The 288,358-nt window shown below is 38.4% G+C and overlaps 3 long non-coding RNA genes across 5 annotated transcripts in view; all 3 read right to left on the bottom strand.

Annotated features, from left to right (window-relative positions):
• Positions 1-105,744, bottom strand: part of LOC125697153 (uncharacterized) — a 124,740-nt gene extending 18,996 nt beyond the window's left edge. Inside the window, exons 1-7 of the long non-coding RNA XR_007378696.1 lie at positions 105,654-105,744; positions 105,128-105,240; positions 100,601-100,718; positions 87,960-88,090; positions 65,545-65,615; positions 64,767-64,853; positions 64,249-64,388 (exon numbers count right to left, since the gene is read on the bottom strand). This is a non-coding gene — a long non-coding RNA (uncharacterized LOC125697153). The remainder of the gene's footprint in view (positions 1-64,248; positions 64,389-64,766; positions 64,854-65,544; positions 65,616-87,959; positions 88,091-100,600; positions 100,719-105,127; positions 105,241-105,653) is intronic.
• Positions 105,745-107,536: 1,792 nt separating this feature from the next.
• Positions 107,537-256,782, bottom strand: LOC125697154 (uncharacterized). 2 transcript variants are annotated; one of them, XR_007378697.1, is made up of 9 exons: positions 256,730-256,782; positions 194,412-194,482; positions 178,703-178,768; positions 176,035-176,105; positions 128,268-128,431; positions 126,298-126,472; positions 111,382-111,425; positions 108,755-108,879; positions 107,537-107,672 (listed from the first exon to the last, which is right to left on the bottom strand). It is a non-coding gene; the product is annotated as an uncharacterized LOC125697154 (long non-coding RNA). The 2 variants fall into 2 exon arrangements; XR_007378698.1 differs by lacking the exon at positions 194,412-194,482.
• Positions 256,783-257,547: 765 nt separating this feature from the next.
• LOC125697152 (uncharacterized) lies at positions 257,548-285,236 on the bottom strand. Of its 2 annotated transcripts, none has more exons than XR_007378694.1 (5): positions 285,043-285,236; positions 273,758-273,864; positions 273,462-273,585; positions 272,999-273,066; positions 257,548-257,612 (listed from the first exon to the last, which is right to left on the bottom strand). It is a non-coding gene; the product is annotated as an uncharacterized LOC125697152 (long non-coding RNA). The 2 variants fall into 2 exon arrangements; XR_007378695.1 differs by lacking the exon at positions 257,548-257,612 and adding an exon at positions 262,036-262,201.
• Between the last annotated feature and the right edge of the window lie 3,122 nt (positions 285,237-288,358).

Raw genomic sequence — 288,358 nt, 5'->3', positions numbered from 1 at the left:
AATGTTTGGAGAAATAGCATCACTACGCTCACACTGCACATCCCTGTGCAAACCTTTTCATCCAACAAAAACCTTTTCATCCAACAAATGAATGCAAATACTCATGAAAGAGGCCATAATAATTTTGATAAAGAAATCGAGAATCGGCAGCAAATGACAGTGACGCACAGCACAGGAAGCGCTAATATATTTTATTAAAAATATTATTAGCATGCTACTTAAAAAAAAAAGTGGGTTAAAAGGTGTCTCTCAGTAGATTTCATATTCTCCTACCACTCGCAGATTCCCCTGAGCTCACAACTTGCCATATCTCACTCATTTCCACTCACCATAGTTTTCCTGCCTGTTCATTCTTCCCGCAAGCAGGTCCTCAGGGCTCCCCTTTCACCATGGCCATTTCTGTCTCTAGCAGGTTTTCACTAGAGCAGTATCTGTGGCCTGTTCAAGTGACAATCCATGCATCTATGCAAAAATAAGCGCCCCATAACAGCAACACCACATCTGGAAGATGCAGGATACATTTCTGTCAGTAAATCCCACCTCCTCACTTCCCCAGGCTGCCTTTAGGGTCTTCTTAACCCTGCCCTCTTCAGCAGGCCCTCAGGTAAATGAGACACTTGCAGGGATGATGTTACAGAAGCAATAAATTAAGTTTTCCATTACTCCAACCATAAAGATGGATGAAACTCTTAAAATTCAATGCATGGATTTGGAATGAATAACTAAGTTTCTGATCAACTTTGAGTGGTCCGGCTCTCTTCAAAGTTTCAGTAAACTTCTGCCAGCTTAAAATTCTCTACGTGTAAATAAAACATATACTTTTCCCATAGGTTTCAGCTGGGAGTGGGGAGTCCATACCATAAAGCTGCATTTGAACTGATTTTGCTCACACAGGGCTTGTCTGCTCTTCTGAAGAGCCAAAAAATTGGTTCACTAGTTTTTAAACAATCTGATGGTTCCTTTCCAAATATACAGAACAGCATTTTCTGCAGGATGCCTTTGCTCAATCCTATAGAGCAAAAAGAATTCAAATGTACGAAGTAAAAATGGAGGTTAAAAAGAATACAAACAGAGCTCAAATTAAATGAGTCTCTTATTTTTTTATTTTTAATAAAGGCAAGGTGCAATACCAGAGCCATGGCAGGTACTACTGGGAGATAAGAGAATAAAGCCACTGCAACCAGATTATAGAATATGCAAAGAGGTATTCAAGGTAAAATAATTAGGTCCATGAATCTGGAAGGATCGATAGTACTGGATATGCAAATGTTGTAAGGAACAGAAAATGAAAACAATGGCACCTTATTTTTGTTCTTAAATACAAAATTCTCATTTCTAGATCATTTCTTCCTACTGGGGGGAAAATACAACGCCAGCTCATATTTCTGACTCACCAATAATAATAATAATATTAATAATAATAATAATAAACCTGATAACCCCCCTTTTTTTTTTTTATTTCAAACTTAAACCTTGCTATAAAGTAGAGGCGAATACTGTCTTTTAAGTGACCCTTCATCAAAAACAAATACATTGCTGAGGCTGATGCAACATGTAACAGTTCTTACCATCTATTTGGTACTCACAAAAAAACAAACAAACAAACAAAAAAACCCATCAAATCGACTGCTGTGACCCTCGGCTCACAGCCACATTTTCCCCCTTCTGTCCAGCACAAACTGTGCAGTACTCATCACCATTGTAAACTATTATGGCAGATCTGCTAAACGCAAAAGTTAGGTCGATTGGAAATCCTACTGGTACACAGAATACCTTTACAATATATTGCACCTTCCTATTTCGATTAAACTTATTATTTCATATTTCATGCAAGGTAAATATTCCCTTAGTGGGAAAATACTGTCTATTTGTATAAGACTTAATGACATAAAGTAAATTGCGCTGTTGGTTCGAGTTAGACATGCAATACGCTTCAGTAATGTGCTATTTCCTTCTGTATATGATGCAATTCTAAGGAAAACATGATTAAAAAAAAAATTGCTTGAGATTTCCGTTTATTGCATTAAAGGTTATTACTCACATCAGCTTGGTACTGTTTTTCCCCTCATCAATTTCCATTATCATTTTGATTCAGAGTAATTCTCTCCTTATAGGTTTACCCAACAAATTTTCAGTGAATGTAGTACTCTGATTAAAAAGAGAGCAAAATAAAATAGAGGCCTGCTGATTCCAAACATTTTGAAAGATAGTTCAGTTAACAAGATCCTTGTTTCACATTTTCATTGAAAGACATTTTCCTCTCAAATCTCTACATGCAGTCTTCTCCAATCATTACCATAAATTAACTTCGCCCAGGAATTGTTCCTGTTTATTAGAAACTGTACAGAGAGATGCAACCAATGCTTTCCTTTCCAATGCTCATTTTCCAACATAGCAAAGAATGTTTGCCTCTCTAACAAAAGAATATTAGTTATACGAATGCCAAGCAAATCGCAGTACAGAAGAAACAGAAATTAGAGCTGTTTGTGATTAGTGGGTAATTCACACTTCCAAAACACTTGTTGAAGAACCAGACAGGCTGGTCCCATGTGTTGTATCACTTGTTCACCTAAAACTGGTTCCTGTGCAGTCAAGAAACTGAATGAACTGAGGGCCCTCTGATGAGAAACTATTTTCTACACAGACATAAAATAGTCTATGATGCTTTTAAAACAAGTCCATTAAGAATAGCTCTTTACACCTACTTTCATCTTTCCTTAAATACTAATTACTGTTCAAGACAAGATTTTAGGATAACAATATGTTAAGCAGAGATGTCACATTTTTCTGAGTCTTGCCTAGCAGATTTTCATTGAGTTTAGTCTGATTAGAATTAATTTCTTACTCGAGTTGTTTATTCATGCAGTTTTTACTCCTTTCTGCTCAGCTGCCTAGAGTAAGGCACTCCAACAGTACTGAATGTCTGAATGTACAGAAGAGATAAAGGTGTATTGTCACCATATCGCTGTACCTTGCTCATTACTTGATGGACTAATGACATAAAGTCGAGTACATAATGCAGATACTCTAAGCACACGCAGGCAAAGTTCATTACTGAAAATGTAATAAAAGATAATAAAACAATTATGACAAACAGTTGTCAGGAGTGCTGTAGAAGGGATTGGTCCATCTTCAGCTGAGGTGTACAGTCTCCTTCCAACATGAGAAGCAGCACCTCTGCTGCAGCAGAACAAGGGGCCATCTCAACCTGTACCCTATGCCTGCTATTAGCCAGAAAATGATGCATAGAAAAGATGCAGAAGAAGACTAATAGTTACAGTGGCTTCCCCAGTTATGTACTAAGCATCAGTCATTCCCAGCTAAGGCGCAAGGTAAAGCTATCATTTACTTGTCCACTACAAAAAGAAAAAAATGAAAATTTACAAAAGGCTTTCCACAACTGAGAACAAAAGGTTTCAAAATAAATGAGTAAATAAATAAGAACCGAGACACCACCCTGGGAAATGTAATCATTTCATTAAGTCTTACCTTAAAGTTCTGTCTGCCTGTATGTGTGCAGACTTATAATAGTATACTCAGAGTCTAGAAAATAAGCCTACAACTAATACTAAGCTGGCCGTTTTGGGGCAGAGAGAGGCCACTTGGCAATTCCTTACAGCTGTAGTTCTCCACAACAGTTATTTTCTGACTCATGCAGTAAAATTTGGACCAGCTCACAAGAACTTGCCATGTATGTCACTGGAGGACCTCCCGTGGAGTTTTCCTAACGCCTGTCCAGGGCTGCTTGCTACCCTTCTGAAGTGCACATCATAATTCTCATACCAGTTCCACCTTGATAAACACAGTTTTGTAGATTGCATTACAGCACTTGAGCTGCATAGCGCAGCAGAATTTTGCAGTGTCAAGAGAGTTAGAAAGCTCTGTTATTGGTGAGCATCTTTGAAACCTCCTAAACTTACAATATGGCTGGGGATTTCTTGCTTGTTCCCAGTCAGTTTTCTGTACCTGGCTGCTCTACGGTGAGTTCCACTTTGCATTGCAAAGCACTTTATCAGTTCAGAGGTACAGTTTGAAGGACTAATGCTTCTTCTTAGGGGGCAGTTGCATGCGGCCGGGAAAAACGAACTGATTCACTGAAGGTAGCACTTCCCTAATTCCATCTGCAAGAATTCAGTCACCTCCAGGCAATGCATTCCTTTACCACATGTAGACCCACTTCTGTGTTTCAGTAGAATTGCAGTTTAACCTGAATTCCTTCTTTCCAACTTTATCCTTTGCCTATTGGAAACACACACGAGTAAATTCAGCCTCCTTGTCTAATGCAGAATTCTGAAAGGATTAAATACAAATCTGAGCAAATATAATATTTTTACACGTTTTCTCAGGAAGGCTGATGGATTATTAAGTGCTCTATGATTTTCTGACTACGGAAGGAAGCTAATTTGGGACATGTCTCAGCTTACATTAGCAGGATTTTTACACATTTGCCTCATCGACTGGATTATGAGAAAGACCAAAGTCTTTTAGAGAGAATTTTTTAGGTACTGCAACAGCAAACCTAACAACATCTAAAAATAATTTCTAAAAGCTAAGAAGATTATTTCATATATGAACAACTAGCAACATGCAGTCTTTTCAAACTGCTAGGTGAGGTTTCTGTTACCCATCTGAACTCTCCTCAGACCAAATAAAAAAAATAGCAAATCTATGTTTATTTTAAGATATAAGGTAAAGCACCTACGTTAGAAAAAAAATGAACGCAATACATTAAAGCCACAAAAAGCATTAGTGGATGTAGCACATCCATACATACCCACTGATAAAATACTGACTAGTATAAATAGCCATACTCTTGAGCTTTCTGTATTCAGGTACCTCTCATGCTTGGTGCAATTTGAGATGTAACCCAACCAGAGAGCTAATTACTACAGACACTTCTATGCTGGGGCAGTTTTGGGGCTCCAGACTTGACCTCTGATAACACAGCTGCTGAGTACATGGGATTCCCTTGCTCAGTGCTCATGAAACATCACACGACCCTACAACTTTACCACAAGCGACATTTTTGTCTTCCATTCAGTTTGCTCACTAGCTGCATGAGATCAGACCTGAGTGCTCCTGTGTGGCATATATTCTTTAGATGACTTGAATATTCTGTTTGGTAAGAAGTTCTTCAGCTTAGCTTTCCTGCAAGTTTGTTTAGGATTATGTTTTTCCCCTTTTAGCAGGTGCCAGGAAAAAAAAAAAGAAAAAAAAAGGCAGGTAACTGCTCATTTCTTTCTGGTGCTTTGCTATATGGTTATTCTCTTTTTAGTCTATCTAAAATCCATGACTGTTAGATAATTTTCCCCAGATATGAAGGAAAATTTTAGTGAGCCATAAAGTCTGGAATTGAAATTTGTTTATTTTGATTACCATTAATTCCTAGTGTGACCATCACTGCTCAGTGCAATTTAACACGTACTGCACACTTTAATACAGCTTAGGCAGTGGGCTCCAGCTCCAGTGAACAAATGACCATACTGAATGGCCCGTTCAAGTCACTGACTTTTCCTATTTTTTCTTGGTCACACAGAGTACCATACGTAAAGGACTGAAGCATTAAATTAGGTGATGCTCAGAACTTGCAAATTCCTTCTCACATTGCCAAGCTACAGAAGCTGAAGTGTAAACATTTGTTGGTTTAAGAATTGTATTCGTTTTTTCAAAACAGAAACATTATGGTGTGCACATTTGCTCAACTTAAGGGAAGAAATTCTTAAGGCCAAGAGTGAAAAGCTGCTCTCATCTTGGGGTTCCAAGTTGAATTGGAATCGGAGCAGTTTGTTGATTCATTAATGATGTAATTCATTAGAATTAGTGAGCTCTAACCGCAGGATCCAATTTAACAATAGAACAACTAAAGCAAGCTATTCAACATGTACAAAAAGGTAATACCTGTAATTTTCTAAGCACTCATCTGTAAGTAAGCCCAAGAAGTCCAAGACACACAGAGCTACATGCACATACTCAACTGACATGAAGTGATTTCAGGCAGAATGTTTCCTATTCCCAATGCCTTCATCCCTAAGCAAAATATACCTGATACTGTATTAATCATTATTTCCCGTATCTTCATTTGAAACGGTGATGCGCAGCTGTCACTTTTGTAGCATGACATTTTTTACTCAGATCTAAAGATATGAGAATCAACACAAACTTGATAAGTATTTGATAATGAAAAATTTCAGTGTACATCCAGGAAAATAATTAAGGTGAATTAATCTTGAAATTTAATACATTGCTTTTGAAGAAAAAGCGTAAATGCGTACACCAAAAAAAATTACAGTCAGTCTCAGCCAACTTTTTTTTCTTCCTTTCTAAGCTTTGGCAACCAACATTAAGAAGGACTGAATTTTAAGTTTTTTGCCACAAGTACAAACAGCATTTCTTATCTGATGACATCAGTGCCAGGAAGACGCGTTCAACCTATCTACAAAGTTCCAGCACTGCCCAGATTGAGTGAAAATCAACTATTTGTCTGACTTGCTGTATTGGACTGTGCTTGCTGCCAGGATCCTTTAGAATGAGGCCAGCATTGCTCACTTTGCCACAAACAATTCTTCAGTTCTCAGGAAAGTGCAGCTTTGTTTCTTAGTACATTAAACATCTTCCCTACTGCATTTCTTAAGCTTCTATCCTCCAACAACAATAGAACCCAACATCATAGTGTTTATCCGTACTGCACCTTTTCAGGGTCCAAAGAACATCTATTCTTTTATTTCTGTTAAAAAGAATGAGTCATCATGTAAAGCATCAGCAGGAAGCTATTAAAGAAACAGCAAAGCATTATTGATCTTACTGTCTGGAAATCCATCATACTCACAAATCCCGTCAGAAGCCAGCTTAGATAATAACATCTCAACTGACCACTGCTGGAAGTACCTCACATAAATACAGACATGGCCACACATTTGAGGACCACCATGGATTATTCACTGCTTAGTACTGTGCTGCTTATGTTCACTTCAAACTTTCCCGTGCCAACTTAAACACCAAAGTTCTGGGCCTACTAAGCCTGAATTTACAGCAATCTGTAAAGACTGATCTGTCACAGAAAACTTACTTCCACAAAGATTCTCAATTTATAATATCAATTTAGCCTATACTGCATGCTAATATAATAACCTGATGCAGTGTCTGGGTCTGGGAATATCCATCAGTTCTGACATGTCAGAATAAATTAGTAAGCTTTTCAGCACTGAAGGACTTCTAATTCTCTCTGCCTTTAATAAGCAGTAAGGATGGCCATGCCACCCCCATGTCCTAGCGCAGGAAGCCTTAAATACGGGGTTAGATGGAAGACTTCACCTGAACCAACAGTTGCAGTGCATTCTGCTGATTCAGTGTTTGCAGGCGATGCACCTATTTTCCTTCAGACAACTTGGTTTTTACACGTTTGGATTAAGGGGTGAAGAGAAAACAGGCTCATCTTTAGATGCTTACAGAGATGGAAGAAAGGTTCTGAACGGTGCGAGAAAGGACAAAGTGCTTCATTAGCTGGAAAGCACACATTTCAGGCATACCACATCTCTGCAGTGTTCTGCCATCCATTCATAAAGAATACTTATCCACTTCCCTTTCAAAAAGCCTCAGGACATACTTCAGCTGGCCTGAAGATACACAGAACTCATCTAATTACTATTATTAGTGTTCAATCCTCATATATAAATACAAGAGCAACCAGGTGGGAAGTTACTCAAGTGAGCAGAGAAATTCAATTCTTTTTCTGCATGACTTTTGAAAATAATATAATGGAAGATTACATTCATTATATTGTTGCATTTTCGTTAATAAGGACTAAAAATAGTAACTACATCAAAATACAGATGGAGATAGATTGATGGTTGGACTAGATGATCTTAGAGGTCTTTTCAGAGGATTATAGAATGGCCTGGGTTGGAAGGGACCTCAAGGATCATGTATCTCCAATCCCCTGCCAGGCAGGGCCACCAACCTCCCCATGAGGTTTTCCAACCTTAATGATTCTGTGATTCTATACTAACAGAAGGCGTGCAGATACTGTTAGTGTTCATTTAAGGGTGATTTTTACCAAGAAACTGCCACAAAAAAGAAGCTACCACAGCAGCAAAGCCTCCAGAAGGGAAGACCTTAAAACTTCTCAAAATATTATACTAAATTAAAACATCTGTAGCCATGTGCCTGTAATTTTACATTTGGACAGATTACTTGAGTGAAATGCAATCAACTTACTTTTAAAGACTTCAGTACAGTTCACAGATGCTAAAGCAATCATAATTAACATCTTAGTTGTCATTCCTTACACACCAAGTTTTTATTCAGATCTGATCTTCAGACTCAAGGTCAGGCTTTCGAATGCTGAAATCTCTTGTCACCATATATCTAGCATGACTAAACTAAAATGCTTAAACATCTGGTTAGACTAAAATATAGTCGCTCAACGGGTCTTAAAAAATTAAAAAATAGAACTGATTGCAGATTTGTTAACCTGAGGCAACAATTTGACTGCTTATCCCTATTTCATCAGCATATCTTTTTATGTTGAAGAAAGCAGACGCTAGATTACTGCTTTAATCAGCATCATAAAGCATCCTGCTTCTCTCTGCTTCCTAACAGCTGGTTTTAGAGGAAAAAGGTTTATTTGGTGGCTAAATTGGAATATCTCCAAGGACATTCTGTGCTGCCACATCTGTAAAGTTGGACTTTCAAAGCAGGCTGCGAGTTATAACAAATTGCTAGCTTATAGTTTCCCAAACCATGAGGTTTTCTATGTAATAAAATAAAAAATCATCAAGATAAATTTGTTATCTCCAATACAGAAGTCTACTTACTCATAATTTAACTTAATGTGAATTATATCTTGTTTTGCCACCGTGACAGAAAAAAAAAAGTTACTTCCTTTAGATAAATCAACTTAAGTATAATTCCATAAAACAAAACCATATTTCACTATGAATAATGCTACTAAATTGAGAAATTTGTGTGGAAATTCACTTTTTTAAATAAGATAAAAATCCCAAATCTCCATTACTGCAGAAGAGACCGTGCAAGCAGAGCAAACTGAGACAGTATGGCATGACAGAGATGTAAAAAGCCCCCTTTTTTGCCCTAATTGTAGTAAGGGGCCCAAGAAAATTTAATTTTAGATAGAAAATAAGATTTTTAGAAGCCCTTTATGTCAGCTTATTACTACTTGTACTGAAACCTGCTTTAATGCAATTCTGAGCGCCTATAAAATTCCTAAGGTGCAAAGTAAAAATAAAATTAAAAAAAATAAAGGAAAAAAATCACACTAAAAGTGGAGTTAAGAAAAAATTCTGATATTTATAGCAGTGTAACTAGAATTACCTCAAGTTATTATTATAAGAAGAAGATATTTCATTTGAAGATGGTATTAAAGTTTGTTACCACCAGCTTGGATCTGGGAGCTTTCTAGTGAGGATTACTGCTAGAAAACAGAGTATCTCTTCTCATGTCACATTACTTTATGTCATGCAAATTTCACTGTTATATATGTCCACAATACTGCTGTGCAGAACTATTCTAAATGTCATATTTATAGGTGGAATGAAGCTCCCAGATCATAAATGCTCTGAAAAGAGGCCCAGATTTGCTCATGTTGCCTCAGTTTGAAGATTGATTCAGCTCCTCTTTGGCGATACGTTTAGTCCTTCTACTTCCAGAGTTAATTTTTCTCTAAGGGAAATTGAACTACCATTACACTACACATTATCTTCACTTTAGCTTTTGAACAAATACTACTGAAAAACAAAAATCCCTTGTTCTCCCAGTGATTCCAGCTTGAGTCATGCAATCAGTTACAAAGAGTAATAAAAGGTAAAGAACAACGCACCAAACTTAAACATTAAACACACCCAGGTTGCAACATCATCATTTGATATATTGGTAAGACTCAATCTTGCACTAAGAAAACCACTTCCAAGTAGAATCACAGATGTACACTAGACTTGAGCGTGTGTTCCATGTAATACTGCAAAGATTTCTTATTCTGCTACAGAAGAACCCAGTAGTAATTGAATTGAATTAAAACAGACTGCCTGAAATCCCCAACCTGCACTTGGGAACTCTCCAGCCCCACCAGGATTACGCTCTTTTGCAGGTAACTCTATTCCACCTCCAGCAATACTGATTTTGAAGAAAGGAAAGAAAAAGGGGGGAAGGGAGGCGAAAGCATATTGTTCAGAAAACCCATACTTACTTATTACAACATTTTGCACAGATATAAGAATTCATTTCAAGAGGTTAAGGTCAGGCTTAGATGGTTTCCCAAGTAGCAACCTAGGCCTTAGTTCTGTACATAGCCATTGTACAGTCAACAAAGTGTGGTTGGAAAGAGTAGCGCAGTGACGTAGCCAAGGATCAAACAGAGAAGGAATGCTCACCCGAAGATTTAGGCTCGCGATGAAAATCTCCACAACGGAGGGATCTCCAAATAGAGATCCTTCTCCGGTGTTAGTCAGTCCTTAAATGGGGTCTAGGTGAATTGCCTTAACTGTGCTCCCATAGAAGGCAGGTGGGGGTGAAAATTCTATCTAGAAGACACAATATAATTCCTTTTATTTCTCATTTTATATCTCCTCCTTCGAGTGCACTGACAAATTTACATTTTGACTTTGGTATTATCTGTTTTGTAAAAGTACATGCCCACATACACCTACAGTATATAACCTTAGCAGTGTATGCCTAACATTTGTGGTATATTATCTGTGTTTGTACTCTAGAAAACAAGTGGGAAGCTTTGTATTCTTTCTGAGGTGATATCTATGTACCGAGAAGACTTACAGAGAGGTTACTCTGGGAGTTGTTTGATTTTATTGCTGGGGCCTAGGAATAGATTCTCTTCTCATATTTACGTGAATTGACAGTTTCTATTCACCAAAGGAAAAGCAAGCAACAGAAAAGCTTCTTAGTTTGATGGATGGTGAGTTCTGAAAACATTTTTAGACTAGAAGACTAGAATAAGCAAGAGGTTTTCTTTGTTTGCTCTTTTTTTTTTTCTAAGTACTAGAGCATTCTGGAAACAAGCTACCCCAGAGTTAACAACATTCAGTTATTACTTTACTACCTAAGAAATCATTGAAATTTCAAGAGCTAGAGACCAATGGCTTCTGTTCTGCCTGACATAAATATTCTTCCAGTACATGATAATTTGGAAACAGTTTTGTTACATTTTGATTAATCGTTATATAGTTTTTGCAATTTCCATCTGCAAATCAGAACATTCTAATAAGTGGAAAGCAGAAGATCCACAATTTGTGTGGGGAAAGAAAGGAGGAGAAAAAAAAAAAAGAAAGGTATTTTACGATGCTTTGTTTCATTTTGTTTTCTGCAGCACATAAAAAAAAAAGCAAAAGGAAATAATACCTGAATAAGGAACCAGGCACCAGGACTATCCTCAAGGGAAGAGCTTTTTACCAAACCCAGGTACAGCATTTCCAAGCATCAAGAATTAACATGCAAACGGGGGAACACTAAAGACACCAAGCTCCTGCTTTTCCTCCTGAACCTTGGCTCAGCAAATGCCTACAACAGAAGATTCCCATGCACTATGCAGTTAATCACCAGTCCAATTCATTATGTCCACATCCAAACCCAACCTTGACAATTGTGATAGAATGCTTAGCAGATACGTGGGTCTAATTGTTAATCTGTAAATGACAAATCTGATAAAGCACCAAATCTGACCTCTTACTCTTTTTTGTTTGCTTTTTCATAACCTCCACCTAGCAGCAGAGAGTCTAAAGCTCTGCATAGTCAATTGTCCCTTGCAATTAACTGTGCTTTGTACTATCAAAAGAAAACAAATCCACCTTTGGAGAGGGAGAACAGACCAAAATGATGTTGGCAAATAAAGCTAAAATAAACTAACAAAATGAAACAAAGTGCAGTGTATTCAATTACATAAAATTAGTAAATATTCTCCCACACATATGGGGAAAAATGAACATATGATTGAACTAATAGGATTATGCAAAAGAAGCTACTAATAATAGGCCTGTAATTAATCTCTTTCAGTCTAGGAGCTTGCCTATAATCATTCTTCATGTGCATAATCTAATTTGGGCAAAAACTAATTTTATTCAAAGGACACATCTTACAACAACCCTCCAATTTGAGAGGACTACTGCTCCTAATCGAGTTATGGTTTGGCAGATGGTACAGAGTCCACACATCTTCTGTGCTTAGTCCTGTTCCATGCTGTGTTTTCTGACAAGAGGGAGAAAGTTTACTGGGACCATTGAAACACAGTTAGCTGGGTATGCTGAATGGTAACGGATTGAATACAACCGAAGAGTATTTCTCAGAAGACCTTATGACTTCCAAAAGTTATCGTTATGATAATTATTTTGCTGTCTTAGTACTCTTTCCCTCTATCCCCTAGCATTTTATTTTCCAGAGATGATAAGGTGATTTTGGAGGGGGGAAAACATAACAAACCCATAAAAACACACTACGCAGTATTTTAGTTTGTGTGTTTATCTAAAGCAACATGTTCTTGTATAAAAGTTTTCTGCATTTAAGAAATAGAATCATAGAATCACATGGTTGGAAACAACCTGTAAGATCATCTAGTCCAACCGTCTTCTCATTACCGTTGCTACCACAAACTAAACCATATCTCACAGCACCTCATCCAGGTGCCTCTTGAACACTGCCACGGACAGCGACTCCACCACCTCCCTGGGCAGCCATTCCAGTGCCTGACCACCCTCTGAGAGAAAAAGCTTTTCCTCATGTCCAACCTAAACCTCCTCTGGTATAACTTCTGGCCATTTCCCCGGGTCCTGTTCGTTGCCTGGGAGAAGAGCCCAAATCCCTCTTCACCCCAACCTCCCTTCAGGAAGCTGTGGAGTGCAGTGAGGTCTCCCCTGAGCCTCCTCTTCTCCAGACTGAACAATCCCATCTCACTCAGCCACTCCTCATAAGACTTGTGCTCCAGACCCCTCACCAGTTTCGTTGCCCTTCCCTGGACTTCAGGGCTTCAATGTCTTTCCAGTAGTGAGGGGCCAAAACTGAACACAATACTCGAGGTAATATTTGTAACAACTGTTGACTATGGATTTAATAAAATATTCAACATTTTAGTTTCATGGAACAAGAGTTCAAACAAGGAAAAAACCCACACAAAGAAGGAAAGAATTTCTGCAGAAATTCTATTTGAACCACTAAATTTTTTGGAAAAAAACAAAAACAACTAAAAAAAAAACCAACCCATGAAGTACAGTAAAAATACTTTCCACTTAATAAAATTTTTTAACCTCCATAACCAAGTCATATCTCCTCTGAGGACTAACAAAACATTCCCTCTCCCTCTTTAACCAAATTTATTGTGCCCTGTTACTTCATTATGGAACACCACTGCTGGAAATCCAGGAATTCTCTGGAATATATTCATTTTTTGCCTTCATAAAGTGGAATGTATTGCAACTAATAAATGAGGCCAATATTGCTTCACAGCTCTTATAAAGAGACCTACTATCTTTTGGTTATGAACCATGCATAACATAAGTTAATGCCTCCAGCTGGTGATCTTGAAGGCTTCAAGCATTGTCACTTCAGCCCCGTAAGTCTCACCTTTGCTCTCCATTCTTGAGCCTAAAAAGAGGCAGCCTTTATTTAACTGATTCCATACAGAAATTTAAGTTTGCTCTGAACAAATGGGATGCATTAGTACAGCCTTCCGTAAGGTGACAGATATTGTAAGTTCCATGTTGATTTATTATTAATGTACAGAAAAAGTAGGCTGATGTCAGAAACCTCAACTGCACGTTAATTAAAAAACAAACATAACCAACAGTTCCATACCATGGGCTGTTGAGGTCTTACTAAGAGTGAAAGCAAGAGGAAAAGGACTAAAGCTGGGATTCAGAGGAACTAAAGAGATTGTGGAACCACAGAATCATAGAACAGCCTGGGTTGAAAAGGACCACAACGATCATCTAGCTTCAACTCCCCTGCTATGTGCAGGGTCACCAGTCACCAGACCAGGCTGCCCAGAGCCACATCCAGCCTGGCCTTGAATGCCTGCAGGGATGGGGCATCCACAGCCTCCTTGGGCAGCCTGTTCCAGTGCCTCACCACCCTCTAGGTGAAAAACCTCGTCCTTGTATCCAACCTAAACCTCCCCTGTCTCAGTTTAAAACCATTCCCCCTTGTCCTATCACTAAAGAGATCAATCTCAACAGAACTTGGAGCAAAGTCTGTGGAGCTGCTGTGTCATTTGGATTGTGACATGAAGAAATGTATTCCTTTCTTTACAGTTTAAAAGCTGACTGAAAAGGAGAAGCTGCAGTAATGCAGGGCATAGCCATAGATCAACACAATACACAACTTGTCCCAAGAAATGGCAGGAAACAGAACTAATCACTGGACAAATCCTTTGGAATTAGAAGAGATGCAAGATGCTTCCACAGCTACCAGAATTTTATGTTAAATTAAAACTAATGAGTATAACTACCAATCAGAACAAAACTGAAGAGTACTTGGAAAAATAGAGGAAAAGAAGCCACTTTGGAAGGTAAAGGGTAGTATAACAATTGTTTTGCATGCAGAAGAATTAAAAGAAATTATCCTTCCTACAGGCACAGCCTGCACAAATCCATAAACAAAGAGTAGGCACCAGCAATGCAGTACATAAGGGTATCTATTACATCTTAACAGTAAAATGAGAATGCCGTTATAATAAAAACATTTAAAAAGCAGTCTAGAAAAAATGATCTTAAATCCCAAGTCTCTGTTGATGATATTGTAAAGGCACCAAATTCTGCTTAGCCCAGAATCTTTTCAGAAGTGTTCTGGGGAAGAAGCATCATAAAGCAAGCCCCTGTGCCTGGCAGCATGCCACTGACTGGGTTCATAACACTGTATGTCTTGTCTCTCCATGAACTGCATCAGAAGCCAGCGAGATACAAAATCTGCTTGTACTCTGCTCATCTCAAACATGCTATGTCAGGCTCAATTAGTCAACGTAGATTTTTTTTGTACTACTCGTATGCACGTACATCACCTGACCCCAAGACAACATACCAATATTCTTCTAAAGCACACTCCTGTTTCATCTCAATTCTCCCTGTTATTCACTTCTCTTCACAAACATGCTGCTGCCCTTCCATACTGTTATCTGCTTGCAGTCTGGCAATGCAAAGTTGGACAGAAGTTCTGAGATTTCATAAAGACACTTATAAAATGTCACAAGCTTCAGTGACTCTGGGGATTAGATGTATTTAGAAATACTGTGTAATCTTCAGCTTGCTGCAAGCAACCATGTCTTGGGATTAAAATATATAAAAACCTGTCATGACTCTGATATACTTAATATCTGCTTAGTGACATCTCATTTAGAGAAAGGATTCATTAGCTTCAAAATGCTACTGGTTTTGTTTTTTTTTTTTTTCTTCTAGCAGCAATATGAGATGTGAAGTTGAGCTGATGCTTTCTTTTTGAACACACATTTTCAGAGTTACTGTCTGAATGGATTCAGATCACAGCAGCCTGAAATTTGTCACAACATGGTATCAGGGGAGAAAAAAATATCGAAATTCATTAAATGAACCACATGAACTCACAGAACATGACTGCAACTTGATGTCCAGTGGTTTCAGCTCCCTAAAGAAGGGAAGCCTTATATCAAAATGACTAGATTTTGTCTGCTAAGCATCCTTAAAAACAGAGCCAATCTTAGGGTGCTACGGTGAAAACTGAATCAAGCTAGGTATTTTTATGCAAAAAGGAATATTAAATCCTGAGCAGGTGCAGTGGTTAATTTCCATAATGATCTTGGTTCTGCAGCAAATATAGCATTACAAGTTTCATTATAAGGTAAAATAGATTTTAACAAATTTTGTTTTGACACCAACTGTCATTCAAATGAAAGTAAAAGCACCCTCATTTATTTTAATGACAGCTGGCTTGAAAATACTTGCAAATAAGACAATATTATATAAAGAAGAAAAAAAAAAATCAATCACACTTCATAAATAAAATGCTAAAAATAATGATGCTCTGGTCTTCTCCGTGCTTGAACATCAAAGAAGAGAGTGAGTAAGCAAAGCCAGAAAAATAATAGACAACGTGTGTGTTAAATTTCCACCCGACACCTCGGTCATTCCAACAAAAGAGCACTAATGCTGAAAGCAGGTGAGGGAGCGCAACAATGCCAAAACCAAACTGAACCTCCAGCTACCCAAAGAAAGACAGCCTCTTAGGCATTCTGGTGAAGCAGCTGCCTCCAAACAACTGGAGGTTCTGAAACAATAGCTCTCCCAATCCTTAATTCAGCAGCCTCAGGTTTATAGCCAAACCCACCAATCAATACAACAAAAAAGAAGGATGCTGTTAGCCTGGTCGGGAGCTAGACGGAACCATTTCATTAATCAAAAAAGAATAAACACATACGAGGTCTTGTATGCTCTTATTTTTATTTTCTGATATCCTCACTTTCAATGTTGTCTAAATCCCAAACAAAAACTCCAAGAGAAGGCAATCTGTCATATTTTCTATCTATATTTTCTATATTTCCCAGTATTTTTTCAATTTCCTGTAGGTAACAGCATCACTGTATTGAACTGTACAACTGAAATGCAATTCATTTTGATACCTGCAATCACAACCTGTAATTATCATGTAACTGGAGAACTATAATCAAGGAGAGTAGCTCAGTTTCACATTCTATATATCTCACAGGGAGAGCTCTATGATAGTGCCCCTAAATAGAAAAAAGTCTACAAGCCAAAAGGTTACCTCTCTGAGTACACTTTTTAAATTCATTGTTATTTGAGAGGGTCAACAAAAAAAACCACACACACACCAAAAAAAAACACAAAAAAACACACAAAAAAACCCTGTTTTTCTGTTGAGAGGAGTAAGTAGGTTCTGCAGTTTCACAGCTTTTAAATGAAATTGCAGTGTAAGTACGCAAGAAGCATTACAGATATTACAAAGACGTCTTTTATAGATCTGTGTTAGACATTCAGTTCTCTGTGCTATCATGGTTCCACAACAGCAATGTGGAATTTCAATTATTTAAAAATTAATGACCCTCATATCACCCTAATTCTGAGGGCTTGCATTCTCAGGTAGAGCCCTTACAGTGCCAATAAAATGCTAAGTTCTGCTTTTCAGCAAACAGATGAAAAAAGGAATTATTAAAATATCCTAAAACAAGTAACCACAAAACTATTTAATATTTGTTCATGTTTGCTTACAGCAGAGAATTTTAGCACCTGCACTATTGCCAATGGTTACAGAAGAGATCATCAATGACAAAATTCCTAATTCCTATCACAACAGCATCTAAACTTCATTTCAAAGAACACATTTTGGCATTTTTGTTATGGTGGGTTTTGGTTTGTTTGCTACATTGTGGTTGGTTTTGATTTGCTTTTCTGCCCAATACATTGCGTCACCCAAGTCTCAGGACTTTGCACTTCCCATTTTTCTGATTTATTAGAAATAAATGCTTCATTAATTGGCAGTGTACTTCTGATTTTCACTTTTTCCTTTAGAAGTGCAGATGATCTGCTAGGATTCCTCAAATTATGAAAACAACAAAAAAAATAAATTGGCACAAATGGAATCCATAAGATTTCCATCTATCTTACATAAGCAACTGGTAATTTTTCTTTTGCTGCACACTGTAAATCCATACTGATGTTTCACATATCAACACAAGCACTGAGATCCGACCAGAACAACTTTTGAAGCTTTTGTAATACTTGCTTTGAATATCCCAGTAACACCGTGGCAGCAAAGCTGAACTAGTGAAATTAATAATTATAACATCATTACGCATTTTCCTGTACCCACGCATCTGCAGGCATTAAAACACGTGCACTGATGCAGTCTACCTATTATGAATTGTACTGTTATGGAGCAGAAAAGATACTGCCTACCAAGATTTCACATCTCCAGGGCTGTTCTTACAAAGGAGACAAAATATGGTTGTGCTTTGCATACCTTTGGGGACGGTGATTCTGACCTTTACACTGCCATTCAGTGGCACCCTTGATGGAATAAGACAATATCACTGCTTTACACACTGACTTCTGTCTCTTTAGTATTTGTCTCTTTATTTGAGTGTGTGATGGCAGTCTTGGTCCTTTCCTTCCCTCCTAACAGCTTCTGTCTACATATTATTTCAGAGTCTCTTTTCTTTTATTCACCAATCTTAGGATCTCAAAAACTTTTATGCAACTGAGCTGTGACCTTGTTAATCTAGATGCCGTCAAACCCTGCTTCATTTGTCCTTCTATCATTTATTTCTTCCGGTGCTTCCACATCCTTATATTCCTACCCATATTTCATTCACGGAAATCTTCTATTACTGATCTCTACAACGTGTTTCACAAGGGTCCAGCGTTCAAACTTTCGGCTACCCTACTTCCTTCTAGATTAAATAGTTCCTAGAAAGGCCTGAAAATGAGATGCAGAGTCAGATGAGTGGAAAACTGATCTCTCAATCCACCCACTCTGGATCTGGGCCCACAAAACCTTTTATATTCTTTTAATTACAGAAGTTGCCAAGGTTTGTTTTTTTCTTTTTTTTTTTAATTTCAGATTTTTAAATTCACCAAAGTGAAAAAGGACTTCTGCAGATGTGTCCAAGTTCCCTCCTACACAAACAAGAATTCAATTTATTCCAGCATGTGGGTGACCTGTGCCGTGACGAACTTTTCCATTATCTTCTTATTCTGTGATTGTGTAATTATCTTGAGAGATATTCATGTAAAAATGACATTTTATCTGGTGAATAATTTACAGGTTGGCAAAGTTTAAATACATACAAATGACACAGTTATTATTAATGTCAGTTAGACCCAAGAGAACAAGTAGGAAGCTGAGGAGATGACAAGCTATTCTTTCACCACCTCATGCAAGCAAGACTCATGGGGACTCTCAATACAATACTCTCCATCTCACCTGCAATTCCCAAAATTATCTCAAATATGAGCTGGGCATAGATTTATTTTAGTTCAGTAAGACAGTGAAGGAATTGCATAGGCAGCGTACACAGTGCAGTGCTCTGACGGCAATACCTGCCACGCCAAAAGATATCTTAGCCCTATATGATACACAAGAAGCATGATTTTAGTTAAAAATGGAATACCAAAACAAGACTGCCAGTGTTCAGGTAAATTAGCAATGCTAACTTAACACCAGAACAGGAGAAAATCTCAGCTGTTCGCTGCAGGAGGTTTGGGAGAACACTTGCATTTAGGATGCACTGTATAAAGGCCATGTGTGCTCTTCAGTGTCATGATCCAATGAGAGTATACCAATCCTATATAAAGGGGTCTTTTTTTCTTCTTCTCTCATACCTATCCTTTCCTCACTAGCTGATCTAAAAGATAGATTCCTATTTTTTCAGCTATCAGAGAGCAAATATTGATTTGGCGAAGGGCAAAAGAAAGATGTGAAGGTCAAGACTAGAAGATGATAGATGGTGAATGAGTAGATGACAGGCACTCTCCAAAGAATAAGGGTGATCTGTCTAAAAAGAAAAGGAAGATTGAAAGAAGAAGATCAAAGCTCACATTCTGATACTGACACTGATCAAAAGGAAAAAGCGCAAGTGTTAGATAGTACTTCACGAGCTGAACTGACTGAAAATAATTTGTACAAGCTTCAGATACTCAAAATGTACTTAAAAATTACATAAAAATTGCAAAATAAGCCTTAGCTAAGTTTTGGCTTACTAAAAAAAACCTTCAGTGTACTATGTCAGAACGTCATGGATTTGATTTATCCTTTATCTCTCTAGTGGGCAATCTAATACATCAGTACTCATCTTCAAAACACTTAACACGAGTATACACTATTAATCTCAAAAAACAAATCATTTTATCTAGATTTCAGGCAACAAGATTTCTTAGTAAAAAAGCAAGAAAAAGGATTAACAGAAAAGAAATCTCTGCAGAAATCCCATTTCATACTTGTCTTGTGAACCTGATGGATGGATGCAGGAAGCAACTAATTATTATGACAGCTAGTGACTGAAGATAAACTGCTCTTTTTAAGAATTCCCTCTGTAACCATTTCTCCCAAAACATAATGAAAAGATTCCCACTACATCCAAAGGAGGGATTAAACAGCCATAAGTTTTCAATAACGTGCTGTCTGGAATGCTAATTATGAAGCTCCTTTTATGAATAATTTTGCATTGGATCTTATGTCCTTGAGCTAAAGCCCATAACTTTTATCAGTATTAATGAAAATTATACATTCTGATCCAGAGATCAGAAAGGTTTTCAAAAAAATCTCAATATAACCAGTCTTGCTTAACTATGTAATTTTCATCTTGATTTTTAGCAGGTGCTGCATGACAAGGATATACATATTTTCATTCCTTTCCAAAATTCATGAAAATAAGCATGGCAACATAAATGGAGTAATTTTTAATTAACATCTGAGTTAATTGGTTAATTAATTCAAAACCTAGTTTTTAACAGATATCCTTAAAAGACAGCAAGCATGGAAACTTGTGAGCAAAGGTGAAGCAGAAAACCCAGATCTTGAAAGTAGCGAACACCAGTGATGGGAACCAAGAATCTAAAGAAAACTCTTCAGCAGCAGGGTCTTATGTTGTGAGTAAAAAATAGAATCTAGTATTCTGATATATAAACTCTCTCTGCTTAAGGAAAGAGACTAGTAATGCCTGCATCATCGTAGAATATCCCAAGCTGGAAGGGATCAACGGCATGAAGTTCAACTCCTGGTTCCACACAAGGCCATCCAAAATCCAGCCTATGTTTAAGAGCTTTGTCCAAACACCTCCTGAGCTCCTGCAGCTTGGGGCCATGCCCTCTGCCCTTTGATGAAGAATCTTTTCCCAGCACTCAGCTGCCCTTTCCCTGACATCTTCATGCCGTTCATAGTGATACAATGGTTTGGGTTCAAAAAGGCCTCAAGGACCTTCAAGTTCCAACCTTCCTGCTGAAGGCAGGGTTGCCAACTGCTAGATCAAGCACCACATCAAGTTGCCCAGGGCTCCATGCAGCCTGGCCTTGAACACTTCCAGGGACACGGCATTCACAACCACCTGTGCCAGCACCTCACCACTCTCTCAGTGAAAAATTTCCCCGTGACATTAAATCTAAATCTTCTCTCCTTTAGTTTAGAACCATTGCCCCTTGTCCTATCACTATCTGCCTGTGTCAAAAGTCAGTTTCCCTCCTATTTAATAATTTCCCTTTAAATATTGGAAAGCCGTAATGAGGTCTTCCCTCAGCCTCCTCTTCTCCAGACTGAACAAGCCCAGCTTCTTTAGCCTGTCCGAATAGGAAAATTGCTCCAACCCTAACACCATTACAAAAAAACCGTAACTATGATCTTATGTCAAAGATAATTGCAAGTAGTATACTAGGTGTAACAGTACTGATTATCAGGAATTATCAGTGATAAGGACAAAAAATAAAACAGACTACCCACTAGACTCTAGACACTCCATCAGGCCTATATCTCAAATACTTGGTGCGGCCAGGTAGAATAACAGCACATATATTTGCAAGAAAGGCTTGTACCTTGAGTATGGTAGGCAAGAAAACAGAACGGCAACATTAACACTAGTCACGTGTGCCATTAATATAATTCCTCACCAGAAATTTTATTGTTTCAACACTGCTAATAATAGGTGTGTTGATTATTAGCAAATTAAGGTGGCATCTATTTATCAGAAATGTGTTTATGCATGCGTTATAAATATTATAACTACATTTTTCACTTACATTTCATATCTCCCACTTAAAAAGGAAAAGCCAGACTTCAACTAACAAAACTGTAGTGACTGCTTCAAGTTTTAAATTGAGTCCATCAGCTACACTGCATTACACCATGCAAAGAGGTCAGGAAAGAAACTCCAAAATATATAACAATACTGCTGACAAATAGGCTTTTAAAGATACAAATATAGGAAAATAATCTGCACGCTGAGTCAGTCAGCTTGTATGTCTATGTTTGAAATCAAAAAGAAAAAAAGAAAATTAGAGAAAAGAAGAGTGTTAGGAAAAAATAAAAAGATTAACTACAAACATGAGTCATGTATCTGTCAAAATCTAAGGAGAAAAATTTATGGCTTATATCCTACTCACTCCTATACTGTACAGACTAACAAAGATAGCCGGGCTAAAAAAAATAATAATCCATAATCCACTAAAGCCAAATGGAAAAATAAAAATTAAAAAAAATTAAAAATAAATATAAATATAAATATAAATAAAAATAAAAACGTTGTCAAGTGAAGCAAGACTCCATCCAAAGGCTGAATCATAGAAGCACAGAATCATTAAGGCTGGAAAAGACTTCTAAGATCATCCAGTCCAACTGTTTACCTACAACCAATATTATCCAATAAACCACGTCCCTAAAATCTACATCTCTAAAGATTGTCATGTCAGAACCTGTTTTAGAGGTTCCTGGATCAGGAGAAATTTGATCCTATGCTAAACAATTTCAGTATAAGCTAGCAAAGTGAGTAAACAAGCACTCCAATGATGGTTAGTAAGAAAGCTACTTCAGCAAATGAGCACATTTCTACCTTACCGGGTGTCTTCTCTCATTTCAAAATTAATGTCTTTTGCTTTTATGGTGGTGGAATATCATGTCATTCTCTCAAATCTCCTACTATAGATTCTCAAAGCCATTCCCAAATTTCAGTGGACAATCATAAGATTATTTAAAATACACACCAATTTTAGGAAGCTTTACTTAACCACTATAATTCCAAAGGCAGCTGAATTACTGACCTACAAGGAGTACGCACAAGATCACTGTTCTAAACATCTCCTGACTTATGTAGCACAAACTGTCCCTATTCTCCCATTTCATACCCCTTAACAAAGACTTCCAGTATCCAACTCTGCTAATACTACTCTCTGCCAGTTGCTGAGACTTTCAGAAATTCCCTGAGTTTGAGAAATATTGACTCTGAATGCCATTATATGCATTACGTTTAGAAATCGGTTCCCTCCGTTTGTGCTCCTCCTAAAAAAGATTAAGAAAGCTTTGAGGAAAAAAGGTTGTTTCACCTTTTTTATTCATGTTGAAGAACTTTTCTGTTGACCTCATTCTGACTTTTAATGCAGTAAGGAAAAAAAGAAAAAAAAGTGACAGATTTCCCTGTTTGGGGAAAGAAAAACAACATATTTTTCTCCCAAATTGCTTTTTAGGATTTCATTTCTACAGAAACATACAGAAAAATACAATCTTCATAAATTCCAGAAAGCTTTAGTTTGAAATTATTACTTAATTTGACCAAACTGAAGTACTCCATACATTTACAGATCTCTACTACTGGGAGCTTCCAGGTCTGAATAAGTTACTAGAAGATGTCATGCTGTGCTATAGCAAGTTCTTCATATTCCCCTCCACTGAAAGTTCTACTGAAAGTTCTTACTTTTGGGGAGCACAAAACCGTGCTTTTCCAAGTGAAATTAGTTCTGAATGACATCCGTGAGCATAAAGAGCAACTCACCATTCAGACTGGAATTCTATCAGCATAGTTTTTACTCTTAACTACCTAAGTATCAATTTTTTTCCACCTGAAAATTACCATGGATACCTAATTTTATCCTATATTCTCATACAAATGTATTTCAAGGAATACAGTTTTAAACAATTTTCTTCTGCATGTGGGAGATCAAGGGCTACATTTTGCAAAAAGCATTACAGCAAAACTCATATCAGCTTATCAGGAGGAATGTGAAAAATATCTTATTATTAGAAGGGATTCTATAGGAACGCTGGTAAGAAGACAGTCCAAGAAGAGTGTATCCCCCCTTAAGGAACTTAAGAATAAGAGACTTAAGAATAAGGAACTTAAGAGTTGTTCCTCTTAAGGAACCAACAGAAGTTTCTCATCCTTTCCGCAAGTTATGTGTTTTCCATATGCATGTTTATATCTCAGCTTGCATACCTTAACTTAGTACCTACTTAACATGAGAAATCGTTTGTGGAAAGGGTACACAGCCAGGATGCTGGAGAACAGCTTTGGAATCTCCCTCTCAGCTGGTCTGGGACTTCCCCAGTGTGCAAGCCCACGGACCCTAACCTGCAGCTGACGCATCAACAAGACAGGTCATACAACCTTACACCAATTAGTTATGGACTGTAAGTGTAACAGCCTGCTCAGAATACATTTAATCAACCTGTTTGAGTGCACCTGACCTGTATCAAGGAAGTGTGAAGTAGTCGCTGCCTTCCCTCAGAACATCAGGGGTTTCATATGCAGACACACGTGTTCTTGGGAAATGGGATAAACAAGAAGAAATGTACGTACGAAAAAGAACCAAGGTCAGGAAGGTACAGACAAGCAAAGCATTGTGTCTGAAAATGGATGACTACCTTTCTATTGATTTCTTTCCACATCCTTAGGAATCAAATTACTTTAAGACTCACTTTGGAGCTCCCAGGTTCTTGTTCATGAGATTTAGCTTCGATTTAGTAATCCTAACCTGTGACACATCTGTTCTAATTTATTACATTCAAGTCCAAAAAAAGGATTCATGCCTCCTTCATGTCTTCCCATTGATTTGATATTCTCTGGCTACAAAAAGGGTCATTAGGCTTAATGTAGGTCATCAGGATGCATGCTGATTTTCTAGTGAATGTAATGCAAAGTGATATTAAGTGTTTAAAAAAACCAACAAAAACACACAGCTAAAACATAGGGCACTGTAGAGACAGTCAAAGATTGAGATTAATACTCTCCTGAGGGAGGAAGTAATTGCAGAACACACAGAACACAAGTTACATTCTGCTTTCCAAAAATGGACTTCTCTCTGCAGTAAAAATAATTTAAAAAAAGGTTACAGTTGAGAACAGTGGTTACAGGTGAATGCACAAGGACTCTACTTTTAGGAAGTTGAGAAGGAGGAAGACCCAGTCCAAAGGTGATGCTGAAACTTTTCATCAGTGTGCTCTCTGTGACCACTGTGGACTTCGTAGAGCGTAAAATAAGTCTATTCTTATAAACTTGGATCTCTAATGTTGCAATTAGCAGTCACTAATCTGTTACTGCCTAGAGGTGTTTTAGTGTTACAAAAATAATACTGTAATGCCTCTGTTTAGATCAGGAGTTTTCTAAAATGTTATTAAAATCTGTTATTTTAGCCAGAGGCTGTGCAGCAAGCTTTGATAAGTAATGAGTTTTATTCCATATTCCTAGCCAAAGCCCAGTTAACACTCCCTCATTTTTCTACTAAAACCCTTTGTGAACTTTCACATATAAAAATATTTCTGCTTTGAGCTGTTTCAAAAGCCATGCATTCAATACATCAGGTCAGGGAGAGCCTCCCACATCATGGCTGACTGGAGTTTGTTATGGAGATGCATCATCCTACGTGCAAACTTCACAGTCATTTTGTGTATCTTCCTATGCACTTCTATACTTTTAGATAAAATATGAAGTTTGCATGTAGTAGTTAAACTAGCTGCTATTTTAGTGGTGATCATTTTGCCTTTTGACAGCAGAAAAAGTAACTTCGTTTCAGTATGTTAGAAATGGATTTCTGGAAACAGAATGCAAAACTGTGCTTACATATAGAGGGCTTACAGCTGTGTGGGCTTGCAGCCCAGAAGGCCAACAGTATCCTGAACTGCATCACCAGAAGAAGGGGCAGCAGGGAGAGGGAGGGGATTGTCCCCCTCTACTCTGCCCTCATGAGCTCCCACATGAAGTTCTGCATCAAAGTTTTGGGCCACCAGCACAACAGGGATGTGGAGCTGCTGGAGCGGGTCCAGAGGAGGACCATGAAGGATCACCAGAGGGCTGGTGCTCCTCTCCTATGGAGAAAGGTTGAGGGCATTGAGCTTGTTCAGCTCAGAGAAGAGAAGGTTTCTGGGAGGTTGTTGTGACCTTCGAGTACTTGAAGGGAGCTTACAAGCTGGAGGGGGACTGACTGTTTACATGGTCTGACAGTGATAGGACAGGGGCAAATGGCTTTAAACTAAAGGAGGGAAATGGTACTCAGTAATTCTGATTTTCCAGTACTGACTGTCACAGACCAGCAAATGATGTCAAGAGAGTCCTTAATGTTTTCCGTTTCTCACTTCGTTATCTGTAAATAGGGGAATAATTATTTTTTTCTTCATGATGTGGTGACAAGACAGATTACTGCTTACAGCATACATCGCCACTATGTATACAGAAATGTAAAATATCAGAGATGGTAACAGATGGAAATCACTGAAATTTCATAATTTCTTTGTGCTAGAATGTTCATTGAGGGCCCAAAGTCATCCAACTGCAACATTACATTTTATATATGTAAATGTATAGGTATCACATACTTGTATGTGCATATGTATGCATATATTTGTGTGAGGGTGTGCATGAATAGATTCTCTGTAATAAAGCACAAATTAGAGCAATCTCAGTTCTGCACTGTGGCCCAGAGTAGAAAATCCAGGTCAAATTCCGTTACCAGATCATCATTAAGGTTGTGGAAGGACTGGGAAATGCACTCTGAAAAAACTTCAAGTTACCTTATAAGAGGCATATCTACCTGATCATACTGATAATTGAACTGAGAGCATCAGATTATTTTGTTATGTCACTCAAAATTCACAGCCACAGGGCAGTGTGCTCTGCTTACCTTAACAAGTTCCATTTATGCAATACTGAAAACATGTAATCAGCTCAGAGGTTTTAAGCCATTTCAAGAATTACAGATTTGAGTTTTCCTCTCTCCTTGTCACATACACCTTATACAAACAAAATCATCCTACCTGCTGTTAATAAGGGAAGGCAAATCCCATGAGGATCATGAGCACTCAGCACGTCTTAATACTGATTCCAAAATTAAAAGCCAAAGGGACTTATTTTCCCTCTCTCTGAGGTCTTCCAGCAAAATATTGATTCTTGCTGATCTCTTTCCATTAATATATTTCTTTCTTACAGCCTGAATGATTGCATTGAAGTGCTTAGTAACTCTCTAATCATGTACATCTCCTGGGGCTGCAAAGAGCTTTGGTTTTAAAAGTAATTTGTTTCAAATGAGGCCTTATGAATCCTAATGTGAGGGTCAGGGGCTTGGGGAAAAAAGTAAAAGTAAATTTTCAGGGATAATGTGTGTGAGAATACAGAAGTTTTAAAGCCATTTAGGGGTTTGACAGATTAAATATTCAACTACAGAACTTCTAAAAATCACTTACCCTTAATAACCTCCTATGAAAACCTAATACTATTAGAAAGAGTGTTTTTGAACCTTTCTGTTCACAAAAATATGGACTACTAGAACAACAAGAAATGAAGTTAGTAGTCTGCAACTTTTGGTAACCCTAAAGTGAGATGGCATCAATTCAAAGGAGGAAAAAAAATTGAGCCATAATGCTTAAAAAGACTTATTTCCAAAATATTGTCAAGGCAGTGTAGTCTCATCCAGCAAGTCCATAGGGGCTGCACGATGCCCAAGCGTTTCTCCTTGTTGAGTTACTCCACCAGGCAAAAAAACTCAGTGCTACCATTGTATGGGAACTGCTGTGTCAAGGCCTGAACCTCTGATTGATCACCTGAGGTGAGCCATGAGTCAGCCACAGGAGCACAGGTGAAGGCAATTCAGCTTGCTGCCGGAAGGGGTGCAGCCAGGCTCCACCCCTCCTAGACCTATTTAAGAGCTGGCTACCGGGGGAAGGATCTCTCCTGGAGATCCCTTCCTCTGGTGTTTTGCGGTGAGCCGAGCAGAAGGGTAAGCCTTCCATTTATTCTCTCTTGTTATCGTAGTCCACTTCGCCTAACTCTCTTGTTTATTTTGTGATTGTAACATCTTGATATCCATTGATTATGCATACCATCTTATGAAATAATTACCAACTATCTGCAAGACATGTTTCTACTACACTGCATTTTTGATCAAATCCAGTTCCTTTACCATTAAAGCTCAACCAAAATAATGAAACATGACCGTATACACATACCACAGAATACATCAGCACAGAACAGATCCACTTACAGGAATGAGATCAGGATTGTACATTTTAGCCACGTAGGATGACAAAAGATGTACTCCCCCCAAGTACCCTACTTAGCTAAAGGAAATCTTGAAGCTTCTTTTATTTTTAATTTCAGTGCGATGTATGTTGAACACCTTCAGTGCAAAGCCCATCGTAACACTTAAGCTGGAACTGAAGTATTAACTAAGCCTCAAAAAGATAGTGGGATGAGTAAAAGGTTTCACTTCCAATGACACGAGCTTTAGGTCGGTTTGCATGAGTTCTTTAAAAACTACCAGTATTTACAAGCTGTCTGGAAAGCCCTGGTATGCCCAATTCACAATCACAAGCAGTCACAAAATCCCACGCAGCAAGGTCAGAGAACCTGTAGCAGGAGTAACAAACACTGAAGGAATGGAGCTGAAGAAGGAGAAAAAACTTCTCTAGAGGTGGATCAGACACTTTGCCTCTCCTGAACTGCACTGTAATCCATCTAGGTAAAGCCAGATATGGAGACTATCATTACAAATGCAGAATTTTGATGTCATTTTAAGATCTCTCCTGTTCCGGACAATCATTAAGAGAATCATTCAGTTATCAGATCTCTCAGACTATAAGACCTTCAAGTTTTGCTACAATAGCTAAACCAAACAAATCTGCGAAACAAGGATTTGGGCATTACATTTGGAATCTGCTCAGTGACAGGCTCCCCAGCACAGTGGTCGCAGCACTGAATTGCCAGAGCTCAAGAAGCATCTGGACACCACACTCAGACATACGGTCTGATTTTTAGGTGGTCCTGTATGCAGCCAGGAGATAGACTCCATGATTGTTACGATCCCAACTTGGGATACTCTGTAAGTATCAGTCAAGTTCAGGCCTTCTGTCAGCAGAACAAAGTAGATCGGATGCTTCATCCCTCACCCTAACAAATCACACCAGGTGAAACCTTGCAGAAGTTTCAAAGGAAGGAAAACATTTCCTTTTTCATTATATGCAAGTCAAATGATTTTCAATACAAAATAAAAGATTCAACCTGAGACTCATGGACTGTCGTCTGTTCTGCTTCATCTATCACACCTGCTTAGCAGTGTAGCACCATTTATTGGTGCAGGCAGAGGAAGGAGCAGCTAGAGATCTCTCCACAACAGTTGCTAAAGATAAAAGAAGTATATACTGGTATATTGATGGAGTGAGCCTGTCAGAGAAACCACATTTCCCCTCCTAAGAGGATTTGGTTCCCTGAATAAATAGGGCATGCTATCAAACTATTTTTGCTTATCCAGAGGATATGCTGCAACTTCCAAAGTGCAAAATGTGATGGATTGGAAAAACTGCCAGCTGTTCACCCTGTAATATGGTTTGTTACATCTCAGAATAGGCCCTATCTCTACAACATGAGAAGCCTGGAGTCAACTGCAGCTCAGCATAAATTTCTTAGCAGGGACCCTTAGCTTTTACAGATCGGTTTAGCTTCAGTTTGAATCCAAAAACTGACCAAATTGAACCGGACCTCAAATTTAAACAAGTAGAAACGTGAGTCACTGACAACCAAATTGCTTCCTTTTAGAAAGCTCTGATTTTCTACATCTGGTTGTTTTCCATTTAGTTCTCTCTACTCAGATATGCAGTATATAAAATAGACAGCAAACTCAGTAACACTCATCATCTGTTGTCAATAACTTAATTTTGAGACCCTGCCAATCCCCAAATTATCCAATACAGCAAAACTAGATCCCTAATTTTCACTTCATATATCATCTTTGTCTTCAGGGAACTTGCTACAGTCTGAAGATGTGGGAATTTCTTTTTCTTGCAGAAAGAACATAAAGCCACAGCAAATCATTAATAAAAGCAAGTAAACAAAAATACACTGTACCACTGTTAGTTGCTAAAATTACTATTAAATGAAATTAGAGGGTAGCTTTTATTTTTCACTTTTATTTTTTTATTGCTAAAATCAATTCGATTCCATGCATACACTGGGTATCACGTTACTTGGCATATTTTTGACCAAGTACTATGCTAAGAAGCAGATGTTTTAGATGTTATTGCCATCCAGAGGAAGATGCCTTAAGCACATGGCTGCGTGCACGCATACGCATGCCTAGAGATCCCTGTTGCAGCCTTATGTATGTACCAAGTAGTATAAAATAGGGCTGTTATGCTTAGGTTGCTGAAAATAAACCTCCTAGTTCAACAGGAAAGTGATTAACAGAAGCATGGCTGAACGTGGAAGCGGCAAGGTAGGTGCAGAAGTCAATGTACTCTTCGTATTTGTGACATTACTGCACCTTCCCTCCTGCTCTCACTGAGGCACAGATATTTCTCCCCATTTCAACAACAGTACAACCTACCAGCACGACCTAATCATCATAATTCCCATCTGCCACCACAAACACGAGATCACCAGACACGTTCCACTTCGTCTGACCTTCTCTTGTAGAAATACATTAAACATGTATAAAGATTGCACATTTTCTTTCATTGATTTCAGAAGCTATTCAACCTGAAAGCAACAGAACATGGATTTCAGGACCTGTCAGACACTGAAATTACTGCTATTCTGGGTACCAAAGCACACAGGGCTCAGAGAACATAAAAAACAAAGCTACAGTTACATGCTCAGAATACAGAGGATCCAAAACACAATTCAAATATTTGCCAAGTTTCCCAAGTCTGACTTTCATTAATTCGCACATTTGCTATGCAGGCTACTTAGGGACAGTATATTTTCTGCTCCCTCTCTCATTTGAATACTAAATATTAATATATTCTGTAGCTACTGCTGCATAAAACTTTATATGTGTATGTGCACGGACATGAGTATAAATATTTATACACACACCTACCTAATTATTAGGGCTTTTCTCCTGCGCATTTACACAGGCTTAGAGGCAGAAATGTCCTTACTGACTTCCAACTGGACTACACCCACAGTTACAATCCTATATCCTGGCATTAATGCTATCCTGCACAGAACAGGATCAGACTTTCAGACTTTGCAGGTCATCATGTTGTGAAAAGAGATATCAGTAGCAAAAAGGCACAAAAACAATGTGCAAATCCAGTCTACAAAATAAATGAATAATCATTGATAGTAATGATCTTTCTATAGAGTTCAACAAGCCATGTGACACACAAATGGAAGAGCACTGATCTCCAGCCACTTACCCACAGTATCACAGAAGATTGCCTGCTGGTGTGTGCTGCAGCTCGTTACCCAAGGGCTGTGGATTATTGATAGTAATTAAAAATAAAAAGAATTTATCATGAGATTTTAATAGTTGGCTTAGGAATTTACTGTTACTATTTCATCTCACCAGCCCACGGTGGCCCCAATCAGGATTTCTGTCACATTGCTGATAATTAATGTAATTAAACTCTATTGTGTTTCTGAAAGAATTTAGGCTATTTTAGTTTTCTGAAATAATTTTTTTAAGCCCTCCAAATGAGGTAATAGCCATATAAGCAGACACAGATCTTGCATTCCTTATATTTGAGACTGGAAGGATCTTTGTGTAGAAGACCTGCATGATGTAGAAGGCAGCACACTAAGTATGGCAGCTTTTTAAAAAATTATTATTATTTTAAGCGGGGGGGGGGGGGGGGGGGGTTGCCAGTTATTATGGGCTTCTAGTTGATTCCTATTTCCTTCATTTTGTAATAAGGAGTTGCTAGACTGGTTTGGAAAACCATTGCTATTTGTATATCCTCACTCCATATTACATTGCACATCGTAGGTGTAAATCAAGACTTCCCTTTCTTATAAATTGATAGCTGGCACACAGAAGTGCACAAGCAGCTGCTTCAGTCCAGATGAAGCCACTGAGTGCTTTCAGTAATCACACAGCACAGGGAATACCTCTGGTCACTAGATACTCTCAAGCCAATCTCTGCAATCAATACTAGTTTTCTCACACATCATTACTGGATGGTCTGGACAGAATTCAGTAATACTCAGAACTTAAATTTTGGCTCCTTCTTTCATCTGATTTTTATAATTGGTATTAGCATTAGCATTACTGGTATTTTTAGGAAGACACAAAAGCCTATTCTTTCATTTAAATAAATTTACCATTAAGCTTATTTGTAAAGACAGGCCTCAGATGAAATTAGAAATCCCAAATCATTCATGATGAGGTCCACTAATTTTATAGTATTACTTCTTATGTGAAATTTCCATATGCCAGACTGAAGGGTTGGTTTTTTTTTGCTTTTTTTCTGGTAGGGAAAAAAATGCTTCAAAACACTCCCTAGAGAACAAAAAGTAGCTGTCACATTGAAGATAACACATTTAACATAACATATTTAATCTCTCGGTTACATTACAGCAACTTAAATAAGCTTTATTGTACTCTGTTACTGTATAGCAGCCCTCAAAAAAAAAAAAAGAAATCACTAAGTAAGGAGCATGATGGTCTGTATGTCTCTACCCACTTAATAATTAGATTAGTGCTTTCAGAATAGTCAAAGGCAGCAGTAAATTCCTTCCATAAAGGCTGGCAAACACAGCAAGCACATCAGTCATTCGTCAAAGCACAGATGACAGCTACTTTCCAATTTTCAGTGATTCTGTTCAATTTAGATTCAAATTAAATATGATTTCTATCTTCCTATTGTAAACCTTGCACCACTCAAGACCCATATACTGGTATTTCATCCTTATTTATCATAATGCCTCACTGAAACACATTCCATTACTGACATGAAATTCTTTAAGAATGCTGACTATGCACAGAGTTTGTTCCAGGTTTTAAACAATTCTTTTAAAACTTGCACCTGGAGACCAGAAATAAATTATGCAGTTACATCTAAATGTATCATAACAGTTAAAAAACAGTGCTTAGCCTCATCCTTCTCTTCTGCCTGAAGAGGCTGACGCAAACTCAGTCTCCATTTGCTCCATGCTCAAAATGAACAGCAAAATGCCACACGTAGCACAGTAATGAGTAGCACTGAAGCACAGAACCCATGTAGCCTGTGCACGGATCATGCAGCTAACTCAGTAACAACTATGAGCCCCGCTTCTGTTTTGTAACAAAGGGTGCAAACTCACATTGTTGCTTAGACCTTTATTTCTATTATTTGGTAGTGTGAACTGCTGACGTTTTCCTTTCTCATATGAGCAGGGAGAAAACATCTTGTATACTATCTATAACTGCAGCAATGAATGAAGCCATTCAGAACTTCATAATCAGTGCAACAAAAGTACAGCCAGGGATGATTATCTGGGATAAAATATTTCAGTATAAGAAGAGATGATCCGACAAAACAGAGCTAGGTGTTGTCACAATCACAGCTCAGGTGGTGAAACATCCAAGATAAAGCATCAACACAATCAACTAAAAGCCACAGAAAAGTTAACAAGTAGTTAAAAGGAATCATACAGATGAAATCCATAGGAAAAAAACCTCACAAATATTATAAAATTACCTAATTAAAAATAAATGACGAGACCAGCAAGTTATCTATAAGCAGTTAAATACATTCACAAAGTCACTGTGCTAATAAATCTCCACTCAGGCAGAGCACACAGCTCATTTTGGAAAAGACTGCTGAGAAAGATGAGCTTTCAAATATTCCCCTGAGGATGAGCCAAACAGAAGTTTTGGAGTGTGCTGGAAAAAAAAGCTAATTTAGATATTCGAGACTTTGAAATGCTTCATGGCTTCTTTTCCATCTATAGGTCTGCAATTAAAGACAGATGTTAAACATATGCTTCAGTCTATTTCAATTTAGGAAGTCAGTCAAGCATACGCTCCAGGCTTACATTCTGCACAGGAATCATTGTTGAAGTGGGGAGTTTAGCAATAAGTAATACTTAACTTTTAAATAATGGCTTGGATTAGTGATGTGAAGGTGTTTAATGGAGGAAATCACTATCATTAGCTTCATTTTTACTTCTGGGAGACAGATGTGAAGCGATTTGTCTCCAGACGTACAAAAGGCCAATAAAAATCCTACAAGTAAAATGCACATCATCCAGCTCTAAATTCGAACTTCAAGTCTCTGCAGTTGTCCAAAAATGCAACTACCCCAAATGTTCTATTTGGTATAAAAATGGAACTATGTCAATACAGTAAATCATTAAACGGTGCTCCAAAAACAGTCAACTATCAGATCCTCGTATGTTCTACAATAGAACATACATAGAACACAGCCAAATTGAATCTCTTCCAATGATGTAAACAGATATACAAATTGATTAAGCAATTCAAGTCCTGACCTGTGAAAAAGTTGGCAGTCCACACTGACTCAAGATGTTTCCCTCCACTGCATTCATGATTTCTGAAATAGTCTCCTGTTCTGGCAGCAGCGTGTGCAGGAGACACTCATGTGACCACAACCCTGATGTTCCTTCATTGCTTAATCATCCAACCAAGCCTTACCACTCCTTCTTCAAATTCTCCAGTATAAGATTCATTGCAGTGTTTAAAAAGATGTGCCATGGGACCCTCAGTAGCCAGTATAACAGCTCCAGTGATACCAGCTTTTAATCACTAGCAACAGTCACTGAAATAAGATAATTTCAGATACCGACAGAGAAAAGCTGTTTGCACAGACATGGGTGATCACAAAGTATATGGTTTACATTCAGGATTCATGGGCGTTTTAACACAAGAATCGGTGTTTTTGCAACTGTTATTTTAGTATATTCTTGAAAACAGCATGTTAACAAGACCACAGTAATGCTTATGTTTGGAAAAATCAGACCCTCAGAGTTTCATTACTTATTTCGTAATTATTTTAACTATTCCCTCAGCAAGACTGTTGTTGCTTACTTCTTTAGATTTCACAGTTTCCGTACAGAATTGCCTTTTAACAGCCTCTCTCTGGGCTCCCACAACCTTAATTCACTTGAAAACTGTATACAAATCTCTGTGCCATCTGGTAACTTTTTGCAATATAATTATCCTGATAAATGTATGCAGGATATTAGACATTTTCCATTACAGAGGTGACTAATGTTGCTTCCATATTTACAAATCTGTCTGCAGAATTCTGTTGCAGGTCCACTTGAGACAGCTAGCACACTTGTTCATTTAAATTTATATCTCATGGAAACCTGACGCCAAGGTTTTGTGCCAAACGTTACTTAAATTATGCACTACTATTTAATAAAATCAATTTTCTGCCTTGTAAATTAGACACACAAAGTAATAAAAATATCATAGAATGTGTTTGCGCATTTGGACCAAGTTATTTTTGTGCAACGGGAGGAAAAATAATACTGCAATTCATTTTTTTCCTCCTCCTCTGGGAATTTTACGAAGGTTGGTAGTTGTGTGTCTAGATGTTCAGGTAGGAGAGCTGATTTTGAAGTTTATGTCTAAGTACAGTATGTGATCTGCAGTTACGTAAGGCTACTTCAATGTATTATGAAAGCACATGTAGCCCAAAGCTTCCTACTCACACATTCACTCACCACACAAATGACACATGCTGTGTTACAGTACCCTTCTTTTCTTTGTCGCAAAGGGCAGTGACATCCCTGACTTGAGCTACAATTCTCCTATGTACTGGGCATTATGGAGGCAGCAGGGAAAGGGCTTTTCAGAAAAAGCACAGCATCTCTGCTTGAGGAGAGCCCTGCCTAACAAGGTCTACTTTCTCAACTCCATGGCATTTAACACGGTGGCACGTCACATCCTTTTTGTTTGTTTGGGTGCTGCAGTAAGGGTTCCCCTGGGGAGATGCTTTCCGATGGCTTTATTTATTTATTCATGTATTTATTTTCAAGATACTACTGCAAATTGTGACAACTGCGAGGAGAGGATGCCAACAAACTAAATCAGCAAACTTCTTTAAAGCTCAACATTTTCCTTTTCACTGAACATCACTGAATAGAAAACTGAGATCCACAATCAGATGCACCAGTGCAGAAAGTACATCAGCTACAGCTGAACATCTTTGGGGTCTGTTTGTTTTTTACACTGAATTCCACTGAAAGAGGAATAGTTGGGCAAATTAGATAGTCACAGTAAATTACAAGTATATATACGGTCCAACTATGCCATGTGAAATTTGCTGTAAAGGCTTAAAAAGTCTTAAAGAACACAGAAATGCAGTAGGCCGATGGTAAAGCAACCACTATTTCATAATTATTTCTACAGACCGGCAAATAGGGACATCCAATTAGGAAAAAAAAAACCAGAATGTGCTTTTGAAAGACTTTGGCAAACATCTTGAATAATCCAGCTAACTTGATTGCTTTTTTGAACTATAATTCTTTTCCATTTTTCTCTTAACTACACACTGTTAAGAATTACAAAGGAAGATATGCTCTGCACAGCAATTTGTGTCATACCAAACAAATAACATCTGAATGATCAGCAATCAAGGACAAGAAGTTTTTAGAGACAACTACAGAGAAATTTCAAGAGGAAAGCTACCCAGATTCAGAAAGCAAGAACATTACCCCAAGACCTGAAGCAATGACTACTAGCACTGATCAGGGCACTGCATACGGCAGTGCTCCATGCATCCTGCTTGGGTTGCACTGCTCTCCTCACTAAGAACACTGAGTCTCAACACATATCTGCTGACCATAGCAAACAAAAAAGCACACCATGGATGGCTTCTAGTCCAACAACAGTGACAGTCACATGAATATCATCTTACAACACATGAAGAAAAGCCAAGACAATCCAAATACTTAGCAACCAAACAAGTCTGGAAAACAAGTGGAAATCATTCAAAAAAAAAAAAAAAAAAAAAAGATTGCCACCAGGCAGTTAAGGCTGTGCTCTAATGTAAATAAGCATTTACTTAAAAGGTTGAATACAATGCGTCAAAAGGCCCAACTTCTGTCTCCAAGATCAACCTTCCTATAAGTATCCGATCTTTATTTCTGAACATACAGAAAACTTGCATTGTAACAATTCAAATTCAAAAATGCCTCAAAACACAAAGGTTGTAAGGGCCTGCTTTTGAAACCTAAAAACTACAGAAATACTGGTGAAAATAAGGATGCGGCTCATCTGCATATAGCATGCTTTCTAAAAGAACACAAGTCAAGTGTTTTCCTTGCTCTCCTCATGATGTTCAGAAAATAACTGACGTGAATTTTTAAACACCTCAGTTAATGCTGAACATACTGTTTTAATCATTTTCTTTTTTAAAAAAACATCTGGAGATTTGATGTTAGCATAAATCCTCCTACACATGCCATCATAAGTACAGAAATGCTTTTTACTGGAATCCTTATTTCCTTCCATTTCAGTGCTGCGTTGTGCTATAACAACAACTTCCAACGGCATCCAAATCAGTAGCTGGAAGGAGAGAGCCCAGGGAGACGTAACGGATAAGAGAGAGCAATTTAGCATCACAGAGAGGCAGTTATAGTAAAGACTGGGGGAAGAAATGCAATAGGTGTGCAGCAGGTAAGTTTTAGGGCACCTTATGCATGAAAAAATCACTCACTAGGGCACAGTGAGGCATGCAAATGTTTGAGGTGTATAAAACACCCAGCGTTCTGGTGCAATCAGGAAACAGGGAATGAGAGCATTTCTAGATGATTTGTACATTAGGAATGGTACATCTTCCTCGTTAGATTAATTGAGAAGTAGGAAAGGTAGCAATTGTGCAGATGTCACCGAATGCTGCAGCAATATGCACAGCTGTCAGCATCAGGTACGGTGCCATTGTGCTTAATGCTTACATGGCCTGCATGTGACAGCCTCAATAATGAAATGCTAGTCAGGAAGAGAGCAGAAATATAGCCGCTTGCTCCAAAGAAATTAGATGGCTCCAAATCGCCTGGAAACAGCTGCCAGAAAACTGTTTGAGTTACACAACTTGAGATTTTCAGAGCAGTAGGAATAGATAATTTGCCAGAGCTCAGCAAAAACAGGCCAGCAGTGCCAGAGGGACCAGAGCTGGGTTTACTTAGTGCTGCAAGGGGAGACAGAGTAGACGTCTCTTCACAACTGAAATATATTCATTCATATTCATTTGCAGTTTCGATGAGACACAATTAGCCCTGGGAAATACGGCTGATTCACAGAAAAGGACAAATTATTGCAATTGTGTGATGGAAAACTTCAGTCTCACTCTTTTCTGCAAGACCAAATAGCGTAAGCCTGATTTCTAATTACAGGTCTACCAGGAACGATACAAAACGTGGACTGGAAGTTACACAGCTTACTCAGTAGGTTACTGTGAGCTATGTGAGCAGCGTCAGATGCACTTATGTAAGAGAAAAATAATTAAAAAACCAAACAAAAAACCAACACACTGAGTTAGGTCAGATGTCACAGTCACTCACTAAATATTTCATTAATAAGTTTTCTAAGTCTTTTCATGCAAGAGATTCTCCTGTGTTTACAACTACCCGTAACCTGCTGTGCAAATCTCTTAACAGCTGAACTGCCGCAGTGAGCAAAGCCACAGGAGGGAATAATGATGTTCAGCTCATCATGTTCACATCTCAGTGAGCAGCATTTAAGTTGACCACGACTCTCAGCAGCAGTAAAATAATTTAAAAATATATATTCAAATAAATACTCAGACTAATTAAACATAGAAACTTCGGAGTCTCGATCAAAGTATCTGCAGCATGATTCATATCGTGGCATCGTCCACAGAAACCAGACCCCAGCCATTCAAGAGTATCAAAAAACCCCTATTTATCTGTCAGTATACAGAAGTCCCTTTACTTTCACGTTGTGAATGTCCTGTTGGAGTTTTCTTATTCCTCGCATATACTTGAAACTTGCTGACCTTTGCGAGAAATACGAATTTTTAAAAATTGAAAACCCAGGATTTAAAGAAAAGGGCTATTTTCCTAGTAATCAGATTGTATTCTGCCACTGAGATCACTACCACAATTAACTTACAGTTTTCCTAAACTTAACACTTATAATCAAAGATACCAGTGAAGGTGATCCTCTAAAACCTCACAGTTACGTTGCTCTATTTTTCATAGCTTCGAGTATTTCTGCAAACTTCAAAGGCAGATCTAACTTCATAGTTTTTTCTACTCAAGACTGATTTCTCATCACAAATCTCCTGAGGAATGCAGTTTATTTATCAAGTCACAAATCATTCCTCTTGTTTTGATGACAGTTATTTAAATGTGTTGATGATTTCTTTGTGTAAAAGAAAAAAAGACGCTGTCTAAAACACACAGATGTTCAGCGCTGATTCCCAAACATTCATTTACCGATTATTTCATTATCAATATAAAAGCAAATATTGAGAAAAGTTAGCAGAGTCTGTTGTCAAGCTAATTACTTTTCCCATGCCATGGTTTAATTTATGTAGGAACGTGCTGACAACACCGTTCTCTTTCAGTGACTTGCTACTGATGCTGCTTTCCAGAACTAATTGCGCATTATTAAAAATTAGAATGAAACGGTGACACCCCCAGGTACTACCATATCACACAAACTCGCATCAGTTAACTTGCAGTGATGCAAAATAGACATCTCCATAGGCAGTGAATACAATTCCTTCTAAGAAAATAGTTAAAAACACTCTATTTAGCTTACTGACTTGCTGAATTCGCTAAAATGCTTTAAATTTTATTGGCAATATAGTGCTGGTTCTTCAGTATATTAATAGAGCTCATAAATGAATACAAAATTCTGAACTGAACTGCATCCAGTTCTGGGCTCCCCAGTACAAAAAAGACAGGGATCTCTTGGAAAGAGTCCAGTGGAGTTGGACACAAAGATGGTTTCACAAAGATGGTGAAGGGCCTGGAGCATCTCCCCTATGAAGAAAGGCTGAGTGAACTGGGTCTGTTCAGCCTTGAGAAAAGAAGACTGAGAGGGGACCTGATCCAGGTCTATAAATATCTAAGGTGTGGGGGGCAGAATGGCGAGGCCGGACTCTTTTCAGTGGTGAGTGGAGACAGGACAAGGGGAAATGGCTGGAAACTGCAGCATAGGAAGTTCCGCACAAACATGCGCAAGAACTTCTTTACAGTGAGGTGACGGAGCACTGGAACAGGCTGCCCAGGGAGGTGGTGGAGTCTCCTTCTCTGGAGATGTTCAAGACCTGCCTGGATGCCTACCTGTGCAACCTGGTGTAGGGAACCTGCTTTGGCAGGGGGTTGGACTCGATGATCTCTGGAGGTCCCTTCCAACCCCTACGATTCTGTGATTCTGTGATTCTGTGAAAATATTAAAGAAGCCTGGAATTCATTTCTGATAAAAGCAACATATATGCACTGAATTCTAACACATAGGTTAGCAACCCTCTCACGGACAGCAGCAGGGACACCCACAAACAAAGCAGGCCCTGGTCTGCATTTTCATAAACGCTGATTTTTTGTAATTATAAGGAACGTAGAATACTGTCCTCAAATCTGTCACGTAAGTGTCCAAGGTAGATAATTTTTTGAGTAGTATTTCAAGTGAATCATTTCATCCCCTCCTCAGACCAACTTAACCCTATAATCATGGCTGAGTATTTGTTCTCAAGTCTTGCTTTCAAAAGAGAATTTATACACAGGCAAACATTTTCTATCAATTACATCCATATACTTTAAAAATCCCCACATAGCTATAGGAAAAGATCCTATCAGATACACGATTTGACGTGATACATCAAAGCACAGAGTTCACAGTATAAAAAGAAACCATGGCAAAGATTACCCTTCATTTTAGGCTCACTGAACCTGGGTAGCAATGTCTTTGAAAATGTTAGTGAGCCACTTTATGTACTTCATATCCTTAAAATTTCCTTCATTATTTCTTTTACTCTTGACAGAGTGGTACAAGGACTTATATTGCTGTGCAGCAATATTTTTCCCCCTGCTCCATAATCACCTTCAAGTATGTAAACAACTGAATTAAACAGCAGCACATTGTCTTCCCTATAAAAAGCTTACAGGGATAAGAAGCCTCGCTTCTCAGACATTTCAGCTAAGAACTAAGTTGGGGGTCCTTTACTCCCTCAGAAACTCTACAAAACAAACATGGCAGTTATCCCTGTCAGCTGCTGTTCTACCAACTTTTACTAGCCAATCCTTCTGATATGGGAATCATGCAGAGGCAATAATTATGATGTTAATAAGCTTATGGCTTCATATGTACACCTCTGTCCACCCTTCAATGGCAGGAAACAATAGCAGCTACTTTGCCATGTAGTGCTTAAGGTAATGCACCCTACCTCATAAAGCAGGGGAAGCACACAGTTCTCCAGCAGCTATTCGGGCTGAGGAAAAGGAAGGGAATCACATGCTGTTCTTTGAAATGAGCATCACCAAAAAAATATAGTGAGGAAAAGTAATAGGGCATGGAGGTAAACAAATGAAAGCCTTCGCTGCTTTGGCTTTACCTTTTGATGTGCTCTTTCTACCCAAGAGAAGCCAACAAGCAGACTTCATCTGGGATGTCAGTGACAGCAATTCAGGGACAAGATGCATTTCTTTTTAATCAAGAAATAGGGAAGGAGCTGTTAAGACAAATTCAAGAATTGAAGTGGAGAAGGCCATACAGAAGGCTGATCCAACAGGTTAAGATCCACTTCAGATTTACTGATGCTAAGACAAGAAAGTAAGGTAAAGAAACACCTAAGACTGTTTCAACTTGTTAGTGGTCTAACTTATTTCAGTAAACATCCATGAAAGCAATAAAAGATGAAAACAAGGATTTTATCTAACGTTCTCAACAGTACCAAAGTGAAACTCCAATCCAACTTATGGCCTAAAGAGATTTTTTCTCAGTAGTGTGACAGTGATAGGGCTGCTCATTACCAACCTACTATCTTATCCAATCTCTCTATTCCTAGCAAACCAAACCGCAGGAGAAGAAATATACTTTAGGAAAGATGACTACGGTAAAAGAGACAAATATTTGGAGAATGAAAATGGATGTCTTGACTATTTGAGTCAAGGATCTCCAGGTGAGAAAAATGAGAGCATATTTTGCAGGCTCAGGGTGATATTTCTCTGTGCCTCTTCAGCTTCTAATTTGGTGCAGATCAGTACGATTCATAGGTCCTGTGTTTTACCAATGCCTTTGTATCATATCAGAGTGCAAACCCAAAACGAAAAATCTGTTGACAGCAAGAAAAAGAATAAGAACGGTTTATTTCTCATTGCGACATAATTATAATCTAAATAAAAGTAGAAGCAGAATGATGCTTTTATTCACTTTCTGGTTATTCATCAAATAAAAACTAACAGTACTGTAGCCTGTAAATTTGTTCTTTCCTTTGCTATAATGAAATATGTCAAACCACAAAACAAAAACCCCTCAGCCTCCACAAATGATACTGAAGCAGTGCTTTGTGTGTCTGCTTTCTCTCCCAAAACCTTTTTTGCCTTTACTTTCACAAAACACCTCAGTGCTCAACGGTCTCATTTTGCAGAATGTTGCCCAGTTTATATCTTCTGACCTGTTCTTTCTTGAGATCAAAGTGGCTTTGGTATTGATTTCTCCAACAGGACATGGAGTGCATACTACTGAAGAATGCTGAAGCTGTGGCATTCTGATCTTCAACACTGACCATCAAGTGCCTGCAGCTATACAAAGACTTGCACACTGACACTTAAATTGCAGTAATTTTCAGTGACTTCAGTGCCTACTTTGCTATTCGCATACTGCAAGTGTATGAAAAACAGCCGAAAGGCCAGAGCAGAGAACAGAAATGAAGGCTCCCACATCCGCCCTCCCCCCTCCCCTACAAAGCACAGGAGAACAATGTAAGCCCTCCTGCTTATTGTCACAAAAAAAGATGGTGGCATCAAAAATAGAAGCTAACCAGGTAAAATGGTGGGGACTCGACGAGAAAAGAACATGTGTGCTGTGAAGGAAATAGCTCTTTCAGTAGACTCCGCAAGAAAGAATTAAACACAATAAACTGTATGTAATTCATATATCTGACATTCTTGATAACCTTTCTTTATCATGATGGCAGAGGTGCCCACAGTGGTTTCACAGAACTGCAGCAGCTCTTCTATAAAACTGCATGTCTGCAGGTAAGTTATTAGCTGGCATCAACAGGCAGAAAAAAAAAAAACCCAGATATTTTCCTGCCTTCAATAAAATGAAATCTAGCTTAATTATAACACCTTAGCACAAGCTGCACAACATTAGCATCAGAACAAGCTCTCGGCATTTTCAGACGTTATTCTGAATGGCATTTTCATGTAAAAGATTTGGGGAAGGTGACTAATTTTTTATAAAGTGTTACTCAATTATGTCTCCAGTGTTTGCAATTATGGAGTTTTGGGAAGCTGAAGCAATAACATGTTCTCATTAATTTATACAGCAATAACAATTCTGGCATGAGGTTAGCATCACGGGCCAATAGAACAGATGAGCAGGCAAAACTGTCTCTCACTGAAAAGACAATAAGGCCTCAGTAGGCTTTCCTGCAAAGTCCATAACTAATAAGTATTTACACAGAATGACTGATGGAAAGACCTTTGCCAACCTTTTGGGATGTGTGCGTGGGAGGCAAGCATCCAAGAACAGGACACGAAAAGAAACCCATATGGTTGCACATACCTCTTGCTTTCACTAGAGTTAATGAGATACTAGTGAAGTGATGAAAAAAGATACCAACACTTTATTGTGATGTAAGTCAGCATTTACTGCCTTTCAAACCTCTATCGTAGCCAGTATTGGTCTTGAAAAACTTTTTGCAAATATTAATTACAGCTAAGTATGCAAAAACCAAGTTTACAACAGAGTAGCCTAATGAGCTCTTCGTTCAAGAACACCCTGGCATAAGAAACTTTTTTTTAATATTTAATCATGTTAAACCTGTAAAAGATGAACAATGAAACATTTTGACATCAAAGCCCACTGACAGGTTTCTTTTGTCAAATAGTGTTTTTCTTTTTAGTTATCAAATGTTTCACTCTTCATCTAGGAACACAGTCACCCTGGGAATTACTGTCATCATACTTACTCCTACTGGCATAGCTACACTTAAGCTGGTAAGACAAACCCAACACTAAATGAAAAACAGTGCTAATTTCTGATAAGTGAGGAAAACAAGAGTTTTAGAAATAATGGTGCACTTTCATATTTCCTGTTGGTTAGCCACATACCAAAGTGCCTTGATATGAAGCTTAAGATCACTAACTGAAAAGTACAAGCAATATGATTTCTGCATGCTTTCCTTGGTTTCTAAATCAGATGGCTCGCTCACACCTGATGCCATTTTCAGCCAATTTCTAAAGACACTGCTCATTCCCCATTCTCCAAAGCCCGATTGTTCCCAACAGAGAAAAAGCAGTATTTATCAAAATGTGTCAACCTTTTACTTTGCATTTCAAGGTTACAAAAGACTAAGTAGAACCACCCACATACAAGCACGTCTAAAGCCGTATGCACACAGCCCTGCGTCCTGGACAAACACATATGTTGTTCTGTTTCAGAGATCTAGTTAGACTTTGTTAATCCTGTAAAAAATCTATTAGTGTTCCAAGGTAAGGTTATGATGTTTATTTATGTAGCAGCTAATTTCAGGATTAGATATTTGATAGTACTGAAATGAATGTTCGTTTCCTATATTGAATTTTTTTTCTACGCTTCAATTTTCTGCCAACTCTTCTAATGTTATTTCTCTACACATTACCTTCTTAAATAAAATAAAAACAAGTAGTTACAGAGAAATCAAGTATAGTGAAGGAAAAAAAAATAGGTTTATCAGGACTTCAAAATGAAAAGGCACAGTTTTTACTTTTTCACTTTGTCTGCATCCCCTGCTGTGGGACCAGAATTTCCACCACCACCAGGCAAAATTCTCCTCTGCAGCCACTTCTACAACCCTCTGCTACCCAGTGATGCCCAACTGCCACTTCACCACAGAACAGGTTCCCCAGACCACTGGGTACTGCTCTTTGGGCCAGGGTCCCCTCCTCACGCCAGAGCAGATCACAGTCAGAAGGAGATTGGAGGGAGCAGCCTGCTCTCACTTCCATTTCCCTTCTGAAGTCAAGGATTTCAGCCATCTAGATTTATGCACAGAGTTATCACAGCAGACCATTTAAATGCAGAGTAGTTATTACCATTAATTACTTTTACAATTCAATTAACAATTAACTTTCATTGAATGAGCACAGACACCGAAACACGTTTCAAAATTGATTTAGCGTGAACCACTCCTGTTGATATTCACTGAAGTTTAATGTGGCAAAACAACAGCAGCAAGCTCAGCTGCAAGCAACAGGGCTTTGCAGCATGGACTAAAGCACTTAACTCTGCTCCTGGCTTTCCCACCACCTTTCAGCAGGCACCAGCAACACCAAGAAGGACCAGTGGTGCTGGTGCCGTGGCCTCATAGCAAGTGGGTACACAAATTGTCATAATCTCACACTCAACAGAAGGTGGTAAAAGGGTATTTGGCTGTTTGTATTTATTTATTCCAAACACTGAAGAAACAGTAGCAATGGAGGTGCTGAATGAAAACAGCGTTACAAGGGTGGAGGAGAAGAAAAAAGGGAAACACAAGCACAGGGTCAACTCAGCATAGACACTTTTGTACAAAGCTGCTGACATCCTAATGCATTTCTTTCCTCCTCCTGGAATAAACACTTGAGAATGGCAATAGATGACTAAGAAGGAAAATAAGCCCTCTTTGTTGTATTGTCCAAAGTGCTGTAAAACAAAAGGAGGCAACGGAATCTTGTCTTATTTCTCTGTAGGCAGGTAGATGAAGGCAATGGGCTTTGGAAAGATTCTCGGGATTATATTTTCATTTCAGCAAGTCACTTTTTGTCTGTGGGATGGATGACTGGACACAAGGTATGTTAAAGTGAAAGGTTAAGAATACCAGGTGATGATTTGCTACAAGACATCAACACAAACCATCTCCTTAGATTCCTAATCTTCATTCCTAATCTTCCCAGGTTGGCTCCTCACCAGTGACTGCAGAGGCAGCGAGATGATTCATCTTTGCCTCCAGCTCAAGTGCCAGTTGCTTTTCACAGGGTTAAGTGTACTTGCTAATTACATGTCCTTAACGTGTACAGATAGGTACGTGCACTGCCCTTGTTTTTCTGTGCTGTCAGTCCTTATAATTGCTTTAAGAAGATGAAGGCTATGCATTGTAACCATGTGCTGGGTGATCGACTGTGGGAACCTACCCTGGTGATGCTTAGCCATCTGCCACACCAAACATTTTTTTTCCACTGACAAGTGTATTCTCTTCCCCTCCTCAAGCATTTCTCCCCATTTTGCCAATGCTCAATATACGGGTTACAAACCAGCCCCTCAATCACATGCTAGGGAGGAATTCACATTGAAAAGAATTTATTTTCTTTTACTAGCATAACTTGAGATTTTTCTCCCATTTACTGATGCTACTCTCCTTTACATTGAATAAAGTTACAATTAGTGAATAAGTAAGAAGGGTGAATAATTGAAAGAGACTAAATACACTGTTATAACTATCAAGCTTTTCAGATACGTGGGCTGTGACAACACTGCAATAATGCAATAGGATGTTCCCAACAGGCACACGGCATTTCTGGCCTGCTGTTATGCAAAATAGAATATGAATTCTATTAGGGAAATCACCACTGCTGGCCCCCTGGTCCTCCTGGCACAGTCTTGTATATAAGACAGTCAGGACACCAGGGACACTGTCACACACCAAAGTGCTTTCTATGTTTTTTACAATGACATTTTGATACCTGACACGTTTTGAAGACCTCAACTTTCTTCTCCCATGTTCCCATTGCTGGAAACACTAGCTATCAAGAAGCAGCAAGCAATTCTTTTAAACTAATCTCATTTGGTGTTATTTCTTACTTCATCTGAATTTGCAATTTCAATGGAGGAAAGAAAACTGTAACCTCATACATGAAATCTGAATGACATTTTCCCTTCCCTGCAGGCTAGATGTCACTAATACCATTAGGAGAAATCACTTGGAACAATCTGCACATGGGACTTACATCCTGCCTAGAGCCATAGCATGTAAAAACTGAAGTGAAAAATGAGAAAACATTGCAGAACCAGAGTGAGTTTAGTTTCTTTAAATGAAAAGGTGATGTCAAAACAAGAATAAATAACAACAAGAGGGGCATCAATACGTTCAGGCTGAAATACTAGTCAGCTGAGCACCGAAGTTCTAGAACAACCTCTGACTTGGAAAGGTCAAGTCCGTCATCTAATACTATGTTGATGATGATGGATGACTCAAGATCTCTTTTAATTGTGTTCTTACCTCCTTAGGCCTTGATCTCTTAGTGTTACTGAGGTGCTGTCACTCAGCGTGACTGCAGTGTTGAAGACCTAAAAACGCACATGAATCTTTCTGTTCAGAACTATGCAAATGGATATACCCTATCATTTTGTGTTGAAGATAGGATCTGCTCTGATTATTCGACACAGTTAGTTTAAGTGTACACAAAATATACCGATGATAGATGTAAGTTTCCAGTTTTACCTCATGCATACTCAGAAAAGAGAAACAGCGTTGACCTTCTCAGTCATGCTTTTACAGCGGGATCTGCCTGCTAATATTTCAATAATTTGTTCTTAACTAGCTTCCTGTTTCTGAGCATACATGGCTGACACACTGGCTTAATTTGTGACAATTCAATTCTCAGGTGACAAAGCACAAATCACAGCAGCTGGGTACACAAACAGTCAGAATCTCATACTCAATAGAAGGTGGTAAAAGGGTATTTAGGACACTTGCTGTTATTTGCATCTCTAACAGCAGTTGGGAATGTAGCCAAAACCCTATGATGCTGGTGACAAGCTAACAAATCCCTCCTATCAAAGTGACTGATAAACTCTTTCCCGTATTAGTAATTGTTTTCCACAATCTGTAAGAATTATTTCTATCCTTTCTACCCAGCCTCCTATAGCTCTTCACCAACCACGTCCCAGCTCCTCATAGTTAAACAAGCCATTTCTTTACAAGAGCTGAGAGAAGATGAATAGAGCTTGCTCTCACCCCAACACCCAGCACCTCCTCCATCATTTCTTCTTAACAACATGACTGGGTTCAAAAAATAGGATGTTAAAAAATTAAGCCAAATAGAAAGAGAAGAGCAGAAGAGAGGACTAGAGGAGAAAATCTGTACATTGGATACAGAAAATAAATGTCTCCTAAAATAAATGTCTACTAAACGAAGACATAATTTTCAGTTATAATTTTCAGGTTTACCCAACCTCCCTCCCAGAACTTATTCTGCACAGTGTCATAGGTTCTAACTTGTTTTACAAACATTTACTTTAGAGGCCAATGTGAGCACCAAACATACCAGCCTTAGGGCTGCTCAAGTCCTCACCGCAGTTCATGTACCATGAAAGTATCACTCTTGGAGAAAAATGCATATTTTGTTGCAGTAAGATCTGGTATAACTTTCTATACAAATATTAAGTGTCATCTAAATTAAGAAACAGAACCATTTTGATATGGTTCATAATTGGCAAATCAGGTCATCTCATTATCTCTCACCTAGGATCACGCTGGGATGACAGCATTTACTGCATGCCTCTGAGCTGCTCTCCTTTCATTTTACTTCAGATTTGCAGAGCAGGGGGGTGAATCATGACAACATTCAGAAAGAAATTATTTATAAAAAAGCACAGTGAAAAAGCCAGATGATTCTGGCACTATAAAGCAGTTATTGCTTGTATTTACTTTGGGGCTGCATCACGGTCCTTTTATTTTAATAGGAAACTTAAAAAAAAAAAAAAAAAAAAAAAAAAAGGCCTCTGTTTTGGTTCCAGATGTTTTTTGACAGATATTACATGGTGTCAAACCTGCAGCTTTGGCCATGATCCGGACATGCAACCTTTGTTTTAAAAGTTTCAGTTACCTTTGAAGAACAAAGGGGTTTTTTGGGTAGTTTTTATTCAGGCTTTTCAATATCAACTCAGAAGATCAGTGTCTAGTTGAAAGTCCTCATTAAAATGCTTAATTCAAATACAGTATATACTAAAAAAAAAGAAAATAATACTTGATGGTTCAGTTACTTGTTATTTAATGCTTCAAACAACTACTGACTTTCTCTCAGTGTCTTGCACAGAGAGACTACAGTGGTGTTGAGGTATTATAAATCACTTCTGTGCATTCCTTTCCTTGACAAAACATGACATTTGCTAAAATCTTACTTGGAATTGTGTTAATAAAAAAAAGAAAAACTATGTTTGGAAATTATAATAAATGTGGTAAGTAAAACTGAATGAACTAATTGAAATGTTAAAAATACGATTAGAATGCACATGAAAACAAACACAGTGCAAGACGGTAATTAAAGCATATTTATGGAGAACTAATAAATCAGTTCCTGTTGGCGAAGAAATCTTCACATCCTGCCACATACAGAAGAAGCCAATCTGACCATCCCTGTTATCAGAACAATATTTACCAAACACAAACTATCTCAGTGACTAAAATTCCACAAGATGATTTGGACACTATCTAATATAAGAACTGACTTAGTACTACAGGATCAAAGTATGGTGACCGTCAGAGCCTATGGGCAGGGAGGAAGGGAAGCACCACCATCAGAAAAGGTAGGTTTTCATTCCGCCTCAGTGAAGCTGTATTTATTATATGTTATATACATTCTATATAAATTGTGCTCTTTTAAATGAATGACATTTCAGATAATAGTAAAGATGGATTTTTCCTTACTTTTGCCTTCCGGTTTCAGATAAAATACTTTTATTTCTGATACTTATCTTCCATACGAAGCTTCAGGTTATATTTACGGCTAAGTCATAAAGCAGAAAGACAACAGTGAAATTTCAGGATGCATTTTTCTCACAGCTTAGATCTAAAGCAAGCTACAGGGAGGTTGGTTGGCACCCCTGTAGAGTTTGTTGGCAGTTGTAGTGCTAACACTGACTCTGGAGTCAGTCTCCTCATTTAACATTCTGAAAACATGACACCTTGTACTAAATTTACTCTTGTTATGAATAATATGTTGTCTGTTAACATAAAAGAACAAACAGCTACTTTTATGAGGAAAAATGTATATTTTATATTTTCCAAATCTACTCAGCACCTAGAACCATCCCTTTATGACTGGATGTGTAAGACAGCAATAGGAGAAGTAAACAAACATCAGAACAAAATCCTGGCAGGAGGGCAGCTTTTGGGAACTGCTCTGAGATGCATTTTTTTTATTTTTATTTTTAAAGGCTGGTCAGTCAGCCTTTAATCAGGGGTTCACTATGCTCAGTCAATCTTCGCTTCATTCCCCACCACACTGAAGAAACACAACAGAACAACACAAGGTACGACGATAAGATGAAAACGCCCATGACAGGGCTTTACTTTTATGCCTGTGCACCCAAAGCTCCTCCTCAGTTTTGTCATATATATGAAAGATGAAACACAGAACTTACAACACTTCTTTCATGAATGGATTACATTATCGCAAAATACAGCTGAGTCATAAAATACAGGTATAATTAAATCTCAGCATTTTAGTCTACCCCTATCCACCATACTGGAAAGAGACACATTTTGGGACAGCTAACACAAATGACTACCTGAGATTTAAGAATACTTACTATGGGTTACTTAAATTCAAGAACTTTCCCTGTGGATTCAATTATCTTTTAATTAATATGTTTGCAAAAACATAGAATAAAGCATTTTTTCTCCTCACTACTTAAACACAGTAGACAAATCACATGACTCTCACTCAGCAAATCCTGCAGAAAATTCAGGCATCTGATACTGATAACAGTAACACAACCTGACCCATTTGTAACAGACAATCCATCAGACTTCCTAAATGCCCGCTCTTGGTCACAGGTGACACAGCGAATCTTGTTCTGATAGCAGAGATGCATGAGTTTCAGACAGCCACAGATGCATCCACTTCACCAACATTTACATCACAGTACACTCTTAAATTTGATGTAGTCACATCATACAGTCACTTACAGATATGCACGGTCAAATAAACTAGAAAAAAATATGACATGTGCCATGACATACCAGAGCTGTATGACATACCAGAGCCATAACATACCAGTATGGAGGATAAAACATTCTCCATACTGTAAAACCTACTTTGAGAGCAGTTGTTCTTGGCTTACAACAAAGTTGATCATAACTAGTAAAACTTTTTCTGTACATGCAGGTGATAGCTTTCCTGTGTCAGAATTCAGACTTGGCACTTATTCTTGCATGTGGTCACTGGGAGCTGTTTCTGACTCCGCATTTGAATTCGGTATATGAATGTAATGCAACTGAGTAAGTTTTTCTGCTGGTTTCTTTGTTTGGTTTTGTTTTGTTGTTGTTTTTTTAATAATAACATGTATCCATACAAAAAATATATTTCACCCATATGTTCCATATGTGCAGTATCTAGTTTAAAACTTCCCTGAAAATTAAGGAGATGCTCCCTTACTCCCACATGGAACATGAAAGAATTTGGATCAGGATTTGCATCAGGTTTTTACCCCCACAAAATTTACCAACAAGACATCATCTACCTTCTAAGATGATACCATACCTTTTCTAATCTGATACTAACCTAAGGTTTAAAAGCCTCATTTTGTGCAGAACATCCAAAAAGGACAAAATCAGCTTTGTTTTATAAATACAGAAACATAACCACTTTAAGCATGCCTGCCATGGAGCCCACATCTTTGTGCAGCATGATTTTCACTAATTCACATGTGATGGCCTTTAATCCCCAAGCTAGTCACTGCTGACTACTTCGAAGATTATGCAAACAACTAACTCTGCTTAGTCAGGCAGGGAAAGGGAAAACTGCTTATCTACAGTTGTTACATGCATGCATGCACTCTCTTTCTGAGATCATTCAAAAGAATGAAAACTTCACAACAATAACAAACATCCCTGCTTTTAAAGGATTAAACATGGGGATATAGGACCAAGTTTTCTGATGATGTCAGATCTCATTCATGTCTCACAAAATGTGTATTTTCAGAGCATTTTTTAAAAAGCTTAAAATAACTGCCATGGTTTCATGCTGGCAAATTGACATTTATTAGAAATCTCAGAACAAAGTCATCTTCAAAAGATAGTACTGGCAAAACAAAAGAAATCCTTGTAGCTGATAACCTTCAATCTATGATACAGTTACAAAAAGAAAAAAGAAAAATGCCGCAAACAAAACTTAGATTTAAGGATCATAATAATGCTTCCAATTACATGGATTAAGAGGGCAAAAAACGTAAGCAGGTAGTATGCTTATTAATTAAGAATACATTAAGAGTAGATGTTTCACAATGAGAATAGATTATTTCTTCTGGCTTATACTTAATAACATGATGCACATTATTTACTGGAGTCCTAAGAACCAAGCAATATTTTTTGAACATCAGCCTTACGCCTGAGTAAAGCACCTGTCCTGCAGCAGTCATGTTGAACAACCCCGAACACCCCAGGCAATTCTCTCTCAAAAGAGGTATTAAACCAGAAATAGACCAAATAATGCAAATAACTAAACATGATGCTAATATAAACATAACAAAAAAATAACAAATCAAAGGCAAAAAAAACCACAACACAATACAACAACCACCTACCAAATGAGTCAATATTCACGTGGGTGAACAAAAAGCTCTAAGTATATAAGGACACTGAGCTGCCTGACTACTGAAGGTCAGTCATATTTCTGCCTGAGAGCCCATAAATGCCCCAACAAGTAATGAGGAAATTCCTCTTCCTCTCAGGTGGGTGTGATCAGAAAGATATATAGTACAAAGAAAAAAAAAAAACCAAACCCACAGTGTCATGCATACATTTTATGGTATTGCTAGCTTTCTATCTTTCCTGGGAGCTACTGCTTTTATTTATTGATAGCTATTGTTTCAGGTTACAAGAGGCTGGAATAAATTTGCAAACAGTTTACTCCAACATCAATTTCTTCAGCGCCTAAGCATACTTACATTTCCCATTTCCTTGAGAAGCTACCTTTTTATCTACCTTGTGAGCATGCTATTTGAAACATGCTCTGCAGTAGCCCCCTAACCACTGTACAATAAAATGCTCAAAAGTAGTAATTACTGTCATGATGTCTTGGTCCATCCAACATGAATCGCTGTCTTACTAAACAAGTTACAAAAATGAGTGGTTTGGAAGCACACTGCCTTCCTACACATGAGTGTTCTGCAGGTTACTGACTCATGCAACCTCTTCCAGTGACTGCACCGGCTTGGTGGTCTCTTGACCCTTAGTCTGAAAACCTTAGCTCACCGAGTTTATCAGACGTAGGTCTCACACAGCCTTCCTTTTATTTACCATACTAATAGTGGCAATAACTTCAAGGTCCTGACCTTAATTTTCAGAGGTCAACAAAAACCAAGCCTGCAATGCAAATCCTCAGTCTCCTCTCTCCTCACAACTCACCTTGGTTATTAAACGTAGGAGGAGAAAGGCTGCAGAAGGAAGTTCTTCAGACAACACTACAGCAATTTGATCTATATAGTACATGTCATTGGCAAAACCTAGAGTAAGCTTCGAGGCTTTTGCTGTTCAAGTATGCAAGGAAAAGCAGGTAAACTGAAGAGCAATCACCTTGCACTTAATGCTGCAAGTCTCTAACAGAATCTGATCACTGATTAGAAAGACCCGAAAACCACTTGAAAAACAAAACAACAACCAAGAGGCACTGGACACCACAATTTGCTTATGAAAGAGCAAGTTCACAAACTCTTAAAAAAAAAAAAAAATCATGCCATGAATGTTAAGCTTCAGTATTATGCATAGCAAGTTGAATGGCAAGGTGGGAGAAAATGATATGCAACTATTTTAGGAATGATCTTTGCATTCAACAGATCGTTTTAACAGTAACACATAGCACACCAAAATGTGCCAGCAGTTCTGAAGACTAAAATTATCAAGTGAGAAAAGAGAGCATCATGGGACAAGCTTTAGAGGCCTGAAAGAAACATCCATTGACAATGTGATACGTAACTGTTTTTGCCAACTTTTGGACACAGCTTCCTGTAATTTTATCTATCATTATGTAACCAAGTAGTAATCAGCTTCAAAAACCATAGGGGATTTGTCTTCCTCTCTTTTCTTGTAGAAATCTACAACTGTGTAAAACAAAACAACAACAAAAAACCAAAAAAAAAAACAACAAAAACCAAACAGTAGTTCTATAGTCAGCACAGCTTCACGAGGGGATAATCACAGCTATTCCAAGTTTGTTAACAGGTTTCTTCATTGATGAGAAGCAAAGAAGCTGATTTCACATGGTTGTTTGCAAAAAGCAGAGCAGATTATGTGTTTCTTCAGCTTGCTTTTTGCTTACCCTCTTCATCTAGATTTGATTTGGCTTCAGCAAAACAAGGCTATACAACAATTTTAAAAATCTGTTCAAAGTTTAATTTGATGAGTTTCATTTTGGGCTGACACTTCACTATAACAATGACATAAAATACTTGGGAAACAAGACAAGAAGGGGCTAAAGAGAAAAGGTTTTCTGATTGGGCTCAACAAAACAGAAACAAACAACAAAGTTTCCTGCTTTGAGACAACAAAACAGAAAAGGAGACCAAAGGAAGATTTCAAACAGAGTGAAGAAAAAAGTAAAATGGATGAAATCCACATAACCACCAGTTAGTAATTACTTTTGAAGCAAGCCATAAGAAATATGAACCCCAGGAAGAATAACATTGGGACTGTGTTTTGCAGGCTTCAACCTGCTTGTGCTGGCCATGCAGAGCTCCTTCAGGGTGACTACCAGATAAAACTACCAAAAGGAGGAAGCGTGAGGCTCATCCTTATGCTCTGAAGTCAGTTCCACTCCTTCCAGGTGAGACCACGTCAAATTGCGATCTAGAATGCTGTTCACATGGGTGACCTTAAAAAATTGTATCTACACAATAAACAAAACAATTCCAGTAGAATTATTTGTAGGAAGACCCTGCCAGGTCAGGCATGGGCATCTAAATCTAAATCTGACATACTATTTCTGAATTGCATTTATTTGATTCAGTAGGAAATCTGGTAATACCAGTACAGAAACAGTAATCCACGTAAGCCAAAGAAGAATCATTTAAGTGTAGTAAATGGCAACTAACGTAGCTCAAGCACTGTGTGGTTGGAAACCACATTTCAATTCTGAGAGAGAAGTGGGGATATATTTATTGATACAATATAGTGACTTAATAAAGACAACTGACTTAAAAAGATATGCAATGGCAAGGTACCCTTGATTATTTACAACAAAGGGGTAGAGGTAAACACACTCATCTCTGAGAGGCCCCACTGAGTCACAAGGGTTCAGAGTGGACCCCTTTTCTTTCTCAACTCCTTCTCAGAGGAACCTGCATGCAGCTGAATCCAGTCCTTGTCTCAGACTTGTTTAATGGTTTATGTTTAAGTGATTACATGCGCACAAAGATATAACCTTAGCAAAGCTAAGAAACCTTCAAGGTATTGATCACTGAATGAGGATCTGAATGAATGAGAATCTGAATGCAAGGTGTCAAGCTACAGGGAATCTCTGTGCAGGCGTAGCCTTGAAAGGCATCCCTACGCGAGGAGAGACCCTAGTGTGCAGCTTACTGCCATGCTGGAGGGCCTCAGAGGCTGCTCACACTTAACAGCCTAAGCTGGCCAACACATAGTCATAGTATGGTCAATTGTGTACTAGCACACGCTCAAATGGTTCTCAGTTGCTGAACCTTGTCTGATGGTCATTTTTTTCAGCCCTCCAATGTGAGACAGATTTATGGTTGCTATTTCTCTTCGCGAGACAGTCTTATCAGTCCTGAGCAGGGCCTTGGACTTCTCATTGCCTGCCTGAACGAGGCCTTGTGCATAATGGCCAAGCCAAAGGAGAAACGAGAAGGGGAACAAGCAGGACACCGTTACATAGTTTACAGCCTATTTCATAGTTCTTGGAAAATAAGCTCATTTTTCCACTTAACAGTTTTAAATGGGGAATCATGGTTTTGATGCTTGAACAAGCCTAACTTGTTTCCTTAATCCAAAATTTCTAAGAAGACTAGGAAAACATACAGTGAAAATGTTGAGAAAATGTATTCTAGACTTGATTAGTTTTGTAGTTTAGTTCTTGAAAAATAACTTATGCTTAGATATTTCAAGGCTAACAAACAGCATGATCTCAAGAGGCAATATCAACTGATAGATGCAGCAGAACTACTAGAAACGATTGCATCATATTGCCAACAATAATACAAATCTTAAAAAAGCAATTCTCGTAGAGACTGTTTTCATAAACCCTGTTATAACCCAATTACATCTTAAGCTATCAGCAGATTTAGCTGTTATCATTTTAGAAAGCAAGATAAAAATTTTAATTATTGCTCCTGTGTGTGGAGCACCAAGAGCTCTGCTAACACTTGTGTGATTCTGTTGACTGTTTGGAACAGGCTGCGCTGACATGAACTGGAACTGAATTGATTACTGAACATGCTACTGCCATTGCTATCCTTCCCAAGAACATCACATAACTTCCTCTTTTAATTGCATTTCATTTCTGGAGAGAGACTGATTACACTTCTAGGAAGAAGAAAAAGATTTTAAAGAGCACCATGAGCTGCCCTGTTATCGGAATTGATATTGCATCCCAGATAATACAGTAAATGTGCTCATTTAGACATGAAATTATTCTTCCTACTAGCAGAGCAGATAAGTAGTGAGTCAAAGCTGAGTATATTTGTTCCTTTGTTATTTACAGTTGCCCTTCTAGAAACACATGAGCAGACTGTCATCTTTAATTGAAGCAATCTATGAGGTATGCACGACACTGTGTACTCTCACCATCACTTAAAAACATCTGTGCCTTTTAAAGAAAATAACTTAAAAACAAAACAAAACAAAACAAAACAAAACAACCAACAACCCAACAAGTCACAACAAGGCAATCACCTTCTCTTGATCAAATCCAGCCAACGGACTGAAATACTTAGGAAGGGGATGACAAAGAACACACAGAGTAAGAGGCTGCATAAAAATTGTTTCCATAGAAATCTTATCCTGTAAAACAGTGATAGAAATCACCATGGTAACTAACTTGGAGAGTTATGATGGAGATTTGAAATTCTCCCTGGTTCAAGCACTGCTGCACTAGCAACTGCATCTCTCTCGAGGAAAAGTTCAAGATGTATGCTTACATATACACACACGCACAACATTACATAGAATTTCTTAGCAAATTTCTGTCTGAAAGTTTAATACAGGTTTAAATAATTGTAGAGCTTTTGTTTCAGTTAACAAAATGAACTGCAAACCAAAACAAATACAAATAAAAATACACACACATTAAGATATGCCAGATACTGTTTCAGAGCACTCTATAAAAATAAAAATCAAGAATTTGGTAGAAGATATAGAAATTTCAGTGATTCTATTTTCATCCCAAACAGCAGCCATAAATATCTTGGTGCATCCATCCCTAAAAGGAATCGGCATTACCACAGGAAAACAAAAACAAATTTTCCCTATTCCTATGAACCAAACAATGTATTCTCTGTGACACACAAATTATGTCTGTTACCTTTATATCCTAACTCTACACGTGTTTTTGGTCTGTTTATTCATATTCATACTATTTTAGAAAAAAAAAGCAATCAGGCAGTGACCTCCAGCTGACCAAATTCGAGAGGAAAAAAAGGCAGCTGATAAGAATGATTAAATAACTCTCTTATCTGAATAATACTTAATTTCTCACAGGAGGCTGTGAAGCCTTAAGGTATAAACAAATAGTTCTTCATTTTCCCTTCATTTTTACAGAATCATTTTGCTGCTGCCATCAGTTTCAAGAACTGACATTCACTCAGAAATCCTATTCCGCGGAAATTTGCAATGGAAGCTAATTTAGACAACTGAAATGGTGGAAGTTATCATGATGAAAAGCTCTCTTGGCCTTCCTTAAGTCCATCCTCCCCGCTGTGTTTAGGTCAGAGACAGGTGAATAACTCCCTATCAAATAATAGCCTGTTCAAAACATAGATTTATTTCTAATGCAAGGGCTATTTTTGGAGAACAAGCAACATACTACTATGAAGCTTTAACATGTTCAAATCTTCCTGCTTCGTAATTCTGTACACAGTGTGCTTAAGACTATACATAAGAATTCCAGCATTTAAATGTAATCATAAAACTGAAGATGCTGTGGTGAAACTCGGCATAATGCTTTGCTGATCCAATTCCCTTCCTTAACTGAAGGGTAGCCACCCTTCAGAGTCTGAATTTGGGAGCTCTGACTAATAAGCTAATGGGAGTCTTCACAGTTTTCTAACAGCTGGCTTGTATAGGAACAAGATATCTTGGCACAGAGAATTATTTACACCCATGTAATTTCAGCACAACAGATGATTTGCCACGTAACAATAGAAAGCTGCAAAATAAGTGATTTGAGAAAGAAATTATTATCCCAGCTTTTGGCTGAACTTCTCTTCCATCATGAACTCAACAATCAAGATTGCTGATATGAAGAGGGAGTATTTCAGCAGTTCAAGAAAACCTCCATACTTGGCATGCAATCAGCAGCAACAAAAACAATACAAAAAACAAACCAACTCATCACACAACACTCATTCTCTAAAGCATATGAATTCTTTTTTAAGTAGCTGTATTCCTCTCGACTGTATTTACAGGACATATTAAATGGGCTGGACATTTTGCTTCATGTCACAGAGATTTTTACATGTTACCTATTGCTAAATGTGACTAGTTGCTAAAATGCTATTTTTACGCCATGTAGTTTAATTTCTCTTGCCCTGTGAATTATAATCAAGAAGAGAGAAAATGCAATTGGAATTTATTTTTTTTTTCTACTGAAAAGAGTTGTTTTGCCTTTCAGTGACATACAGTTTTTCTGTGCTTTACAAAGCCATTTGAAACACTCAGGAAATACTTATACAAGTTCATAGTAAGACAAAACCACCTCCAGAAGAGTGCTTCTGCTTCCTTCTACGGCTCTAGCTCAGGTCAAGGTCAGAAGGTTTGATAGCAAGACTTCTGCCATAAAGATACACAAAGAAAGAAGAGGATTTCGAACCACGGCAGAACAAGTTAAAACCATATTACATAGATAGATAAAAAATGAATCACAATTTTAAATCAAGGTCACTGATAAAGGCAGGTGGTTCCTTTCACCTTGTTGCTTTTGTGGAACACCTCATACCTTTGCTGTAGTACATTTACTCACGATTAATGCCTAGGACAGAAGTAGCCAACTGCAGGTTCATCAACTGCAAAAAATTCTTTAAAAATTGCAGATCATCTTCAGGAAGTCTGGATTGCTCTGTGCCTGCCTTCAGCTCAGTCTTTGAGAGTTTAAGTTTGGACTGAATCCAACGCAAAAGGGAAGCCTTCACCACCAGTCAGCTTTTCTCTCATTACTACCTCCCTGATTCTTTTCCCCCTTGATAGAACTGTGGATTCATTTATCTGTGCAGACCTAAGCAGCCACCATCAAATGCTTCTTCCTGATGCAGTTCTGATACTGTTGATGGGAACCTCCCTCACCTAGTATAACAAACAGTCATCCAGGCTTTAAATTATAAAGAAGGGAAACAGACTTGGGCCATACTGGACAGAAAAAAACACGCTCATCCTTCCACTTTTCCTGAATGTTGATAGGTATTTTTCACTAATATGTAAGGGAAAAGCAAAGAATCATAGAATGGCTTGATTTGGAAGAGACCTCAAAGATCATCTAGTTGTAGCCTCCTCGTCTAGCAGACATTTGGGTGGTTGAAACCCCTCATCAAGATGAGAGCCTGTGAGTGCAGCGCTTCTTGTAGTTGAAGCAAGAATGCCTCATCAGTGAGTCTCTGTAGCTCTGTAACACTTGAGCTGCCACTGCGGCAGCCAAAATACTGACACATTTGAGCCCTGAGCTTATAAGAAACCTTCTCGGAAAGAGAGATGGAAAAGAAACTCTCTCAGCCTCCATAAAATGCTTGCTTCCAGTTAAGCGTCTGAGGAAGGGAATCCACTGCCCACAGTGCATAACCATAATCATCTGTTTAGCCAACTGCCATCTCTTCAGTAAGGTGAGTCAAATAAACAACAACAAACATCACTACTAGGGAAACAAACAAACACACCTGCTCTACCAACATAACAACCAATAAGTAATGGTGTCAGCAAAGAAAAAATAGATCAAAATCTATAGAACAAGGCAAAAACATTGTCAGAATATCAGAAACAATACATTCAAGAGTATTTTCTTGCTGTAATACACTTGTGATTAAATACTCTTTGGATGTACCTTTTGAATTCAATAATAACTGCTTAAGGAGCGTTTCAGAGAGTTACCATGTATTTGGAATTATTCAGATGATTTGTCACCTCACCTTTATACGGCTAAGCTCATCACAGGAACCAATACGCATTTAACATCCTTTCACTAAAGGCTTAATGATATCTCTCTGTCATATCCTTTAGAGGAGGCCACCTCAAATGTGAAGTCAGCCTTTCACATCCCCTGCATGAGACTATTAAATCCAAGTGCTTGAAACAAGATCTTATTAAGATTACACAGTAAGACCGGGAATACTACCGAGCACCTTAGAGTCAGCTTCACACTAATGCTAAATTCAAAGATTCACTAGTTGAGCATCTTAATTAGCTAGCCATAGGCCAGTAGACTGTTCAGCCTCCTCAGCTCAAATTTCCTGAAAGGGTTGACAGTTACAGTATTTTGTTTTCCTTATGTGCTTAGTTTTGGCTATTTCACTCTCTTCAGTCACCCTCACAGTATTTCTCAGTATTACATCAGCCTAGTTCACGTTTGACCTGAAATATGCCATGTATATGAAAAACACCCTTAAAGTTCTTTAGTTTTTGAAATTTTAAAAGAAGAATAAATAAAATTATCTGTTGTAGAAAAGGCAACAATTAAGTGGTTGTATTATGCAGCTACATTAATATCTTCAGCCTGAAGTCTCCAATCATCCTTCATCATTAACACAAGATTCACTACCTAACCCTCTCAGGAATTTATTAGACAAGGACTTGCCTTCAATATTGCTTCTCATGGTTTATTTTTTTTTTAGTATCTTGATTGCAACTCTGACAGAGAGAGACAGCTCCACAAACACCAAACCTAATTTTCCTGGTGCTTATCTGAACAGAAGCAAAATGCATTGTCCATAAAAATGAGACTTCTGAGCCCGAATGGGAATCAAAAGCAAAATAAAACCCGAATTGCAACATGCACAAAAGCCTTGTTTTACCTACATAATCAGTGTTATTTGCAGTGAACTAGTTCAAATGAAAATCCTACTGACTCAGTGAATGAAGAGACACAGGAACAGTTTTTCATTTGTAATGCGTGGAGTTCAATTTACATGAAGAGTCTACTCACAGGTATACATTTTCAAACACAACTCATTACACCTGTAACTTCTAACTGTGCTCTGTTCTTCACCCCAATACATACCCTTAGCAAAAACCTTTACAACTAAACATGTTGCTTGCTATTTAGTACCTTGACAACTCACCACTTCTGGTGATTTAGTCCTCAAAAGAGGGGAAAAAAAAAAAAAGAAAAAAAAAAGAAAAACTCATGAAAAGAAATAGATAAAACAACTATTCTCCTCTTATTAACCAAAATGCCAAGTCTTTTTTTGTCTTCAGACACTATTCCCAGAACCTTTACATCGTCTGAAGGATCTGCAAGGACAGTGCTCTGATTTCCATATCTTATACTGGTGACAAATATTCTCAGTGATATCTGCTTTGGTTTATATCCTCTGGACAAGTACTGAATACCCACAGGAACCTTAAGACTGAATCTTAAGGTCTCACTTGCTGGAGACATACTTTGAGGGCTCCATTTCCATAATCACTAATTCATTAATTCATTCTGCCCAACTAAGTGAATATTTACATTTCTTATGGAAACCCAAGGGGTTAGACCAAGTTCATTAGGACATATTAAAAAAATTCATTTCTTCTGAGTCTAAAATAGCTCAACTCTAAAGGATGAATGGAGTGTCTTTAGAAATTGGGAATGTCTCAGTTTCTTTCAAGTGAGAATTCAATTCATTTAAATCCTGTCAGAAGCATAAGCACCTGTTGGTGAAAAGGGTGGAAGGCAGCACAGCCTTTTCCTGTGTATCTTGTTTTATCTTCTATTGTCTTGCATTTGTTTAAGAAAAAAAAATCAAACTGCTACTACAAGAGGAAGAAATTCACTTCTTAAAAACCATTTTCTAATTCTATATTTTACAAAAAAAAAAAAAAAATCAAAACAAGTGGCAAAAAATCCAGAAAAATCAATTTCTAATTGTAATTTTGTTTTGATCAACCAGTCCTCTCTTCCAACTTATTTCCAGCGAAGGAATGAAATATGTCAAAACAGACCAGCACTTATAAGAAAAATGTGCTTCTACAAATGCTGTATGCTCACCTTAGAATGAGTATCCAAATTATACACAACGCTTCTAAAACCAAGTAGAGGCCAATCAAATGTGCCTGAAAGATATTGAATTTCTCTTTGATCAAGCTACATTGACTACCTAATTACACAGAAAAATTATTGCTGTCTAATGGAGGAAAAAAAGGAAAAAAAATAATCTAGGTTCCCAATTAGACGTTTCTCTTGGGATTCAAGAAAGCAGTTATGTCAGTTTTCTCTGAGAGTTCTACACCATGCCGTGATTCCTTATTTGAGCAGCTGAAAATGGTTCCAACAAAACCCAGCAGCACAGTTTTTCACCTATTGTAATTTTGAACCAGCCTGTGAAAGTCTGATAAACTTCCCAGAAGCACTTTGTATGGGGATTGAATTTCACAAGGCAAGAATTCTTTATGAACTTTCTCAAGAACTGCTAGGCACATGTTGGATTTAAGAGCTTCTGACCAGCTCTTCAATTAGCAGGCATGCATCCTGACCAGAAAGCTGAAACAGTATCTGCTGCATGGCCCTAAGGCTACATATGTTCTTACCTAGTACCAAGGAAGAAAAAAATATATATATATCAAAAGATATAATACTTTCAAAAGATGCCTTAATGGACGATTAGTTCCTCTTTACAACTTTTGGTTACAAATTCTGTAAGGGGGAATAAATATTCTTTTCCATGTATTCTTTATCGCTTGAACAGGTAAAATAACACAAGAAAAAATCCATAGGATGTAGTAGTAATGTGGAATAACTTCAGCTTAACATTAATTAAGTTTAATGGCTTGATACCCCTTCCCCAATAACAGCTGTAAGATAATAACACAATACGTTGTGTTGGCTGGTGTGTTCTATACAGTTACCAGTAAGAAAAGAAAAGAAAGCACAGTTGCATAAATGACAGAAAGAATTTCATACTGATTATAACAAGGCATGAATCTTCTCTCTGAGGGCAAGCCATTTGTGTCCTGTACTGGACAATTAATGTCATTAAAGAAAGTAGAATTAATAGCTCTCATTAAAAGCATCTGGAGAATTTCAGAGCTACAATAACTGTGATCAACCCACAATGCTGAAGTGAAGTCAAGGTTATATCCTTTACTCCTGCCTTCAACTTTTGCTGTAATAGCTTTTATTTACTAAATTACAAAGTCACTGTGTCACACATAGAATCACAGAATGGCTTAGCTTGGAGGGGACCTCAAGGATCAAGTTCCAACCCCTGGCCACAGGCAGGGTTACCAACCACTAGATCATGGACTAGATCAGGTTGTGCAGGGCACCATCCAACCTGCCCTTGAACACCTTCGGATGGGGCACCTGCAGACACTCTGGGCAACCTGCGCCAGCACCTCACCACCTTCTCAGTGGAAAATTGCTCCTTGAAATCTCATCTGCATCTTCCCTTTAGTTTAAAACCATTCCCCCTTGTCCTATCTCTATCTACCAATGTAACAAGCTGATTTCCCTCCTGTTTATAAACTCCCTGGAAAGCTATAATCAGGTCTCCATGCAGCCTTCTCCAGACTGAACAAGTTCAGCTCCTCTAGCCTGTCTTCATAGAAGGAGGTGCTGCAGCCCTAAGACAGTTAAAGAAAAACCTTAAAACTATCATCCTTATCAAAGATAATCACAAGCAGCATATTTACTGTGTTAGAATACTGATTACCTGGAATTATCTTACAATCACAGAAAAGAACGTCCTGAGTTGGAACAGACCCTCAAAGATCAAGTCCGACTCCTGCCTCCACAAAGGACCACCCAAAATTCAAACCTTATAAGTGAAACCACTGTCCAAACATTTCTTGAGCCCTGCCAGGTCAGTGCTGTGCCCATCACCTTGGGCAGCCTGTTCCATGCTCATTGCCCTCTGGGGCAGAATGCTTTCCTCACACCCAGACTGACCCTCCTCAGCGCAGCTCCATGCTGTTCCCTCAGCACACATGATCTCAAAGAGCTCTAATTAATGAGATTTGTAAGTTTTTAAAAATGGCAACAACAGTCAGCACATAAAAACTTCAGAGAACACTTAACCATTCCAATCAAAATAGCTGTCCTACCTTTTGCAGTCACAGTCGGAGCCTCTTGACCAGCAGAATTTATGCAGGGCTCAAAGTTTTAAGGGGAAGACTCGCACACAGCGCTTTTGGAGAGATCCTGCATCAAGAAGTGGAGGAGCACCAGTTCAGATCTTCCATATCTGAAAACAGATTAACAGAACCTGCATCATCTTTGCCACAAGTTTTTGTAAACCTCTTGCCAGGAGCGAAGGTTAATTTTCATACACCTCAGCAATGCAAACTTGTCTTGAATACATGAGACTACTGCTAAGTTGTAAAAAAAGACTCTTGAGAAACTTGAGAGAGCTAAGCAAGGCAGAAAGGTAAAACTACAGGGAGAGGTGAGACTGCTCTGACCGTGACAGCTAGCACCTCCTGAATTCAGGAGGCAAAACAACAGTATGAGAAGGTGTAAAACCGCATGGGGGGAAAAAAACATCAAGCTGGAAGACAGCAACTCACTAACTCTGAGATTAAGCACATTTCAAGTACAGCAGTGAGAAAAAAACATAACTTACCTTCATATATACGTGAAGATACATAAATGAGGCAGCTGAAAAAGACGGCTGCAACAGTCTCATACCCTGAATATTTCCTTTCTATACCTGGGAGAAAAGATTAAGCTATATCAAACATTCTGGAAATAAAGTTTCTGGTGTTGAATTGCCAAGAGAGTACTAGCTTTGATTTAATATAACAAAATCCAGCGACCTTATTTAAAAGAGTAGGACTTGAGCTTAACAAACATTAGAGCAAGAAGTGAAATATTCTTCTATTTTCTTTAATTATTTAAAATTGTCATTTTGCAATGCACTGTTTTAGAAAATTCAAAGTTATTCTTCATTCTATTGAAAACAACAGTCACCCTAGTAGAAGAATTTGAATGTTGATATGTCATTAAAAAACTAAGAGACGGGAGCATTTCCTATAAAACTATTCACCACCAAAATTCCAAAAGGCATCTTAAATCTACCATTTGTATGCCTATTAATTCTTTCATGGTAACATAAAACAATTTAAGCACTTCACAAATGGGAAAGCACCTAAGAGATTGGAAATACAGCCTTGTGAAATTTCCAGAAGTAGCTGCAAAATAGGTGATGCATCTACTAGAGAATCTTGTGGGAGAAGAAGATTGAGCATTGGACACTGAATACAAGTTGTGCCTTAAGCTTGTTTCTCAAGGTGATTAAAAACCAGTCAATTTATTTACACTGATCAAGCACCCTTCAATGACACTTCACCAAAACTGCAAAAACAAACAAACAAACAAACAAACAAAACACACATAATTACCTCTTCTAGATGCCCTTGCTTGAATAGGGGGATCCAGTGACCTCCAGAAGTCCCTGCCAACATCAGTCGTTCTGAAATGCCAAAATGGAATTCAACATCCTCGCATGAACAAAGGAAATCTTTGTAGTTCATTAAGTTCAACCATAACCCTTAATTTCTTTACCCAGAAAATGGAAGCTATATTAATGTGTTTCTCACCGGCTAGCAGGAAAGGGGAGAAAGGAAGAAGCGCAAGAAACTTCCTCATTAATTCACAAATACAAGCAAGGAACAGCTGAAGCATGTATCCACAACAAAGTTCACCTCTTCATATGAAACTACCCTCCCCTGCCTCACTATTTCTCAAGTTAGAGTTATCACACTCCCTAAGCTCCAAGGCTCTCATTAAGGTGCACAACACGATGCTGACTTGCCATCAGGCAACCACCTGTCCTGTGCAAAGCTGCACAGAGCCCATGTGAGAAATGGTTTACGCTCACCTAACAAACATACGTGTGCATTATCTTCCATCTGTTATCACCACAAACAAGCAGCAATAAATGCTGAAGGAAAATTAAGTGGATGCTTCTAACAGCTTTCCTTACTGTTTATCTAACAAAAATGCAAACTTGAGCTCCCTGGATTTAATGCCAGATCCTGGGGAAGAATCACTCCTCCTTCTTGTCATGCTTCTCCTCCTTGCTGCCCGCTTGCTCCAGACCAACAACCACAAAGAATTTCCACATCTCCACTAGCCAACACTCAAGGCAATAGGCCTGTTTTGGGAAAAGCGAGGACCACATCACAGGGAATGGAGAGGAAAAAACGTTTTCTTTAAAAAAAAAAAAAGTTTTAGCTTTAGGGTTTGATGAGAGCACGAGCTCAGTTTTAGCATTTAATTTACATTGTGACTACCAGAATTAAGGAACAAGCTAGAGTTATCCTAAATTAACTTGGTCACTCAGGAATTATCTCTGCAGTATGGGCCTTGTAATTGGCCACAAGTTGCTTAGTTTATCATGAGAAGCAAAGTGGCCGAAGTGCCGTTTAAACTCGAGTGCTGCACTACCATAAACCCCGTGACAGGTTTATTAATGATGCTCACTCTACTGTTTGGAGATCAAGTAATCAGCAGCACATTAGGTTAGTCTTAGGTTAAACCTAAGACTGTTGGTCCTCCAGCTAATAGAGAATGCTTGTCGATTATGCTTGTGAATAGGTCAAATGTTTAGCTCTATTTCAGTTAAAATATGATAATTAAAATCTGTAGAGCAACGCATCCTTTTTTCTTCACAGAACAATCTAATCTATAACAGGCTTCAGGAAACAAAACCACAACATTATAAATTATTGATATTCAACCAGTTGCTCTCCAATTTGAATGTAGCTTACTTCCCTGTCTTGTCAATAAATCCAGCAGAAGGTTACACATACTGAAGTTCGAGTTGTGTCGAAAACAAAGCTGCAGCCTGCTTCCCAGGATGTGTTTACATGCATTATTATTGTTTAATCTTCTTTCTAATTTCCCAAGCAATGCATTTTCCCTCCTCTGTCATTTATTTTGAATGCATCATGTTCACAAATGCTGATTACTTTTCTGCTAGGGATTTTCGCCATCTGTGCTAACACAGTTGTGAAAGAGTTGTATACAATAGGAAGAAGAGATAATAGTCGTTAACATGAAACAACAGTAAGAGACCTAAATTTGTAAGCTCCAACTTTGCCTATAGTTTATGATTAATGTAAACGAGCGCTTACTGAAAGCTGATTATGTGCTTCATTTTGTGTCAAGCCTGAGGGGCTGAGGCTTAGAAGACTAAAATCCCTCAAATTCCACCCAATTTAATGTCTCTCTCAAATTAACTTAGTTGGTTCAATCACTGAGTCAGCACAACTTATGCAATAAAAGTCATTAGAACAGACTTTCTTTTGCCTTGCTAAGGAAAGTATCAATTGATGATCAGAGCTGATGAAACAGCACAAGACAGCACAGCATCCCCTGAAAATTACATTCTCTTTGAGCTCAAAATTAATGATTTTTAAAGCATTACTTGAACTCTAAGCTTAGCTTTGAGTTTAGACAAAGGCCATATTTCAGTTCTCTAGCTGGGTGTACAGGACAACCACAAAATTGTGAGACCTGGGATCATTAATGCTATGGGAGTTGGGGTGCACAACCTGGAGCTGCTGGGGATTGAGAAAGAGAGGACTTCCCCAAGCCCACGCAGCCCTTCACCAGCCTCTAAGCTCCCCTCACCACATCACTTTCACTTATGTGATTTTTTTACCTGACCTTCACACACTCTTAGACACGAATCGACTGATATGACTAACTTTTGTACTTATGTTTTGTAACTTACTCTCAGTGCCTCCCAGTGCCAAATGAATAGAACTAAGAGAACTCATTAAAACATAAACCACGCAGTTAGAAGCAACAAAGGAAGAACACAATAAAAATAAAACAAAACCCTACAAAACAGAAATATCCACTACCAACTCATCCCTCTCTTACCCCACAAAAAACACAGCCTGCAGCTGCTTTAAAGAAAGTCCTCATTCAAAGAAAGAAAAGATACCTCTACATTAATGGCAACCCGTTTGGGTATTATTTGACATTTCCAAAGAAGAGTACTGAAGATGCCTATAGTGTTTTCAAGAATATTATTTGGAATCATCAGGAAAGTGGACACCATCGCTTCCCTTCATCTCCTAAGATAAATACTTTGATTACTCCAACTTTAAAACAGACAGAGGATAAATGAAACACTAGGCTCAACGTGAGTACTGGCAGTATTTCTGTAACTCCTCATTGTGCATCTCAGAAAGAAGCCAGACCACACCTTGTAGCAACTGAATTCCTTTTTGTTGTTGCTGTTTTAAGAAATAGCTGCCAATTGTTTCTTATGCCACTGTTCATTACTTCTTATGGCCTTCTTGGCATTCATGTCTTCTGTTCTGCTCCTCCTACCTCTCAAGCACACTCAGACTGCTGCATCCACCTCATTTCTATGCAGCTGTTCCCAGCTTCCAAAGACAGAGCATCAGCTGCCACAAGTCAGCAACACAATTGACTTTTTTTTTCTTTCTAAAAAAATCAAATTACCAACAGCTTGCAAAGTAGCCTATGAAGGCAAATATTATAGTGCCCTTTACACAAACAATCAATATTATTGAATCTAAGTTGTTCTATTTTGGAACAAAATAAAGTTCCAGGGTGCATAATAGTCGAGGGCAAGAAAAGGAAGAATAAACCAGCTACTTTACCCTTCCTTTATTTTTTCTCAATAGCTGCCCCAAGGTTTTCATTGAATTATCAGCAAGCGGACATTCATGGCAAATAAATTACCAGATTAAAGTGGTTTAAACAGTCAATGCCACAACTGGAGAAAAACTGTTTAACAACATTCAGCTTTGCGTTCTCATTGCTACGAGGGGTGTGAGCTCACAGGTTTTCTAAGATACACCTAAGGAGGACCTGATACAGGAGAGAATTTGTATGAAGAGGCACACTGAAGCAACTATCCGTAAATAGTGGTCATCTCTCCATGCCTCATTCCCAGTCTTTCAGTTCCCTTTGCTGAGCTGGTTTCTGACCTTATGCGCTCACTGCAGTATGCTAGAACAAGATAAGAAGTAGACAGTTCCTAGCTTGTGCAGTGAAAGGCTGGGCACAAGAAGAATGCACTGAAAAAGTGCAGTCAGCTGCTTTGTCTGACACCTGAAACTGTACCCCTGTGATAACAAATAAGTTCGGTTGCTGTTGCTGTCTGGAACTTTTTTGAAAGAAGTAATCCAGTATGCTACTTCATTTAGTTTCTATTCATTTATCTACAATATCCTACTAATAACGACCTTGTGACTGGCAACCACACAATAGCTCTGTATTTCTGTAATTTATTCCAATACTTTTTTTTAATTTATTCCAATATTTGATGGAAGATAAGAGTACTTTTGAAATGTCTATCCTAGAGAAAAAATTAATAACCCTAAAAAATGTTCCTTTCTGATCCTTTGAAAAGTGACAGGCTATAATCCCGACATAAAGGATCTAAATTAGAGCTAAAATAAAGCCTTAAAATTATTTAATCATTAGGGTATTTAATATAATTATTTTCCAATGGCAAAAATAATCAGAACATTCAGAATTATCTGTATAAAATAAGTAATAAAGTAGCACACTGCAGTCTCAGTAGTGCAGCAACTAAATTTAGAAATGACATTAAAATGCAGATTCCCCTTTCAAATCCTATCCCTCTATGCCTTAAACTAAATCAGTTCATTAGTCTAGTCTGTTTCTATCTAAATAGGTAGGTTGTTCTGAAAGTAATGCCTCACATTTATATACATAGGAACTACAACTGACACAAAGAACACAGTAACACTGTTTGACAGAGCAAATTCTCACCTACAAAACACTATTTTTCAACATAGCTACCACCATTAGCTGTGCTTTTCACCAGCAATGAACAAGAGCCTGCGTGCTGCGCTTTGTAAGACCGCACCAGCAGAGGTGACCCAGTGCAGCCACTGCTGACATGCACCACCCACCACCTCTCTGTGTTTGCAGAAAATAGGAGGCAGCACTTTTGGAGAAGCCTTCATAAAATGGACATGATAGGTTCACTATAAGAGAAGTTCCATCTGCACTATTTCTTGCCCTATTTCTTGCTTTCAGATGCAACATTTTATAATTCACTCCACTACGTTCCGCTCACAATTACGCAATCCTTTTTAACGCCTCATCAGCACTCTGAGCAAATCATAACCACCCATTTTATACTTAAATTTCCAGATTTTCCTATTTTTAGAAAAATCAACAGCTATAACCTTATGTTACAGTACTAAATATGTCCATGTTACTGCAGTTTTAGATAATGCTTTACAGATCCTGGTAAATGTTAGCTTTGCAGAATATGCAAACACTCCTCTACTGCCTGTCAATAGAAAACTATGGCACTGAAATCAATTTATGTTCTACTTTGTAGATCTTATTTTATCTGAAACATATTTTCGAATCAATTCATCTTTTATTTTTTTAGAAGAAATCAATTCTATCTGTTGTATCGTATGGAGAGGAGGAGTTCTGGTGCCTTTTAGAAACATCTACCATGGCAGACTGCTTGCTCCCTTCCAAGGCAGCTTTGCCATGATACATTTGTTTTGTGTAGGAATACCAAAGCAAATACTCTTGTTGGAAAGATTCAGTTGATATTCAGGTCCTACAATTTTGGGGCTACTCTGACAGAAGTTGCACAATCTTGCTTAAAAAAAAAATTATTTGCAATTCCTCATTGTTACATTTTTGTACCAGCTCTCAAAGAAGGTGAGAAATTGTGAACTATTAAAATATAGTCCCACTATTTGCGATACTTCATGACAAAAAAATACAAACAAAAGGGAAAAAGTTATTCAAGTTTCAGCAGCACGAAGCCCACTTCAGTCCTTCAGGAAACAGTAAATGAACCACTGAGATTTCTGTGGGCTTTTTTTTTTGCTTATTTAAGAAAAGTTAAAATTGTGAGATAATTACATTCATTATAGAACTACCCTTAAAGAATACAGAAGGTTATTTTGAAGATTTAATTGAAACAAGTAATCACACATTCAAGGTCATGCTGGATGGGGCTCTGAGAACCTGATCTGGCTGTAGGTTTCCCTGGTCATTGCAGGGAATTAGACTAGATGGTCCTCACAGGTTCCTTCCAACTCAAACAATTCTATGGTCCTCTGATTCTGTTTCGTTAGTTATGGTCACATAAATAACACATAGGATACCAGTTAATTAAAATTAAATAAAAGATGAAAAATACATTAATCAATCCTTAGAGCAAGATGAAGTCACATCCGATTTTCTAATAGCGCATTCTTCGTTACAAAGCACTATTACAATAAATAAATACATACCTAGGGGAAGAGGTTTAATTTAATATACATACTGTCCACTGCAATGTTTCTGATTTTGTTATGCTGATCATATTTTGCTATCACTCTTAGCAGTGTATTATATTACAATATACTCTCTTGCAATTACATGCTAGATTAATGTGGTTGTATTGAAAACAGATGCAGCTGAGAAGCTGCAGACACGTCACTATTCCAATAAAAATATGAGGATTGTAGTGCTCTATTTTTGTTTAGAGTAACTACATTGATTGTACAGTAGTATACTAACAGAGCACAGTATTTTTATCAATTATCTCAGATATTTTTGTAATTTGAATTAAATGTAAAGTTCATCAGTATTGTTAAATATCCCCGTAGGTCTCTAACATATCCTAGTCCAGTTTTGTAATTCCTGCCCCTGATACTCAATCAGACGTGCTGCCATCATAAATCTATTTCTGTGTATTTTCAAAGCACTGCTAATGAAGGCTTCTTTAAGGATATTTTTCCTGAGACTCTACAAATGAGAAGAATTGAATTAAAAACATCAACAATAACACAAAAGCAGAAGTTTAGGGATTTTTCAACAAACAACTGCATGATCCTGTTTCAAGAAAACGTTTAGCAGCTGTTCATTTCCATGATGTACAAGATTAAGCTTTGTTTGGACCACCAATCATCTTCACATCAACCATCTAGAAGGTACTTAGTATTTAATTTCAAATTTATAGCTAATTTCTCTTTCTGGGGGCAGTTACAAGTGTTCACTCAGCTTCTACCACCCAGTTTGTGCGTAGCTGTAATAATATGCCATCAACTCATGAAATGAAGTTGAGTTAACAGAGTATGTTGTCCTGTGAATTTGAGACATTGAGACTATGATGGCAGCCAGTTGGAAAAAACAGTTAAAGGTCATGCTAACAGTCAGATTTGCCCAGCTGAGTGCTGTTCAAAAACTCCTGACTTCCAAATGTGCAGTTTGTTTGAAGCACAGATCTTCAGATCCAGCACAAATCCTGAACTTCCAACAAAACCCATTCCTGAAGCACAGGGAGCCCTCACGTTATTTGCCAGAATTCACACGCACCCCGCTAAGATTTATCTGACCTAGAGCCCCAGTGCACTTTCCTTGGAATAGGTCACAAATTTGAACTTATTTTGTTCTTAGGAATTAAATGTCTCCTCGTCACTGAAAGACTTATTTTAAACTCGCAAAGACAGAAGCACTTCAACTTGTATGGTTTGCTTGGTTTCCTCCTAATCCAAAGATTTCTATGAAATCAGGGAAAAATGAAAATCTAACAGGGAAGTCAGAAATATGAGACCTGAGATATCCCACCCTAAATTCTGGTACACATTCTGTCTGTCAAACAATGGTAAGAAGAAAAATACTGGTAATAGCATATTAATAGCTGTCAGTAGTCTTATGATGGGGATCTATTAGTAACAGCTATAAATGCTCCTATATTGGCCTCTTTCTTCCCAGTATGAACTAATCGTATTGCAAGACAGATGCAATCCTTTCCCTCTGCCATCATGAATTAGAAAGCTCTTGATTAAAAAAAAAAAAAAAATCTTTAGAGTACAAATTAAGAGAGTCATCAGAAGATTCAGAATTGATTTCCAGTAATTCCTGCAAGCCTGGAGGGGCTCCAAAAGCAGTGGCTATATTTAAACCCAGTGAGATGACTCAGCCAACCTCTGCCCATCAGAGATCTAAATAAAGGAATGGCATTCTTCCATGCAGAACTATTAATAAGGTTTTTACAGAGATTAAATAGATAAGACAGTCAGGTTTTTTGGCAGATAGAATTTTTTTACTTTAGGCAGTGAAGGTTTTGATGTACACACGAGATCCTTTGTATTTAAGCCCTCTCTGATAAACAGGATCACATACAAGATTTGTTTCCTAGGAATTTCAACTGTAGGAGGATCCCAACTTAATTGCTGACTGTGCCCTGATTGCCTGACATTACACAAAACAACACAGCTGGGATGCCTAGCTCACATCCGTTACTTTTCCAACACCGCTTTAAGGATTACATTCTAATACACAGGAGTGACAGTGCAATGGCACAGTGCATGGTTTACTTTAGACGTCATCTGAAAGCTAGAATTTACCAATGTAGCGAGGAGCACTGCTGTTCCATTCAGTGGGACTAGTTCTACATTTCCAACATTTTTACAGGCATTTGATGTTTAAATTTCTGTCTGAGAATGGAAAAAAAAATAATTTCTGGTCAACAAAACCAGCTGATAGTTTACAACTTGCTAGCAGTCCTAGAGACAGACATGGATTCCAAGGCGTTGCATGGAAAAGGACAGAGCAATACTGAAGGAAATGCAGATAAAGATTACTGTAACGACTTTTCTGGTGGATCAGTCTGGTCTAACCCATCACTAACACCTTCAGCTGCCACTGCAGTTACAGGAACTGAAGATACCCAGTAGGTCATTCATATCTCTTGGGATGTGTCTTCAATTAACTCCAATGACATGACCTCAGCAACAGCTAAGAAACTTGAACTTTGTCAATTAAGGGGACAATTTAAACTTCATTTCCACAGTTCCTCATTTTAAATTTAATTTTTACTATAAATTCCGCACAAAATGATTGCAACATAAATGAAAAGCTGAGGTGGTCTTCTGATAGACCTCAAAATCGTGGGGAAAAAAAAAAAAAAAGGTACTGAGAGGGCTATCCTTACCAAAATAAGTCAAGTAAAAAAATCATTTGTCACATTTTCAAGTGCTATTTTCCTCTTTCTGTTTTAGAGAGAAACCTTGGCAAGCGCTTCCAAACCTGTCCCAAAAGGAGCGTTAATCGAAACTTTTCAAATATCATCAAGGATCTATTGAAATGATTTCAACATCTTTTTAAGGAAGATTCACTCATCATTAATCAAACGTCAAAAAGCTCCTAGCACTAACCCTTTGCCTATGAGTGGGAAGGCTAACATACTGACTTCAACCCAAACTGACAAATACCGATGAGAGTAAAGAGATCAGACTGCATTTGTTAGCCAACAGCATTGGCAGGCTACTATTACCAAAACTCACTGTACATAATAGCATAAAACCTCAGGCATTTCTTAACAAGGAGAAATATTTATCATCGCTAAAATGATAATGCTGAGCAAAATACAGCTGCTTTGAAAATATTACTCTATTACAAGGTTATGTATAGGCAAAGAATTTGTTTGCAGTAAAATCACATCACTACTCAAAATGTGAACTCGCCCATTTCAATTTCTGCTAACAGCTAAAAGAAGAACCACGTCTTTCTCAGCTATTAGAGCACTCTGGCAGCAAGACAGAATTGCAGCTATTTTCTTTAATAAGTGGGTGGTGGCACTGTTTGGCTCATATCAGACTGAGTTTACACAGGTAAGTGTTTAATTTGCCCCTAATAAGAGGAACAAAATAAGCTATGTTGCCACTATCATTAGCACGTTTTGGACAGAAGTTTTGCCACATCACAGCTACACATAATCTCAGAAGGCCTTAGTGCCAGGGCAGAGAAAGGCCACTGGCATTGCAAGCAGTGCCAGAAACATCAGGGAAAGGGCTAAGGATGCAGATCTTCACTTCTCCAAATGCTGGATCTGGCTTAAGACTCGTTCAAGAACTTCATCAAGCTGTGTCAACAGCACAAGCCACCATGAGCTGTATGGTCCAGGAGTAAGCTCTATGCCCATGCTAACCAAGGAGTTTGTCTGTGTCCCTGCAGGTCACCACCACTTCAAAGCCTCACACAACAGGTATCCCATGACCCCGTTGTGTTTTGGGATCATTATTTAGTCCCAATTTTACTCCAGTATTCATGCTCAGGTACCAAGCTTGCTGTTAACGGTAAGACCTCCAGAGTCAAAAGGGTAGGAGAAAAGAGCTATGGACAAGAAATTAGACTTCCCATTAAAAAAAACATAATAGCATGACTGGAGTATTATCTTTTAATAACTTCTCATAAACTGCATGATTAGGACCTAGAAAATACAGCTTTCATTTTTTTTTTTAGCGGAAGGAAAATAGGCCAAATATGTTGGCATCCTTTTGCTAAAGCTTTCTTACAGATACCCTTCAGGCAAGAAGCTTAGGTCAAGTTAAACATATGAATATGCATACTGAATGAAATGCAAATATGTTTACAGTTATGTCACTCTGCAACAGAAAGACAGACCTGCATTCCTTTGAAGTGAGGTCAGAGGAAAACATAGAGGGATGAAAAAACAGCTAAATACAAATGTTGAGAACTCAGGATAATCGAAAACTTAGGCATAATCTTTAAGAAATGAAGATAAATATGCTATACCTGGGGAAATGGTAACTTCATAGATTATGTCAAAGATGAAGACATGCATAATTGATTTAGCTAGCTTAAGACAAATGAGACACAAGGGGAGCCAAGAAAGTAATAGCTTTAAGGAACATCCATTAGGCTTAACTAAGTAAAATACAGTTTAGAACATGAACAGTAGCTACCATAATTTAGATGTTTCCAGTTCCCATATTTTCATTAGTGGATACATTTCAGACCTTGCTGACAAAGGAACAGTTCTAGCTTGAAGAAAAAAAATCCACATACACACACACGCAATATATATATACACACACAAGATCAGATCAGTTTGCCATTAACCAGCTTAGGGACCTGTTCACACTAATATTAGTGATACATGTAAACATGATCCTGTGCTTAAAGCATGGAACTTGAGAAAAAAATTCACAGTCCAGTAAAATTCAGCCTGTCTGCAGACTCACAATTTGCAGGGCACAGTTAAGCTTTTTTTTCTATTTTTCTTAAGAATTCTACTGCAACTCAAGACAATGCATAGAAGCAAAACCAATTTGTTATTTATGCTCCTTAGGAAAACGGTTTGAGCACCATGGCAGCTTTTTGGGCGTAGCTGCTCTGCACGGACTGTAGACAGAATTTTTTTTTTTCTTTCAGAAACATGAAAGAGGATTCAACCATGAGACAACCTCTGCACTTGCTGCCCTTATGGGTTCTTACTCTTGAAATCCTTTCTATCTCCTCTGATCTTCCCTTGTGTATATGTTTCCATATACAAAACCACTCTTCTATTACAGCCACACATACACAAATTTAACTATACTTTGCCATTCAGTGAGATTACTCTGATCCTTCTTGGCGAAACTAGATGTAAGAATTCTGTAGTTCTGACCGATTCAGTATGTAAAAAAAAGTAATCACTGGGTTAAATAGCTCTAATCTTTTCACTGTCACTGCAAATACACATTCAAGCATACATGCTATTGCTAACATCCCAAAATCAAGTTCCCTAGAGGTAGTATTAGAAGTGCTATTCAGAATCACCATTGCTGAATCTAAAAAAAAGTCAGCAACATCTGATTTTCTTCTTCAGAGCTGGAAACAGCAACTGTTACAGCTCAGCAGCTCTTTCTTTTCAAGGTCCGTCTGCCTTGAGACATGTCCCTGGCTATTACATAGCCTTTGCTTTTGCCCGCAGTCTTCCAAGGAAGGAAAGATATAAGGAAGGACTACACGTTTGTTCGTGTAGTCAAGCTATCTCAACTGTTCCTTCTTCCTTCCCCTATTAGCTGCAGTCAATAGTGGCGTAGTTAAAAAAAAAAAAAAAAATTACAATTTTTTAAAAGTTTATATTAAAAAAAAGTATTCTTTTCTGCACTGCAACTGCCTCAATTAATAACTGAGCCATCCAAGGAGCCATCAGTTGGATTAATCATCCCTATCTGAAGGCAGTTCAGAGTTTTCCTAGTGGCAACACACACAGCGGTACTACAGTACAAACACAGATTGGTTAATAGACACAAGGACTCTGCAGATCAACAAAGAATTTCTTGTGCAAAAAAAGCTAATCATGTTATCTTCGGATATTGCAATATGCAAATAAGTGAGCTGCTCAGAATTAACATTTGTAATTTGTTCTGACATTATACTGCCCCTGAATTTTAAATTATACTGCGCATTTTAGTAGGTGGCTTTCTTTTTCGGTAGATTTAATTTAGATACATTCTGAGTCAAATAAATGTGGACAGTTGCTCTGCATTTTGAAGAAGAGAAATAAGACTCAAAGTAACTTGTAGAAGAAAATAAGGGGGCTGCTCTGAAAGTAATGCCTCCTGCTTTGTTGTGTTGGCCCACAACAGCAGAGGTTGAACCTTCCCATCAATATTTCATTACATTTTATTGCTGTGCAACAGATGGCAGCACAGGGAATGGCTATGCAGATATAAATATATATATATATATATATATATATTATTGTGATTATTATTTTCATTTTTTACAAGCATAGCATGCAGGCTGTCGTTGATTGCTGATGAAAATGCATAGCTAATGGAGGTGTCTATGTTAATAAACAGTGTTTGGTAGCTGAGAATTTTCTCTATCCCATGATGTTCTTGCACTCGTTGTATCTGCTGTAGCTTCCACAGTAATAAATAGGAGGATTTACTTTTTGGAGCAACCTATGAGTAAGTAGGCATAGGCAACAGCAACGTTTCCAGTCTGTTCCGCTGCTTGCTAGTCATGTTAAGTCAAGAAAATAACCCAATAAATAGGATCACAGTGTAAGTTAGGTACTTGTTAACCTTCTCCTACATTTTTTTTTTTAATTGAAGGTTGTCAAATACAATTCGTTACTAGAAAACATGATCTGATTACTGTGACTACTAGCCCCACATCATCAATGATACAAATCTATAGTGCTAAAGCCAACAGTTATCAGCCAAAGATCTGTTCCTGCATCCTCGTGAAGAGATGCATGATTATTTAAAAGCAAGACTTTAGACTTGCTTTTAGACACAATTAGCCATAACAGTTGGAAAGCTCCCACTTGACATGAGAAAGATATATAAGTATATATTTTTTATTTCCTCTGCAGCAGCAGTGCTATTGAAGTGGCATACTATGAGCACACACCATGCTCAAAGATGCTGGTAAACACAAATTCTACAGCAGCACAAATTCTTTCTACTCCAAAGACAATTTTTTTTCTATATATACACACACAGTTATTACAGAAGATTTGCCTGTTCTGTTCAAAACATTCTTTATGGAGATATATTTCCCAATAAAGTGTTTTTATACAGAAAGCTACTCAGATGCTTTAAGAAGTAAAGTGATAAGAAATTTTTTTTGGGGGGAGGATTGCTTATATATTGCATCCCAATTAATTCTTCATTTTGCTTAGCATGAAACAATTTGTTCCATGCAGTGTAAGTTACAAGTAAGCTATTCACCCAGTTCTGCTCATCTCTATGGAACACGATGCTTGTCCATGCTTGCTGTATGAAAAGCTTTGTTTCTGCAGATCCAGCAAAGCTGATGCATGTCTACATAAAAACGCTGAGACAGAGTACGTATACACCTTTACTGAAGCTTTAAGGGATTTGGTGGTTTCTGTTCATTAAAATTAATACACAGGGAGAAAAAACTGTATTAGTTAGATGAGTAACTTTCACCTAAGCACACTTAAACTTCAGGGAAATACATCTCACTGGGAATGGAACGCAGTGATGCTGACATGCACCTACTAAGCCTCACTTACCCGAGCAATACTCCTCAGCACATCTTCCCATCTGATCACACAGCCAACCAAGCTAAGCAATTACTTAGCTTCTTCCTCTGATAGGAAACATGTCTCTATGTGTGTCCAGATAACATTTAATATAGGGCAACTTCCTCTTAGTCAAACTGATCAATAAATTTAGTCAGTTTATCTGTGCAAGTTCTAAGTGTAATTTCCAGGACCATATGAGAAGCAGTATCACCCACTGAAATCAAGCAACATTTTCACTCCTCTAACTTTAGAAGAATTTTACCCACAGAACTCAATGCCAAACGTATTTAGAGTGCTTTGTTGACTTATTTTCAACATAACTTATTTTCAACAAGCAAACTGAATTCATATCTGTAAAAAGAGAATTGTTCAAGTATTTCTTCCTTTACTAGTTGTCGTTTTTGACTCCAGAAAATGTAGGAAAGTTGAAGTTTATTATGTTTGTGGGTGTTTTTTTTTTAAAACTACACTTCAATAAAGTATTAATAATTAAGTACTTCCCAGATATTTTTTGCTTCCTTTTACAGCCTAAGCAGTCATGTTTCATGTAATTACCCAGATATTTTTAAAAATAGAAAGCACTGTGAGAAATGAAGTTAAGTGAATACTTAGATGTTCTGGAAGAAACACAAATATTCCCAGGCACTGTGAAAGCTCAATTGAAAAGGTGATACCTAGCACTTCCAATCTGTACAAGAAAGTATTTGTGAACTAGTCAAGCCAAGAAATGACCACAGAACATTTGGCAATTTATCTACAGCTCTGTGCATTTTAATTCTAGAAGTTTTATTACTGAATTCTTTGGAAACCAAGAGTTTGGATAACTTAACTGTTTCCTCCAAACACCACGCTGAAAAATGAGGGGCGATACTGCTTCTCTCTTAATTACCTGGCGTTACAGTGAAATAAAGGGGGGAAATCCACACAGACATACAACATAAACCTAATGTAATGTTTGGGAAAGTTTTTTTACATTACATTGTCAAATGTGACATAAATAAATAAATGATTTCTCCAGATATTTGGGTTACATTTTGAAGAGCTTTTCAAATTTCACTTGGACCTTGCTGGTAACTTTGCAAGTATGGGATAAAAGTCAAATGATCATAAATGCGTAGAGACACGCACAGAAATATGGCAAACCACTGTAGAAGACAACTACCTTGGTACACACAGTGCCAGCTGACCAGATAGCTTCAGTTAATACACCCTTCAAAACAAGTGCAGACAGATAAGATGACAGCTCTGAAGAATTATTTCAAGAATGAAACAGCCCTTAATTGTGAAAGATATGTTTCCATCAATACGCATCAATGCCTACCATAAAATATACACCTCTTCCTTTTTTTTCTTTTTTTTGAGGGAGCAGCTGCAATTAAGTAATGCTGATCTTCCCAGTTTTCCAGTGAGGTTAGAAGAGCTGAAGTAGCAGGTTGGGAAATGCACTTTTTATTAAACAAGCAGTCAAGCAGCGTGTATTACTGTTGCCTACTGTACATCAAGTTGCAAAATTACCCTGAGATCTCAGAGTGCCTGGCTGATGGCCCAGCAAGTATAGATTTTTCAAATTAGACAGAAGTGACAGCCTCTCATCAGCTTCTGTGCTAGTAAAGACATGCAGAAATATCTTCAGTAGTCATTTCTCTGGTTTTAATTAGGATTTGGTCTTCTCTGTCCAGAACCTAAGGAGGATGTTTAACCAGTAATCTCTGAAACCAGCAGCAGTTCATGAAAAACACTCAGAAATTCAGAGCATTAGTTCCAATATTGACAATTAAGATCTACCAGAAGGCACTACTGGTTCTTTTGAGTCAACTACTTTTGAGTCAAGCTTCAGAAAACTGAACCATCACCTTCTCCTATCAGCGCATGCTACAGTTAATCTCCTTAAGTTGATTAGGAAAGTGTGTAAGATTCTCAATATTTTATCAGAGATATTAGAGGCCTCTCTTATTCCTGCACTGCACAGGAGCACATGCATGTTGCCTTCATCTTTCCTTGTCCTCAGTTGAATTTAATAAATTTCATAACTTCTGCTTTTGCCCAAGAGCCCCTCAGCCTATTTCTGCTTAAACTATGGAATGCACAACTCTCACAAAAGCATCTAAACAGGGGAAGGTCCTTATGAATCAGGGAGCTAATCGTGCAGCTTCACTCACGCTGTCACCTGAATGGTTAATCTCACACACAACTGTGCAAAGGGAATATAGGCAACACAGTTCCATACAGTTAAAAAGCTTTCATTCAGGACCTGTCTCAAATCATTATTTTGCTCTCCTGTTAACGTCTCCCTTTCTTTGTACTGCAATTTTCTTTTGCTTTCAGTAAGTCGTTAAAATTAATTAAAAAAAAAATTAAAAAAAATGGCTGCTTGTTCAAGAAACAATCACAAGCTTTCTTTAAAAAAGATTGCAAAGCCCCCAAACGGTCAAGGTGACATCACTTTCCCCCTCAATTTTCAGCCACTTTGTTTAGTTTACAGTGCATAACTTGGGTCCAAAAAGCTGTAGGCTATTATTAAAAGAAACATTTTAGCAGATTGTCGTATCAGAAATTTCCCAACACCTAATGATGATAAGGATTACAAGAAACAATTTTAATGCTGGCTGATCATTATCCTAGCAACACTAAAGCAGAGAAACGATCCCCTGCTTTCTATTTTTTTAAAGAAGTTATTCACACAAAAAAATAAGTATTCTCTTCTACCTTTATGACTTAACTTTAGGCAAAGGGAAAATACAGCCAAGGGAACGATCAAAAGTTCTTCTCTCTCAGAAGTGCAGCTATACCAAGAGTACTTAACAGAGTGTTGCAGACAGTGTAAGCCAGCTAAAAGTTCCCCGGGTGGAGTAAATCAACACAAGTACTGAGATCAGAGGAACTGTATTCTCATGCCTACCCTCCAGCTCAGGCCCTCAGACTCCTTAAGCGTTTTGATGTTTGATTTGAAGTGTTAGGATGCTGTAAAGTGCAAATTGCGGATGTAATCAATTGCAGTAGCCTCTAATCTTCAATGGAAGCAAATATAGCTCAACATGGGGTCTTTCAAGAAAACTATCCTCAGAAATCAGCAGCCACAAGCAGTTCTTGACATAAACCTTGCTAATACAATTGTATCCTTTCTCACTTAGTGTCTTCTTGTTGATTAATGAAAATAGCATTCTAGTTTCTGTGCGAGTCCAAGTAGTGGCTGGAAGTAAGGACAGTACAACTGCTCTCTATTTAACTGATTACATCTAGCTTTTCCTTCTTCCTTTTTGCTCCCCTATTTCACCAGCTTTTCTCCTGGTTACTGGTCTCGTTGAAGGATCACTTTCTGAAGAAGCTTTAGATCCAACTGAATTGCTGGTCAAGCTTCCATTTCCCATATAACAGTTTGTTCACTGGCTATTTATGACACCATGCGACGGTAAGAAATTAAAACAAACAAACAAATCCCCAGAACCAACCCATTTAAGTGTAAACAACTTATTTTTTTCCTTAACAGAAAATAATGGGCATTCTCAATCTTTCTCTTGTTGTGCAAGTACAAGGTAATCCTTTTATCAGACTGTCTAGTGAAGGCATGACTCTGTGGCATCTCCTCTGATATTTAAAACTTCTACCTTTCATAATTCCTGAGGCAGTTCAGCTTTTTCCCATTAGAAATGAATAATAAAATTCAAAGCTTTCACCATAATGGTGTTAGGAGGAGATGTTTTGCTTTTTATAGCTATAGCAGTGATTGAAAAGCCACTTGTAAAATTAGGGAAGAGGTCATCAATACAAGTCCAGTGAGAAAAAGCTTCTTAAAAAGAGCTTTTGGATTTAATTAAAAGATTATTTCTTGCTGGAGTGATTATTTATTTGTCTTGATCTGAGTTGAAACTCTAAGAAAATTTCTATTTTCTTCTCTTTTCATTTTTTTCCTTTATCTGTAATACCTATTCCAAAGTCATGGCAAGTTCTGCTTCCTGTCTGCTCAGCCCTGGTGAGGCCACATCCAGAGCTCTGGGTCCAGTTCTGGGTTCCCCAATTCAAGACAGACTGGGATCTTCTAGAGGTCTCGTGGAGAGCCACAAACGCGATTAAGGGCCTTCTGTTTCTCCCTTATGAGGAAAGGCTGAGAGACCTGGGGCTTTTCAGCCTCGAGAAGAGAAGGCTGAGAGATCTTATCGATGCTGACAAATATCTAAAAGGTGGGCGATAAGTGGATGAGCCCAGCAACAGAACAAAGGGCAAAAGCTATAAGCTAGAAAATAGGAAGTAAAATATGAGCACTAGAAAGAACTTTACTTTGAGGGCGATGGAGCACTGGAACAGACAGCCCAGAGAGGCTGAGGAGTCTCCTTCTCTAGAGATATTGAAAACCCACCTGCATGCTTTCCTGTGCAACCTATTGTAGGAAACCTGCTTTAACAAAGGGGTTGGACTAGATGATCTCCAGATGTCCATTCCAAACCCTGTGATTCTGTAATTCCAGATATATTCTGTTCTCTAGACTGAAGAAACCCAGCTCCTTCAACTTCTCTTCATAGGAGAGGTGCTCCAGCACCTCAGATCACCTCATCTCACATGTGCCTTAACATCTCTTTCAGGAGGATCCGCTCCATGATCCTCTTAAGAACAGAGGTAAGGCACACCAGCCTCACTGCTGTCTGCAGCGGATACATTATTGTTGTCTAGGCAAAATTTACACTTAGTCTGCTCCAAAAGTAACGCCTCCTATTTATTTTTATGGGAACTACAACAGTTACAAGGAGTGCAAGAACACCATCGGATAGAGCAAGTTCTCAGCTACAAAACACTGATGTTTACGAACACAGACACCACATTAGCTATGTACTTTCACCAGCAATCAACAAGAGCGCTTTTAAAACACTGCATAGCCATCCAGAACGTAGCTTATCTTGTGTGTCACTGTGACCATTATTGAAACCCACCGCCAACTGCCTCACTGTGCTGACATCCACTGTTTGGTCTCCATAAACACTCAGCAAGTGTCAGCGAATGTCAGTAAGTTCCATTTTTTCCAGTGTGAAGGAATTCAGAGGCTTCATTCACACTTCCATGTCAGACACCATTCTGTCAGACTGCCCCTCTCTTGTCATCTGCTACATGGCACCAAGATGTAATGGAATACTGGTGGGACGGTTCAACTTCTACTGCCATACCATCACCATCCATTTCTGACATTGTGGGTCAATATAATAAACTGAGGCATTACTTTTGGAGTAGCCTTCACATAGATACATAAATACATACATTTGTTACTTTCACTTTCCACAAGAGGGTCTGCGTGTTAAAAAGTTTAGACCGTATGCTACACCATCTTCTTTATCATTGCTTTAAACGCAAGTTCCACTAAACACACTTACTATACTTTAGCCAATAAATTCTCTACACTTCCAGACATAATGCTATATTGAAAGAAGTTTAAAACTGTGCCAAAGAGCTAATAGCAAGGAAATGTATAACTACAAAACATACCATATGCCTCACCGTTAAGAGAAAATTTGTGATCATGCTCATCAGTTTTACAGGAGGCACATTCATTCACAACGCTGACAGAAATTACTGCAGTATTTTGCTCCAAATTGAGAGTTATTTACCAAATAGATTTGACGATCTTCCAGCTTATTAAAGGTGTTAGCAGTTAATGCATGCAATTTTTGAAACAAGAAATGAGCTTCAGTAATGAGTTTGATTTTTCTGTCAAAAAGTCAAACTGTACTTGAAATTGTGCATCACTTATCTGTCTGAATGGGCTGAGATGCCTCAAAGAAAAATTATACTCCATATTTCTCAGACAATGTGCCTTCAATAAGGCAAATATACATGAGGTTCCTGCCTATTGTACTGTACCTATTAAACTAAGAATGTTTATATAAGTATTCAATTGTGCTATTCACTGCTCAAAAAAAAAAAAAAAAAAAAAAAAAGTATCTACAAAAAAGTGCTTTTTAATTTCAATTTAATTACTTTAGCACACCTTATCAAAAGCCACGTGAATAAAATAGATGAGAGAAAGCTTGATAAACGATCCTTCATTTCTACATTTTGTATGTGATATCATGGACAAATTTTGCTGCACTACACTTGTCTGTCAGGTCACGTGTGAAAATGAACAACAAAAAACTTGCGTTGTCTTTCTTTACAGAAAGAAGTTTTATATGAAAGTATGTCATATTCAGCTTTATACCCAATTTAGATGTATCTAGTCTTGTAATGTAGTGACTTAACTAACCAGTAGATGCTGATAACGACAACTGGTTGTGTACAGACAACTGTGCTGTGCACCTCCAAGACTGTGATACAAGACCAGACGCTAACAGGGAATTTCCAGCTGTGAGACTGGAAACAAGATGTCAAATTATCCACTTATCTTTTGGCACCGGGATTTGAATTCTGGGTTTTTTTCTCATGAAAACTTCCTTCCTTCCCCCCAAATAATATACTACATAATATACTACTTTGTTGTTTTTTTTCCCCACCTTAACCATCTCTTTCTGAAAGCCTTATTTATTGTTTTGAATTAACTAGAAAGTTAATGGTTATGGGAAATACATGCTAAAATTTAGAAGCATGATTAATCAAAACAAAATTGCTCAAAGAAAGATTTTCTAAATGAACTTGGAAAGCAAATTGGGAAGTGTTTCATCTTTGTTGCTTTTCTTCAGTTTAATTTTGAAGACATACTTAGTTGTGTTACCTTACCCCAGCTACATGAGTGTAGAGCAGGCTTTTTGATAGCAAAGCCAGAGTAAGGTAAGTCGTGATACTGTTTATGGTAGAAGTGCTATGGCCCAGTTCCTAACCCAGCTGTCACACTTGGAGCACTGCAAACTTACTGTATCTACATCTGTCCCATACTACATCTTTGAAACATGAAATGCCATTAGCAGATAAACTCATGCATATCATGGTACTAGACTAACTTACAGTAAAATAATAATATTATACTATATTATTTATTATATAATTTTATGTGATTATGTGATTATTATATATTATTATAACTCTATTTCCAGGTTAAAAAAAAAAAAAAAAAGCTAGCAAGCAATGCTTCAAATTTTCAAATAAACCTTTCATGCTTGTGCAATCTAACATCAATGTTCAGATTCTTAAGAGCACTGTCTTCTAAACATTTCTGAGCTGCTACAGCAGATCATTCAAACAATGCACATATCAGCTTTTCCAAGCAAAATGCTGGAGGCACAACCAGAGCACCGTTAAATCTAAGCTGAACAAATACACACACAAGCATCGTTGGTTTACCCCAAGTAACTCCTGTATTCAGCTGGTTACCTCACTACTGAGTGAACACATCATAGGCTTGTCAGTCTCTGGTTACCACACGTTCCTGTGGTATATCCTCAGAGACAGTGCAGTGGGAATAACCTGACTGCAGGCAGGTGGACAGAGTGCACTCCGGGCTGGAAGCAGCAGATGGTGGTTATGCTCGTTTGTACTAGAGTCATATACAAAGCAATTTTAACTTGCTCATAAAAAGAGCTGCTGCAAAATTTCATGGAAGGCTGAGACACCCTTCCATTTGTTTTTGAAAGTAGATTTATTTCAGGTTAAAAAAATTAAAGAGATTCATTGAGTAAGGCTGCTTCAAAGAAGCCACAAAATCAGGTTACCTAATTTTTTCATAATATAATAAATAAAAAATTTTCATAATATAATCGTAAGCCATTAATTATTACCAGGTAGGCACATTATTATATGCATTAACACAAAGAGGCATCACCTACATGGAGGAGCACAGCCTCCACAGGAGCCTGTGGTACCATTTCAGCCCTCAGAGAGCAGTAAGCCCAACATACAGCAACACAGACTCCTAAAATACCAGGAAATACAAAAGATGTGCAGAAAAATCTAGTTAGCTTCATTAATTACTGAGCAGGAGAAGGAACTTTATGATCTACCCACTGATTCATACGAACTAACCCCATTCAGCGGATGCTGTTTGAAGATACTCTGTGCTGTCTCCAGGCTCAAAGCTGTGTTAATGAGGGCAGCTCTCCCACCGAGGGAGCTGACAGCACTGCAGCAGGCAACAGAGGTTCTGGCACCATGCTGAATGTTGAAAAGAAAGCCTGCTTCCACCCACTTTAATGCCTTCATTTCCACATGAACATTCAGCAACGATAATTCAATATACAGTGATTTGCTAGCCGTGTTACAGAGCAATAATGCACATAAAACAGAAGAAATAAGCGTTTAAATGCATAAATTGTTGAGGAACACCAGTCTGAGAGCTCATTGTAATGAGCTGAGGCAAGGCTACGTAACGGCTATTATGTTTCACTAACACAGATGTTTCCTTGCTTTTCAAATACATCTTACAAAAACATTTGCATCTATGAAATATTTTTTACTGATTTCAAGCTAGAATTCCATGACACAGTACATTTGAGGCTAATGTTAGGAAATATGTAGATGCACAAAGTGTCCCAGTGCTAGAGTTTAAATAACCGAGTTTCCAGACACAGGAGTGTTTTAAACAACACCAGTGTACACAGCTTTACACCAGCAGCTCGCTACGCCGTCCAGATAACAGCACAGAGTTGAAATGAACGGTTTCAAACATCAACAACACACATTTTATGCAAGAGTGCACTGCTTCTAACTTCCAAATCTATTTGTACAACACAAACTTCTGAATTCTACATCTACCTAATGCAATCTCCTCCAAAGATGAAAAATACTTCGATATCCTGAAACATAAACTCTCCCTAAAGCATTGGGGAAGAAGTACTGCAGCTATAAATTAACCTTACTCCTTACTTAACATCAGATGTACACTCCTCCTCTGGGGCTTGGGCTTTGCTTTAATAGTCACCTTTTGCTCTACTGCTCTACTCATACAGAAGTTTAAAAAAAATGCAGCTTCCCACTCTTAAAGAAGAGAAGAAAAATGACTTCACTCTTAAATAGAAGTGTAATGCTGAAGAAACAATGAGTAAAGTCATGAAATAAATTACAAAATTAAACTACCTGATTTCTTGCTAGCGTGCTGTTTCAGACAACAGGAAATGATTAAATTATATTTTCATGAAGGTAGCAGGTCAGCTTTATCCTCAACACTTCAATCTTCCAGAGGTCCTCCTGCTGCAAGCTCCGTTACACTGAAAGAATAAATAATACAAATATAACTTGGTCATGAAAAAAAGAAAAAAACCTGTAGTTGTTTCATCTTAGTTACTTATAACAATCCCACTGATTGCCAGTCATTATCTCATAATTATGCTTGTAAATAATTACGCACATTTTCAAGGACTGTAAACTTTAAACCTTTTCGTATTTAGAAGTTCTATTTTTTAACTTTTTTTTTTTTTTTTAATACTATTGAAGATGTCTAACTGTGAGCCATTGTGATTGCAATTCAGCAATTCAGGAGATATCAACCTTGCTCTTCAGCAGAGCTGGAAAATCTTTTTCGCAGATTAGGGTGCATGTACTGAAAGCCCTGATGGCCAAGGGCATACCAGAATTCCCAGTTTGCTAGGCTAGTTATCTTGCAAAGCTTTCATTCCAACACCTGTATGCACCAGAGTTCTACTTGTTGAAAAATCTATAGAAAACAATTGGCATCCTCTTCTTTTCCTTTTCAGTCAGGGGAGAACTCCAGCTGGGCTAAATAGAGAACACAAATGTTTTCAATTGTATTCACCTGGCAGCAGGAGAGACGATTCTTCAACAGAGAAGGAACAAACTGAGAGTGGTGTAGATGCCTCAAATCTGTTCTGACTAACCAGGTTTGCGAGAAAATAAATCAGAGTTTGAGAAAGAATGGCTGAAAATTTGATTAAGGCAAAATCAGAATTCACTGATATATTTTTCCAACAAAGCCATATTTATTTACATATAACTAGAAATAATGAAGAAAATACATTTTAGTTGTGTAGAACAGGTCTAAAGGCCCAAAGCAAGATAGACAAGGAAGAATAAGAAGCATGGGCTTCTTTCTTACTTAAAAAAGATGTACTGAGTCACAGGACATCCTTCACAGAAGTACACTTTTTGTGTCATCCAAAGCAGTTACTTATATCTGATAAATTCTGCATAGGATGTATTTGATAAAATTAATGGCCTAGAAGTTGCACTCTAAACGAAACTGTCCTGTGTCACACTTTCTGACTCAGTGATTCCTGAACACCATACATTATCAACAGTAAACCTCAAAAACCCCAAACAAAAAATACCCAACTCTCTGAGAGCATGTAAAAAAACAGAAATAAAAAGGCAACGAAAGGAGATTAGCTAGAAATACAGGATTCCCTTTGCAACACCTGGCAAAGCATTTGCTGCTTTGAAGGATTACTGTAAATCTGTTCAACAATAAATCACGTAAAACAACTTCCCTGTGCAGAGTATTTTTGGAGGAGTACTAAAGCTGCAGGAGGAGATTGCTGTATTTCATATAAGATGACAGCTGCCACATAGGTTTGCATTTAAAATTTTTCAGAGGAAAAAATATGTTGCAGAAATAGATAGATATGTGCAGAAGCTAAAGATTAACAATGATGGAAGTTCTATTCTTGAGAAATAATATAACTGGGAAAAAGGTTAATACAACAGTTCACCCACTTAGAGCATGAGCTTGAAGTGAACGTCCATCTTTTTCTCTCAATAATGAAGGAATGAGACGCTGACATTCTTCAAAACAGTGAAAGACACAAATGTTTAGCTAATCAAGTTTCTTAACCTTGCTGAAATTACAGATGTTATAGTTTAAGAGTGAGCCATATTGAAATGAAATGAATTTAAAAATACATATTTAAAATGTCCACTTAGATAACAGACAAGCTTTGAAACTTGGCAGAATAAAGTGTGAAGGCCAACACTTTTAACATAACTGAGCCGATGTGAGTGGCTGCGGTAAGAAGACAATGGCTGTCCTTTTACATCAGGATACACAAAAACTGAAGCCTAGAAGTTTTCTGCATTTGGATGCTAGGTCAAAAATTGAGCTCGGTTGTTGAATAGGAAAGGAGGCCTGAACATTCACTGACGGAGATAAGAAGTGACACGTTGTTGAAGAGCAGAGCTGCAGAACAACAAACTGCCCTGAACTCGGAGGTGGGCCTGTGCAAACTTCTCCTCTTTTGATGGCTGCCTTTTATGTCTCCCCAGAACAATTAAAAGGATTTTAAGCTAGAAGGAGTCGTGTTGGAATACAGGTCAACATATTCAATGCTAGAGAAGCAACTGGGCAAGTAAAAGTAGAAATAAGGATTCATAAGCAACTCTGCCTTCTGCAATCTTCATTTCCACTGAAATTCTGAGTTGAAGCAAATTCTGCCCTGTCCTTTCCAGCCCCCAGAAGCCTCATTTATTTAATTCCCTCTGATGCTGCTCCTTGCTGTAGAATCCAAACTGCTACTGTGAATTGCTCGTGTCCTCCAAGATGGTCTTTCCCTGACTGTGCTCAATGGATCCCAGGGGAAGAAAAACATGTCCTCCTACTGTTTTTCCCCATGGGGTTCCTCTGTCCTGGCCACTACTTTGAAGAACCTCAAGTGTAATGGGAGCACACAAGTAAAATCATCCCTCAGAGTTAACGTTAGCTGCAAATACTAAAAGCAATACAATAACACCATCAGTCATAGAGACACGAACCTAAAATAGATGTTTGTATGTCCACCTAGAATAGGATAAACTGAATACCTATGTGGGAGAGATTTGGAGCCTTCATTCACACCCTCTAGAGCATTACATTAAAACAGATTAAATTAAGTCCAGAGCCGCATCTTGTCAGTGCTGCACTATGTGTGTGCCCATCTGATTCAAAGACAACAGAGCTGCCCAATTTCACTTGAAATGTACATGTTAAGATGACGATTTTCAGAAATACTTCCAAGGAAGTCAGCTATAGCTAACAAAGCAGGGTACTCGGCGTGGCACGTTTCCAACCTGTCTCAACAATTTGAAATGAAACTGATAAGGCTCACTGCATAAGCCAAAAATGCAAGGGCTGTCTCCTATTTTATTCTGTTGGCCATATCAGAGGCAAATGTTGGTATACTGGTATACCTCAGTAGATGCTGAACCTTCCCACCCTATTCTGCTATGTTTCGTTGCAGTGCGACAGATGGCAGCAGAGAGGCAGACTGACATAGAAGTGCACAGAAAGCAAAGGTGTGGAACTGAATTCCTCCATGTGGAAAGAATGGCACTCAGTATGCTTGCTGAATACTTATGGAGACCAAATAGTGGGTGTGAGCACAGTGAGGCAGTGGGTGGTGTGTTTCAGTAGTACTAACAGTGATGTGAAAGACAAGCTGCAATCTGGATGGCCGTGCACAGCTGTTGCATCACAAAATGAAGTGCCTTGATCAGCTCATTCATGCAAATCAGCTAGTGGTGGTAAATATGCTGAAAAATTGTGTTTTGCAGCCAAGAATTTGCTCGATCAAACAGTTTTATTGTGCTCTTGGTATGTGTTGTAGTTTCCATGGAAATAAATAGGAAGCATTACTTTCAGAGCAACCTACATACAGACTAAATGGAAAAGCTAACTGTGCCACAAGAAAAATTAACCCCCAAAGCCAAGATTTGTTTCTGTAGTCTTGGAAACAAGCAAGCAAACAAGCCCTAGCTCTGGAAATCTTAATTCTCTCTCGCTTTTCTGAGATCCTTTTCTAGAGCATACTTGGCTAAACAAGGAATTATATACATTTGTTTTCACTAAGCATATGGTATCTGAAATGAACATCTCTGGCAACAGACTGCAATTTAATGGGAACGGATTTAAGGAATGTTTCATGTCATGTGAGTAACATCATTTTAAGCTCTTCTTATCCTCAGCTCCTAAATGACAGCAATGTGCAAATTAATATAGCGCTTAAACTGCAGAATTATAAAAAATAATCTAAAATATTTTTTTTTTCCACCAGAAAATTAGACAAAAAAATACCCAGATTAAAAGAAACGGACGTCAGAGTTGGTTACTTGCACATAAATAAAGAGACAGCAAAACAAACATAATTGTGCTTCTTAAAAATGATGCTGTGCATAACTTTGAGGGGAAAGAGCTGCTTTAAGTAGCTGTGTGTCACCCAAAGCCTTGCAATGCTTTGGAGTCAGAAGCCACGACTATGAGTACGTCAGAGAAATTCATGAAGTTATCTCCTGATCATTTGACTTGTTGGATGCCCTGACACGGGACACAGATTCAAGCAGGTTCATCTGAGTCCAGTTGCCTTCTACAAAAGCGTTGGAGGACTATGAAGACAGAGAGCAAGGATTCTTTATACAGCCTCATTGAAGATGTCAATTTCTAGTGTGCGTACTCAAATTAACTCAAAAACTTAGCTGAAAGCAATTCGACATTAGGTTTTTTGTTTGTTTAATTTCAAACAAGCATATTCTGGCACAAAACCAGTTTCTAATCAAGGAATTGAACAATTCAATAATCGCTAGCATTTTCTGCCAAAAAAACTTCACAAAGTCTCATCAAAAGTACTGCATCCTTCTAGGGCTAAGCAGAAGGATGAGAGATAACTGCATTTCAGCACATCACTGACAGAACTCAGCAGGAATCACTACAAGAAGAGTTACAAAGCATGTTTCATTTGAGGCAAAGTACTACAGTAGGGATGTCATTTTGCACATGAATGTTTCCTGTGTGATATTCTCCAGTCTGTTTAGTTATCCGCTGGAACTTATGACTCAAACATGAAGGTGACAGGAGCAGTGAATTTTGTATTTTCAAAGTGTAAGATGGGGTATTAACCTTTTAATGGCTCTTCATTCAAACCCAGCATTCAGAGTAAAAAGTAAAATAATCTGTTTTATTGTCTCTGTAACATTAAGCAAGAGAGTAAATCCACGTTCACATTGTGGAGAAACATTGCATACAAAGGATTTGATGCTGCCTGAACGTGTTTGGGAAGAGTCATATAGTGACCCACAACCAGAAGGATCATCAGTGGAGCAAAATAAAACCATACATACTTGAAAATTTAGCTCGAAGGCTTTCTATTGGTTCTGATCCAGAAAAACATCTAAAAACATCTTCCAAAAGCTGGGTTTTTTTGTTTTTTTTTGTTTTTTTTAAAATTAATTCCAAACGTCAGTAAATGCATAGAGAACTTATTTTACTAGGGGGTCCAACAGGCTCAGAGAACTGATAACAGATGTTATGGAGAAAAGTTGTGAAGACTGCTTAGAAATCATGGTCAAGAACAAGACAAGGAATACTTTCAGATGATTTCAATTGTCTGGGATGTGGACCACAGGCAGTTTAAAAACATAAACCTCTTATGTATGACTACCATCAGGTATTTTTTCTTTTTTGAGTACTCTCCCTTTAAGGCAAGAATCTAGATATGAAATAGATAAATGCTATCTGAAAATAATTCCTAGGAGCTGCAAAATGTTCAATCACTAATTTTCCACAACCCAGAAAATAAACTAGCAGGCACTGCAAGCAATTTTTTTTCCTGTGCTCTATGGGGTTTTATCAGGAAGAACATACCTTTTCCTATGCCCAATTTATCTAGAGGAGGAATTAGAAGCATTACCCAGCCAGGCCTTTTCCTACATTGGGTTACTGCTGTATGGCATTCTAGACAGGCAGTTTTCTTCTATTTAATTATGCCTACCACCTACGTGTGTGAAGTCAACCTCACATACTTGACTTTCTGTTAGGAGCAGTGTATACTTTCTGGGAATATTCTGTCAACCTGTAACATATCATGAGTTAGCAGCTTTCTTGACAGTATCAGCTCAATCTCAGACAGTAAGAATGTGGAAGATCCTCATTCACTACTGACTTCACGCCAGGAATCAGGGCCAAGTGAACTCTGGAGAGATAATCCATGGCATCAGTATCCAAAATAAGGAAGTATTATTTTTCTCACGCAGATACTAGCACTGTTAAATAAATTAAGACCCATGCCTTTGGTTCCTGAGTCGTTCCAGACTTTAGATCGTTAAACTGAGTGTCTTGTTTATGGCCATGCGCTTAATGTGCAGCGTTTACTGAGATGCTATAAGTGCTTTTTAACATTAGAAGTGATCGTTTATTGCAACCAACTTGACTTCACTCTACTTCAGACAAAATTTCAACGAGGCAGCTCATAGATTTTCTCACTGGCCTCTAAAGAGAACCAAAACCATTTCCTCCTTCTGCCCAACTTCATTAAGGAAAGAACAGGGCCTTCACATAGCCCTCATCCAAGATCTACAAAGGAAAGCTGAGTATCAGTGCAGTTTCCTTCCAGTGCAAAAGTACCTTGTCTCTTTAATTCTTTTAGATGTTAATTAAGACATTTTTTTTCTCTCAAAAAGTGCTCTGTAGATGCAGACTAGCAAAGGATATGTCATGCTAGTTTTAGTTGCTATGGTAACTAATTCTTTCTGAAAGAGAGAAACAAAACAAATTTGTACATGCCCATTTTTCACTATGAACAAAGAAGGCCACTAAATAGTCTTTATTTTGCAGCCCATTGCCTTCCTTTGTTTCATTCTTATTTATAAATGTTTACAACTGATTTAGTACAGAAAATAAGTTATTTTTCTTTCCAACTGAGCATTCTGAGTTTCCCATTTTCACGGAGTATCAGAGAAGCAATTCAAACTCAGAAATAAAAGGAATTTGTGAAAGAGGGTTGATTCAGATCCAGTTTTGTGAATGACTTTTTCATTTTTGTGAAGGCGTAAGATGAATGAAGAGTCTTTAGAGGAAATAGTTTGGATTAGAAATGGTTACATTTTCTAGAAAAAGAATATCTGGTGCAGAATTAGGGCAAATCTTACCATATTGCTATACTTCTATCTGGAAGCAGAAGAACTTCAGGTCTGGAAAGGTTATTCATGTATTAACAGCCTCTATTCTTGCAGTGGAATGCAGATTTGGTTTATATTGCCCTTTTACTCATTCTGAGATATCCCATGCCTTAGGTATTGTTTACTGCCGACAGAGAAATTCTGAGCTGTGCTTGCCATGTCTGACAGTGGCCCAGAATAACTCTTCAAAGAGAACTACTGCTATCAATTGGATAAAAGAGAAATGTCCTCCTGAAACCTCTGCATCAGTAGCCTTCAGAAGCTCTCTCAGTTTGGTCAGCTTCTCCACAGACCCTCAAACAAAACAGCCATTGCAAGCAGCAGCCCTTTGCCCCATCACAGCAGTGCACCTGCTGCAATGACAACACAAAAACACTGCAACAAAAAGAGAGAAGTGGCCGTTTCCAAAGCTAGAATAAGAAAAAAAAGGTGATGGTGGTTGGTAAGAATGAAAAGGAAGTTTTGGTTTTAAAATAGAAAACAACCTCCCTAAATCACATGGAAAGAGGCATAATTTGTATTTCTTGTCCCCTTCTTTTCCTCTCCTCATTGCAAACAAATGAGCAATTACATTAATTGGCTTTGTTATCAATGTGCTTGCAAAGGAAATCCATGCTTCACCGCACAGAAAACTGCAGAAAAAAAGCTTTTCCTCAAACATCACTTAGAAATTACAATCATTCAATGGCTCCACTTGAAAAAACTCCAAGCATCAAATTATATTTGTTCACCTGCCTACAACAACTACAACAAAGTCATCTACATAAGATAAATGTAGCTCAGCTGCAACAATGCTCCCCTTCAAGTGGCAGCACGTCAGAACTGGTATTCTGTAAAGGAGAAGAAAATCCTTAATCGCTGCCTTCCCTTGCCAGGAAACAAGCACAAGAAACATCTGCATGGTGCATCACTATTTTCTGTATTTAGAAGAAAGAACAGGGGGGAAAAAAAAAAAAGAAAAAAAAGACTGTTTATTGCAGAAAAGAGTTCAATGATCATGACTGATTTTCCAGTATCCATATCAAGAGCTGGATGTAAGATAAAATCCTGCATATCCTAAGAGACACTACCACAGAGATGGGAGTTATCTAGAGAAGCTTTAATTCTGCCCTCTTGAAGAGAAAGCACTATTACATGGAATATTTTGTTTTAATGGTGTCAGCAAAGCAACTGCAGGAAAGAAAGGAAACCAGGTAGAAATTAACCTGGAAGTATGACTAGGAAATAACCTAAAGGATGGAGATCTCTGAAAATAAAGTGGCATACCCACACCTCAGGGAGAAGGAAGAGCTGCAAAGGCTTCTGGAAATGTTTAGGGCAATTTGAGACCAGCTAATTACACAGTTGAGGGAGCTGAGCTCAGACAGCTCTGGTGATGGCAATAGAGCTGCTTGATCTAGGTCACAGAATTGCTAAGGCTCAGGTTTTTCTGTCTGAAGGACTTTTATAGCTCCCATCTGCACAGTATCTGAGAGTCTTACACACTTTCAATGTGTTTATTCTCAAAACATCCCTGTGAGACTGGGAAGCATCAATATCACCATTTTATTTATAGGAAACTAAAATTCAAAGGCCAGCAGGAAGGTCAGTGAGTTGTCATCATGCTCCCCACTCCATCCCCAGATCTGGGATCCCACTGACCCTGTCCTCATGGGATGCACCAGATGAATGTGACCCCGGGGCTCTGTCCTTTGCCAGGGCCCAGCTGCCAGCAGAAAGCAGTTGCAAGCTGAATGTATTATATCTTTCAAAGCCATTATCTTAGCATCCAAACACTCAGTGTAGTTTGGCCAAATATCAGCAAAAATCCATGAGGAGAGCAAAAAAAACCAAACCACCAGTGCCTGGGGCTGGTAAACAGGAAGACTGTTACTCTGCTAGCAGCAGAAAGCTCTGGAACACCACAGAAGATGCTCGTTCTAATGGAAATGAGGCTGGGAGATTGGCATGCAGAACTGACACGTTTTTCCAGAATTAACAGTCAGTTCTTACAAAAGTATTTTCACTGAATTTAAAATGCTTAAATTTCATATTTTTGATACACAGAAATATTTTATACATTTTTTATACATTAGCAGCAACAAAATTCAACTAGAGAATCCTCTTCCTGCAAGTCGCTGTGCATATCAACTGCTGTTCTAAGATTCATTTTATCTTTTTAAACTGCATCTGTCAGCCTTGAACAGCTGTCAGTACATCTGAAGTATTCAACTAGAAAACCTGCCAAGCCTCAGCACAGTGAACAGGGATGACAGATGTCAATCATTTCTTCTGACAAGTCAGATGCTAATTTTTGCTTCAACAGCTTAAGTTTTGCAGCATTTGAAGTAAACCAGTAATTTCCACTGGAGTATAAAATGAATTAAGCTGCATAAACTAAGCGCCAATGAAAGACGCATGCACCAATGGTCTACAATTACTAGCATGTGAACAAAGTATCAACTAGGTACAATAGGGGCAGCAAAGGCAGAGTACTGCTATCTATCAAGCCAGAAACAGATTTGTGCTACGCTGGAAATACTGTTACAGAGGTTAAAAGGGAAGCCTCAAACCCAACGAGGAAGGTTTACTCTTTATTTGCTCTATTTGATTCAATTACACAAGTCCAGTAGGTCCTAATTTGAAAAAGTGACATCTCAGCTTTTCCCTCCTGGACAAATACCAGGCTTTTTTCCTTCTACCATTCTGAAGAATGCTCTAGGAATGTAACAAATGATCTTTGGAATGTAACTGATACTTTAAGGGTTACTGACCATTGCCTCCACAGAAAAATGTCAGGGTGACAAACGTGTTTAAAGACCACCATTTTTAATGTTGGATGTAATGTCAGGTAACTGATTAAATATGCACTTTATGTTTTATTTGTGCAATGATCAGCAGCATACTAATACAATACAACAGGCCAGAGAAGCTCTGCTATCTAAATATCTATTCTGCACAGAACCTACAGCAAGTCCACTTTACTATAAGAGAAATGAACACTGCAGTAGGAGAAAGTCAAAGTTATGATGTCAGATGCTGAGCTGTCTCAGTGTCCACAAGTTTAGTTTTCTGGCAGACAGCTTTAAGTATACTCCTCTACCTCAATCCATCACATTCAATCCAGGATTAATAAAGTCGGAGACAGATGGGAGACAAAATTACAGATGAATAAACAAGTGCAACTAGGAGGAGAAAAAAAAGATTAAGAAAAATTTAACAGATTTGTCCTTACTGTTAATTCTATCTGTTCTCCATCAGTATCTGCATGTGATAATTTATTAAGTGCCAGACTCTACACTTCAGACATAAATTGTACAAGGGAAAATCTATAGACAGATTTGGAATGTACCCATAATGTACCTCCTAGTTCTCGATAAGTAAAACCCAGGAATCTACTTGCTTAGTCTTAAAAATGACAGCTTAAGCAATAGGTAGCTCCTCTTGTATTCAATGGATTTGATTCTGTTATCATCCAATAATCACACACTAGCACATCTCAAGCATGTACAACAGTACGTACATACAAATTGTTGCAGTTTTCAAGAGTCTGTCTCAGCACCTAGCAAGTATTTTGACAAACACGACTGCAAAGTCTGTGCACAAGGCCCACAGTCTGAACAGCCAGACACTACAGCAGACCACATGCTGCCACACTCACAAAGCAAAGCAAGCTCTTTTTAGCAGGAGTTACTAGCTTAGCACAAAGCTCACACACAGACTGACAGGTACAGTTATAAAGGCAGCATATACAGAAGGCTTGGGATAGGGAGGAATGAGCTCTCACCATTCAGAAACAAACAAAAATCAACAAGCACAAGGATAACAAAACTATTTAAATATATCTCATTCTTGATGACAGAAAATGAAAACAACCCACAAATCAAAACATTGGAATCTGGTCAGAAGACCAAAAGTAGGAATCCATACCGAGGCCAGTTCAGAAGAGAACTTTCCATCGTGTGGAAAAGCAATGAGATGGATTTATGACAATGTAATGCTGTTATTTTACTATAATTTACATTTTAAGAAGAGCAAGTCACTAGAGTGGACAAAAAGATGACAACTTTTCTGTCACATAAAACCTTCAGGAGCCTTCAGCTATTTAATCTGAACAGATTTTCTTTTGTTTACGTTAAGCACCGTCATTACAAACATTAACACAACATTTCTCTCCTGTATATTACAGTCTCTACCCAAAACCAGTAATACTGCATCCTATGAATGACACAAATCCTTTGAACTTTGATGCTCACTCACTAGTGATAAACATCTCATCCCCACCATCAGAGAGCTTTTCACATTTTATTCATGAACAGCAAAAGAGATGCTAATAAGTTTTAACTCAAGGGTGCTATGTAACATAACTAAGCCCATATGGTTTAGCTCATGCAGCCAGCTTTCCAAGATTATTTTAATATGCATACTCTGGTCCTTGCAATCAGACTGGACAAGCTGGGATTTTACTTGTTATCTTTTTTTTTTGTTTTGTCTTCACCATCTGTTTCAGGAATCCTTGAATTTATAACATAAAGGTCATTTTTTCAGCATACAGGGAATTGGGCTTTATTAATAAGGAAGAAGTTGGCAAGAATTAAAAGAATATTTACATTTTAATTAATGTATAGTGTTTTGGACCGTGTAACTTTGAAGTATTTGATAAACTTGCTTGAGTGATTCCTAGGGGGGAATCTGGAAAGAATGGGCCCAAGAACAAGTTTTCAGTCAGATCATCTGGAATCTGGTTTAGATTCGTCATATTAAAGACACATTCTCATTTTTTGGGTGTGTGTATAAGTAGGAAACCGTAACAGCACCGTAACAAAGTGCAGCAATGTGGCGAAAGGGAGGAACTTATCTAAAAGTAAAAGCTCAAATGAGAAATGTTTCACTCAGACTCTCATATTCTCACACTTGCCAGAACATGAATGTTTGGTTTCCTGTGCTTCTTGCCCAAGATTTGTTGTGATGACAGGAATGACAACGCATGGCAGCTGTCAAAGTTTTTGTCACATCTAAGCGGTTCTTTGTAGGGTGGTGACAGTGTTCAAGTTATGGATGGATGTTTTTGAGACCTTCCACAGCTTGCAGAGCAGCTCTCCATCCTGACCTATCTCTGTGAGACATCAGAAGCCATCACTGTCCTGTGTCTCCAAAATTGGGTGCCTCATGAAACCAGACCCAGGTACACTGATTTCTGGGTGGCCTTCAAACTCTGGTAGATTAAAGTAAGCCATTCAGAAAGCCTCCTTCCTCATGTTTGCTCCTTTGGTGCTTCTATACTCTGATATTCCCACTGATTCTTCCCTGGCCTATTACAGTTCTCGACATCTTTCTGCATGCATGTTTGTATGCATACTGCTTTTGGAGGGAATCATCTGACACTCAGAGTCAAGCACTGCTTTAGGGAATACTTTGTAAGATATGAATGATTGTTCAAACATATCTTTAGGATGTAAAAACACTGGACAAGAGAACCCTACGCTCCTCATAGAGTATAATGCAGCAGATCTGCACAGCTACGTGGAAATACACTTCTCCTCTATGACCACGGGAAGAATCTCATAAAATAGCACTTCTAGAGATACTGAAACAGTGGCTACTACCATGCAGTTTCCCACTGCTTCACTCATATGGAATGTCAACAGCATCACTGCTCTTTCTGGGAAGAAGGACAAGGGATGCAGGTACTGACATTCAAAGGACGCAGAATATGTGGAGCCTCCACCTGAAAATTCAGGGAGAAGACTCTACAGTTAACGTTGTTATTAAACCAGTTTCTAAAATAATGCAGGAGGAACAATGCAATGAGAATTTAGGACTGTCATACCATAGATATGTGTATACTGTATGTGTATACTCACAAGGCTGTTGGTTCACAGCTGGATGAGTTCCCTGATATCAAAATGGCAAGAGAGACACAGACATGCTTGATAATACTTTTGCATTTCTTGGGATAGGACAGCATTTTCCTTTGCCCATCTGAAAAACAATCATAGAGCGAGTGAATATTAGCTACATGGTACATCACCTTTAGTAATGACTTTCATAATAGATTTCTGAGATGTGATTTTTATTCTAGGATTGAAAGAGCAAATTTCTTGCTATTATATTATTGACAATTCTGGGAATAGTTTGTCGTTGCTTAAACTACGTAACTGAAAAGTTTTATTTTGAACCGTATTGTGTTGAGGAATTCAAAGCTCTGCATAGTTTTTTCAGTGAGTATTTGTGTGTTTTTGTTTCTGCAGCTTCACAGAACGCCTACACTGTGCTACATGAAAATAAGGCCACATTTTATGATAGTCTTTGACACTTGAAAACAGTTAAGAATCATCTGGAAGCTCAAAAGTTTCTTACTGATTTCCCTGCTGTATACAAAATGCCAGGCTGAATTCTAGAAAACCTTCACTTCTATAACAAATAATACATTCCATCTAAATTAAATGCACAGAATTTACAGGAGAAAGAAATAATGGTCAAAATCCCAAAGACCTCAATTAGTAACACAACAGTATCCAAGCTTACTGAGTATTCAAATGATACCAACAAAGCACAGCAGGCTTTACACCTTATTTCAGCTCCCACTTCCCTCCATACACCCATCCTGTGTTTGCAAGTCAGACAAGTTTAATGCATGAGTACATAAGCTTTTCTCAGCTCCCTCTGAGGGGAGGTCCCCCCACAGCATCATGGCTGTCCATCACACTGAAGTGACGGGACAGAGCTTTGCTTCCCCTGGCAGGGATGGGTTAGTGGTGAGCCTCTGCCAGCCCCAGCTCACTCTTCACTGACTCTTGCAGCCCAAGACAAAAGCCTACAATGTCTTGTCATCCCCAGCAGCATTCATCGGAGGCTGCCTGTCAGCTCAAGCACTGTGCTGGTGTCTCCAGCTTACCATGCCTCAACATATTGGCACTACAGAGTAACAGGGATAAAAGGTTTGCCTCTCCAAATCTGAATTTTTATCTGCTTTTGGTTTTGTCCTGAAATCGCTCTAAAATGCACAAATGTTTAACTGTTTGAATGGAATAAAGTATTAAGTCCCAACATCAGCTATGATGACAAGGAGGGAGCAGAATCCTCCAGACAGTAACCTCAACCCCAGTGGTCTCTGTGAATGGCGATGAACTGTGACCAGACAGTGGTAAATGGTCAGCCGTACATTCACACCTATAGATGACGCTTAGTGTTGTTACTGTGTTACTGTTGTAACACAGCACTGTTATAACTCTTGTTACTGTTACTGTGGAGGATACTGTGGACAAGGAGCAACGTTTAACCACTTGGGTAACTCTTTGCAACTAAAGCATTTAATTCAGCAAGCTGCAGAAACACAAGCATTACGTGCAATGCTTTTACAGGAATGCTCAAACCATTATAAAATTGTTTCTGGTTAGATAACATTTATATAAATAATTGAAGGTTACAACCCCAGTCAAGCTGCTTTTTCTTTGGACTTACACATCAACAGCCCATAAAGTTCTAAAAGTTTTAAGCATCTCTAAAAATCAAATTCTCACATTGCACTTCATTATATGTTTCTTTCCAATTGTCAAAAGTAAAGCAGCCTTTGAATGGAAACCGAACTTCTGAGTGCAGCCACTCACGTGAACACAACCTGAAAATGATACTGTTAGAATCTGTACCATGCCTCTAAGAGGATGGGAAGTAAATGGAGTAGAGTCCTTCAGAGATACTGCAGATGTAAAGTGACAAACAGCAACACAACGCCGTGCCATCTCTGAGACTCTTAGAAACCACAGCTACTGAGACATCTGTTGCTACTGTTGTACACATTCACCTACAGGTATTAGTTTCCCAACACAACTATTATTACTGTTTTTAGACAAAAATGTAAATACTTGAGGAAATAATTCCAGATCTTCCATACAAAGGCAGGTTTGTTTTCATGGGTTTGTTTGTTTGTTTTTAACAACACTGCATGAGTCTGCAGCAATTTATTTCTCTTCCTGAAGAATTTTTGAGGCAGGCTCCTAAATTAGGTTGGCTCTTCCCTCACTCCAGTTGCAGAGAGCTCATTGATTTCACTGTCTGCAGGCTGGTGGAGATCAAGTCTTTATCCTCCACTTTTTAATTTTCTTTTTTTTTTTTTCTTTTCAGCTCAGTATTGCAGCAAAGAACATGCAGAAAGTTCCATGAAACTTTCAGAAATGTACCAGCGAATCCCATTAATATTAGTGACTGTGTTGGCCTGCCTGTATCTTAATCTATGTATTTTTAGTACTGATCTTAACAACGCAATCGAGACTGCTCTCATATTAAATATGTTAATATCTCCTGCATGTACTCAATAGATGGAATTTTAATTTTTAAAAAGATTTTTAAACACTCCACAGCAATCACAGTTTTGGAGTAAAAACATTTAGTGATACACAACAGTAATCAATATTTACATGACTGAATGAGAAACAGAAGAACTTAAGTACAAGCATGCACTCCTCCCATCGGGTGTATCTGGAAAGTGAGACAGACAACTCAATAGACAGCAAAGCAGTTTTCCCCACAAGATTAAATGTACCAGTAGGGGTGTGCATGCAGGAACTCAAGATATATGCATAATTTAAGTACACAGGGCCAGCATACATCAGTCTAAGATCTTCCTCAGTCATACGCCAATAAAACTGTCTGAAAGAGCATAATTAAAGAATATGAAGACAGAACAAAGTCAGGAAGTGCAGCAATATACATGATGCTCTCTGCATTCCAGCTTTGGCTTCGTGCAAAAATAATATAGAGTTGAAGTGTGAAAAAAGTATTTATTGTGTGTGTGTAATGTTTCTTGCAGTTACTTGAATAAACACTGAAAAAAACAAAACACTACTCTGTGTATGGGCAGTGTAAAGAAGAGTGACTGAGTAATAAAGACAGTAGTTAATGGAGCAGGATATTAAATGAATGATAATGAAACTCGGAGCAACAAATGGATAAGTGACTGATCATGCAGTATTGCTAAGCATTCAAAATGCAAATGCAGAGGGGACATGGGCTGCACATAGGTTATACAACCTATCACAGCTACCTAAATGCCAAAGAAACCCAGAACAGAGTCAGATCACGTGCAAATTTTGCCCAGACTTAATTCAGCTATGAACAAGCACAGGCCTGAGAGGATGAGTATGTTGTTAGACAAAGCAAGGCAATAGATAACTTGGAATTGAAATACAACTAACAATTACAGATAAATGATGGAATCTGTGGAAAATATCGCTCTGAGGCTCACAGGAATTTTAGTTCTAGCACTGCATTGCAACCAAGGGGGTTACAGTAATGTATCTGAACAGAGGAGTACTTCATGCTCAGAAGCAGAAAGGTTGTTTTATTTTGGACAGGATGACTGGCACCCTAGAATTCTTAGTTTTCATCCACCATGTAAAGATTATAGGAATGAGTGTACTAATCAGATTAAAGATTCATCCAGTACTGTAACCACCCTTTAAAAATAACCATTTGTGGAGGCTCAGGACAATTGTATGAGCCTTGGATGGAGCGATGCTTCCCGTCTCTGAGCTTCCAGCAGCTTCCAAGCTGACAGTTCCCTCCCCAGTATTGATTATGCGACTTTCCATCCTTTATCTAATCACATTTTGAATCCATCACAACTTTTTGTATCTAAAATCTCCCTGGCTCAGAGTTTCTCAATTTAATTATGCACAACACAAAAAAGTTCCTCTTTTCATTTGATATAAGCTGTCTGCCTGATCATTTCATTTTGTGTGCCTTGGTTTGTTTCTTTTGAATAGTGAATAATCATTCCCTCAAGACTTACACCATGTCATTCAGGATTGTATAGATCTCTGTAATAACCATTCACAGTCATTTCTCTTCTAAGCTGTAGAGTCTTAGCTATTTCAATTCTTCTGCATGTGGAAGGTGTTCAGTACCTCTGATCATTATTCTCTGCATTTTTCTAGGTTTCTACACCCTTTTCTGAAATGAGGAGAGCAGGCACATAGCTTACATTTAAATGTGAGTCCCCCACAATTGTGTGGAGCTGTATAATGATTTTCCATCTCATCTTACCTTCACTTTTCTGCCCATCATCTAAAAAACCAAGATAACATCTGCAGGTAACCACAGACCAGCTTACAATAATGGCATATTGAGAACCTATCAAGCTATTAAAAAGTTTTGTTTCCGTCTGTGTGTACCGTATTTTATAATCAACTGAATTTAATTTGCTGCCCACTTGGCACTATGAGATCATAGAACTCCTCAGTTTCCATGTTCTACTTCGCTATTCATCTCTTCTTGCTTACACAGGAATATGTCAGAGAGCAGCCACTCCAGCATCCCAATGAAAATAAAAGGCCCTTTCTTCCCACTCTTTGCATTCTAAATTCACGTTGGTTACCAGTTTCTGAGAATACCTTGTTTTTCATCTCCTTATGGCGTAGTTCCAGTAGCACACAGTCAGAAAGTCTTATTGAAGTCTTTAGCATGCTTCAAGGAAACTTCTCAGATGAAGTGGCGCAGAGTATAGCTATGAAAGAAATGAAGAGCTGTAAATACATACGTTTCAGTGAGGGTCAAAATACTCAAGGATCACAGTAACAGATGAATTTATTGCAATTAAGTCTACCTTCTTAAAAAAAAAAAAAATCTGTAAGAAATACCTACCTAGTACTATAAATAAAGAAATAGCTGTACTGGAAGTTGCAATTATTTAGATTAGAAAAAGAATGCATTATTTTTCAACAGCAAGAACAACTAAACATCATAAGCATTCAAATACACAACCAGCAACAGCAGTGGATTCTCTACCATTAACAATATTTCTCATAATTATCTGTTAGTCAAAGTAAAATTCTTTCTTGTAAATTCTATGTGTTATGACATGAAAATTATTAAACCGTTCTAATGGCATTTTCTGAACTCAGTGTAGAACCTACTTACTGACTTGTTGCTTTATTAATTCCTTTTTTTGGGTCAATTTTCTGTAAAACATACAAACAATCCATTTCTGTGGGTTTCTAGCACAGCCTGGAAATATGACACAGATATTAGCTTGCTAAAACAGTTGATAATTTTCTCTCTACATTCCCATCCTAAGAAATGTACTACATTATATCCCTTCACAGCGAGTCATTTGCAACCAGTGCACCACTTGAGACTCCTCTTACGCAAACACTTGGGTTTAAGTATTTAACTGCTACCAAATCTCTTCCTTGCTTCCTCTGTCTAGACAACCTGTGTCAGTACTACATCTATATGCAAAAGAAGTAGCTGACCCCTTTTGATTTAAATTTCAAGCTAAACTGCTGTAGAGAGCCTATGATGGATGCAGAATAAATCAGCTGTTTAAGAAAGCAATAGATGTCTGCTCTTATCTCCTTGAGCGATGCTGATCTAATGCCTGTATTCTAAAATTGCTGTGTGGATCTCCCACGTGGCAAAAGGCAGCCAGCATGGACAATGAGTGGGCTCACTGCTTCCAGACTTATGATTATACAATTATCTCTGTCTAATACACTGTTTCAGAATTGTCTGAGCTGAAAACCTTAAGCTTGATCAATGCTATACTGACTTGTACAGCATTTTTTTTCCTACAAATGCCATATTTATGTTCTAGCCAGCTTTAGCTTACACCGAATGTACTGACTTCAGCTTTTTCATATGATCTCAGTGTGTATCTACATCTACTGTCCTTGCTCCAAGCTCCAGTAAGAAAAAGAAAATATATTTGTTTGTAATGCAGTGGCTGCGCTATTTTTATTATTATTTTTTCCTTGCAGAGCTGAAAAATGTGCCCAAGCACATCACAAAGCAATGCTTGCAGTTTGTAGCTTACTGTCTGTACTGCTGACAGTTTAGAGATCAAATAATGAAGTGTGAGGGGTGTGCTGATCACTGCCGACCTCGTTATGTTACATTTCAGGAAGAGATGTGGAGCAGACTCACAACATCCAACACCACTCAACAGCTCATTAATCAGCAGCCTGCTGATCTCTTGTCCTCTTTGCTACTCCACTCAGCTAGAAACTATGTTTATACAGGAGCTCTCAAGGAAGTTGTTTCTATAAAGGAGACAAATACCTGTCTGGTCTTTCTTCTGGCTGTGGAATGTGCTCATTGCCAAGCCCAGATAAGGCTCTCCAGATAAACAGATGTTTCTCTCAAAAGCAAGAAACATGGGAAACCGTGTAACCATAGAGCTCTCTTGACTTCAACTAGGATCCTGTAATAAAATCTCTGAGAGGATTAAAAGAACCAAAGAGGCATTTTCAAACACTTCCCAACGCACGTACCCTTCCTTGTCCAACACCTCCCAAGAAAGAACTAACATGCTCAGAATGCAGAAATTAAGCAGAGCCAAGATTAAGCACAAATTCAGGTAAATAGAGGAAATCCAGTAAAGTTTGCTTCTAAATTGGGCAGCATACTGAATGCTCACTCTGAGCTGCCTGGTTTTGCAAAACAAACAGGTGAGCTCACCTGCTTGCTATTTACTCCTAAGCATCAGGGTATCCCTGCCGAGGATTTCCTTCTGTAAACTGCAACTCAAGAAGCACAAAATGAGAAATGGGATGTTTGGCAGAACTGTACAGGGGCAATGGAAATGGGACTACACAATGGACAATGTCATGCAGTCATGGAGATGGAAGGGCAGGGCAGTGAGATTTCAGTGAAACTTGCTTGAGAAGGGCTTACTGAAGATCCAAGCATTTAGGCTATCGCTTTTTGTTGCAAACATTGCTTTCCAAGAGATTTCCTTGTGTTAGTGATGGACAGATACACTGTTTGAAACTAATGATGGTAAGAGACTTACAACTCTTGAAATACTGCATTCTGGTTCCACAGAAAACATTCATTTCTTATGCCTTTGGGAAAGGCCATGCGGGGAGGCTGTATTTCATGTTCCTGATGTCCTTCACAAGAGCTCCAGACAAGACCAGACCAGCACTATGGTGAAAACTGAAAGCATAGTAAGAAATGGTTTTCAGACACAGAATTGCAGAATCGTAAAGATCGGAAGGAACCTCTGGAGGTCCTTTAGTCCAACCTCTCTGCTAAAGCAGGTTCCCTAGAGTAGGTTACACAGGAAAGCATCCAGGCAGGTCTTGAATATCTCCAGGAGACTCCACAGCCTCCCTGGGCAGCCTGTTCCAGTGCTCTGTCACCCTCACAGTAACAAAGTTATTTGTCACATTCAAAGGTAGCAATCCTTAGCCTTTACTGAGTTCTACATTAATGAGGATTATTATAGCCCAGATACAACATTGAGAATTATACAGATACTCCAGTAAAGATTAAAACCCCAAAAGATGAAGATTATCTTCACTGTAATGAAGACAAAGCCAAATTCAAGTACAAGTAGTCTTTAGCCAGATTGAGTAAGACAAAACACAGTTGAAACTTCACCTGGTAGCAGTTTTCCACGGAATTCTTATGTACTATTCTAACAGATATTTTTGTATCTTATTATCAGCAATCACCCACGGATTTATGCCACAAAGATCAACTATTTAAAGGAGCAACAAAAATGCTCAAGATTTTTCTTACTGTAAACTCTCTATGACCTTACATGAGAATAGAATAGCATAATACTGAACAGCTCTATCGGAAGTGACCCCAGAAACCACCAAGTACAACTGTCTGACCACCTCAGAGACAAAAATTAAAGCACATTATCAAGGGCACCGTCCAAATGCCTCCTGCACATGGACGCACATGGGGCCCTGACCACCTCCTCCAGGAAAAAAGTTCAGCGTTTCATAGGGACCAGTAAAATCACTTGTTAAGAGAACAGTTAAAACACCATAAACACTTTACCTGTTGTTAACTATCCCACTCTGAAAATGATATTTTAATAAACCTTTAAAGAAGTACCTTTTCATTAAGCACAGTTCATTTATGTGCATTAGAAACTGTGCTGCTGGTTGACTTGAAATAGAAGATGATGCCTGGTGAGACTAATTTCTGTAACTGTAGGGTGTTGTGGGATGATGGAACTGTTGTGAACACGCAGGAATGTCACAGTAAGAAATATTACTGACCTGATAACATGACAGGGAGCCAGTGCCTCATTTATGTGCGGTTTTCCAGTTCCTTCCTTTCTTCTTCCCTTTTTCTTTTTATCTTACACAACCCATTCGCTGTGCATGGTTATTTCAATTAAAAACTAAACAACAAAACAACACACACAAACAAGAAAAAAAAAGTTGGCTTTTTTTTTCCTTAAAGGTGGAAAAAAAAGTAATTATTTTGTCCTGGTAAATCTACCAATGAATATATGAAAAAAAATATCATTTGTTAGAAGTGATACACGCAGCATGGCATACCATAGTAAAAATTAATTTTCTTGCTGCAATTTTTTAATAATTTATTACTTGCAAGACTTCTGTGCTCAGCATTCTCAACTGAAATCAAAGCTCTGTCACTTCAGATGCTCCTTAAAGCAAAAGTGGGGGTGGTAGGAAATGGAAGCTGAAGGTGAGTAAGGGACTGACAACCACAGTAATGATTTTTCACATCACTGACATTCAAAAATTCATTAAATTAAATAATTCTGCCTGCAGAAAGATAATTAACTGGCTATCTGGGCAAGTGCTATTAAAAAAAGAAAGTAAGAAATGGACACACAACCAAAAAACCCACCACAAACAAACATAATGATTCCTATGCATTATATCAATGTTTTTCACTAACAGTGGGAAATGTTAGGTCAAGTCTCTGATAAAATGGGCAGCATTACTAGTTCTTCAAATTCAGATAATGCTCTATCACAATTAATACAAAATTGGCTTTCTGTTTTTCTGTTTTTCCACTCCTAAGTTTAAAACACTGGACTATTTTTCACACTCACCTGTTGATGAAATTAGAATTGGCACTACCTCTGGATGCTTGATGTGAAATCAGCAATATTTCGAGAATAATGCAAAAACTGTGTAATAGGAGAAAAGCACCACGTAATCAAAGTGCATTTGCTTACACACAGCCTGCTCCACAATTGCAAAATCCATTTTCAATCTTGTACCTCACAACTTTCCCCTTACCGGAAAGCATCTCCTCAGCTCTAACTTCCTATGGCCTTCCACAGTTATCAATAAACAAGATACAAAAACGAGCATATACACACTGAAATCAGTATATAAAGCATCAGTGAGGTAACTAGCTATTCTTTACAGTTCAAAGTGCAGCTCTCCACGGAGCCTAACAATGGGGGGAAGCGAGAGAAGGAGTTGAAGCAGCCCGTCAGACTTGTCTCTTCTGTTAGAAAGCAGCCAGCAGGCAGGGACAGACAGCTGAAGGCAGGAGAACATCACCCATTCCTTGCCTGCTCTGCTGCACACAATAGGTTACTTTAATTTAACGATGCCCTACTTTTAAGGGAGAGAAGAGGCTACTCCATTTCAACATGGCTTGCTGAATTCGACAGCAGTGGCAGCTTCTAAATTCATCACGGGGCGATGTGATATAGTGATACCATGGTGTACACCATATTTCACACACAAGACAAAGCCTTCATGAAAGGGCAGAACACTGCAGAGCATCCCAGATTTTCATTCCCTGTCAGTATGTCAGTATATGCTAGCAGTGAATATACAGCTTGGGCAGGGGAGTGCTATTTTTAGCAGCCTTTATCAAAAGTCAGGAAGCCTCATTTAAGCAAGAAACATCATCTGTCAATGCAGGAAAGAGAAGGAATGATACTATTTGTTTAAAAACTGCCAAGCAATGATTCAACATTCATCAGTTCACTTCATTCTCATCAGCAATATTGAAATATCCAATTTAGAAACCATTCACTTTTTCCTTTTTAGATGATGGTATGTTTTTAAACTTGTTTTACAGAGAATAATCAGTAATAATACTTCCCTTATTTCTGTGAAATCAGGAGATGATTCATGAAATTATTTCCATTTCATCTGGAACATTTTCCCTTCTGCAGTACCTGTGGAATCAAGTTGATTGTCTGTCTTTTTCAGAAACCATGAGCTCTCTAGTGCAAACCCTCTCTTAAGATGCTTTTATTACTTCTGAAAGCTCCGTCTCCTAATGGACTGAATGTAATTGAGCACAAATGCTATTTGCAATGGCTAGACAATCCCAACTTCCAAGCAATTGCTCAGCACTGCATTACCCTGAATGCACAAATAAGATTGTTATTGTTATTAATATTTATTCATTGAGCTCTATGTTGTGGGCACATGGAAATGTTATGCAATCTTCTAGCCCACAAGCCCAGTTCAGACTCTCTTTTGCCTTCATTAGAAAAACAAAGAAAGCACGGCATCCCACAGAAGTACAAAGACTTGATGATCTTCATCTTATTTGCTTTGAAAAACCTCCTGCAGACTTCAGTGGGATTTGGATTAGACTTTCTATGAATTACAGAAACAAGATCACTTTTTTAGTACGCTGTAGAAGTTATCTAACTAGGAACTAATTAATGTTTTGACATTTTAGAATAGTACTTGGTATTTAAATGAAATATTTCCAAAGATCATGGACCTTGATATCAATCAGTGTGATTACCAACATGAAAAATAAGTAATTCTCATCTTGCTATGGATTAGCATGCTCAGAATGATACACAAGTCATACTAGCAGTACTGAAGAGCTTAAGAAAAAAATCTTCAGAAAAAATTTAAATAGCAAAAAAGAAAATTCAAATACTGACCTTTTAGAAACATCCAATAGCTTAGGTACGTGTTCTATGTTCATCTGAAATGACAAGAAATCAAAGAGGGAAGGAATTAAGATTGAGGGTACGCTTCCTCTTAGCATTTCAGCATTCACACTTTTGCTCTTATCCAGAATGGAGGCTCATTAATTAATTCCTTTATTCTACACACACACAGAAGTGAGAAAGTAAAAAGAAGACCCGCTGAACTGCTAACACTTGCTAAAATTGTTATCACTAATCTAGTTTTCTTTTTTTTTCCTATTCATATTTTTCCACCTTAACTTGGATGCGTGAGAAAAATTTCATAAAAGCCTACAAAACTAAAAAATACATCTGAGGGTTTACAGATTGCATTGAACTGCCTTTGTTTGAATCTGCTAGTAAAAAGCACCAGCACAAAACCAAAGGGCAATCAGTGGGGTATACCATGGCTCTGTTTTCAGGGGTAGGTTCAAATTGCATTCAGGGTGGGTCGGGGATACACATCCCAACATGCAGCCTTTGTTGCTGCCGCCTGCCTAAAGAATCATGCTCAAGTTGTGTTGGCGCCTTCCATGTGCCTCACCTATAAAGAAGCACATGTGGAGGAAAAAAATACATATATATTATATATTGGTTTGCATGCAAGACAATGGCTGTCTAATCAGAACAAGATTTTAGCTATTTGCTCCCTTTGATATGTTTTATTTGAAAAAAGAAAGAAGCTTCCATTAGCAGGGGTGCCTACAAATCGCTGTAGAAAGGCATCACAGCATTTGGCATATAAATTCTTTGCTGTTTTAGTATATTGTGCTTATCTTACATACATGCAAAAAACCTTTTTTAAGTGTAATGTTAGATGAAAAACTAGTCCATAGCCTGCTCAAACTCCCACTTTTGTCATATTTTTGTCATTTAAAGCTATCATGAAAAATGAAAGAAAATCAATTCACAGCAAAACTGTTTCTATAGCACTTTATCAGGAAGAAATCTAAGCAGGTTGTTCATTGCCTTCAGTTATTTATCAACTTATTCTACTTTTGTCTCCTTCCAAGCTTCATGCCTCCTTAAATTCCACTTAGGATATTTTTTGCCACTTTCCCTACTATCCTTCTTCATGTGACAATGTGTCAGCCATTTGCTAGTGTGGGAATGTTCCCCAGCTATTAGTCAACAATCTCATTCCTTCAGGAGTCTGACATCACATCACCAAAAAGCAATCCGTCCAATCAGTCAAGTATCAGACCAGTCTGTTAATGCACATAGCTTTTCATATCATAAAAATATATGAAATAAATAAAAAATTGACTGTATTATTATGCAATAACTTTCTAACAAGACACTAATAAAACCTCCATTCGATTTGTGTTTTATCACATAAAAACTTAACACCTACACTGAGGTTGAGCACCTTCCTGGATGGAGACTCACTTCACTTCATGTTTGTCTCCACACACCATATACCCAGATTTCCAGACTTCAATAAATCTGTCTGGTCTCACTTTACCACAGCTAAGTCTTAGCACATGACAGAATGTCCAAAACTTTGGAGCACTGCCCCTCCCTTGTCAACGCATGGAGGCAGGCATATCCAGAAGGTAACAGATGCTAGGAGGGTTCTGTCACCTCTGAGGTACCTACCTACTGCTCTGTACAGATACCCTAAATGGAACCTGGGTGATTATGGCTCTCTGACCACACCTATTTCAGTACCAGCATTAGACATACGTTCTTCCGTCCTTTCCAGCTGTGCCTAGGTAATGTGCCAATGTTTTATTTTTATGCAGTGTATGTAGTGCTCCAATTTTCAGCACACGGATGCTGTTCTGTGGGCCATAGGCACTTGTGGGAAGCTTTTCCAAGGTGCAGATACACATTTAAATTTTAAGACATCCTTAGGCAGAAATTAAAAGCTCAGGCAGATCTTTGCATCTGTAAACAACATTAGAAGAGGCGCAGAGCGCTTAAAGCAGAATGATTAACAGCAACAGCATAAGCACGGAATAACTAAAGATTTGTACCCACACAGCAGGAGCAGCTCAGTGAAAAAAAAACGAAAATGCATAAGCCTGATGTGTGCTTTGTCACAGCAGAGTTAAGATGTAATCAGTTATTTAAATTGTCTAAGCATCAGAAATATCTAAATACGTTAAGGCAATGGCTTTTAGCCAGAAAGTGCTGAAGTCCATATCTAAGAATATTTCCTACTGGGGGGTATGAACTCAAGACTCTAAAAGTGGGGGGGGGGGTTGAGGAGGGAAAACTCAGAGTGTACTGCTGTTCAGAATTGAAACTTCGAGGAGTTGATACATAGGAGATGTTACAGGGCCATAAGGTGGCTCTTACCTATCACAGAGAAATGACGGCTACAGTTTCAAGAGCTTCTGCTACTTTATGTTTATGCCAGAAGCAGGAAGCAATACATGAACGGAAAACGAAGCACATGTAAATGCAGTAATGGCTCATGGAACATGTCCTCTCCTTACAGCTGTAAATCGGAGCAAAAACACTCTGCCATTAAACAAAACTATCGTAAGAAACATCAGTAGGAAAAGTTTGCATTAGGCCCTAGAGAAGTGCCAGCACTCAAGTATTCCTGGAGGCATATTCAGCTCTACTACAGAAGAGTAAAAGGGTAAGAAAATACATGCAGAACAAGGTCTAGACAAAATATATGAAATTACAATTATTTTTTTTTCTCTCACTGAGAAAGAATCCAATTGAGATAAATAGGTTGTAAAAGGACAATTTTGTTTTACCTGTGCAGTATTAAGGTTGCAAGCACACTAGGAAGCACAGCTGGAGAAGAAGTGAAGAAAACATCGTGTTTCAAGGGAAGTAATTTATGACCACAAGACTACCCTACATAGCATTATTAGCACCTGCAATTTTTCCCGCAACCCTGGAAAATATGCCTCTCTCCAGTTTGCTGAATTGAGGGCTGCACTGACATTACTCTCATCTCAACCAGAAGTAATGCTGAACATCTGCCAGCATTAAAAGAAGGTACTGCAAAACTGAAGGCAGCTAGGACTCAGTGTCAAAAAAGGGAGTGCCTTTTACTTTGAAACTGAAGTGTAGACTACAGGACTCAGGAAGAGAGGAAAACTGTTTTTATGAGGCGCAAGTTCGTGACAACTGAATTAATCTCAGTAATGTAGAAGACAATCTGGCATGTATGCACCTAGGTAAAGAATGGATCTTCTTTTGTATGTCCTATATAGTTGGGCCAATTTTGTAACGTAATGTGAAAAACACCCCCCAAGAAAGGTTACTTAGGCGTATTTTAATATATTCTTCCAAGTTACAGTAAAACAAAAACCTAAAAAATATAATGGAATTTTTTTAAAAAATCACTTCCAGAATTTCACAAAATTCCTTCTTAGCAACCCAGCATGAGTACATGACTTGCAAACCTCAGCAGTGAAGTTCACCAGAGCAGCTGGCTGTGCACAGTACTCGGCTTCTGCCTGAAACTCAGATGATTAAGTCCTGGTGGGCAGCACAACACCAGCATGGATTCTCTCTCTTTGCTTAAACCAATCTAGCTCAGCAGTGTTCCTAGAGATTGTATTATTCACAGAAAATTATAATTAGACACCTGCAAAAGTTTCATCCATTAGGGCTAGAGAAAATCAGAGGATCCTAGTGTATCTCAAAGGCAGCAGCATGTAGTGTCTGCTGCTAGGGTAAGGTCAGGAATACAGAAATAGGGTTATAAAATCATTGTAAGCTGTGTGGCACAAAATTCATCGTTCACTCACAAAACAAGAAGAGCTATTTGCTTCAGCTTCACACTATTCTTCTCTTGTGAGTGAACTCCATGGTTTATAAATACATATAACAGACCTCAAAAAAACAGCAGTGATAGCAGCAGCATCACAGATAGAAAAGGCTGTTGTTCCTTCTTTATCATGAAAGCCTGAATTCTGCTATAGATAGACTTTATACATCTGTATTAATAGCAAATGTTCCTATTAAAGCAACTGTGTGTTCAAGAAGGTTAGAAGGACAAGGAAACCAATTCTACATACCACAGAATGCTCATAAAGCATTTCTTATGCAGGTTCTTCCAGAGGCCTGGTCACAAACATCACATGTTATTTTAAGGATCCTCTGAAACAAGGGTGGAATTAAGAGTTTTTTAACATTCTCATTTCCATCACATGGTCCAGTTTCTAAATCTTTAAGACTGGGATGAAGGCATTATTAAAAGCAGTTTGTACAAAGCAATCACTTCCTGAATCTATAATCTCCGATGAGATTAAACCTTCATCAGCTTTGGATGGACAGCAAGGCAAGCACAGAGCTAATCCAACCCAGGATGGAGGAACAATGTAGAACAGTAGAGTGATACACATAGAGTTAAGCCAAAAGAACCTGACATATATCAGATGCTTTAAGAGTCACAGGCCCTCCAGAACACCACATATCATTCAGGCATCTTGCTTTCTAAGAGCATTTATTAAACGCCATGTAGTGCAAGTGCTATTTTCTTTTTCTAATGATTTTCTGAAGGAAAAGAGGCCAAGATGCAGTGCATTTTTTTAGGAACACTGGACACCAGGAGAGTCTACAGAACTGAGCAGATGAGAAACTGAAAGCTAGGATAAAAAAGCAAAACTCTCCCCACCAAAGATTTCAGAGGAAAAAAAGGTATCCTTGTAGCTTTAAAAGCATATGTTTTACTTTGTAATCTGGGAATAATAATTGGCTCAACACTGAGCCGGAGTTGCCCAGAGTAACACTGCACATAGCTATGTTCTGCTCTTTCTCTTGTTTTCTGTCTATGCAGGTGAACTTTCTTCTTCTTTTGCTATGTTGCATGATTAATATAAAGTGGCATGTTTCTTGCAGCTACTAAGTAGATTATTTTCTTGTGAGCTGAAGAACTGCTTTAAAAAGGCCTGTATCACTTCTGAAAATAGGAGTCAAGCATATGAATAACTTATAAATCTCTGCTGAGAATTTCACCCTTATTCTACCCTGTGCCTCATATCTCCATCTGTAGCCTGGAGATAAGAGCTTTTCAATGTTGCTGTTTCTAGCATCTTGGGAATACGATGGCTAGAGAAGAGGAGACACAACAGCAATGAGCACTCAAGCTGGCATAATGGCAGTGCTGGACTGATAGCATCCTTTTTCATGCGCAGTGCAAAAAGGCTACTAATCTTATCAGTTTAAGTGTACAGATTCATACCAACCTAGAATTTGGCCTCTTGTGGTTTGTTTGACTTAGAATTTATGGAGATCTATATATGAAATCATATAAAATAACGAGAGTATATTCCTGTTCCTATCTGACTTCCTGTACCATAACCAAACTAAAACACTTATCCTTACGTTATGAGAATTTCCTTAATAGAATAGCAGGCAGATATATGTGACGCAGGATCACTAATAAGACAGCCTGAAAAACAGTTGATTTTCAAACTCATTCACTTACTCAGCAAAACTGCTGCCTGCTACATTTACCTTCCAAAAGGTCTCTGTTGAAGCACAGCAAGAAAGTAAAAGCAGCAGGAAAAAGATAGTTAACAACTCGAGCTGAACCTGAGAGTGAAGCGTTTCTCTCAGGCGCTGACTGAAACCACTGAATTACCTCTACCTCGGGATAAACTGTAAAGGGGAAAATATTTAAAACTTCTGAGCACTTTCTGATAAGCTGTGGTTATTTCCATCCGAGCGGACAGACTTAATTTTTCAGCTGCTATCAGAAACCAAGAAAAGCTGAACTTCAAAAGATGCGATGGCTTTGGAGGTGAACCCACCAGTGCCTGAACTGGGACAAGAGCATCGTGGCCTTCTGTGGGCACACAGCTAAAGCATTTCTCTGTGCATCTGAAACGCACCTGGGAGACCGACAGAGACATCTGCATTTGTATTTGTTAGAATCAAAATACTTTAAAATGTTCTTTTCTTTCACATTCAATTCTTATTTTTGCTGCACCCAAGTATCAGAAGGCAATGCTTAATGTTACAAAAGGAGAATACCCACTGGAATAACAACGATTTAGCACCTGTTCTTTCCTCTTAATTTCACATCGCCACCGGCAGAACTTTTGCTGCAGAGCAGCCTACCTGCGGAAAAGGCTTCTTATGTCTCCTCTCCACGTGGTGGCAGCAGTGAGGGAGCTGAGCCAGCCGTGAGGCGCAGGTCGGGCACAAAATGGCCGCCGGCTGAGGCGCCACGTGGGCAGCGCTGCGCAGAGCGCGCCGGCCGCGGGGTGGGGCTGAGCGTCTCGTGTGGGGCTGCACGGAGTGCCGGCCGTAAAGACAAAAGGAGAAGCTGAAGAGTCGATGTGCGTAACAGAACTCTCCGAAAGAGAACAGAGGGACACGGGAGAACCATCTGCTGGCTGCCTGGAAGCTTTTTACCACTCTGGTAGCATTGTCTCCATCGTAAAGGCCTGATTTGGCCCGGGTTCCCGTCTGGCCAGGGCCTGGGGTGGACACCTCACTGGAGAGCAACCCCCACCTCTGGGTCTGTTTGATGCATTCAGCTCTGATAATTGGATGAGTATGAGATTTGTAGCAAGAATAACAAAGCCCCCACATCCTGCAGTATCACAGATTCCCACAAAATCTGCTGCCTTTTCTATACACATGGAGCATGCACTTTCCCCCTCCCCCGTGACTCCTGTGCCAATGGGGAAACCCAGAGTTTGTGACTAAAACCAGAGTGAGTGTTCAACAAAGATGCATGTAATCAGCAACATGCATCACAGCATCCTTGGTTCTAGCAAGATCCATGCATGCTCTTGGTTCATCACACCTGATGGGATGCCCCCATCTTTCACAGAGCACTTTCTGTATAAGTACTTACTGTGATGACAGTGTTAATTACAGTTACCATCAGCTGATAGTGCTGCAGTATTTGCGCACCGTTTTGTCAATGACTCTGCTGATGTAATGAAATGTGAGCACAGCAGGGAAGCAAAGCAATCCTATGCTAATCGATCAAAACCCAGAAGCTGCCAGGCTCTCAGCAGTTGGAGGGCACAATCACTCCAGTCTGGAAGCCTGTGAAGGCAAAGGCATAATAATTTGCTGACATGCCAGTTCTTAATGAGCAGAGCAAGCAAAAATGCAAGGAGTCGCACACACACAAACAAAGGCACTTTGGAGCTGTAGGAGCAAAGCAGTAGACACACTAATGGGAAATTGTTTCCTGCTCCTAAGCAAGAAAATAGAGAGGGGAGTTGAGATTTGGTTACTCTTTTATGCTCCAAGTTTCATTCTGAGAATATCACAAGTATTTATAATTAGAGCTAGCACTTTCTGGAATTTTGTAACTCAAGTCTGCTAATACTGCTGATGCAAATCATGCGTGAAATATTAATCTGGGTTAGAGACACATACTCTGCTACTTTCCTTCCTCTTTCACATAATATTTTGGTGCGTGCTTTCTGTAGATTTCTTTTTCCTCACTCCTTGAAATTCACTAAAAAAATGCTCCAACATAACTCCCTGGAGAAAACCAGTCCAAGTCTAGAAATTCATTAAATGACCTAAAAAAGGATATAGGAATAATACTTAACTGTGAATGAGAGGAAGCAGAACTATTCAGAAAGGATATTCAGAACTTCTGTTATGGGAGAATGCAATTAGTCAATTAATCAATGCAATGAAATGCTGCCTCTGTGAACCCCCTCTAGTGTCCTTGTAGTAATAAAGTTTGTACAGCTGGCTAATTTTAAAAAAAGCAATCACAAGAACCATTTTGAAAGTCAGAGAAATCATAAATAGTATTAAAGACTAAATATTAATTATAACAAGTATCATTCAAACATCTTACAGAATTCTGAGGTACTAATGAAGTCTGTTAAGAGCAATAAACAGGTTTACAAATTAAACTACTGTGTTACATACTATACAAGCTTCAGTTTGCTGCAGCTTTTTGTATAATGAGGTTCTTTTGTCTCTTGATACAATAAATTCAATTTCATGTGTTCATTACGACATCCTGTTAAACTGCTACATAGGTAAACATCAGAGAAACATTTTGCAGTTTCTCAATATTCCTGATAAAGTTTTTAAAAACCAAACACAAAGTGTTCCTCTGTAGCGTTATAATTTTAATTCATTCACTAGAAGCAAAATCAGCTAAAATAAGATTATGTATGTATTTGTGTTAAGTTTTAGCACCTGAATTTTTCATTATGGTTAATTTGACTGTGTTTTTAGTTTTATTTTTAATTCTGAAGTCTTCAATATTATCAAGTCACAGAAGAGTAACGATCACAGGATTTCCTTTCACATGTGTGTCTGCTACCCAAACAAACTGTTGAACCAACTCTGGACCCTTTAATTTAAACTGAAATGAAAACTGGAAACGAGGAGCAAGGAGTGAGGTGGTTAGAAGACAAAAGGAGAAAGAAAAAGAGAGTTTCTGTGTACGCATAAGGTAGGAACTATCTATGTATTTCGATTGAACAAAACAAATGAAGGCTGAGGAGGACAGAGACGTTTTTTAAGCCAGTAGCAAACACACATTTTCTGATGCATCAAACTTAAAGCAGCTGGATGAAGAAGAAACAAAAAGAATAAAAGTTTTTTTTTAAATAAAAAAAAAAAAACTTTTAAAATCTCAGTGTACAAGGAATCTTGCTGCATGCAAAAAACAGCTTCTAATAATGGCTACAGACAGTGCAGAAACTTTTAACTGCTACTTTTCATTAACCAAAGCTTACTAGAAAGTTGTTGTTTTTACCTAAAAATTTATGATTAAACTGCACCACCATAGATATGGGGTGCTGGTTTTACTACTGACAGTAGGAACGCATTGCATTGTAACTAGTGGCAGATTGTCTTAAAAAAAAAAACAAAAAAAACCCACTTGTGATGTTTCCAAGAGCTTGTTAAAAGCAAAGGACTAGTTGAAATATTGCCAGAAAGTTAATTTGTGAAAAATTACACATATTCTAGTAAAATTTCTATATAATTTCATTTTATTTGAGCATCCAATGCCGAAATTGACTTATTGTTATTTTGACTATCAAGACTTCACCCAATATTTCCCTGCAAAGCGAAGCAATGCCACTGATAGGGAGAATTTGAGCCTAGGTTCGATTTTCTGTGTTCCCCCTGGCAATAACTGAAGGAAGATTTTGTTCAAAAGCCTCAAGGAAATCACTCAAGTGTATAAAGCTACATGCCACTGAAAACGAAGCTGCTGGTGACAGAAGTTAGTGATGATCGTTACTGTGCCACTACCTAAGAGGGTTTACAGCCCAAGCAGCAAAACAACAGGCAGGATAACATTCTACTCTGTTTTTTTTGTTGTGTAATTATACATGTCTCTTAGAGAAATGGTCTGTAGATTGACATCCCTGTAATGATGGCAGGGCCCCACAGAGCAGACTTTACCATCAGCTGCTCACTCCTCAAGGCAGAGAGGCAGCTCCAAGTCCTCAGGGCTGGGCAAGGTGTGGGATGCCAGGGCATGCCTCTCATTATGAGGGTTTTAATGTATCGACCTGTGCTTGGAGCTCATTTCTCTATAGCTCTGTGTCATTTCCTGCTTATTTCCTACTTACCCACTTCCCTTCAACCACACTTGAGCAACTGCTGCACACCATGAGGAATGGAAGTGTCACACTACTTTTTATGACCTTCTGTAATGGATCAATAGCTTGACATTAAGATCTATTTTTCTTTCAACTTAGACTCACTGAATCAGAGCAATTGTAGACAGCTGCTGGATACAAAGGCTAATGTTTCTTGCATTTGTCCAGGCAGAGCATCTATGTGCTAAAGATATACCACAGATCTTAACCATCCAGCAGCTTCAACTCCCTTATCTTCCAAGGGAGGAGTCATCTCGTATTCACAAGCTTGAAAAACATTAATTCTCTATTCCACATCTGCTACGAGCATTTTGCAAGCGGCAAAACTGTATTCTGTAAGTGAATACCTTACAGAAGGCTCAGTGAACCTGAATTAATTTAGCCTCAACTTCTCCCCCACAGCCTCCAAAATGAATTTTGGAGGTTTTCAAGCACCTCCTCTCAGATTATCTAGACTGCGCTTGCTATACTATGATGGGGATATTCAAAGAATAGAGAAAGAAATGAGTTTTAACCAATGAGGAAAGCAGCAGAACCCCCTGCTGTTTGTCACTACTATCAGACCCTTAAGGCTTTTTTTGTTACACTTTGATTTATTCATTCTATTTTTTGTGTCGTGTTTCTGCGAGCCTCATTACATGGCTGCTGAGAAAACCCTACATAATGCAAATGAACTTGCATTTTCTGAAAAATGAGAATGCATTCCATTCTAAATGGTTCAAGATTTGTCAGATAATGAAATAATTATCTTAAATACACATATACATATATGCATATATGTATGCATAGATGGAAAACTGCTGCTTTTTGGCACTGGGCTTTGCAATTTCTGCCATTAATGAAGGATTCTACAGAGAAATAAAGAATCTGTGCATGCTTTTGGTAAAACATAAAGAAGGAAAATGGAGAAATGGGAAGTTACTTTTCCTGGAAGTAGAAACATATCGAAATAATTGAATAATTCAACCTTTGGGTTTTTGATCTTTCATTTCCTTCTAGTGCAGAAGAAAGCTGGCTGAAATAAGGATAATTAGAGTTTCAAAATCTGAGGTCCTTCTGTGTACCTGTTCTTGAAATGCTTTTGAAGTACGCATCTGTGGTGAAATTTACACTACAGTACTTAATTTTCCATACCATATTTCATAGCTACATTCCCAGATTCTTGATATCCTTTTTTTTTTTTTTTTTTCCCCCAGGGAGAGAAAATTAATACAATTGTTTCCTTCCTTTGCCTAATTCTGAACTGCAAGCTCAAGTTAAAGTACACCATACATGTCTCTGTACAGTTATTAATGCACACATCTGCACACACTGACAGCTGCCTTAACATGTTCAAATCTCTCCACTGGTCATCCAGTGGTCATTCTAACACAATTCCTGCTCTGGGTTTACATGGAACAGAAGGATTTGAAACATTCTTTTCAGGAGTAAGACTAAGAAGAAAACAACCCCAAACCAGACACGCTTTATCGCTTATCCTGGAGCCCACTTCTTAGGTACTGAGGGCAGGTGAGAGGAATCAAGCCCTGTTCTTAATACACTCTTTTTATTACAATTTATCTGCTTGCTTTCTTTTTTTTTTTTTTTTTGGAGAAAGCTACAAATAGCTATTCACCTAATCCCTTCGACTCCACTAGTTAAATGCAAAGTAAAAACAGAATGTAATACATTCCTACAATAGATCTCTACCTAAAAAATGCTCAGTGTTAAAGCTGATGTCAGCAGCATGCTCCTAGTCAATCCTGATGTTCACCCTTACTTTGTTCTATATAACATTTACATATAAATGTGTGGAAAAAAAATCTGAGGACTTTTTCCATTATTTTGTAAGTTACGTTCCTACTAGTGTCATTAGAAATTGAAATGTATATTACAAAAAAAAAAGCTGTTTTTACAGCTTCAGCTTATTAGTGAATACATACTTCAATATAATGTTCTTTTTATTATTGTAGGTTTTGATAATGTTGGTTATCTTTAATTACCAACTTCTAGCAGGTTAAGAAAACTTTTTCCTTCAAATTACTATAGGAAATAGGCTACATGAAAAAAAAATTCTCTACCCCCTTACAATAAGAATTCCACATTCGTGTTTTGTGCAGCACTAACAGACGTGAAGTTAAAATCCCATATACCTTATTCCCCTCAACTTTTTTTGAATCAGAGAGAATGAAAGAGAAAGATGTCCATAAGGGCAAGCTGGGATGTCCGAAATCTGTGCTAGAAATCTGTCACCAGCACCGCAGGTTTTGCTGCAAACAGCACAGCAGTTGGTGGTGTGGGCAGCCAAAGAAGCAACAAGGTCGTTCAAGGAGCTGCCATCACAGACCTGGAGGCTGCTAGAAAAATACTGGAGTTGTAGCAACTGCATTTAAATAACAGAAAGCTGACTCTATAAGCTGTTTCAGGCTACTAGGACTGCACATAGTAGGACCCGAGGAAACGGCCAGAAGTTATACCAGAGGAGGTTTAGGATGAACATTAGGAGAAACTTTTTGTCTCAGAGGGTGGTCAGGCACTGGAATGGCTGCCCAGGGAGGTGGTGGAGTCGCCGTCCCTGGCAGAGTTCAAGAGGCTCCTGGGTGAGGAGCTACGAGAAATGGTTTAGTGCTTGTGGTACTGATAGGAATGGGGGGGTGGTTGGACTAGATGATCTTGCAGGTCGTTTCCAACCTTGCGATTCTGTGATACTCCATCCTGTTCTGATTTAGTCAGTAATAAAGAAGATCTGTGCATTCAGTTCTTTGCAGACGGTGCAGAAGCCATTTTTCTAAGGTTAAAACATTGAGTTTTATTTTATATTAAGTTACTCAGGGCCAACAGACACCACTACAGCAAAATTAGAAGTTATTTCACATGGCACCCTTGTCTTGCTCATACGATAAGGACCTCCTTTGACAGTGAAGTATATGAGAACAGAAAACATGCATTTTGGCTAGAGAGCAAATAAACAAGCAGACACTTCTAAGAGATACAGAAGAATCTGGGCCATCGTCACCCAGTTCTCTGTTTGCAGTCCTGTCCATTCAAGATAGATAAGAGTAAAGAATATGCATGTAGGTTATTTTTGTTCCACGGCATAAATCAGCTGGTACCACTAGAGCTGGGAACTCTCCTGATCACAAGAGATGCATATAAGCAACTCAGCAGATGTGCTTTACAAAAAAATGTACACTCCCTACTTTGTAGGGAGAAATTTGACCTTAAAATCATCTAGTGCTGCACACACGCAGAGATCTCTCACTGTTTAACAGTACTGAAGGGGAAAGAAAGGGAGAAAGTAATTTCCTAGTCGTCATTTATCTGGATTTCTGCACACAAGCTCTGTCTCAAAAGCCATAGGACAAAGTTTCTCAAAAGCCTTAGGACAAAGTGTCTCAAATCAGATCTTTCCAGTCAAGTACAGAAAAGGATAGGGAATGTTTTCAGTAACAGAGAAACACATCAGTTCTTAGTTGGCACATAGCACTACTATTCACGTAGCACTAGCTTCAGTAAGCTAAAGGCTACTTGTGCCTTATGTCCTCTGAACATTGCTTTACCTTTGGATGATATGGAAAAAGATGGGAAAACCAGTCCCACCGGCACTTTCAAACCCATGGGTACAGGTTGTTGAATGCTACCTTTGTCTTTGGAAAGGAATCACTCCAGAGATTTTTTACATTACCTGTTTAATTCATTACTGGCACTCTGTAGAGTCAGTGGACCTCCTTTGCAGATAGGAGCATACATTTGGGGCCAGAGTGTTAATAAACATGTAAAAAGTTTGGTTTTACTGCTTAAGAATGCTGGCATGAAACTTAAACATAGTTGATCTTACTGAGGAGGCATTCATTGCTTCTTTCTGGTATAGCATCTTAAACCTCCTGTAGTTTGTAAATTATTTTTTCCGGAATTTATTCAGATACGAGTTCCTTATCTGCCTACATAACCATGGATTAACTGAGCACAATGGCAGCCATGAGACCACAAAGAATATTTTGCCTGAACAGATGTAACTCCCAACAAAATCCTAACCATCACAGAGCAAAATAAATGATATTCTACAAGTATCGGAAAGTTTTGGTAAAAAGAAACACCATGAAAATGAAACAAGTGGAAGAGAAAAACCTCAAGATGAATTTGTGTGTTTAAATTAACAGCTTTTAATACTGAGACTCATAACCATTGCTTCTACAAGGCAATCAGTCTTGAGAAAACCACTGACAGTAATGATCTGGATTTCTTAATGAAATAGGTGCGCAATAAGTAAGTCAGACAGCATCTAAAGCATTGGTTTTTCTTTCTTTAGCCGTCGATAACATCAGAGAGGTGGCAGGACCTAATAAACAACTCTCACCACTCTGAATTTGAATTAGGATAGTTAATCAAATTTTCTGGATAACTAAAACTTTCCAACTTTCTTTTCAATCAAGAGAATTTCCAAAACTGAATAACTGAATAACTGAATGATATCAAGGAAGCAGTTAATTTTTATTTTAATACTGTATTCTGATAATTTTTTCAAAATATGGAATTATTAGCAATCATTTATACTTTCTTAATAAGGGTTGTGATACTGCCTTCACATATAGGGACAAATTGCAGTAGCACTCTTACAATGTGAAAACAGATATTTATGGCATAAGAATGACTTCTGTGTATTTACTCATTTTCAGCAGCTATAAACTGTTTACTTTTACCTCACACTCCAAAGCAGATTGTTGTCAAGCAATGTAAAGCAGAATGCTTTCTCCAAAGCAGAATGTTGTCAAAGAAAGTATTTTTGGAGCTGTTCAGATGTGACTACTGAAGTAGAGTGTATTAGAACCAAGACTGGAAACCAGTTTTCTTCAATCGTACAAGTTGAAGAATTCAATTTCACCCAACCACTTAATAAAATAATTATACTTCACAGGTCTCACAGTGTTGTTCCATGCATTTCTTTGAATTCACATGCATACTTTCACTTGAAAAGTTCAAATACATCTGTTGATATCTCAAGACAGATAAATAGAAAAGGTTTTCCACAGAAAAATGAGTTGGGGATGAAGGGCCAGGAGAGAAGTGACAGAAAGAAGAGAGGAAAAAACTATTTAGATTTGAAATAACTAAATAAATATAGAAGTAAGAAATGCAAGTGTACTAGAAGACAAGCAGACTTCTTGCATCTCCGTTAAAACAAGCACATATCTCTGGAAAAAAAAAAAGTCACTCATCCAACACAGAAAAATAACCTGGAATAGAGTAGGATGTCTGGAAAGATCACAGTTCAAGTAACAACTTGTGTAAGCTTAAAACCACTCTCAGATTTCACTACGATTTCCATAATCAGTGAACTCCGCAGAGAGCATTTTGTAAAACTAGTTTATCTATTTTTACTCACTTGCCTGTTTGCTGACGTCTTTTTAGGAGATCCATTTCAGAAGTCTTCTGTTGAAAATGAGATGTCATTGCTTTAATATGAAGATGCATTAAAATGAGCGGAACAGAGATCAAAGGGAGGTTTTATCTTCTCCCCGTTTTTTGTTTTGTTTTGTTTTCCACAATGGCCACAGAACCTGAAAAAAAAATTAAAAAAAAATCCCAAATTTAGAGCACATGGTTTAAAAAGTAATCACAAAATAAGCATATGAATACAATATATTCCTGTGTGCTTTGAACTTAGAGGTGCAACTGAGACATGTACTTTGAAATGCTTTCCATCCTACTGTTTCAAATCAGTAACGTTATTTAGTGAATTGTGAGTCTTCTATTCGCAACACCAGATTCCAACACCAACAAATACTGAACTGCAAAGGAGAAACCACTGGAATTACAGGATCAGGGATCCTGTAATCTAGTTCAGATATATTTTTGGATACACCATAATGAATAATTTAGCAATTCTAGACTTAATGGGTAGAAATGCAGCATTCAGCTGCTCGCCAATCCCAAATAAATGGATTGTACAACTACATAAAGTAATGATCTGCAACTTTACCCAAAAGTATCACCTAAAAGAGATATAGACAAAAGTGTTGTGTGATCTTTAGGTTTTTCCATTAATACAGTGTTTAGAAAGTATCAGGTCAGTGCCTCTTCAAGTGGAGTGTCTTCATTTGTCCTTAATATAATCATTTCTAAATAAGAGATCTAGCTTCAGTGAGCACCACTATCAGATGCAAGGAAGTGCAAAAGCATCAGGAGGTCCCAGTGATAAATAATTACTCGGTGGTATGATAAGGCTGTTTGAGGGTCTCTGCTCAGTCTTACAGAAAAGCAACATTCCACCAGAATGTCTCAGAAAATAAGCAAAGATTATGAAATAAAAATTGCATGTGTTACCAATAGTTACTGATTCCAGGAATACTCATCACAGAGAGCAGGATCTCCTTTTGAAAAATGTGTTTGTCCAGCTTTTGCTTCACATTAGAAAGAGCAAAGATAACAATTTCTTTGATTCAGCACAATAACGTGGGCATTTTTTCATTTAATCTTCAAAATGAGTTCTCTTTTTTCCATGAGTCACTGGCAGGGCAGAAATAAAAATATATATATAGCCACTAAGCGGCTGTATGAAGCAGTACAGCAGTTGGAGACCAAATGGAAGAAAATCAAAATGATGCTTTTAGAGCCAGGATAACTTAAAAGAGACACAAGGTAAGAAGAATAGGCTTCAAAAGAGAAGACATTTATTTTTAAAAATCAATGTATTTCATGTCTGACGAGAACCCAGCCTGGAAAATTCCAGTCTTCTAAAGATCCAAACAATATAACTTATTAGAGCAAAGTTTTGGGGTTTTTTTCATTCTTCTTAACATACCATTAATCATAACTGAAATTAATCTACTTCTACTTTCTCTTCAAGGACAACTTGTCAGGTTAGCTCAGAAACCAAGCTTAGTTTTCAAAGTAAACTTCTATAAACAAACAATATCTTCACGACAACTTATAAATAAAAAAAATACATATATATATATATACACACACACACACACACACACACCCCATTATCTTCGAGCATTTTGTTTTTGAGATCTATGGGTCTGGGGAAAGAAACACCACGAGGTGATGTTAACGGTAAAAACACGGTTAAAATAGTTAACAGTCTGATTTCACATTCATTTGTGCATACACCACCGGGTGGAATAACTGCAATAAACTCGAGATAACAAACCAGTGTTGGATGCTCATTTAATAGGTGTTGGTTAACCTTCTGAAATATGGCTGTCGATCTCCAGTATCCATTCTAAAGAACTGACTGTGAAAGCAGTTTGAGTACTGCATTTTTCACAGATATAAATCTCACGTTTCAAACTATCTGACTCAGCAGTGAGTAACATGCATTGACAACCAATAGAAAGAAAATCTCACCATATCTCTCACTCTCAAGAACTGCCTTCCTTCTTTCCACCTGAATTCTCAGCCTCTTCCCTCTGTCATCACTTATTTTATGCAAGTCTATGAGGTTTTGGGTGATCTGGAGCTTTATTCACAGATGCCAGGAATGAAATGTTCCAGTTGTTCTCAAGACAATGCTGTGAATAGAAAGAACAATCCCAAATTACAGTACATACATTTCAGGTGTTTTTTTCTTACACTTCCCAGTTCACTGTATCAAACAAGAACACCCTCAAATTTCACTGAAATAAAGTAATAATATGTTTCATACAAATAACTTTTTTTAATAAAATTATTTCTCATTTATTTTTCACACTATTTTAACAGACCAATTTAAATACAATAAGCCAAATTTCTGTTTAACTTTAAGTCAACGTGCAGTCATTTCACCTAAGCAAAGCTCACCACATATATGTTCTGGGGTTTGTGCACATTACTAATATTGAAAAAAACGAGTGGGATAATGAACTCAAACCAAATAAAACCATATTTTAGTCATTTTATTCCACACTCAAAACCATGAAAGGTCCTTCAAACATGTGACAGAAACAGTGCTTTGCACAGGCAAAGTTTGTGGACCTGTTTGTGGATGTTTTCCGGTATTTCTAAGATACATGCTTGAAGTAACGTGTGCAATTTGGCTTCTGCTTGATTTACTTTCCAGGCTCTGTATACTTTGAAGGTACAGTGAATAAAGATTAGTACAAAATGAAACCAACTTTTCAGAAGTGGAAGATGTCATCAAAAATGAAGTTTATTCCTATTCTACAGTATAATAATATGCAGTAAATAACCTAAAATATATTTTAACTAAAGGCTAAATATAATTATACCTACTTCAAACAAGTAACAAAGACACTAAGGCCAAAATAACATATAAAATACATGAATACAAATAATTGTCTTCAAATTCATTTTATCAGCTTAAGGGAAAATAAGCCATATAGGTCTGCATGCCTTGAGAACTTCTACGAACAACTGTAGACTTTAAATTATCAGGAGTATCAGTGATAATAAAAGGCTATTCCATGTTTTTACATTTATTCTTATTGTAGACAACTGAGAACAGATGTAAAAATGCAGAATGTGCCTCCATACTTCAAGCCAGATTCCCTGCAAAAGCCTCAGTGCACCAGAACTTCACCCATTCTGTACAGAACCCACAACAAAACCAAGTTCCAAATGTCAACAAGCTCAGCAATAATTTTTGAAGGAACCTGAATACAGAATCAGCTCCTTAACTGTTTTACGTTTGCCTTTTGAGGATGCTTCACTACACACGTATTTAGTTACCTGGTTTTACAAACTTGCTTATTCTAGTGGAACATCGGGGAAAACAAGAGTTTAATTTAACACCTCTGTTTATCATAGACTTAGCTGTGCTACAAGACCTTTCCAATTTCAAATAGAGTGAAACAAATAAAACATAGGTGCCAGGTTCATTAGCATTTAATGAATAACAAATTAACTTGCCTCCGCTAGTAATCTGAACTTGTCTTACTCCAGAGTTTTTCAATTATATTATCTTCTTTCATGCAAATTAAAGGACTACACGAGCACAATTAAATGTGGCAGCCACAAACAATGGGAAAACTACTCAAAAAAGAAGGAACTTGTTATTCAGAGCAGATAACTGGCAGCTCTCTTCAACTTTATCCACTTTATTCACCCAAGAAATAGACATTAAGATTGGGTTTCTAAAATGAACTAAGACTTGTTTCTGCTTTTTGTCTTCCTCCCTCCATTCCTTTTGTTTATGATTTTGGTTTCTTAAGATTAAACTGATGCATACGCTGTCTCCTCTGTTGTACTCATGGATTTGCACACTGAAGTGCGTAAATGCAGACCCAAGAGCTGACTGCAACTCATTCTCTCCTTTATGATATTATTTATCATTTTTCTGACTTTCTGAAAGGGAGACTGTAGGGTAGGACAGTGAGGAGTGGAAGCGGGTGGCATAATGTACATTCATTTTTGTATGAATGAATCACAAAGCTAATCTTCATCAATACTTGAAACGGCCTCTATTTAAACCAGTGGACATTTTTCCATTGGCCTGAGCTGAAATGCATCCTGTTGCATATCCAGCTAAACTAGTAAAATTCATCAATAACGCTTTAATAAATGGGTGCAATACTCTTTTTCCCTTTTGTGTACTACAGTAACTTTGTATGCAGTCTCGTTTTCAGTGACTTTTCCATGGCTTTAAACACCAACTCTGCTCAGCTCAGCAAAAACACTGCTCCGTTTGCTGATGTGAATAACTATCTCCGGTTTCCTCCTCTTTTGTAACTGATAAACATTAAAAGACTTAATTAAAGTTTAATTAATCATAAAGGACTTACAGTTTGATTAAACATTAAGCATTAAAGTCACAAACACACTTCAGCAAACAAGAGATGGAGCAGATGAGTCATTATGAGACTTTGTAAAGAACTGTTTCATCAGTCCTCTAGACTCCGACCTTCCCTTCCAGAGCTTCAAGCTTACAGAAGCACAGTCATTACATTAAATTACTGCACAGATGTAGTTTAAAACAATTATCTCCACCAATTTTTGGTATGCTCGTGCCTGCATTTCAGACCACAGAAGTTCTTTTCAAGAAATCAAGGGATTTTTCATCACAGGGCAGGATAGAACCTACAAAGTTCCACTGGTGTGCCCCATGACTTGCTAATGAAGGCACAGTTGATATACGTACCAGATAACTGGAAGAGAGACCTTAAAATGTGTTAATGCTAATATTTTGGAAGACTCAACCGTAAGCTGATGGCAAAACAATGAGATGATATTCTGTCCGTGAAGTTTCTGGTAAACAAGAAACCAAACAACTGATCGTTGTCACTTCCATGTCATGTTACACAGAATATATACTTTGAGGTCAGACATGAGAATAACCTCTTTAAAAGCAACACCATCAAACTGTGCCACCTATTTCAGATGAGTTGATTTTGTCCTGCGGATGTTGCAGAACTTTCTTCCCCTGCGAAGTCATCCACAGGCATCCCAAAAATCATTTAGCTTACTTTTCATCATTATAATCTCTCAAGGAGATGGGTGATAATTTGCATGCTTTTTTGATATTGATCTCTAATAAAAGTAACATTAAACTTGTACCGCCAAGTAACTAGGAGCAAAAGTACAGGTGTCTGGATTCTCACTATTCAACAGCAAGGCACCTCTGACTCTCCAATGAGCAATGAATGCAGGCCATAGAATAAACCAGTGTGTTAGAGCACACTCAGCCCCTTCTTCTGCCCTAGAAACCAAGCAAAATTAAATAAACTCATTTTGTAACCTCTGGAGAACATTCTAGGTAGGTAAACTAGCAGAGCAAGGGCAGTACGTTGAATTCCAATAGAAGTAATCTTTATATTAATAGGATATGAAAATCCTTTCGTTTCCATGTAACATTTGTCACCAGTATTTACTGGCATGAGCAGAGGTAACGAGGAGATAAACTAGCTGTGACTTCTTCAGAGAAGCATTCTGGCAACAGTATTTAAGTCAGATACAGTCACAGAGCTGTTTGCTCTATTTCTGCATTGTGCTTAAATGCACAATTAGGACAATGCTGTATTTGTTATAATTTCTAAGTGGGTATGAAAAGTGATTTCACAGCACGAAGAAAAGTATAGAACGTGCCATCCTGTGCAGCAGCACACCAAGCTGTTGTTTTTGGTTTTTTTTCCCTGTAATATCTCATTTCCTTCTATGCTTTAAGGTTGAACAAGAACAGATGTGAAATGTTGTGATCACTGTTTTTTCTGCAAAGAGAGTAGTTTAATGGCTCTGTATCATAGGCAACAGCTTTCCGCGCTTAATTCTGTGATCTTATTAATGTTGCAAACTATCTAAGCAAAAGAAAAGCATTTTGTATTGTTGTTTAGAGCCTTCTTTAAAGTTTTTTGTTTTACAGTGATTAGCAGAACCACCAAGTTTTTAATCTCAATTTTCATGTGCAAATTGGAGCATTAGTAGTACAGAAAACTTCATGGGTAGACAAGAAGGCTTTGGGGCTTGTCTGTATTACTAAAGGAACTTGCAAAAATTAGCAGATGTACAACATAAAAAAAATCAAAAGCACTTTTCAAATGTAGACAATAACAATAAAACCTCTGACACCAAAAGAATAGAATAAAATAAAGCAATGTATGTGAGTACATGAGGGAGTACCTTTCCATCTCTCTCTGTAAGAAGGTTTCTCAAAAGGGTTTGTGCACATGGAATAAATAGAGGAATGCCTATCCTTGGCATCATTGAGATCAGTTGTGCAGATTGTGCAGTTATTGTGCTTTAAAGATTATAAAACGAGTGATTCACTTGTGCCTTTTGTTCAGATGTTACAGACATGTTCTAGCTCACTTGCAAGACAGGATGAGATTTAGGATTCATCTCTGTTCCTACAAACCTCCTCGGTATCCAGCACTTCAGACCTGCTAGTACTACTGTTATCTTAAGGAACAGCACTGACCATTTCCATCCTATTTGATGTCAAAAAGTACTTCTGAAAAACTCAAAGCTAGAACTTGAATGCTCCACACAAACCTGCCCTGACTTTTTCCACTGAACTTTAGCTATACAGAAGTATTATTAACTCCATATTTTCTAATGGCCCACTCGTGTCCACTGATGGCAGCAACAAACATCTCAGTTGTCAGACGTCAATGCAGAAAACAGCAGACCCTTAAGCACAGCACCGATTGGCAATCCCCCGTATGAGAGCTGAACTGAAGCCATCCCTCAGTAAAATAGTGTCTACAAGAGCACAACGCCCCTGGATTCTTTGTCTTCCTACCAGCCTTCTGTATCATGTACGCTTAATCATGATTCTGCTCAAGCTGAACCCTCTTACCCTACACACAAGAACTACATCTACACAACTCTGTTTTATTTTTAAATGCTTTTGCCATTCTCAATAATCAGAACAAAATTATGAAATGTAAAATGCTTCTAACAACACGTTTCAGTTTTCAGTTTAGTTGATAATGTTGATTTCAGTTTAATTTAGCACAATTACACTTGCATTTCAAATTAACTCTCTGTTAGTGAAGTCTTGCTATTTCTGCTCCAATTGCCTCTCCACATTCTCTACCACAGCAGTGTGCTTTTAGCACCATTTTTTTCTCTCGTGTCAAATTAACTTGCAGCTCATAGCATAGTCTTGCTTTTGAAAATGCTCACATTTCAAAATTTTGATTAAATTATGGGGTTGATTCAGATAAATTCTTCACATAGCAATTCTTTTGTCTTCAGTGGAGGAGTTGGGTGTGTAATGAATGCAAAAGTTTTTGCCTGTAACAGACACAAATTAAAATATCACAGCTGCTTTGCTGGACCTTCTCACGTTTTGTTTTGTTCTGTTTTTCATTCAGTTCTGACAAAATAAATTACTGGAACCTACTGCTTTCCTTTATGTACATCAGACATTGACTTACGTGTAGGGTCCAAGGCATACCTTAGGTTTTTATCACCCAGCCTTGAGTTTGAGGGAGTTTCCTTTCCAGGTACGCATAAACAAAGGTAGGAATAATTGAAACGTATTAAGAAGCCATACGATAATAAACGGAGGCAATGACATATCTTGCATGAATATTTCTCTGATATTTTCCTCACCAGGAATTTCAGTATCTGTTGCAGAATAAGAACCCTCAAATTTATGCTTCTAAAGATAGGCATAGGGAAATACTTCAGAATATTCTGGCACAGTAAATCATTTCAAAAAAAGCAAGATGACATAAAAGAAAAAAAAATAAATAGGGAAAATTACTTCACTCTCTTTCATCTATACTCCTATTATCTAGAGCAGTTTACCCAAGGCTTCAAGAAAATACGAAGTTCAGCTGGAAGAAGGACAAAAACAACACTTTTCAGTATGACAAAGTCTGAAAGTTGGGTCACAAAGGGGCGCAGCAGACCACAGTCCTGCAGATATTAAATGCACCGTCCAAGTTGCTCACTGCTCGTTTTATAGGCTTTTATTCTATTTCTTCCAATTGTTTCAAAATTTATTTCCGCACTCATTCCATGCTGATAAAAGGCACTGCAAAGCAACAGCAGTAAAATGCTCCTAAAAAGTCACACAGGGCTTTATGTATAAAACAGCTGGAGAATGGGCTAAATTGAGAATTGCACGTGCACTCTGCGGGGACTGGACTTTTAACAAGAGACAACTGATGCTGTTCGGGGAAGACAGAAAACTGACAGTGAGAATGGATTAAGACACAGTCAAGCCTCTCATTCAGTTTCTATCTGCAAATCACTCCATGTGGTTGTAGCAATAATAGTCTAGGAAGTCAAATGCTTTTCAACAACCCATTTATCTTAAATTAAATTTATAAAGTATAACCTAGAGCAAAGTTACATACGTGCCTCTTCTATTCAAACTATGCTTCACTTACTGTAGTGCTTTTGGGAGCTTTGCCAGTTAATAATTGAAGAGGTCATTTTATTATTAATTGCTTCTTGCTTTACCATCCTATTTATTTACTCAGTTCACAGTGAAGTGAAATTTCAGATTTCTGAAGGCCTCCCAGATGTCACAGCTACTGCCAGCTCCATGTTTTAGCAGTCATTCATACACTTTTATTTATTTTATTTATGTATTTAACAGTCTTTTTTCTAAGCTAAGTCAATAACAGTATGTAATATAAGGAGCATATTTGCTTGTTGTTTGTTTTTTTTTTTTCTTCAAACAAAATCACTGCTCGTAAAAAATAAACTATCATAGTAAAGATAAAACCCGTGGTCACAAATATTTTTATCAAGGATAGGCCAGAAAAAGAAGGAAGTAAGGGAGCAGGCAATATTTTAACTGACTGTCCTGTCTTCTGATTGTAAGAAATATATTGTTAGACTAAAATTCTTTAGTTAAATTCAAAACTGGGAAGATAATCTGCCATTTCCCACATACAGAAGAAGCAGCCACACGTGCAACATTAGCAGCCAGGTCAACAGAACTTCCCACCTTTTTCTACTGAATTGAATTTATATGGCAGATAACAGGTCTTATAAATTTATGTCCACAAGTAGACCAATAAAGCTGCAGTTACAGCTGTGTACGCTGCACGGAAAGGACTTGGATTGTTCTAAGTGATCACATCTCATTTCCTTCCTCGTACATTCATGCACATCTCAGATGGTAACACGCTATTAATCAACACTGAAAAATGCATCCAATGCTTCCCATTTGCGACCAAGTGATCTTTGTGAATAAACTGGTACCGTGGACAAATTGTTACATTTGGAAGATCTGGGGGACCAGTGATCTTTCATTTGGTTCAGAAGTTCTGACAGTCATTTTTCCTAAGTCTTTCAGATAAATCTTTTGTCCTGATTTACTATCAGACATTATTTCCTTTACATTTACATCCACAAAAATTCAGAATGAATGAATATAACAAAATACTGTAGAAGTACTACTGTGGATCAGTACAGCTAAATATTCTATAAAACACAGGCAGTAAGAAAAACAAAAATGGATTCATTTAAGCCATACAATGGCTTTGAACTTAAAACTCAGACATCTTCCTCTCACCAAATTATTCAGCAACATTTCTTTAAAAAGAAAACCCAACGGCCAAGATTTCACGTGGAACAATCATCGCTGTCTTCCTGCACTGCATCTTCCCCTTAATGACATACCTATGAGCCCGACCATTCAAAAATATTGTATTTTGTGCTTCTAATCAAGCTCAATCCACTGTCCTTCAGTCTCCAACGTGCACACTGAGATATGCAAATGGGAACATAGGACGTGGCTTAGTGGGCATGGTGGGGATGGGTGGAAGGTTGGATGAGATGATCTTAGCAGTCTTTTCCAGCTGTAAGGATTCTATGATTCCGTGAACCTTTTAATTGGACAAGCGCCACTGACATCTGAAACACCCATCATCAGTTGGCACTGTACAATTGTACAAAACATAAAGAAAAAACAAGCAGGAAAAAAGCTTAGCAAATCCTACAAGAGACAACCTGCAAAAATAATTACACAGAACTTGGTGTATGAACTTCCTAAGCGAGAGCTCAAATATTCGCCACGCTCTGCAGTGTGCCTATACATTGGCACCCATTGTGAGCAATGTGTCAGATAGGAGCGATGCTGCCAGGAAGCTCTCAGGCCAGCAAACACCCTGCAGCCCTGATGGCAAGAGCTGAGGAGATGCAAGACAAGCCATGCTTTGCTCTTGCGTGCACGCAGTTAGTAACATGCGGAGCCGATCCACACATTACAACCAGCTTTAAATCCTTTCAATACCTGGCTCTGCTACCCTGTGTAATCACAGAGAAATGCTGTGTGTACAACCTAGTGGCAGATATAAAAATGGACAGCCCGATGCCAGTTCATAATGTGCTTTATTGCTTCAATTACAGAGCAATTAAAATGCAGTTCTTACTCCAGCTTTGCAACCCACGACATTTGACTTTTCTGGAGGTAACACTTTGGGATTTATCTAACATCCTGTTGGAACAGTCACAGACAATTTAACTTCTCTGGAATATATTAGTTTATGCTGCTGCTATAAAGGATCCAAATTGAATTCCCCACAGGGATTTTTAACTGCCACACTAAGATGTACAAAAGTAGTTTTTTCTCTAACGAGAGGGACTGCAATAATGACTGCTGAATTTCATTTTGATAATGACAGATGTTACCAAGACAAAATAGGAATTCTTAATGAGACTTTGAGTGACATTATCCCAATGTCATATACTTACATGTTTTCAAATTTGACGCTAGTAAAAAGATACTGCTTATTTTTATTAACTATGTTGCATCAAATTATCTCTGATTCTCAGTTTCTCTATTCATAATTTTGAACTTGAACTACTGTAAAAACCTCAGCTTCTTGCAGTACTATAGTGCCTGCTTGCTAAAGTTTCCGTGCACTTTCTAAATTACATTAGGTGATAATATTATAACACATTCTTAGTTTTCTATGAATCTATGAACCACCCAAACTCTGCCTAAGCCTTCAGAACACAGCACACTTCTCACTCCTGCCTGCCAAGAGAACAGCGGTGTCCCAGTTATCTCTGGGCTCGGATGTTGCCCACTGGGTGCACCAGAAGATGAGAACGCTTTCCCTTAGGCACACTGAGCTGATAGACAGGAAAAGGAAAGCAGTACTTCCAAAGGCCCTTACGTTTTTATTTTGAATAGTAAATCCACACCACCGCCTTCTGAGTTTATGACTGCACATACAAATAATGCTGTATATTCTGCTTATCTCCCGAAAAGCCAGCAGCACAATGTATTTGAGAACAGCCACCAATTTCCACCCACATCCTCACATGATATTTTCAACGCACTGTAGCTACTGTATCCAACACAGCCAGCATGAAAGTGAACATAAACTAATGGCAACCATTTGGGTAGTTCTCTGAATTATTAATAAATGACAACTATGTAAGCCATTTAATATGACTCATTAGGCTGATTAACTCCCTGTTTCAAGAGTAAACGGCTGTTCTAGTAGAAGGGAAGGTAGGAATTAGTAGATAAATAACGATCATTAGAATAGCAGAGCTTTTTGGAGCAATTGTCAAGCTAGAGAAAAAGCGTTACTCAAAATCTCAGGGAGGACTTAGAGAAATTGGTGCAACAAAATGAGAAGGAACCAGTAAAGAGGTAGATTATCGGATGACACATACAGAAGGTAATAAGGAGAAGTCTCTAATTTGTACAGGCTCTAAAATGCAGCCACCATAAATTAAACCTAGAGGTACAGAACCAGTGCTGCCCAGGATTCCACAGCAGTGCTCAGACATGGCGGGTTGAAGTGTAGTTCCTAGCAAAAAGTGTCTCACGCAAACTGAGAGCTACTGTTCCTCTGGGGATGCTTCAATTCACATTTCATTATTTCTGTTTTCCAGGGCAGTTTGAGAATCATCTCACCATAGTGTTTGTTACGTTATGATTGATTAAGGGAATGAGATTCACACGCACACAATCAGAATATATCTTTACGCAGTTAATGAGATTATCTAAACCGTTTTTATCTCCTTTATCAATTTAAATGCAAACTGGCTGAAGGAAGAATTAGCCATTTTACGCTGTGTGGAATTAAATTAATGATGATTATTTAGTCATGTAAAATTAATGCATTTTAATCAGCAGCGCATCTCTTTTCATGCAAGTATTTTCCCCAAGTATCAAGTGCAGAATAAAGACAAAGCAGATAAAAATTCCACAAATAACTATAGCCTGTATTAGAGGATGTATTTTCTTCTACCTTAGGAAAAACTCCATTATTATCACACTTCCTTTTCACAGAATCACCAAGGTTGGAAAAGACCTTCAAGATCATCCAGTCCAACCATTCACCTATTCCCAATAGCTCCCACTAAACCATGTCCCTCAACACAACATCCAGCCTTTCCTTGAACACCCCCAGGCTCGGTGACTCCACCACCTCCCTGGGCATCCATTCAGTGCCTGACCACCCTTTCTGAAAAGTAATACTTCCTCATGTCCAGCCTGAATCTCCCCTGGCGTAGCTTGAAGCCATTCCCTCTGGTCCTATCACTAATGACGAGAGAAGAGGCCGACCCCCAGCTCACTACAACCTCCCTTCAGGAAGTTATAGAGAGCAGTGAGGTCTCCCCTGAGCCTCCTCTTCTCCAGGCTGAACGTTCCCAGCTCCTTCAGCCTCTCCTCATATGGCCTGTGTTCCAGACCCCTCACCAGCTTTGTTGCCCTCCTTTGAACACGTTCCAGGGCCTCAATGTCTTTCTTGCAGTGAGGGGCCCAAAACTGGACACAGTACTTTTCCTTTTCCTGCACAGGAAACACTATTAGAGAAGAACCTAGAAAGATGTCAGAGAATCATGACGTTCTGTACCCCATCCACACAGCAGCTTTTCAAAAGACAACTGACATTAACATCACAAATTCTTTAATATTCAACGAAAGCCCGTTAGAATCCATCCAAAGCCTGCAGCAACATATTGGAAGTGCCACAAAACAGCTTGTAGATACCTAAAAATGGTGCTACTCTCATTATTTGAAACCAGCTCCAAGACACCCCACAGATGCCATAAATCTCACGTTGAAATTCTCCAATTAATTTCAAAGTCATAGGATTTTAATAATTATGTATTCAATTGTTAGTAAAAATGAGTCAATAAGTGTTATGTAAATATATTATATAATAACCCACTGCTTTGTTGGGTATATTTGCACATCTCTATTTTCTCTGGAATTTATTATACTCTTTTAATGTACCAGAACAAGTATTTACTATTACTATTTATGAGCCTTCACACCTCACAAATTAATATAAAGCAGTCTAAATTACAAACAGCTGTATGGCCCTCCTAATTTTAATTCCGTCATGTGAAGAGCCCAAAGACTGACCAAACAAAATCCCACTTGTTCATAAAGGAGGCTTTTAATGGGCATTCTGTTTTTAAAAAGTCAAGAAATAAGTTTATTTTTTCTTTTTCCTATGTGCAACGCAATCTGTAACAGAACCTAAAAAACTATGTCAAAATTCTGATTTAATAGAATCTATAAATACAACCCAGCATAAATAAAAAATGCAATAATTCCCTCAGAATGTAAAACTAGTAATTTTTAAATGAATATTTGAGACCAGACAAATCAAAGCTCATGAAAAGTGACTATTCTGACAGAATCACAGGCTTGACTCAATCTTTTGTACTGGACAATGCCAAAAACAGATTTATGTAAATAACTTAGCAAGAAAGAGCAGCAAAAATGTAACAACACTAAGAAAAATTATTGTCTGGTTGCTCGCTATATGCAGAGCTGAAAGTACATACCTGACTCACAGGCATATGAACTGGGCATGCACGCTGCTTAAACACAGCTATTGAAGGCTGTGCAGAATATACGCCCTTAGTTTCTTACACAGGTGATCAGGCGCTGGCCCACTCTGCTCAGAGAACCTGTGGATGCCCCATCCTGGAGGCAGTCAAGGCCAGGTTGGATCCAGCCCAGCACAGCCTGATCGGGTGGCTGGCACCCTGCCCCAGAGCAAACGGTTGAAACAAAATGATGCTTAAGGTCCCTTCCAACCCAAGCTGTTCTACGACTGCGATTCTCCGTTACCCCTTGTCCCCACACCAACCAGCTGGTCAGGCCCCCCTTTCACAGCAGAATCCTCCAGGATGGCACTCAGCTAGGCTGTACCTTGAAATGCGGTCAGGACGCAACCAGAGAGCGCACTAGGTGTAAAGTCTGCTGGGGAGGCCCGCCGACTGCTTGAGGATCTACATGACTTGATGTAGCTGGTTTTGTAAACTCCTACACATTTCATGAAAAGGCAACTCTTAAATTTTTTCTTCTTCAGATCAGTCGTATGTTAAAGCTAGCATTAATTCAGTTTTGTGTTTCTTCCCAACACATGCTTATTTGAGAGAATTTTTGTAATTTCTTTTATTATTCTAGTGTTCTATTTAAGTAATAAAAGAAATTTCTGTACTTACATATAGTTCATTCCGTAAAGAAAGTTAAGAATTCCAGCAGAATTCAAATGAGTCTGGAAAATCTTATCATTGATAAATGATTACCTTGCTAGCGTTTCAGGTAAATCATCTTGTCTCAGTTCTCCTAGCTACAAAGCGACTACGCTATTTTCAAAGGCAATGTTGCTCCTTGAAATAAATCTCCTTTTCCATTGTATTTCGATAAATAGAAAGCTGCACCTATGCTCAGGAGGGATTTATGCAAGCAAAAGTTTGTCTTCCGCAGAAGACCAAACTGCATAATCATAACAGGTCCCCTCTGCCTCAGTATTTATGAATCAATCTCTGAATTATTACTTTTATTGTCCCTGATGAACGCTATGCTACATTTCAGTTTCTGTTGATAGTGCAATACCTCAAGGAGCAAATACAAACAAACATATGGAGGATCTACCAACTCAGGCATAATGCTTCAGCTTTACTTGTGCTACTGTGGGGATTCAGATACTAATACTAAATTACTTCATTATTGGACTGGAACCCTCTGAAGGCAATCCCAACTTTTCAAATCATACAGCCTTTATTTGATAAGCAAGAAGAAAAAGAGTGGAGCAGAAGCTCAAATCATCTTACTTTGTCAGTTAAGAAACTACACAGCACTAAATATGTTTTACTGATATATTTATGAAGACTTTCTTGTTATCTACTCTGGTACACAAGCAGAGAAATAGACATACTACTGAGACCAGGCTGCATTCCCAGTTCAGTTGTTTTGCACAGATCTGATGGCACAAAGCAGACAGAAAGCCAATTTTTCCAGAGCTAGAGAAATGCTCTGAACAGCAACAGAGTAGCTATTGTTCGTCCTTCAAAAAATTAAGGCTTGGGGAAAAATGCTGCAGCATGGTTATTCCTGCTCCTTTGTAATTCCTCTCATCTCACCAGTCACGCATCATCACGCAAGGTTACACAGACCACTGATACCTCAGAGGTGTGGGGAACATTTTGTACTTGCATCATGAAAGCCAAGCTGCCTCATTCCAGATGGAAAGACAAGGGAAGAGCAGGAAAAGGGAGAAGCATCAGGAGTGGATCTGGGGAAACTCAGGATAAGTTCAGCGTCACCAGGTGATGTACACAGCTTGCTTCTGCTTGGGAACCCTCGTGGACAACACTGAATTAGATACTCTGCACTGTAATGCGCAGTAAACACTGAGGCAGGACTGCAAGGTAAAATATTGCTCGTAGGGACCAAGAGGTTTTGCATTTGCAAGGTTACAAACTATTTAAATCAGGAATTCTCTTCTCCCACTCTCAATAAAAACAGTTAATTTGCCTCAGCTCAAGGCACAGGCTGCCTCCCGAGGGGAACAAATTGTATCCCACAATTCCTTTAGCAGCCAATATTTTGACAGTATTTTTCAAACACTGGGGTTGCTTGAATTAAAACGTGGCCTTTTCTAAAAGGCTATTTCAAAATTGTATTCTCTCCTACTGCAATAGTTACTTTAATAGCTAAGTGCATTCCTCACAACTTTTAACAAAACGAATTTCTATTATTCACATCACCATACTTTATAAAATAGAAGGTATGCTAAGAAACCATAAAAGTGCAATGCACCATTCTGCTTGCTCTTTCCCTTCATCTTAAAACTTGATCATATGCAGCAGTTCAACCTGCCTTTGGACTGCTGCCTTCTTTGCCGAGGGCAGTGAAGCCTTTACTCAACCAAAGCAATCACACTGCGTCATTTGTCAACCATTTTATTAGTTGTAAGAGGGAAACGTTTATTTGCTCATTTAAGAATAAATCAGACAAATTAATATTGCGTTCAATACACCAGTGCTTAAGCACAGCTGTGCAAACAAAGGACAAAAGCAAAATTGAGATCATGTCCTTGTTCTGATAAAATGCTTCTTCGATGTTTAGCCTAATGTTTCACCATACGTCATTGATTGCAATGATGTTGAGTAATACTGCTGTCATTTTACTTGGTATGTTTGCTACTTTAATAGATTGAACAGATATAAACCGATTGCCATGAATTAAGTAGAGTTGTTATGTCGTGCCGGACTGCACAATGACTACAAATACAGTCAGTGCCATAAAAAACTAAAAATCCAAGAGACTATCTGTACAGAAAACACAACTTTATGTTGTCTCTAAAAAATGAAGTGGAAGATTTAAGGCAATTTTTGAATCAGATTTTCAGCGTCAGATTATCAGATTTATTTTTTTTTTTTCCAGGACCAGAGCATCATTCAGTTAAATTGTTATACTCAGTAATAATACCAGGATAAACTTACCCTCATCCCTTACGTTTGTATCTTAAGGTCTTAATCATCTACGTAAGACCTTAATTTGTTTGGAAAAACAACCAGGCACTTGAAGGAAACATAGAACATCACGAGTTGGAAAGGATCCACAAGAATGAGTGGCCTCAACTCATTATGTTGCAGCCATCAGCCCTAATTTCAAATCAGAACCACTCCACATTTTCTCTCACAACAATCTGCTGACTCAAATAATAGAAGCCTTAGAGAACAATCTCACAGTTTAGCCTAGCAATCGCAGAGAGTTGTCTTCATCTCTACAAGAAGATATGGCTAGAGAAGATATAAATTAAGCCACCTGCATGGTGTGAATGACAAGATTTAAATTGAATTACGTCTTGAAAGATTAAACAGCCACTTAACACATGATTTTTATTATTATATATGTATTTAAAAAAAAAAAAAAAAGCAGAACTGAGATCTAAATTTGTGATGAGTCAAGGAGGTTCAAGATCCTGGTTTTGAACAAGAGCAAAATCTCTAAATGCCCTCTGACGTTCCCTCCGTCCCCCCATACGTTACTGCCTAATAAAGCTGTGTCTAGGAGATTCCTTTCAGATTGTATGAAACCACAAGGACCGGGAGTCTGAGTTACGACACTGTAAGTTCAGGGATGGGAAGTTTGGAGGTGACAGAAAGGCAAAATAATTAGTCTACACAATTCAGTGTCCAAATAACCTGTCAGATAAAAGGAGCTTTCAGACCTCTCTTTCCTCATCAACTTGATTCCTTCTTACTTTAACAGTTCACAGAGAAACTTACAAGGAGAGCTGTATACCTATTGACAGTTAAGATTTGAATGATTAAGGTGAACTGAAATGAAACACCCCTGTTTCCTGCACCAGTGGACATCCCAAATGTGGCATCTCCTTTATCAGTGATGAAAATACTATCTTAGTCTCTCCATCCCAGAGTTTTCTGAAAGTTCCAGATAGCAACTTCAGTGGCAGCCTAGGACATCAAATACACTGTATCCGAAAGACAAGACTTCCCTTGTGATTTTTCAATGGTATTTCCACCCTCTAAATTTTGAATGGCACAATCCAAACTCAAATTCATAAAATGTCTGTTACAATACTGAAGTATGCCACTGCATATTTATTTTTTCTGCAATAGTGCAATGTAAGATGACATCTCAGGACATTCAGTAATCGAAGCAATAAAATCAATCAGAACTTTATGAACTAGAGATGTCAAGAATAGACATATACTATACTACAGACATATACTAGAATTATATAGTATAATAGACGTATACTAGAATTCTCTACATTCATTCAACAGTGTATAGAATTAAGTTTTTATGAGTTCCAACTGACTGAAACCATCTGACGTCTTACCAGCATCTCTTATATATATTATATTTACATACAAATATATGCTACATACATATATATCATATCATGTATTATATGTAACATATATAATACTTTAAACGTTTAAACTTAATTTACATATATAACACGTAAAATATTTTTCGTCAGTCTCATCTCCGTGCCAGGAAAGATCACGGAGCAGATCCTCCTGGAAGCTATGCTAAGGTTCATGGGAGGCAAGGAGCTGATACGGGAGAACCTGCATGGCTTCACCAAGGGCAAATACTGCTTGACCAACCTAGTGGGTGTCTATGATGGTGCCACTGCATCAAAGGACAAGGGAAGAGTCACTGATGTCATTCATCTTGACTTCAGTAAGGCCCACAACATCCTTCTCTCCAAATTGGAAAAATCTGCATGGGTGGGCTGCTCCATGAAAGAAGAACTGGCTGCAGGATCGAGTCAGAGTGGTGGTCAATGGCTCAATGATTGGATGGAGATCAGTGATGAGTGGACTCCCACAGGGGTCAGTGATGGGACCAATACTATTTAATAACTTCATCAATGACACTGATAGTGGGGTCAAGTACACCCTCAGCAAGTTTAGTGATGACACCAAGCTGTAGGGTGCAGCCAATGCACCAAAGGAACAGGAAGCCATCCAGAGGGACCTGGACAGGCTAAGCAGCAGGCCCAGTTTCAGTGAGCCACGTGAGGTTCAACAAATCCAAATGCACCTTGCAGTCTTGCACCTGGGTCGAGGCACACATCACTACCGATACAAGCTGGGGGTTGTAAGAATTAAGCACAGTCTGGTGGATGGGAAGCTGGACGTGAGCCAGTAGTGTGCTCTTGCTGCCCAGAAAGCTAACATTGTCCTGGGCTGCATCAAAAGAAGCTCAGCCAGCAGGTCAAGGGAGGCAATCCTGTCCCTCTGCTCTGCAGTGGTGATGCCTCATTTGAAGTACTGCATCCAGATGTGCAGTGCTCTGTACAGGAGAAACAAGGATCTGTTGGAGCATATTCAACAAAGAGTCACAAAAATGATCCAAGGGATGGAACACCTCTCCTACAAGGACAGGCTGAGAGAGCTGGGACCGTTCAGCCTGGAAAACAGAAGGCTCCGAGGTGACCTGATAGCAGCCTTTCAATATCTAAAGGGGAACTACAGGAAAGAAGGGACAGACTCTTTAGCAGGACAAATGGTGACAGGACAAGAGGAAAAAACAGGACAAGAAGGGAGATCTAGGTTGGATATGAGGAAGAAGGAAGAAGTTTTTCATAGTAAGAATGGTGAGGCACCGGAACAGGTTGCCAAGATGTGGTTGATGCCCTGTCCCTGGAGACTTTCAAGGCTGGATTAGGCCCTGGGCAATCTGATCTAGCTGTGCATGTCCCTGTTCATTGCAGGGGAGTTGGACTAGATGACCTTTACAGGTCCCTTCCAACTCTAAAGATTCTATGATTCTATATATGCAAAACATGTCTTCAATAACTAGTGATTCTATGGAAAAAACAGACAAGAATCTATGCAAGAATTCCACACGCTCTGCTATAGATTATCAGCATTCACAGGCATTCTTAAATAGCAATTACAAGTACAGTATTTTATATACCAAAAGTCAAGTGACTTGTACTATTGATCACTGCATATTCTATGTCCTATAGAAATACACACATTGTTGGAGTGTGTATTTCCAACAAGCCAGAAACTGTACAGTCCTACTTGAAACAAATTTATTGCCCATGTTTGACTTTATCACTAGTGGCCCAGGAACTTACTATAACACAGCTGCCCTCTGAGAAACTTCTGTCTACTTTCTAAAATCAGCCATTTGGTGAAATATTTTACTTTTTCCCCTTCATGGTGTTCTTTTCAGCTTACTCCACTTTTCTAAACAACAATGATAATAAAACACACACAAAAAAACAACAGCAAAACCTAAAAATGTCAGGAGTTATATCCACTGTAAATAAACATTTCATTACTTTAAAATTCCTTTCAGGAATATACAGAACTTGACTATCTCTGGAGAAGTTCCAGATTCACAGAATGACTTGGGCTGGAAAGAACCTGAAAGCCCACCCAGTTACAACCTCCTGCCACGGGCAGGGCCCCATCCAGCCCAGTTGTTGACCAGTTGCTTCTCTGGGCCCCCATACACCAGTGCATCTCCACCCACTGAATAAATTATTTTCTTTTTAACATCTGATACAAATTTTCCCTCTTTTAGTGAAAAGCTATTTCCCTTTATCCTATTTACAGCTGTTATTACAAATGTTTTCTTTTCTTTTTTTACCATCTGCTAGCAAGAAAGCCCAAACGTATGACGAACATGACCAAGTGTAGAAACAATAACTAAAACAATTTTTCAGCAAGTGAACAGTTTCATTCTTCACATTCTAGCTCCACATCAGTTAAATAAATCATTGTAACAACCCAAATACTGTAATCGAATAAAATACCTTACTACATTTGTCATTTCTGTCCTTCATGAAAAGTACTTATGATCTTCTCAGAGTCCCAAAGGAGATTTCCAACTGACACAGCTTTGAAGAGCAATCAGGTATTGCTCTTTAAAAGGAGGCTTAACCATAATCAAGCAAGGCAGGCTGCCAGTTCTCCTGCAATCCCAAATGGATCCTGTTCCATTATGCATCCTCCCTCTGCTTCAATTCATGCTGAACTTAACTAAAAGCCTTGCGTGAGCAATTTGAGGCATTGCATCTTGCTTGAAAATGGCAAGCAGTCAGTCACTCCAGCAAGGATAGATCAAAGAAAACAGGATAAAAGATAGAGCCAATTACATCTCTGCTTTTTCTAAGCTGTTCGATAAATCAGCAGTTCAGCATCTGTGATATTTCAAGAAGCTCTGTTTTATATTATTTGTAAGAATTCATCCCCCACTTAGTCCATATTTTTCAAGCCATTGAAGCAGTTGCTGTTGAAAAAACGACCCACCATAGTGATAACAACCAAATACAAAGGAGAGACATTAAGCCAAAATAGAAAATCTTTTCACTGAAGAAGAATTTACCATAGAACCAGCCAGGTTGGAAAAGACCTTTAAGATCATGCAGTCCATCTATCCATCCATCTCCAATATTTCTCCTTAAACCACATCCCTCAGTACAACAGCTAAACGTTTCTCGAATACCTCCCGAGTCAGTGACTCCACCACCTCCCTGGGCAGCCCATCCAGCGCCTCACCACTCTCTCAGAGAAGTTTTTCCTAACGCCCAACTTGAATTCAACTTGAGGTCATCCCCTCAAGCTTTATTGCTAGTTAGGTAGAAAAGGCTGACTCCCAGCTCACTACAACCTCCCTTCAGGCAGTGGTAGAGAGCAATAAGGCCTCCTCTTCTCCAAACTAAACCACCCCAGATCCCTCAGCTGTTCCCCCGAGGCTTGCACTCCAGACCCCTTCACCAGCTCCGATGCCCTTCTCTGAGGCTGCAGGGTTCCCAATGTCTCTCTTGTAGAGAGGGGCCCAAAATTCAACACAATAGTCAAGATGCAGCCTGACCAGGGCAAAGCATGTATCTTCCTTAATGCAGACGTTGTGCAACTGCTTGCACTTACTTATAATACATTACTGTTTTGTTTTAAGTGGATACTGATGTCGTGAAGCAAAAATTAAGACAAACTATATCTTAGACTGTATGTTTGATTTAGTCAAAGCTGAGCACTTCATGCTTTATCTGCCAGCGCTAACATTTACTGAGAAGGCTATGCTCTCCACGCAGCCTCCAGTAGCACATAGAAACCATTTAATTTCAAAATGCCAACTTCCTTGAAGCTCTTTGTAACTATCGCCCACAAATATTATTTGTGGGTACTTCCCACGTTTAATAAAATACGTGCTGATATTTTATGTAGTGACAATGCAGCTATGATGGCCTAAGGACAATAAACAAACCAGCGTATTTTGAAATGTTTGCATCTGCTTGGGTTTCACTACATAGGCAAGAAATTTAAGCATTAGTAATGAATCATAAAGCATGGAAGAAGTCTGAAGAAAATAGAAAGTTTCTTCAAGATTCTGCTAAGCCTATATTCTCAGTTAGCACTCTTTACACTGCTATATCCTCTTGTAAAGTAGTATTTTAGGATGGGGAAGAACTTTATCAGTGAAAAATAGACAAACGACAGCTACAATTAAAAAAACTAATCAAACAATTTTCTTGTGCAGAGGAAGATTCTGTATGGTGGCTCAATTGCAATGAAGAATTACTAGAACTGGTTAACAGAAGACATGCTTAAATTGAATTTCAGGATGAATAAATAAATGATCCTTTTTTTTTCTCTTTAATAGGTACAGCCAAAATTACTTGCATCTTTTCAGTATGCTAGCTATTCAGGAACTGTAACAACACAGACAGAGAAAGAGAGTGAATGGTAAATACAACTGTTCTATGTTCATAAACTATAAACGCAAGGGCTGCTCCAAAAGCAATGTCTCCTATATTATGATGTTGGCTCACGATGCCAAAGGCAGATGGTGGTATGGCAGTACAGGTCGAACCTTCCCACCAATACTCCACCACACTGTGTTGCTGTGTGACAGACGGCAGCAGAGGGGCAGGCTGACACGAAAGAGATTATGAAGCAAGGGTGTGTCGCTGAATTTCAGCATCTGAAGCATGAAGACAAAACAAATTCCATGTCATTCTTTTCATAGAGACAATTCATTGTCAAGTAGGGTCCTATAAGCTGAGCAGAAGACGTAATACTTATCCCAATTTGACTGTCTCCTTCACCTAGAACACATAAGAATACATTTAGCACTCTGTCCTAACTTTCCTTATTAAAGCCATATTGAGCAAGGTCTAGTTAATTGGAGCAGGAAGGAGGCTTCTTTCCCATTAAAGCCTTCAGCCTCGGTGCCCATGTTCATCTGTATTCATTCCACTTTCCTGACAGCGACTGTCACTGGATTTATTTCACTGTATTACAGTGGTGCACTAGTGAATTCTACTTGCATTTTAAATGGATCATATTTTTTAGGCAGATAATAGTCTAACCATTGCCAAACTCCTAATTTATCAACATCCTATTTAGGTAACTCATGAAAGAAGCAGCTATCTTAAGATTCAAGGAAAAAATAAAATACTTACTTTTAGCAAAAATGAATTAAATTCCTGTCCTATCCTGGTCAGAAATATTGTAACAGTTTTGTTTCCGACCTCTATCTAATAAAGCCCTGTGAAATTCTGAAACCTTCCAAGCTGAGTTGCTTAAGTTCTTTGGATGGGAACAGTAATAAAGAACACTTCTCTTACAAATGTTTTACTCCACCTTCCCTAAGGCAGAACTCCAAAGGCAGGACCTTGCCACCCAATGCATCACATCTGTATGTCTGCACATGCTCTAACTCGATCACATGCTACGAGGCAACAGAAATTTCACAGATCACAAAAGAATTAACAAAAGGCTGGAGACAGCAGGCAGGTGAGAACACATAATTACTTCCCAAGTGTTGGCAGAGCAATAAAATCCATCACGGAACTTCTTACCCTGCTTTTTCCCATCACTGTTGCTACAACTCCTAGCACTTTTTCTACTACAGATTCAAAGATTAAAAAGTGACAGATTCATACTCAGTTTGCATCAGCTTCTTTCCCTACTGCAAAAATAGTTTCTTTTTTTATTCTTTTTTCCTCCATGTTAATACCAGGTAGAGATTGCTTAGTTCACTTGACACTGAATTGCAGAAAATCAAATCTTTCTCTTTTTAGTGCAGCGATTCATGCTGATGATAGTTCTTCAATGGGACATTCCCTTCCCCCCTACCCCCCCCCCCCCCCAGACTTTAATTAGGAATTTGTTTCTTTCCTCATCTTATAACATTACAGAAAGAAAATGTGAAGATGTAAAAGAAAATTCATTAAATGCTGAAAATCCATTCAAAAACAAGTTTTTGGTCATTTATTATCCATCAGTTAGCCTGAACTTAAGTTTTTTTTTAAAGCTGTCACATCAAATTCCACGTGACTACAATAAACCCTTACAACAAAACACTGATACGTGGCATCATACTAGGTATATACATACATTGTGGTACCATAAATCATTCTGCTATTTGACTACAGTTTCCTTTTTCATTTGAATGAGATTTCTGATGTGTCAGTTATAACTCCAAGTCATCTTCCTTTAAGAGGAATGGAATTCAATGTGCAAGAATACCAAAAACATTCTTCCAAAAGAGAAATTCATTGTGGGAGGAGTGTTGGGAGATGGTAAAAAACGAGGGCAGAAAAAAAAAAAAAGCACAAGCTGCAAAAATGTTTTTCCTTAAACTCAAGTACAATAGTGGACCCTATTAAAGACCTGCCTGGTGCCCCAGTCTGTTTTAAGCACGGCTAAAAGTTACTTAGAGATATTTGGTGGCTGAAGGATAGGAAAGGGAAGGAGGCACGTATGTTTTCACTGATTTTATTTTGCACCATCTCAGAGGAATTCCTTTCAGTTTTTAATTATTCATTTTATTTTTGTCCAATATTTAATTGATAATTAATCCTTTTAGCGGGTAATGATTTGGCAAGTACCGCTTTATCTCTTAATTCTTGTTTTCATTTGATATACGACAAATAATCCTTATTCCCACTTGACAGCAAGATTTACTGCGGATTTTTATAAGACCAAATACACCAGCATTCTTTCTTATAGATCATACTAAGCTGTATAGACTAGCGGAGCACCAGCTGAAAAAGTTCTGCTCTCATTTTCACTATGATTTGGAATTTAAATGGAAAAATCAGAAGTCAGATATTGCCTTTAAAGCAAAACCAACAAACAGAGATCCAAATAAACCAAGCCTCAAAAAGAGAACAATTTTAATTTGAACTACTTAGAATCAGTCCCAGGATCCATTTTTTCTGTTCTCTGTCTCAAACGGATAGAAACCGTTGGTAATTCAGGCTTATAAGCACAGTCACGCACCTTAACTGTCTTGATGAATAAAATGAAGATAACTGCTATGCATAAAATAATCCATTTTCAGTTTTGTTAACTGTTAGAAGCATAACTATTGGTTGGGAAGTTAGCTATAACAGCTCACAAGTAACTTGAGATGTTAGACCCAGTCTGTACTGGTCAGAACTTCTGTTCACCATACAGGATTTTTAACGCTTTCAGCTTGCATAAGTTTCAAGTGAAGCAAAGCTTCTACTTGCATTTGATTTCTCTTTCTCTTCACTAAGACTTCTATTCAACTATCTATTCAAGTATTTCTCTACTGTAGCTTATGCCAACAAACTCTCGTCCTAATTAGATGTATTTTGGTCTCAATTACGCCAATATATTTGGTTCACCTCTAAGGTTCAGCCATACCATCAAACTGGAACCAATTAATTCTAGTGAGCAAACCATTTAATCCCATCAGAGAAGTGTAATACATTCTACATCATTTGTCCTGCTCAGGGAAACACAGAAAAGCAACCACCAACATTTCTTAGGGTTAAAAGTTAACAACCACACATCCTTAAAAAGATCGGTGAAGACTGCAGTGTATTTCTTATGTCTTTCAGTACAAGTAAGGCGCTCACTTTCTTTTTGACCACAAGCCCTATAACTCTATCACATTATTTTCTCATTGATGAGACGCATCTAGCAAAGAACTATTCAAATCAGGTGATAAATTTGAAAACATACCTAATGATAAAACCATTTTATTTTTTTTTCCTCTTCAGTAACTATTTACCTTATGTTTTAGTGCGTTTCATAGGAAAAACATTGTTCATGAGGTCAGTTTTTAGCAAAAGATGCAAGTTAGGGCTGTGATAGGACAGCAGCCAAAGGCAGTGGGCAATGTGCAGGCAGTCAGTGTGAATGCTGAGAGATTCTGAGTCCGTTTTTAAAAGATACATGAATGGTTAGAATAAACAATCAAGTGAGGAATAAAAACTAAGATTTCTATAGATAAGAACACGTATGTAAGAGCTGAAAAAAAAACAACTCAACCAAAATAAAAAAAGAGAACATTTGGACCTGCTTCCTTCAGTCATGAATCTTCCCACCACTTCATACCACAGAAAAAGAGCAGGAACTAAACAGAGAAAAATCACCAGCTGCGTAGGATATCCTTGCTCTAATTATGTGATTTTTTTCAAGCACTACAAAAACTTTGCACCTTCCATAGATAAAACTCTCTCTTATTTTACTTTATATATATTAACATAAAATATTTCACATGAAGCTATGCAGTAGCTGGTTTCATGGCCATTTCTTTTCGCCCTAAATATAATTCTTGATCAAGTGCACAGTGCTGGGGTTTGTGAAGCTATACTGTTCAGAATAACAAGTCATGCCTGCCTGCCAGCTGGAATTCAGGCCTTCCATAAATGCCCGCAGCTTGTTTATAACTGGCTCTTTTTATGGCTGGTTATTTTGCAAATCTTTTATTGGCAACTTTTTGCAGATGAAGCTGCAAGGTAAATGGAATCATTCAGACCCACAGGGAAAATCTACAAGCATTCCAGGAGAGGAGAAAAATCTTCACTTGAATTAGTGTCCTCAAACTCGTTGGCTTGCTTTCCCCAAAGAGAATTTTTTCTTCCTGTCATTTGATCCCTACCATTCAATCCATTTTTCCTAGAAAGACATTTGAGAAGTGAGGATCATCCAGCCAGCTCCCGTTGACTTTTTCACAGTGGCATATTGCTATTTAGAGTCAATCAGATTAGAAAAGACCTTAAAGATCATAGAGTCCAACCACAACCTAACCATGCTACCCTAATAACTCTCCACTAGATCACGTCCCTGAGCACCACATCCAAGTGCATTTTAAACACATCCAGGGTTGGTGACTCAATCACCTCCCTGGGGAGGCTATTTCAGTGCTTAACAACCTCTCACGTAAAGAAATTTTTCCTAATATCCAACCTAAACTTATCCTGGTGCAACTTAAGGCCATTTCCCCTCAATTTATGGCTATCTGTAGTCTAGACTGGGAGGTGATAATTTATCCCTCTTGTCTGGCTTCAGCACTATAATATGACTTTATGAAGACAGCAGACTACCACACCACAATGATAGCTTTCAGTTATTACCCATCTGCATCAGCTGTGAATTGGTGACCAAAAAGCAAAACACTGCAAGCCCATTTTCAAACACCTGAGCTTTCCAGCCTTCCAGAACTCTCAGCACTCACTTTCAGGGTAAGCATAGTCACAGTGGCTCCCCATCAGCCACTGCGTTCTGTAGTACCTCATCTTTCTATTCTACCTTGATCTAAATAACATGAAAAATGAAATTCACCAGAAATATCCTGCCTCACATGTATTTGGGAGAACTGTCTAAAATATCTGACAGAAAAACATCCCATTTGTTGCCAACACTGCACAGACAACATACTGTATGAAAAAGTAGCTGGGATGTTCCCTGGTAATTTATCAATAAAGGCACTGGAGAAATAGAAAGATGTACATGCAATCATAGTGAACTGTAAGTCCTATAGGAGATCGTCAGCAATAGTTTTAATGTAATGGCAATATTTTAGAAACCATGATGAGAACTACACAAAAAGAATTATGAAGTGATTTTTTTTACACAGTGACTTAAAAAGAATTACATTTTTTTACAGTACTTCATGGGAGTGTATGAAAATTATTTTTATTTGCTACTTACCTTTTAAGTATATTTTTTCTGACTTTTATGACTGGCTGTAATCACTAAGTCAACTGCATTGTTTTCAGTAGATACAATGAAATTAATACAAAAATATTCTAAAATGACACTATCAAATGAGGCCAATTCATCACTGTCCAATACGAGGTAGATACTGTTAGATTGCTTTTTACTTTCAGAATAATTGGAATTTTCTTTCCACAACCACAATCTTCTTGGAGCAATAATGACATCTCAAAGCCAAAAAAGCTGATTCACTTTTTTTGAAATTTAATTTCAAGAGAATGTGCAGATTAGATGAGTGATTTTCCTCCAGAGATTAATTTTCAGAGTGGCAAAGAGAAAGACCTGGCTGATAGCAAACACTTCATTGTCTGCCAAGTGCAAAAGAAAAAAATATATATCTTTCAGGATCTTCTGAGTGTAGTTTTCCATTTGTTCACCCTGCCTTCATGAGAAGACAGAAATTCTTTGTGGCAATGTAAAACAGTGCAGATATAAGCATGCGCAGAAAGAGCCACTAAGAATTAATATCTAAATAAATTGGTGTAGTGTATGTAATGTTCAAACTTCATACAACCAAAACACAGAAGAGAAAGCAATAATTAAAGATTATGTTACTTTTGGTATAGAAGTAACATTTCCCAGATATAAGCAGGGCATATAAACTGATGGCTCCATGCTGACACAGAAAACTGGTTTCCATTATCATTGATTAAAAAAATATCATCTTCTGAAGTCTAACAGTAAGACAGTCTTGCGGGCACAAGCAGTCAGCCTATCTGGAACTAAGAACTCATCCCAATTGGCAGTGATGTTAGAGCAGGCTCATAAGACGTGATGGAAAAGAGAAATATTTGTCCAAGCTGTAGGTCATAAAAACAACGGTTCACACGATCTGAAAAGTAACAGGACAACTCAGGGAGCAGTACACGCATGCATAACCTGACAGAGATTTAACAGGGTGCCTCCCACTGTCGTGTAATGCAGAAAACAGAACATTCGTGACATAACGATTTAAGAGAGGACAGGATACGCTTCCTGATTTTCAGAACCTATTCCATCACAAACTTCGCAAATCATGAAGCATTAAAAACCTAAGTGTAGCTTTATCATCTGGAAAATGATGTGAGAGAGAATCTTCTGCCAAAAGGTAAACGTTCTGCTATGCCTATTACATGCACGTTCTGTAAACTTAGGTGTTATTATCCTGCCATGCACTGCAAAAAGAACTTGTTTTTGAGTACATCTGCCAAGGTTTTACCTTCTAATTCAACAGCTGAGATCGTTTGTAAAAGAATTTTCCAAACTTGTTAGCAAATTTGAGTCAACAGTTTTATAAAAGTATCTGAACCCTGAAAAGCAAATGTGTTTGGACGTACTCAACAGAGCCTCAAGCAACCCAGTAAATTTTGTTCATTAGACACACTGAAATAGTTTACGTAAATCACTTAATCCCAACAAATTTTATGTCAAGCACAATTTGTTTTGTACTCGTGTGAGACATCTAGCCAGCAGAAGCTCAAGTAGGACGTAATAGAAAGAACAGTGTACGTTAGCGATGGCCACTGATAATCCCATAATACACTCAACAAGCCTATTTCTTAATCCAAGAGATGCCTACGGGCCAGTAAGACAACAGGTATCCTTCTTTTCAGTGTGTGCAGGTACATTCATCCCACAAACCTATAGTGACATTGCATGGGCAGAGGGGGGTGTCCTGTTTCACATCCAAACAAACCTCCACGCTCTCCTACAGGCATTGTTTTGGCTGACGGTTTTTTTTTCTCCTCAGTAAACCAGAAAGACAGAGAAGGGCAAGCAGCTGACACTGCCACGGATTATCAAAAATCATGCTTAAGACCTGTTTTTCTATTCCTCACACCTAAGGATCATGATCTTTGCAGTTAGCTCATGGTTTCTCAGCAGTATAAGCAGAATGAATTTAGATTTTTCTTTCTCAGGATTGCCCCTGCTGTGAAAAGGGTAACAGTTCAGTTAAGGCTGTCATGAAGGCAGTTCTAGTTTATCTCAATAAAATAAGCACAACTTTTTTTTTTTTTCTCTAATTCTGTAATCTTTATAGTTTGCAAATCAACACATTCAAGAGAGGTCAGTTAACGCACTGAGTTACTAAGTCCCACTGGGAGATACTGCTGAGATGAACTGTTTACCTACTGGGCAGTCATGCTGATGCACATGGTTTTGTCTGCATGTGCACTTTTTACGCTTGCGTTCAGACACATATTGCAAACCTGGCAAGAAAATTCGATGTCCCATGAGCCTTCATATTTGTCCCCTAAGGTCCATGTACTCTGAATGGACTAGATGGATGGTCCATCTCGTCTGGAATTATTTATCAATTAACAATCTAGAGATTAATGAGGAAGGGGGAACACTGCTTCCATAAGGAAAGCAAAACAAAAGCACAAAACACTCCTCCTAAAAAAACCCACATGGCTAACTGGAAACAGCAGTGTCTTCCAGATAGTCACTCAGCAGCAGTAAATAGAAGCACATACTTTGTTTACTGTATTTCTGCATGTTCCCATGCAGGCTTACAACAGGTTTGACGGTCTGACAGAAAATAAGGACAGAAAATTGTCCGTTCGAGCCTCTGTACTCCCTTTTTTCAAGCAGATTAATTACAGTCCATAAACTGTAAAACTGTTAGCATAGCAGCACTTCAGAGAATGGATGATTAAAAATACCTACACATTCTAGAAAAAAATTGATTTTTTAATCCAGTACAAATACATAATAAATTCTAAAGGCAGACAACGAGAGGTTTGAAAGACATCTGTGAAATTGGACAATATAAAATAAAAGAAACACGCACAGTTAAAATACACCATCTACTTGGATAACTTCTTGAAAAAACATGAAGAGAAAAACCTCAGTATTCCTACTAACATCATTATCACAGTTTCAGTACGCTTACAGACAAGATGACTGAACTTAAACAAAAAAAAAAGAGATGGAAAAACAAGAATCAAAATAATTTGTTTTTGTTTCTTCGTCTCAGGAACGAAATAAAACAAATGGAAATGAAAAAGCAAAGGATTTACTGACTTGGTGGGAGTTAGGGCACGTGACATTAACCCATGAATTACAGCACCGCCTCCAAGAGGTTACTTGTGTGCTCCACATATTTTGTCCTCACAGAACAATATTAAAAAAATCGTTTAAAAAATAATTTATAAGTCTAAGCATGATAAGTGATGGAGATTAAGGGATAGCGAGAAGGCCAGGCATACAGTAGCTTTAGCACTGAGCATTTAACAATTTATTTTGCACCTAGGTGAAGCATTGTACATTTAAAGTATCCAAAGATTGCGTTTGATATAATAACACAAAGAACAGAAATTCTCATGCATCATGAGTATAAGAATTCTATAAATTCCTGTGATTAGGAAGATATAAGGCCCAGTAGACACTAGTTTGACTTAATCCATTCATTTTCACACTCACTTATTCTCTGAGACACTGGACAAGCTGTAAGAGTAGATGGACAGATAGCCTGCTGTAAAGGTGGGAGCCTTAAGCTGCTACATAAATTCAATTTGAAACTGTCCTGATATTTTGTTCTTACCAATTACTCATTCTTCTAAAAATGGAGTATCAGGTTTTTTTTGGATTCCTAGAGAGAATTATATTTGAGGTCACATGAATATCAGAAAACTACAAGTTAATTAACGTCGGCATTTTGATAAAAGTTCATCATAAGAAAAGAAAATCTGAGAAAAAAAAAAACACAGAAAAACAACAAACCACTTCATGATAATGGAATACTGGAAGTAATTTAAAGAATGTGGAAGATGCAGAAACCCCTGGGACAACGAAAGCTATCAAAATACAGATTTTGAAATTAAAAAAAATTATATTGCGCACCATATTTCAACCCCACTGCCGAGGTGAAACCATTACCTGGCTTTAACGCTGATACATATCATCAGTTTCAATTAACTAAAAACCACTCTGAGTTTATTATGAGCAAAAAATGCATTTTGCCGTAAACACCTCTGTTACTCAGAAATAGTGCTGTGAAGACACGAGTAAGCTTCCTGTAAATGGTATTTAAATCATAATGTACAATAACTAGAACCACAGATAAAAGCAGGCTAGAAATACGTTGGTGGTTTCAACTTGTCCCTTTCCTACAGTTCACCTCTTACATCCCTGTTACAAACAGTTTTACCCAGAAATCTACAGAAAGGCGCTTTATTCCCTGTACGTCTCCATGATGACTCTTCACATTATCAAAACCTGTACTTACAATGAAATTTTGGGATGAATTTCTAGACTTTAAAGACTATCAACATTACAACAAACAATTTAATGTGCTGGAGGTTTCCTCTCTGACAGAGGCAATAATTCTCCTGGCTTTGGATGGGCTTCTGTTTACTCAATAATTCACTTGTGACAGACAAGCATATTACAGTTCGAGAAAATGCATTAGGATGGTGATTCATCTGTAACACCTGCACTTACAGAGCACTTATTTCTCAAGATAAAGAAAAAAGCTGAATTAGAACCACAGAGTATCCCAGGGATATTTCATGGGATCAGCAAGGATGGTCACATCCAACTCTTATCTACACAAAGGGCCACCCAAAATTCAAACCCCATGTCTGAGAGCATCGTCCAAATGCTCCTCAAACTCCAGCAGATTGGGGCTGGGACCACTTAGCAGAACTGTCTGACGGTGTAAGCTGTTTTTTGGTTTTTGTTTGTTTGTTTTTACCATCAAGGGAAGGGCTAAAGTGGTTTCTTTTGTTTGAGTTAGGTACCATTTTCTCTTTCCTATACAACTCTTACATAAATCCTGCGGTAGTAAACTCAGCTTGATGTTAATCCTCTGTATTTATTGACATTTTACTGCCTGAAGACTTAGAGTACATCTCAGTTGTTTTGGTGTGGGTTTTTTTCTTTTTCCTGATGGAAAGTAGGTAGCTGACATTCTTTTGTGAAGTGCAGATTATATTTAATGAGACTAATAATTGACTCTTCATATATTTGTTATGGATATTGGCTACATGTGACATTGTATCATGTTTAAAAGTTTATTAGTATTTCGTTTAATAATGTGAAGTGACTTAGCAGGAGAAAAATTGTTAACCAAACAGATAATGGTATTGTCAAGCAGGGCTTGTTGAATTTTTTCTACCAGTCTCTTAACTTCTAAGATGTAAAGAATATTACACTGTGTTTTATGAATATGTTGGAGACACGTGCACAGAAAATTAATTTGACTTTGCCTGCTTGGACCTGAGAACTCACATTTCCACCATTTGCTTAATATGACAGAATATCTTTGTAATATGAATGATAGATCTTTGCTAGCAAGCCAGGTTATGACGGAAAGCAACAAAGTGTACAAATGCACAACACTCATTCTTAAGTTGTTAGTTGTGGCGTTTCATCTGAAGGCAATAGAGCAAGGACAGATTAAATCAGCTCAGGTTCTGGCCCGATATGGACAGTGAAACCCTGCTCTTATAAAGAGCACTGAGGAAATGCTTGCAGCTCCCACAACAATGCTGGCGAACCTCAAGAGCGTGTACCACATGTCAGTTTGGTTCCTCATTTCTCTTGTTTTGTTGCTATTTTATATCGATAGAGGAAATTCTAATTCTAGTCTTCTCTTTCTCTGAATAATAAATGAGATACTTGCAAATTATCTCATTTGAGCGGCTCCTGCTTACCACTGTCACATGCAATATCCTGCTACTTCTTCCACTTTGATGCCTTACATCATGTTTCACATTGACAGAAATTAAATGCAATGGTGAGAAATTGCAAAGCAAGAGGGAGAATTTATTTCTCCCGTATTTATCACTTGATTCAGAAACATGGACAGAAATCAACACATTTAAATGAATGTCAAGCTTTTCATCTCTGCAGTACAGTGCAAGTAACATCTGAGTATGTGGCTGCACTGTGTGAGAAGACATACCAAAATATTTTGACGTATTCAATAAGCTGCTGAACAAGTCTAAAATACTAAAGGAATTGACAAGCTGTAAGTAAGAGACATGTCAGCACGGTGAGGGGGTGAACTGAGAAACGCAGGAAAGGGATCAACTCTTGCCTCTGTTTTGTTTCTGTAAAGAAGGAATAGAACACGAACATGAGCTTACAAGTGACATTTCATTTCACACACCAAAACCTTATCTCAAGTTTGGCACAGCCAACCAGCCTTATTATCAACAAGAATGTAACAGCGTTACAGAAAAATACAATTTCTTTTAAAGGACAAACCAGTGTAGCTATTGAGCCAGAAGGATGAACCTCCCTATTCTCTACAAACTGCCTAACTCCAATTGTCTGCTTGGTTGCTAAATGCTCACTTACACATTTACTGAAGACACTGCCCTTCAGAGTCTTACATGGTAGCATCCCTTTTATGTCAGATCCTGTTTGCCCCTCCAGGTATTTATTTCTGTAAATACACATATACGCTTTTATAAAGGAAATGTCAAAGGTGTTGCAAGAGAACAGTGATTTACTTGATATGCTCAAAATGTCACTACTACTCCTGCAGTAATACGAAGTGTCAAACAGCAAGTTTTAGCTGCATTTTGTTTTTTTTTAATTAAACACTTCATTGATTTTCAGATGCCTTGAAAGTCATTATCATTTTCTTTAAAGACTACATCCTTTGATTTAAGCTGCTGCAAAGAAATTTGTTTGACTTGTCAACAAATAACTCTCTCATCTATTAGAAGTAAAATGTTTATCCTAACAAAAAAATTAGTACACAAGACTCTCCTGTCCTCTGACAGCCAAATACGAATATTTTTTTCCTTAAAGAAAGCAAGGGAAGCTAGTTTAAAAAACTGGGGAGGGAGAGAGAAGAAAATAAGATGGAAATATGAAATCTGTGCTTTAGTGACCCCGATGCAGTCCAAATTGACATCAGTGCAGTCAGTTTGGCAGCCATCTGGTAAGCTGAGCTGTAAGCGCTTGGTGTCTGGAGTTAACACTGGCAGCGAGCTGAATTCCTTAGCTCACTCCGAGCACACTTGGTGTCACTCACCCTCCTCTGCTTATGCACAAGCACCCTTTCTTCTTTCCCTTTGGCTATTTTAACCCAAGGTCATCTTTAGTCAGTGTATTTTTAATCTGATGCAAATTTTTTTCTATTTAATGGAGGCTCCCATCTCTTCCAGACCTCCTTTCCCAGCACTTCTGCCTTCTAAATCAACAGTATGCTCTTCATTCCCAATCAGCTCCTCTTTCTTAATTTCCTTGTGTTTCTGAACTTACTGGATTCATTCATCTCTGCCAAACCTCCACCCTCGCACCAGTACTGCTCACCTCCTATATTAATTCCTGCCATCCTATATCAGTGCTATTTGAAATCAATAATGTGAAACATTTTGTAAGCCCCGTTTGCAGTAATGCAAATGGTTTTACATTGCCTGGCTAAACCACAGCAGAGATTGGATAAATAGAGCTTTTAAAATGGAGTCAAAACTAAAATGGGAGGACAAATACTCACCTCTAAAAAGAAGCAAGCATACAATAACCATTTCAAATGGATTTGGGGGTGTATGTGAAAATATTGAAATTATTAGCTTAATGCAGAGCATCAATAACAGAAAGCAAACAAGGAATGAGTTTGTAGTAGAAAATGGAAAGAACAAAAATCAATTACAGTGTAATGTATCAGTATTATGCAAGGCAGTCTTATATTCCACCCGAAGCACCCAAGAAAATATTAAGCAATATATTATAGAAATATATTGAGTTACAGGACCAGAAAACCAGAGAATTATTGAAACATTTCAGCTACTCCATAAATTACAGAGTTCATCTGACTCACAAGTGTATTTGGAAGGAGGGGAGTAAGCTCACATTAGGTCTAGGCAATACTAAAACATACTGTAATTTTTACTGAATTTAAAAGCATTTGCTGTTTCTCATGGATTTCCTATCAGCAACCATTTATGACTACTGCTCAGCTGATGGAGTAACTCCTAATTCTTTTCTTAAGTCTTCAAGTAGTCAATATGAATAATCATATACCCTCAAACGTGTTTGCATATGCATATGAACTGCGGGATAACAGATCAAATATTTGCAGTTGCCCACACACAGTTATACTTGCAACAGCCTGATTAAGAAAGATCAACCTAAAGCAAACAAATGTAGCATCTCTTCTGAAGACATGTGTGTTGGAAAAATAACTCAATTTACCTAGCATTACATTTGTTCCTAGAATCTCAGCCAAAAAGGGGGATTTTTACCAAGACAAAGGCAGCAGTTATTACTCGCTCACACACCACTTGACGTTCTGAGCTCCCCTTCCCTTATACTACTGTCTCAGTATCAAGCTCAGATACAGGGCAACAAACACGAAGGCAATACAGTATTCATTGAAAGACTGCTTCACATACAATAAATACGCAACTTCAACGTCTGTAGGCAAAAAAATATCTAGTCTCTCCAAAAACAACTTTTAATCCTTCTATCAGTGCATTTTCCACAGCTAATAACAAGTAGCTTGTGTATGGCAGCCCATCAAAACATCTGTATATGAGGTACGCACAGCACTGCACAGTGAGTACAAGTAATCACTGAGATAGTATTCAAAGCTGTAGAACAAGTCCTGTGCAAGCTGCTGTGATTTTAACAGCCTGAGCACATTTCAATAGATAAAATGCACTGATTAAACACATATAAAGATACTAGTAAGAAAATACATAATTCTACGCAAAATAATCAATTACAGTTTATAATAGGGAGCCACTGCCAAATTTCTTTTGTCTCAGCATCCCTGCAGCCATTTGATACTGTGCTCCTTGCTCCCAAGAACACAAGCTGCATGCTGCCTTCAGTGATTAATGCAAATTACAGCAATGAATACCAAATCCCAGCTTCGCCTAAATATGACAAATAATCAATATATCTGCATTCACTTTTGAACACAGACGAGCAGGAAAACCATATCCTGAGCTTACACAAGAACTTGGCTGAAAAGAAGCATGATAGCCTGAGTTTATGCAAGAATAAATATTGCCAGAACTATCCATGGCTCCTATTTATTTTCCCCTTCATCGCCTTGTCAGGATTTCTTTTTCCAGCTGGAGCCAGGACTTGAGACATGATATATTGCCTAGCTTACATGAACACGGCTCAGGTTATACACTGCTCCTGTGGTCTCTCATGACAGATAATCCTCCTGCAAGGCCAAATAATGAACCATTACATTTCACATTGCTCTTTACGAGTCAATAGAATTCATAAATTTGAAACAAGCAACTCCTAGAAGAGTGAAGCAAAGCTAACTCAGCAGAAGTGAGCTGTAATACAGCTGTCTGCACTATGCACTTGTAGTCCTTCACCCAGGTCACTGAAATCTTCTTTGCCTCAAAACTGCCACTGAAGCCAAAGTAACTGAAACAGGGACCTTCCAAGTAGTGTCGCAAAGAGGAACTTCAATTTTAATATTTGCACAGAAATCCAATTCCCAGCCCCATGTGCCTGATAGTGCAGCTTTGGCTTACAGCAAGCAACAAAAACACAATTGGAGGGACTACGATTAGCACCCTTATGCACAAAACTTCCTTGAAACAAGCACTCTGCCAAGTGTCAACAAGGAAGACTGGATCCATCACTTCCAAGTTAGATGAGCATTATCTGCAGTTCATCATTAGAGCTGCTAGCGAGACTCCTTAGTGCGAGTACCAGCACAGTGAATGCCTCTCAGCCGTGGCACATACGTCTCCCAGTAAGCCAGATAGAAGAGACAATGGAGCATGAAGATCTGTAAGCCTGAAATGCATTCCGATGCTTAGTTATTATATTCAATGCACTTCCTTTATTTTCAAATTTGGACTTATTTTTGAAGACATGAAAAAAACAACAACTAAAAAAATTATACGGTTCTCTCTAGCTTTTTATGCGCAAAATTGCATTAAAAATGCAAACAAGACACACAAACCTGGGCATGTCTGACCACACCTGGAGATTCTTCCCTCATTCAATCCTGATGATTGTAATTAAGCATAATTACACAATTCAGAACTGAATTCCATACTTTAAAGCCATTCTTCATCCTGAACTGAAAGCAATATTTTCCATCCTTACAGATAAAGATAGCAGACATAAAATTAAGCACAAAGCATCCTCACAAATATTGGCTTGATAGCAGCACCTGCAATTGCTCACACTATCACTTGGCCGTTTTCACTTCAAAGGTGTACATGTATCCAGTAGAACCATAAAGATGGAATGCACCACTCCATTTCCTAGCTAAAACCAAAAAGGCCAAGCCTTTCTGAAGCTTTTATCAGCTTCCATTTTAAAGGAAACTGTTTCACAGGGTGCTCAAATAGTAATGTCGCTTACTTATTTCCACAGAAACTAAAGCAGATACAAAAAGCACAATCTGAGAGAGCAAATTCTCGAGTACAAAATACTATTTTTTAACATAGTTACCACCATCAGCTATGCATTTTCACTAGCAATGAGCAAGAGCCTGTGTGCTGTGCTTGTAAATATCTGCTCCAGCAGAGCTGATTGACTGTCATTTCGTCACTGCTGAAATGTGCCACCCACCCCTTCACCATGCTTGGTCTCCAGCAAGTATCCATTAATGTCAGTGGGTGCTTTTTTATGGAGGAATTCAGTGGCACAGATGCCATTGTGTCAACCTGTCCCTCTGCTGCCATCTGTCACATGGCAACACGATCTAACGGGATATTAATGGGAAGGTTCAACCTCTACTGCCATACCACCAACATCCACCTGTGACATCGCAGGCCACAGACAGAATATTACAGAATAAAACAGAATATTACTTTCAGTACAGCCCTCACACAGCGCTCCAACACAACACCTTATTGAAACATATCAATGCCAGATGCATCCCATTACAACGATGAGCCAGAACATTCAGCTCACTATTTCTTGTAATACGCAGGAAACAACCAAGTAGAGGTAAACATACTAAAATATCATCTTGGATATCAGTAGAAATTTGATCAAGCAGTGATGGAAAATCTTTTCATATTTCTTTTGAGCTTCCATAACCTCACCAAAGGTTTCTAAAACAGGACAATATCGTGACAAAGAGAAGGAAAGAAAAAGAGAAGCAGCAAATTATTTTCATTAGCATTCCTTCTACATGAGCTCTTCAACCATCACCAGCCACCTCAGAACTGGATCAAATCAGAAGGTGTCATTTACTTCTTTCTAAAACTGCATTTTGTTGCTCTGCAGCACAGAACTATTTTTAGCTGGTCATCATCAACACATCTATCCCTTGCATGCTGTTAAGGGCCCATAACTGCTTTGTTTTCTATCTGCTGTTCTTAACACATCTATCTGCAACAGCATCTTGAAACTACTGCTGGCAAAGATGTGCCACAGGAGCATGAAGAATAGATTCAAGAATAAATTCATTAAAGTCATTGCAAGTCTAAAATGAAACGTTAGCCAAACATTCTGGTGATTCTCGACACCTTTGTGTGACTGTGAGCACTGCTCATCGCTTTAGGTAGAAGGCTGCTTTTAAGCATTGCCCAAGATGTTGCTTATTAATACCGGTAGTTAATTGTTAACTTCATTCAGGGAAAGATAAGGCCTGGAGCTGCATATGTTGAAGTGTGTGTCAGCAACCAGCTGAAATGACTGAGCGATAGCTGGACACACACAGAGATCCTCCAAAACCTTTACAAGCAATATATTATCCACTGGGTATCTCACAATTCTATCAAGTTTTCTTCTAACATTTAAAATTTTGACATGCTTGTATAAATAACCCCCTGTCAACCAAGTGGAACATGCTTTGTAGAGTTAGGAATCCAACAAGAGACCTGCAAACCATTGCTACTACCAGCTGGACCACCACATTTTCTTATTAATTCTCTTTTTGAGAACTGAATTACCTGGACTAGTATATACCAAAATAATACATTTTCTCTACACAATCCATACATTTACAGATTTACCTTTCAAGAAGTATATTAGACATAGCTGTATTACACCATTTATTTATCTTTTTTCATTAGTCAGACCGAAGCAGCTCAGTTCAGGTTTAAACGTTACCTTCCCAAGCAGTTACTCCTTTTAAATCAAGTATTCACATTGAAGAAATTTCTCTTAGACTGTTTGATGTTGCAGTGTTCTCAACATGAAATGGCACATTGGTCTTAGCCCATTACATTTCTGTTACATATAACAAAGAAGAACAAATGCAAAACAAAATGCTATACTTTAGAATTAGACTTGTTGTCTAATTCTAGATTGAAGATGACTTGACATGAAATTGTGCAAAAGTGTCAATGGCAGTGAAGCAGTTCAAGGAAATAAAGCTACTTTCACTAGATAGAAAGACATATCCCACATATATGCTAAAAATATATAGATACACATACCATATACACAGAGAAAGGAAAACTGGGAAACTGAAGATCTTACAAGTGCATGTGATACTAGGAAAGAAGCTTACCTGTTTCTTCTCAAGCCTTTACATAGACTTTTTAAATATGGAATACAATCTGATTTATTAACGATACAGAGCTTTATTTTTTAAGAGAAGGGAAGAAGTTCTTCCTACTGCCTCTCCAAATAGAGAACACACTAACCGATAGGTTTAATTTCCCTTTGGGCTGGTAGTTTCTAAACATTGCAGTGATTTTGCTTCAATGCAAACAGATACTACAATTTTTTTTTCCCTCTTACAGCAAGTGACTTATCTGTTTCTTTAAATGTCACTGACATGTCCCAGGTTAACTTCAAGTGTACCTAACCAGCACGAGTTAGTAACATGAATGCATATGTAGAAAAGACACGTGCAAAATACTGATTAGATACTTGGTGAAGTGATTGAACGTCCCCTCAAGTTAAACGATGCAGATCCTTATCAGCTTTCTGACAGGTCAGCAGAATCAGGAGGGTTTGGACAAATACAGACCAGTTTTATCTGGTGTTGAGCGTAGAATTACAAGGGAAATTGTACCAACACTTCCAAAGTAAACTTACAGCTTATGGTATTGACTCCTCCAGATCTATTTGGATTTGCTTGCTTACTCAGTATCTTGGAAACTGGATCATGAGTCATCTTAAATAAAAGACAGTCAGTGAAAACTATTTATAAAAAGGAATAGCAGTGAATGGCTAAAGCCAGTGAGGATTTCTGAAACTACACTACAGCTTCAAGAATTTACTTATTCCCAATAAGCTTGTTTTCTTGCCGATATTTCTACTTAAATATGGTCTCAGTCAATTTCATAGAATGATAGCATGGTTTGGGTTGGAAGGGACCTTTAAGACCATCTGGTTCCAACCCCCTGCTATAGGCAGGGACACCTCCTTCTAGACCAGGCTGCTTACAGTCCCATCCAACCTGTCCCTGAATGCTTCCATTTCTACCTGCTGCCTTCTTAGCACCAGTTCCCCTTAGTTGTTTCCCTTAAGTTTTGTTTGTTCAAGTATCTGACATGTAAACTTCTTGAACACTGTTGGTGCTTATTATTCCATGAGACAATAGAGAACATTACTTACTGTCTAAATTACGAAGCATGAACCACATTCTTGAAGACAAATCAAAACGCAAGATGTTCAGAGAGACATGATCAAAATAGGATGCAGAACTCAGAGTAAAAAACAAACCAATAAGCAATAGCCTGGTTTTCAACTCAATAAGCTAATGAGCATTATTTTTCATTATAACTTTCAAATATTTGGTCCCACAGAGTCAAATTTAACGTGATGAACAAAAACACATGTGAATACATATGTTTCATAAATATTCAGTCAAGTAAAGATACTTTCCAGATTTGCAAGAAATTTCATGAATAATCTCACTCATTTTTAGAGCAAAATAGTTGATTCAATTAAATAAAAAGAAGGGCTACTATGCTTTTCTAACTAGATATACTCCAATACTAAATACATTAAAATGTAGATGAAAAAATCAGGTAGCTCCTTCAGGATTCAAGCTATTTTATTTCCTATTGTCCACACTTAGTTTTATAGTTTCAGGATTAAAGCAAAGTTGTGTACTTCATATTTAGTGGTACAATCTAGAGGTTTGTCTTAAAAGTAAGAGATTTCTGTTCCAAGTACATCTTTTACAAGTTGTTATAGCTTCTTTTCACTTCTATTTTGGTAATCAGCTATTAAATCATTTCAATCAATGTCTTCCTAGAAAGAATTTCGTAAAATAAAAGCAATTGGATAGAACCCCTCCATTGCTTCAGCAAAGCTGCTAGTCAGACCTCCCTTTAATTCGCCTTGTAAAGTTGAAGTTTTAAAAACCATGACTTCTTTCGTTGAACATCATGGCTTCTCTCACAGTCTACATTTCCTGCAACTATCCAGAGGCTATCAGTTTCAAGTCTCCAATACCTCTAGTTGTTGGTTTTTTGGGGTTTTTTTGTGCTCTGCTTTATTTTCAGTCTAAAAAACACTAAGCAACCTTAATATGACGTCTCTCAAGGTTACAGAACTTCATTGCCACTTGAAAGATTTCATTTCTAAACTCTGATCAGCAATATAATTCACAACGGTATGACTCCTCAAAGCCTTCCTCCTGCACTAAAGCTTCTTTAAAGCTTCTTTAAAGCTACTTCCTTCTTCTTTTTGACTCAGTGCACCATTTCAGGGACAATTCTCTTTCATATCATAGAGCAATTTTACTTTCAAACTCTACTCCAGTACTCACAATTACTTAAAATCTAGGAGTTGAGATTGTAAGGTATAACTCCATATCTCCTTGGAATAGTATTCCTACACATCAGGTTAAAAGAAACCAATCACACGCTGTCTATTCAGAAGTTTTTTTCAACCCCTTGAAGAGGAGTTAGCTAGAGAAATCTTTACAGCTCGAATTAATGGTGACACTTTTTCTGTGAGATGACCCAAAAGTACTGTAACACGGCCCATACTGACAGCACAGAAGTCTCTTATTATGAGAGCCCCAGGAGCTGCTGGTAGCAGTCCTGCTGGAGTCCAGGACATCACAAGCACACCTGGAGCTGCCCTTTGTGCCACTGCTCATTCACCCATCATTAGATACAAAGAAAAAAATTACATCAGCCTTCTACATACGTAAAAAATAAGTCTTATGACTGTTTCCACATCAGAGTGTAAGCTAAGACTGGTGGTATTCCTTCCAACTTCCTCCTAGCAATAGCAGGAGAAAGGTGAGTGTGGTCTACATTTTCGCTCATGGGAAGATGGGTTTTATTTCTGTTTATAAGAAAACTGGACCAAAATGGGCAACATGGAGTTACACACTGCAGTATTTATGTCATGAAAAGTCAGATGATTTCTCCATGAAAACCTTCATGGTCCCCTGAAGTACTTTCTGCACATCACAGATTGCCTCATTTCTTCTTTCCTGCTCTGCCACCTCCATGACATCCATTCCACTATTCCCAGCCTCGAGCTATGTGCCAGCATTTGCAGGTACAAATTGATCTGCTGTAACCTTTTCTTGTTTGGCTGCACCCATGTTGAGTTTTCTGCTTAGAAGCTGGAAGCAGGAGGCAAAACAAAACAGCACATGCAAATCTAACAGAAGTGATTCTAAAGGACAAGGACAGTTGAGAAAATGCACAGATGACAGAATCCCGATGGTTTGAGCACACGTGCATGCATTCCTTTCTGATTTCAATCATTTACATTGTCCTTAACACTACACAAGTTTGCATCACTGAAGCAAAGAGGCTGTCTTGATGTAAAATTAGTCACAGAATAAATGTTGCAATGATCTATTTTAATGAAGGGGGCTCAGAAGGTTGAAAAACCTTCTCTTTGCCATTTGATCTGAAGAGGAGTCCATCAAGCATTTCTTTATACTGCCAAGTACAAATTCTCTCCTGCAATAGTCCACATAAAAAATAAATCACAGCAGTTTTCTTAAGCTCTCATCATTTGAAAACCAAAATCACCTTTATGCTCTTTGCAAAGCGTAAACATTACGTTTCCTAAAAGCAATGTGCACTTTCATTGCTTTTTTTATATACAGTAATTTTATTAAGGGGATTTCATTTTCAAAAGAAATTGAACAAAGCAATTTAAAAGTACTCAGAGGAATAACGAGCAGTAGTGAATTTTGGTGGATGAGGGAGTTATTTCCTACTTATTTTTCTATTACGTGTTCAATTTGGAAATACGTGAATAAATGATCAAGTAGGAAAGAGCCACATAATCAGCACCGTAAAGAGAGAAAAAGAAACAGTACATGATACCACAGATCTGTTAATAACCATTTTGATAAGATGATCAGAACAGACTTGAAACTGCATGATTAAAAAAAAACTATTTAATACGTGGGAGAAAACACGCACATTTGAAACCTCAAAGAAGCCAACTCCAGAGAAAACATCTGAGGTAAAAAGGAAAAAATGATAAAAGGTAATTGTTTGTTACCAGTGGTGTCCTCAATTGTAAATTCAACAAGAGAGTCGTGAAACTGGAATGATATCCATAACTACCCTACACAAAGAAATGGTGCAAGGACTGAGGCACAGAATGAACAAACATAGATAAGCACAAGATGGTGAATTCACATTCATAATAACAACACACCACAATGTACCACAGGAGAATTGTGGAAACACAAATTGTTTGTTCGGGTCTTTTGAGGGGGTTGTTTTTGTTGTGGTTTTTTTTTTTTTTTCCCTTTAAGAGTTAAGAGCAGAGCAAAGAGATTAAAAAGAGTTCTGCTAAGGATCAGGATCACTGACTGCAGAGGCATTGCATGTGGATCAGAAGAGGAGGCACTCACAGACCAATGCCCTCAGAAAAAGTAAATAAAATGTGAAATTAAGAAGTCAAAGACCAGACTACTTGCTCTGTTTCATGAGATCAGTTTTTAGATGGAAGTAGACTGAAAAATGATTTAATCTATTTGGCAGTAAAGACGTTATCTAAAACAGCAATAACAACAGCACAACTACAAATACTGACTGCATGCATTTGTTGTAGCACTTGCTGAGGGAATATTTGTAAAGGTTGAACACACAGGATCTAAGCAGCGCGTAAAAAAGAAATGAAAGTAATGATCCCACTACTATTCCGTACAAAACAAAAGCTAAGAAAAGTTTGGAGGCTTGCAGGAAGAGAGAATAACATTGGCGATACACATATAAAAGCAGCAAAGGACGATTTCATGTTCTCTGAATCTTATCTGATCAACCACAAAAAGTAGCAAAACAATTAGAGAATCGAGCATCTAAAGAGACACAAAGAGGAACACAATAGCTTCTTAATGTTTCTACCACAAACTCTTCTGAGAACATTTCACATCTCAAAAGAATTATAAGAAATGAATGAAATGGAAAACATATTCATTGTGCTACAGTCAAAGACTTAAAAAGTGCTACCAGACTAATTTACTCCGAAACTATGAGCATCCATGAAAATTGCTATTTAGTGCTACTCCAATCTTGTAATTTCAGAGAGTACAAAGGAATTCAGTGGAAATCAAACTATATACTAAATTTGAAAGGGCTCCGAGCAACAGTAAAGAGAAATAAAACTAGGGAGAAGAAAGAATGCGTAATTAACCTTTTAATCCTGATCCAAGCTTCACTCAAATCAACAAGAGTATTTTTGCTAGTCTTAATGAACTTGATATGATTTCATAACGTGATTTCCTAAGTTATAGGGGAAGACAGATACTAAGAAAGAAATATTCTGTGGGAAGAAAGAGTTTACAAAAAGAATAATGCTGTAATGCCTAAGCAGAGTTAATAGGTCAGCCTTACAAGTAGAGATGTTAAATTTTCAGAGGTGAAATTGGAGATTCATATACAGAAATAATGCTTGCAATAGTCTCAATTCTTGTACAAGTACCTTCTTGCTTCTTCAGTTGTAAGTAATGAGTTTTTGTACAGAAAGAGGAAGAAATATTTAGATAGAAAAATACATTTTTGAATCTAAGATTCATCAGCAACCCACTGAAATCTTCTCATGCGGCCTCTCAGAGTTCAGTATGGTTCCAATGACTTCTTAATGAGGTTGCAGGAAATTCCCACTTGAGTAGATCAGACCAGCACTATATATGCCAACATAACTGCATATTAACTTTTTACTTCTATATTCAATTAAAGTTATGTCAAAATGACTCAAAAAAATATTTTGTTAAGTTATTGTACATACTGGAATTCTCATCTTTTAATTGTTCTAGGTAGAGAATTAGTGGAGAAGGAAATGTGCTCCTGTAGTTCGAGACAGAAGAGAACTCTAAGAAACGATGCTGATAACACGGCCACATCACTGCACGCACTGCACTACAGCAACTGTCTTGTAAAGGAAACAGGAGAAGAAGAAACAGTACCTGCTCAGTATGTTTGTTTTCAATACGCATTTGCTTGTTGTTGACCCCTGACATTGTAAGCCTGTTTAGAGTTGCAGCACAGGGCTTGCGCGTATTTTCAAGTTTATCACTATAGATCTCATTAGGAAGGTGCTCAATTAACAAATACTCAGTAAAAAAAAAAGTATTTAAAAAAAGATGCTTAGTACTTATTTTTTGTTTTTCATTTTCCTTGCTCTCTGTACTACAGCAACCACAGTATGTAATTAACAGTCAGGTAATTACAATGAATTCCAAGTGCTTTCAGAAATCACTGCCCTCCTTGCCCAACTCAGTGCAGACCTGCCTCCCATAGCAATGCAAAATGACATGTTTTAGCACATGCATCTTGCTGCGAAGGATTTTTGAACCCATCCTCCAGGCCCAACCTAGAGATTCAGAATATTTCCTCTTTTTTTCCAATTTTTAAGCACAATACATCCCAAATGAGGACATAAATATGCAATTAAAAAGTGAGCTACATTGTTACTCACAGTGAAAAGGTAATCCCACAGTCATAATTCACTCCTAAGAAAGCTGCAGCTGCCAAAGTCCAAGGCTTTCACCAAAGCCACATAGAACAGATTCTGCGTTTCTGAGCAGTCAACACCTCTGACTTTCTGAATTCTCTGCTGACAAAATGAAGTTGTAGCAGATACAAAAACTTTCCATTACTGTCACAGAAAAGCTTCTTCAGCTTTTTTCTTCCACAGAAGCTGCTTCTTCAATATAATAATCAGTTACATTAAAAATATGTGGCATAAATTATTTGCTTAGTGACTTCCTATGAGGGGTCTTACTAAAAACAGCACGTTGCATTTCAAAACTCTTCTTTGATTGCATACTAGATAGCTCATATTTTTTTCAAACCCAAGTATAAACAATGAGTTACACTAAACTGTCTCTTAAAAATAAAAATAATGTTCTAAGAAAATGGGTGGAAGAGCACAAGACAGGCTGCTGATCCCAAGGGCTACAGTCATCCCATTCCTGCACCCAAATCTGCCTCTAGTCTGATGAGGGATACACCCCAGACCTCCTCTTCCCTCACCTACACTCACTTCTGCATCTAAGAACTCAAGAATTATTAATGGTGATCTCTAAATGTAAGAGGTGACACGTCTGCAAAGCACATCTGACAACTTTACAATCACCCCCGCTGAGAAAAGCAGCTTTGGAGCAGCCATCCTGGATATCTTTACAATGACTATTGTCCTGCACTGGCAGGCATTCAACTTCGAGTTGTGCTGGTATTTTATGTGAATTAATGTTTTAACTGAGATTATTTCTGACGTACAAATAAAACAGCAAGGAAGACAAGTTCAAGAAATACATGCAAATTTACTGACTGCGACCTTAATCTCTCTTCACAGCACTGTATGTCACTAGATAATTTTTTCTTTACTCTGGAGAATCCAGTGCCCCGTTACGCTGCATACAAGGCCCTGTAAATACACAACAAGCTTTCAGATAAGCGGGTGCAGCAACATCCATCAGGACTTTGTGCTCTCAAGTGTTTTCACACAACTATACAGTGCATCGTGTTACTTAAAAGCTAAAATGGCTTGTCTGTTTCTACACAACTGTTAGAAATACATCATATGATATTTTTCAGAGATATATCTATTTTTCCAAATATTTTAAGTTCTGTGCAAATTAACAGCTGTTAGAGGTTTTCTTGTTTGTTGTTGAAAAGGAATTCTTGATCAGCAGAGTTTAACAACTTTCATGCAATTGGAAGTATTTTAGCTCCACATTTTCCAGCAATAGTAAAGGAGAAAGTTACTTGGCCAGTATTAAAAACACCTTTCACTCTCACAGATTTATATGCATATCCAATGCTCTCATTCATGTCTGAAGCCCAGTAAATCATACTCTATTGAGATCACAAATGTATTAGGATTTCCTCTTCGGTGAGACTTCAGGCATTTTTCTCCTCGTGTTCGAAACAGTATTTTCTCATAAAATTTTCCTAAGATGAGAAGCTATAATTTCTTCAGGTGCAGTAAATGCTAAATTAGCATGCCAGTAAGACGTTTGAATTTAAATTGATTATCTTTGATTTCCTTGAAGTACCAATTAACTGCCATTCTACCAACTAGAATTAGAAACAATTACATGCATGCAGACAGTCACGTAGCAGGACCTATCTCCATTTACATAACAGAGGAATAATTCACTGCAGGCATGAAACACAATGCAAATGCTATAGTAAAGCAGTACTGTTGCTGATCCCACTACCCACTGTGCTATCTACTGTAATTCTTCCAGCACATTATCTCCTACAGTATAGAGGACTTGTAAGACATTTACTGCACAACATCATCAAGTCAGGAATCGGCTCTGGGAAGTAAATAATTACTTGTCTTGTTCATTTTTATTAGCAGAGCTGCAGAAGTTAATGGGTTAAATCCTGTAGTTAGGTAGGCATGTTTTTAACTGCTCTGTCAAAATGATACAACTCCAGAGACTATCTATGGAAAACTTAGCATTTGTAAACAATACTTCATACATACATAATTGTACTCCTAAAGGGAAATGTATCTTAGTAATAAATGCAGTGAGTAAATTAAGCCTTTTCTGCACAAAACACATCTACGCAGCCATTCATTTTCATTCATTATACAAGTTTAGCAGTGCCACCAAAGCAGCAAGGCTGACTTCCCTGAACTGCTGTCTTCCTCCAGCCCCTTCATCAATAGTCTCCAGACTAAGGTTGGTCCTCACACCCAGCGTGCTGCCTGCTTTCCTGACATAATGCTTGCACCACATGTTCTTTATTTCTCTTCCCTCTATTTTCACTGCTCCTCCTCTTCCTTTTCCATATGGAATGAGAGATAAATGCCAGTCAAAGTGAGCAGCATGCTAGGCGTGCTCAACAGGGGAATCTCCAGATTGCACTGCGTGGCTGATCCCAGTCTTGGCTGCAGAACACCAGCCCCTTACAAATGCTAACCCAGCATTCAAAGATCCATTTCAATTAATTGAATCCCCACACTATTCAGTTTCTCAGAGAGCAAAGACCTGCAGTTACTAACAGATCCAACATCTGAGCCAGCACTGCACAAAGCAGGCTTCTTTACTCTTAGATCCAATCTAGACTTAGTTTTAGCAATCATCATGATTATTTTAGTATCAAATACTCTATATTCTACTGATATAACACAGGAAAACAAAAAAGTTAAATAGCAGCACTCAGAGCTGCGAGAATTACAACCGATAAATAGTTTCACGTTTGCTTCATAAGCAATTGGAAAGTAAGAGGGTTACTGTTGGCTTGCTGTTTACTTCTAACTGATCTGCAGTCATTTAAGCAAGATTCATGTTCACATTTCAATATTTAATAAAATGCATAGGATGCTAAGCGCATCACTCTGAAGATGCTGATTATATTACAGTAAAATGCTAACTTCCCAACTTGCTGTATTAATCAATAAGGTTGCCTCAGTTGCACAACGATGATTAAATTTTCATTGCAGTTCACTAAAACTAAGATTAGCTATAAATATTTTAACAAAGATAATAAAAGAAAGATTGTTAATATTTTATTTATTGTAAAAAGCATTTTTAAAACACCTTTCAAAAATAAACTGTTTGAAAGATTATTTTTCCAGAAATGGATTTTTAAGAATCAATGAAAAAGTTATGGAGATGAAATTCTTTGCCTGCGTGTCTGGCTTTTCATAGTACTCACAGAATGAGTCTTCTTACCTTCAGTGTTTTGAATGAGAACTGAAGCAAGGGACTCCTTTCAGAATCAAGATAGTATGGATCTTATGTACCTGTAAGAAAGGAATAGAAACAGAACTTCTAAGTGTAAGGGTTAATTGTACCCATTTTGTTTATGAAGTACAAGGCCTGAAAGGTCAAATTTATTCTACTTCACATAAGACAGTGGAGTTGCCCTGGAAGATCACACAGGTAGCTAGGGAGAGCTTAACTCTCAGCAATTCCTCTTGAAGAACACAGAAGAAGACTCCAAAGTCAGGTTAGAAAATGTGTGCTGGAGTGGCCACATTCCCAGTTGGACTGCCTAAACAGTGGTTCATGGCAATAGGAAAGTCTCTGCGTAAGTCTGTCTTTTGAAGCTCAACTCAGATGCTGTTGTCTGCTGCTCTTATCACAGCTATGACTAGCAGAAACATTACAGGAGCAAGAAGAGACTGAACAGTAAATGCCATGGGGAATACATGCCCATGCTCAAACTGTTGAGGAGCAAATTCCACACTTAGGTAACTTGACCAATTTGGACAGATAGGAATATGTAGCAGAAAAGATTAATTTCATATTTTCCTGATGTAATGAACTTGGGTTTGAGACTATACATGGAGAAGAGAAATATGACAAAGGATCAATTAAAAACAACATTACCATTAACGCAGTTTTGATGCGGGGTTTCGAAGAAAGCACTCTCAATGAGCCAAACACAATTTCTGCCACAGCACTACCAGCAGCTGGAATTGCATACACACAGTGACATCTCACACTTGACTTTGCAACTTCACTCTTGATTGTTTCCCATTAGAAGGAACTACTGATTACACCTGGTATGCCATTTCATCAAAACGCTACCAGTACAAGAGAGATCTCACACAGATTGTGCTACAGTTCCCTCGGCCTGTAAAAGTGCACATCAACCTAATCACCCAGTGTATTGTGTAACAAATGTACCAACCTATATGTCAGAAATGCTTACAGAAAAAAAAAAAAAAAGGGCATTTGCAAATAGATCAAACCTGCTCTAGATAACGTTTGAAAAATTAGCAGGCATTAGAACCGTAAGAGAAAATAGAACTGTACCCCAGAAGGATAAAAAAAAACAAAAAACAAACTAAGGTAGAGCAGTACACACCTGGGGTACATCACCCCTAGCAGGACCTGGAACAGATGTTTGAAGTTTGCAGCAGCAACTGCTGTTCATGTACCAGTGCCTGGTGCAGCCAAGCCTGGCCTGATAATGCGTGCTAAAAAAGCATGCATAAATTAAGTAACGCACAAGGAGCACGACAACAAAATACTTTTATAATGCAGTCTGACACTGAATAACTTATTTCAGACTCAACCGTTTGGACAGCAGAACAGCGTTCTTGTTCAGAGAAAAAGGAATTAAGAAAAAAAAGACAGTTATCAGCTGGAGTGCCCTGAGGAAGCAAATTTCAGTATATGATTACACTGGGCAAACTGCATTACAGGAACTGGAAGGCTCATCGTTACTTTTTAAAAACGAGATTGTAAACATTTTAATGGGTTTTATTTTCTCTATTGATTGCATTCTGTTGCAAAATCCATCGTGTTTTACTTTTTTAGATGCAAGTGGACAGCAGCAATAAAAAGAAAAACTCCATATCTACTTTTTCTTCTTGTACCCCTCCTCCCTTACTAATTATCACAAATAAGTTTCAGAAGCGACATGCATTCCTTTCTTTCAATCATGATAAATTGCAGCTATACACAAGGAGAAGAGATCTCTCTTGAACGTACATTTCCACTAACTCTAACTGTTGCCTGGCTCGCTCCATCTGAAGAGCTGGTCTATTTTAATTTACGCTCACATTAACTGTGCCTGGGGTATTAGCCCCAGAGTGCTTTAGTTCTAGAATAATTCTAATTGCGTTAAGTCTCTCATTTGAGTAATTCCTGTAGGCAGCATTATCTCTTAAATCTAGCCTACGCGATCATGAAGGGCACACGGTTTATTAAATAAGGTTGTAAATAATTCCAGTATATAATATTAACACCCTTAGACCCTTCATAGGTAGCTTCAGCCTAGCTTGAATTCATTCCTCATTTAAAAGCTGAATTTAAAAGTGTCCCTAGGGCACAGAATGTGCAAGACAACTCAATACCATCTGCCGTATGCAATCTAAGATATTACTGCTCATATTGATACATGAAATGTAAGAATCAAGAACAAATACTTGTTTAAAGGCCCTATACAATCTGTTAGACTCTAGGAGGTGGGAAAATGTGTAAATGCCATCAGAGGTTATCGGTAGAGGTAGATTCAAAGGAACTGCACATTTTTATTTCACAAAAGCATAACTGCCTGAAATTCACTTTCATGTTTTGAAATGAATAATGATTTACCTTAGCAGTAGCAAGTTTTTGTCCAGCAAATATCTTTCAGCACTTATTTCCATGATTAGAAAGATTTAAAGTCAACTCAGCAAATAGTTGTAGCAACTGTTGTCACCCCCCACTCTTTTCTCCTTTTTAAATAAGTTTTTCCCTATGAAATATCCAGTTCATTCAACTATTATTCCAGTAAATATAAAATTGTCTTCAGAAAAAAAAGAAACAACTCGTCACAACAGTTTGTAACAACTTCCCAGAGTGACACCTAATAGGCAGCATTTGGTTTTTCTTCTCAAGTACTTACTTAATTCACCAAGCCAGGTTACTCCAATACTTCAGAATGCTTCCTTCATGTTTCTGTTTCCAACTCCTAGTAAAAAAATAAAAAATAAAACAAAAAACAGTAAATCAAAAAGACATAACATGTTTCAGCTTTATCATAACTTGGTTAGAACTGAAGAGAGAAGTGACTGGATCTAACCTAGATTAATTAGTCAATTAGCATTGTCCATAAAAAATGATTATGTATGTCAGATTCAAACAGAATGCAATTTTTCATTCTCTGAAACCTAAACAGAAGTGGCCCACGTTTGTACTATTTCAGGCAGAACAACAATCTTAATATGCACCATGCATTTTGTACTCTTTGCAAACACATCAATGAGATTTTGAAGTTCCAGAATTTTAGTGCTGCCCAAACTTTGCACTGCATCTCACCGCATGTTAAAGCCTTAAAGCACTGTAAAGCTCTTCGTCATAATAATGCACCTGAAGCTCAGTTTTCCTCTAAAAATTAGTTGGCCTATTAGTAAGTTTAGATAAGACAATGTGCAAAGGTCAGAATAAATTAACTAGGGTTTTTTTCTGCTTGTCCTGTTTTTATTTTTGCATGGTAATATAAAAAATACTGCTGTAAGAATTCTCTTACGATGAAAAGCAGGAGTACATTCAAGGATTAGGGATGTATCACACATTAACATTGTGGATGGTTGCTAACAGTATCTTAACAAAAAATATTTTAAACGGGGTATCAGGAATCATGTTTAAGGGTTGACTTTGAGAACTCATCTGTTCAAGATGCCTGATTTTAACACTAGAGGTGTGACAGCTTAGGACGATTTTTGTCTTCCTGATCTGATACAATCATGAAGGACTGCAAGCTGCTTCTGACTGTAGTGTGGAGATGAATAAACTTTACGCTTTCCTTAATGAAAATACATTAAGGAAAGGAATACAGCGTTGAGATTTTAATTGTTGCACAGAAGATAAAATGTACTTGGTTGTTTTACATGTGTCACATGCCAAGATAATCACAGCACGAAGAAGAAAGGTGTAACCAGTCTGGCAGATGTTTGCTGCATCTCAGTGCAGTCTCATCTCCCCAGGCACTGCCTGAGGCAACAATCAGCAGCAAAGCCCAATGTGAACATCAGAACGAGGAAAGTCACAAATGCAAATATTAATAGCCACAGCCAATCTCTTACCTTCAGACAGACCAGCTGAGCTAACTGACTACGCAAACCTTACTTACATCGCCTGCTCATTCTGCTCAGGCCCAAGGGTTACAATTCATGTCAAAGGAACACTGATTAAAATGAAGAACTTTGAGATTTTGCCACAAGCATTTATTTGATCTACAAATTGGCAATTCTTTTTAGAATAAGATAAAGTAGATTTCAGATATCCTACAGGAAGTATCAGAGCCCTTTTTAAAGCTCTTAAGTATTATACCACTACTGAGTTTTGGTATTAAAAAAGAACCAGAACACTGGTTTAATCTCCAAGGCAATCATTCAGCTATTATTTAATTTTAAGCCCTAAACCTACACACGTATGTAAGAAAACACAATCAACTCAATTTAGTGTGAAAAACTCTAACAAAAACGTTACCAAATGGCCACACTTACAGTAAGGTCCAGCAGAAATCAAGTAGTACGTGTTAAAAGAAATACGTAAATGAATTAAGGGAATATTCTTAAATATATTTGGTAATCAACTAAACCCCAATTCCAGCCCCACTTTGGCACAACCTCAGAAACAGATGGTTACCTTTTCACCTCTAAAAAGAAGTATTGTTTGATAATTCAATTTTCATCACTGACCATCTGTCTGATCATGATTAGCAGCAACAGAATCATTTACCTGAACATACTTGAGGAGAAATTAATCTTGAGGAATTCGATCATCTTAGTTCACCTTCTAAGTAATGCAGACTCCAAGGTCTTCATCCCTTCTGTCAAACTATGAATCTTGGCTCAGATACTAACAGAAAAAAGCATCTGTATTGAAATATTAAGATTACTCTAAATATATGCACTTAGACCTGTAGCCACAAATCCATAGTTCCTAGTTTCTAAGAAAGTCAAGAATGTTAAGTGAAACCAGAACAACTCTGCAACAATAAGAAAAACAAAACCTGTCGATTTCAAAGCTATCAATTGAAAACTGCAGGCAAAGCTCAAAGCTGACCCTTCGACAATCACACTTCACGTAGGAAGGCTTCTCCCCTGCCCAACTGCTTCTCTGAAGCAAGCCTTGCTTTCAGCGGCTACAGCAAGGCTTTTATAGAGCATAAAATTATCCAGCAAGCACAGTCTAACTTCAAGTAGAAAAAAAATCATTTTTCCTCAGTGGAAAACATAAAATGGTTTGGAAAAAAAGGTCCTTGTATTCTCTGTGAGGGCAAGGTCTTTTTCTTTTTAGTTCAGCAACTATTAGACTGCCTAAACTTAACAAAGACCAAAACGTCACATCTGTGGATCTACAGGAAAGATTTAACTTCTTCAGTTCTGAGGCTTGGCTGCTATCGCTGCAAGTAACATGCACTGATCGTCTCAGGACTCCACTGCTTGGACTTTCTTCCCATACATTATCCAGCCCTCTCCAGTCATCATTACGTTCCTCTCCCTGCCTACTGAGCCCAGAAGTACCTCAGCTAGAACACGGTAGACAAGCAGTCTTCTTACCTCTCTTTCTAGGCTGTAGCTTTTAATATAACACATTCAAGGCTGAAAAACTAATACGTTGTCCATTTATACCATCTGTCATACACATCACTCCAACAGAAAACTGAGGATAATTCTACCATGATGTGGAATTGCAATGTTTGCCCCTATGGGGATGCTCTTGAACAGTCAGCAGCATTGATACCTTGGCCTGTCAGTGTTTCTATTTGCATGCCATATGTTTGCAAGAAAAGAAATTAATTCATGTCTTTTGTGTTCTCATTCCTCTCAGCATTTTATCATTTCTGAAGCGTATCTTCAGTAAAAGGCTTCCCACAAAAACAAGTTATTTAAGAAACTTTGCCAAGCATTCCTTCTCCTTGCTTGGATACAAGAAACTACGCTTTTTCTGACACAAACTTCAGTGTATTTAACATTCCCTTCTCATCCTCTGTTACTTAGCTGCAACCACAGCAGATTCTGAACTATCTGCAGATAGAGCAGTAGACTATTTTGAGGGAGAAGCCTTATGTCCAGTCCATCAGATCTGACTTAAATTTTCTGTATTTCAGTCATCAGCAGTCTTTGTGTTCAGTAAAACAATGCAGTAACATCCCGCAGGTCCTGTGAATAACATCATTTCTCTTTAGTGGTTAGAATTCCGCACTTCAGTAACACATCTGATATGACTAGATGTGAATTTATGGTGTCATTTCTGTCGGAGTCCTGAAGCCTCACCAACAAAAATGTATTTTTCTGTTAGTTTCCAGCAAAAAGACAAGATCCATTAAACAGCTACCTCGTTCCAGTCACATCAAGATGTATTCCAAAAGAGGTACAGGAATTCCTCAAAGTCTGGCCAACGGCTCACTTGGTTACAGTTTTTTTTTAATCAGATAATCAAGCACACACAGATTTCTTCAAATTAAAGCCATTCTCCTGCCTGAAGTAAAATTAGGCCTCAATAGACTGTAAGGCTGAGAATATTAAGCGACAGAATATCCCGAGTTGAAAGGAACCCCCAAAGACCACCGAGTCCAATTCCTGTTTTCACACAGGACCAAACAAAAATCAGACCGCACGTCTGAGAGCACTGTCCCAGAAGTCACTGAGCTCCAGCAGCTCTGCTCCATGCCCACCGCCCTTCTGGTGCAGATCCTTTTCCCACCTAACCTTCCCCTGATGCAGCTCCAGAGCTCTCTCTCTCCATTCCACCTTTCTGAAGGACGATGGACCCTCCTCCAGCAAAGAAGCTTAAGCTTCAGGGGAGCAGCAGCAAGCCTGAAGAAATAGAAATTGATCCACCTAAAAACGACATCAAGCCCATGAAGGCGGACCTGCCTCTGGAGGCAGAGCCAGTGCAGGTGGATCCACCTCCATCAGGCCCAGGCAAATGCTGTAACACCATGCTTGCCCGGAGATGTCATTACATCTCTTGGCAACGCACCAGGGGCTCTTTATTTCTTCTCTCTCTTCCCCAACGATTTCACCTCTCACAGCAAAATTAAAGAAAACAATCCCGGATTTCCCGCAGCAAAAGTTCTGTCCACACAGCCAGGAACAGCTGGCAGATACCAAATGATCAAGAGCATCACATCACCCCCTTACGTCTTTACAGAAAAGAGCAGTGACCCAAAGAAAGAATGCCTTCAGACACAAACACAACAGAGGCCCAAGCCTCCCAAGTCTTATGACTTAAGTAACACCACAATCACTGAGCTTTCCAAAGGCTTCCCATTCCTTGACATCTATCACATGCTATTCACTCCCAAAAGAGATGAAAATAGCCTGTTATGATTCCTGCCAAATCAAAAATACACAAACACTTGCTCAAATTAAAGCCAATTTCTCATTAACAGGTCTGTCATTTAACCTTTTTCATTACCCAAGGCAGCAGCACGAATTATGAAAAGAAGGCATAAGAAGGAGTCAAGGTAACATCTTAACAGTTAAGAAATATAGTATGTGTACAATTCCAGTGCCTGTAACCCTGATCTCTCTGCAAGGCTACTACAGCCTTGAAAGAGCCACCCACTCTTGTAAAATTTGTCTCACTTGCAAACTTTTTTAGTATGCCTTTGAATCCTACATTCTGGTCATTCACACAAGCATTAAAGAGAACTTGTTCCAAGCAAGGGCCCTGCAGACCCTCCTGGTAACTGATCATTGATTACATCAGGCTGGTGACCAGTTACTGTTCCTCTTTTAGTCCATTCTGCGTCTCACAATTTTTGAACTCTTCCAAGAAACCTTTAGCAATAAAAAATAGTAGATCTGAATATTTTCCTTTCTTTTTTTAAAGATATGCCTACCTTCTTTTTTTCCTGTTGCGGAACAAACATTTTTCTCCTAACTCCCCATATTCTCATGTACATATTCCTTAGGGTACTAGATTTCAGAAAATTAAGGCTGGAAACCAACCTCTGAAAAACAGACTTGGTTTTACTTCAGGCTTTCTGTTCTTTCTGGATTACCACGCATTGCCTCTTCCAGTGCACTATTTCTCAATAGCGGAGTGTCAGGTTTAAGAAAGTTACCATACAGTTACAGCCCACCTTAAACATTATACATTCCTGCTTCACTATATCAGCTCTACATAGTTACACTTCTTTTTACCATAGGACTTATGGCAACGCTGCATAATCAAACACGAATGAGCTCCCAGAGTCTTTCCATGCAGAAAGACACTTCAATTAAATTAAAGAGAGCCAAGACTTACCAAAAAGCACCAAAACCGTACCTGGGAAGATTTTCTTAGAAAAAGGGAGTAACCAAAATGATTGAAAAATTGAAAATCAAAAGAGTCACCCACAAATAATAACCAGACTGCCAGCTTGTCAGACATCAGAACACAAAAAAAGATTTTAAGCATTTTTTTATGCATTCTAGCATAAGTCCTCCAACACAACTATTGCAGATGCCCCAACCACTTCAGGTTGAACTCAAACTGCAGTTAGAATTGCAGAAGACATTGACAATTGTCAAATGTTCACAGTGTGGGACCACAGTGTGGGACTACATGGCACCTGAAATTGAAGTGCATATGAAGCAAACGTGTGCCATTGAATTCCTCCACGTGGAAAAAAATGCACTCACTGACATTCGTGAAAGCTTGTTGGATGTTTATGGAGATTTAACACTGGATGTGAGTACAGTGAGATGATGCCCTTCTGCAGTGGCAACGCTGAAAGACAAGTCCTGCTCTAGACAGCCATGCAGATTCTTACAAGTGTGGCATGGAGGCTAGCAAAAATACATAGCAAATTGTGTTGAAAACGACTGCTTGGCAACTTCAAATTTGCTCTATCCTGCAGTGTTATTGTGTTCTTGTTATCTGTTGTAGTTCCTATGGAATTCAATAGCAGATACCACTTTTGGAGCAAGCTACGTATTTGACCATTTCTTACTCAGTCTGTCTCTGCTGGCATTACTGAAAGCTATTCTACTTTTTAACAGCTAAAGACAAATAGTCTAAAACACCTAAAGGAAAATAATTAGTTCAATATATTTTTATTGCAAACGAGTTATAGAATAAGCTTCGAAGCTGCACAGAGACCGTGTTCAGCATTCCTACTTAGACTTTTTGTTTGTTAGCTCACATTTTCATAGAACTCCTTCTCCTTCGTACACCTTTAGTGTCTGTTATTAGGTGAATCGTCTTGCCAAGCTGAATAATTTAAAAGAAGTCTCTTAACCTACAAACATGGAGCCTAACTATTATTGTTACATTTTTCTTCCCAACTACCACCAACTCTATTTGATGAAAAAAGTGACTTCTACATCTGTAGCTGTATAATTCTCAAACTCTAAATACAAAAAATGGCAGGCATCTATTACATTTCACAATGCTTTTCCATGTATCTTCAAACAAGGTGAGCTTCAAAGCTTCCCTCTTGTTGTTTTTTTTTTCCCTCCAGACATTTTTTTTTTTTTTTTTTTTTTTTCCAAAATGCTTTTAATGGGAAATTCCCAGTGCCCAGTGTTGTTCAGCTTGGGAAGTTTAAGAAGAGAAAATTTTTAAGTATTAAAAGGTTTTATGAGACTCAGCATTACTTCATCACAAAAAGCAAGTCAATTGTTTGCTACATGACTATTTTTTCCAAGTTTGAAATGAAAGCAAAACTTTAAGAGTAATTCTAGCTATTCCTGACTTTTTTTTTTTTTTAAACTATAAACCTACCCTCTATTTCCAGCATGCGTGTGTTGGCATTTAGTCTCTGGCAGCCCTTGTCCTCTCTAAACATCTGAAGGTTTTACCAAACTCTTGTCAAACAAGATCCAGACAAGCAAATAATACTTAATTCCAAAAGCCAAAGCCAGTCACAAAGTGATACTCCAAAACACCCATGCACATTAGTACGGAAAGAGTGATTCCAAAATTGTATCTTCACAGATGATCCATGTGGGAACATTCAGGAACACCCCCTGAATATCCCATGCCCCTCTTAATCTTTCTTGTTGAGATGAATTTATTTTCCTCCTAAGAATGTTTCATGATTAAATTCTGCCAAATCAGCCATGGAGCACATCACCCTGTATGTGTAGTGTTGTTCATTTCCTCAAGGTTCTAAGTTAGGTGTTAGTGCTCGCTTGTTCCAGAATGCTACAGAGGGAAATATTTGTTTTATTGACCGCTGGCTCATTCATAACAGAAGTCATATTCTCCTTAATATGGTTAAATTAACCAGTATGCAATAATTAAATAGCAATTCCCCACCAGCTTGAATGCTATGGTGTAAGATCAAACACACCACCACAATAAATAGCCTTATGGTATGAACGGCCCTGCAGCTCTGCCAGTGAGCAGATGGCAGGTAAGATAAAAACCACCCGAGGCATGTGTAGCTTTTTCAAGACGTTTCTGAAGGAAATACCCATGAGTATCTCACACCTGTAGAAACCTAGTACTTCTTCGGCTTCTCAGCTTTATTTTGTAAACTGCTACACACTGAGGTCGGATTTATTTTGTGCAGAGTGGAATAGCTTGATAAACTCCAAAAGCTGGGAAAGGACACGCGGTTTTGTTGATGTGCAAACACAGCATGAGAACAGGGTTTTATTATAGTCCTCCGAAGCTGCAAGTATTAACCCCAAGGCAGCCATCACTTATCAACTTTACCAATCAAATAAAGGAGGCAACAGCAAGTGAACTGGCTGAAGCTTCTAAATGGTGTTAGGCACAAATCGATCATTTGAACTACTGCACTGTAGCAAGAAAATGCAAACCAGATAGAAAGCTAGATTTCTCTCCTTTTCATCAAGTTCTGTTTTCTGAGAATCGGAGATGCCCAGAACACGCCGATGGGCACAGGGCTTCCGACAAGTGTAGGCTAGCCACTAAGATCATCGTAACAGGCATTGTTTTTTTAATTTGTCCCATTACTTTGAAGACTGCAGATACAAGCAGCATATAATAGTTGTTAAATAACAGCACAGCAGAAAATAGCTGGCACTACACCTGCACATTTAGTCCTCATTATTCTGCTCCTGATGAACACTTGCAATTAATTCATTCTCTTCCCTTCTCTATTAACTTCTACAGTAAACTTCAGAAGAAAAATCCTTGCTTAAATAATAATAATACATAAACTAAGAAGCAGCAGGCTTTTCTCAACATCTATCTTAAGGATGATGTTTAGAAATAATATGTGCTAATTGACTACAAGAACCCTGAAATGTCAGGAACACTGGAAAACGACCATGAGTGAAAGAAGAAACATTTGACTTATCTGGGAAACTGCACCTCCATATGAATGTTTTGTTGTTTACACAAGAATATTTCTGGGTTATTAGGAAAACTAAACTGAACATCAGGAAGGTGTATTTGGGGCTCTGGTGTTCCGTGTCCAAATTCAGTTGCACACCATCTTCTGCAGATCCACTGTAAGGCATTCTTAAGTACTGCCTTATGTCTCATGGTCCATTTGTAGGTCCAACTCCAATCTCCAATTTACCTTGCATTAGCTTGCTACTTCATGCAGAGCTAATGGCATCTGAAGTCATCAGTCATTCTCAATTGTACTCTGGGGCTGGGAGTGAATGTCTGAAGCAGTAAATGCTCATTACCCACTCCTCTTCATCGCAGCACGTACCAAACGGGGACAGTTATGTTTATAGAGAGGAAAACTATCATCTCTGCTATTGTAAGGAGATTATATTGATGGCAAATTTGCTTCCACCTGTAATATTACTTGTGGGCATTTAGAGTCATCCGCCACTGTGGCCACCAGGGGTCACAGAGTAATGAGGTAACATGTAGACAGGCAACTGGGCTCCCACACTGATTCAACCGTTCTCATTTCTCATCCACACGCTATCTTGTGAGGACAGAACAGAAAAAAATATTCCAGACTTGAAAGCCATTTGCATCTTTTTGATGCAGATGTCACCCTTAACGCTGTGAAGCCAAATATTTTGATGGCCTTCTAAACATGGCAAAATATTGTCTTTCTTGACTCGTGATGAACGCTTGCTTCCTAGCCATAAATCCTACACTGCTATTAAATTCAGCTGCTGCATTTTTTCTTTTCTAATATTTTACATCTGAGTATAGAGACAGGTATTTACCTGAAGTATATTTATTTGGGTATTATCTTCAGCTTCAAATTTCCAAGAAAAGCCTTTAATATTACATATTGCCACTTTTTGAGGATTTACACATTTATAGTTTCAGCATCAAGACGAACTGCATGAGAATATAAAGCATTAGAGCAAGCCTGGGAATATTTTTCTAATCACTTATAGTTTATCCATCTGAGCACAGGGCTTTCATTTCAACAAGCATCACACAGCCTACTCCGTATAGCAATACAGTCACTCCTCATTTGCAAGCAGTGTAGCAACTGGCAAATTATCCCTCTCACATCCAACATGGTTCACATGTGATTCACCTAAGGGGATAAACACAATTGTTCCAGATACATTAAGCCTTAATGCACATGACAGTTAAACCAACAGGCTTTGGGGCTTCTATTATTTGCTATTAGTACTGTTTTTTGTTTGCATCACTCATTTCTCCCGCCCAACTCTGCAAGAAACTTCATTCTTAATCACTTCACAGCATCAGAGACGCACAGCCCTGCAGAGAATTCAGAATGTCAGCCCTCCCGGAACCGCACAGCTTAGTCCTAGATACGGGTATCAAACTTTGCAACAGTGAAAAAATTGAGAAGATGATACAGTGCAGTGATGGGATTGTACAAACTAACAACTCTGACTCCTCAGAAACACACAGCACCAAGATACAGAAAGCAATCAATGATCAGGTTAGAAAGCTCAGCCACTAACTTGTTCACATTGTTCACATCTTCCACGCTCTGCTACCGGCTATGGAAAAGCACCACTGAAGATCAACAAAAAGCAACAGTCCTCTTGTAATTCTCTTCACAGATTCTTTTTTTTTTTCCCCACTAGGACCGTCTGTACACTGCACCTTGATTTCACTGCACATATACCTTAGCTATGCTGCATGCAAAAGCCGTGTGTCTAAGTGCCCTGTGCAATGCAGTCCTGGAGACCGCAGACCAAGCAGAATGGAGTCTTCTACAAGGAGATCTGAAACATACGTAACAGGCTGGAGAGCAGCCAGGGGTGACCCAGTATAAACAATTTTAACTACTGAACCATGGATCCTGGCACAAGAACATGTAAAAATGATTTCTGGAATTTCTGGAACTGAAAAAGAGGATAACTGGTCTCGAATAAAAGAATAAACTGCTACGTTTATCTGAAATTATTTAGTGCAAGTCAAAGCATGACAACATGGCACATCAGTAAAATACATATAGAAGCAGTAACTACTAGCATGACGAATATGTGCTGCAATACTGAAGGCATTATTGTATTATAAATATTCATTCAAACTGTCATTTCTTACATTACACCTGCAGGAAAAAAAAATAGAGAAAACCTGAAGAGTCCTAATGAATACTAGAAGCAAACAGTTAAGTACTACATAAATGTATCGGCTACATAAACTTTGTTACTGATGAAGACACAGGGATGCAGAACAACCCTGTGGTTTGAAAAGGTAACATTAGTTACCACCACAATCACAAGGCCACTACTTCTGTGCTCTTTTCTGTTTTCCCTGCACTCATTCTAGTTCATACGCCCCTTCTTGGGAAACAGATCTGAACTTGCACATCACATTCCATCTACAATTTTGTTGGTCACCCCAACTGCTAAACACGTTGCCCTCACACTGTCCTCCTCAACCATCTCCAGCTATGGACTCACTCATATCCACTCTTCTGTATTCATAACTGGCATTATCATCTTGCATTTCTCAGTATGGAATTTCTCCCCTTCTTCATTGCTCCATTCCCTAAGGTGATTCAGTTTTTCCTATGCCATTTAATAATTTTCTTTTATACTGATTTTTCCCTCCTAACTTTAACAGGTATTTTGATTAACATATTATAGTTTTATCGTCTAAGGTCAGCAGTGAAAATAAGTCAGGACTAGCTCTGAAACAGCTGACTGATGTTATCCAGTACTAATATTTGCAAGGGTCTCTTAGGTTCCAATTTAGGCACAATTTCAGGACTCCAGAGTGCCATTCATCTCCTCGGTATCCTTTACTACACAAGCCTCCTGCACTACTCTGACTCTGCCTCTGGGAGCAGCGGCTGTTCTCCTGAAAACACTGGCAGCCAACCTGAGTTTCTGTTCAAATGCAAATTGATCGGTCTTTTCAAGATCTACGTTGAATCAGAACAGAACCACAGTTGTTTCTTTTATCCTTAAATTTCAAGTTAATATACGAATAAAAACTGTGATATCACCTATCCAAAATATTTAAACATAGTCTTTGGGATAAGAAAAAAAGACCTTCCGAGTCTGCAGCTGCTCAGCAAAACCCAGAAGATTGCTTCAGTTAGCTGCACAGACTTTGCAACAGTCAGGTGCTGCAAAGAAATTGCTCTGCAAGATCAGCTGGGAACTGCCACGGCAGGGCACAGTCCAAGCCACAGTGAAACACACAGCCTCAGCCGGGCACATCCCTACCACTGCTCCAGACAGCCCCATCCATTCACACCACATGCTCTGGGAAGGAAACGTACAGATAGCTCAACAAAAAACAAGCTCTGCTCCACTAAACCCCATTATTTTAGCGCGTTCTCTCTACTTTCTATCAATGCTCAACTTCCCCACATTTATGGCTCTATGATCTCATACATTTTTCCTGTCTTGACCAAAAGGTCTGTCTTGTCTGGACAACTTAGCTTCAATGACCGACTGTGAACATATTTCTTCTACTCATCTGGATACACAATCAGACTCTAAATATTAAAAGGAGTTTTCCTTAGCAAGTGCTCACATACATTACTTCCTCCAGTACTCTAAAATAGTTCTATCCAATATCCACAACATTTATGCTTATGAAGCAGGGTAACATTCATACATTCTCAAGCTATGAACTCTTCAAGCAATAACAAAACACCAAGTAACAGCTATCACAGAATTGTGCTTGGGTGGTTTGCAGGGGAGAGAAGTCAAGCAGAAATTATGAATTGAAGCTTGAAAGCAAATTGGAACAAAAAGTAATGTTTCTAAGGTTAGAAATCCTCTCCTAGGAGCCCGTATGAGTTAAAACTCCTGATCCCAAAGACTTAACCATTTAGAAGCTACTGCAGAAAAATGAATAGATCAATACAATTCAAGTGATATTTCTACAAAGCATGAATTCTAAATTAACAATTAAAAATAAATATTAATGCCTTAGAAAGGTGGAAGAGCTTTTAGACCTTAAACCTGTGCCAACTGTATGTTCACTGTGGATAAAAATCACAAGTGTGAAGAAGAATAGCATACACAGATTTTTACATAAAGGTAAAAAAAAAAAAAAGACATGCCAACACACAGACACTGACAAAAATGCAACTTTTAGACCAGTAATTATAAATATTCTCAAATATGATGTTAATGTGCACCTTTAAGGGATTTCACTGTCTTAAACAAAAATCATCACGACCTATTTCCTCACGGCACAACAAAATACAAATTCTGTTAGACTACTCACTGCTTTATTAACAGACAACTATTAACTTGGAATAGTACGGCCAAACGGTATTGCTAAGTCTATTTTTTTTTCAGCACCGTTACTCTAGGAGTTTAAAGACACAAAACAGCCAATCATTATCTAGTTCCACCCACAAACTCTGTCTTAAAATTCTTTCTACTGAAAGAGTACTGTTTGTATCAGACTCGTGAGACACACTCAGTTCTGTAGGCACTCACAAGTCTTTTCAGACGGTGCTTTTAATACCAGCAAAATTTCAGGAAGCCAGAGCATCACACCATCACAAGAAAAAGATCAGGGCTCTGGACATGCATGCTTTCTGCTAACTGCATAATCACCCAAAATCTGTACTACAAACAGAAGAAAACTGTACCGAAACAGCCATGCCCTGTCCTATCCTTTTCTACCTCAGAGGAGCGCCCTAAAGTGTGAAACTCCTAGCCATTTTTGAACTATTTTCGCTCATCTAAAAATCCAATTGGAATACTGTGTGTATTTGAGACCCCTGAAACATCACAGCACAAGCAATTGCCTCTGTCAGTCACATATAACATAGTTGAAGCACACGGGACCAGCTCTGTTTTCCTCACATGAGGTCTAGCCCAGACATTTATACGCAGTAAGTTAAGAAGCAGCAACCCTCTTCTACAAGATCTAGAAGCTTAGCCTCAGCTGTGCTTCCTGCTAATGTACTACTGAATTGAGCAGCTTTCTCTACAGAAACACAGTGAACAACTGCAGTGAACGCAAAACAATCCAGGGCTTTTACATATCACTCATCTATAGGCTCCCTTATATTACAGACCAATGTCTACATTTTACATTCTTCAAACTCTTTTCTGCCTGGACAGTTTTTCTATTTGTTTCCCATTTTTTAATATCTCTGGAGTCAATGTCTCCAAACACTTTAAAAACTACCCCTAAGATTTCCAAGTCTTTGCCTCTTGACGTAATTAAGACCATTTTCTTTTTATTTCTCTCATCCATGATCCAAAGTCGTTTTAGTTTAAGTAATATTTAAATACAACAGTGAGGTTGTACAACTTCACAGAGTAAAAGCCACTTGACTATCAAGCGCTCTTCTCTTCAGTGACGTAATGGGAGAAATGGGCCATACTGATGGCCATGAAATAGGATGTAGTCTGGAACAGGAGACTGAGAAGCCAACAGACAAACTGAAAAGTGTGACATATCCTCTGAGGCAAATGAACACTTTGTTTTATGATCCGGACAGACCACCACAGAGTGCCTGCAGGCACTGCCCATGCTCGGGACACCAGCTGGTTGTATGATCCACAGACTGATCTCACCACATAACACCCCTGAAGGACATCACATTTCCGGGAAGATGCCAGAGAATTTGGATTTGAACTTGATTGCTTTTACATTCTGCACGTGTGACCAATAAAAAAATTACATGGCATTTCCGTAGCGCCTCCCCTAGAATTTCAGGTGTATTTGGTCCAGAAAATCAAACCCAATAAAGCTTTCGCTTTTAAGCAGCGGTGCAAATTCCTGACTATCCTTTTACACTGTGTCATCCACTCCACTGGTTGGTACTACAATATTGCTATGATGGTGTTCTAAAATAGTAGAACATTTTCCGTCAAAAAAATGATCACATTTTAAGTAGTGGGGAAAAAATAAGCTTAGCTGAGCTTAGCACTCCAGTGCTAGGCATGGTCATGCCTTATCATAGCAGATGCAAATGTGAGTAAAATAAACTGCAAGAAGTAAAAAAAAAATGAAGACTTTTGGAAATATGAAGAGGTCATTTCACTTGCCCCATTCAGAAATATTTATTCCAACTGCTGAATAAATCAATGCAAGCCATGCTGTGTGTTGGCCAATGAGCAGGCAAAAGCTGAGGAGGACACTGTCACTCAAACTGAAAATTTAGAATTGCAAAAAAAAATGTTAAATGATTTAAAACAGCAATATCTCAACAACAATTGGACTTAAGCTCCAAGGAGTTTGAGTTATTTTGCAAGAAGTACCTTAAGACGAGAGTAGATTGTTTCACCTGAGCTTACTTGAATTTTAGGAATCAAGACTTCCACTGCGGGCAAGGGGCCTGCAATATGACAGCGATGACGTTTTGTTCAGCGCAATACAGGACATGCTTGCTGCTGTCAGTTGTAAATGCACACATTAAGAATGCCAGCTGAAGCAAGTTAAGCTCTTTCCTTCTGTTGATTATTTAGAGAAACTGGATAACCGCCTGGATTCAGGCTGATGGTAGATGTACTTTCTATTTGCTTGTTCCAGCACAAAAAACCAAGAGGATATATGCTGCTTGCATTTTTGCCTGGGGGACAGAAGCTTTATATTGTAGTTAATGGACCATCAACAAACAGAAAATTAATTTGGCAAGAACTGACTTATGTTGTGGAAATCAGAAGCACAGTCCATTTTCAAAGTAATTAATCCAGCCAACAGAGAAATGAAATGTCAGTTGTTCTGGATGCAAAAAGTTCAGCAAACAAAAAGTCAAAGAAACAAAGTCGTTTTTTGGAAAGAGTTGATCATATGTTACTAAGTGCTACATTTTGGAAATGGCATACACAGTACCCATCCCAATTTAAAGCAATGTTATCTAGACACATTCCATTTTGTAGCTCCTAATACAGAATACCGATCCTTACCTAGTCTACTCAACACCCTAAACACGTTCAGATGAACATGTTGTGATGAAACATCACAATCCTAATCCATAAAGTCTTCTGAAGTACATCTTGAACAGAAATTAAAAACAATTTTATCAAAAGCAGCGTTTAAGCATCAAGAAGAGAATCTCAACCAGGAAAAATGCACTGAGTCAATCACTGATTCACTCAGGCTTTTATACTGATTAGAACAATAAGCACAAAATACGGCTGTAACATTCAAAACCTTAAGGCCATGTTTTTCCTCATTTTGGTGATCACATACTCTGTCTCAGCAACACTTTGTAGTGCAATTTCATCTCTCTACATTGACCTCTTACAAGCAGATGTAAACAGTCTGTATCACATCTATTCTTTGCACCAGTGTAAGCTGCTTACCAGAAAGGTCTGAAAGGAGGGGCTCAGCAGCACATTGCTCATCTTGTGCTTCAGACTGAAACAAGTTTCACCTGAGGGTTAAAAACAAATGACAGTGGATATGATTGCATTACTTTTTTTTGCCACACTTCTTAACTTTGGTGGATTATACATCAGCCCACAAGGACATACTTTCACCATACATGTTTTGATACGAAGAATACGTTATCTATCGTAAAAGAGCAAAGACATACACTGAAATAGCAACCAGCTAAGGCGTTAAGGGATTTTTTTTGGTAGCATACAGCACTGTATCCAGACCCAATCTGACTTCTCACAGTCAAGTCAAACTAACACGAAAATTATCTGTTTTGCTCTTGAGCAAACAGCTTCCATTACCAGAGAGGGAAAGTTGTTGAAATTAACACGTTGATCAAGCTGTACGTGCATTAGTCACACAATTATTCTTTGCTACATCGCTAAATCTATATTGACACAACTAACACGTTTTTAATTACTTCATATATAGTGACAAGAGCATTTTCATGTTTGCACAGAGGAAGAGAGACACCCTGAATTCAAAGGCCATCTTCTATGTGCTCCACCTTCTGTGCACTCTAGTTCTCTCATTAACCTCTGCAGATACACACTTCTGTAACATTAAAAATAGACAGAAAGTTACTTATATCTAACTCTTTTGAGCAACTCGGATCCAGTCAGCTGAAGAAAAAAAACACAAACCAATTTGGGGAAAAACAAGGTAGCTTTGTTCACAATGAAATTCCTTGTTACAATTGTACTTGGGGCCACATAAGGCTCAGTCATCTGCTGAACAGTTTCACTGTTTAACAGTTAACGGGAAAATCCGGTTAGCTGTTACAGGAGTGATGACAACTGATGCTACAAACTGCTGCAACTCCGGAGGGTAGACAAGAAACAAACCTTCTTCACTTGTATAGTGGAGGTGGGCTAACTAATTTAACTATTAGTGACTACAGCATGGGCACAGGTTTGGCTACCACCAAAACTGAGGAAAAGGCATGTGGAGGCAAAACTTACTTCCCAACATCACATTCAGGTACCTTTTTAAATTTATGCTCAAAAAAATCCTTCTCCCCTTAGTACTAGAATAGAATGAAAAGCGCACGTGTAAATTGAGTACATAAATATCTTAGTTCTGTACATTCGCAATAAAAACCATGCATCTAAGAAGACAGTGTGGGTTACAGGACTGAGATGACTTGATTGTTAGGGTGCCAGGGTGCCTCAAAAGAATTGTTCTATCAGTCAGAACCGACATCGTGTCATACACGAGTCACCACGTATATTGTGCTGACACATACAATTAAATCACAGTTTGTCCAATTCTGAAACTCCAGTTTACAAGCAACAACTCTTTTGGAGTGCAGGAAAATTTAGAACAAACAGCATTTATGACATATTTAAGTTGCAGGAATGAACTAGTACGGCCATTCCGCCCGTACGTGCTCAGACAGGGCTCTAAGTAGACTGAACGATCATCTCTCTTCAGGCACTCAAAAATATTTTCAAAATCATTATTCAGAAATATTTGTTTATAGCTAGTTCTGAAGCTAAAGAACTCTTTGCAGCCATAAGCACTAAATTGAGTAGGATGTTTGCAAGTCTAACAAAAAGCACCATGTTTATTGATAGCTTTAACGTGAACCAACTCAGGCAGGCAGAGCTATTTCTTCAGCTACCCTAGCAATGCCCACAAATACAGTTAAGAAATAGTAGGCAGAGCCAAACTAGCAGAAACTCCTGTTATTTCAGCTGTACAGATTCCCCAGGGAGATCTTCTTTCTGAATGCTGTCTGGACTGAATATTGTAAATACGAAATCCAGTTCCAAGAATGGATCAAAACATCTGGAGCTCATTTCTTTCAACTAACTTACTTTCTTGCTTTATTTTTCAACCTCCCAGCAAACACTGCATTACCAACAGCCTCCTTATTTTATCTTCCCTATGCATATAGATTTTACACACATACAAAAGACCTTTCTACTCTGTTCTACAGCTTTCCCATACGTATTTTATTCTGAAACAAAAATCTGATGAGAAACGCATACCAAAGACATATCCCAGTCCAGAACAAGATTCTTCTTGCTGAAAATTGAAAATTCATTTTTATTCCAGAAACTAACACCTGAATTTTCAAAACCTTAGGCCCAGTCCCCTACCTGGAAGCAGCGTATCATACAAGGAGGAAAGAAACCAAAGCATGTACCACACAAATCCATCTTCATCATTGAAATTTCTTCATCCAAAAGCTTCAGAACTTATTAAATAATTTTAACACATTTTTCAGATAAGTTCTGATACGCACTTTTGTTTGTTTAATGGCTGATGAGCCACTGAATTTAATAAGGAATTCATCATTACTGGACTTCAGCATTCTGCTTCCACACAAATTCCTGTGCATGTACACTTCCCTGCAAGTCCCATCTAAAAGAGATGCTGCATCATGCAACTCACTCACAGGAGCGTAACAAAGGCAAAAATAAACGAAGACCTGTAATAATGCTCTGTAGAAAGGCTTGATGAACTGCTATGCATGTTCACCTTACTCCAGTGCAGTCCCTGAGCTCATCACAACCTCTTTTGGTATAGAGGTTTCTGCAAATAGTAGCAATCCTTCTGCTGTGCTCAGAATCACAAACAACTGCAACACCTACTTCTCTGGTACTGACATGACCTTGCCCACGGTCAGCAAAACTTCAGCGTCACTGTCATATAGCTTGCCAGCCCGGGCAAGGAGAACAGCTTCTCTTTCTTTATTACAAAACGAGAAAGCCAGTACTTCACATCATCTCTCAAGGCACAGTTTGAAATATTATTTCCATCGTTAAAATAATAACCTTTAGTTAAATTGGACCAAAAAAAATAACTTGGCTTCTGCTGTTGCTTGTTGTTAGTTCTGAAAAAAAACATGGAGTGAAATCTCTTTCACTTCTAACACAGGTCTGATCTAAGTATAACTACCACATAAATACTGCCTGGCACTGTGACTGCATGGTAAATGAAGAAAAATTATCGGGCAGCAGTTTTACTTGTGTTCCTTTGAATGGAGCTTTCAACAAGAGCCTCCTGTCTAGGTGATAAATCAAGTACAAACACCACGCACAGATATGGACAGAGCTTTCTTGTAAGCAGTCAATCTCTTTTTTCTTCCCATTTTTGGATTTAAGATCAAGTTTTCCTCTGGAAACATTTCTGAAGGAAGGACTCCCAATTTTAATCTATCTTCAGTGAGCAGGTGATTTTCAGCTGCCAGCTTCAACATTGCTGCTATCATACCTCACTAACGCCACAGCAGAAACATACAAGATCAACACCTAATTTTGGAATGCTGTCAAAGGCCCTGCTGATACTCCTCAAGATACAAATTTCTAATGTAAGGAAAAAAAAGACAGTGGGTGCAGAACAAGCTTGCTGACAAGTGCACTATCTGAATCAGAATATTGTTCCAAATACTGGATCCAGTCTCATCTACTCATATTAAAGCCAAGATTTCCATCCTGAACAAATCATTAAGTTTAACCAAAGAATGAGTTTAACAAATCAAATGGTAGATCATTAAACAACGTTTAAAAAAAAAAAAACATAACAAACACAGGTAGAACTGTGAATTATCCGTAGCCTAAATCAAGCCTCACGGTGTATACATTTCACATTCATTGCAGATGTTTATTTCTTACTTCGTCTCAACAACTCTTCTCAGAACTGCTTAATACTGATTAGAATTTAAAAAAATCATTTGCAATGCTTTAATTATTAACATATACGGTAAGTCAGAGGCACATACCAAAAGCAGACCATGCCTGCTCATTTCCAAAATAAAAGCATTTTTCTCATTCTTAATCCAAGAGGGAACAACTGCACTGACGATTGTTGTGAAGTACTATGCGAGGTTGTTTGTTTTTGCCTTCAGATATATATATGTATGTATATGTTCAGGATAAAGGAAGGTACAATTTCCCCTTCAGTAGAATATACTTTTTTCCATGACTACAGTAGTTACATATTTAAAGTATTCATACTTTAAAGCATGCCTACATATATACAACTACTACACTCCTCAGTCCTCCAACAAATACCAAAATGCCGCGCTTCCTCTATCTGATTCAAATGTTCTGCCAAGGCCCACGTGGAGAACAACATGCAATTGCTTGCATGGGAGTTTCAGCTCCCACTGGACTACTTATTTTGAAGGAGTTTTGTCCACGTGAGCAAACTGTCACTAAAATGACTTCTGACGGAGCTGTGTGTTTCTTACCCACTGACCATGGGTACCAGAATATGTAGAAAGAGTCTGGAACATTAAGGCAGTAAACTAATAAGATATGTGAAGCCACAGATGCAAATAAACGAGTGGCTGTGCCTGAGTCACAGCACTTAGACACAACTTGGGAAAGTAAAACAGGATCAACTGCATATTTTTTAATTAAAGAGCGCTGGCAATAATGGGCTTTGACCAAAGCCGCTCTGACCAACCGCTACTCCAACATCAGACAGAGTAAACGTTAATAGAATCCAAAAAGTTGCCTCAAAACACAAAGAAGAGAGAAATGAGAATGGTGTTTACTTTTCAACAATAAGTTTAAGGAGGCGCTTCTCATTTTGTGTATGCACCTGAAGGAAGGAGCAGAGACTACAGAATCAGAGTCTTCTCAGTGTTGCACAGTGAAAGGACAAGAGGCAAATGCTCAACACAAGAAATTGCATTTAAACAGAAACAAAGGTGAGACGATCTTTTCCTCTTATTTATATATCAACTGTAGTAATAGTGAAATATTAGAATGGGTTGCACAGAGGTCTCAGTCTCCAGCTTTGAAGATGTTCAAAATCAGACGTAGTGCAACAGTTCAACTGCCTACTTCAGCTGACCCCTCTGTAAGCATGAGATACAACTAGAAGAAACCAAAATGTCACTACCAACCTTCAACGTTCTGAAATTCTACATACATAGATGACTCCAAGTAAGATCTCCTATTTGTTTTCATTCAAATATAACAGAGCCATTGCAGTAATTCAGGTGAACAATCAAAAGGAGAAGAAAATCTAATCCGTGGCCGCAGAGCAACAAATAACTCAATTCCCTCTAGCAGAACATAAATTCACTCGAGCTATTTATACAATTTCACAAAGCATCCAGGAATTGTGTTTTCTCTCTTAACACCAGCTCTAAGAACCCGATTCCAACCCCATGTAAATCAGAAAAGTTTCTCCTGCTTACTTCAATAGACTGGGAATGAAAGTTTACCAGATTCGTATGCAATTTACTATGCAGACAAGTAGGGAGCTCAGTTAAAAGAAAATTTGTTTCCTTCTAAAGTCAGTGGGAAAAATGCAACAGTGGTGACAGTTTGCATTTCTTTGTCTAATTCAGTGTTTTCGTAGTCCAACAGAAAATCCTTAACAAAAGCAATAGACGTGCTCATGGAAACCCCAGAAGAAATCCAAACAAAGGCAGTGAGCCATCTCTGAACTTAGTTCAGCTATCCAACACAGAGAGCTAAAGCCTTCTGGAAAAAAAAAAAAAAAAAAAAAAAAAGCCAATCCCAGAGGATAACATGCAGGAAAAAGAACTTAAAGCACTGCAAATCATATTTTTTTCCTGACAGGAGTGCACTAAGTAAATGAGAGAGACTTGCTGGAAGCTGCCTACACATATTCAGATTTTGACAGAACCTCCAGATAGAAGATTTCTGTAAGCTTCCACATGATTACTAGCTACCTGTTTAGTCATTTTAATCATGTAAGATCCAGCGGCGTTACACCAAAGCACATCGACTCCTCTGACTCTCTGAACAATTTTAATACTCAATTTAAAACTTTGTTATTGGTTATGAAACGATTGTGAGTTGCATGTCTTCTAGCTAACATACCTGTTTCCTTACATAACACATACCCTCAATCTCATGTTTTTCAAGTATTGTTCTTTTATAACAAGCCCTTAGATAACTGTACATCAGTAACGTTCATAAAGCACCTTCGAACTGAAGCAAGGGGCTAACACACACACCAGAGAGAATCCTGTGAACAAGTAAGCAAATGGGCTAACTAGTAGGCAGGTGAGATCAGTACAAAAATGAAAATCCTCACTGAAATACATTTTAATCACTTTAAAAAAAAAAAAACATAGGAATCACGTAATTGTAATCTTACAGTTTACCTTTCCCTTTGCTCTTTCCTCCTCAAGGTTCAGTCTTTCTCAGCATTTCATTAAACGCACAGACTGTTTCTACCAAATCAAACTTGACTGATGGAAAGGAGAAACACCATCTGCTGTTCAAAGCAGGAATAAGTTGACAATTTAGAAGAAAAAAAAAAAGGGCATTTAGAAGAAGAGTTAGAATCTTAGAGGACCTAATTAAAGAGTACACATTAAAAGCCATCTTCTGAAGAAATCAACAGGCTGCGATCTGCAACATCGATTTAGTGAGAAAGCCCTGTGCATTTTAACAATACAGTCATTTACTTGAAAATAAATGGCACTGCGTAAAACAAACCTGACTTCACAGTTAATTACTAATAAACAGAGGCATCCAGAAGACGACAAATGCGACATCAGGCAAGAGAGTGCACCTAAACAAGGTATTTTATGGTCAGTTTAAGTTACGGTCAGGTCCATGATATTTTCCATGAGCTTTTGAAATTCCTTCAATAGGTTTCAATCCACAATCAATACAACGCTGTCAGAAATTGATAGATGATTAATATAGACACTGGGTCTTATTGACCTTCAGTCAGATCAAAACTTAGTCTAAATAACGTCAAGAAATTCCTTTCTTTAATCACTCCAGGATATTTGAATTTGCTTTCCCACGTGGAAGGAATTTCATCATAACAAGCGTCCCTTGATCATTAAAGAAGTCTAAAACATACTTATGACAAGTGGATGACTCAGGCAGCAAGCAGTGCATCAGATGAACACAAACACATAGACACAAACACAATGCATCAGTTAATGTGTGACTTCGCAGTTAATCAAATGCTTATTATATATACACTCATATACATGTGTATTATATACACACAATCATTACGTTTCCTCTCATCTTTCTTTCACCACGATAACATAAAATCTATGGCACAGACATGCCTTCCATAAACCAATATCTACTAACAACTCAACAGTAAATTTAGAATTCTAAGATCAAGAGCTGTGATGAACCAATCCAGGCTCTCCTCTTTAAACATGAATAAAAGCGATCTAATTAAAACCTCATCTTCCCTTTGAACACACAGCACCAATGAGCATTGACTTCCCTTTGGCTGATCCCTCAGAACAGCTATCAAACAGCTGATTGGGTACAATGCAACTCCCAGAAATTGTCTCTAGAGGTTTGGGGTGTCTTTGGATCCTTTCCTAAAAGCTGTTTGCTATTACCCATCATCTAGCACTTAAAAGGTCAAAAAAAGAGAACAATATAACGTGACTGTTTCTTGTATATTTTTGTTTTTATTTTTAATTTACACAGTGATACGACAGGCACTATCGAACGACTCTCCACACAGGAAAAAAGGAACAATAATGTAGATATGGCCAACGTACCTGACAAACTTCAAGGTGAGTTGTATGTTTCTTTTCAATGGAAAAGTATTTGCTCAATGTGTAACTCAAAGACAACACTCACTTATTTCTTAAATAAGTGATTAGTAAGAGCTTTACCAGGCCTTTCAGGTCTTCAGTGGCTCTCCTTCAAGACACATTGCTGCATATTAACAGGGACTTGCTGGAATTGGCCAAACAAGAAGCAATATTTCTAAGACAGCACTCTCTTAACTCCTCATACAACTTTTGTCAAATGGCAAGTTCTCAAGATTAAAGGTAGTCAGGTGAAGATCCCATCAGGTACATCAGTGATAATTGCTCCCCAGATGTTCTGGGGACTCTAAACAAAGAGAGCAGCATAAGAACAGCAGTAATCACACCGTACAACATGGTGAACACCACAGAGCAATTTGGGTTAGAAACTTCACCAGTCAGAAGACGTGCTGACTATTAGGAGACACATAATTGAAACCAATGAGCGAACACTTGACAGGGCTACACAGAGGCACAATGAGACTTGAGTGGGAAAAAGAGAAAAGGAGAAAAGATACTCTAGTAAATTTTATCTGGATGGAAATAATCACGTTTCAAAATGTAACGTACCAAGATTTACTTGTCTTTACTTTGTTTTACATTGAATATTTCCCAAAATAGGCCTATGATGTGTAGTAGTTAATGGCAAGGCAACTGGCCACATAACTTCATTATTTTGCTTGAGCTCAGTTAATAATCACATTTAAAAACAAGTAATGCTACATAATCTTTCGCCAGTTTAAGAATTGGGTGGTTACTTCGTGACAACATGAGAACTAAAGTACATCCCTAAGCTAATGCTTTGAGATAAACACACAGAAACCTTGGATATACTTACATCAAAACAAATTCTCTACATGTATCAGTAAGATCCTTGTGTCATCATAATATGAAAAATGAGCATAGGTGATAGAAACAGGCCTCTACTGACAAAACAGCAGTCTGTAGTTCAACGAGTTTAATTATATGTATCATTCATTAAGCATAGTAATACGTTACGCAACGAACCACTGCACAGGAACCAAAAGCAGATACATTCCGTTTGTTGACATACCGCACCATAATCTGCTCCTTCTGCATACTCAAAATTCTACCTATTTTTCACAACAACAGTAATTCTTCGGGAACTGCTACACCAAGTCTAGTTCAGTCAGTACAATCTATTCTAACATACTTTTTAGCGAGAGATTTGAGTTCTTTTTCCTACATGACTATATGAAACACTTCACGATTCATCTAGAAATACAAACGCTTGGCTTCAATTAAGCAGAACTTCTGAAGCTTGATTATACTTTCTCTAGCCTGTTCTAATAAGCTGTAGCAGTAAGGAAATCATTGAATTCAAAAAAATTCAGTTCACATTTTTTACTCTGAATCAATTCTGTTCAGTAATTTCTCATCTGATGCTTTGAAGAGAAAATAAGGCAGACTGTGCATACATGTCTAGTAGAGATGTTTCCAGATACTCGTAGTCAAACAGAATTCAGCACACGCCAAATTGTCACAGTGCCATATCCTCTAAATTTTCCTGCACAGAGCAGAAACAACTTTCCAGAGAATTAAACAGTTACTGTCATTTAGCAGATAATAATTGAAGTTTACCTGATACAATTTACTGTTGCTGAAAGGACAAATTATTACAAATGCAGGCAAGCATGCATTTTACTCTGTTAGATACTGATGGCACTTTTTGTTATTCATTACTTTTCTCCCATATTGTGTCTAAGTTTTCCTAACAAAGTCTGTTTCCAGCTATAGCATATACTCCAGACTGCCCTCACTATTAACATGCAAGAGAATATTATGAAAGACTTCCACCTTGTTGGCTGTGAAGCGTGATTTAAAGCCACAGCTCTCCAATTTCAAGATTAGTATGTGGTGCAGAACTGCATCAAAAGCCCTGCACAAGCATGACATCAGTTGCCCTTCCTTTTTTCACCAATGCCGTCACTCCAACACAGAAGGCCACAAGATGAGCAAGGCACAATCTGCCTTTGATGAAACCCTTCAGGCTGTCTCAGGTCACCTGCTTATCCCTCACATGCCTTACCATCCCTTTTCAGGAGGATCCACTGCACGACCTTCCCAGGCACAGACATGAGGATCAGCACGCTGTAATTCCCCAGGCCTTCCTTTCATACTTTTCTTACAAATTGATGAATATGTTCCCCTATTTCCAGTCACCAAGAACTTCACCTGACAGCCATGACTTTTCAAATATGATGGAAAGCAGCTCGGCAACCACATAGTAGTTCCTTTGGTACCCTGGGATGCACACCATCCGGCCCCATAGGCTCACACATTCACTCTCATGAGGTGGTCTCAAATCTGTTCTCCTCTTACAGTGGGGGCAGTTTGCTCCCCGAGCCTCAGCTTAGAAGTTCAGGGACACAAGAAGCATGCAAAGCCTGACTGCTGATGAAGACTACAGGCAAAAACTCATTGAGTACATCAGCCTTCTCCATGTCTGCTGAAGCCAGTTCTCTCTTCTCATTTATCAGATGGAGTACGCTCTCCTTCGCCTGTCTCTTGGATCAACATAACTCAAGAATCCCCTGTTGTTTTTCCACACTCCTATGGGTATGTTAGCATTCCCCTCAATGCCTTGCTCTGTTTGAGTGCAAAGGTCTACCTTCCTTGTTCCTACATTCACTTACAACTTGGTGGATTAAGATTTGTGCACTTTTCTTAATTCCCCAAACAGTTTAGTTTGCAGCAACCATTCCTTTTCTCTCCCCCTCCCCTACGTGTATATTTTTTACTTCTTTTTTTTTAAAACTCCTTCTTTCAGTTCAGTAGTGTATGTTAGCTCCAGGGACAAATACGAATGGGAAAACCTGTGCATTCCTATCAAATATGAGAAACAGTTTACATGTAATCCATTTCCCAACTAGTATCTCATCAAAATGAAATTAGGAAATACAACAGAAGTATAGTAGTCAATTACGTTTAGGCAAGTTATCAAGTATACATAGAAGCAAAATCTAATCAGATAACTCACTTCATCTTAATTACTAGCAATGCTCTTTCCTGCGTATGAGCTAAATATTCATTAATTCTGAGCAATTAAAAATAATGAAATGAAATTCTGTGATGCCAGAGTTTGAAATTAGGTATGTCAGAGTTCAGCAAGAGATGTGCGAATTAGCTTTTTATCATTTTTTATGAGGAACCTTCCAGGAGCGCTGCAGTGACAAAATATTTACTATAAATGTGAGCAGCTCAGGAAGCTGAGGAAAAGATTAGAACAAATATTTGCTCTAGACACATGGGAGGACAACAGCCTTTATCATTATGCATTCTATGCAGTGATGTGTTCAATACAAATGACAAGAACTCAACTTGCCATTCACAGTGTGCTCAGGGGTACTAATCTGCATCTTGAGAAAAACAGCATTGTGGATCTGAGCCAAAAAAAAAAGGCAGAACAACATCATCTGCCATTAAACATCAGTTGAGTCTACTTAAACCTAACAGGACTCCGGATCCTGCTGACATAAACACCCCATTACCCAGCTCCCTTCCAGTTGTAAAGTACAATCATCCTCTCTTTCAAAAGTTATTACTAAATGCAAATACAGTCCATCAAGAATCTTCTGGAGTTTTTAGCCAGGTATTATCCAACCTTCAACAAGTAAATGCTATTAAAAGCCTTCAGCTGCATAACGGACAACAACTTAAAAAAGCAGAGACTTGCACAACTGATACTGAAGCCTGAAATCAACTAGGAGAGACACGAATCAGTGGACATTGTTAGTTTTTCTAAGTTTAACTTACAGAAATAAATTTAACATTCTTTTAAGTCGATTTAATTTTTCCTCAACAAATCATGCCATTTCACAACAGACCTTCACATTATTACTGTTTTAAGGTCGAAATTTGTGAGTACTTATGTTCACATGAGCAGGTATCATTACATGTAAATATAATTTAGCACTATAGCCATCTCACTGCCTGAGATCTATTTTCATCCACATTGCCATTTCAAATTCAGTGTTGTTTAAAACCTGAGACTCAATTGTAATCTTGTAAATTCGTGCTAGAAATACCTTGGAACTACTTCATTGAATAACACCAATGAGAAAATCATCAAGTCCCTACCTTGAGGAGACATCAGGTAACAGACACTGAGAAAGCAAGTAACCCATTCCTTTTTCTGGTCCTTCTCCTACCGAGAGAATCGTTGTGCGATATTCAACCCGACCGTTAATTGAAGAGCACCTCCAGGATGAAAAGCATAAATTCTTCTCAAAAGAACATTTTCTCAAAAGAATTTTTATGAATAGAAATCCCTCCGTTTGGGTAACTCTGTTTTACAATACAGATTCAGTGAAATACCAAGATGTCCAGTTCTCACTTATGATTTTGTTTTTGCAAAAACTAATTATTTCCTTAGATAATATTCCGGTACTGTTTTACTTCAGGCAGCTCCAAAACAGCACAGTTTTTAGCAAAACAGTCATTGCTGCAATGTGGGAAGGGAAAGCAATACACAGTACTGGGACACAGATAGGAAGCTCTGAAGGTCTGGGAGCTGGTACCTATTGCAGAAGTGATCTGAGAAGTGGGCCCATAAGCAGGTGTCGGGGGAAAAGTGGTGATGAATGCCACCACAAGGTGCAGGGAGAAAAAAGCAGCAAGAAGCATTTCTGCTTCCTTAAAAACAACACATTTTTGTACCATCTTTCACGCCTGTGGACATTTTAGTGCCTTCAGTGCCTACACCTTAATTTCTTCCAGTTTGTATAGCTTACCTACCCTAGTAACTTCATATTTTCCTGAAATTAAATCTCCTACACGTTTCTAAGCTGGTAAAATGGAGTAATTTTTTGGTACATTGAACCCGGTTGAGTATTTGCTGGATCAGGTCACTTTATAGTCTGAAAATAAATGGTACGTGCATGTATGTGTTGACTCTTTGCCACACCTTATAAATATTAGAAAGAAAAATAAAGTGCTTTTTCCTTTCAAGTCAGAGTTTTGCAAAGAGCAACGAAGCTGAAACTTACATTCAATTTGAAACAGCATGGACTTCATGCAATTCACTTCAGGCTTCATCAAGGTTCTTTTGAATTTAATTTATCCTTTATTTGTTTGAAGTACAAAACATAAATTAGTCTTGAAATGACTTACTGGATTATTCTTCTGGATTTGTTTAGATAAAAGTCATACTAAAATCACATCCACAACTGTTTAGTAACCTGGAGTTATTTCCATTAGATAAATTGTAATTGAACAGTAGCTTAAAAGCCAATAGGATGATACGCTAAGTCCTTGCATCAACGTTTTAATAATTAGTTTTTACTTTAAAATTTAATTTTTATCTTTTAAATTTAATATTTTAATATTCACTAATCAACATATACTCCAAATTAAATGCATTACACATCTTGGCCTATTAAAGTGATGATGAAGTGACAAAAACCTGCTATAGGTTGCGCTTAATCTACAAGCAGCTAAACAAGCTACTGAAATTAATGGATGAACTCCTTGAAGCTACTTGACACAAATTTGCTGTTCTTTGATGGTCATAATGGCTTGCTTTGCTAGACTGCATGGGGCCTCATGGGGCCCCTACCTGGCTGGTGGAAGGGCTGGATAGATAAGGGATGTTATCCATACACTAATCTGCTACATCCCAAAGAACAAAAAAAAGAGTTTGCCCTTAAGGGATGCCAGCTACTTGGTTTTTCTTACTTCTCCACATCTAAGAGTTCTCTTGACCCTGATTGGGTTCAATCTCTTAGGCCCAGAACCTATATAGCCTCATTATACAAGGGCTGTTCCACAAGTAATGCGTCCTATTTTATCATGTCAGCCCACGGTGTCAGAGGTGGATGTCGGCAGTATGGCAGCAGAGGCTGAACCTTCCCACTGGTATTTCATTTTGGTGCCACTTCAGAGATGGCAGCAGAGGGGAAACCTGACAAAACGGCATCTGGCATAGAAGCGCAGATGAAGCAAAGTCGTGTCACTGAATTCCTCCACGGGGAAAAACGGCACCCACTGACATTCAGTGACACTTGCTGAATGTTTTTGGAGAACAAGCAGTGGATGTGAGCACAGTGAGGCATCGGTGGGGTGTTTCAGCAGTGGTGACAGCAGCAGTGCTTCACCTCTGCTGGTGCAGATTTTTATGAGTACAGCACGCAGGCTCTTGCTCATCACTGGTGATAATGCACAGCTAATGGTGGTGGATACATTGAAGTAGATTTTGCTGTATCCAATAGTGTTAGAGCACTTTTTGTGTAGGTTGTAATAGCAATACCAATTAATAGGAGGTATTACTTTCAAACCAACCTATTAATGCCTTCTCTCTCACTTCTATTTATTCAAACATTTATATGTTTCTCAATACCTACATAGCACACAACACAATTTTCACAGGAAAGTCTATTTCAAAAACGCATTGCTAAAAATTCCCTCTGACACGACTAATGTGAAGAAACACTTCACCTGGTCTGGATACTCGCATCCCCGAAATGAACCAAAGCTCCATGAATGGAGTATTCAAACTGGCTGCACCAGACACAAGGTAAGAATCAGTGTTCCACGTTCAGCTTTATAAAGTTGTCCAGGAGTATCCAGAATTTTAGCCCCATGGCACTTCAACGTAAACAAGCGACTGTATCAAAGAAGATTCTCATGTGTAGCTTACGACCAAATACGCCACTCTCTTGATCCTTACTGTTATTCTCACGTGGGAGAACATTCTCTGGAGTCATTTTAGGAAGCTTCCAGAACATTTTAAGATTAGTTTTGTACATTTTTTAAACACATTTATTTGCATCAGCCACAAAATGAGTTGTATTCCAAGACTGGAACAAGCTGACAAGTTCCAACAAGGTTATACTAAACCATGTCCCTCAACTCAACATCCAGTGTTCAAGGAAAGACTGGATGTTGCGTTGAGGGACATGGTTTAGTAGGAGCTATTGGGAATAGGTGAACGGTTGGACTGGGTGATCTTTTAGGTCTTTTCCAACCTTAGTGATTCTATGATTCTATAAAGGCTCCATCTGAGAAGGTGCTCAAAGCCCTACCAGATGGGTGGGCAGCCTGTTTCAGCTGACCTGCCCGAGCCAGTAAGGTGGAATAGACTATTGCCAAAAGGTACCTTGCAACCTCACTGATTTTCTGATTAGTACTGTCCTCCACTCGGCAGGAGAAAAGATGGTTTTCTGAGAAAAACACTTGGATGTCATAGATCCATTACCAAGTATGAATTTTCTTTACAAAATGAGGGGGACAGTTTACCATAAACTTCTTTTATTTTACCATCATTCTAACAAAGGAGCATCTTAACTAAGATCCTTTAAATGTCAACACTAGGAATTGTCCTAAATCATACAGTTTAAGCCTCAGTAGTAAACCAGCATTGAGTGAAAGCTTCAATTTGTCAAACATGTTTTTATAGAAGCTAAATGACCACTAGTAACACACCTAAAAGCTCATCTTCACTCTATATATCTTTCAAAGAGAAACGTATTGATATCGCTTCAAATATCAGTTCTCCTTTTATTCAGTATAACAGTAGACAGGAGATATAATTACACTGATCTTAATGATAAGCTGCTTTTGTATCACCTAAAGATCAAGTATGTAAATCTTCAGTCTAGGAGTGATCCTAACAAGCCATATAAAAGTTCATACTATGTTGACTCAAATTTCTAAACAGTTTATACGTAAGTAAATATATAGAAGTAAATAGTTTCTATTTAGCATTCAAAGACTTTACTACTGCAGAAATACCAGATTCAAAAGAAGGTCAGGAATATGAGGATCTCAAAAAATAATAATAATAATAATAATAAAGCTTTCCTCTTGACATTTAGTCACTGTTCAAAACTGCAATATAGAGAGTTGCATACCAATATCACAGCATTGTTGTTCTTTGGCTCCATACAAACAGACACACACATCACACAACCTGTAGGATACCTGACAGCACTACACATCCGGTACAACACTGCATCACCCTCAGCCTTTTGAAGACATTCATTAGATGTCTGTTTTCTGGCATATAGTCCTGCCTAGTAAATAAGGAGGAATCACCAAACGCAAGGATAAGAAGACTTCTAGTCACAAAATGGTTCTCGTAACACTTTCCAAAAATCAACTGTTTCCAATATTTTTGCAACATGCATAAAAAAAATCAGCAATCATATGCAGAGTACAAAATACACCTATTCAGTAGATTAAGATGAACAGCTCAATGAAAGAATCCTCCCAGCGCACAACCCATCTCCTCTAAAAGCCTGGAGATAATAATTGGCGGAAGGAGTAAAGCACCAAATACTTCTTTAATGCTTTCCATGCTTTTTTTTTTTTTTTTTTTTTGCTTCTACACATGCACACTCATTTCCATTTCATTTCCATTATTGCTTTAAAATACACTCCTTACGCTGTGTACCCAATGGAGAACCAAGTTTGAAAAATAGCAGAAATAAACAGCAATACAAGGAATGGATTTATTTGAGCTTAAGGGAATCCTAATACTTTCTCCAGAGGAGCTTTTTTTTTCTTCCTTGTTCAATGTCAGCTGTCTAAAATTGCCACAATTACCATATAGAAGTATCAGATTTTAGATACTCGCTGTAGAAATCTATTATGTGTAATGCATACTATTTGAAGTCTCTGAATACCTAATTCCTGCCCCAAAATAAGACTTGCTCAAGTCACTGTAAAAACATGCTGCAGCCGAACTGTTTCTAAACTACAGTATATATTGCTTCATTCTCCCACACATGAAAAGGCTAAGATGAGAAGCAACGTAATCTAATATTGCCAACAAAATTGATAGGCTCAAAAACATTAAAAGCAAAATGCAGCATAACAGCCATAGCTTCAGAAGGCCAAAGTTTCTCTAGTGACAAGAGCACCACCTACAGACTAACCAAGGCATCCTCCTGTCGTTTTTGCCCCAAAAGCTACCCTTCAGTTTCCATACCAAAACCTGAAGTATTTTAGCTGTCACAAAATGGTATTTGGCAACAGTGCCGAAGTTTTACACAGTTCTTATCAACTAACTGCCTGGCTGGGTTTTCTTACAAAACAGCTTTACTAGTAGAACATGAGCAGTGCAGGCTAAGAGACTTGCAAAAATACAGAAAGCGACACCACAGTTACCAGTTCTTTATGTGAAGTGATTAAATGATACTGGTATTTACCAGGCTAAAATCTGACCTTGCAAAGATGCAAAGCCCATTTCCCTGGATTATTCCACTAGAAGGAAAAGTTCACCGCATTATTATTATATCACCAGTTTCTGACTTCATTCATCACTGCTAAAGTCAATAAAAGACAAAGCAAGAACAAACTCAGGTTGACTACAAAACCCTCCTTCAAAGCCTCAGTTAGTGTTCACTAGGCAACCAGCTAGCCATCAGAACCAGGGAAACTGGCTGCCATCCCAAGTAATTTAATAGTACTATCCACCAGTAATGAGGACATCCTGCCGTTGGGGAACTGTGCAGAAGGAAATAAGTTGCTTTCATTTTCACACAACTCTACCATCAAAATTCCATGGTTTAAGCACAAAAAAAAAAAAAACCTTCAGGGCCAGAACTGCCTTCTACTCATAAGTATCTCAAAATACTTTTGCAAATATACAGGCGTTAAGTGTTGGTCACTGCCACTTATTTTTTGTTCATAATGTATTACCTTACAATAGCCCTGATGAATTTCAAGTAGCAGATTGTGACCTTGCCAAGTGAGAACTGCAGAAAAGCAAAATAAAAGGGGAGTTGTTGCCTTGAATGCATGTCATAACCCATGGCCACATGCAGAAGACTTCAGGCATTATAACCATATTGATGAAGGAACACACAGAAAAAAAAAAAAAGAAAAAAAAACTCTCATGACAGATTTGATAGTGTCAGTATATCAGGTCGAAGTCCAAATGTCACCAACTCATAGCCTGTATTTTGTTCAAGAACATACAGCAAACAACTTGGCAGCATTTTACCCATCTTAAGAGGAAAAAAAATTAATTTACTGCTCAGTTTAGAAATGAGTTATGACTTCCCAACTGTTCTAAGACCTCTAGCAATACTGCAGACTTGTGGCTTATATACAAAGCTATTGAAGTCAAGAAACTTGAATTTGAGTAGTAGATGATGTGGACAAAAAGAAGTTTCAAAAATCACCCCTGCTGCAACAATCCAGACAAACATGAGCAGCAAGGCACCAATTTGTCAGAGGCAGAAACACGGATTTCTAAAATGATGGGGTCCTGACACAGGACCATGGATTTGATATCCAATGTACATGGATTGATAGGTTACGGTGTATCATAGAGATGTCGCGCAGAAAGAACATCAAAGACCTCCAGACAGCCCCAAGGTGAAGCACTAGGCAGGTTCTTGACCATGAGGCCTATATTGAATACAGCAGATTCAAACTTCTTGAATCAACCTGTTTGATGTTTCTATGAACCGTGGGAGAATTCAGGAAGTCACAGTTTTACGTAATGCTGCATTACACTCAACTGAATTGAAACCAAATCCTTACTAAACAGCTTTTTAACTTTTCACTCTTTCTTAGCCAATGATATAACTGTACTAAAGTACTAAAAACTCACTGGCTGCGAGAAGCCACCAGAGAAGACGACGAGTTCACAACTCTGAGCAAGGAAACACCTATTTTCCAGATTCTTTTCACTTGAGCTAGCAATAAGCTCACGATAGATCTACACAATCAACACTGAATACATGAAAGTAACAACTTGGCTAAGAGAATGTCTAACAGGAAGCTCAAGGCTGAAAAGCAGTGGCAGAAACTATTAATTCTAGGGCCTCCTTCAACTAGAAAACCAAGGATGGAAAAAACAATTGCCGTTCTTTTCTAAGGCAGACAAATCCAATGACTAAAATTGCTTTCAGAGGCACAAAAAGCCTCACACTCCAAGCAAATTTTATGTCAGTTCCCCCAAACATCCCATTTGCACTGGGAATTGTCCTTAGCTATAGGTAGAAAACGCCATTTTTCTGCTCTCCACAGGAGGAACAACTCCGTTGTTCCCTAAGCCAGGCTCACACTGAGGATACCTACTCGGTTTTAGTTCTGATGGATTTTTCTCATTTATTTAATCCACCAAGGGCTAGTAGTGTAGTTGTAGGAGGTACATTTGCCGGACTCCAAGTTGTGATTATCACAATCATGGCAGTTAGCATTTACCAGCCAAGACAGCAAACGAAGTATTGACTCCGGACCACAATGCAGCAGGTTCCTGACGAACGCTCTTAAGACAAGCATGCACTTATTTTCATGAGCAATTGGCAAAAGATGGATTTTTTTTTTTTCCCAACAATGCCACACACATGATCTTTCTTTAGACATAGTTGCAGACAAATTGCTAGCAATTTAGTAATTCAGTAGGAGCATCAATGCTGTTTCAGAATCAATGAAAAGCATTTCAGGCTAACTGTCAGGGCTTTTATCACTTGCCCCAGTATTAAGAAACTCTCCATTTTAGAGAATAGATTTAAACCTGACTTTTATGAAATTATCCTTCCCGTGAAAACTTCCTCTATTCCTTCCAAAGTCTCATTAGTACTTTTCAGAATCTATCAGACATCTTCAGATAGAAATTAGTGTTTTCATCTCAGGGTTTCTTATTAAGATTTGCAAAGTAGGTTTATCTCGGAAAACATATGAAGCAAAAATGAGACAATCCCCTTCATGTTATTCCCCAACAGAAAGACCCTCCAAGCAGCACTTGATCTAGGAGTTAGTCAAAAACTGCTGCAGTGAGTTCAAACTGCAGGTTGCACTTCACTTTCATTTTGGTCTAGACACATCAGTGCTCTAGGTCTTACTCTATATACCTACTTACTACGGTTTGTGTCACTACAGTTTAACAATTGCAAATTACACAAATTGTAGCTTTTTCCACAGAGAAGGTTGCTGATATGTAATTATAAGCACGGGAAAGTAGTGACTGTGCAACGGTTTAACTGCACTGAACCTATTTGACCACTCATCTAAGCTGCTGTCAGGGAATTTAATTGTTCACAGTCCCTTCGACATTGGGCCGTTTGAGTCCTCTCTTTTGGTACGGATGATGATGCTAACATCTGATTATGACTGTTTTACTGTGACAAATACAGCTCTCCTTGTCCAGACCCAATCCCTCACTTTCTTCTCATATCTCAGTCACTCTTTTTTCCAAAAGCTCAAATCTTTTCATTTACATGCTGCATTACAATAGCCTCTACTCTTGTGAAGAGCAACACAGAAAACTTTAAGACCTTTTTCGTGGTAACTTCAATAAAATTACTGAAGTATTTCTGAAAGCTTTCTGCTTCCCCAAGTCACAATGTTTTTCACACCTGTCAAGTACTCCCCTTATTCGAAGAGCCTTTCACTCGGTTTCCTCGCAAAGAGAGCACTGTTCCAGCCCTTGTTAGCCAAGTAAGACCTCGTTAAGCATTTCAAATTAACTCCCTTGCAAAGTCTATTTAGACAAGCAACTCAAGGACATCTCAAGCTTCAGAAAAGTTCTAAGAATCAACAGAACACTGAACTAAAAAATAAACACATGCCTTCATAAATTTTGTTTTTATTTGGACCAAGTCAAAACCTGGTTGTACCACTACCACCAAAACAACGACAATGTATAAAAACTCAATTTCAAATCAACTGAATTATCTCTTTTGAGAAAAACTCACCTCCCTAAGTGTTGTGATAACCCCAAAATTTAGCAACATTAAATGCCTTCTGCAGGGAGAGCCTCAACAGAAAGTGAAGGTTCTGGCCAAGTGGTTTTACCATTAGGACCATCTCATAGACATCTTGGCTGAATAGTTAGCTTTCTCACGAAGAGGTGCTGAAGTTCTGAACATAACTATAATCTCCCTGAAGTGACAGCAACATGTAAGTAATGCTATGTACTTTGGAACAACGTGAGTACCACAAAACAACCATTTTTATGCCTGGAACACTTTAAAAAAACCACTACATACCAAAATGCAGCGTGCTATAGGAATAAAGTGAAATTAAGTCATGTGCTTCAAGTAATAAAGAACTAGATTTTGAGTGATATTTTAAGAAAAAACTAAATAGTAGTCAAATGAGAAGCATATGAAGACATCAATAACACAATAAATTTACCATAATACACAAGTTTATGCCATCATAGATGGAAAAAACAAATAGCTAGTTACAAGTTGTTTCTTGAAATTAAGACAACTTTTTTTTTGTTAGTCTGGATCAGAGAGAAAGAAAAGAAATCTACCTAGAGTATTTCTTGAAGCGCCACGTTCAACACTTGAGGAAAACAAGCAGGTCAAGCTGAATTTTGACAGATTCTCAATTGAGGCATTCTCATTGGGTGGGGTTTGTTTTTCTCTTGTTTAGTTTTGTGAAGGTTTTTTTTTTTTTGGAAGGGTTTCTTTTGAAATAAGTTTAGACTCAAACTGCTGTCTACACGCAGGATTCTGCCCCACTTCATCGTGAAATCAAATTATACTTGATCTTTTGAGGTCCATGTCCAATTTATTTTTTATATATGAACAGTAAAACGGGGTCAAACTCAGAAAGTAACAACACATACATGTTTCTATCAAGACTTACACCTAGATGCCTTTCAAATTAACCTACTGACACAAAGAGCATTTGCAAACTGTAAGTCAGGTAGTGGGATTCTGAGCTGTAACAACACAGGCTGTAATGATTATTAAAACTGAGCACCACTGAAGAACACCCCATCTGTAGTTACAGAATAAATCCTTATCCAAGCAGAATATTATCTTGCTAACACCTTTAGAAAGGATACCAAGGAAGAGGAGAAATGGACAAAGGCAGCAAATCAAGGCCAACTAACATTGCATGGGTATACATATTGTGAAAAAGGTAAGCACTTATCTCCAGTTCATAGTCCTTTTTTGGGACTCAGCCATCACACATGCAGAAAGTCACTGCTGTAACCACAGAAGCTAGAAGAATATCGTCAATGTTGAAAGGCTTTTTAATTTTAACTGAATACTTTTTGACCCATACTTTCTTCCGTATGATTATCCAACCTCCACTGGAGATTTCTCAGTGTCAGTAAGTGGAAACAAGAGGCTGGATAAATTAAGTTGTAATGCCTTTTTTTATAACTGTAACTTCAGACAGGCAGTCAGCTTTTGCATGACTGCTATCAATCCAGCTATCTGGGGCAGCTGTAAATATGCTCCTAGGGAAGTATTCATCCAATATCTCAGTATAACAACGTGCTGTGCATCACATCTGTCTAGCACTGTATTACTAACATGAAGCTTAAATATAACATGCTGAAGTACTAGCATTGCATTAAATGAAGTTTGCATCCCTGCTCTGAGTACCAGCAGGGACACACAAGTAGCTGTCTCAATAAAAACGGTTCATTTTCTAATAGTATAAATAAAAAGAATATGGTTTGCAAATGCATTAAAAAAAAAAATCCAAAAGTGGTTGAATCCTCTTATCGTTCTGATATAACAAGAGAATAAGCACAGATTAACCCACCCGCCTGTTTCCTGGAAACACTGTGACTTCTCAATTAAGAACAGGAATTCATGTGTTACCTGCCAGTATCCTTAAAAAGAACAGAAAAAAACCCACAAAACCCTCAAATGCTCCTCATCTCTTTCAGTGGAAAAAAAAAAAAAACCCGCAAAGCTTGTTGGGACAAGAGAAAACTTCTCATTGAAGTCAGAAGGGAATTTTGAAAATTATTACCTGCACTTTATTGTCTGAGAAAAACCCCACAGAGTAAAATCAGATTTCCCACTTCTGCTTTACCTTACAAAGTTGTTTAGCTGCAGAGCTCAGCTTCCAACGTATGAAGTACAGATAAGCTGTGATGATTTTTGTTACCATCTTCCTAACATAATAGCTAAGTAAGAAATTACACTGCCTCTAGTGCTGTGAAATTCCTATGAACAAATGCATGCAATAAATGCTTGTGACAGGCTTTAAGAATAACAAAAACCTCACAAGCACAATGAACAGAACACGTTTTCCAAAAAAATCTTTCAAGGTAGTTCTAATGAATCTTTCACAGTTCAATAATCTACTGTATTAGGTCATTCTCCTGATGAAGCAATGTTCCAATCTCATTATATTATTCAGAAGGCACTGGTGTTATTGAGTTTCTTGTAATTAACAAGCTATTTGTTGGCATTTCCCTTGTTTACGGCATGCAGTGTTTTAAAATTAAAGAAGGGTTGTGACAAATACTCTACATGTAAGTAGAACATAACACATCATATGCCATAACAACTCTTACATTCAGCAGCCAGGACGCACTTGAAGCTTTGGGCAGAATCCTCTTTCTATCAGATCCTTCCTCCACTGTCCTCTCTGCTTTCCAACGCAAAGCCAAGAACAAATGTTAATGGTGAACGCTCTGAAAAAAGCACACCAGGTGGTCCCTAAAGCGGTGCATAGTTTACAAAAACTAAATCAGTTTTGTATAGGGGATCAAGTAAAACCCGGTCAAAAGAACCAACCTCATCACGAGTCCCTGTTTCCAACCGAAATTTATTTTGTGAACAGCAAAAATCTGAAATAAACGTGAGTGAACAAAAACCAAAGACATATTTGCCTATCACTTCAGCACAGAGAGAAAGACTGGAAGGCACTTGCAGAATGAGGGTTGCAGTGTCAGATCCCCTGCCGCGTACAGGCAATATTTTTCCTGTTATAGTCAGGTAAGAGGAAAAAAGAAAAAGAATAAATGGCACTGTATGACTTGGCAGTGGAAACATCTGTCACTTAACCGTGTGGCACAAATTTTTCATCTTAGATGACCATCTGACAGGCAAGGATGTAACGACAGTTTTATTGATTTTAACTAGGAGCAGGGCTCCTCAAGCTCTAAGTACTAAACTGGCTCAGAAGAGCATCAGATTTCTTGAGCATTTGCTGAGAAAAATATACTCACAGTTTTTAAGCTATGAGTTTTTTTTGACAATACAAAGCCTGGAAAAGTTGATATAAAATAAATCTGTTGAAGATTGCTAAAGCCACAGTAACTCAGAAATTCCCTGTTCTCAGAACAGCTGGAGGCTGAAAGAGCTTTAAGAAGCATCAGATACGCCTGTGGTGCTACCACGAAGAAATCTGCTCATGAGAACGGCTGGAAACGGGTTCAGTGAACTTGTTTCCTACCAGATATAATCTACGTAATTGCAGCTCCTTGCAGGTGATAAAGATGCACATCAGTAGAACACTAAATGGCAAAACACGCGTTTTATAAAAGCTCTGTTTTCTACTAAACAGACTGAAGCTACACAAGAAAGGGCTTGAAGCACGGATCATGCTACATATCAAAGTAAAGATCATATCAAAGTAAAGATCGTGAACCCAGAATTGAGTGCCAAAACCTCCTCAGCATCAATGAACGGTGGGTTTTGGAAGGGACCTCTACTAAAGCAGGCTTCACAGGAAAGTATCCAGGTGGATTTTGAATATCTCCAGAAGAGATTCCCCAGCCTCCCCAGGCTGCCTGTTCCAGCACTCTGTCACCCTCACAGTACAAGTTCTTCCTTGTGTTAGTATGGAACTGCCCGTGTTCCTGTCTGCGACCTCCTGACACCATGGCCATGCAAATTTTGTTCTTTTACTGCAGACAGTAAACTTTCTAGGTAGGCTACTTGCTCTATTTCATGCCACCTTTCTAAATAATTAAGGTACTGTTTAGGAGAGGTCTATCCCATAAGCACCAAGAACCATTAAGCTCCAACTGCTTTTACAATAGTATTGATGAGCTTTGATTACCGCAGTACTCAATTGCATAAGAGCTCCTGTGCCTTGGAGGAAGTCAATGGCACTGGAATCTTAAATCATTCCACCCTTACTCACTCCCATTTCTGTGTCACATACACCTTTGACAACAAGGTAGTTAACATACTGCCATGTGAAGCACACCCTCCCAGTGCTCACCATCTCTGCAGCAAGGTCATCTTTAAATGAAGCAGAAAGCAGCAAATTATATTTGCATATATAAATACATGTATTCATAAAACTCAATTGATCTCAAACACAAATACTGGTCAGCCACCTACGTAACCCCAAGTACAAAATTACCCAATGATCCAACTCAAATTCTCATCTTAAAACCTAAAACTAGGTCATACACAAGCACACTGTTAAGTTCATCTGTTGCACTGACTGTTAACGAGCAAATACAAACCACTGCTCAGAATACCCACGGGAGAAGTTCCTGTTTCTCTCCACATGTAGTTCAGCACAGAGCTCAACTGCCACAACACCACACTGTAACTGAGCTGAATGACCACGCAGGAACTGTTCAATTGATAGGGATGTTTCATCTCATCACTTCCATCCATCCAACTGCCCAGCTGCCACAGTTAGGCCCTACTGCAAGTCCCTTTGTTTTATTACATCTTACTATCATTCCACAAATTCGCTCAATAACCAAAACCTGTTCACTGGCAGATTGCTTGGAGATTTACCTGCAGCTACAAAAAGCAGTAAATTCAGCTGCTCCCTTTAAGTGCAGTCCTGCACATTCCTGCCAGGGACTGAGATCACACACAGCTCTGTCGCTCACCAGGCAAAGTCATTAGGCATCTACCCAGCTAACCATTCTTCATGAGAAGTGCACATGGGAAAGAGCTTCATTTCTTGATCATGAAGTTACAATGACATTGCAATAAAAGCACAGGGATATACATACAGTTCCACCAAATGCTTTAATTCAGTTTCCACAAGCATTATCACTGCTTGTTCAGTTTGAAGAGTTAGAAATTAGTTGTTGTGTATAAACAAGATGCAGTTAATTTTGGTGCTTACTATGAAGAAACATTTGTAACATTTTAAAACCATCCAATAAAGAGGAAAATATCTCCAGGAAGTTGTGAACATGAGAGGCAATTTCTCCAGTACAAACCTAATGGACTCTCCAAAGTCAAAATTACCCAGGCCAAAAACTGCTCTGAAGATGAGGTAAACTAACCCTTACTAACAGCAAGAGCAGAAAATTAGTATCCATGCATCTGCCTCTGAAGCCTGAAGTGTTAAGTGCGAGACTTGGAGAAATTAACAGCAGATGTCCAATTCACAGAATAAAAGTCAGTCCAAAAAAATCTCAGCTTTAAATGTAGTAATTCTATGTAATGTATCACTTCACTGCCTGCAAGATGAAAAAAGTACTTAGATTTTTAAAAAATTAAAACAGTAGTGTACAGAAGACAGCATTCAATTATTTAAAGAAAAGTATTTTGGTCTAAAGGGAAATAAGACTTGAAAAATACTAGGGATTTTGGTTGTGGGTTTGTTTTTTGGTGTTGCTGTTATAATAGCTAATATTTATTAGCAATTAACTCTTTCTCCTTCTTTCCCATTCCATTTCCTCAGAAAAGCAACTGAAAATGACATTCAAAGCAACCTTGCATGTGTACAGCTTCAATTTTCATTTGTTGCTTTGGGAAATGGCTTTATAATTGCTATAGTCAATGTTCTTTAAAAATCTAAATGCATCTTAAAAATTTAATAGAGTAATAAGCTGCATAAATAACAATTATGCCAGTCAGATTTTAAATTGGGGGGAAAAAGGGTTTTGAAATTACGTGCAACAAAATAGCATTCAAAGTATGCCAAACAAACAGCAAAACAAATTGTAATGACCAAGTAGTATTCAAAGCCTTAATAAAAAACAGCATGCAAGTTTAAGACAGGAAGAAGAACTATTTTTGTTCAAGTTTTAAATATTCTGAAGCATTTAGGACATGCAAACCAGTGCCATCTCGGTAGGACAAAAGAAGCCTTTCCTAATAAATGGATCCAACTACCTGTAGCTAAAGCAGCAAAATACAGAAATTCTTTAACAATGTCTGCACATAAGCATCTTTACTGTATTACATAGGTCTCATATTCTGAAGTATTTTTACATGAACGCAGAACCGCTACAAATAACATGAAACTCATCTTCCATTCTCCTAAGACAAATGAACACCAAGTAAATGAATGTCAGCTTCATGTGGAAAGGTAAACGTGAAGCACTACGCATCTCATGGCAGACCTCATTATTCCAAATGCAGGTAGTTTGTAAGACTTTCAAGGCTTTTCTGCCTTGAAATTATCAGAGGGCCAAAACATTTTTCCAACTAACAGGTCCAAACCTGTTGGCAGCCCACGGTTGGCATCTTCCCCCCTCCCCTTTCTAATCCTAAATTTAAGAAACGAGGCATACAATCAACATAGCTGAAATCGTACCCTTGCAATTATTGATTTGAAGGGCAAAGTCGTGCAGCACATGTACATACTGTTGAACCTATTTTCATAAAGGTGAGCCATCCTATGATCGCAATGGGCTTCAACTTAAAAAAGCGTGCTTGTTACTCCACTTGGATTAGACGTCTATCTGAAGTCCTACTTAAATGGAAAATAACAATTAAATAGTACAAGTGAAATCTGTAAGTGGAACAGAATTATTTGTACCTGCTTATAACCTACTAGCAGATCTTTCTAGGGAAAGACACAGGGAAGGGCATCAATGACAGACAGACAAGCTTGAATCAACTGCACCTGGGTAGAATGCTCTACTTCTGCAAGCGGACACAATGCACTAATGCACTGATGTCTGAGCTACAGCAAGGTCTTCTTTTAATTTCAGCCCACAGAAGCTCTTTCTTGAGCAGTTCATCCAGTTTTGGGTTCATCAAGATTTTAGCTTCCCAACTGAATGGCAAGTAAAGCAGCATCACTAAATAAATAGAGCTGTATCACAAATCAGCATGACTCAAAGTTTTCAGAAATGAAATTAAAACTATCAACAAAAAGCTAAGGCTAGTTTTTCTATATGGAGCTTTTGCTTTACTTCACTGAAAAACTGTAAGCATCGTCTCTTTATTTATGCTCCGGGCTTCAAATTTACTTTCAAATACTGTCATGTATACACAGGCACAAATTTTTCTGATATTTTTATATACATATATGCACACACACACACACCCCAGAAGAATAATGCAGCTCAACAGAATAGATCACAGTAAACTACAACAGAGCACTCAGACAAAGAGGTCTCACGCATTAGTTATCACCTTCAGTTCTTCATTTTTACTCCAAGTTTCCCTAATCATTGCTCTATACTTGTCCTTTTCCTCCAGCTCTCCGTCAACTGTGATGTGAGAGGTATCAATACAGTGAAATAACAAGCTATGTTACATGTTTCTTTTAAGCTGGGATACATTGTTAACATTTCTGACAAGCAAAAATTAACTGTAACCAGAAAGTGCCATAACATCATGGCAAGCAGTGCTTACAGCCACGGGTCTTGTTAGAAAATGTTTTCCAGCGTGATATTCAACAGAGCAGATCACTATTCAATAGACAGATCCATAGGACTCAGAAACAACAACAAACACTGCTAATTGATTGAGAACCCACAAAAACAGCCAAAATATGAAATAGGAGAAGGCTCCAAGGAGACCTCATTGCAGCCTTTGAGTATAGGAGCTTATAAACAGGAGGGAAATCAGCTTTTTATACAAGTAAACGACAGGACAATGGGAAACAGTTTCAAACTGTAAGAGGGATGATATACAGCCTTCAAATTAACACAAACTGATTTTAAACCAGGGACGCTTTCATAAACTTTAAGAACATAAAATGGAAGGGAGGAATCATTTAATTTAGCGTCACTTCAACATCGCAAATTTCAACTACAGGTTACTAAGCCTAGTTCTACCTTAATCAGACAGAAAACACAGTAGAGCGTCACTGAAAATCCTTACCTTAGAGTTTTTGCTATTTACCTCCTATTAGTTGGTGCAACTTCACTGTTGCCAAATACACTGAAGTTGCTCCATACGAATCTTAACACACGGACCACCCATTACTAATACCTTTTTTGTTCACTGACATAATCAGTTCGCTAAATATGAACTAACAAACACAGCAAATACAGAATATAAGGAGAAACACAATTTCTTTTGTTTATTTGATTGAATCAATTCCATTAAGTCATCTGCAGTTTACTCCCGGAAGCAGTTCAGCACACACCGGAATTACACGGGAGAGGTTTGGATTCTTTATGTCTGTTTCTGCAACCACGTGTGAAGACCTTCATATGGGGAAACATATAAAGCAAAATATTTGAGATTCTGCATTTAGGAATTCTTTCATTAAATTTAATTATTTTTCTGATATTTTCCTGTGAATTCATAAAGCACTGTAGTGATTATCACGCTCTAATATCACAAGGACTGAAAAGGACAGTTTTCAGCAATAGAAGCATATAGTGGTCTCCATTTCCTCCTATTTAATCTTCCTTTTCGCATTCATAAACGCACAGTCCAAATGTTTTAAATATAAGTACTATGACATAACACTGATAAAACTCTTCAGAAAGTTACTTAGCTGAAGCAGCAAGTGTTGCCATGCACAAAGCTTTTATTTCATTTCTTTCTGAAGCTAAGCAATGTAACCACTGTTGTGTGTTTGTTCAGGGCAATGCTTTGCTATGTTTTGTGGGACCGCTGTCCAAATTTAGGTGCTGTACTAAGAAAAAAAAAAACAAAAGCCTAAAACAATCTGAAGAGAAATAAAGCCAAAAAACAGAATTATTGGGAAATATTAACAAAAATAAACTTCTGACTTGCTCAGAATTTCTTCATAGCACACTTGCAACAAGCAAGAAAATAACAGTGTGTTGGAAGCTGTTCAGTGCTTTGTAAGGGCTGTGTTGAAAACCTATGTAAAAGTGCAGGAAGAAAAGCTGAAGAGAAATTACTCTATCTGGATCATGCTACAGCTCAAGTCAGCAAGTAAAAACAACAAAAACATAAACAGCAACAAAACAAAAAACACTATTAAGATCTTTATGTTAATCATAGATATTAATTTTCATTAAGAACATAACAGCGCCATTAAGCAATGTCTTAACTTAATCCAGCTAGAAAACAATAATCCTTTTTTTTTTTTAATTAAATAATTGTACTAATAGTCATGAGTATTTCTTGAGCACAAATGAGCAAAGAGTGAATGATACATTAGCCAACTTATGGATGCTGTTATCAATATGAAGACCTGTGGCAAGCACTCAGCAAACAGAGACCACTGTCCTGAGGTACAGACATCACTGGGATTAATTACAGACAAAGGTCAAACCAAAGGTCACCAAGCTACACTCACAAGGGTGTTAGCCGAATCCTACAGAGCCGTGTTTCTAACCTTACATCCGTATGGACAGAAAATATAGCTCCCGTGGATGTTCCATTTTAAAACAAGCATATATAGATACATGGGAAAGAGCTATTATCAGATCTGTGTACATCTACTGCATTACATTGATGTTGGTCTTAAGAATACGGGCAAGTTACACTCAAAGCAGACATGACAGAAGTCACAAGTCCTCTCAAACTTCCAACACTCCTACAGCATTGAAATACAGTGACATTCCTTCTGGCTACAAGGAAAAGTACTTATATTTAGTTGCTACTCAAGGTTGAAAGCACATTTATTCCCACACATGTGAAAAAGATTTCTACCTTGAACAATCTGTTCAGAGTGTTGCTTTTCAAATCAGTAGATGCTAATATCTTTTGACAGACCAGTAAACAAGTCATTGAGTCAGCACACAGGACTACTATTGCCTCTGACACCTGACTCCAACAACAACGACGAACAAATTTCATCACAAGTAACTAACCCACACCTCTGTTGACTATAGCTGACTGTGCCAGCTCAGTGTATTCTCTCTACTACTTAAAGCTGTCATAACCTAGCCTCACAAGAAGGAATATTAGCATTGTTATGACACTGAATTTGTACAAGAGGAACACCGAGGCTAGGATCGCAAATGCCCCTATTAGTGTTCTTCAGTAGCTGCGGATAAAGTAAAACTGTCAAGAAGATAAAAATGCAGAGGCTTTGAAGTCAGACCGTTTTTACATAGCTGTCCTGCAAGTTCCCTCACTCACTGGTTACAGGCGACGGAAGGCAATTTATCATTCAGAAGGGGGCATAGGGATGAAACCCTGTGACAGAAAAGTCTTCTGCTTAGAAGTACCTTCAGCACTGCGTTCATTTGCACCATTAACATGTCATTATTGCTTCTCTTTCAAGCCATCTGCTATGAAAACAGTTTTCCTTAATGTTGGTCAGCAAAAGAAAAAGCCCTAAACTCTCTATTGATAGCTAAATATTTCAGAAATGGCACATGTAAGTAACACATGACAGATGTGTTCTCCAACAGGCAATGCATTCTGGCAACTTTGTCTATGGCTCTTGAGGTACTCTTGGTTGAGAAGAACTGATATAGAAACAAATGTTGCTATTAATAAATGGAAAAATAGAGTATTTAAGTGACACGATTGAGCAGTGAAGGCATAAGAAGGCAGCAGCAGGTGTGGAACCTCCTGAACAGTCTTACTTTCCATATCAGCACAGACTAATCAGAACTGCCCTGACAGATGCCCTGGGCTAAGCATGTAAAAATCTGATGTATGACATGACACACACATGACACCATGGTAACATTATTATACTGCTCCTTGGGCTACTGTATCCCTGGCAAGTCAGACATTACTCCTATCTCACCGCATCAATTCTTCCAGAACTTAAACTACCCATTTTTGTCCTACCACTCAGGTTACCTCCATACCATTATCCCAGACAACAGAGGCTCAAATGCGTGCAGTCAAACTCTATCTATGGAATGCTTCTCATGGACTTGCGAGATCTAAGTGATTGGCAGCATTACTGGATATCCTTTGTACCACGTTCCCTAGCTAATTCATTTAGACCTGACTCAGACTGCATATATTTAGAAGCCAGTATGCGTTTTCTAGCCAACCTAAGATAGATACACCCAGCAGAAAAACCCCAGGGCTCCAGTTTGCTACCTACACTCAGGGTGTTATGGATACTATACACACATACCTCCTACACTAACTATAAAAAAGAAAAAATCTTGTCAAAAACGCCAAGAGGATTGTAAGATGCAGTCACAAGGGACACAACTGCGTTCAGGGATCTCTCCTCACTAGTTCTGCTCTGTTACCAGATCGAGATGCAGGGCCTACGTGCCATCACTGTCATTTTAGCCACGTTATCTGAGCTACACCATGTAGATTACACATTTATAGCAGACAGTGGCTGAAAATAGAATAATTATAACAAGAAGAAACAGGAAAACAGTTGTGTTTGTATCTAGTGCCAGACTAGCATTGTTTGTGACAAGCGTTATCTAGAAGGACAGGACGGTCACATAACTTGCCTCTTCACAGAATCAAGGAGTTGTTTGAGTTGGAAGGGACCCCTGAAGGCCACCTAGACCAATTCCCCTGCAATGAAGAGGGACACCTACAGCTCCATCAGAGCACTCTGAGCCTGACCTTGGATGTCTCTATGGGTGGGTCTTCCACCACCTCTCTGGACTCCCTCTTCCAGTGCCTCACCACCCCTACCATACCGTAGAAGACTAAAAGACTTTTTCCTTGTATCCAATCTAAATCTCCCCAAGTTTTTTTTTTATCTTAGAAAATAGAAAAATAGATGAGTAATTACTTACTAATCTCAGTCATTCCAAAACTACACAGAATGCTCTCTCATTTTTAGAGATGTGTGACACTGCAAGTACCTAGCTTTCACTACCATCAGCACAGTAAAAAGCCAACTCTGAACCACCACAGCAAAGATAAGAGGCTGCAAGAAGCACGCACTGGGGAGTTGAAATAAAACGCTTAGACAATCAGAAACATCAAAGAGACCTCAAAAGGGTGCCAATGCCAGTTAAATGATGATGACAGCTACCATCAGTTAATTAATTGTTCCACAGCCATTCAGAGCCCTACAATGGCTCACAGGGGGGATTAACAGAACAAGACAATAAAGTTATCAAGTGGTGGGTCCGAGATTCGCTGGACTTTTCAGTAAGGTTCATAAGAAAATTGTTTTGTGCAAAACACCACAGAATAGCCTAATTCAAGATAAAAGGAAAACCCGACAGACCGTTTCCTTCTCAAAGGCAGGTAGCTGTATGTGGCAAGCAGAGTTCGACTCTGGGCATAGCACTGTAATCATACAAACTGCTGGATGCAAAAAGTCTTCTCAGAAGTGCTGATTTCCTATTTTCCCCTCCACATTTCCTTCTCCTTGTGAGCCTTGCTATCCATCAGCATCAATAACATACCAAATAACTACCTTAGATACTGAGGTAGTAAAAAAGCTGACTTGAACAGACACTGGAAAAACGAAACATTTAAAAACGTCCACTTGACTCTATGTATTCTGCACATGTATTTTAAAATACATATGAATGCAAAAACTGAAGTTAGCAAATAAGATGTCAGTAGATTATTGAATTTGGTAATATTTAACATCTCCTTGATGGGACAGGAAAGTAACGCATCCATTGTTCTTAATTCTATGATATAAAGAGCTCTCATCTTTTTTATGAGTCACAGTGCTATTTTAACATAATTTCTGTGTTTTCCTGCTTCTGATAGTTTTTCTGCAGGCTACCAAACGCTCCATGTTCTAGCACCAGCTAATGACAGCAGTAATTGAGTATCAGTCTGTACACTCGAGGGCAGAGACAGAAAAATATTCTCTTCATGAGCAAAAAATTCAACCATGTTTAGCACCACACTGTAAGAGCCAGTAAAGCAATCTCAACCTAGCCATTCCATAAGACTCTTTTTAGTGCCGTTATTTCAATTTAGTTCTCCTTTTCTCCAGTACTGCCCAATATTCTGTATATTCTCCAGGTTCGCCAACCAACGCAGTAAGAGGACACAGCTCACTGAGACACCTTGCAAAGGCGGGCTGGGGGCAAACTGATCAAGTCCTAGATTCATTTCTCAGTTCTACGATGAAGCTGACCCAGAAAAAGCCAACACAGGTTGAAATAATGACAGTTAATGAAGCTAATTTGACTTATTCATAAATAAATGGTTTTTGAAATAACAACTTTGCATTATGTAGAAAATTTGGCACTGTGCTTCCAGTTTTGATTCTATATTCCAAAGCATTCATTAATCAACTGAATATTACTACCCACTTTCAAAACAATGGTAACTAATTAATGCTCACAGTTTGTACTCAGCCAGCAGGGAAATGAACATGGCGAAATGCAATCTTTCAAATTAACAGGCTCTCTCTATAAACAATAAAACCATTCTTTAAACAGAACCACTGTTTTATTACTAGTGGGATCTTAGGTTCATTATGTTCTCATAATGCTCTCAAATAAGTATTAATTTCACAGAATGGCTACAGTTTATTTCCAAGCGATGTAGAGAGTTGTTTCTTCATTCTTCGTTTCAGCAACAGCTTTTGTTACAGATATTTGTATTTCACATACATTGCAGATATTTATATTACAAAATGTATTGCTAGCACACAATTATTTCTCAGCATTTCATTGTTGCTTTTCCTTTGTTAAATATATACTGAAGTATAGGACTATTAAAATCCTCTATAGAGTTAAATTAACTCTTCAGAGAAGTTTCCTTCTGAAATTGTCACAGTGCTTCCCTACCCCCACATACACTGATGGGCCACGGCAGACCATCCTTCACACTGAACAGCAGCAGCAGACAACCTGATCTGCCGGCGTGACAACTAATTTGACCCATCTCACAACAAACTTCCAGACTTTAAAGCTGGGAAACGGTGACAGGCAAAAGTTTTCTGTTCCTCCCAACCCTGTTCTCAGTTTAGGAAACCACAAGTAGAAAAACAGCTGTAAGGAAGCTTCAGAAGCCAGGCAGCGCCTGAGGTCCTACACAGCAAAAGCAGAGCCTCAGAACCTCCTGTGCCCACACTCTGTTGAAGCACACCATTCCCTGACTGCCTCAACAAACAAAGGACGAAGACCAGGAATACAGGAGCCCTTATTAGGCCCCTCTCCTCCTCTGCCTTTCTCTTCATCTTTAGAAATGTATATTTACAAATACGTAATGCATTGCAATAGCTACATTGAAGTTGGCCAAAAAAAGGTAAAGGCCAAAAAAATGGTAGCATTGCAGGGACAAGATTAGGCAGAAAGTTCAACAAAAACCATCAGCAGCTAAAGCTGGGGCAGAAGAGGCAAGTTGGGAAGAAAGGCAGACAGCACACGTGCTTCAATCCATACACCCACAACCATACCATAAACTGCCACTAGTGAGCCAAACCTGAACACGTGTGGTAAGCACAACTGAAAGTGAACAGATGGCTGGGGAAGGATCACACCAGGCCAGTCTTTTTTGTCTCATATCACATACTCCAGAGAAACCTGCCTTCCTCCTGCTCCCAGGGCTAAGGAAAGCTCCAGGCTTTCTTTTTTTCTTCTTTTACTTCCTTTTCTGGAGGTGAACTGAATTAGTTCTCTTTGTGTCTCAGAGATGCAAACTGGTCTTAGGAGCAAACAGCTGTCTTGCACTAAGAGCACTTCATCTGTACAATCTGCTTGTAATCTGCTTATTATTTTGGCACATCAGTTTGCATTGAGGGGGAAACAAGGGAATATGATACCTTGAAACAATGAATCAATGAACTGGGGTGGGAGAAACTAACAGAGCTGACACTGCAACAGGTATTCACCAACTGCAAACGATAAAGCAGGGATTTATTTGTTGGGGTTTGGGTTTTTGTTTTTCTGTTTTGTTTTGTGTTTTTTTTTTTTTTTTAAACATTTTATACTCCAACACATGATTTCTAAATAACCACTATACGTGAAACCTAAGTTGCTGTGTCTGCATGACAGGAATATGCTCATCCTCATCAGCACTCGCAAACAGTTTAATGAATTGATAGACAGTAATAATGGTTCTTTTTTTCAATACAGACAGCGAAAGTAGCCTACAAATATCAAGCCACATTTACATTGACAGCTGGGCATAAAACAAAATGTACAAGAACAGTATTCTGTTGGATCAGGATGTCAGAAATAGATTACTCAAGTCCCGGACCTGCACTAACATGAACCAGAAACGTTTAAGACTGAGTAATCATTTGAGTAATACTTGTTTGTGTTTTTTTTTTTGCATACCTGTTTTTGCCTCTATGGCCACAGTATACTTTTTCCAGTGCTTCTTGCATATTAATAGAAATTTTACTGCTCTATGTATTTAGGACTACCATTATTTTGCAACGGAAATTACAGCATGCCAGAGAAGCTGTGCATTATTTATGCAAAAGTATCTTTTTTAACAGATTAACTGATAGCCTTATGTTAGTCTTAAAAAATAATAATAAATTACATATATAGACTTATGTGCTCTTCTTGCTTCCCCTCCTTTCCCAGCTTTTCCATAGGCACAGATGTAGCTACCACAAATGATCACAAGATGTGAGCAGATTTCTAATCTCATATGAAGCACTCAGCTCCAGCTCTCCCCAAAAAATCATTCTCCTCAATGCAAAATGCACCAAGGTCAGAGAAATGTCACTTCCATCAAAATAAATAAATCATTATTCTTATTAAGCTGCTTGTTCCAGGAGACAAAAATCTTACGTTATCTAGCATATTCTTTGTTGGGTTTACCAACAGACCTTCCAAGTTGTCAGTCACGGTACAACACATCTGCAACACTGCACTCCAGAGACACTAAGGAGGTAAATTGTTCAATATTTTATCAGCTGCTCTTGATGTGAGGCATTCCAGCATAGAGTCTTTTCAGTACTTCCTTTCATTTATTGTTGAGAAGCTTTTACTGGTTCTCAGACTGGAAGGGCAGGACTGCTAAGTCTCTCTCTGCCACCACTGAGGGGATTAAGCTAACTAAACACGATTACCTTCTTGTCTTCAAGATCATCTTAAATGAAATCAGAACAAGCGCCTGAAATTTGAAACACTGAACCGTCAAAGATACAAATAGACCAATAACTAAATGGCTATTTGGTTAGCGCTGGTACTGACAAGACAAACTCCTCTTGCCTACAGTGAGCTTGAGAAGCACGCTCTCCAAATTAATGAGCTGGCAGGGGACCAGCAAACTGCTGGAATATTCTCCTTAAGCTTCAGTCTCAGCAGAGGAGTGCACTGGGAGAACAACATCCGCCAACATTATTAAGTACAACAGGCCACACATGCCTATGGATTATAACAGTAGATATGAATTTCCTGTTTTAGGAGATCAAGGGCTATCCTCCTGTAAGCTACAAATGTGCTTAAGGAAGCTCAGTAGGTCTTTTCGAGGAAATACCCATTATTAATCAGATCAAGTATCCAACGGTGTCTTCAGCTACCCAAGTTAAAAGCAGCAGGATGCCATGATAACATTCCAACTGAGCATGACTGAAGCACGGCCTCTTAATTCCATTTCACTTCTAAGAGCGATGGGTACAATTTGTGGTGAATATAAGATCAGATGTTTGAATACTCAGGTGTAGCTGAACTCCACCTCTCTTGGGTGCATTAAATTCTTATATACAGGCAAGGAAAGTTGCAGAAAAGAAGCAGCCCACTTCCACTCTACCTTCTATTGTAGAAGTGCTCTCAAGCCTCATCACCTTGACTTCAGAGATGAAGAAACATCAAAGACTTTCACTGCCAACTGTACGAGCTCAGCTCCATGGTCTTGTATATTTATAGCTCTTGTAGAACTTCAATATTAAAGGACTACAAATTTGTACAAATAGCGTAGCATGACAGTCATGGTTAACGACTAACTATGAGGACTATTACCGTGATGTGTTAATAGCACAAGTGAATTTACCTAGTAAAAGTTTTGTTTTCAAGTTCAAAACTTAAAACATTTGTCAGTTTTCTAAATGTTCACTACAGTCACCTCCCCTATTTCCTTAATGCATCTTTTAAAATTTATGTAGATATACAATAGATATGTATTCAGATACAACACTGTTTTGAATTACAGCTAAGAAACCTGCGTTCATAATAGTTCATGCGACCAGACAGAGATGCTCACTTCCTGCAGAATATTTAAGATGAAGCAAAGTCAAGGGCAGATGCTGTTTCACTCAGAACAGCTATTACATCTGGGTGTTTCTACACTTGGCATCTTTCACGAAGTATGAATTCATCTATTCCAGCCCCCTGAACATTTAAGGAAAAATAAAATTGGAAAGAAAAGAGTAAGAAACAAATCTATTTATAGTATGATGCCTGCTAAATGCTGAGTCAAAAAAAGGAACACAGAATGCCTTGAGTTGGAAGGGACCTTCAAAGCCCACCCAGGTCCAACCCCCACCACAGGGTTGATGCCTCTACCAGCTCAGGCTGCCCAGGACCCCATCCAACCCGGTCTTAATCATCTTCAGGGATGGGGCACCCACAGCTTCTCTTCAGTCAAAAACCTCCTAACAACTAACTTATTTCTCCCTCTTCTTTAAAACTATTCCCCCTTGTCCTATCGCAATTGGACTACATAAATAGTTCATCTCCATATTGATTATGAACTCCCTTTAAGTACTGAAGGTTGCAACAAGGTCTCCCTGAGCCTTCTCTTTCTCAGGCTGAACATAAAGCTTCCCAAATATTTTCCTTGAACTCAGCAGTATTTTTATCATTTTCTTAAATGCTATCACATAATGTCAGTAAACCTAAACTCAGCTTCCTTATGCTAAAGCAGTGTGGAAGGTACTGTACTTCCTCAGTCTGAGTCGTAAATTTCCTGATTCCGAGTTTTAAACAACAAAGAAACTATTTTGCATCATGACTCTACAATAGCTCTCTAACATCAATACCAGTAACAAGAATTTAACATTGAACCAAGTCTGTAAGTACTTAAAATGACTTCTTTTACACTGAAGTAACCATACTTTATTACTGTCTTCATAGAAGTTTTTTCCAGTTTATTACTACAATTAATATTCCTATGGAATGTAATCATTTGATTTGACACATAATTTGATTTTTTTTTTTTTTAAACTTATGTACTAAGGGAATTTCAAATAAATGACTTATTACTACAATACAGCACTTCATTAAATGCCACTCTAATTATTGTGCAAGTAACTCAGAATCTTAAGGTATTCATTCATGCCTTGACCTCACACTTCATGAATAGTAAGCTAGCAATTACATTCAGAAAAGCAGAACTTTATGGACGCATTTTAAATTCAGTGGCTTTATCCCAAGTTTCCCTTAGCTCATATATAAAAGGAGACAAATACCTGTTTAAGTCAACAAGCTGTAACTAAGTAGTCTTTTGATCCCATCTACAGGAGTTAAGATCATCATTAAATGATGATATTACAGGCAGAATCAGAAATGATTTGTTTGGTCAGATACGTTTCACTGGCACAGGTTGCCCAGAAAAGTTGGAGTGCCCCTCAGGGTCTTCAAAAGCCTCCTGGATGTGAACCTTGATAGCCCCTCCAGATGCCTCTCCTTGAGCTGGATGGCCTCCAGACATTCCTGCCAATCTCAAGCATTCTGCTAGCCCGTGAACTTTCATTTCTCAAGTTTCCCATAGAAATCCATCAGATGCTAAATCTAAATAAACGCTACTGATAACATTTTAAAATTGGAAAAATGCAGAAATTTAATAGATTTCATAAAACACTTCTAATCACAGAGATAATTAATATACTGCACCTATTTTCTGTTATTCTTTCTGCTCTTCAGTATCTGTCATCTCTTCCTTCTCCCAAACAGGAATGGAATTTCAATTCGTAATAATGCATTCATGAATGAGAGAAAAAGCACCTTCTATCTGGTTCATTGCTGTCACACGCACAATTACTAAAACAAGCACTTCATATTTGCTTAAATTTGTTTTGAAATTTAGATTCACGAGAACGTTACAGAAAGCAGTGAATTTTTCATGTATTCTTAGACACTGCAAACCATCTAACAATACAACTTTGTTAAGATAGACTTTGAAAACAAAGTATATAAATATAAATATATTATGTATATAGATATAGAACAAACAAGCGTCTTTGGCATTTAAGAATAACAGTCAGATTTACTGACTCTGAAGGCACAGAAATAGGAATGCTAAGTGTAATTCCTGAATTGAAGAGACTTGAAAATTAGTTTTCATGCCAGTCAGGCAATTCAGTGTTACAAAGATACTGGAAATTATCATCCCATCTATTTTTCACCATCACTATCAATGCTTCCTAAACCTAAGAGCTCTGCAACAGCCCTTGATGCCAAAGCCACTGAATACTCAATAGAATATTCCTGTAACTTTAACTTAGAAGTGATGCAAAAGAAAAACAGCCCTATACACACAAAGTCACTTGGTGTGTAACCTAACAGAAGTGGAGAAGTGTTTACTAGCAAAGATCAGCTGTCTGTGGCTTCTTAGTTGGATCAAAGGGAAGTGAAAGAAAGAAAAACTGAAGCCAGGAACCAAAGCAAGAAGCCTTAGACATGATATTATAATGGTAGTTTATGTCAGGCTGAACCGTTTCAGAGTCCTATCTGTAAGTCCTTGTTCGCTTCTTTGAAACTTTTCTACTAGCAAAAAGATTTAAAACTGTGCTTGAAAAAAATTATCACATGTTGACCGCAGATATCTGTAGCAAAGCCCAACTAAAAAGGCTAACGCTGTGGGTAGGTGATCACACACCCTTACAAGTGGCATTTCTTCCAAGGACATCCACAGACAATCTGACCAACTGTATCACAAAGCCACAATTTAAGGGACCTGCAACAACTGAAGTACCTGAACTATAAAATACAGCTGCTCTGCTACAAACTACCCCAGCAGAGCCAAGATCTACAATACTAACACAGAAGCACCTATGTAACATCCTTGGTTTATCCTTTCTTCTCTGAGAAATCTTCCTTGTTGTATTCTTCTCTACCTTCATCCCTTCATGAAAACAGTTACAATGCACTGCATCTTCACGCCTTCAGCTCATTTTTGTACCAATCTTAGACACGAACAACTTGCCGTTTTATGAACTTTGCAGTGCTCAGATAACTCTCAGCTACCCAAACTCACCATGTTCTCAAGCAGACAACTTGAGCTTTCTCTAGCTATTTCCACTCGCTGGAGAATCCTATCACTACAGAAGTGTAATTTCCATCTTTCTGAACTGGGACCACATGGCACTCGAGTCTGTAGAATGGACACAGAAATCCTGATCAACACCTCACTTGCTTAAACACAACACCACAAACATTGAAGAGTTTGAAAATGCGCGCCAATTTTCTACAACTATTTTGTTTCCTGGATACACTATGAAATCATTCAGTATGCGATAAAACAGTCTCATTTACCATGAAATTATAACTTCAGTGCTTAGCATATTATTTCAAATGACTAGTGACAGTACCCTCTACATAAACTAACACAGCACTAATAGAAAAGAGATTTCAGGACAGTCAGCTTCCCTGTATTTTTCCATTCTAAGAACTTTTTTTCACTATACATTAGCTTAACTGCTCAGCCATAAACATTTCAATCTTAAAATTATTTTACTTCTATGGATACTCAATTTATTCTGCACACTAATTTTACTACTCTGGAGGTGTGATTTTTGAAAGAATTCAGTGGGAATATGTTTAAACTCCTTGAAAGTGTTGAAGAAGTTGCCAAAGTTCACACTGCTCAGATGTCACCTAGAGCACTAATTAAAATTCCTTTCCAGGGGGCCTGAAGAAATCCTCTTACACAATGGAACATTTCTCTACTTGCTAAAAGTTGAGAATCAATTACAGCCTCAGCAATTAGTAGCTAGCAATCAGTCTAGGTGACAAATAACATCTATTCTAGAATAGCTAAGAGAAAGAAGTGTGAAGATCAAATTGATGAAGTTCTTACTTGATAAGCAGGATTGAAAGCAAGCTTAACTGCCAGATTCAAAGGCTCGTGAATGTGACACCAAGTCCACTTGGAGAGCGGCCCTTAGTGGTGTAGTCCAGGTATCAACACAGGGGACAATGTTCTTTATCATCTTCATTAACAATATCAATGATGGCAGAGTGCAACCTCAACCAGTCTGTAGATACACAACTCAAAAACACCTGTTAATGGATCAGATATTTGTGCTGCCCAGCAAGCTGAAGAAGCTCAGAGTTCCACAAAGGGAAAGGCAAAGGCTTGTACCTAAGAACAACTCCAAACACCAGCAGATGCTATCAGCTGCTGGCTGGAAAGCAGCTTAGCATAAAAGACCTCGGTGGACATAAAGCATAATGTGAGTCAGCAATTGCAAGAAAAATTAATTATCCCTCACCGTATTAAGGAAAGAACCACGAGGAGGTCGAGGGAGATGGCCATTTCTCTCTGCTTAGTCCTACCAAGATCCATCTCTGTCGAGGTCTGAGTTCCCCAGCACCACAGGGAAAGACGCATAGCTGCTAAAGTAGTTAAAGGATTCGGAGCTTCTGGAATGCAAACGGTGTGAGACCACTGAGACTATTCAGCACAAAGGAAAGGAGACTCAGGCAGAAACTTTCCACGTGTCCAAGGGATTTATGAGGGTGGTGTATAATCAATGAATATTAACATGTTGTAATTATGAAATTAACAAGAGAGTTGGACAAAGCAGACTATGATAACAAAAAGAGAATAGAAGGCTTACCCCTATCCCGGGCTCACTCACAAAACTCCAGCAGAACAAGAGAAAAACTGAAATACTAGAAATTACATTTCATCAGGAGAACATGTGTATCTTTTTGAACTGAAAACAGTTCAATATTAAAGCAGGTTGCTCAGATGCCTATCCTTGGACATATTTAAAATCCAGCTGGAAACAGTCCTCAGCAACCTGTTCCAAGTTTGGCTGCACTGAAGTCTCCAAAGGTCCCACTCAACAACAAGCACTCTGTACTTTAACAATCACCTTAATGCTTTTACACAATCGGGGGAAGAACACACCCTCTCTTTATCTTCAGGTTACATGTGCAACACAGTTTTTGTGTCTTTCATCCAAGTCCAATGAGAATCAGACTAAATGTTTGTCACGTTGTCTGACACAGCAGAGCTTAAAATTCAGAAAACCAATACAACACATTTCATCCCTGTAAGGCTTTTTCTCTTCCATATACATTGCATTAGAATATAAATATGAAAGTAATCTACTGTTTCAAGGCACAGTATATTCAAGAACATGATCAAGAACATCCTTTCTCTGTGACTTGCTTCCAGGGACATCAGAGTTTTTTTTTTGTTTGTTTGTTTGTTTTGCTTAGAAACCCTGAAATTTATTCTGGTGTCAAGCTGCATCTGCATCTCTGTCTCTTCTGGGGGCAACAGTTGGATCTTCACGTTCTAATATGTCACCAGCATGCAAGCTACTATCCACAAAAATGAGGAGGAAGTTTGTTCTTTAAATCTCAAAAAAAAAAAAAAAAGAAAAAGAAAAAAACAAGAAAGGTATCTGTTCTCAAAGAACATCTATTGCTTTCAATGTCTGTCAATGTCCATCTAATAGCAATGACTGACAACTGCCCAGGATACAGATATGAAGCTGTTCTTTTTCATATCCTGGAATTTTGTTCTTTCTGACTTATGGGGTTTGTCACATTACTCTTACCACAAAGTTTATGTCACATTTCCAAGTTAGCTTTTCTTTTCTACCCACTTTTCCCTCATCTTTGGCCATCAGGCTCACAATGGATTCAGTGGCACTAATCCCACATGATCATTTCTATGCTGACAACCTACCAAGGCTTATGCAATCTGTAATCATTTTAACCTTTTTCAAAAGCTCTGATGTCATGGTGTAGTTATGTACAAAAAGAAGTCGTGGGATGAGCAACGGCTGAGCTGGGGTGTAGCTTCCCTTAAAAACACACTTCAAAAACATCAGTATCTCATCTAAATGTGCATATTAAATTCATAGTCTAATTACATTGGGCAATCAAGTTACCAAAATAATAGCACATCTTGACTACACACCTTGCACTGATTAACGTTGCAACTTAAAGTTATATACTATGCCAATCTTTTCCCCGTGAAATAACAGCTCTAACAATCTTCCTTTTATATACACTTCCTTTTGTCTATGGTGTCCATTACAAAAATACAGGGTTTCATGTCTGCACAGACGCTGTTGGATTACTCAACTTCAAGGCTGACTGCCTACATCTCATCTGCATACTTCTCAGCCGTTTCATGTCTGTTTCTAATGTTTCTACGTTAATTCAAATTCAAAGTAAGGGACATAATCCATATGCGAGTCTCAGCAGCATGGTTATAAAGGTAATTGCACTGCGGTCACATTTGCTCAAGTCATTGACAAAACACAAAGCGGCTTACAATTATTTGTGAGAAAAAGCCATCTTAACACAAACTACTAGCTTGTAATATCTTCAGTATGACACAACTGGAAAACACAGCTTCCCTTTCTGCTACCAAGAAAGCATGCATGTCTCAATTCAGGCAGCTTACGTGTGTCACAGTAACAAAATAACTTCACACAATCACTCAAGGCTGTGTTTCCCTGGAGGAACCACTTGATGCAATTTGTCAGAAGGTAGAGAGCGCTTTAATGGACAGTTTACTTCAAATGACTACAGATATTGAAGAGTAAAGGACCAGAGCCAAGAATTACAAATGGGATTAAACTCAGGTAAATTTGATTCTTAATGATTAAAGCAGTTTAAGAAGTTCAGTGTATTTATTCCAAAAAAAAAAAAGAAAAAAAGAAAAAAAAATCTTTTCCTCCATTTCTGTTGTTTGCTACATCCACTCTTCAAGTGGTACACAAAGTGCAGGGCAAAGTTTTCATACTTAGTGTTAATGAATTGAGCACATTTAATCATTAATGCCCAAATAACTCAAGTAGAACTAGTTATTTGTTTCCAAGTCATAGCTCAAAAAGACACCAAAATTGACTCCAAAAATTGAGCAAACCGCATTCCTAGAAACTTACACTGAGACCCCGATTTTGGTGGTTGCACAGCTTTTACCTTATACTAGCAAATCGTCTCACATTTAATAGTTCAACAGTACTGACAACTGGCAAGCATGAGTGCAAAACTCAAATGAAACTACACAATATGAACATACATTCTACAGATAAACCTCAGATACTAGTTTTCAAGGCCATCTCGTAACCATTCAACAGCCAAAGAACTAGAGCATTCCCTTGAAGTCAAGTAAGTATTTTACTATTAAGCTCTGTGAAAAAATACATCTGAACACCATGCTTACCCAAAGTCAAGCGCAACTGTGGTATTCATTTTCCTACGCAACACTGTTAGGAAGAAATTAACTGTCACAGTATTGCTGATGCAACCAGAATGAGAAAACCAAACAAACTGATCAGAAATTGTGACCATCCTATCAAAACAATCAGCAATTCGAAAAGATTGCACCTCAGATTTGCTTTTAGTAGTTAAATTATATGCTTATTTGTTCTAGTATTGCTTTGTCATAGTCCTGTAGGTATACATCCAGGTTACAAATTTTCCTATGAAAAAAACAGAATACATTGGGATTTTTGAGCAAAAGAGAACTTCTTTGGAATGAACAAACGAACAAAAAAGACCTTTAACTATTTACCCTTTAATATCTCCTTCAATTGAAGCTGTTCTGTAGACTAAATGAAATGCAATTGATCAACAAGTCCAATAACAAGCAGTTGTTCAAGGATAGCAGTGGACGAAGCACAATGTTTTTCATTCACTTTAAGCAGTAAATCACTAGGTAACTGTTTTTAAACTTATCCAGCATAACAAATGGCTAAAAATTAAATCAAAACCATATGGTAGAAGATAAAGGGTAGTGCACAACAAATTATATTATAGAGAACCATATGCTACACTTATTGTCTGTGATGACTTGCTATTTCCCTACAGATGATGACTGTAAATTAGCACCACAGAGGTGAAAGATCTGTTAATCCACCATCAAACCATCTCAAACTGAGTAAAACAGTAATCTTCTTTATCACACGGAGGATGGACACGTTAATCGTGCTGCAAATCATTCTTAGATTATTATGAACAATAACTGTAAGAAACAGCAGTTACAGAAAAAACAGTATAAAAATACCAAAACCTCACCAAACCATTTAAAGACCATGACTACTTCAAGATCTCTGCCCAGCCTATGTATCTGTTAGGCAGAGGTGTCAAGTAGAAATACAGTTCATCAACTCATCTAGAATCTCAACTGCTACATTTTGTAATGAAACTTAAGACAACAACAAAACTCTGCCATTGCCATACAAAAACAGCATGGGACGCATGACAACTCTTAAAACTGCCTAACTACTCCCAGTATTATTTCGAATCTGCCTCTGCCATTGCAATCAACAGACTCAAAGAAAAGGCAACTACTATTACTGAAAAAATCCACCTCTCTCGGGGTCTGCCTACTTCAGCACTCTTGTCCTCGAGTTGCTTAAGCAAACATGGGAACAGAATAGAATTTGGATATAGAAAAGGAAATCACCAGTCAACACAGAACTCCTCCGGTCTTTTCAGCAGGGATGCAGATTTCAATTACACAGCACCTTAGAACTATTGGGATGTCACAGTCCTGGCAACCTGCACAGGGTCTTTATGCCTCTTAGAGAGTTTCAGTATTTCAAAAAACAAAGGTGCTCTCACAATAATCACATTTGTTTATAATAGCATCTACACTGGGACAAATTGTAACACTGTATGTATGGAAACACAGTTATAACAGAGAAGGGAAAAGAGAAAGAAGGCAGGGGAAATTTACACCGTAACAAATAGAATTGCAGGGTTCAAACTTCAGACCTGTTTGACTTCTGTCTAGTAATTCTACTTGATACTTATCACAAAACAGAAATGTGAACAAAACAATGAGAAAGTACGAATTCAGCTTCCTTTAAAATCTGCAGTAGGGACTTGCACATTTTTCAAGTTCAGAAAAATAAATAAAACTCATTTTACTGCTACATACACAAGCTAAGAGCAGGAGCAGCTCATATGAATTACGTGACTACACCTATGTAAATTACATATGATTTTATTACGACAACCCACACTTCATTTTTGCCCTTCCTTTGGTTTTGTTCTCCAGAGCATCTGAAGAGGGCATCTCTCAGAAGGACTGCTATCTCTTGCAGCCTGTTTAACAGCAAAATTCAGTAAAAAATGCTCTCGTTAATGCTCTTCTCATGAAATTTTAGATGCGCTGTGTAAGATTTTTAGGCTGAAGTTCTATTAAACACATTCTCGTTTCAACGAATAACCATTAACGGCTCTTAACATTAAGTACTTGTAACTTGCACTTCTGTTGTGTTTAGTAAGAAAAGCTGTTAGGCACAGATTCCAAAAGGCAATACACAAACGTATTTACAATCAATTTCCTCACGTAAACACAAGCAGAATAAAATCAAAACGTATCTCACTGACTTCATATAACATTCTCTTCCCTTTGGACCTACTAGATTTCTCTTTCATTTTATGGAGGGTATAATAAACTAAATCTGAGCAGCTCTGGCAAAATAAATACAGTCAGAATAAATGAAACACCTACCATGTGTAAGATTTCATGTAACTCATGAAATCTAATACAAGTATTATACCTCCAAATACAGCCTACTTTCCATTGATCTAATATACTAACAAATTAAACTCAGCTACTGCACACCTTACAGCAACATCTGTTACTGCCTTAAACACGACTCTAGTTCAGCATTGAGGTTGCACTTAAATTTGTTCAACTAGAACTTCACATTGTCTAATGGTGTCACTTTATTACCAGCAGATGAATGACATAGAAGCATTTTAAGCTACTTCTTTCACTAAGTCTCTGAATGACTAGAGATGTTCATTATAGAGGTCACATCTCAGGGTCAGAACATCTCCAAGGCATCATAAAAATTAGATAAACCTCTAAGACCATCTAGCTCAATCATCCACCTACCACCAATACTGCCCTCTAAACCATGCCCCCTCAGTACCAATCTACCCTTTCCTTAAACACCCCCAGGGACATTGTCTATCACCTCCTTAGACAGCCCATTCCAGCACTTGACCATCTTTCTGAGAGGAATTGTTTCCCAATATCCAACCCGAACCTCCCTTGGCACAACTAAGAGCCATTTCCTCTTGTACTATTGCTGTTACCTGAGAGAAGAGGTCAACTCCCACCTCACTCCAACCTCTTTTCAGGGAGCTACTGAGACCAGTAAGGCCTCCTCTGAGCCTCCTCTTCCCTAGACTGAACAACGCAGTTCCCCTCCTCTTAAGTCTTGTGCTTCAGTCCCCTCACCAGCTTCATTTCCCTTCTCTGAACATGTTCCAAGGCCTCCTTGGTTTTCTTGTAGTGAGGGACCCAACAATGAACACTGTACTCCAGATGCGGCCTCTCCAGTGCTGAGTGCAGAGGGACAATCACTTTCCTGCTCCTGTTAGCTGCACTACTCATTTTAAGTGAGTTAACATAATAGTTGCTGTAACTCCACGTGTGCTAAAGTAGTTCAAAAACTCGCTTATGTTTTGAATTGATGTATTTTTTTTTCCCATACGGACCATGACCATACAAATAAACAGGAACCACTACTCCACTAATGTATAAGAATTGCATTTCTTTATTATCCAAGTCCTGTAAGGCACTTTTGAAGTGATGTAATTGCCAGAAACCTTTACCATCACAGTAGAGGAATAGTCTGTGATCACTACTTACCCGTAACAGATTAAAGCACCAAATTCGATCCATCTCATCGTAGGTCAGATAAATTTGTTCCAGACTTGGAAACTATTTCTCCCTTCCCAATTGTTCATGTAGTTATCTAAGTTAAGAATAAACTGAAGGACATTGTGAGAGACCGAATGGCCCAATTCAAATACAAGTATTATTGAACCATGGCAGTTGAAGAAACAATGAGGTCAATGCGATAACAGTTTTGTCTATCATGACAAATCACCAATCCCATCTTCCATATTGTGTCACCTGAGATACTTCTCTTTTAAGCAAAGTCATGTACTCTTATGTTTCACAATGAATTAAAAACTCATGTTCAAAATAAAATGTAATCAAGCTCCCTAAAAGAACAGGGCATTTGTTTCAACTTTGAAATATGTGGGGGGTGGAGGGAGACTTATCCAAAAAGCATGGGTTTTGTAGCAGTATCTGCAGCATTAGCTCCCTTTCACAACACATGAGCATCCCACCACCATTCTCAATGGTCTAGCAAACATGCTTCACATCACACCATATCAGGATCAATGAATCACAGGAGTTTTAACTTCGATTAAGACAATTTAAATCTGTTTTAAATTTCATCTGATTTGTGTTTAAGCATGTTACAAAACAAGTATGATATATATATTATTACCACTATAAAATATTGTAGCAAACCAGCCTATCACAAGGGCTGCACAGCAGGCTGGGTATCACCGCACTTTTCCATCATTTGCCATGGTTACAAAGGCTGGGACAAACATTTCCAACAAGTTAAAGTTCTGTTCATTTACTTTTGCAAAGACCAAAGTGGGCAAATATGTATGTACATTTAAGGTAGATTTCTCACTGGATTGACAGAATGACCACTTAAAGAGCCTTTAAAGCGGCTGAAGAAAACTGTACTTGAGCAAGTAGAAATTAAAAATGGAGTAGACCAGACAACAGCAGGCCTATAAAGGCTATCAATTCACTCATTTACTTTACAAGACATGCTACGCTCAGTCTGCAATATAGTCTTCCTTTAATATGATGAGGATGAACAGAAAGTCGCTTTCTAAATAGGTAATTGTAATAGAATAGAAAGCTGCTCTGACTGTAAGAGCTTTTCAAAGATAATTATTCCGTATTAGATCATCACTATTAACTTCTATATTGGAAAATTATTTTCTCCAACAGCTATAACATGGTAGCAAGCATATACTTAGCAACACTCAACTGTTATCAACACTTAAGAAATTCTAGGACAAAATGCTTTTGTAGTCACTTATAATGCTCATAATTATTTGATAGTAGATAATTAAGTAATTAACTTTAACACAGTCATGAAAGCATTGCGAAAACTCATTACAAAGAGAAATGCAGTTGATTGATTGCATGCTGTATCTTTGGCAATTAGTCCCTATTTCTTTTAACAAGCATCAAGCTTTTGCTATCTCATAGCCCACAGAGAGCAATTTTCCAGCAGCTATTTTCATGCAAGAAGGGACAAAACAACGACACCTGGAAACCTTAACCCATGTCTTTCACATAACTTAAGTACAATCACAGAATCATAGAATCACTCTAGTTGGAAAAGACCTTAGAGATTGAGTTCTGCCATGACCTAACCACACTACCCTAACTAACAGCCCACTGCAAAATCACATCCCTGAGCACCACATCCAAACGCATTTTAAACACATCCAGGGATGGTGAGGATGGTGTCTCAACCACCTCCCCGGGGAGCCTATTGCAGTGCTTAACAACGCTTTCTGTGAAGAAGTGTTTCCTGATATCCAACCTAAACTTGCCTGGTGCAATTCAAGGCCATTTCCCCTTGTCCTGTCACCAGTGACAAGAGGCAGAGACCCCACTCTCACTGTAAGCACCTTTGACACATTGGAAGACAGCTTATTGCTCCCCCAGCCTCCTTTTCCCCACCCTGAACTGGCCCAGTTCCAAACACCCCTGGGGATGAAGAACACTGACAAGTTTGGTCTCAAAGTATCTCTTCGGAGATACTTGGCAACATTTATTTTCACTCTATTTAGTCTCAAGTTTCTTTCACAGTACTCTTCAAAGGCACTGATTTTCCTGCCGTTTATGAGCTGAAGGACCGTATGAAGATTATTTCTCCCCAGTTCTTGAGCCAACTTAGCTTTTAAACTTCATTTTAGCTAAATTTCATTGGTGAGTGTTGTTTGGGTTTTTTTTTTCAGATGGAGAACTGATTTTAGAAAATATACCTTCCACCATACAACAGACTAGGAAACAAATGTTACATCTCCATTTGCATATACAACAGACTCCACCAGTGACTACACTAACTTTAATACATCTGGAGTTCACCACGGATATATTAAGCCCACTCCCAAAGTAATGTCTCCTTTTTTATTCTGTTGGCCCATGACATCAGAGGCAGATGTCAGCAGCAGAGGTTGAACTTACCCACCACTGCTCTGATCAATTTGTTGCCATGTTACTGACGGTAGCAGTTAACAGCCCAATAATCCACCCTTAGGAGCAAACAAGAAGTTGAATATTGTGAACTTCATGGAAGGTGTTTTTATTTTAAATCCATGATTAAGGAAATTAATTCTTATCTTAGCATAAAAGCATCATGTACCAATATCAACAAGTGAACAGCTTGTGGCTCAGTAGATCTGTTGTAATTAAGGCACCTTCAACCACCAGCTTTGTGCTCACTGCAATGGAGCGAAGCAGCAGGAAAGTGTACTAGCACTGGTACAATGCATCCTGCTTCCATTATTTTATGCTCCAAGTTCATTTGCAGATGATGAGGCCTAAAAGCTCAGTCCTATTAAACCCGTAGGAGACCATTACAAAAAAAAAAAAAAAAAAAAAAAACACACTGGCAGCACATGCACACCATGATCCACACCCCAAGCCCAGCTCAGCTCACTCTGGAGCAGCTGCACACACCCAGCTGCAAGTTTCGAAATGACTATGTCACTACCAACCAAAGGACACGACCTAAAAAACCAACCACAAATCACAGCATTCTCAAGCTTTCCCAGTATCCACCTACAGCAAGCTGCTCTGAAACTCACTCCAGTTGCTATAAAATTCAATCATACAGAACTTGTACTAAAACTTATTGAATAAAAGCAACTGAATACAGGAAAAAATTTCTCATTTCATCTGTGCATTAGTATTTACTACATGAAATCCAGAACAAGACACACTCATTCAAAAAAATGCATATAGATACGTCCACTTGCTTTAGCAAAGTTACACAGCATGTTTCTAGCCATCTACAAGACCACCGCGGGTTCCTTTACTGAAGCTTGACAAGCCTGACACTTACCTCCATCATAGCTGCCCTTTCAACAACTGCTGAAAATTTTATTTAGTTGAGGAACCTCTGCAGGATTTAACCTTAATAATTCCTCTAACACAAAGCTTACAAGAAAAACAGGTTTCGTGTGTCTAGCACTCCCATAGGTAACTGTACAAGTCTTACCAAATCATCTCTTACTCTTTGCCCACCCACAGGGAAACACACAATGAAGTTATCTGCTAAACTGGGTATCACTGTAATATATAAATACGCGTACATGTTTATGTATTCACACACAAGATAGTTGCATCACCTGCACTAACACCATGTGGGATTTACAGCCATTTAATAATAATAATACACACAAGCTCATAACAGGCCATATAATACCATCTGTTTGTAGTGTTCTCTTGTGATATTTAAGTTCAAACATTCCTTTGTAAGAGCAGCCAACTGAATTCACGCTTACTGTGCATTACAGCTGAATAGACCGATAAAATTGTAAGGGATCACCAAGGGTATCCACATTCACTTGATTATGATCTCTCAGTATTGAACAAAGGCTTACATAGTTCAACTTCAAAAGATAACAGTCTTGGCATTAAGCAACGTTTCCACCTTCAGGACAACAGAGGGGTTATCATGAAATAGTGGAGTAAACCCAGTAGTTAAGGAACATTCTATTTAAATCTGAGTCGCATCATTGGTCCTAACCAAGCAGTGAAGAACAATAACATCACCATACTGTATGTCCTGGCTGTATAAGCATCGCATTGATTTTTACATCATATTTGGAATGATAACTGTTCTCTACATGTTTGCTTACATTTTGCTATTGCTGCAAATACTCCTGCTTATTTTTATTCACTGTAACATTCACCGACTGTAAACGCAAGAGGAAAGCATCACTTGTGTTTGCTTGCCAAACTGCCCACAGTCACATTCTGACTGCTCAGATACCCTATAGTATGCCACGTTGAAAGCAAAAGAATCCAATGGAACAGCAAGATTAAAAACAACTTACAAAAATCACATGTAGTAGATACAGCAGAAGGAAGGAACGCTATTCAAAGTGATCTGGACAGATTTGAGAAGAGAGTCCACACGAACCTAAAGAGATTCAACAAGGCCTGAAGAGAATTACTTATCAAATGAAGTTTCCCAGCATACCTTAAATTCCAGCAGTAAAAGGAACTACTTACAGAACAATTTTATGTATTTCTTTTTTACAAGATTAATTATCCACATTTAAAACAGACTCAGAATCACTTTCGAGCTCAAGTAACAGACCCTGTTCTACAGGCTTTCCTTCACCGTGCATGTGATGCTCATAATGCATATGATGAATAAATGATGGCCGTCAATAGGAACTGAGATTTTCATTTCAGAATTTTATTTCAAGAGGATATCTCCAGGGGAAAGAAACAGGTTAAAAGCACTTATTTTTCATAATTGTGTAAATAATTGGACTAATATTCAGATAGTCACAAGCACTGTCTTAGTTTTTCTTTTTTATGGAAATTAACCAACCAGTAAGAGTCTTTTTCTCCCTGACGCCTATCTAACCATTGTATTAAGTGTTTCAATTATGTTTTGCCTCTTTCAGTGGCTGCTTGTTTTACTTCCTGTTTTTAACTTTAGTATGTACTCTACTTTGTAACATTGGTCTTTGCTAGCTGAAATATCTTGGTCATGAAAGTTGTTTGACATACTCAAAAAGTAAAAACAGCAAAATATTAGTGTGAAAAGCATATGAGGAGTCAGATTTCTGTTACCATGTCAACTTTGAAATGATTATGACGGTAAAACAGGCCTGGAGCAACCAAGTCAATAGGTTTGCTGAACGCAGAGTTGGAGCTCTGATGATTCATTTCTCACGGAAACACATGAGGATCACATCTAGATCAAAATACCTGACTAGAAAATCTCACAGGACTAATAAACCACACACACTGCATCTCTGAAAACATAAGCATTTCAATCAACTGGTTTAGGACAGACTTGGGGCCATGCCCACTGATATCTGGTGAAAAATCTTTTCTTAATATACACCCTGAAAATCTCCTGATCCAGTTGCATATTATTCCCTTGGGTCCTAAAGCTGGTGACCAGACAGAAAAGATTATCAACAGTTTTAAGTAAAACTGCATAGCAAACTGATGAATAAGAGGATAAAAGCAGGTGGATTAAATGGCTAAGCAGTAAAGAAGCATTTACAATGGAGAATGAGCAACTGTGCAGGTAAGTGAAGAACTAGTTGGTTCACACAGCTCTTGAACATCTGCCTCGAGACTGTTCTCCATTACAAATGAAATTTTAAGACAGAAAAATCATAGGAGTGATAGCATGAAGAACTTGATACTGTAAATGATTAATGGAATGGCCTTAATGTGCAGAAGGCAAGAAGGGACAAAATTCAGTAAAGGTAAGACAGTCACTTTTCAAGAGTATTTTTATAGTAAGAATTATTGTTTCTTTGGTTACGAGGCTGTAGAAAAAGGTTGGTTTGGAGCTAAAGAAAATACAGCTGTAAGAGGGAGAGAAGACAGCACTGCAGTCTGTATTGCTCACATGGGATTTGAGTGTGGTGCACTGGTGTGCAGATTTTACTTTACTCAGTGCTGTTGTTTCCCTAAAGAATATTATTTACCTAAGTTTTATGGCAGCCAGAAGGCTGAGGGGGGAAAAATATTCAATACCACGATATGGAAAGAACTTTTTTTTTTTTCTTTGAAGGAGAAGTTTGTAACATTTTCAATTTTTTTTTCCTTCTGGATTGTAAACTTCACAATCAACTGTGTTCACAACAAAACAGATGAAACCAAATCATCAGCATGGAGTCTGCCATGGTTTGGGAACAAGCCTTCTGTAGTTGGGAGCTTTTGTCCAGCTCATGAAGATTTTGACTAGATGATAAAAACGAAGGATATTTTCAACTAATAGGATTTCTAAGTGTAAGCATTCTGACAATAAAGATGTCTCTTCATTTGAAGAGGCCTGACAAGATGATGAAGAATTTTTTTTGTCAAAGAATATTAAGTTCCACATTAAAAAAAACAAGTCCTCTAGTTCTGTACAGACCTCAGAAGGTGGGTGTTTTCCTCATAGTTCTGAGATTTCTTTGTGTTGTTCAGAGATAAAGAGGAAAGACTTGAATGAACTATATTTGGTTTTAACTTTTCTTTCTGCATACCCCATGTCTATTGACGATCCTCTCTCCCTATTTATTTCTTGAGAAATGGAAATCCTACCTTCCCCTTTCATTTCACTGACCGTTCCCTCGTCTCCAACTCACTAGTACCCAAGCATGCATCTAACAAAGGATGCTTTTGTTTCTGCAGACTTTCAGACATAGTTTACTACTTTGAAACACAATTTGAAAGCAAAACTGACTCCTCTTTCATTTTGGCGCTGAGTACTATTAACAGAATTGTTAAGAATGCATTTTACAGTGAAGGTTTTGGAAAGGGCATAGAAACCATGTTTGTTATTTGATTTACGAAAATAAAAAGTGAAAGTACATGATATTGAAAGTCTTAAAAAAGGTATAGGATCATTATTCCACTAGAATAGCACCAAAGATACCTCATTTAAATTAAGTCTAATTGTCTCAAATGGCAAAGGTACTCTGTCCTGGAGCATGTGAAAAAAAAAAAAATGAATGGACAATCTCCTTAAAGTGCTGTAGAGACATCATTAACAAGTAGAGGATAAGAAATTGCTCATCTTCTACAGAGATGAAATAGCACGTTATGATTTAGAAGTCTCAAAGAGGAAGAGTTCTGAAAGAAATGGCCTGAACCAAAGATAAAATAGATGGGAAAGAGGGTTTTCTTCATCTTTAAGACGCACCTTGTTTTTCTCAACTCATCTCTTAAAATGGCAGCTTTTATATATATTCCCTGTTCATATCTGTTCACCAACCAAATCCCCAAACTAAATAAGGACTTGAAAGATTTGTGTATTATCTCAGCATGTGCTCATAAGGGAATATGTTGAACTCTTGATTCCTTGCCTTTATAAGGCTTTTAAGGCTTAGGCTTTTGTGTGCACTCTAATAGAGCATAATGGCATATTCCTTAAAGTTTAGATACCAGCACTATGCTTTAGGCTCAACTACAGCTCACATCCAAGTAATAACACGACGTGTTAAGTTGAGGGTACTTGAAATCTGGCTATTTCATTTCTTGTTGAAATATAATCCTGATGGAATTCTTCTGTACTTTGGTTTAAATACCACGTATCTGTTTCGCTCAGATAAAACACAGGAGATCTCTGAGGCAATTCAGTAGTACAGTTCTTAAGTTCTGTAGACACTGTCATTTTCTTTCCTTAGGGGGTAAAAGAGAAAATGGGCAAGGCGTAAGTTTATAAGCAGCTTAAGCTCAACCTTCCACAGACCTTCTTGAGACATTATAACACAAAAAGCACAGAACACTACCAAATTTTCCGTTAATATATTATTAGTAGCATGTAACATCTTCCACGATTCAGTACAATTTGATCACGTTTGCCTAAATCAGACTGCATGTAATACGTAAGGCCTCAAAATATTAACAATAAAATATATATGCAGTAGATGAACTTCCAATAATTTGGCATGGCTCTGCTTAAAGTGATGCCTACCAGAGATGCTGGGGATTCTCAGGCTCTTGTACGAAGAGACTCGTTAATACCTCTGTTTCCATTCCCTGCCTTCTCATGCATACACGCTTTGACAGGCATCAGGGGAATTGCAAAGGCAGCAGATGGTCTGCGCACAGGTCCCTCAAGCATAAAACAACATTACTGTACTTGTTGTCAGGACCTCAAATCGCACACTGTTCTGTCTGATTATTTTCAAAGTCTAGATTGGCCATGGGGGCTCAGATGAGAAATAATTGCGTACCGCAAAGTGAGAGCGAGGGCTGAATTAAAGTGGCAAGCAACTGGATTGAAACTAACTTCTAAGCAGCAGTCACACGTGCTCATCTTTAACTAGATTTGATTCTATTCATTTCCAGCGAAGCAATGACCTCTACCAAAAACTTGCAAGGTAGGGGTTTGTGAACAGTGTACATACTGAGGGCTTTTCCTGTTTCTATCCCACTCAGCAAATACACTTATTTTTAATGCATGATAGCCTGCAATGAGAAAAGAACCTGTAGCATCTTAGTTCGAAATAAGAATTCACATGTAGAATTAATAGTATCGACTCCAAATGAGTTTGTTATCAGGCACTATCCTGTTGTAATTCAAATAAGCTATTTTTTATTCATGGAATGCAATGCCTGTTTTTCTTTAAAAAAGTAAAAAAAAAAAAAAAACATCTGCACAGAATTTTTCCCAAGACATATTAGATAATGTCAAGTTTAAATCCATATGAGAGTCTGCAGAGATATTCATGCAGATGGAACTGTGGAAAGCTGAAGCAAAGATTTTCATAGGCCCACTGGGTTTATACAGATTTGTGTAGTTTGTTTTCCTCCCTGGTTCAGGCTTATAACAACTCCAAACAACTCGCGTATAAACTTGGAGAGCGTGAAACAAACAGAAGGTGAAAATGCAGCCTGAAAGGATTGCTATTTCAAGGAAGGAAGGGATGAAGCAAGCGTTTTACAAATGGTGCTAACTCACTTTTCCCAGTGGTGGGAAAAAACAAGGTCCAAGTTCATTATCACATGGATTCAATCTCTGAGAACAACTCTCTATACTTACTCAAGAGCTTTCCCTGGCTTTCATCCGGTGATGACTTACTCTCAAGAGATCCTTCCACCAAACAAGTCCTAAATTTGACAAATTGGCCTTGCAAAAAAGTCTCTGAATACTAAGTCCATCACCTGTTTGATTAACACAATGTGTTTTCAGGTCAGCGCAATGACCTGAAAAATATTACTGAGAATACAACAGACAACTAAGAAAAACAAAGCGTGAGAGAAGCCTCTACCATTGTGATTTCTTTTTTTAAAAAAGGATAGCAGATTCCCACTTATTCCCAGCTTAATCAAGAGAAACCTTTACTGACCAAAAACATGAAAATAAACTAAGTTGGTAACGGAGTTGTGAACTGACTGAAAGCAGTCTACTATCAACAGAAGAAAGAAGCTAATTCGGTTTAATTTTCTCAGCATTTGTCCAGTATTGCCACATTGTCTTTTTGCTTTCATAGAAAGAGTGCACCAAACATCAAATGGAAATGGTATAAAACTATATACAGGCTTGATTTTAAATAGCAAGGACACGCAAGCCCATCTGCAGTGCAAGGTCACAACAGTAATCTCAATAGCTGGGGGTTGTTTTCCCCATAGCTTTGAGACAGGTATCACACATCGAGTAATTTCTGTTCTGGTCAGCGCACACAAAGCTAAAAGAAGAAATGACAAAACAATGTACCACAACAGCTTAAAGAATTCCATGACCTACGGATATTTTTTCACTACTTGAGGTTCAGGTCTGTAGTTCCACGGTTTATTTCAGGTAGCTTTACTTTCCTCTGTGCATGTTACAGATCAGAAGAAACTTCATTTTTGACCAAATATTCAGGTCTTCACCTACCTGTCTGTGCGTGATCAGATCTGCACTGAGCAGGAGGTTGAACTAAGATTACTCCATATCCGTACTGACCTCAACCACTCCATTTCTGGCCTAGCCAATGGCCGTCTACACACAGCATCTTGCAAGAGACTTTTACCAAGTGCCATTCTGAGATTAAGCCAAAAAACACAGCTTTGTTTTAACTTCTGTTCTACTCTCCTTACTGTGAGCAGCTGTAAATCTTTTCTTAAAGATTCTTACTGCTTTTACATGCTTCATCCTGTTTGTCTTTCCTTAATCTTAGGTGATGGTTTTCAGTGTTTGTTTCCAGAGCAACTGTGCTAGAAAATGAACACTTACACAATATAGAGTTGTCCTTTTAAACCAATTGACAACCAAAAAGCCCACTTCAGGGAACTAAGTCAACCTAATCATCTCCCCCTATTTTGTCCCTTGGTTTTCTTAATCATTATCCTTTGTTTTAATACTTATTCTCAACTGCACATACCAACGTCTCTTCACGCTTTGTTTCCTTTCACTCACTCAGATTTCCGCTCCGTTTTAAACCTTTCTACTTAAGTCATTCTGTAAAAACGGTAGCATCTCAACAGTAACAGACGTCCAGTATCTGTGAAATACAAGACTACCTTTGTTACCTCTGTCTCTCTTAAGCATTGCTCCTCTCTTTACGAAAGCAAGGAACATTTTCAGATAGGCTATAATAGAAGTACTGCTGAATCTTGTCATCTACAGTGATAAATGTAACTGGACAGTTTTTTTGTTTGAAGTTACAAACAAAGATACAACTAAAAAGCACCAATTTTTGCTAAAGCGACCTTTCCTCAACTTGCATTTTCAGCAAATAGAAAAAAAATTAAGTGCACAGGGAAATAAAAATACATGAAAGTAGACAACTTCTTAACAAGAAACTCACTCTGATTTTAAAAAATGGCTTTTTTGCGTATATAGATTATTGATGTTCTCCATGTTCTCTCACATCTAGCAACAGGCTCTTTTTTTTTTTCCGTGATTCCACTCGAATGTTACGCAGCATCTTTTTCACCTGCATTTCTGACAATAATTACCCATATTCCTTGAAATGTGTTTGGCAGCATAGAACTATTCAGTTAGGTTTAAAAATATCAACAGGGCTTACTCGCTAATAAACTGCTATAGTAACACCTCCTTTTGAAATGAAGCATCATTCAACATAATCCCTTCTCTTCCATCTCTCATGTAAAACTGTCCTTCGAGTCCTTTTCAGTGTCATCATGTAATGCTCTCAGCTGCTCCTCATCTCTCACTAGAAATCTACCACTTTCTGGTTCCCCTTGGCCGTCCACGCTTCACCGTCTGCTCCTTCTAACCCTTCATTGCTCATCTTTTCTTATTTGTTTCACACTACTCCATCCATCCACTCCTTTTGCTATTATGTTATCAGGCTCATACTATTTGGTGCTTTCCCCCCCCCATATCTTTGGCATGCATGAACACCCCCTATGTGTATGATGTCACTCGAAACCTTTTTTCACCACAGTTCAGCACCTCCAGAAAAACCATCAAGTGATGAGTAGCTAACTTAATCAGACAAAAAAAGTCAATTAAGGAATGAGCATAGCACTATGACTTCAACCGTATTTAAATGATCACTAATTACTTCTCTACCTCATCTCCTTGGAAGTGTGATCTGTGGTATTCAGTGACTGAACCTTCTTCTATGTTCAGAATTAAGTGCAAAAAGAGAGGAAGTACCACATTCATACCAAGCCCATTTACACCAACTATATCATTGAATAACTGTCAATATTAACACACAGACAAGCACTGAAAACATTTTGTGCACACAACAGTATCCCACTTGCTGGCAGCTTCAGGGAGAACCTTGTGATACGCAAACAAAATTCTATACCCTGCCACGTGAGCTACCCACGGCTGACTAGTTGTAGAAACAGAAGGAAATTGGAATCAAATTCTGACACTTTCTGCTTCAGTAGTCAAGTATAAAATGTTCCCACATAGTATGCGCTGTGGAGATCAATTATTTTGTGTTAAAACAAACCGTCATAAATAACATCTCATTACATCTTTCTACTTTGGAAGAGAAGTCCATTAGAAATTTCAGCTAAGAGCTCAGCTTGCTCCATCTTGCAGTCCATCACAGAATCTTTATGAGAAAAGAGGAATCATAACTGATGTTAGAAACGTCCAGCTTTGCTTTCAAATGTGATTTCCCAAGATACAGTCATTTGGTTTCCTGAGTTCACTGTATGCTTTTCTAAATACATTTTGACATGAACAAAAATGCCCTTCTGATGCAATGGACATACCTGACTTCAGTGCAAGTGTGAGACCAGTGGGTTACTCTGAGGTTATTTTCAGAGTCAAAAGTAGGGCACTTGCTACAACATGACAAACTGACTTGGGAAACCTGCTGTAAGCCACAACTCAAAAGGAAAGATTCAGTAACATAGCACGGTACCCTTGCACTACAAAGTCACTGTAAATGAACAAGTGAGATTTGAAAGAGAATCCCTTCAATCTAGTCCCTTGTCCACAACAAGGTTTACATCTAGCTATAAATGCAATCACTCCGCCAGACATCGCCTGGCGGCAACTGCACAGTTAGGGCAGGAGAGTCTCCAGCGCACGCTGAATTTCAACACCAACTGGCAAACAAGACGACCACGAGAGCTGACTGTCAGAAGGATATGCTGCACTGAAGTCATTCAGGCTACCCCCACAAACTCTCCTGCTCTATAAGCTTTTGAGCCTTTACTTTAAAAAACCCAAGATCTCTGAATTAACTACTACCACATCCATCTTCTAAAAATCCATAATTTCAGTCAGACTGGCAGGACAAGGTTATACTAGCAGGCAAATCAACTATTTTCTAATACCCTGAACCAGTTTGAAGTCACACAAATGCGGAGTACACAACGTTGCTTCAGAGATAGAAAGCACTGCTGAGATCTCAGCTTGGGCTTGACACAGCACTAATTAACTGCATGCAAAGGACATCTGCTTGGCTTGGAACAAGCACAGACGATTTCTGTCCAGCTTCAAACACTGGGGATATAATAGCTCCGCTCACAGTGTCAAATCATTTCTGGCCATGCAGAGCCAGCCTCCTTCAAATCCTGATTGCCAGTTACACATTTAGTTAACTTCTGATGAAACTCGTGCTGCTCCAAGAGCCAGAACGAGGCTATCCTGCTTCAGTCCTAAGTTCAGATGACCTCAGGTCACACAAACGATAGATTTAGCCTTGGCACAGTGAAGAATCTCTCTTCAAGCAAGGTATGTTCTAACATACTGTTTAAGCACTGAGTGACCAACTCGCACAGATCTACAAGTTTATCTGCCTTCCTTACATTGATGTCCCGGCAGCAACTGCTATAGGAGCAAGCTGTGTTATTCACTTCAGCAGATGAGATGAGCTCATCTCTTCCACTGCAGTTCCCGTGGTACTAAATGAACTTAAACTAAAACAGAAGTAATAAAACCCTTATTTTTACCCTACTTTTAAAGCGATGCTTCCTAGTTGCATGTGAATCAAGCAAAACTTTTCATACTTCAATTTTTTCATGATTGCCACTAATCGGCATGAAAATTTAATTGAGAAGATTCAAAAGCTTTTGATCGTAAAGCAATCACTTGCTTTAGACTAATTATTTAGTAACCATCTACGTGTCTTAACTGTACTTACATGTCATTTCCCCTCCATGGTTCCCAATAGCCATGCCTCAACTATGGACAAGTGATGAGAAGCTTCTGGCATACAAAAAATCTTTTTCTTCCACCAGTGTGCTTATAATATTTATTTTAATTGGAAATCAATGTGAAAACTGAAGGGTAAGAAAAGCAAACTCCCAATGTTCAGGTCATGGAAACTGTGAAACTTCTCTACTGAGGATAGATACTGGGACACAAACTACAATTACTTTTGGCGGCACACCTGACACACTGTAGGACTCACAACCCTACCTATATATGCTAAGCTACAAAAACCCATTCCAAGTTAGAGTATTTTTTTGAAAATTGAAGTCAAAACTACTCTATATCAAAAGTTACCATCGTGCTTCCACAACATACACTAAAAGGAAGAGGTGGGGGAGAGCATCTTCTTAGCAATTTCTTAAGCCCAGAAGTAGTTCCTGCATTAAATACCTCTGTGTACCTGCATTAAATACCTCTGTGTAAGTGACAGACTTGGGGTGATGCTGAAAGAAAACCCTTCTATTTTAGATCTGTGTGCAAGAGGTAATCGATTGATGAAATGCAACAGGTGCCAACTTTCTTCTGCAGCAGGTTTACTATTTAAGCAGAAACAATCTTCTTAACACTTCACGTTCCCCTTAACCTTTTTCTTTCGTTAATGACTGAGAGACAATTCATATGCTAAACAAAGTCCTGAAGGCGTCTTTCATTCACCAGTGCTTCCATTGGCAGAACAGGTATAACAAAACGAGTACTCACGCATTATTGAGGCTCCACGGTGCACTGCCGTTCTGTCAATCTTTCTGTATTTTGCCTCTAAAATAACACAGGGAACAGAGTATTTCCATCAAATTCAACTTTATCACCAAGTAAAGTTGTTCTATTCCCTTCAATAATGAAGTCTGGATCCCTGATGAGTAACTCGCATTTAACTGGCAACACTGTGGGCTGCTTATGTTAACCGCAACAGCCTGAACAGCTTGAACCTCAACAAAATGCGCAGCAAATGACCGAGCTAATTTAACATCGTTAATCCTCAAACCAATAGAATAATTTCATGTCCACACAGCAGCCTGCACACAGTCCCCAACGTAAACACGCCCCAGTAGGAAATCAACACCAAAATGTGCTGCAGCCCTACTACCAAGGATATCACTGTAGGGAAAATAGCTGTGTAATTACTGAGACCCATCTCCAGCCACATTGCATGAGTCACACACAATTTGGGCTTGTTAACAGCAAAAGCGTTGCTTCCCAACTGGATCTGCCCTGGAATCTGCCTGCTGCAGCACTTCGTGTAATAGGCTCTTATTTTATCTGCAAACCGTTTGCTTCTAGAGTCATACCAACACCACATTAGAAGGGAAGGAAAACACAAAGCCAAGTTGAAACTGAGTTGGATTAACCACCACAATAACCACTCGTTGCTGTAACACTAGTTTATCATCACTTAAAATTAATCACATTTTGTTTCTGGCTAGGTCTGTAGGAGGGCACCAGCCATTTGATGGGCCTCTACTTTCCACTCAGTTTGAGATAGGCTTTCTTCTCCACGTTATCCATCGGGCTACACTTAGCTTTAGTTTGCAGAGGATTTGAGCTCATCTCCTATGAGGTCTGAAATCCATGACGAAACAAGTGCCTAAAACAGCGAAGCCGTGAAGGAAAAGAAACAACTACTGATCTTCAAGGGACAAGACACACAATGCATTCGGTAGCTTTTCAAGCATTCCCCACTTGTGACCTGCAACACCGGATCACGCCTGAGATCTGCTGCTCATCAGTACGTATTTCTTGTGGGAGTTCCCATGGTGATACTGCATTGGTGACAACAAAACCACAATTCACTACCATTAATATACTGTGGTTTGTAAACAACTAAGCAGGCACCGATGCACTGCCTGGCTCAAAAACAGCCCAGAGATTAGAAAAAGCACTTAGATGCCAAGTCTTTTTTAATGAAATTACATTCTTACAAAAAAAAGAAAGGTACAAGTTGCAGAAACGTGTATACGTATAGAGTTGTAATCAGCTCTATGTTTTAATTCTGCAAGAATAAGCCCCTTAATTTTAACTTCGCATATCCTCATCCCATGTTTTCAAACTAACCAAGTGCTTCCCTGTAATCACAACAAACCTGCCAGAAGCAGGGAGAAAGCTATAACCCAGTGCATCAAGGATAAAGCTACACAGTCCTTAAGCTCATGACATCAGCACCTTCCCGCCACAGAAGGCCTATTTGCAGCAAGAAAATTGAGCACCAAACAATCACAACAAATTTGTTTTGAACCTCATAACTGCTAGGTCATGTGACATCACTGCTACCAAATAAACCTCTTTCTCTTCCAGGTGCATAAATCATTGTAAAAATCACTTCATCTTCATTATTCTTCACAAATGTGCGAAGACATTCTTCAGATTTTTAACAACAACCTCCTTTAAGGGCTATACACAGCATTTCAATACGAGCATCACTGCCTAGAATATTTCTGTTGGCTGCTTTAAAAAGAGATAAATGCTCCAAAGACAAAAACAGCATGAACGTGGTAACTTTGTACCTCAGCCCTTCATAAGGACTCCTGAAACAACCTATTGAAGCTGGAAGGAAATAAAAAGGGTTTCAGAAACAGTTCAGCTAGTTTTCCTGGAAGCAACTCACAGGAAAATCTAGCTCACTAAAAGAAAATCAACCACACACGACAGGAAGAAAGCCACCCGTACAGTGCGTATGGCATGATGTGACCTACAGTGACTTACAGAATGAACTAATACCTTAGACACTTGAGTTCTGTTTCTGCTCCTTCACTTCCTTCTTTAAGTGTTTGCTTCTACAGAACAATTCCAGTCTTCACAGTGACAGAAAAAAATCACACATCATTTCTTAGAACGCTCAGAGTTTTAACACAAAGAAGTAAACCACCGAACTTATTCCTAGCACCTGAATCAAATGATCCATTTTCCTGCACTGAGGACAGATAATTTCATCACATTAATTTTGCAACCTTCTCAGATTGGCTTAGTCACATCAAAAATGGTTTAAGGGAAAAGATCCTAGCGTGGCACTGCCACATCCTACCAGCCTAGAGAAGATATGGAGGAGGAGCTCTCTCTCAGGGAGAATTAGCCAAAAACAAGCAGGAATTGTTGAACATTAAGCAGTGACAAAGTATCTCTCTTCACCTGTGTAATCCTAAATAAGCAGCATACTCATTTCTCCTTCGTTAGATCTCCTTCAAATTAAAACCTGGAATTGTTAAGAAATATGTTGGACAACTTTAAGTTCCACAACGCCCAATAAAACTTTTAATACAAGTTCAAACCATTTTCACTATTTTAGAACAACAAGCTCTCAGACCTGCCAAGTCACTTTTCTTTACATCATCCAGAGTGATAGCAGTCACTTGATCTTACATTTACTGCATGAAGTAAATGGATAGAAGCAGTGACAAGTCATACTAATTTTGAGGGACATGATCTGGCCATTAAACCTACTGCTATCGCCTACCACATCTTACTGATTTCATTAGATGCCTATTTTAAGAATGACAAGTTGTCAACATGTCAGAGACAAATAGAGTAGTCACATTTTATTCACGTAATAGCATAACCATCCCAAACCTAAGAATTTCCACACACTTTTTGCACATTTTGTTTAGTCATCCTGTAGCAACTATGTAGCTCAAGCAAGTAGCTTGTTACCAAAAAGCACAGGTCTTAGAGCTGCTTTCTTGCTAACCACCATTTTCATAGAAAAAGCGAACACTACCTTGTGAGCATTCAGTGAGTAATAATAGAAAATAACGGGATCCTATTTCTAACCCAACATTGATACTGAAAACCGCAGCGTGATGAAAGCCCTTATCATACATTAGGAAGAGAATTACTGGAAATAATACCGAGGATCACTGCAACAGGGACAAGAATTGGATTAAAAAGAGAGGCAGTAAGTTACCGTAATTTGACATCTCTTCTCCATCACTATTATACTGAATTATTTTACAGCACAAAGAAATACAGATAAATTTCAACGTACTCTTAGTTGACAGCTAATACAGACCACAGTGTTTACTAAAATACATCCAGCTAACATCTTACAGAAGAAAGAGCACATTTTTAAGTGCAACAACCTTTTCATTTGACTGCAAGAAATTACTTTGCCCTCCCATTTTGTCTTGCATCATTCTGGATTTAAAGATATCAGAAAGTGATAAGCCAGCAAAACAAACTGTCAGACTAATTGCCCCAGCACTCCCTTTCAACTGCAAAAAATATCTGCGTGGTTTAAGACCCTGCAGACTATTTCAGAGCTTGAAATTTGGAGCATTTTGTTGAAGATATGCTGACTTCCCAGCTGCCCATTCAATTAGCTGTGACATAATTCATCCTGGGAAGAGTTTTTAACCTCAAAAGGATTTTTTTTTTCCTCTAAAGATGTTCTCATAAACCTAAGCAGCAGCAATGATTGTGGTTAGCAATACAACTGAGCACTGATGATTGAGATGAAAGCAAGACAGGATTAAGGTTTGCTGGCCAGCTTGAGAGTTGTCTCATCTGCTTGCACACTAAAAGCTACTTGTGTGCGTGTGGGCCAGTAAGTTAAAAACTCAAAAAGAAGTTGTTCAAGCACAGACAGCCCAGAAGAACAAGAGTACTCAAGCTCAGTAAATTTTTGATTGGGTCATTTACATCAATCTCCTCTGTAAGTTAGTGCAACACTGCTAAGTTTAACACTGTGGGAAGGGGACATTGTTTTCTTTTTACAGTACAGGCTGAGAGGAACACCTTGCCATGAGCAGCTCAGTACACTACCCTACAGGGGAGCAACTGAAAATTAACCGGAGCTACTGCCTGAGGTTGCACTACAGCCCCATTTATGACTAACGGTGCAGAGAACGCTTCCTTGGTTGAAGACCTGCGCTTCCCAAGCGGAATGGAGAACAGGTCTGCTTCTATCAGGATCCTTGGAAGAGCTGCTCAAAGCATATAACACTATCTGTTAGGAATTCAAATGCCTGCATTTGTTTATCAGCATATTAAGCCATGTTTGATATGATACACTGTCATCAGCTTGATTAAAGCATCTTTCTGCTACTGGAAATCCGCTGGTGCTGTAGACAGCAATTTGCAGAATCATATTTCAGGTGAGTTACGTAATCAAGGATGCTTGTGCCAGATGATGTTTGTAATCAAAACAGCACTGAGTACTGCATAAGGAATAGCCCCAGCCAACTCCTTGGAATGAACTCTAAGTCTTGAGTTACTCCAAGAAGCTCTGACAACTTCAAGGTGACAAAGAAATTGAAGTTGGGTTTCCGTTGTTTCGTTATTAATTGCTTAAAAGAAAACCCTCGAGTTAGTGAAAATGAAAAATGAGGTGAATTAATTTTTAGCGGCTATGTTATGTATTGCATCCGATCCAAAACAACTTTAGCACTTTTTTTAATTACATCTGCAGAAAATAGTTAATTTATAGTGCAGTCTTTGAGCTAGCTTCCCAGATTACATCTGGCAGATTTTTCTCTCCAAGTTCAACAAAGCTATTAATAGCTCTATACTAACGGAAAGGGGCTCTTCTGTCTTATTATTTCATACTGAAGTAGACTTTTTTTTTTTTTTTTTAAGTTTACTGTAAAGCAACTTTCAGTAACAACCTATATTAGCTACAAAAACTCTAAGGATGAGATAAAAAGTTTAAGCTTTAACTCATTTGAAAGTCAAATTTCAGCCTCCAGGAAAAATACAGTAGATACAGTTGTGGAGCATTTGCCCCTGAGCCTTTTATTCTTGATGACAGCATGGAGCGGAGAAAGACAAAGCGAAATGGAACAGAAGTAGGATCACTATTACTGGCTAAAAGGCAACTGGCACCTTCATTTATTGCAGTGGCAGCAAACCAGCTTCTTTCCAGTTCCAGTCCTTTCAGTTAAATGTGTTGGATGGCCGCTGGAAGCACAGGTAGTGGAACCATCCATTTAAGTGGCACTACTTCAAACACTATCTTCTCTTCTAATGCTTAAAACACAGCGTAAGTTCTGAAGCAGCAGCTTGCTGTTCAGCCATTTTATTTCTACCGAGTAAGACTACAGAGTACCTGAATGGGAAGCAGAATTACCACTAGCCATTTATAATCCAGCACGGTCTACTGCCATTTTTCAGACATCTCAATGCTCCAAATGGTACTTTGCTCCAAGATGATGGTTATATTCCTTTCCTCACCAGCTAAAACAGCACCTGTTTTGGGGTGTAAGTATAATTGTTATACTAAGATTTCATTACGCATTTCTTTACAGTTATCTCCCTATAAACATAATCCAAAATGAAGGGTGCATTACCAAAAAGTCCGGCCATCACAGAGCCTATGTTTCCAAGACATTAGACAAATTGTTCCATATGAACTAATTTTGGAAAATATCTATTTTTAACAACTGCACGGTTTTGGCTGAGACAGAGTTACAGTTCTTGGCAGAGGCTGATATGGCGCTGTGTTTCGGAACACCAATGAAAACAGTGCTGATACCACACCGATGTTTCAGTTGTGGCTAAGCAGTGCCGCACAGGACCAAGCCTGTTTCATCTTTTCCTTTCCAGTGAGGTAGGAGGGGACAGAACCAGGACAGATGACCCAAAATGGCCCATGCCTTGGCTCAGCAACAAAAAACAAGTTAAAGGAGGAGGAAGGGAGGACATTTGGCATAGTGGTGATTGTCTTCCCGTGAAGCTGGTGAACACGACAGGCCCTGATTCCCTGGAACTAACTGAGCATCTGCCTTTTGACAGGAAGCAGTGAATGACCACTTAGTTTTGCTTTAGGCTTCCACTTGACCTAGCAAACAGCCTTCAGCTCTACCCACAAGTTCCTGCAAATTTCCATTTCTGATTCACTCCCACATCCCACAAAGTCAGAGCGAGCAGGAAGGCTGTGTGGTGCTCAGCTGCCTGCTGGAGTTAAACCATAGCACTGAAAATTCTCTACACAAGAACATGCCATACCTTTTACACTCCAAGCTACTCTTTAGGGTATCCATAATCCTTTACCTCCACTGAAAAAAATTTAGAACATCTACCAACAACAAAAAAAACAATAAATTTAATAGGGAAAGTAACCAAGATAGAAGGAAGAGTTCACAAGTGCAGAATAAAACCCATAATAAGTCATTTGCATTTAAGTAAATTTCAAATACTCTAGAGACAGCAAAACATACCACCAAGTACTCAGCTATCTGAGAAGTTAAGTGAAGTTGACAGAAAAGGCTAGCCCTTTTAGTGTACCTGTAGCCTCTAATAAAGATTTGCACAAATACAACTCTAATACTGTTAAAGAAAAAAAAAAAAACCTTTTAATTCATCTCAGCCACAAGGATTTCTCATCAGCATCTATTCCTCCAAAAAACCTTTTTCTGTTTATTGCTAAATCTGAAGAGTTGGCTTGTCCCTTTCCTGTAGTCCTATTTTCTTTTTAGATTGTAGTGAAGGATGCATTTGGACTGCAAAACAACTTGAAGTACTTGGCTTATATCATTGTACTTTGAGATACTGGCTGTGGTGGGAGATGATGTGATCTGACCTAAAATCTCTCAACTATTTAATCCTCCACAGCATGTCTGTCTGTCCGTCATTCCTAAGACTAACCATACTCATTTTTACAACCCCTGCTTATACAGCCGATACAGCGGATCAGAATGTACCATATTGATTCTAACTAAAGGATAGCTCATCTATTATATAGCGCACTTTGGAAAACGACATGCAGCAGTAAACATAAGAACTGCAAGGCATGCAAGTTCCCTGTGGTTCTTTCTACGAGCAACAGTGTTCAAACGGAAGCATTCAAAGAAGAGACATGGAAAATTAAGAAGCAGCATCACTTCCCATTTCAAACAGTGGCAGAGTTTTAACAGAATGCTTACATTTCTACAAAATACTTTAACAGAATAATAATAATAATTAATATTTTAACAAACTTCTGTTTCCCTCACTCTTCAAAAGAAATACTGCAACAACATGCTGGCCTTGAGTCTTGGATCCTCCAAGTAGAATGGAAATACTACAAGCCAGAGCGAGTAAGTACCCATTGTTACACCATGAAAAGCAAAAAAGGAAAGCAGTAATTAGCAAGAGTCAGGTAAGATAGAATCCTTTCATGTGGAAGCAGCAAATAGGAGCAATCCATGCTGAGCATGCTTATTTTGAGAAGGAAAGGTTACAAGCAGAGATGATTACGATAATTGTGGGTGATGAGTTCCACACACCTCCAAAGCTTCTACTCTCTTGTTTTAAAGCTCGAGTTGAAATTAAAGAAACATTAGATGAGACTGTCATCCTCAAATAACACGCTTTACAAGAAGATGCTATAATTACGCTGCAAATTCCCACAGAGAGCCTGAAAGGCATATCCATTTTGTCAGGATTGTGTTTGTTCGGTTGTATTTTTCCTCCACTAACTTCACCAGCAGGATGCTTAGCATAAATCAAGTCACCCCAACCCTGTAGCAAATATGCACCAAGAGGGTTTTGACAGCCTAAGTGCAACAGAAAAACTTTCCTAATTCAGTTTCAGGCTAGGTTTCCCAGAAGAAATTCTCATCTACTGTCTTGTATCCATTAGGGAATAGTCACAAGAGAAAGGAAGAAAAAAAAAAAAAAAAAAAAAGAAACAACTTTTTCCTCTACTCTGCCGCTCCTGTTACTCCATACTTACAGGTTTGAACTATCTAGAATGGAAAGCAAGAACTTGCGATTTCAACTTCAGAGTCACCACAGAGTCCACCTTCACCCTCTGAACACAATTCTTTGCTTTTTGATTAATTTACTAACATGTTGGAAAACACCATTTCCCTCCAGAGAGGTTAAGCTGCATTTCAATTTATCTCAGCTGCCTACACAGACCTGTAACAATCCTTCAGTAACACCAGCAGTGTAAGAAAAACAAAAAAAGCAGCAACAGGATAGTTTGACTCTTTTTCCCTTCTCTCCAAGCCACCTGAAGTCACTGGAATATTTATTAGTCTGGAGGTCATTATAGAAATAACAAGTCTGACTTCTGTGGCTTACAATAAAAATGAAAATAATGAAGAAGCAAAAAGCACACAAGCTTTTCAAAGCATCCTATTTTCCAGCAACGCTTCCCTCCAAATGCAGCCATGCAACCACTACTGCTCTCCTGAACTACATATCTATGTCCAGAAAAGCACAGACATCGTACAATGAACACAATCCTAGTTATTAATAGTCTGAAGTTAATAGTCTTCATGCCATAATGCATTTCAAAGCTAATGACTGCATAAACCATAAAACACAGAACCGACTCAACTTGTAGGTCAATGGAAGCTTTAGTAGCCTCTATCACACAGTACATATCCATTCTGTTCAGCCTGCTACGAGTTGACAGCCACCCCTCTGGATCTGTCATCACAAGGCAATCTAAAGATCAGAGATACAAACCATGCTGCTGTAAAGTGACCTTCAAGTCACTACTATCACAGTCAGGATCAATTGAGAGGGAAGAAAACGAATGTATACAGGCAGAGGTGTTTTCAGGACAAAGATCGTGTTATCCTGTAAGTAAATTGTACATTAAGAAATATCACCTTCATTTGACAACCCAAAATGAACATTTTCAGGGATTGTTAACAAGCCTGACCAGGATTCAGAGAACACTGAGCATCCTTAAAGAGGAATTTCACCGGCAACACCAATTTCACTCCTGGAAGGGAGAGAGGTACACAGAAAGCCTTTGCTGCATGTTTGTATCTTTGCCCTATGAGCTATCATTACGTAACTGCAGGTGCTTAGGAGGAATGGCTTGTTTTCCCTTAAATTACCACTATTAAAAGGTGACGTGACAGACAACAGATCAGTATACATAAAACTGATTTCTGTCTTGATTATTAGCTCTCCAGTAGGACTGCAGGAGGCATTTACCCAGGCAGCCTGTCAGCTCCCTCGCACTCACTGTCTGAAGGAGCACAAAGAGACAGCACTGTGAGTGACACCCGGACCAGTGCTTGCAGTAATTTCCCAGCACCTGTCAGCCTGAAGACAAAGCTTCACAGAAGTGTTTTCTTTTACAGAGCACCAGAAGAAATTTAGCAAGATTAAGAGAGACACGGTGCACCTGTGGGAAGGTTACTGCTGCTGTATTTCTTGCAGACATTACATAAGCAAGGCTGGCATCTTCTGGCAAGCTACAGCTGGAGTTCTTTGATGTTGCTGATGAGTTTTGGGACTACAATGAAGCTGTGAAGAAAGCAATGCCCCCAAGATTTCAGTTCTGACATCTATTACTACAGATGCCTACTGACAGCCCAACAGCAGCTGCTGGAATGCTACGACTAACCCACTTAAAGCAGTTACCTATAGCACTAGGTGACATCCATCCCTGCCTGAATGTCTGGTCATCACCTGCTAATTATCAATTTGAAAGGCCTCTGAAATGAGGGGTATGCAAATTTAGTAAAACAGGACTGGGGGCCACTACAGATATCACAGGCAATAAGACAGATACAGAAAAGAAAAGGATTCCTACACCACAGATCCATGTTTAAAAACACACTTGTCATTATCTCAAAGAACTCAAGTTCCCTTAGAACATTCCAGAAAAGCCAAGAGCACAGAGGGAATGCTTCCTTACAGTCAGTCTAAACCACTCCTTAATTTCTGAATTTTGCTTTGATAAATCAACTTATTGTTACTTATAACAGTTGACACTTCACACACATCTAGCTGCAAAGCAAATAAACGAGAACTTTTGAAAAAGAAGAACATTTTAAGATGAGGCAGTTATCAGATTTTTCTTCTATGTATTTTGGCTGGGTTATTGTTTTGAGTGCACATACACAAAAATTACTTAGGAAGCCTGAAGCAGTTGCATAGGTTGCTCTAGAAGTAATGCCTGCTATTTACAAAGTGCACAATAACATTATGATGATAGAGCAAGTTCTCACTACAAAACACACTCTTTCAACATAGTCACCACCATTAAAAACCCATTCCTGCCAGTGATAATCAAGAGCCTGCATGCCACATTCCTAGCAATCTGCACCAGGAGGGTGACCCACTGTCACTACTGCTGAAACACACCACATCCACTGTCTGCTCTCAATAAACATTCTGCAAGCATCCATGAATGTCAATGGGTGTCACTTTGTCCCGCATAAAGGAATTCAGTGACACACCTTTGCTTCATACTTGCTTCCGCATCAGCCACCAATTTGTCACTCTGCCCCTCTGCTACCATCTGCAACTCAGCAACAAAGCGTAACAGAACACTGATGGTGTGATTCAACCTCTACTACCATTCCACCTGTATTTGATCTGACATCGTGGGCTAACACACTAAAACAGAAAGCATTACTTTTGGAGTAGCCCTTGTACTACTGTTCACCAAGACTTGCAACCTCTCTTCAAATAGCTTATGCAGCAGCGTCACATGGGAGACACAATCTCTCTTTCTCCTACTTAGAAATATGAGAGCAAATAATTGTTTCAGTACTCTAGGACTCTAAGAATTCTGCTACAGTGAACTAAAATTTATCTTCCCATGACTGCACTTCTTGCAGGACGTGTAAGCACTTAACAGTAGCATTCCAACAAAAAGTATCAATTACAGATTCCATGAAAAATTCTGTTACAGAGATTGCTAATGGGATACAAAGTATCAGATCATTCACAATCCTAACTGTAACTATCAGAAATACTAAGAAAACCAACAGATGATCTCACTCCAGAGGCTAGCGAGAAAGAATCAATTTCAGAAAACCACAGACATTTACAATTGATTGTCACTCAACAAGAAGAGTGCAGGAATTATGTGATGCTCTAGCCAAAGCCATTTGATGCAAGGCTCGGTAACAGGGTGTATTTTTCTGCCTTACAGCAACTACCGCATACAACCAATCCTCAAATACTAAAATGCAGCAAGGGCAGCTACTTCAGTGGTTCTCAAAGTCAAGCACAAGTAGAGCCTTAAGACTCATCTAAGTTAATCCCATCTAAGACTTAAGTGCCTCATGTTTGTGCCATGCCAAGGTTATAGACAAGTCTTAAATGAGCTTTTGTCAAGTTTTGTTAAATGAGATGAAGACGACAAATAATGAACTGCACAAATACAATTGCTTAAAAACTCCACACGCTCTTTTAAGGGGCCAGAAAGGTCATGAAAGAACCTAACTTGACAAACACCACTACTGCTGCTTTCAGTCAGAAAAATCTACAGAGAATTAAAAAAAAAAAAAAAAAAAAAAAAAAAAACAATTGAAAAGACCAATCCCAGGATTTCATGTGCCCCAAAGAACATTTTACTGGTAGAATGCCAATAGTCTGCTGCAGGCAAACATCATTTTCAATCCACCTCATTCCTATTCTCATTTAAAACAAACCAGGAACTACAGTATCATTTCCCACTTAAGAGGTGCCTAAGAATAGACCTGGCCAACAGGATTTCAATTTTTCCTGTTCTCTGACACATCACATATACTAATTTATTACTACATCCAGAAAGGAGATGAAGCGCTCTGAATTAATCAAGTACAAAGCAATTACAAAATCAATAATTTAAACGTGCATAAACTGCTTGGAAGACTTGCATCACTGCAGAACAGCGATTCTAACATTATGGACTCAAAGTGGAAACACACAGGACTTGATTCAGGACACACGGAAATAGAGGATCAGCAGAGAAAGGACATTGTATAGAATCACAGAATTGTTTGAGCTGGAAGAAATCCTTATGGGTCATCTAGTCCAAAGCCCCTGCAATGAACAGGGGCACATACAGCTCAGAGCCCTATCCAGCCTGACCTTGAAAGGATGGGGCTTCCACCATCTCTCTGGACAATCTCTTCCAGTGCCTCACCAGTCTTAAGGAAGTTACGGAAGTTAAGGAAGTTACACCCATTCTAAACCTCTCCTCTTTTAGTTTGAAATTATTTCCCCATGTTCTATTAGAATAGACCCCCATGAAGCATTTCCCCTTCCTTCTTATAGCTCCCCTTTAAATACTGATAGCCCGCTATCAGGTCTCCTCCAATCTCTTCCAGGCCAAACTGCCCCAGCTCCCTCAGCCTCTCCTCATAGGATAATTTTCACACCTCTCCTCCAGACACACTCTAACAGGTCCTGAGCTCCCATACTGAGCACGCCGCATCTGGACACAGGACTGCAGGTGAGGTCTCAGTGTGACAGACAGGCAGGATCATCTCCCTCAACCTGCTGGCCATGCCTGCTTTGATTCAGCCTAGAACATGGGAACAAAGTAATGTCAGGGATGATGCTGCAAGTCTCCATACAGCTGTCATGAAAGCAGCTGAACACCACTTGAGCACTAAGGCTGACTGCTGTAGCAGAGGTTTGTTAGAGTTCAGGTAGTATGGTTAGGTCAAGGTTCTTTAGGTCTATGGTTAGGTCCACGATCTTTAAGGCTTTTCACAACCTGAGTGATTCTATGATTCTAGCCAACTGCTGTTAAAACACATATCAACAGTTTACATATTAAGGCAGAGAGTATTGGGAGCTAAACATCAGCTCCCAAACTTGTCAGTGTTACTCTCCTCAGTTTACCACACTGCTAGAGAGCTATGACTGGGGCAGAGTAAAACAGCCTTCTCTCACATCATCTGGAAATAAATACAGTCCTCTCAACATAGATCCTGGAAGTTGTTCTAGAGCTTCCTAATAAGTACCAGCTCAACAAGTAAATGATAGAAATGATCTGCTCAATGAAATGTACTCTGACCAGATGTACCCATCGTAATTATCACTCCTAATAGGACATTTCATACACCTCCATTCTTTGTTGTTTTTTTTTGTTTGTTTTGTTTTTTTTAAACACGACCAAAATACTAGCTTTAAGGGTCCACAGAGATTATTATTTATGTTGATATCTATCAAGAATAGAGTTACCCTTAATACCAATGGGACAAGTATAGCTGCATTTATAACAGAATGTATTCCACAAACAGACCCAAAAGAACATGATAAACAACTCACAATCCACCAACATTTAAATAGTATGAAGATCCTGGGCTGAAATTTCATTAATACCAAGGAATCACTAACTGTGGAGATAGTTTTAAGTTGTTATAAATGCAGCCTATCACTTCAAATTTGTTTTGCAGGTATAAATAAATACACGAGGAAGTAATATTTCTTGCAGTTAGTTATATGGGCCTTGAGCTTTCCTTGACCTTTGTGCCTCATCCAAAAGCTTCTAACCCTGCTGTTTCAATTTCGACTCCAGGACAACTGTCTGTATCCACTTATCCTTCAGCTGGATACACCGCTAAAGAAGAAACTCTGACTGATAGCAGATTCAGGTAAACTCATTAAAACCAGCTGCAAGCATCCTGCATGTTTGTTTTTAATGATTAGAAGAAAATATTACTCAACTTCAAAGACACATCACAATTACCTGCATTTCTCAACTCTATCTACAAACTAATTATTTGGTGCTCCAAGCAATTAGCTTGTGTTACTCTGCAGTAAAGGCAAAACGAGTTCATTACTTCTAACAATTTCCCCCTTTGACAGGAAGCTTTTTATTTTTTTTATTTCTTTTTAGAAGCACGCAGCAATGCTTGGTTTTGGAAGGTTTTGTTATTCCTGAGTAATTAATATGAATTTTGACACGTTCCCATTTAAGGGGATAAATAATTAAATTGATTTGAAAGGTTGATGAGATGCAACTCCCCATTTCTTACGCTGTTCTATTTATGAAGGTTGCTTTTTGATTTTACCTGTAACTTCCCTTGAAATTTGGCCCAACTCCATTAAAAGAAGGGGAACAGCTGCCCAGTTTTTTAATCTCTTCGCATTTAGAGTGTTCTTACTATTCAAATATAACAAGGTGCCTGTTAACTACAAGTGATGAAAGTTTCAACCTGAAGAACTCATTTCCAATCGCTGTTTATAATGGAAAGTACTTCTTTTGTTTGTTTGTTTTGGATGGGAGGGGTTACAGGGATATCCTTCATTAAGTTCTCCCACACTGTTCCTGAAAATACAGTTGCTGCACCCCAAGGTAGATCAATATTAACAGAATCGTATCTGTATTAGATAAAGATACTCCAAAGTAAGACCTAGACTTGAGTCAAGAATTAGCATTCACTTCTCATGGAAGAGTAATAGCCTAATACCTGAATTAACGAGCCCTTGACTGTTTAAAACAGCTAAGTCCCCAACATAGGAAAAGGATCAGCTCCACAGTACCTTTAAGAACAATTCCTCAGTCTGATAGCAGTTCCTGCACCTTCCAGCTCAACTAGTTAATCTCAAGTATCAACATTTCCCCTTTTCCTATCACCCATGGTATTCAATCCTTCCCAAATATTCTTCAATTCACTGCCTCTTGTAGCTATGGGGATTTTGCCATTGCGTTTCAAGCACTCTCCATGTTTAATGCTATGTGCAGCAATTTTGCTACCTTTGCTACCTGTTAACACGGCAATTCTAGATTCCACATTTGTGTTCAAAATTATTTCATTATGGAAAATATTTATGTTTGTGGTATCTCTGTTAACTGATAATTTCTAAACTTGCTTTCCTTCCACATGCAGTGCCAGTAGATAGGACTGGGACTCACCTGAACTGTGAACTAACACACCCATCTCAAACATCGTGCACACCTATGGATCACATCAACAACTATCATGGCTCAGATCCTCAGACACTGAGTACAATATCAACACCAACTCAACCCTTAAGTATTTGGTACATTGGCCTGTAGGTCTGCATAGAAAGACTCAGAAATTACATGCTTCCAGTTCTAAGGAAAATGCAGGCTAGAACAAATAAACCCTTTAAACGCTGTAATTAAATTCCCAGTTAAAACCCCTTGCTAGGAGGCAAGCAAATAAGCACCGCTGAGCCCAAGGGGCTTTCTCCAACATATCATGTTGCTTTCCACAGTTTTATTGCAATAGCTGTACTCTTCAGAGTCCATTTCTATATTCATGCATAATTTAAACCTTTTTCAGCTCACTTGACCTCTTTTGCAGATAGATATAGGTAACTATGCTCTAACCAAGCTGCTGTAAGAGCTATGGGATTATGGACCTTTATATGCACTATTTCCAACAAAAGGCTCAATAACTCCTCTGACTGGCAAGAACCTGGTATCATCTCAGCTTATATACTCTACATAGACACATTTTGCAGTTTACACGGACATATAAAACAGACCATAGGAAAACAAAGAGGTGAGAGAAGAATAAAGGACATTATCTTAGCATCATTTTGGGGAGGGAAAAAAATAAAAATAAAAATAACAGGAAAAGCTTGGAACAAAATTCCTTGCCAGAAACATATCTGAATTATACTTCCCTTGTTACTTCCTAGAGCACGCATTAGTAAAGCAGTGATGCACATTTGGGACACGTGTACTACCTATCCCAACTTCATTTTTGTCTCCGACTACGCTAAAAAAGCAATGCCTTTCCAATTTATTAATGCTATAAACACATTTAACAGCTATGATCCACAATCAGCCATGTCATTTTGAACTGCTTTCAACTGTAAAATGGTTGTCATACCTCAGTTTCAGCTTTTATACACTTCGGCACATGTGTTTTGTTCTCTGTTATCAGTGCCATCTTTGCCCTTCTTCCAAAACTTGATTTGAACATTATTCCTGCCCCACCAGAACCTTCTTCAAGCAACGTTGCAAGTTAGCAGCTTTCTTAAAAGCAAGACTGCAGATGTATCCTCACGTATCCTGTCTTTACTCAAAATGAACTGAAAACTGTAGGATTAGCTCTCTAACAGCACAAGGTTTATATCAATCTCCACACTTAGAACAACATCCCTGAATTGCAGTGTGTTCCACCTTGTCCATGTTTTCCTTTCCTCATAGCAAGAGGCCCCCCCCTGCTGTTGAAACATATGAAGACCACTAAGACATCCCCCAGGGCAGTTACAGGACAGTTGCCCCAGGCTGAATAAGTAGAATTGACAAAGAGAGCTTGTGTTCACCTGCCACCAAGTTCCCACAGCACACAACAGTTATGCACACAACGCCTACCTGTTACCACCTACCTCGTTAAACCCAATTTTCCTCACAACTAGAAGGTTTCTATTGTGTTACTGGTGACATGCCGATGGACCTGAAATAGCATCACTAATTTGAGAACATGTACGGAGGCCATACTGGCATTAGGAGAGGCTAAAAAAGCAAGAGCATGTCATCGCACAGAACATCTGATGCTTCATATCCACTTCAGCCCCTTAAACACTGTTAGATGTTCCCAACACTATAGCACATGATTCTGTATTTCAATGAAAATCATCTGCTATGTTGCTAACTGTTTAAGATGTGACAATTTCAGTCACAGCTAATTTGGATTATCTGCTTTCATTCTTAATTTTCCCTTCTATTAACTCCATAGAGATTTAAGCCATCATCCACTGCACTAAAAGCATTCACATGAATAGAGATTCTGACTTCAGTGCCACCGCACTAAAGAAAAAGTACCAGCAAAACAGCTAAATAACAGATTACCTTCAATATCTCTGTAAGTACTACTGCTTGGATCATTCAAGGGAAACATTCCAAATCCTGAAGCTCCACTTGTCAAGATAAAGGAGATGCCAGACAACATCTTGAGGAGGGACAGGCTCAAAAACTTGAAGAAAACAGACAATTAAATGCTTAACATACATTGTTCTGTCTTGCCTCTTAGATATTCCCATTCTTCTAACTCTAACTTCATTCCTCAACTCTAAATTCAAACTGACTATCCTGCATCTCTATGAATTAGACAAAATTAGCTTGAGCCCCTGAAAGTTGCATTTTACCTCCGAAGACTCCAAGGAGAGATCAGCATTTCTTTTTCTCTCGCATTCGTATTTCTTCACTCAGATTTGGTAAACTCAGTTGCAGGAGAAGGATGAGGTGCAGTTCTCTGTAATAAAAACAAGTCCACAATGCTGATCTCTGCTACCAGTAATTCATGCTGTCCTGATTAGATATATAAAAAATAGTTGTAGAATGGCAGTTCAAGAAAGAAAACTCAAAGTTCAAGACAAGCTGAAAATTGTGAATTCAAATTTAAAAGCGAAAATTAGATTACAAAATAACACACAGCATCTCATATTTTTAATGAGACTCGCTATTTTATAAGGGAGATTAAGGTTGAGGAACCTGGAAGCAGTCCTTCAAAGCAGCAACACGCTCAAGAAACATTTAAAAGCTGTACTGAGGGACACGGTTTAGTGGTAAATCCTAGTTACAGATGGACGGTTGGTCTGGATGACCTTCAACATCTTTTACAATTTGGTGATTATAAACAAAGACAACGGACAAAACAACCAGTGATTTTCTGCTCCAATGCAAGGCTAAGCTCCAAAGTCAGTGAAAACCAGCAGCTTGTTCCTCTCACACAGGCTTCTTGAAGCCATCAGGAAAACTGGGAACCAAGACAAGTCAAAACAGCCCCTTGTCACCTACACATGGGAGCAAAGAGATCATTCCCTAGCATCTTCCTCCATTTGTTCCACTTGCTGACGAGAAGAAATGCAGCAACTTAGCAAAGAAGTTTTTAAGAGTACCAAAACAGACATCACATAGCAATTTTAATGGAGTTACTCAAAAAATACTGCATCTGCTAAACTATAACAGAAATCCCCAGAATAATCTTTTATGTTGACTGTGTTCATTCATACGGTCTCATCACATACTTGTACTCAAGGCTTAACACAGGCTATTAAAGAAAAAGAATTGAGCACTAAATAAATGAATTCGGTATTTCAGAAATTGAATTTTCTTCTGAAACAGTGCTTAATCCACAGAACATTTTAAAACTGAATAAAATTGCACAGCCACTGAGACAAGGTTAACATTTTCATAAAGCATTTAGCAGCATAGTAAATGAAGTGACCAAGGTTTCTCTCAACGGAAAGAAAACGTGTGGGGGGGCAATGATAGCCACAACTCCCAGCGTCACATTTCATTTCCTGAAGAAAGAATAACGGGGATGTTTTCCTAGATATTTATCAAAGCAAAGCCTGCAGTGACCTGTAAGAATAAAGGCTCATATTTATCAAATGCCAACTGCTCAGTAATCCATGCCGACTTTCAAGAACTATGAATTCAGGGACAGGGCAAAAGAAGAATTTCAGGGCTGTAGCTGTGCGTCTCTGTAATTACTAACATCTGTGAATCCATTGGTTTGATGGCTGTAAATAATACACATCCCCTAGTGCACGAATTCATACCTCGTTGAGTTTGTTGTGCTGCATGATTTAAAGCTCCTGTGCAAAGAAAAAAAGCACACTTCTATTTTGCAAGTACAATAGGAAATGGAGAGTTAGGACATGAAGAGTAGAAAGGGGAAAGTAGAAACTGGATAAGTTCTGACTCACAATAACGAATCTGTTCATGCCCTTGTGCATGCAGTTCCAGTGAAAGCAACAGAAGCTGAACAGAAGAAAAAAATCAGCAGAAATTTGAAAAACTCATTTCACTTTCAGTGTTAGATCTAGCATCCATAGCATTTAGAGTAACTAAAATAAATCAACGTGGGAGGGGAGAAAGGCTCCACAGGTTGATTTTTTTTTTCATAATTCTATAAAACAAGGGCAATCATTTAAGTAGAAAATCTTTAAGACTCATGAACTGCACAGAAGTTAACCATACCAGACCTAAGCAATTTCCGACCAGATAAAAATATTTTTGGGCTGTTTACCTGGTAATTTCTAGTGATGCATTACAACTGATCTCTGTAAAAACTCCTGCTTAAGAAATTAGCCAATATTTTATATGTCTACCCCCAAAAAGCAAAGCCTCAGGACAAATATTTCAACTTCTGCAAGGAACTTATTACTGTTCTTTCTATTATACCTGCTATAAAGTCCTTTGGTTGCTCTAATTTTAAAAGTAGATATGAAACCACATGAGTACAATTATGTGCATGGATACTTACACTGAAATACACATCTACATATCTCTACACATATCTAGAAGAAACCCACAACTGTCTTACATGCGCATCAATGTATTTTATTGCAGTCAATTGATGTTTGGCTTCTAGGTTTTACTGCTATTTAAAATGAATGTACTGTGAAGAAGTTAGTGTGTTTTTTTTTTTTTTTTTTTTTTTCCTCTCCAGGAAGCCAGATAAAATTTCTCAGATATCATCATTTCCTCAGTGTAGGGTTTGCTCCTCTCACAATCTGACATGCAACTTGTAAAAGAAAAGTAATCTAGATCAATTGTCATACCCAATCACCTGACAACTGCAGTTACACAAAGCAGTATTAAGGACATTCCTGTGCGTGGCTACCAGAGATGTTCAAGTGGTACTACTGCTGTTCCATTTCACAGTTTGCTATAGGAAGCAACGATACCTGTATTATTAACCCATTGATATAAACATCAGTTACTCTCACTTTAAAGAGCTCATCTCACATGGTTACAGGTGCTTCATGAAAATTACTGGGAACAGACAAGCTCCATGAAATAACACTATTGATAAACCTTACAGATTTGAAAGAGAAGTTCACATTCAGTAATACCCTTTTTAGTAGGCTGGTAGGCAATTCGCATAAGTAGGAACATCAGATAAATTTCCTTCTTGCAAAGCAGAAGTCACTTAATTCTACATAATCAGAGCAACCTAACATTTCCTGAACTTGCTATGAAGAGACAATACTAAGCTTCCTTCACAGCAGGAGAAGCCTGGGGACATTTGAGCAAACTCCCAGAATGGGGGAAAGGAGATTGCTTGGTTTGTAAGGTGTCTTCCTGTGTGTGTTTCTTTTTTCTTAATGAGTCACTCACCTGCACCAACAGCCACTGAAAACCACAACACAAATGTCAATTGCCTTAACTGAACAGTTCCCATCTTTCTTTTTGGTCTTCTTTTGAGACAGGTTTCAACGAATAAAAGCACAGCCTGGTACCTCAGATACTGATGTTTTTAAAAATGAAAAGAATACTCAAAAGAATAGCATGGCTTTCATCCTCAATAAATATTCTTCCTATCGAGCCCTAGAAATTAAGATTACAAATCCATTACACGTACATCACACCTAGACATGCTCAGGAGTCTCACTTTTTCAATTTGAGGAGTAGCATTCACAGCAGACAGACGATGGAAGCATCTCTATTGCAAGAGCAGCTAACTGAAAATAAGCTGTCAGATTAGTATTTCCTTCTCAGCACATCCACACTACACCACCATCACCTCTCAGATTCAACGTAGAAAAGATAGGCCCAGATCACGTTTGCTGTGTCCAGCAGCCCCTTCTAGCATGGACCTGCTGCCGTGCTTCCACCTCACTGCCCCCAGTCCCTCAGACTTGGAGCTGGCAGCCACACCACATTCCTAAGGGCTGGAGGATCCTGCAGCAACTTACAGCAGGACCAGGTTGCACACACGTCCTGCTCAGAAGCCCTTTTGCCACTGATGCTCTCTCTAAGCACATAAACATGAAGCTGTCAGCAAACCCTTCCACCGTAGTACACCCACAGTCATCCAATGCAGGACTTCACTTACTTGCATTACAGACACACTGCACTGCAGGCAGTACAGCAGCTGCAAGAAACTGCTTTGTTAGCACAATCTCTATGCACTGTCTCTATTCAACAGGAAGGAAGACTCAACTGCCAGAACCTCTACTTTATAACCTCTCTTTATACAAAAAGGGTAATAGGAGAATAGAGCTGTATCACCTCAAAGCTTTCATTTATACATTGGGCAAGCAGTGACAGCAAGAAACAAAATGACAGTCTTTCTAAAAGCACTTTCAGTATAAACACTGCTGCTTTCATCTTCCTAGCTTAAGACAACTTAATGCATTAGGAAATCCAAGCTTGAAAATTAAGAGCAACCACACTCAACTAGTAATTGTACAACTGCCAGATGCATTTCTTTCCTCAAACCGAGTATTTCAAGCAACTAAATTCAGCGCACCCTTAACAAGCAGCAAACGTGTTGTGAAGAGAGAAGTGCTAACATTTTCAAACAAATCTGATGACATGAGAGAATAAGATTCTATTTGTTGCTGGTAAGAAGAACATGCTCTTGGTGCAATTGATTTCACACCTAAAAGGCAGAGGTTTCAAATAAGAACACTGCTATTTTTGGTCAGTCAGTAGAAAACAATTTCTGAAGCTGATAGCAGCTCCGTCCATTAATTACAAGCTAAAGATCAAGAGTGTCAAAACCTTGCAAAATCCCCAGACACGAATTGTAATGATTCCCTACTGCCTCAGGAGAGTTCAGAAGGACTATTCCCTCTTTTCCTGGCTTATCTTTCCGTGTCACTGCGTAGCAAAGATTATCAGCACAAACATTTCATGAAATAAGACCATGGTGAACACAGACAGGAGATTCATCTCTCACATTCCGTACAGCAGACTTAAGCTGGTAAATAACTGTTCTGTTAAGTACTTCCATGCATTACAGCCAGGTGAGAAGCAGGGAACAATATTCACAACACAATTCCTAAGGCATCCATCCATGCCTGCCATCTTCTTTTTCCACAAGCACATCAGGCACTTAGGAACACCATAAAAGCCTTCTGTGAATTTGTGTAGCGAATATATTATGGACAGACAAAACGAAATGCAGAAATATTATGCCATAAATGGGCTGAAACACGATAGGGAAGAGTTGAAATGGGCTTCACTGTGAGTTAATAATCACAGAAACATAACCTGGGCATTGCTGTCCCAAAGGAAGGTGACTATAGTAAGTTGCTGTTCAAGCCAATCAATGCATCCGACCATCTGGTGCAGAATTTGCAGCAGAAATTCACAGAAATTGTTCAGCGTAATGGATTCATTTCACTGAAGTATTAGTTGTAATAGGTTGGCATAGCAATAACTTGCCATTTTCATCTATGCCATCAAGTTCTGACTATCCTGGAAAACTTAAGTGGTATCTGATGCAGCATTAGTGCTTCCTGGAAAGGAACTGCGCAAGCAACACCAGGTGATTTTGAATTTGTCATCCATAACTTGGAGGTAAAGACTGCAATTTACTTGGATTGTGATCAAATCCAGAAATCAAAACAGCATAAGATGTTAGAACAACTTTTTAGTAGCCAAGCTATCATTTTCTCTATCTTTTCCTCTCCCTCCCACATTGAACAGAGCACTTAAAAAAAAAAACAGAAAACATACTTCAGGATGCTTCTATCTTTACTTTCCTTACAAAAGCATCACACTGACTTTTTGACACTATGAGAAAATAAACAGGGGGAACTGAAGATAAAATAAAAAACTAGTTTCTGGAAAGAGGTGCTAACCAACATAAATGACATCTTTTAGAATAAGTTGCAGAAAAAAAAAAAAAGGATAAGTTACCCCTCCCACAGGGTTTGTTTGGGAGATGGGGAAATCATTTCCAGGTTTGCCTCCATTTTGCAATTCCCTCCCTGATTTTGAAGTGATGGCCCTGGCTTCTTCAGTTATTTCTAAGGCACAGGACTTCCGGCCACCTGAACAAGTAACTTCAGCCTACAAGCATTTAGTAGCAAGGTGAATTCCCTTTCTTACAGACCATGAAATAGGCGTGCCTTCTAAAGAGACCTAACATTCACAGCCACAAACCAGGTCACAGCTACCACCTTCTAAGCTTAACTGACACCTCTTAATTCTGTTGTACAGTGGAAGAAGTGACCCTACTTACATGTCAATAGGCATCTCTCCTCTAGGTGAGAGAAGTAAGCAGCAGTGAGCTACCAAAAGGTTAAACAGCTCACGTGTCTTGGACTTCATAGAGGTATACGGTGTGGGAATCAAATGTTGTTTCTGCATTAGAATTGGAAAATATTATCTTTATTTCACGATCTCCGCTATCATAGCTCTTTTTGGGAGTCCTTCTACTTAACTTGGGGAAGATCTCTGATAAGTTTACATCACTTATCCTCCAGACGAACCTTCCCAGGAACGCACACGCTGTGTATAGGTGTATAGATGCATATTTTGTCATACACACTGCAAGAATATCCTGCACGAGAGCAAACCAGAGAACAAGTGACGGCCTGCCCGAGGAAGCGCCAGAAGAGACATGGGAAGGCCTGGCATCATCCCCCCAATGTTCTTTGCTTAACAACGACTTGAAAGAAAATCACCATATCAATAGGACAAGGAGAGCACCGAGACATCTTGGAAACAACAGGATGACTACTGACTGGCACCAGATAACAAATAAATTAACTACTAAATAGCAAATGTAAACCTTCTGTAAGACTGTGAACCTGGAGTACACAGCCAGTGGGGAACAGAAGAGGGGGGAGGTAAGGGGGAGAAAACAGGGTCTAAAGGCTGTCATGATGCGTCCATAGGCGCGCTCCTGCTTGCGGGATGCCCGCCATTGCAATCGCGAATAAATTCTGCTTTTATCAGAGATACCGTCCTGACAAAATTACTTGGATATTTCCAACAATTTGGGGGCTCGTCAGGGATTACCATCACCTCTTCGGGAGTTTCCCTACTGCCCTGCACAGGATAGGTGCACCCCGCTGATTTCAGCGGTCCTGTCTGGGCGGTGAGGTGACTCCTTGGGACAGCCGATAAGAAAGGGCTCCGCGAAAGCCAAGGGGCAGGCGGGCGCGGGTGTTGGCCATTGCGACCCGGTAACTTCGTGCACGGACCAAGGTAAGGGAATTTTAACTCTTTCCTTGGGGTCGGTTGAGACTCTTGAGTGTGTGTGACTGAGACGCACTGTCAGTGCGAAGCGAGTGCTGAGTCCCGACCTGCGGCTCCGCTGTGCCGCGAGGGGCACGGCCAGGGACAGACGGAGCGGCTGCTGGTGGAAGGAAGAGAAACTGAAATATAACGTTAGTAATGGCTGGGATGATGAAAGGCAAAGTTGAGCACGGTGTAACAAATGTCCCTTACCAATAAGAGGTAAGGGGAAGCCTGGAAGGGCTCAGGCAGAGTTCCATCCCCTACAGGACTGAAAGCAGCAGAGGAAGCAGGGTAAAGAGGTTTGTTTTCTGATACAGGTGCCTCTTGCTCTGTGCTACACCAAGAATTATTACCCGTAGATGATTTTTGTAATAGTTGTAGGCGCTACTGGCAAGAAAAGTTTACTTTTTTTTGGACCAATTAAATACAGGCTAGGAGAATAAGTAAGAATTTATAAATTCTTCTACATGCCAGGTTCTCCAAAACCATTATTTGGGCATGACATGTTAGAATAGTTGAATGTAGAGATTAAATTCAGTGGAGAAAATTGGAGCTACCTGTCATGCAAGACCAATGGATTGAAAATTTTAAGTCTGGCTTTAACACAAACTGGGAAAAGCAATGTTGTACTCCCAGAAGTTATGTAAATCCTACATTGGGTATACACAGGATTGCAGGCAATAGGGATGCCTGACAGAGCCAAAAATGCAGCCCAATGAAAGTTAAAGATGGGAGCCAGCAATGCCCTTTGAGGATACAAGATTGTAGGAGGATAAAATAAATGAAAGTAACTTCTTGGATTTTGGATTATTAATTGGATGGAAATCCAAATACAGCACCCCAATCTTGCAAAAAAAATTGGATGGCAAAAGCTATAGCTTGGTACAAGATTTGAAGGCAATTAATAGAAATGTTGAATATACAACCCATGGTGTATATCTTTATTAACCAAGTTAAGGAATAAGCAGGTGGGGTTTACCGTTCTGTATTTGAAGTGCACCTTTTTCTGCCTGGTTTTGCCAAAGAAAGTCTAAAATTATTTGCCTTTGAATAGGAAAACTCAAATACGGGGAGAAAAAAAATAATAATTAAAAATAATAATAATAATAATTCAGTTAACCCGCACAGTGTTACCCAGGGTTGTGAGAACAGCCCAATGATTTTTGAGAACTGGTCAACTCGTGAGCCTGAGATTTGGGTTTGCCATCTCACAGTGGAAATTTACTGCAGTACGTGGATGCTACAGTAACAAAGGACTGTGAGCTTGCTGAATTTCTTGATTGAAATGGCTATCAAGTTTCTCAACAGATAGCACAACTGATCAAAGAGAAGGAAGCAACTTGCTGAACACCCAGAACACCAAGGCAGAGCTGCCTCCAAGCCAGCAGTGTGCGACTGCATGGAGACTGTCTGTGCCAGCTGGTCAGAGCTACAGGAGGAACCGTTGGACAACGCTGAGGAGTCCTGGATTCATCGATAGAAGCAGTTTTGTGAAGACAAGGAAACCGTAAGGCAGGACATGCAGTAACTGCTACTGACAAGGTAACTGAAGCAAAACCATTACCTGGGGGGACTTCCACTCAGAAGGCTGAAATAACTGCCTTGACAAGAACCTTAAATATATGGACAGCTGCTAAATATGCTTTCGGGGTGGTACCCACTCACGGTGCCATCTGGAAAGAGCAAGGATTGCTTACACACAAGGAAAACAAATTCAACATGATGTAAATCTACCAAAGAACATAATGATTGTTACACACTGTAAAGGACATCAGAAGAGTGACACTGCACAGGAAACTGGGAATATGATGGCGGATCAGGTGGCAAAACAGGCAGCTGGAGGAACCAGGGAACTCATTTTATTGCAGAGATTGTCCAACAGGTCAGCAAGCATTGGGAATAAATTGGCAATTGCACATCACACACAGATCACAGGCAAGTGGTCAGGAGGAAGAGATGAACTGTCTAATTAAATCACAGGGTGTAAAACTGGGCCAGAAAGCTGGACTATCCTGACCACAGTTGCTGCCTTTGGCTCTTAGTACCAGAACAAAACCTAGAGCCAAAGAGGGGTTAAGTCCTTTCAAAATACTGTACAACAGGCCTTATGTTGTGCAACTGGAGATCTCTACCCAAGTAGGGAGTGAAATACTAAGGTTAAAAGTAAAGACAGACTACTTTTGATCAACTCTATGCAGAGAAACATCAGGAAAAAAATATGCTCAGTCAGTTAGTTATTGCATCTTGATTTTACCCAGAACAGTCAGCACAAAGAAACTCATAGCGTCATTGTTTAAAACCCTTTATAAATTGAAGATCAACACTTTAATTATAAACAAGATCTAGATGACTAAAACAGTTGACAAACGTAAAAACTTTCAACTACCTTTGCAGTTGTTTGCTGCTCTTCAAAGGGACAAAGCTTTCTCTGTTCTATAAAGCCACAAGTGCCTGACACTTGAACAAGTAGCTCAGGGAGTAACTAGTGATCACTGTTACTGTAATAAGATTTCACTGTCCTACAGCTAATTTCAGTTGATCATGTCATTTCTAATCAACAGTCCTTCTCTGAAAGATACATGATCTGCTTTTGTTACCTGAATACACTACGTGAATGTGAAAAACCTACAAGAGTTCAAGGAGAGGTTAGCCTGATTGACAGAAGAAAAACACTCCAGGGAGATGCACTCTACTTGCACTACTCAACTTTGCCTCAGTAATTCCCTGAGCTAGTCTGTTGCATTTTGTGCAAGTACCAGGACATGATCCTACACTTGCTTACACTTTGCTCAGTGGCTGACTTGAGCTGCAGTCTAAGACAGGAATATCATTTCTGGCAGTCTGGAGCTGACCCAATAGGTTGCTCTGGTTCTCGTTAGCATCATACTAATAAGTCTTCATCAGCTTATGCATATATAATTACCTCACAGAAACCAGGTTAAAATACATTTCATTCAGATATGAGTTTCAATCCTTCTTGAGAGTACATTGACTCCAATGCAATGCCCACTTCCAGCTTACCATGCATAAAAGCCAACCCACTTTAATCACTTACTCAAAAGAAATACTACATAAAACTGAAGATGCATTAACAAACACCCTGATCTGCGCAATAACAAGGTGCAGCTCTTCATCTCCCTTGTGCAAGTACCCACTAAAAAAAAAAAAAAAAAATCAGCCAGAAACCAACACTGAAATGTTGAGAACTGCTCCCAACCTCTCCCACCTGCATCTCATTAGAGAGCACACCTGAACTCCTCCTAAACCAGTACACACCTTCCCACATAGAAGTCTCTATAATTTACCATTCTAACAAACATTCCACATCCCCTATAACTATGTCACTCAGCAGTGTTCAATAGTAGGTATTTCCTCTATTTTACATCTGCCAAGTTCTTTAAGAGGAATTTAAGCCAGAAGATTCACATACAGATGTAACTCAAATGGCTAACTGCAAACTGTTAATGGTGGACACTCATGGTTCAGAGAACTTGCAGAGTCTCCGATAGATTTCCTTTTATACCCCAAATACATTTTTTCAAAACAAAACAATGAAAGATCAAGCTTTTTGGTTCTACACAGCTGATTGTTCCATACAAATTAAAAGCATTAAAAAAGCCTTTTTTCCAAGTTCTTTTTAGAAAACAAAAATCATTTCAGGTTAAGAAGAACATGCTCTTCAGTATACTAAATTACTAAAACCGTAAAGAAGTAAAAAAACTTTAAAAAAAGCTATTTTCTTTATTATCAGTGAATGAGGAGACCCAGAGCTTTTCCTTGGCTGGCTGATTGTTTTAGTCTCCCACCACAACAAAACACACAGCGTTCTTCAGGCGAGTACTTATCAAGTACTAACATAGTAAAAACAACTGCCTCGGGTCTGTTTTAGTACAAGCAGTATCATTGACTCGCACAAACTTGGGATAAACACACACCACACAAGACCCTGAGGCGCCTGGACAAGGAGCTACCAGATATGGTTTAGTAGCTTGTGGCACTGATAGGAATGGGAGGATGGTTGGATCTTGCAGGTCGTTTCCAACCTTGTGATTCTGTGAAGTACTATTAAAACCTAACAGATTTTACCTCAGCTGAGTAGCCTAGGCAATACATTCTAGACATACCCAATAAAGAGCAATATACCTTCAATATACCTTCATATCTATGCAATAACACAACCTCAAAACCTCTACAATCATATCACACAAAAACAGTACCTGTGTTATAAGTCTTTTAGAATCAACTCACATACTTTAATTATTATTATTACTTTAATGAACCATTTCTTCCTTTCAAAAACACAGAGGTGCATACCCACGTTTTTCAATTCCCTGTTCCCAAGCCTACAATCAATGAACATTCAGATACTACAGTACAACAAAGAGCTTGGCTACGTAGCTGTTACACCAAAGCAGAAAACAGAAAAAACAGGGTTACTCACCCACATCGTAGGCCCGCTTAGGAAACCCTGGTGGAGAGGAGCTCCAAAAGAGATCCTTCCCCACTGCTGGTCAGCCCTTAAATGGCTCTAGGAGAGGTGGAGCCAGGCTGCACCCCTTCTGGCAGCACAGTTAATTGCCTCCACCTGTGCTCCCGTGGCTGACTCGCTGCTCGCCTCAGGTGATCAATCAGAGGTTCAGGCCGAGATTCAGCAGTTCTCATCCACTAAGGGACTGCCTGCAGTAGGAGAGTTAAAACAACTCTATTACCAAAAATAATAATAAACATTAAAAATAATTTAAAAGTTACCAAGTTACTCAGACATACACTCAAAAATCTCCCTATGTACCATTAGCTAGCATTCATTTTTAACAGAGTTTACTTACTGCAAAGCACAAAAAGGAGATACTTTGAGACAGCTCTCTCCACAACTCTTGCTGCTGCCAACTCCCTTTGTTCATGAGCAGGTGTTTCCCCTTTAAACGTGATTCCTTATTAGCTATGCCTTGATTGCTTCAACCTAAGCTTAGCTTTTTATTTTATTTTTTTTCCAACGACTTCCTATCTTTTCAATTTTCAGCCCTGTAGTGACTAAAATGAAACAGAATGAGGAGAAAGGTACAGCAAACACAGTCTGAACAAGAACCAAAGACAGAGTATCGGGAATCTGAAAAAGAGTCTCCATTGGAACAGTAAAGATCAGGCACTTCAAAACTGTTTCTAGAAATGTGTTATTGTGTATGCATATCAGACTGTTATTCTGAAATATGAAATATTTGTATCATTTTGATAGGTTGCCGTATCAGATTAAGTACCAAATAGCAAAAACAAAAACATCTTTTTCCTGATTTCCATTAGTCATGATTAGAAAAGGCAAGCATATAATGAAACAAAGGAAAACTTGTCTTCCAACACACAGGTGTGGGGTAAACACACGTTGGCGACCCCCCCAAGGAGCCCAGTAGGCAGCCACCTCCTACACAGGGCTATCATTGACACCTGGGGGAGGCACTCATGCAAGCCAGAACCCAGAGGAGGCAGGGCAGGCAGCTGGGGACAGCTGTTGCTACTTTAAAAGAACACGTGAACACTCTCATTGGGAAATGAAATGAGAATTCATCTCCAGTTCTTAACCTATTGCTAAAAACAAACAAAGTAACTGGCGTGTCTTAAGTAATACGTGCCACCCCCCCAAATAATGACTTTTTAAAGGCTTGTCATCTGATAGAAATACTAATTGTCCAGCAAGATAAACCTGGACCGTTCCCCCTGTTCTTTGAGAGGAAACAAGCTCCTCTGCAAGCACCAGCAGCAGTCCTCAGCTCTTTTCTCACCTTAAAATTAAGTGTTACATGCTAAAACTTCTTCTAAAAAAAATGTATTGCCTAGATATTATTTGGATAGCGTTGCTTTTTAAATAAACTGTCACACATCCGTACCAAGATGACAACATCCAGCAGCAACGTTCAGCCTACCTCAGGAACAAACACTGCAGAACAATTCAATACCAAACGAGCTATGAAACTCATGTCAAATTCTTAATTTTTATGTGAACCAAACCATTTCTGTTGATTGGTGGTCAATGAGTCCTCACAGCTACTTTTTCTACAAGCTCATTATTCCTTTAGACAACTAATAAATATCAACATAGCATACACTGTGTTACTGGCCCTTGAAGGCAGACTGCAGCGTCACTTGCCCTTCCTCCTCAATGGATGACCTGGCAAAATATGGGTTTGTGGATAGCTGCCACTTACGACAGCTCCTGCTCTTTTCCTAAGAATCAGGGAGTCCCAAGGAGCAAGTTAGACACCTCAGCTGCCAGTAATGGCTTCTGAACCTCCAATTCTCAACACCAGGAGGAAGGAGGCTGTGCAGCCACCAGCTACCTCTGCTTTTCTGTGCCTTTGACATGAGGCTTTCAGCTGGGCCACACTTCACAGTCTCTTTCCATACAGATCCTCCTTAGGTACAAGAGCAGACATACAACCAAAGGGCTGAGTCTCTAGTGCATTTACATTATTTACATTAAACGAGAGGAACTTCACTGCGCTGTGGCTGCCCTCTCCCCTTCACTCAAAACAGCTCCCACAAGCCCCTCATAGGGACATCGATAGGTCCTCCGAGACACCAAGCCACATAGACCTCCCACCACGGTCCTTCCTAGCACGTTTTCCTCTCATGCTACACTGAGCTGATGTCTGTTTATACAGCAGTACTATGTATCTAGATTGCTACCCCACCTTCCCTATTCGAACCTGCTGCAGATCGTTCTTATCTCTCTTTGGGCTCTGCTCCAAAGCACATTCAAATCAAGGCTTCTAGTTTCCTCTTGTTCCTTCAATTGTAATTAATTATGCTCCTTCTTTTCACCTTTGAAGTCTAGGCAAAGAAGTCTATCCAGTTCAACAGAGGTTTGCTCTGCCCTCTTATTTGAAGTGTTCCACCTCACAGTATGTTCAAAACCAGCCGCCCACAGGGACAGGAATGCATCTAAATTGAAAGTAATAAAAAATGCAATTATTATGGCTTTATTAATTAAAGAAATAGGATTGTATTTTTTTCTAGTGTCAGTGAAATTCAAAACAGAAATGAAAATAGTAAATAATATGGAAATGTCTTGGGTCTAAAATAGAAAGAACATCTACATTAAACAGATCTGAATCATTTCTCCCGAACAGTGGATAAATAATCAGATACACTTTGAAATTTAAAAACATTAAAAACAAAGCCAGTGCTCCAAAATGAAGGTAAGTGAATTTCAGTGAGTGAAATATGTGGAGATTTATTTATTTTCATCTTATAAGCATGCAAAGTGTTATAGTTTTACTTTCCTCTTGGTGTTTTAAAACATTTCCACTGCAAGGAGCATTTCCAGTGACCCATCTGTCAGCACGCAGAAATTTACGCGACTTGCCTTGTAGGGTTATTCTTTTCACATTGCAAACCTAAATTTACTATTCACTTCAACATACTCACTCCTGATTGCACTCTGATGATGTGCCCTCAATCCAGCTCGTGACACCGCTAAGATGAATGTGTGCAATGAGAATAAGGGCAGAACACATACATACACTGCTTAGCTCAGAGAGATGCAATCAGACCCTTACGGTATTAGCTGATCTATTCTAGACAACATCACGAGGCAATTAAAGTCCCTATGTATTGCCTGATGGAGGTGAATTATGCTAAGTTCCAGAAGGCAATCGTCTGAACCTGGAGATGTTGATTAATTAGCCAGCAATAATTAATAACTAAGACATTCAGGTCTACTCGTGCTCCACCAACTCAGAGGGAGAAAAAGACAATAAAATGTA

This window comes from Lagopus muta, chromosome 8 (genome assembly GCF_023343835.1).
Source record: "Lagopus muta isolate bLagMut1 chromosome 8, bLagMut1 primary, whole genome shotgun sequence".
Taxonomy (NCBI): Eukaryota; Metazoa; Chordata; class Aves; order Galliformes; family Phasianidae; genus Lagopus; species Lagopus muta.
Note: the sequence above shows the minus strand (reverse complement) of the source record. Positions and strands in the feature narration are given on the sequence as shown.